Genomic DNA, 288,358 nt, shown 5'->3' with positions numbered 1-288,358 from the left:
AAACTGGAATTTGTGGTATACTCGTCCTTTATTTATAATATTTACAGGGGCCTCCAAATATCTTTTATAGGTATTACCAACCTCAGACTTGACTTCCCTTAGGAACCTTCTAGAATAACCCCTCTTTCTCAAGGATGAAAACAAAATTTGAATGGCCTCATACACATGCTCCTCCTCTGTATTAATATGGTAAAACCTAATAAGTTGTGACTTGATAATGCCTCTAAATGTATGTTTTGGATGATAGCTCTGTTTTTGTAAAAGAGCATGTGTATCCGTACTCTTAAAATACACCTTAGAATAAAGTCTTTTCTCCGATCCCGACACTGCCTTAAAATACAACTGAGTATCCAAAAATGTTAAAGTTTCTGAGCTCGCCTCCACCGTCAATTTAATGGTCTTATGAACATTGTTTAAGATGTGTAAAAAGTTTTCAAACTCCTGCTTTGTATGTGTCCAGATCCCAAAGATATTGTCTAAATATCGTAAATAAAGGTAAAGCAATCTATGACATCTAGAAAAGGCCTGCTCCTCCCAATCCGCCATGTAAATATTCTCATATGAAAGAGCATACCCTTTGCCCATAGCATTTCCATAAGTTTGCAAAAATAAGCTCCCATTAGATTCGAACTCGTTGGTAATTAAGTTTAATTTTAATAATTCCAGGAGATACCCATCTGGTCTTTCTACATCTGGATATCGTTTTAAAGTCCTCTCTACTGCCTCCATTCCTAACTCTGTATTGATGTTAGTATATAGAGATTCCACATCCATGGAAAACATGAATGCTCCTTTGGGGAAAGACCTATTCTTAATCAATTGTAAAAAATGGTATCTTGGACATAACTGTTATGTTTATGAGAAAGTGGGTTAAGATAATAGTCAGTAAATTCTGACACCCTGTAGGATTCCGAGCTACAATCCGAGATAATCGGCCTACCTGGGGGAATCTGGTACTGTCCATGTTTCCAGTTTTTTATGTACCTTCGGTAATAGGTAAAATTTACATGCCGATAAATCTGAAGGACCTGCCAAATACCGTTTTTGTTGAGTAGTAATAAAGTCATCCTCCTGGATACAATTCAAAATATTTACCAATTTGGTATGTGTTTTTTCCCGACTGGATTTTTTAAGAGGTCGATAATGTAATCTATTTGACAACTGCCGCTTAGCCTCAAAAATATTTTGCTCCCTGTCCAAAATAATGGTCATTGACCCCTTGTCTGCCGGTTTAATAATAACCTGTTTATTTTTTCTCCTCAGGAATTCCAAAGAGGATCTTTCAGCTGCTGTTAAATTATCCGGAGCTTTAGGAATAACCTCAATTTTAGCTAAATCCTGTTGATCATCTTTGATTAAATCTAGGATGACCTGACTGAGTTTCACCTCCTTGGGTTCCCAATGGGAATGCTCGAACAAAGACTTTCAGAGCCTGGCCAATTTCGTATTCGAAATAATCTAATAATTTCAGACGACGATGATATTTACACATGTCCCTCTTTATTTCATCCATATCTGTAAACAGGTTTCCATCCAAGGAGTTTTTGCGAAAAAATATTTAGCACTTCAAATTTTAGCTGATGGAAATGCTAATTATCGATAAAATGTACATGTCGACATAATATTTTTCCGTTTAACTTTAGCGCATAAATTCCATATCGATACTTCAGATGTCGCAAAAACTACATTCGAAACACTTTTTGTCAGAAAAAAAGGGCTTTAACGCAAATAAATGTGTCACATGATACATTTTCATCACGTGCAATCAAAACGAGAATAGCGGAGCGGTTTGCATGGTCTGATGAAGAGACTCGTTATTTCTCGTGATGAGCCAATGCAGTAGCGGATAGGCTGGGTCTCCTGCTACTAAAAGGGGTACCTGAACTCCCTCCACATCAACTGTAGCCTGGGGGTGTCTCTCAGGATGTCTAAATAATACAAAAACTGCAAAGGTAATTTACTGTGGCAGTCAAAATATTGAATAAACCATGTGTTTCATTATCTAAACATTTTTTTCTTGTAATTAAATGGCAGATATTTTAGCATATATGAGAAATTCTCTCATTAATATTAACTTTAGTTTTTTTTTGATTAAACATTATTTTGTATTAATTCAAATTTCAGTTTTAATTAAAAACCTTAAGGGAAGCAGGTTACAGTACTAATTCAGTTGGGATGTTGAAAAGTAGGCTCACCTGTACAGATCCGATGCTGCAAACACAGCTGCATCATGGTCACTTCCAGGAGTGCCAACGCAAATGTCTCGTATCATGCACCTGTCATCAACAAGGGCCTGGAGAACAATAGATGGCCATCCTTTGCGATTAATGTAATCACGGTAGCCATCTGTCGGGGGAAGAATAGGCACATGCGTGCCATCCAGCGCACCGTAAATCTGTGGCACAAGATGCACCAAGGAATTGCGGCATGCAATTTCATTGGCCTCCGCTACAGTCGGAAGTCTGATATAACGCCGCATTAATTTTTCTTTAATAGCGGTGCATACAGCATATACACATCGATGGACGGTAGTTTTACTAACCCCGAAACTTTCTCCAACTACTCTATACTCGGCGCAGGTTGCCAGCTTGTAAAGGGCGATGGCAATCCGCTTTTGGGTTGGAACCGGTGGTCGGTGGCAACCTGTGATGGGCGCAACATCAGGACTGATGAATCCACACAACATCTCAAACGTCGGCCGTGTCATTCTAAAATGTTGCAGCCAGAGATTTTCTGTAAAGTGTCTCTCCACCACCTCCTCCCAGAAGGTCTTATTCCGTCGTCTCTCCCATACCCGTGGGTTTCGTCGCACTGGGGTACTTTCTTCGAGCTCAAGGGCTATCGGACAAGCAACTGCTTCATTCTGCTGTCGTCTTCGGATATTATGTACAATTCCAATTATTTGTGAAACTGAAATAACAGTAAGCTGGCAAATTTCAAAAAACTGTCTGAATAATCTCTCCATTTCTTTGTTTCTTTGTTTAGTGGAGGGGGTGTAACGTGGAAAACAAAAGGTAGATAATTTGCGACATACACAAAATTATGTATGGAAACGGCTCAAGGGCAGATTTTTTTTCGCGATACAACAAAACTTATGTGACAATTCGTTTCGGGGGGGATGACGTCATCACGCACACCATTTTATCGATAAAAAGCCAGTAGGATGGAAACAGGCTGGAGACAGCAAATTTCGCACATTTTTTTTACGTATATTCTGTTTGTCGATAGCAAAACGTCGCAAAAAACTGGATGGAAACTTGGCTTGTGTGTAATGGTATCGGAATAAAGGTAAGTCCCCTTTGTAGAAGAAATATATCTGATTCTGTTAATCTAAAATTATTACTCAAGTTAAAGATGTTACGCTCTTTGGCATCTACAAACGTATATGACTCCTGCACCAGATCCAAACATTCCAGTCAATGGTCAACTATATGGTTGTCCTGCTCTCCTGTCCAGTGCAATTCATCCCCATGGACTAACTCTACATCACCCTGTCTTAGACTGTTTATAATCTCAACCCCTGGCAATAAAGGTAACATCTGGTTCAATTCCTGCACCCTAGTATAAACTTCTTCTGACTGATCCGTGACCGAAAAGGGAATTTTGGCCATATAAACTGTTCCCCGTGGAAATTTAACTTTCAAAATTGACACCAACGATAAATAATAAGACATAGCTTTTTTTCTCAGGAGACCGCTTATTACAATCATTAAGGCCTATACATACCAAAACCTTCAGCACATCTCGATTAGCCTTTTTAATCTTACCTATTACATTCACCAAGTCACTTATTCCTGCTCCAGGAAGGCTGAATATATCCAATTGATCCTGTCTGTAACAGGGAATCCTATTCATATTAGAATCTCCAAAAATCACAAATGGTTTACTAATATTTGGAACTATTTTTTTATCATTCCTCCATTCCTTGAATCTATTTGGACGATCAACTATTTCAATCTTCTTAATATCCCTAGAAATATTATTATTGATGGGATCAGTTTGGGATGTAGAGTCACCCACAATATCTGGTGTCAACTCCTCCCCTCTCATCTTTTCCCCATCCTGTATCGTAGATGTCACGTCCATAACTTCCTGTTCTAATAAAAGCTGTTCTGGATACATAGAAGAGGTCCCTACAAGAGAAGAACCACAATCCAAAATCATAATATGATCTTTTATTACCTGTCCCCCTAACACTGTAAATTCCACCACTTCTGAAATTTTTGAGGCCCCCATATCAGTCATTTCTACTACTTGTTCCTGTTTACCTTCCAACTCATAACTCCCTTCCCGAGTTATAATCCTACTTCCCTGTTTTTCCTGTTCCCTATTAAATCTCTGTTTAGATTAAGACAAATTTATCCCTACCTCCAAAGAAGACATCCCTTCGACTCCTCCCGCTCCTCCTATCTAATCTGGAACCCTTCTACTGGTAAGTAAAGAATCGTCAATATTTTCTTTAACATCATTAACCTCTATTCCTTTTTCTCTTACAGGTTCAACGTATCCAACATCCATTCCTTCCGGACCCAACAAGGTAAGTTGTACTTTATTAATTTTTCTCACCTATCCAATCTTTGATAACCACAAAGTGTATGCCACTGGCCTTTATACTGATGACCTGGTGGTGCTAGCTGATGCACATTTCCAGTTGACCTTACTGTATGTAACAACCATGTAGAAACTGTAAACAAATAATCCACAAAATGGTGGCACCAATTAAAAAACAACATTTTGCAGTGGATGATTGTTATTTTCAACATCATTAGAAACATATCAAACTCAAAAAATATGTGATTACAAGATTCATTGACCTCTAAAACTCTTAAAATAAAGCCTCAATAATTCTTCATAGCTAAGGAGAAATTTAAAAAAATCAAAAACAAAGGAATCAGGACAAGAAGGAGGTAATGACATCAACAAAACACTGACAAAATTTAAACAAATGAAAATACAAAAATCAATTGCACAAGGAAGCAGAAACAAACTTAATGAACAAATTAATGATGCATTCAATGAAGAATGCATGCTGCTGCTGCGTGAGCCTCATCTAAACAACCAGAGAACTAGGAAAGTACTTATGGTGGGCCCCTTAAAAGCACTTCTGACCAGGGGGTTGTTGAGCTTGGAATTGGAAGGTAGCAGTAGACAAGAACTCAATGGACAGGATGAAAGAATGTCAGTGTTGGAGAAAGAGAGTGGTTTTTTTCTGAAGGTGATTTGGGGAGTGTGTCTTGAAGTGGATAAATGAATCTGCCATCACACATAATGCTTAGCGCCCTCATTTTGGATAGGCAGGTCTGTAGGTGTAGGTTTTGTTGTTTCACACTCTTCTTTCTCACTCTCCTTCTTTTCTTAATAAACCCATCTTTTGCCCTACTTTGGGCACTTGTGTTTGTTTATGGGTTTAGTTTATGAGAACACCCTCTTCACCATGTCCACAACACATAAACAATTCTGTTGCTTGTAATAGTAAAAGTATATTACTTATTCAAACATAATATGGGGATCATTCGAATCTATGCATCCCATGTAAGTGTGAATATGACTATGAAGTGACTGAAGTCTACTGTATGTTTGAATTACACCCTATCCAACGTTGCCTTGTGCCCACCTGTGCCACGTGAACCAGAACTGGAGTAAGTGCATTTGAGAGTAAAATGCTACAATAAAAATCAGCTGCCATACTCTGCTGTTTGTTGGCTGGTGTGAAGGTCCACCGACGTCCTTACCCAGCCAGGACAAGTTCAGGATGGAACGATAGGGGAAGACAACTTATACAGAGTTTTATCATCCCCAAGACACTAGATGGTAGTGAGCACACGCTCAGGTTCCCACATGGGGGCCCACAGGGCATGCCGGGTATTCTAGTCCTGGAGGACAGCCCTGTTGGGGCCTGTGGGAGCCACCAGGGGGAGCTGCAGGATTGATGAGTCCCTATTTTATGAAGTTTTCACCTCACCCAGAAGAGCTTACAGACCACATGTGCAAAAGATTGGAAGCACTACTGGAGCAGCTTAAATAAAAGGAGATGCCTGCCTCACATTGGAGAGCCAGAGATGGAAGGAGAACAAAACTTGAGAGGAGTAGTGAAGGAGGCATTGACTCAGGAAAAAAGGAAGGAAAAGAGTTGTGCTTGTGCTGTACTTGTGCTTATTGAGTATACTTGTGGTTTTAGGGTGGGAAACACTTATCATGAAGAGTTTCTCATGAACAATAGACTCTTTGCACTTTTAACTTGTGTCCATGCCTGTTGTGTTGGGTGTTGGGGGAGTTGGAGAAGCCCTTACTGTCCACACTGGTTATTAAAATGATTAGCCTCTGAGTGCTGTCTTGTCAGGAATGCATTGGAGTTTGATTTTTTTTGTATGTGTTTTGCTTTGTTTGGATGTATTATTAATCTTAAATTCTTTTTTCCTTCTACTTGTTTTTCAAAGGACATTGTAATTCTGAGGCTCTGGTCTTGTTTTGTCAAGTATCTTGGTGCACATTTGTGAGTCATGTGACTTAGCACAATCAAACTTTAAAAGTAAGCAATTAACACAGCAAAACATCCAAACTTTGAAACCATAAAGAAAAGACAGCCCAGCAGGTCTAAATTATTATTTTTACTACATTTTTGTTCTGCTGCTACACTATTTTGTTTTTGCTGTGGGTGCTACTGTGTTGTGTTTTCGTTGCCATGATTTGTTGTGTGGTTGGCGGAGATGGAGTCCTGGATGTTATGCTGTGTGAAGTGACTTACGTGAAGGTTTATACGCCAGCCACATCTCCATACTTGCATCCAAGTTGGTAGTTATTTAAAAATAGAGTTGGTAAGTTATTTAATGTTTTTCTGCTTTAGAGCATTAGCAATTCCTTTTTGACTTCCATTCTGGTTTTGTTATTAGTTCATTTTGAATTCATGATAAGCGACTTTGTTTCCATATTTTTGATTATGACTTTTTCTTGCCAGTGCTTTTCCATAGGAGGGAAATGTACACTTAAATAAGCAGGTGGGCTGTCCCTGTGATGCAAGCCAAATGAACTTCTAGCATTTCAGTGTGTCATTATCGTACATTTTTTTTTTCTCCATTTCTTAATTCTGTGGCAACAAGACCCTACTTGAGACTATTGCCTGAGCAAACAATAAAACCATAGGCTATTTAGGAAAGGCTTCTGGTTTTGACTTAATTTTGTCTCCAACTTAAGTTTTGTTTTTGTCTTTGAAAACATTGACAAAAGAACAATGACTTTACTTTGACCATTACTTTTGACAGCACCTCTGTTGGATCTCATAACGAAAAATTCATTAATCTTACATTAATGTATCTATTGTAAGCGCTCATTACACAACACATAGAATTCATTGAGCTATCCAGCCTTCGAACCTTTTCCTCAACACCAAGCCACCTGGACACGGCTGAAGAGCTAACACCTCAGTCAATGAAACCTATGATCCTGTCGTTTGATGATATGCTGCTCTCCTGTGCCTTTAGAGATATCTGGTTTAAATCAAAACATAGGGGGCTTTGCCCCCTGCTCGCTTTGCTTGCCCAACCCCTGCCTGCGCTATGCGCCCACCACTTCCCGTCTCTGCCACTCGCGTTGTGAAGAAGGGGGCTAAACGCACCCCAAGGAGACGTGATCGCATCTCTGACACCCCCTCTTAAACGGTGATACAATGGGAAACACATTGTTTTGTTTTTTTTTTTACTTCCTCTTTGCTCAATCAGCTGCTGGTTTGCTGCTGCTGCCGTTCCACATGGTCACACGGCGCACTTCTGTCATATCACCTATGTCCATATATTTGATCTCTTTTCGCTTTTGCCTTTTTATCAATATCATATTGAATTTTGATTCCGTGTTTGGGATTACATCGTAAAAACGCAACATATAACTGCCCGTGAGTGAATATTGTTTCATTCTCTCTACAAGAAATGTGTCTGACATAACCACGCAGAACTTTTCCAAATCTCCAAGAGCATAAGCTCTTGTTGTCTCTCTGGACGTGAAATCACGTCTCATCTCCTTCCAAGATTTTGTTTTATAATAGATATAATATAATAACTTTTCTCTGTTGTTTGAGAAGGTTTGTCTTCCATTGCCTGTTTTAAAGGGTTTGTACTATAAAAACATTAGGCTATAAACCAAGGCTGCAAAACTAAATAACCTGTTTTTTAAGATACACACAGCATGACAGTATGAAAATGGAGCAGGCGGCAGAAGAAGTTACTGAAATTTGGGTCTTCCAATGGATTTCATGGTTTGTTAGGAGTACATGTCAACTTCACGCCTTTTAGAGGTTACACTCACGATTCAGGCAGAGTGTCAGGGTGGAGGTGCAGAAAGAAGAAAGTGTTTAGACATCTGAATGCAGGTAGCCCACTGGAAAACACGAAACAACTCATACAACATATATTTTATTTAAAAATATGATGTCCATAGAATAGTTTATTTAATAGTTTAACATTCAAAACTTGAATTCACTATAAGTACACAAAATTAGAGTTCATTTGCATTCAAAAAATATCAACTGTCCACTTCTTCTGTTTAAATCATTCACTCTGCTTAATTATACAGTAGTGCTACACAAGACTGAGATGGTGTATTTAAAGACACTGTCAATTTCACAGTTACAATGTTTTTCACAAACTTAAAAAGATAACTGTTAAAGTAAAATATGTATAATGAAGTGCAAAATGTAATACTGTAAGGGGAAAAAAATACATAGTAAAAACCTTAAGCTTTAGGATTGATCGATCCAATGGGGATAAAAAATCTTAACATTATCACCTACAAAGTATTTATGAGAATACTCTGATAAATATTAAAATAAAATGTTATCTAACATTACACTTAGAAGTGAAACATTTATTTAATTGTGGGAAATAACCCAGTGTAGAATTAAACCGTTTAAGAAACCGTTTATGCTGTCTAAGAAACCAATGGATGTATGTGATTGGACAGTTAAGTTCTATAAATGCCTGCTCAGGTTTAGTTTTGATTGGATGTCCTTTAAGTGATATGTCTGGATGTCTCCTACATCTAATTCAGGCATGCCGTGTGGCTTAGTTGCTTGGACTTTTCGGGATGACTTGCCCAGAGGCTTAAATTAATATACACTTTCTGAGACGTAGGAGGAAACCTGAGTACCTACAGAAAAAAAAACACAAGTACAGAGAAGACATGGCAAACGTATTCAAGCAGAGTGACAACCACTTTGCCACTGAGGCTGCCTACGTATTATCAAAAATTATGAATGGCATTCTGTATGAAAGATGCTATAATGAAATAATGATTGTTCAACTAAGTACACAAAAAGAAAATATTTTTGTTCTATTAGGAAAAAATTCCAGTCACAATAAATATAATTGACGATAACATTCTTCTCCAATAATTCCATCCAACTGCTACTATCCATGTACCAAGCATGTAATTTTCATGAAGATGTTTCACTGAAGTGTTACAGTCCGTCGTCCTCTTCTGGGCATGACTGAACCTCCTTTAATCTGTAGGCTAGAGAAACGTTCATTCAAAGTGATGGCAGTCTGAAATGAATGCAGAAGGCATAGAATGTGTTATTTGTGACAGGACAGTAAAGACAGTAAATCTCTTGAGCAAATCATGAAAATGGTACAAGACACTATGATGTCATAAAATAGAGCTGATCATTCAAATTGACGTTTTCTCAGTAGATGCTATCAATTTGTTATTTTATCATACAATACATACTAATTCAGAATCATCCTTGTTTAATCCATTTCAGGATTTTCCAGGTGCTGAAGCCTATCCCAGAAGCATGAAGAATAAGGTGGAAGCCAGCTATGAAACCGAGACAACTCAACCAGTAGCCTTACTTATATTGAAAGGTCACCAGTCCACTTAACCTTAAGCTGCATGTATTTGAGATATTTGAGAAGAACTGGAGTATCAAAAAAAAAAAAAAAAGCTGAGCTGAGCTGAGATTTTGAACACAGAGCTTTAATAAACCACCATGCCAGCCCCTCCATTACATATGTCCTTTGAATTATTTTCAGGTTTATGAATTAGTAGCAGGAGCACTCACTGTATGACAAGCTGAGTATGGCCAATGTGAAAACAAGGAGGGATAGTTGTCCCTCATACAGGGAAACAACTTGAATGGAGAGAGAAAGAAGTATTTCTGGACAATAAATGGAGGAGTATCTCTTGGTCAGAGGTGTGGGTATTCCCTACTGGACATACACTTTTGTAATTTGAACGTCAGGACTGATCCAATGCATTTAGATAGAAATAGGCTTGAAAGCCCATTTAGTGCAGCTAGACAGCATTACATTCACAAAATGCAATTTACATGCTAAAGTCTGACCCCAGGAAGAAACAGAAAAGGGCAGAAAAATAAGCTTTTACAAATATCTAAAAATGCTTAGTATGGCAGCGGCAAATGGTCATCCTCCTCTAGAGCAGGCAGCGTGACTGATGTGTGTTCTCTTTACACACCCACTGGTTAGGATTTGGTTTTTCAAGTTTTTCAAATTTTGTTCTTACCAATGGGTCTTAAAAATGTTAAACCCAAAATTTATATTATTTTTTACTTATAACTTAAAATATTGGTGTGTATTCCCACTTTCTGTGGGCAGCTCCAAAGAGTTTGCTATAGAGTTGTTATGAAAAGAAATCTAGGATGTGTGACACACGACACCATGACAGCGATGGTATAAAGGTCAGCTCTGTGCACTTACTGGTTATCTGTGGATAAAAATATTTCATAAGAGCTTTGTGAAGGCATTTCTTTGTTTTGTTAGATCTTCTGGTTTTGACTTTTAGTATTTCAAGTTTCTAACTACATCTTTATTTTGTGATTTGATGGGATTAATTCTACAATTTTGGACCCAGCTAGGTCTCATCTTCTGGTTCATTTCCATATCTCAGTTACATCAGGACACTTTGGTTATCCCTCACAATTTGGCCTACCAGGACATTTCTCAGTGGGATGTTCTCGGTGGGCAATGCTGTTGGCTCAGACTGTGAGACGAAGAGCGTGAACGACATTCTCAGTGCTCCTCTCTAATCACGTGATCCAGCTATTTCCTTGGTCATTCCCCACCTCCCTAACATAGCAGCCTGACCAAAACAAACAGCGGGGTTGTGTAAAACACAGATGAGAGAAGTTTCTTTAAAAATGAAAAGAAGAAACTGAAACTTGGGGGAAAAAGTGAAGAAATGTGTAAGAATATTAGCAATTGATGACTGATATATGACTAAAGCAAGGTGTGTAGCAGGGGTCACCTCATCAGCCCATTTACTATGACTACCTTTGGTGGTATGCAAGTCAAGACAGTTCATCAAAACATTCAAATTAATAGATGTTTTCAAAATTTATTAAGCAGCAACCATAATGGTGAAGGGTAAAATGAAAGCTTAGGAGAATGGTGTTAAAAGTCCAGTGATAAATAAGATGGCAAGATAGTTAAAATAGTTCTCTTTGAATGAATTTCATCTAGTTATTTTAGCTCTATACAGATATTTTAATAAGGAATTTCTCCTGATTTTGAATCTTTATCCTCTCCATTTAAAAGAACATCTCTGCTTCACTCATTCAATAACAACTATCAAATTTTAATCTTTCTCATGTGGGACAGAGAAAATCATGAAATTAATCACCTATAATAGGCTCACAGGAAACATGAGGTAAAAAAGAAGAAAGGCGTTTATGTTGTCTACAAAATATGAGAGTGAATAACTAATATAAAAATATCCAGTTTTAAAATTGCATCGATCTATTGTCTCTACACAATCTTTTTGATTAGTTACTGGTGTTAGAAATGTTTCTAGTGTTTGGTTAAGAATAATTTCTATATTTTTGAACTCATTGATTTTTAATATTTGATCATTTTTACTTTCTTGTATATGAAGTATAGGCAAAGTATTGTAATCGTCCAAAAATTCCACCTCAAGATTTTGAGGAATCTCGATGTTTTAGACCTCCCTAAGTTCGATTTACTTTCTTGTAGGGAAAGTATTGTAATCATCCAAAAATTTGATTTCAAGATTTTGATGAATCTCAACATTTCAGACCTCCCTGAGTTTGAAAATACCATTTTTGGAATTATGTCTGTGTGTCTGTCTGTGTGTGTCTGTGTGTGTACAAAAAGTTAAGTATTAGGTACAAAACGTAGATTTCTGTCAACTTTTGAGCTATTTCCGCTAACTGTAATAGCTACCACTAAGAAGTGGAGCTGCAGAGTCTGATTTATTCAACTTTACTTTATAATAATTGTTTAATATATTATTCATTTGATTTGATTTGTAGTTAATGGTTTTTTAATGTACATAATATAAAAATATAATCATTTTCTTACGGTTTTCTCCTCAAATATCCATCCCCAAATCTGAGTATATGAGAAAGCATAGGGGAGAACACTTCCGATTTTTGCAAATAATTTTGGTTATACCATTTATAAGTCAGCAATGTGAGGCAATTATGATCCTAGTACTGGATTTATCTTTGCATTGTTAACAAGAGTTAATGGTTGTTGTCTTATGGGCTACAAACTTGCTACTGTGTTTCTGATGGTGAGTTATGGTTTACATTCTATATATTGATGAAAGATTACAGAACATATTCACTAATGTTACTTCATCTTGTCCACATTATTTTCTGCCCTTATGGCCTGTCATTGCCTGCGTCTTAACAGAAAATTCTTTAGCCTTTGAGTATTCAGTACATTGGCTATTTATGAGAAACCCATCACTCTGTGTATTTTAATATTGTTTCTATAGGAGTTTTCAGGACAGGCTGGGTTTGGATTCAGTTTAAAGTTATAAATAATGTCAGCTGAGATAGATCAAATGTTAACATGCTAGATGGATGCAGACACAAAATTACTCATAAAGAGGAATCATATGATCTAGTTCTTGAATGTTTACTCATTGATCTCACTTTCATCAAATGTTTAGTAGATTTTGAACCAGATTTCATTTCGTTGTGTAAATGTGCTTATTGTTTGATCTCTTGGAAATCATAGCATAGTGCTTATAGCCAGTCTACGGACCCAGAATATTTAAAAAAAGTTGAAATACTGTTTGGTCAGTCACCTGTTTGCCATGGAGATTTACTGTATGTGGCTAACTCTTCAATGTGTAAAGGGAATTCCTTTTATAACAGAAGATGCAATAACTGGACATGTGGAGGGTAGCATGATGGAAAAAAAAACAGACAAATACGGTACATTAAGACCAAAGAATGATGGAGATTTTTCACCTTCACTTGGCAGAGAGGCTTGTAGCTCTGCAAAGCTACATCGGACAAATGCTGCAGTTGGGACAAATACATTAAAGATACAGTACAACAGTACAGAATATTAGCATATGTGCAGGTCAAGTACCTGATTGGCTACTGCTTTAAAGTTAAACCGCAAAGGAATTCCTTTGGGTTGAGGATGTGCTTCATCTGCAGCTTCAGTTTGTCTGTCTGATGGAACTGATGACTGTTTAAATCTTAATCTTGAAGCCCTAGAAACAAAGAAGAAGTTAATGAAATCTAAAAGTACATCACAGACTACTATCTCTGTGTTGTAATCTGAGTTTACTGACAAATTAGCTTTTAGGCATTGAATATTATAATTAACTGAAATACTACTGGTATCATTTTTTGGACAAAATTCTTTGTGGTTCTGGTAGATGTATCATGGTTTTCATGCTAGGATTATTCTGGTCAAATCACTTATACCAAATTTACTAAGGGAAGATATGTAAGACTCCTAGACTGGTACAAAGAAAAACCCTTCCACCAAAATCAGATTCAGATCAAAGGAGTGGTATTGTCATGGTGGTGTCTATACCTAAATTTACATTTATTTAGGAGATATTCTGTAGTTGCCATGAAAATACACAAAAACATTCTTGAATACCCTCCATGCTGTTTTCTCCAGCTCCATCATAAATGACACGTCTGTTTGTGGAGCAAGAAAAATGCCTTCCTTAATCTTGGAATCGGTTAATCTTGGAAATATTGAAAATATCAAAATCTTTCTTTTACCTTATTCCTCACTATCGTAAAATTTTTTATCAGGTAAAATTTCATATGCTGTAGGAAGAGGAGGCAAAAATATTTTTGTTGCGTCATCAAGTGTTTTATGTGCAACACTCTTCTGCCCTTCAACAAAATGCTTACAGAGTTGCCAGTTCTTTTTAATGTAATGAGTTTATTTAGCACATCTGTCACATTCGCAGATTAAACAACAGTACTTGGTATATCCGAGAAGCCCTCCTAGTAGCAGTGCAATTACTTTTACGTCAACACTGCTGTTCCTGTTGTACTGTATATGTAAATGTATAATATTAGGAATATCACAAAAACAGCCAACTGCAATAAAATGGCACATGATTGGGAAATTTAAAGGTGATGTTTGTGATCAGCAGGCCAAAATCTATAAGGTACACCCAAAAGTGTTTGATAAGCAAACTCTTCATTGCTCATTGTTATTAATTCTGCTTAATCCTTCTCACTGATGTAGAAAGTACAGGTACTGGGCACACTCATGCAAAAAAAGGACAATTTAGAGTGTGACAAGAAGATTATAAGACATAACAAAATACTATTTCTTGGAAAGCAATATGACTTAGAGTGTTTCTGCATTGATAGCATTTGTAAAGTGGGAGTAGAGAAATGACAAGCAAGTCTGTCTGTGTTATACAGTAGATAAAACATAAAAAAACATCTAAATGGAAGGATGTATGGAGCAATAAAAGACAATTGCCAGTGTTATGTAGAGTGTGAAATCTGATGGATCCTTTAAACTTTTAAGTGTTCTTATGTTTTACTTACATTGTGTCCTTAGTTGCCTTTGGGTTTGGGACAGACACTGTGAGGACAGAGCCAGAGGTGGGAGGCTGTCTCCATCTTTTTGGAAAAAGTATAGAAAATTAGAATAAGAACTGTTGAGGTGGTTTTAATAAGTAGCTTTAAGTTAAAGTGTGTTCATTCCTCATCTTACCTTCTCATTTTATTTCTTTTCTCAGTGAAGGTGCCATCCACTTGCTGGATATTGAACTAAAATGCAGAAACATTTTCAATAATGTTACAATAAAGTTGATATAAACACATTTTCATATAAAGCATATCAAAAATCTGAGGAAAACAAATAAAAATGAGATTATGTCTGCTTCAATTAAAAAAAATCCCAATAAATCAGATTTTAACTCAGATGTGATTTAAGTCAGCATTTCTAAACAGAATTCCTAAATAAGTTGTTTCTTCACATTCATTTTAAATTTTAACAGCACTCTTTTAGAAAATTATCATGTATTTCAGTGCTGTTGACTTTTATGGTATATTGTGATTTGTTTGCCACAGTGCCCTTTGTCCAGGCGTTCTTTGGACCAAAACCTGATGGGTAGTATCTACAAAGTATGAAGAGCACACAGATGAGTCCTTTATGCTCCTTTATAACTGTAGGCTTTTCAGTAGAAAAGAGAAACATGGGTCATGCCATCTTCCTAGGGTAACTCCCATTACACTTAATCCATGGCATATAGAAAAATGAATGGGAACTGGTCTCCACTTCATCTCAGTTTACTGAATCCATTTGTCTTGTCCTGGTGAGGATTACAATGGCATCATTCAAAGGCTACCCTATCCTTAGCAGCAATCTCTTGGTTCTTAAATTCTGAGATAAGGACATAATCGACATTAGGCCTAGTCTTGACTTTTGCTTTCTCAACCTGTGCATTATGAGGTGTTTTTTTTTTTAAATGTGCAGCCTATCCAATGGAGTCACTTGTAGTTTCCAATTAGCCTCAAACATGGCAACTAACAGGCCTGGAACAGCCATTTTAAAGATAATGTAATGAATGACAATTGCCATGGCCATTTGACCATATATTGGTCCCTAAGTGTACAGGTCATTGCAATTGAGGCTCTGTGGGTTTGGTGTAGGTCACAGGTATGCAAACTTTAACTGCTGGTATGAAGTGTCACAAACTGATATTCAACCATTTTTAGGGTGCCATGCAGCACCTTTGAACTGCTGCTCAGATGGTATCATGCCACCCACAACAATTTGGAAGTGCTGCACAGTATTGCTTCTAAAACTCCATACAGAAACCGGTTGTCATGCATGTGTTGATGCTTCATGGCAATCAATTGAAACCTGATGGGGGATTCCACCCCCCCAACATGCTCTGTGTTCATGAATTGATGCGTTGCAGTGTTTGTTACATTATGGGGAGAACTTGTCATTTTGGTGCTTTGCAGTTATCAATTGGTACTTTATGGGGGAACACTCAAATGGTGTGATGGGATTGAAGAAATCCATCATAAAAGGAAAGTACCAGCTGTTATTCATCAGTAAAAAAAAAAAAACTGAGGAAACATTGCCCATTACAGTATGAACAGCATCAGCTAGGTTGACTGTAAATCTGTGCATGTCTGTTTTTTTATTCCTTTTAGTACATACTTGCATGGCATGCTTTTATTCACAATGTCTTCTAAGCATTTCTTAACAGGAAGACACAAAACACGTGCATACTTACTCCCCGGTTAAGGTTCACATGGTTCTGTCGTTGGTTCTTCTGTCTCTGCTGTAATTGTTGCAGTCTCAGGGCTCTGTTTTGTTGGGGAAATCTGATAAACCACAAAAAAGCAAAGTATGCCTTTGGAAATATTATGCCAATAAAAGATCTTGAAGCAAAGAATCCTGAAAATTTAAAAATTGTTCTCTTGATTAGTCTGTTTGATGTGAAGTTATCAACTTTGTCACAAAGCAATGCCAGTACTTGAGGGGAATATATCAAAAACCCTTCTCACAAACGTTAAATATTTAGTTATGTATTAAAATAAGTTAAGATAAAACAAAAATTAATGCAGACATCAAAAACTACATTTTAAAAGCATACATACAAAGTAAGGAATTCAAAATGCAATATTTTAAAATAGAAATTTTACAATTATCAAACAAATGAAACAAACTGCATAAATCAAATGAAAACGCAAAGAGTTAACAAAAATCAAAATCTACTGTTCAAAAATTAAATCACAGAAACAGGAGAGCTAAAGGCAGCAGACTAACATGAACAAACGTTAATGCCACTGCACTGAAGCAATGACTGCAGGTCCCTTAAATAATCCCCAGGTGCTGCCATGAGGCTGATTAGATTGCTTGTCATCTGTCATTTGTTCTTCAATCAAAAACACTTACTGACATAAATAATTGAAAAGAGGGAAAACCTGCTCAAACCAAGAAAAGACATTAACAGAAAATTAACAACAAAAGTAAAAAGTAACAAAAATTAAACTAAAAATGGTTAAAACCAAATTAGTAACAATCCCAAAACATCTCTGTATATATAAAATCCAACGTCTGTCTGTATGTCTGTCCGCTTTTCATGAGATAACTACTTAATGGATTTAGATCAGGCTTTTTTCTAAACTTTCCTTGAACATTCTGGTTGATTTTGCGATTTTGCGCTATCATAGTTTGCTTGCAGGACCAATTTATTGATGCTAATCCGAGACAGAGGCTGCGGGCCGAGGGGAGGGGGAAACATGACGTCAGAAGTGGGGAGCCGGGCAGGACCCTCCTCACTCACGCGCCAGCCTTCACTTGAGTCGGTCTACCTGTCACTACAATTTGGAGCTTAGCTTGCCTAGCAATACCTGTTTGTTTATTGATTTTTAAAGTTTGTACAGTATTCCCTCCTCGATCGCGGGGTTTGCGTTCCAGAACCCCCCGCGATAGATGAATATCCACGAAGTATAAACCATATGTTTGTATGGTTATTTTTATATATTTTAAGCCCTTAGAAACTCTCCCACACTGTTAACATTATTAGAGCCCTCTAGACATGAAATAACACATTTTAGTCAAAAGTTTAAACTGTGCTCCATGACAAGACAGAGATGACAGTTCTTTCTCACAATTAAAAGAATGCAAATATATCTTCTTCTCTTCAGGAGCAGAGAATTTCAGAGAGAGAGAGAGAGATCACTCGCAAAGAAAAGCAAACAATCAAAAAATCAATACGTGTGCTTTTAAGTATTCCAAAGCACTGCAATAAAGCGGCATTTTTTAGAGGAGCGTCAGTATCTTATAAGCAAACAGCCTCTGTGCAAACAACCCCTCTGCTCACATCTCCTCCATCAGGCGCAGAGAACGTCAGAGAGAGAGAGCGAGATTAAAGCAAACAATCAAAAAATCAATAAGTGTGCTTTTGGAAGAACCGCGATAAAGCGGCATTTCTTAGAGGTGCATTCGTATCTGCTAGGCAAACAGCTTCTGTGCAAACAGCACCTCTGCTCAAACCCCCTCCGTCAGGCGCAGAGAATGTCAGAGAGGGTGAGAGAGAGGCAGAGACAAGCAAACAATCAAGCTCGCGCGGGATGCATATGTTATAGCATTGAGGAGTTTTAGTTAATATGTAATACATGCTCTGATTGGGTAGCTTCTAAGCCATCCGCCAATAGCGTCCCTTGTATAAAATCAACTGGGCAAACAAACTGAGGAAGCAAGTACCATAAATTAAAAGACCCACTGTCTGCAGAAATCCGCGAACCAGCAAAAAATCCGTGATATATATTTAGATGTGCTTACATTTAAAATCCGCGATAGAGTGAAGCCGCGAAAGTCGAAGCGCGATATAGCGAGGGATTACTGTACTATCCTAGGTCACTTCAATTAACAGAAATTGATTATTGAAGTCAAAAATAAATTCAAACTATTATTTAATCAAAATTTTCAGAAAACACATTGCTCATGAGTTAAATCTTTCTCTCTAGGTCTTCATTTTTCAACAATGATCAAAAACTATGTTAGGTTCATACATACTGTACTAATTTACTCTTATCAAATATTTTAATGTGTAATGTTTCACAATACCTGTTTTTGTATCTATTTTATCTATTTGAAATTTGTTTTTCCTTTCTTGTTATTTTTTGTCATCTTGTAAAACACTTTGAGCTACATCCTTTGTGAAAAATGTTGTTGTTGTTATAAACATTTGGCCATTTTATATAGCATGGCCAATATGACATGATAGGTCATGTGGCATCACATCAGTCTGACACACAAAATGAAAACCAGAGACACAAAATGGTCCTGACAATAATGTCACCGTTACTAAAATAAAAGCAATGAAACAAGAGTTTTATTAATTTTTGATTATGACAGTAACATTGTCTTTATGTTTCCCAGTCATTTCAAAGTTTCAGTGATTTTATTCATCTATTCGTGAAGCAAAATTAATAATGAGTGTGGGATGTGGGATTAGAAGTGAATTAAAAATTTGAAGAACTGACCTTGAGTCAAAGCAGTAGAAAATAAAGAACACAATTTTGTGTCTTGTGAAAAGTCAGGAGGAAACTTAGAACTCATTTGGCAATATTTATTTTTACTGCTGTATTTCCTATAGTGAACTGTATAATGTATTGTGTGCTTTTATATACAAGTAGACTTGGTCATGATTGGATTGTTATGACGTGGAGTTATAGACATGGCCAAAGAGATGTGTGAGGCCTCGAAAAAACCCAAAAACAGGTCAGGGCTTTTGCTGATCTGTTCAGAAGAGCCAGTCCAACTGCAACCTGCTAAATGTTGCCTAAATAGGCCAAAAATGGGATAAGTGACTTTAAAAGATTAAGGTGCAACAAAATTCTCAAGAAATATTAAAAATGCCTTACAAGAGAGATAAACCATGTGGAGACAATCCTCAGCAAAAATCTTTTTAAAAATAAAATGTTTATTAAAAAAAACACTAAAAACCAGCAAAAAAGAAATACACAAGAGGCAATGTCTAATAGACAACTCCCAATGCACAATCCAATGAAAGAAATCCAATAAGCTGAGCGCAATTCAAGTGAAAATTAATCCTTACAAACAATTTCACAACAAACTGAATGCACCAATGCTGAGATCCTCTTTCCTGGCCCCATAAATAGCCAGATGGAGGTCTCAGCAGCAGAGACGTCAGGGTGACCCTGCCTCTTGCGATACCACCCACAGAATACATGGAACACAGGAGAACATGATACATAGATACTAACTAAAAAATAAACAGAACGATAGTAATAAAACACTTAAAAACAATAGGCTAATGAAAAAGAATACTTTACATTAAACAAAGAAGACAAAGAAAAGGTAAATAAACATAAGCCAGGGAACACACTCTGACTGAAACTTGACATGGATAAATAGACTCTTACGTCAAACTAGTTTAACTGAATCATTTTTGAAAACAGGAACTTTAAGCTTGTTAAACCAACTCTCACCCATTTACATTTATGCATCAGAGTATCACAAATTTGCACCAAATAAGATTTAGGGCAACCCTCAAAACATGACTACTCTTGACATACACAAGCCAAGAGTCCACCATGAGTGCCACGAACAGTATTGGGCCTCCAGTTTGTACAAAGAAGAGAGTTGAGGAGAAGTGAGTCTGCCTGGAAAAAGCTTTGGATAACAATTTCAAAAGCATGATAGCTTACCCTGAGTTATTGCTAATTCTCTTTAAAAAAATGTGGCATGCATAAAGGGTAAAACCAATGTAGAGCCCTTATAGCATAGGTTTCACATTCTGTTTTTGTGATTCACCACACAGCTTGCAGATGCATGTGACCATTAAGTGGAGAAAATGGTGGAAATAGCAGTGGTAAGGAAGGTAAAGGTCTTAGAGAGAGTTCTGTTTTGTCTTTGCTTCTTGTGTGATGCACTTTGCCTGTTGCTTAACTATCCTCTTTCCATTTAAGTGAGTATTTGTTTGCCTTGCTTTAGTTGATGGCTTCTGTCCTGTCTCACAGCTCCCTGAAAATTAATTCAAATGGGATCTTGTTCACTGTCTGTACTAAGTTTGCACATTCCTCTCGTGTTTTACGTTTTTTCTCTGGCTATTCTGAATTTTCCTCCCATGTCCCAAAGATGTAAGTTTCATTGGCATCTCTGAATTACTCTGGTGTAGCTGAGTGAAGAAGTATGGCCTGAAATGTAACGGCGCCCCCACCAGTGTCTTGTCCTGTCTTGTGCTCATTGTTACCAAGAGCGGCTGTGTCTCTTGAAAGACTAAACCCAGATTAAGCGTGTGCAGAAAATGAATGGATGGATGTTCCAGATTTTACTGTTTGTGATGAGACTTTTAAGGAGTGGTCAATCATTACAAACTTGACAGCTTTTTTTTGTGTTGTATGATAGAAACTAATTTTGATCTGTCGATTATTTGGGATCTCCATGTTATATATCTCCACGTTCAGCTCAAAATATTGTGTATAAAATATTGTCTGCAAATTACATTTTCAAAGCTGGATGCTTGTATGTCATTTCAGCAAATTGTTAATCAGTAAGGTAATATGAGCTGCATGTTAAAGCCCTGGTTAGAATCGAGGCATCAAAATAAACTTCTTTTTCTTGTAAAACAAAGTCACAACAGGTGTTTTTTGTTTGTTTTTCCTCCTTTATACCTCCTTAGTGTTTGCTGAGGTCCAGCATTGGGTTGCCAGAATTTTCTTCTTAACCGTGGCTGTGCTTTCAGAAATTGTAACTGTTTCCCTTGGGTATTAACCCCTCCAGAAATCCCGGCAAGGTTGCTCTATACAAGAAAAAAAAGAAAGCAGTGCATAAACTCACATACAAATGATTCATATTTCTACCATGGTAGCATATTTATTCTGTGAAAAAATATACACTGATAAATATTCTTAAATGGAACATTGATAATACACAATAAAAAACATGAAGTTTAGCAAATGAAAGAACAGAAATCAGGTCACCCAGCTGTCTGATTAGCTAATGTCTAAGTCGCTCCAATATCTCGGCAGATACTTTAACGAATGACAAGACTTTTGCTATCATTTAAATAGACTGTTACGTAAATGCCACAATTCAAACAAAATGCATTTAAACATGATGAGTGTCAGTGAGGCAGCAGCTGTGGTCTTTGTGTCTGGTGAGACCTGACCTGGTGGTTGAACCCACCCTGACACTTCTTCAAATAGCTGGCATTTACTGAAGTCATGGTGAGCGTTTTGAGAAAGATAATGATGAACTAAAATAAGGCTGATTTAGCTAGTCCTAGAGTGGTACAGTCTTCAGCATACTGTCTCACAGAGCCATAGGCCTGGGTTTGCATTCCCATCTGGTGATTGTTTGCTTGCAAACTCTCTTTGTGGTTTTTCATTTGGGTAGTACTCTTTTCCTGTCACATCTCCAAAGACATACAGATTAAATGAATTGGTGACTCTTAATTGTCCCTGTGTGCCCAGGATGGGCTAGTGATCTTCTAAGTGTGGTTGCTTCCTTGCTGACACAATTGGGATGGGCTCTGGCCCCAACAACCCTGAATTGGGTTTGAGAAGGTTATATTATTTATCTTAATATTTTTCACAATCAATTAATTTAATGAGCTCTGCTTAAGTTCTACACATACATAACAGTGATTTAATGCAAAGATGGCATGGTATCCCTAATATTTGAATGAAAAAAAGAAAAATTACGATCAAGTGCTGGGACATTGTGGTGCAGTTCATAACCCTGCAGGACACTGGTCCCCACTGGGTTGGATTTTACATATTTATCAGTAAAGCCAGCTCCGTCAAAGGGCTAAACCCTGGACACACAGGAAGCAGTTGTGGAAAATAGAATGGTACCCAAAATGGATACCATCATGAAAAATCCCCTCTAGAAGCACTTTTATCCAGAAGCCCAATTCTCCAGGGTGTGCTAAGAAGCTCCACTGGGTATCTTTTCTGCCTGCTGCTATCAGGCAATTCAGACTAAACATACCAGACTAAATATTTATACTCTTGAATTTGCTTTTTCTGCACAATATACATGTATTTTTTATTTAATTATCTATCTATTGATTGATTGTATAATTTGTCCTCTGGTTCTGTATCTTTGATTTTTTTATGGTTTCTGTCACTGTATGTATCTAAATCTCCCCTTGGGATTAATAAAGGTTATTATATCTTATCTAATATTCATGTAAAATTCCATTTATACTTCAAAAGCATTCAGTTAAGTTGATTGGTCAGTTTAGATTTTCTTGGCATATGCATGAGTATTCTCTGCAGCTGGTTAGGATGAAGTATGGGTTTGGTTCTGGTCAGTACAGGCATATTAATTAAATATAGAAAATTAATAGATGTTGTAAAACTTTTGAAAAGACATGCAACATAATTATCTTTCATTCACTTTTTTTCTGGGTACAATTGGGGTATCTAGAAAACTTATTTGGACACAGGAAGAATATATAAAAACTGACACTGACAGTGACAGGGTCAGGATGTGACCCAAGATTTGTGAGGCCACTGCACCACAGTGCATCCTGGGCAACGAATCATAAAGCACAAAAAAGTATTTAGCTTTATCATAGCACAACAAAGAAAAAAATTGTCACCAATAAAAGATTAATAATACAAACATCAACAAAGGCAAACTGCATTTGTGTCTCACCTTTCCCCTTAATGGGATACGATTTATGGGACTCATGCTTGTAGAAGGTAATGGTGAGTTTATTCCAGGGCCACTTCTCCTGAGGTTGTAGGGTGGTCTTCTGTTGAATTTTTGCTGCATCTCATTCCTTGAGCGTAGCCTATAGGGTTCTACAATATAAAATAAAAGTGTCTCTCTTTAAAGGATCCAACTAGAGTCAAGTTTCAGGTTGTTTATGTATTGTAACAGTTGAAATTGGTGCTATGGTGCCAGACATTCCCAAATTTATATTATTAATAATTACACATCTGACTGCTTTTTACTGACCATGCAAGGCCTCAAAATATTAAAAACACAATTTAAACACAAGACTGCATTAGAGCAGTGGTTCCCAACCAATTCTCCAAGGGTACAGCCCATCCGTATTTTTGCTTTATTCTACAATCCAAATGCTTGATTTGGCTGGTTAGCTATAGATCCTCCAGATCCAAATATTGCACTAAATTAGTCCTTTACCCTGACACAACTGGGGCCCTTTCCAGAGTTGGTGCTTGCCACCCTAAATTAGATTATCGAGGTTAAAGAAATAAATGAATGGATGGATGGAATAACAGACAGATACATGGATGGGCCTATCACCACCCCAACAACCCAGTCCTACAAGGCAGCAGTGAGCTCTTTCTCAAGCACAAACAGATTTTAGGAGAATTAAAAAGAAGAACACTGTTGTACCTTGTGGAATTTGTGGCAACCCTTTTCTTGCATTAAACTGATTTTTCCCAAAAGTTTTTCTTTTTCGAAGTCTTCTGTTTCCATGCTGCTGCAGATTTTCATTGGGAGAGGATTGTAAGAATGTTTGTTCTGCATCGCCCAGTTTGATAATATCATCTGAAAACAAGTTAAGCAATGATGAGACTAGTCTTGTTTTGTTGAAGTTGTGTTTTTATTTAGTTAGCCGATACTTTGCAGATTTTTCTAAAATAGATACTGATTTTTTGAAAAACAAACAGTTTAACAGTAAAAACAAAGTGAATAGTTTCATTAAATCATAACACAAAATCTGACAGATGGACATACGCTTTGTAAGGGACTATTTGTTACTTAATATAGCACCTTTCAAAGTCTGCACAAAGAAGGGGACAAAGGGACAATGTTGCACTTATTTTCTGTTAATAAACTGGCACTACCCAAGTAATTTTCTCATAGAGAATACAAATTAGATAAGTTGGAAACCACTGAACTAGTTTTTGATTTATGAGGTAATTAGAACATTAGAACAATCTAGACGAGAACAGGCCATTCAGCCCAACAAAGCTCGCCAGTCCTATCCACTTGTTTCCTTTAAGAAAACATCAAGTCGAGTAATGATCTCAATGTCTTTAGGCCATGACTGTTATGCTGTAATTGATGTTATAAATGATATATTGTGGAATAACTAATGATATATGAATTGCTGAGCTCCTTGCAGAAATTAAAAATAATTCTAACAAAGTCAAAGGAGAATATGCTGCAGCCCCATGTGTACATTTCGGGGTCTTATGTTTGCCCATAAGTAAAGAGGCACACACAGATATAATATCTGTGTCTGTCTATCTATCTATCTATCTATCTATCTATCTATCTATCTATCTATCTATCTATCTATCTATCTATCTAGATAGATAGATAGATAGATAGATAGATAGATACTTTATTAATCCCAAGGGGAAATTCACATAATCCAGCAGCAGTATCTATCTATCTATCTATCTATCTATCTATCTATCTATCTATCTATCTATCTATCTATCTATCTATCTATCTATCTATCTGCCTTTTTCTTTCATAATAAATATCAGCTTTAGTAATTTTATTAAATTACAATACAGGAAAATTAAATTTTCATTGAGGGTATGTTTACAATAATAGAACAGTAAACTGAATTTAACAAATACAGAAAAGCCTTAAATGTTCAGACAGTTTCGCCTTTTAAATTAAATCATCTAATCTGTTATTTCATTAAATGTCTAAATATTTTTAAAAGTAGCATTACCAGTAACACAAAGTATGCCCAAGAATATAAGGAAGGCATGACAAGTGAGAGTTTGGAGTTTGCATAAAAAGATGCCAGAATATGAAGGTACCTGACACTGTGATTTTAACCAATTTCCATACTGATAATACCATAGCTCTGTGTGGTGTATGCTGCCACAGCACTAATAGATTCTGGCTGTTTTCCTTGCTCTTTTAGGTCGCTTGCTGCTCTCAAAGGACAGGTCAGTTTAGCTGCACTTCTGGGGAATTGTGTAACTTTGGCAGGCTTGTCGTTTTTATAGGATAACCTGCAGCTAGAGGTGAAATGGCAGTGACTCATTGTAAATTTCATATCCTGGCTGATTCAACTTGTCAGTGCCATTACATAGCCCTCTCTTCAAAATCACCTTCCCCAACTCCTTGAAATGGTACACAAAATCTTTGAAATGGCAGAGATATCTTCTTTTTCGCTGTGGTCATGCAGCATATCAGCAGGGGTGTTGTGTGCTTTGTTGTCAGATAGTGCAGCTGGGATGTTGAATGTTGCACTCTCATGTAGTGCTGTGGAGTTTGTGTGGAGATCTGTCCATTCTATGAGGGCAGGTGAACCTTCTTGCATCAATCTGCAGATGTACTGGTCTTTTTGCTGCCTTTGTTCCTGAACTGACTCTGCCACCAGTGCTCCAGGTCCAGGATCTCACCTTCCTTCCTTTTAAGCTGCTCTGTAAGGCCACTACAATCTTCCTTGTTCTTTGCCTATGCAGTTCCACCACTCCTCCTGCACTGTTCACCTGGGCGTCAGTGGCAACACAATCTGCCACACTTCTCGCAGTTCCATGTGCCAATCCATTTTTGAAACTCTGCCAGTAGCCATGCACCTACACCAGTGGGCCTTAGCAGACAATTTAGCATAGTTGTCTTCCTTCATGTACTGATGCTTCAACTGGCAGTCCAGTTCCCATATCTCTGCCTGAGACTCTCCAGATACTCCACAGAAAAGCCCAGTAGGTCCACTTTGCTTTCTGGTACACTTAGTTCTTTGCTGAATTAGACTGCAGATGTTTTTCGTCCTACTTATGGCACTAATGTAATGAGGTGCAGTGCTTGTTGGCCCCAAACCACAAGATGTTTGCCCTTTGCATTGCTGTTTCAGATAGCACCCTGCCCTTACAGGGATGGCTCAGTTTAGCTGCACTAGTTGGATATTATGCAGCTTTGGCAGGCCTGCCTTTTTTTAGGCTACCCTACTACTTGCGTTGACGCTGCTCTTTTAAATGATGGAATACCAGCTCATGCAGTTAGTAACACATTGCTGATGCCATCTCCAGGCTGATGCAACTTGTTTCTGTGAAGACTGGGTTTCTTGCAGCTGGCATACTCCTCCTTGAACTTGGGACATCGATAGTCATAGAATGAGATGAATTAGGGTGAATTAGGACACATAGCAGCAAGAGGCTTGTGCAAACAGTGCATTGTGTGTTTTATTCAAAGTGTCCAAAGTGCAGGGCAATTCAGTAAATACATAAATAATCCAATAAAAGCCAATGCATGAAGGTAAAATCCAATAGGTAAATCTCAATAAATATTTCCATTTAAAACCAGAAATAAGAGCACAGTCAGGATCATCTCTTCCCTTGCCTTTTCCCAAGTGCTTGCTCGATGTTAACTCCCACACTCACCCTCCAAGGGTCTTGCAGCTGGGCTAAAAAGCTAATGAATGTGGTCAACCTTCTGGTCCTCCCTCATCCCAGCCGCCTCAATCAGTACTTGCTAGGACTGTCCTGCCTCCATTCTTTAGCATCTGTAGGCTTACACAAATCACGATCGCTCCTGTTCCTTAACTCAGCAGAGGTGATGGACCCCTTAAACACTGTGCCCTAACTCTGCCAACTCTTTGACCGCTTTGCCTACAGTCCTGGTTCCAGCACAATCCTGCCCTCTTCCTTTAAAATCTGTTTTTATCTTAATTTTTCTGTTTTTTCTTCTCTATCCTACTCATGGTTCTTTCATCATCAATGTGTGCCGGTAAGCTCTGACTATCGACTCAAGGAACATGAATGAGGAAGCAGTCGCTCTGATCACGCCATCATGGGCAAACACGAACTGTCAATTTCCTTATTAATGATTCCAAGGCTGTGCAGCTTCACATCAACACGCACCTACAGTCTTAGCTACACAATTTTTAATTTTAAAATTCACACCCTGCCATGGTCCCCTTACTGGCTTCACCACATACCGCTGCTACAATAAATTTACATTCTTCAAACATCCATGTCTCTAATTTAATGTTACAACAGCCCATTTCCTTTATTATATGCAAATCATAAATTTTGTTACACTATACCTACCAGGTTTCCTTAATTATCTGTTAATGTTACTGATACTTGCTGTTTTATCATTCAATAATGAAGATTCACAATAAGCAGTATTTATGTACACTACCACACTTTTTCAAAAAGTAACTTCTTTGATGACTCTAGGCCAGTTGTCCATAAACTATAGGCTGCAATGCAAATTTCATGTTTCTGATGTGTCATCACGTGCCTTTGTAGTAATATTAGCCTCTTTCATTCAAGCATGAATTTTGCAATGGTCAGTATACCACTCTCTTTTTAGCATACAGTTTATTATCGTAGTATGTGATCTAAGACTTAGCCTATAAACAACTGCCGATATATCACAGAATGCTTTTGTTTCTACAGTACAAAAATATACTAAAAATTCATCAAAACACCATCATTATTCTCACAACCTGTGAAATTCTCAAACTAACATGGCTGATAGTAAAGACATGTATACCAAACAGGGAGAGAGGAGGAACTGACAAAGAGTTGTGTGGTGAAAGGACTGTGGCACTAGTTTGAAATGTCGAAATGACAAAACAGGTGCAGCTGAAGGATGTGACTATTTTTAGGGTGTTCTAGGGTTGAGTCAACAGGGTATATAATGTTGTGGCAAAGTCCTTTGGTAAATACACTTTCAGTAACCATGAAGAATTGGCCATGTCTTACTGCATGTTCATCCATACAACATACATTGAATGTCGATCTGTAACAGACATGCAAAGAGGATTTATTGACTTTAACGTGCCTTGGTGAAGAAGGATTTCTTCTGATAAAACTATTTTAAAGAGGCTCTGTGAATATCAGTCCATTGGTAGTGTGAAGGATATGTTTGTTGGACCACTGAAAACTGTGAGAACACCAGAAAATATGAAAAGATTAAGATGTGATGTGAAGCAGAGCCTTCAGCATTCAGAATGATGTCAGTCACTAGCATTACAAATTTCAGATTTGACTGTTAGCCAGATAATTCACAAAGATTTATCCTATCACTTGTATGAAGTACAAAAAACACATCGTTTTTCTAGGAATGCTTTAGCTATGTTACTTAACTCAGTTACTCAATTTAGTGTAATGTTAAATGACAGGATATGCGGAACAATTTGTACACACATTTAGAAGACATATTGTTATTGGTGGAGCTTATTTTAAACATGTTATTTTTAAAACAATAGTGTTATTTAATACAAGGGAAGCAAAACTGAATTCATTAATTATTGTGGCCATTTTATTCCTTAATTAACTCCGTACAACTAAGTTGTCTGTGATTAAAAGCAAGCAACATGTCAGTACTCTCGAGCATCATGAGTCAAGTGACTAGGTTAAGTGACCATTCATACTTACCTTTTTTAAAAAAACCACTACATCCTCACGCTAAACTGTTAGAAAGAAGAATTTAGCTGTCAGCTGTCAGCTTTACTAAACTGTACACTAAGCGTTTACATTGGCAGTGATATACGGTACCAAGGGAATCTGTTCCGTGTTTTGAATAATAATAATCTTTCCATTAACAATATCTTTGTTTTCAGCCTTTCTCTTTTAGTAATACTGATGTGAAAAAATATGTTTGAATAGAAACAAACATTTGCTGTTTTAAATTATATGGCCATTATTTGCCTAATTAATTATTTGCATTTATGTAGCACTTTTCTACCCTACACAACATTGTCTGTTTATAGTTTTCCTGTCCTTATGCTAAAAATCCTCTCCTTAGTTCTCAGTATAGTATGATTTTTTTTTTTTTTTTTTATTTGGGTCCACTAATTCAAAAAATGAAAGAATCCATGCTTTAAGCAATATTGAAGGAATACTTTAATCAGAATCTGAGATAAAGAATGGAAACCTGCCTTTGACTCCTCGTCAACAGCACTCCCCAGCACAAACTTGTCTCTACTCAGGTTATTTAAAATGTACGCTGGCCAAGACATTAACTTGGAGAGATGTCATCAGGTACCTGCTCCACTTTGCTTTGTGTTTTAGTAATGTCCCATACTGGGAAAAAAAAACTTGCTTTATGTGTGATGCCATTGGAACCACATAAGGAATTATCTTTGCTCTATTTACAACAGTATTCAGAGTGTTACTGGAAATCACCTTATTTGAAAGAGAAAAACCCTGTTCACTTAATAATACAAACTGGTAAGAAGATGTCCAACTCTATTTAAAAAAAATGTAATTACAAAAATTCTTTAGAACTTTGCAAAAATACGTTAATGTTGTTCTTAGCATGCTGGGCCTAACCCTCAAGATACTTGAATATTTTTGAGTGACAACTACATGATGGGTTATTTAATTTCATAGTTCTCCAAATGGGTTTGGGAAAGTTTTGAAGCTTAGTTTGAATTTGATTTTAAATATTATATTACTTACTGTGCAGCATGGTGGTGCAGTGGTAGTGCTGCTGCCTCACAGTAAGGAGACCCGGGTTCGCTTCCTGGGTTCTCCCTGCGTTGAGTTTGCATGTTCTCCCTGTGTCTGCGTGGGTTTCCTCCCACAGTCCAAAGACATGCAGGTTAGGTGCATTAGCGATTCTAAATTGTGTGTGTGTGTGTGCCCTGTGGTGGGCTGGCACCCTGCTTGGGGTTTGTTTTGCTGGGATTGGCTCCAGCAGACCCCCCGTGACCAGGTTGGATAATGGATGGATGGATTACTTATTGTGTGCTTAATTGCTGAGTAACATACGTACACAAACAAGTAAGGAAACTATTGGAAATATGAAATGGGACTAAGTGAGTAGGTTAGCTCTTGGTTCCTTTGTTGTTATTTGTAACTTATTGTAGAAGTTTGTTCTGGGGAGTTAAGAGAAAGTCAAAGCTAAATGCTGATGTGTAACGATAAATACAGCAATTTATGGTCCTAAGGAAGAAATTAGTAATCAGCTTAGAAAACAAATGGATGGATGTGTAAAAAAACCTTTTGTAATAGCAGCAATAATTGACTTCTAGGTGAAAAAAAAACTTGAAGTCATTGCTGGGATTGAGATTGAGATTGATGTCCCAAACTAGGACGTTATGTTTTTAATTGTTTAAGGCTTATAATTCTATAATTGTAATTAAACATAGCAGGTTTTACTTTGAGTGCAAATTGGTTAAATGATAAGTGCTGTTGCCTTGCTGCTTCAGATGCTTGTGTTTAAAGTCCTGTTTTCTCCCACATCAACAAGGGTATGCATGTTAGATTGACTGCTGACCATAAAGTGACACAATAAGAGTGTGTGTGTGAGCTTCAGTGTCCCCTGTGTTGGACTGACCCTTTGTTGAAGGCTCATCTCTACTCATCTCTTGGGAAAAGAAAGTTCAAAATATAGAAAAACTGGATGTGTATTTGGTTTTTTTTTCTTCTTCAAACTGCCAAAACACCACAAATCTGATTATGTTACACACCCAAAGACGGCAGAACTGCCTAATAAGTTTTTTTTTTTTTTTCCAGTTTAAAATTGCCTCAATTATAGCATGATGTCTAGTTCCTAATTGAAAAACAAAACTCTATTATAAATTCTCTTTTGTTTATTAAAATGATCAACAGCTCTTGTTGATGTTTTGCCCTATTGATTAAAGCAATGATTTATTAATTCTAAGCAATCCTGCTCTAACATTTCAGCCTTGTTGGCTTTTCCCAGTTTACATGTGGGTTATTAAAGTCTCTTTTACTACAGCATGCCAATTTAAACTCATTTTTATGGCTTTATTTTAAGTTATATATTCCACCTTTATTGTAACATCCTTGCTGACATGAATATAGGACCCATAACTATTAGAAACTGATTTAAAGAAAACAGTCTCACAACATTCAAATGACTTTATAAGAAATACAGCTTGTTTGCAGAAAAACCTTGTTTCTTGACTAGCAGATTAGAGGTTTTGTATGTTGAATCATTGATCTGTTTCCAGATTAGCTCCTCTACCTACTAAAAATACACAACTATTAAACAAGCCTACAGATAAATTGAACATTTCTAAATTGTATTATTTTACATTCAAACACAACCACCTTTAAAACTCTTAAAACAATTCAGTGGAGAAAACCTTATTCTCATAATCAGAAAATGGAAAACTACTTCCTAAAAAATACATGGACTAGTGCAATTTAAAATGATACAGAGTTAAAGATGCTAAGATTTGCCCTGGGTGTGACGAGGATGGACAGGATTAGAAATGAGGACATCAGAGGGTCAGCTCATGTTGGACGGTTGGGAGACAAAGTCAGAGAGGCGAGATTGTGTTGGTTTGGACATGTGTAGAGGAGAGATGCTGGGTATATTGGGAGAAGGATGTTAAAGATAGACCTGCCAGGCAAGAGAAAAAGAGGAAGGCCTAAGAGAAGGTTTATAGATGTGGTGAGAGAGGACATGTAGGTGATGGGTGTAACAGAACAGGATGCAGAGGACAGAAAGATATGGAAGAAGATGATCCACTGTGGCAACCCCTAAAGAGAGCAGCCGAAAGAAAGAAATATTGCTCATGTTTTTAAGCTTACTCCAACCCCACTAGGACTGGCTCCCATCTGTCTCAATTCTCCCTTCACTCACACTCTAACAGACATTTATTTTTTAGAAATTCTGATCCCTCAATCTGCTCATTGCCGTCTTCACAATTAAGCTATACGATTTCCCCTTCTCAATATTCATTCTGATGCACTTGCCTTTTATTACATTGTTATCTCACCCTTTATCAACACCACCTTGTGCTTCACAGTGTGTTAGGAGTGTACCAAAGCATGTGCAACTGGAAAAAATAAAGTTCACCCAAAGGTATCAGTGCAGCAGTTTTGTAAAATATGGCATTCTGTTCTAGAGATTGACTCCTACAATTGTCTTCCCCCTTTCTCTTTATTTCCTATCATGTAGTGAGAAGTCAAGGAAAACGACACATTTTATTGGCTAACTAAAAAGATTACAATATGCAAGCTTTCAAGGTAGCTCAGGCCCCTTCTTCAAGCAAGATGCTTCCTATTATGTTATTTGTGGGGAGACCCAATCAAAAAACTATTGAAAATATTATAAGGGGTAAAACAAGAAAAGCAATATCATAATGTATTATTTTATTGCTTTCAAAAAACCTGATTGAATCAATCAGAAAAAAAAAAAAATATTTCTAGTACTACCAGCCCCTGGTTTAAGCAGTTTATCTATCTATTGCCTTTTTGGCTCTGAAATGTTGTGGTGAAAGCCGTTCTGACACCGAAGCTTTTAAACTTGACGTCACTGTGTACCATATTGATCTGGTGACTTTCTACAATAACTGAATTAGAGCCATCTCTGGCCGCTACCATATGCTTTAAAGGGTCTGGTTTTTAACACGTTCCTATATGTTATATATCCTGAAGATTGACTTTAGGATGCTGCTCTTATGTTCATCACCAGCCTCCACCTCCTCAATTTTATCTGCCTTTTTAATGATAATATGGGTTCACCTCTTGGATTTGGCCATGTTTCTGTAACTACTACAATGATACTTTTTTACAGTTATATAAAACTCAGGTGCCATAGCATCACTAGAACCACTTGGCTACATCACTAGTCCAGCTTCCTGGGCTCAGACATCAGCCCTATCTGCCAATGTGGTCTTTAAATGTTTGTGTGGGTTTCTTTGTGGGGTATACAGACTTCTGTTCATATCAAAAGACTTGCAGGTTAAGTAGAATGGTTACTCTAAAACAGTCCCATTAAGAATGAGAGAGTGTGTGTGTGTGTGTGTCACAGAGTCCAGTTATGGACTGACATCCTGTATAGCTGGTTCTTAGATTTTATCCATCACTCCCAGGATAAGCAGCATTTAACAATTCTTAACACATTAAAAAGGTTAGAAAATGGGTGAATGTACAAATCTCCCGCTGTATTTTTAATACTACTCGATTTAAAACAAGACATTTACAGATTATTGCTATTTTCATGCTTGGTTTCCCCCTTCAGTTAGTATGTTTTTAATGGGTTAGTGTGTTTCTTTTTCTAATGTCTAGTACTTTACCTGCACTGTTCCTGTGGCTTTTGCACCCCATTCCCAAGTTTAAACCATAAGTTATGCTCCTGCTCAAATGTCTCCCCAGGTTATCAGTGCCCCTCCTGCTCAAATACATCCTGGTCCAGTGAAAAGTGCCATGTGTGTTCAAAAGCAGGTTCTTAGATAAAGCACCTTGGCACAAATATGTCTGCTCCAGGGTATTTCATAAACAGGCCTAAGAAAACCTGCTTTTTACCATCAGCAGATACCGTGAAGAGATGGGGAAGCACCTTAAAATTTAAGTTTCACATTTGAGCAGTATCATCTCTCACCTGTTAACTCCATCCATCTGTTTCCCCTCAGTCTATCCATTTTGTAATCTGCTTACCCAGTTCAGGAGACGTGCTGGCTCATTAGGGAGCACAGGCCACCAGGCAAGAAACCTACCCTGAGTGATCATCCATTTTTTTAAACCACTTGTTCTACACCAATTTTGATAAGAAATATTAACTGAAAAATAAAACTTTTTTGTCACACATTTTAACATGACAAACTTCCCAATTTATCAAAAAAGGCAAATTAATTTTGTGTAGTATGACTTTAGGGAGGAAAAAAAAAATTAAAAATTAGCATAATGGTGAGTTAAAGTGTTGTCCAGCAGTAATGGCCACAAAGCAAAAACCAGCCCTGGATGAGGTGGTACTTCATTATAAGCCACAATTAGGTACTGACTAATGTTAGGCTAATTTAAAATAGCCAGTTAGTCTATCGTGTACGTTTGTATATGTGGAAAGACAGGAAAACAGACACAGCACGGGGGCAACTTACAAAGTTCACAACAGGTATGTAAACACTGCTAGTCTCTGCGCCACCCTACTGCGCCGTAAAGTCTCCTGAAAGCTTAAAAATATGAATTATTCGTTACTTGCATTTTCAGTAGTCTATGACTCTTATTAAACGTAGTCTACGTAAGTCCAGGTGAATAATTTGGACACAAGCGGCATTGTCCTTTTTTGTGACCGACTTCAGGTGAGGAATACTGGACTGTGCAGTTCGTACAGCCATTTAGCTGTATGTCCTAAAGGCTCGATATCATTTTACTGTATATGAAAACATCTTAACATGCATGTAATTTAAGAGGTAAATGCGAATCCAATTCTAAAACGTGAGCCCGCGGCTAACGGTGCAGTCGTAAAAATGTGTGCACTGAAATTAAATATTTTGGGTTTTTTTGGCGAATATTTCGAAGTCGACTTTCCCTTTACACCACTTTGTAATCTTGTTGTTCACAAGACGCCTTCACGCTTTTATTTTTAAATGTATTTTATCTCGTTGACCCCATCTGCGCTGCCAGACTGATGTCTAAGGCTAAGTGACGCACCGGCGGCTACTTAACTTTCCCTTATTTAGCAATTGTGTGCAAGAGGTGGAGCCATCGCACCGAAAGTACAACACTGAAGACCCGATAGAAATGATGCGAAATGATTTGATGTCATTTGAGGGGGGTCTTTTATAGCCAACTGTTCTTCTTTAGGATGTTTTCTTTTAAATGTATCCATTCAAATGTGTTACAACGTTTTATACGTTTAGGATTTGTTTGTAAACTTCTCATTTTAAATGTATCCACTCAAATGTTTTACATTTTATACCCACCCAATGACATATCGATCTTCTGAGAATCTTCATCTACTTCCATTGTACCAGCATCCAACTCAGCGTCTCCCATTCTCGTGCTCTTTATCTCTGGACTGCAGTTTTTAGAAGTTTTCCTGCTGGAAAGCGAACTTGTCTTGTGGCTGTGATCGGCGTCTAATAAAGCGCAGGACTGCGCATGTGGATCCGCGACAGAATGAAGTCATTATAGACGGGCCAGTGCAAGCGGACAAAAATAGACTCTGTACACTTGACACAGCTTTGCTGCAGATTTCACTAAATCACACACCGCGAGCTACATCGGCACTTTCAAGTTCATCTGTATCTTTTGTGAGGATAGGCACAGAGCGGAAAGCAGGATCTATACAAGCGATCTGCTAGAAGCTCAATGTATACTGTAGTGTAAGTGAAGTGGTGTGGAGTGGAGAAGGGGAAGAATGAGTAAAGACTGGCGCGTATACGTGGCGCTTTGGACAAGTCAGATTAACGTTGGAGAGATCTCAAAATAACTTCATATGCATTTCAATAGATCTCAAATCACATTTAGAAATATACAGTATGAAAACTGGTATCATATGCATTAAGATAATCGGGAACTGTTTATTTTTTAAGAGGACTCCCTGTTTTATTTCAAGATAGCTCAAAATATATTTAGAAAATCTTAAATTATAAATCAGTGATTTTAAGATAATCTGAAAGTGCATTATACTGAGACACCTGGAGAAGCATTTGAGAGATTATAATTGCATTTTAGATATATCAAAATGATATTCAGAAAAGTTGAAATAACTACCTTTTTTAAAGATACCTTAAAATGTGTTTAAAGTTGTCACAAATGTAACTTTTAAACAAAGGAAGACTTTAATCTCATTTCTCAAAATCCACCTGTTAACAAAGTCACCAGCCACTTTAGACCATTTGCAAGCTACAGAGTTCTTGATTCTTGAAAATGGCCTGATGTTCAATGGAGGTTTAGTGTATATATAAAAAGGAAGCAGTGTTGCACTACCGTTGGCTGTCTGGCCTATGTGCTTAGATCTATGATGCCTGACATCTGGTCCTAAGTGTTTTGATCTTAATGGCTGCTAAGATGCTTAAATTTTGATGTTTATCTATTTACTGTACATCAGAGATATCAAACTCAATTTTATTTATGGCCAAAAATAAACAATTTATATAGTATACTCAACGAGGGTCAGAATATATCAATATTATAATCTCTCTATTATAAAAAAAAATCCTGGGAGAGAAAGACGGGAGATGAGACTTGATCTTCACGTTAAGATCACAGAAGACACTTAAAAGACCCGCAAGACGAAAGAGAATGGCCATGGAGCGTCACACGGAGACATTAAACATGAGATTTTGTGCCAAGAGATTGACCCAGGACCGGCTCGCGATGACGTAGAACATGAGATTCTTGCAAAACACGCCCTACTTACAATCAATATCAAATAAGACCACGGGCAGAAAAACACTCAGTCGTGTGAGTGTAAGGCTTTGAGCACACACAGATCCAAGGCTCTCAGCGCATATAAAGCATATAAGGACAATACGTTATAAATGAAACGTCAATGACTAAGTGAAGAAGAAAGAGCAGCATGAAGAAAAGAGACTCTAAAGCACTGGAGAGAAAAAAAATGCAAAAAAGAAAAAGAATAATCAAGGTGCAAATTCATCCATCCATCCATTATCCAACCCGCTATGTCCTAATTCAGAAAATAAGAAAAGTAATCAGCCCGGAACAAGTGGAATTGAAAAAAAAGTATGTCCAATCGGGCTCAGAATTAAAAGACAGAGTAAAAGACAAAATAGAACTTCATAAAGACGTTCACAACCTTTGGTTCTAAACACATGCAGAGCAGGTTAGAGATTATGAAAGCAGTGGAATTCGAAAGGGTCAAAAAAAAAAGTTGGTGCGATACACATGTATAGAAAATTAAAGAATACGAAAGTAGGAAAATTATAAAGTATAAAAAAAAGAAAGTAAAGATCGCAGTAGCGCAAACAAATGGAAATTATTACTTGAAAAAGGTAAAATAATCACCATGGACCAGGTGTCATTTAAAAAAAAGTAGCACAAAGCAAGGTCAGAAATAAAAGACAGAGTAGAAAACAAAGTAAAATGGCATAAAGAGGCTAAAAAATAAGGGGGCCAAACACATGCAGAGCAGGTTAGAGATAATAAAAACTGGAATTCAAAAGACTATGACAAGAAAATATGTAGGCGCGAAACACATGCAGAGCAAGATACAGAATATGAAAGCAGAAAAAAATGACAGTGTTAAAACAAAGAAAGTAAACATTGCACTAGCGCAAAAAAAGGCAAATAGAGATCGAATATATGGACATACTGCAGGTGATATGTCAGAAGTATATAAATATTGTAAGGCTTTGAAGTTTATGTCAGAGAATTTCAAAAACGGAGTTTACCTCACATGCATTTATTGAATACTTTGCAAAAAAATTATTAACTGCTGATGATGTAGATCTCTTTGTATGTGCTAAAATTCCAAACCTATCCCGAATTATGGTACAAAAGTAGTATAATGTCAGGCGGCTTCTGTCAAAATTTAATCAAATTTGATTGATGAGATTAAACCACGCCACTTTTTAATCGAAGACCGGAAGTCCCACCACCACCCACCATCTGTTGTTAGTTGACCTTGGATGACCTTTCCGAAGTCCCCAACCCCACCACTGGGTGTTTGTTGACCTTGGATGACCTTGATCCGGGCCCCTGGCACGGTTGTTTGTTGACCTTTAGCCCTGCCATCTGTTTTCCCCAGGAAGCTGTCAAGGGCAATTTGATGGATGCCCCCACCCTCCTTGAACCCCCCACCACCCCGCCCCCCTGCTTGGCCACCTGCCTAGCCCCATCTCACTAGGGCAAGTTCAGACATGCCCAAGGGCTGCCTAGGCCCCCCTTGAACCCATCACCAACCCCCACCACTTCCCAGCCACCACCCCTCTTCCAAAGACAAGTTCAGGCATGTTGCAGCCGGTCCCAGGACAAGTTCAGGCATGTTCCTATCCATACCCAGACTGAATGGCCTGCCTAAGCCTCACCGCAGCACATGATGTCTGGCCCCTCCACTTCCTGGGCCATTTTCCGAGGACATAACACACACACACACACACATGCTCCGTTCCTGCCAATATTGCTTTGGGTAAGAATCCTTATATCTATGTAACAATTATTTTTAAAATATCTATCTATCTAATCGATGCTATATCATTTGTATGCCACTTTTTATTTTTTACCTAAGCCCACTTACAGATCAAGCCTTTTCACAGAACAACAGCCATCTCACAGACAGGCTCTGAGTTTAAAAAAAGCCTTTCAACATCGCACACAGAAAGACAAGCAGTCTCTGCGCAGCCCCGCAGGCACACTAAAATACAAGCTGTCCGGCTCTCAGATCAGACAGCCCCCCGCGCGCTCGCGAAATGGTCAGGGCCGAAGCTCTACGCAGCCTCCGAAAAGATACGTAGCTGTAAACTGCAGCCTGTATGTCCCTGCAGCGCTGACGAGGATTGATTCAGACCCTACTGAAGCGTGCGCGATTGTCTTAACACAGATGCCAAAACCCCACCTCCCCACGCCCGCTCAGCGCTGATTCAGTCCAGGAGCGTACATGCTTTTCATCAGCTGAACGTAAGCCCCCATCCCCATGCGCTTAGCACTCAGATACACAATTCAATCCCCCGACGCATGTTTCTTAACAAGTTTTCATGATAACGTGTAAAAAACGTGATAACTAGTTCGCTATAAGTCCTTTAAACATCACACAGTTAAATAAGATGCAGCAGTTCCCTTTTAAAGCACATTGGAGACGTCTAAATGCTAAATGAATTAATATATTTATAATTTGTATTAAAATCGATCTAAAACCAACCCCTATTCTATCCCTGTTAATCCTCCCCTCATGAAGAAAGGCGTTTAGTTTTTCTAAAAGTTTGAATGCCTTAATCAGAGCGGATATCTCGGGCTGGAGAAAGGAACTTTAAAATACTCTTTGTCAAAACCGCTTTTGCAAAGCACGACCCCCACACTACCTGAGCTCCAGGCATCAGGATTTGGGAGGTGGGCTCTGGGGGAGCATTGTCGATTCAACTGTTAGGGCAGTTCAGGACGTTTATGACCCTTAACCTCGGAGCAAAACAGAATGCGTCTGTTTAATCAAATCTACGAGTTACAACGGAATCTATTAATCAAATTCCGGATAACCCTTAACTTTGTGACCGGATCAAAATTTTTGCAAAGGTGAAAAGGTCTTGCGGAGATACGTACAGATGTTTAAACAAATCTATTAAGCGAATTCCTGACTTTTTTTAGCATCCGCCGAAAGTGGTGCCTAGACACTGGACAAAGGCCATTATACGGATGTCCGATTAAAATGATTGGGGCACATTCCAAAACACCCAGCTTTTTGGGTCTATAAAAGTGTTCAGACTGGTCCATTACTCAGCAGGCCGTTAATACTGAAAGAGGACACCGAATCTTGTCGGAAACATCAAGGATCACGGTATGGCATATTTTTGATTATTATATGCGCCAAACAAGTATGTTTTTAGAAAACGGATGGATGAATCCTTATATTTTATTCTTACTATGAATAATTTCCAAGTTTATTCTCAAGTGCGTGCGTCGCGCTGTCGTGTAGGCGCATGAGCGCGTATAATATAAGATGTAGCATTTATATCCATCTATCTGCGTGTACGACGATTAATGTACAAATTCATAGGACTGAAGCAAACAATATTAGCTTTTTCATACCGAAAAGGGCTTTACAATCAAGTAGTTTTTGTCTCGGCGTCTGAAAATTCAAACAGAACCTCTTCTCTGAGAATACTCAGGCATGGTTTAAAAGCGCAGGCCGGTTGTGTATCAGCGCTGGCGTAGTAAGAGGTCAGTATTCTGAACTACGTACAGAAGGGTCCCGTTTGTGAAATGCGTACTCTTCCGAATCGGGCTTACTGTAGCAGGGGAATGTCTGCACCAGGGTCCGCATGTTTTTAAAAGTCTGGGATATCGAAACATTTTAACTTTATAAACTCTCATTTGTTACAACCGGTTGGAGACAGCCTCCAATGATGAATGGGATCCAGGAGCATATATCGAAGCGAATGCTTAATAGACATAAGGCAACTGTGTTTTCATTCATTTCGCTAAATGAAAAGTAATTATTTTAATACGGAATAGTAGCCCCACAAAGGCCGGGTGATTTTAGACGTGCGAGTAATATAATTCAAGTTATTTTTAAAAGTAATCCCACACTGCACAAGAGACAGATTCCACGTGTGTTTTAGGATTTGCTGCGGTCGGTGATGATTTTAATTTTTTCCTTAGATCATTTCTATAACATAGGAGCCTTTTGACAAAGGAAAACTCTGTAAATACACTTGTGCATTTAAACGGAGATTTAAGAAAGCAGGTTTCTACCTTAGACAGATTACTCACCTTAACCCAGTTTTGTACGTGCATGTAAAAGCACTCACTGTTGTTACACTAGCACAAAATTGATATTTTCTGTCTACTCAAAAAACTAAAATTATTTCTATTAACACATGTGATAACTGGAAAACATTTCACTATTTTTAATTAAAGTTAAACAGAAAAGCTCAATTATGATTTTTGTTTTGTCATGCTAGGGTCCTAGGGTGACACTTGTGAACTTTATATTCTCTTATTTAGACCTTAACACATATTCTTATCAAAATAGTTCATCACTTCCCAGTTCCTGTAACTTCAGGTAATTAGACAGAGCTCCATAACAGGCAAGAGAAAAGTATTATAGGTCAAATACACAGAGCCATAAAACAAAAGCACTGAACACCACACAACCTGGTATTGCTAGATGTATTTTGTTACCTGGAGAAAGAAAAAAAAAACATTTTTAGTAGTCACGTAAAATGACCAGTTGCTTTAACATGAAAATAAAGCATCTTTAGAAAATAATGCATCTAAAAGCATCTTTGTAAAGGACCGATTTTAAAACATAAGAAAAATCCTTGTTTCCAAAAGAGTTCTGCCCATTTTTTCCAGCAGTTTTCTTGACTGATCTCATTTTAAATGATAATAGCCAGTATAAAGTCCCTAAAGGAACTGGGTAGGAACTGGAGACATCTGATATCTTCTATCATATCTTTTTTTTTGCGAACAGAGTTTTCATAACAGTTTTAATCGAGCACCTTAACGTTTTTTTGAAAGTAGACCACTATTACCAATATGTCCTTTTTTAAAATTAATGATATACCATAGATGCATATTTTATTATAATTACTTAACTTTTATCAACTTTTATCTAACTCAATATTTATTTTTCTAGTATCAGAATGTAGTTCAAGTTATTTTGTTTTCGGTTCAATAGATGTATTTTTCATATTTGATTCTTTGTTTTTCACATCTTCGAGCACCCTTTTTGTTACTTCGCGCCCCCTAGGGGCCATCCCCACAGTTTGAGAACTACGGTTGTAGGGGATTATTTGTAAAACACTCTGTGGCACTTCAAGCTAAATTAGATTTCCTTGGTTATTCAGCCGTTCATCGGTGTTCCATTTTTGTTATAAATTGTATTTAGTCTCTCTTTATTTACTAAACATTTTATATTTTGAATAGAAAACAGTTATCTTGTTCAGGCTTTAATTTAAAACCGCATTTTCATCAACAGGCTATAATCACTTTGGTACTTAGGATGCTTTGTATAATACAAAGTTTTAGAAATTCTGTTAATGCTTGGTAATAGCCTTCCATTTTACATCAGTTATGAACCCCTGAAAATAAGAATGGTTATAGTCGGTTATAGGAGCCTGTACACTACAGGGCTGATGACTAGGCTTATACTGGACACGTTAGGCAAATCAGGATGGACATTTTTTAGTAAATAGTTACATAATATTATATGTGTTTGCACAAGGATTAAAATTTTACTAAAACTTTGTGGTTTATTCTTTCTTTTAGTTAGTCCAGGTTACATAGGACAGCTATCATTGAAAACTGCTTTTCCCCTCTGTTTGTGAAAAAGCACCCTTGTTTTTGGTAGCATTCAGGGTGAAGGGAATGTAAGTTTAAACTGTGATTCCAAGAGTCAACAAGTGTCTGCAAACGTCTTGAATACGAGTCAAAGGACCAGGGTTTGTGCAGGGATCATAGTCAGGGTCAGAGTTAAGCTAGACATTATTATTCCAAAATGTAACATTGACTCGCCCATATCACAAATATAAGATAGTAAAAACTAAAATTTACAAATACTAAGTCACAGAGGAGATTAAAAACATAATTAAGACCGGATCAACAAGGGATCACCCCAAAATCACAGCACACTACAACAGAACCTACGTTTTCTGAGGTATATTATCAGCTAAACTGTCATCTGTTTACCAGTTCCACGGGGTTGCAAAGAGTTAGGGAAAAACATTTTTTAACATCTGCTAGTATGAGGCTAATTAACATTAGCCGGTTATTGTTAGAATCTTATCTGGAACTAAAAGTCAGGTTTGTGTTCCTCCTGATTCAGGAAGAACATTAAATATTGGAGTTTAGAATATGAACTAGACTGGTAAGGACATTTATGCCTAAATAAATAAATAAAGTTAATTATGAAATAATTACATGAAAAGTGGATTTATAAAGGAGTTATTACAATTTGAAAAACTGCTGTGATGTATAAAAAACATTGATAGGTGTCAAAACCTGCGAAAAGAAACCTTTTGAAATAAATAAGCTTTTTTGACATGCGTAGTCTGGAATAGTCTGAATATGTCTTAAAGAGTTCATTTTTTAATAAAACTTAAAAAGGCAAATTAAAAATAATAAATAGTAAACCCGAATAAAACACAGAAGTATCATTTAATGATATCAATTAGTGTTAAGTATTATCAAGCACCGGGATCTATTTAGTGTCCACAGTGTTAACCAAACATAGGACATGATGTTCAAAATTCACCTAGGGTTTTTCAGAAGAGATAGGACAAGTGCGGTGTGTGTTCTGTATTCTCTTTTCTGTATTAACTATTCACAATGACCATACTCCCGAGACCTTAGGTTTTTTTATGCAGAAGTACATTTCACAGACCCGAATAAGAGACATCCATCAAAATGTTCTTGACACAAAGGAGGCCCAATCAGGCCGGTGGGGTGGGAGTCTCTTTTCAAAGAGTCTTTGCCCCCAAGCGGCCTGGATTTGTCGGGCTATAAAAATTTTTCAACGCGTGTTTTGAACGGTTAACAATCAACATCTCTCGGGCTATGCTCCTGATCAGGCATGATGGTCTAGGACCAGACGGCCACCTACGATGGCCTGTTTTGACCTGAGGCTATCGTGCCCGACTCCGAGTACTCTACGACTAACAGCTAACCTCCAGACCAATCTTCTTGGCCAGACCTTCTTATGCCTTGAACTGACCAGATCTAGGATCCTGAGCCTCAGGTACCTACCCATGGTGATATGTATTGGTCGGATCGTTTCCTGGAGAACCGCGCAGTACCTGACATTTTTGTATCTGCTAATGATGTTCCAGGGCTCCTAGCAGGGGTGAGGAGATAGCCATTCAGGCTGGATGACCTGGTACAGGCGCCAGCCGTTTGGAACATATCACCCAAGGATGGGATTATGCAGACCTGGCCCTGAACAAACTGACGGACCCTGATTGAGACATTTGAAAGGCTCAATAGCTGTTCAAGAGTTTGATTACAGTCTGCCGGATATAATAACGCATAGGCACCTAAAAGTACCGGGCAGGGATGTTTAATAGACCAACCCAGCCAGACACGCCCTCGTGTCTGTTTGACACTGACCGCTCAGCAGCAGCGCTGTCTGTTTTCCACAAACCGTGGCCAGGAGCCTAGTCATAAAGACTCTGTGCTGCTTCAACATCTTTCTACTTTTCACCAGATTCACGCCTTTGTACAAAGTGCTGTCGATGATTGGAAAAATGAACATTCTATTCAGGAGTTGATTGTACAAGCCTTTCATAACATGGATGCTGACTCTTACTCAAAAATACCTGAAATAGCTGAGACTTTCTCTAAACGCCATTTTATGGACCTAATAGGTCTGATGGACCTTTAAGGTTTTATGGGTATACGCCTGGAAAATCAGATGAAGTGTCTGAACTGAATGTACCGTGAGATCACCAGTTTTTGTCTGCTTTTAATCACGCTGTTAAGTTGTAATATGTTTTGAAGTGGTTGGTAAAACCTCTTTCAATTTTAATATTGTTTTTGAAAATGACCAATAAAGTACCATTTGATTTTTAAATTCTAACCCTAATTTCTTTCACCGTCAAGGATGGAGGGTCGTTGAAAAAGTTTTTTATAGCCCGACAAATCCAGGCCGCTTGGGGGCAAAGACTCTTTGAAAAGAGACTCCCACCCCCCGTCCTGATTGGGCCTCCTTTGTGTCAAGAACATTTTGATGGATGTCTCTTATTCGGGTCTGTGAAATGTACTTCTGCATAAAAAAACCTAAGGTCTCGGGAGTATGGTCATTGTGAATAGTTAATACAGAAAAGAGAATACAGAACACACACCGCACTTGTCCTATCTCTTCTGAAAAACCCTAGGTGAATTTTGAACATCATGTCCTATGACTGGTTAACACTGTGGACACAGGCGCTAGATCTCCGTCATATGGACCATTACAGAGTAAAGATTCTAGAATCTTTTGCACTCTCCATTACGAGATCCATAGCACCCACAGGAAGTTCGACAATTAAGTAAAGACCCTTTAGTTGGTCAGAATCATGGGTTAGTGCCCAGGTCCATATTCTAAAACATCTTCGATTATATCTATTTAGTTAGCATGTCGGCTGTTCATTTTCAATATAGGTGGTATACTTCCCTGTCAAAAGGTTAAAATAAAACAGAGATCCGAGATACTCCTATTGCATCCGCAATATTTGTTATTAAGTGTATAGGTTTGTCTTGCATTCTAATTCTTAAAGCGGTATCAAACTATTGTTAATTTCAAAGCAAAATGCAACCAATCATTTTGTTTATAACTAAATTAAATAATCCTTATAAATAGATCCCGGTGCTTGATAATACTTAACACTAATTGATATCATTAAATGATACTTCTGTGTTTTATTCGGTTTACTATTTATTATTTTTAATTTGCCTTTTTGTTTTATTAAAAAATGAACTCTTTAAGACATATTCAGACTATTCCAGACTACGCATGTCAAAAAAGCTTATTTATTTCAAAAGGTTTCTTTTCGTGCTGGTTTTGTCACCTATCAATGTTTTTATACATCACAGCAGTTTTCAAATTGTAATAACTCCTTTATAAATCCACTTTTTCATGTAATTATTTATTTCATAATTAACTTTATTTATTTATTTAGGCATAAATGTCCTTACCAGTCTAGTTCATATTCTAAACTCCAATATTTAATATTCTTCCTGAATCAGGAGGAACACAAACCTGACTTTTAGTTCCAGATAAGATTCTAACAATAACCGGCTCATGTTAATCAGCCTCATACTAGCAGATGTTAAATAACGTTTTTCCCTAACTCTTTGCAACCCCGTGGAACTGGTAAACAGATGACAGTTTAGCTGATAATATACCTCAGAAAACGTAGGTTCTGTTGTAGTGTGCTGTGATTTTGGGGTGATCCCTTGTTGATCCGGTCTTAATTATGTTTTTAATCTCCTCTGTGACTTAGTATTTGTAAATTTTAGTTTTACTATCTTATATTTGTGATATGGAGTCAATGTTACATTTTGGAATAATAATGTCTAGCGTAACTCTGCCCCTGACTATGATCCCTGCACAAACCCTGGTCCTTTGACTCGTATTCAAGACGTTTGCAGACACTTGTTGACTCTTGGAATCACAGTTTAAACTTACATTCCCTTCACCCTGAATGCTACCAAAACCAAGGGTGCTTTTTCACAAACAGAGGGAAAAGCAGTTTTCAATGATAGCTGTCCTATGTAACCTGGACTAACTAAAAGAGAGAATAAACCACAAAGTTTTAGTAAAATTTTAATCCTTGTAAAACACATATAATATTATGTAACTATTTACTAAAAAATGTCCATCCTGATTTGCCTAACGTGTCCAGTATAAGCCTAATCATCGCCCTGTAGTGTACAGGCTCCTATAACCTACTATAACCATTCTTATTTTCAGGGGTTCATAACTGATGTAAAATGGAAGGCTATTACCAAGCATTAACAGAATTTCTAAAACTTTGTATTATACAAAGCATCCTAAGTACCAAAGTGATTATAGCCTGTTGATGAAAATGCGGTTTTAAATTAAAGCCTGAACAAAATAACTGTTTTCTATTCAAAATATAAAATGTTTAGTAAATAAAGAGAGACTAAATACAATTTATAACAAAATGGAACACCGATGAACGGCTGAATAACCAAGGAAATCTAATTTAGCTTGAAGTGCCACAGAGCGTTTTACAAATAATCCCCTACAACCGTAGTTCTCAAACTGTGGGATGGCCCCTAGGGAAGTAACAAAAAGGGGCAAAGATGTGAAAAAACAAAGAATCAAATATGAAAAATACATCTATTGAACCGAAAACAAAATAACTTGAACTACATTCTGATACTAGAAAAATAAATATTGAGTTAGATAAAAGTTGATAAAAGTTAAGTAATTATAATAAAATATGCATCTATGGTATATCATTAATTTTAAAAAAGGACATATTGGTAATAGTGGTCTACTTTCAAAAAAAAGCGTTAAGGGCTCGATTAAAACTGTTATGAAAACTCTGTTCGCAAAAAAGATATGCTAGAAGATATCAGATGTCTCCAGTTCCTACCCAGTTCCTTTACGGACTTTATACTGGCTATTATCATTTAAAATGAGATCAGTCAAGAAAACTGCTGGAAAAGATGGGCAGAACTCTTTTGGAAACAAGGATTTTTCTTATGTTTTAAAATCGGTCCTTTACAAAGATGCTTTTAGATGCTTTATTTTCTAAAGATGTTTTATTTTCATGTTAAAGCAACTGGTCATTTTACGTGACTACTAAAAATGTTTTTTTCTTTTTTTTCTTCTTTCTCCAGGTAACAAAATACATCTAGCAATACCAGGTTGTGTGGCGTTCAGTGCTTTTGTTTTATGGCTCTGTGTATCTGACCTATAATACTTTTCTCTTGCCTGTTATGGAGCTCACTCTGTCTAATTACCTGAAGTTACAGGAATTGGGAAGTGATGAACTATTTTGGTAAGAATATGTGTTAAGGTCTACATAAGAGAGTATAAAGGGCACAAGTGTCACCCTAGGACCCTAGCATGACAAAACAAAAATCATAATTGAGCTTTTCTGTTTAACTTTTAATTAAAAATAGTGAAAATGCTTTCCAGTTATCACCTGTGTTAATAGAAATAATTTTAGTTTTTGAGTAGACAGAAAATATCAATTTTGTGCTAGTGTAACAACAGTGAGTGCTTTTACATGCACGTACAAAACTGGGTTAAGGTGAGTAATCTGTCTTAAGGTAGAAACCTGCTTTCTTAAATCTCCGTTTTAATGCACAAGTGTATGGATAGGAACATGCCTGAACTTGTCCAGGGACTTAATTATATTACGGCTGCAGCATGCCTGAACATTCTCTTTGGAAGAGGGTCTCCAACCGGTTGGGGGCTGGGAAGTGGTGGGGAGGTGATGGGTTCAGAATACTGGGGCTGATACACAACCGGCCTAGGCAGCCCTTGGGCATGTCTGAACTTGCCCTAGTGAGATGGGCACGCACTTGAGAATAAACTTGGAAATTATTCAATGCAGGTGGCCAAGCAGGGTTCCGGTCACAAAGTTAAGGGTTATCCGCCGTTGTAACTGGTAGATTTGATTAAACAGACGCATTCTGTTTTGCTCCGAGGTTAAAGGTCATCAGCGGCTCAGGCCGTTTATGATGCGGAAGTGCCACCGATTCCCCAAAGACCACAGCCCGAGATATCCGCTCTGATTAAGGCATTCAAACTTTTAGAAAAAACTAAACGCCTTTCTTCATGAGGGAGGATTAACAGGGGTAGAAAAAGGGTTGGTTTTAGATCGATTTTAATACAAATTATAAATATATTAATTCATTTAGCATTTAGACGTCTCCAATGTGCTTTAAAAGGGAACTGCTGCATCTTATTTAACTGTGTGATGTTTAAAGGACTTATAGCGAACTAGTTATCACGTTTTTACACGTTATCATGAAAGCCTTTAACTTTTTAAGAAACATGCGTCGGGGGATTGAATTGTGTATCTGAGTGCTAAGCGCATGGGGATGGGGGCTTACGTTCAGCTGATGAAAAGCATGTACGCTCCTGGACTGAATCAGCGCTGAGCGGGCGTGGGGAGGTGGGGTTTTGGCATCTGTGTTAAGACAATCGCGCACGCTTCAGGGGGACATACAGGCTGCAGTTTACAGCTTCTTTTCGGAGGCTGCGTAGAGCTTCGGCCCTGACCATTTCAGAGGGCCGGGGGACTGCATCCATCAAAAAAGGCTTGATCTGTAAGTGGGCTTAGGTAAAAATAAAAAGTGGCATACAAATGATATAGCATTGCTTACCTTGACCCAGTTTCCTGGGTGAAAACAGATGGCTGGGCTGAACTTGTCCAGGGACCGGTCAACAAACAACCTGGGAAGTGGTGGGGGTGGGGGGTTCAAGGGGGCCTACTTCCTGTCATTAATCAACAGGGGCCCGGATCAAGGTCATCCAAGGTCAACAAAACAACCGGTGGTCATCCAAGGGGGGTGGGGAGGGTACTTCCTGAAAGGTCAACAAAGGTCAACTAACAACAGATGGTGGGTGGGGGCGGGACTTCCGGTCTTCGATTAAAAGGGGGCGTGGTTTAATCTCATCAATCAAACTCGGATTAAATTTTGACAGAAGCCGCCTGACATTATACTACTTACAAAGTCATTAAACACATGTCTCACTGACCTCATTTAAAAGATTCAGCATATTGGAACTCCAAAGATTCCAAATATTGTTTTTACAGAAGTTCTGAAATAAAAGTGAAACTAATGAAATAGCAAACAATTCAAAGAAAAAAAGTCTTAAAAGTGTGTATCCGGAAAACCAAACATTGGGGGTTGGCGAGCGAAGTGAGCAGGGGCTAAGCCCCTAGTATATATATATATATATATATATATATATGAAATCGAACGTCTGTCTGACTGTATGTCTGTCCCCTTTTCAAGAGTGAACTACTTAACGGATTTAGATTGGATTTTTTTCTATAATTTCCTTGAACATTGAGGTTGATTTTGCGACTTCTCTCACTGTGTTAAGTACCATAGTTCGGTTGCGGTACCAATTTATTTGCGTGAGTCCAAGAGACACGCAGCGGGCCGAGGGAAGAGGGACGGGTCCCTCCTCACTCAAGCGCCCGCCTCGGGGCAAATACATTACTTCCACTTAGCTACCGAACAAGAGAACTACTTAACGTATTTAGATCCATTTTTTTCTATAGTATGCTTGAACATTCTGGTTGGTTTTGTGACTTCTCTCATTGCATTGCATCATAGTTCGCTTGCGTCACCGATTTATTTACACGATTCCGAGAGAGAGGCTGTGGGCCAAGGGGAAGAGGAAGCGTGACGTCAGGAGTGGGGAGCTGGCCGGGGCCCTCTTCATGGTCCAGTTTCACTACTACACCGGCGGAGCCGCAGGGGACAACTATATTATATATAATATATTACTGCCACTTTTACTTTACAAACAAGACACACAGGCACCTGTCTGTTCATCACAGTTATACCTTCTGCCTCGCATCCCTTTTGAAATTGTCTTCTCTCTTTAAAGTGAGGACGGGGTCTTCAGGGATTAAGCCCCTTATTTCTGGCACCCACCCTCTGATCTTTCCATCCCAGATACACACAATTAATAGTGGCAAGCCCTTGATCTCCTTGCACACCACATACAATATAGCCCCCAACTGGTGGTAAACGGTTTACTTAACATACGTGTATGACTCGCGTGAAACCTCAAGGGAAGCAAATCTTGCTGCTATTTTATTTCAGATACTCATATGACACACATAAAACCCCACTTTTTAGTTTTTTCTCTCTGTGTAACAGCAAGCGACAGTCAAAGAGGGGGCTAAGTCCCTGATCCCAGCAAATCCTATAAGTGGCCCTGTCCCTTTACTAGCTTTTATTTTCTTGGACATTGAAGTGGGTTAGGAAAGCTACTAGCATCCACTGGACCAAAAGCAGAATTGAGTGAACATCAGTACCAAGGGACCAAGTATCAAAGACATCAGTACCAGCGCTGGCTCTAGCATGGCTACCCTAGGTGAAGCTGTAAATGGTAACCCACCACCACATTTTGTCATGGAATGTAGGATTATTTCTGTTTAACCATTTGATATAGTATTACATAAATGTACTCTGAACAGATGTCTATATTTATATTCAAGTACTACATGCATTTTATGTGTACTACACTGTAGATATACGTTTTAAAGAAATTCACAATTTTTGGTAAATGGTGCCAAAGAAAAATAGCAGGTTACTACATATATTAGGTTAATGAATATAAATCTGATTTAATATTTTAGAACTGTATATCTTGTTTTAAAAATGTGTACTGTACATGCAAAAATATACTGAAAATATAAAAACATAATGTATAGGGTAATTACATGATGGCATTTCAGTTTTACAAAAAAAAAAAAAAATCAACTTTGAGATGTAAATAATAATATGTTAATTAAAATTCATTACAAATATATGAACAACTAAAATTAAAATCTGCTTTTTTTCTTGTCTTCATCTTTATGAACATAAAAACAATATCTTTTAAATCCATTATTTGCACTAGCTCACTCTTCTCTGATAAGGTTGCTGAGAGTCATACGAAACACAAAGGTATATTGTGTTTAAAAGGCACATGACTGCTGTGTTGTATGTGGTTTTTATATACTTTTCACAAATGTAAGTGTTAATATTAATATACTGTAGAATATAATAATTATTATTTTAATATAAAATGGTCCCAATATACATTGTGTTAAATATGCAATTCAGGAAATGCCAAGGTTACAGTGTGTTACTGGTTTAGCGATTAGGCAGAAATCCAACCTTGGAATATTTTAGTTCCTTATCTGACGCGCAGCTAAACAATGCAGATAAACAATACTTCCAAAACAGCTTGTAATGCCAGTGCACTATGCTTTCAGAATAAAGGAAGAACCGGAAAGAAAAATATATTTATATATCAATAATCCTAATCAATTTGGAAGTTAAGATGTAAAATAAGATAAAAAGCAGAACCTGATAAAAAATGAAAAAGCACAAATACAAAAGTAAAATTACAAACTGCACCCGAACAAAATAATGTCTTTGAGTGTAAAGAGCACCTCTGTGAAGCTAACAATGCATCCTGGGATTTAGAAGACCACCTATAAAGGGCTTGTGAAGGTGCCCTAATCTGGTGCATTAGTGAGCGCACAAAGCCTAGTGAGAGTGGCAGTCTGGACACAGGTGAGAAAGTGGAGCTAAAACAAGATACATCTGTTTACACCTGGATTAACATGCGTCATGATTTGATAGACCACGACAACATTCAAAAGTATTATGTAGAATGTACATTTGGAAATGGATAGCAATCACATTTAACATTAGTGGAAATGCAAATGTGTTTTCTGTCCACATGCAACAATTAAGTCAGTGGAATAGACAAAAGAATCATATAGGGCAGAGGCAGCAGTCGGATAAGCCACAGAAAGGTAGCCAGCACTGACAACCATGTATCTTCAGAAAGTTAGTGCAGTGGCAGCAGCATCATGTGTGAGTCAAATTATACACTATTGTCTTTTCTTTATAAGCAGTCAGTTTCTGTTCTAACTGCACATTAGTCACTGAGTTGAGCTGTGCTGCTCACTTGTAAATTTAAATTATATATACAAATAGAATTTATATAGGAATTGCACGTTAACAGAGGTCTTTGAAAAAGTTTTCACAGGCTGAGAGTAACATGATTTGTACATTAATGAAACGGGCCATGATAAAAAGGTCCAAGGGCTGGATCCGTATCGCAGGAGTTTGAAGCCCCTGTTTTACATTAATGTATTATCACAAGAAAAGTGAGGTTTGGAAAGGCCTCCAGCTATGTCTTACCTTGCATTCAGATGTTGTTCAGTACAGGTCTGCTGTTCCAGATGACATGGATCTTAAATCAGTTGTTGAGACTTTGGAGTGATGAAATCAAATTTTAAGATCCTCACATGATTAAACAGATTCTGCTTGAGCTCATATTCTGTTATGCTTCTGCTAGCTAAACTTGTCCCCCTTCATCTATTGTCTCTCACTTGGATGAAGAATCTTCCTCCTCACTGAAACTGTTCTTGACTGCGTCATTCTCCATTATTAATGTGTTGTATTGTATTTCATTAGTTAATTTCTACTTGAATTAGCCACCCTTATGGGAAAGACCTACCATGTCTATGGTGAGCTGAAGCATAATACAGCAGCAATGGCCATAAAGCAGGAAGTGGCCCTGAATGGGATGCCAATTTATTACTAATGCCAGGCTAATTTAAAACAGCCAGTTAGCCTAATGTGTGTATTTTTGTATTTGGAAACCCAATTGGCAAAACCCGTATTAGTACATGACAACCTGCAAAGTTCAGAAAGAACGGGGAAGCACTGTTAACGTCTGTGCCTCCCTGCTACCCTGTAAAACCTGCCAAATGCTGCTAAAAGTGGAAAAACAAAATCTCTTTATAATGCTCTTTTCATCATCAAGTGACAGTGAAAGTGTGGTCATCTAGGAGCTCACTATGTGAGTTGTTAACTCTTTGACTCTGCGCCAGTTCAAGTGCATGCACGGATACGCTGTCCCTTAATTCTCACATTGCTGCACACGCTCCATGACTATACTGGCCTTCTCCACATCCATTTCTCTCTTCAAAGAGCACATCCAAAACTCATTACTTCTGCTCATACCATAAAAACAGGTAAGTGGAAAATCCTCATTTTATCAGGCTATGCTTATGAGAAACGTGATCCCTTGGTAACTGGTACATACCAAAGCCCCTCTGTCTTCTTTATCAGAACAGGAACCAAATCTCAAGATAACATCTCTGCCTTCCTGGCATTGTTGAAGAGATGTACTAATCTAGATGCTCTTACAATATTCTGTGCTTTCAGAACGTCTGGTTGCATCTCATCCACCCCTTTAGCCTTGGAACTGAAGAGTTTCTCAATGACTATAAACAACAACAACAACAACAACAACCTTAGCAAACAGATGTATCAATCCAACTGGATGCTTCCTTAACTACTTTCTTCAAACCCAAAAAATTTAAATCTTTCAACAGTATCTGTAGTCCAGGTTAAGATATGTTTGCTCTTGCCCCTGGGAGTATAAATCATGTTGCACCCACTGTTCTTCAGTTTTTGTCACAACCAGTCTGAAGCCATTTAAAGGTACTGTAATTGACCATAACCTTACTAGAATTTCTCAAACCAAGCTTTTGTTATGGCTATCACCACATCTACAAGTTTATCTTTCAGTTTAATCAAGAGACCATTGTGCTAATATTGCCCAGAAGGCTTCTTCTTTAACTACACAGTTTTCACTAATAGTTACTTGGCTGGCAGCCATGACAAGCTTCAACCATCTTTCTGCTACATATCCTTATAGCCACCTTCACTGTATAGGACTTGAACAATGTTCATTCAGACTACATGTCCCTAGTCTCACTTGAAATACAGAATGACCTCTTCTGGTGTTGACAATTAAACTGATCCCAAGCAGAGGTGCCAGTTTGGCATTCTCTCTCACTACTCAGTTGAGTGTTTCAGGTTTGTACAATGTATAATGTAGCCATCTGTTAATCAAGTGGTCCTCAACTGACTCTGTCTCTTTAAAAGGATGTCCTTAAACATGTGGCATCAGATAAGATGACATTGTATTTTGCAGGGGACGTAACCACTGTGCACCTACACTGGCATTTACAAAATTCTTCCTGCTGTCAGTGTGGCTCTCTCTCTCTTCTTCTTTCTCTTTCTCCTTTTACTGCATTTTGAGGGGCTTAAAGCTGCTGTTTGGCCTCCTGGAAGTGCATGCTTGGCTGCCTGTCACATATTAAAGGGGATCTCTCATAATATGACAAAATCTTAGAGTTTGTAGACCTGTTTCTTGTTTGAACCACTGTGAGAGATAATCTTTGTGTTTTTACTCAGCTCATATTTCTTGTTCTTTGATCTTTGCTTTTGTTTTTGATTTAATTTTTTATTTCTGAAATGTAATCGCTATGCTTATTTTGACTTGTTTTGTTGTATGTTTCATTCTAACTGTTTTCCTTCAAATGCCCATCCATGATGTATTCATTTAAATCCAGTCATCAGCCTTGTTAGAAGGCTTATAGGGTCCTATTTTCTGTACCAGAACATGATCAGCCACAAAGAGGTTTTGGTTTTCCTTATACATACACTTTGTGTACTGATACTAATCTACGGACATACAGTATGTCAGAGTAAAATATAGAGATACATGCTAACGCCTCTAAAACATCTCTATATGACAGTGGGTGGTATGCTCTGAGGGCACCAAAATGAAAGAGTAGCTTCTGAGGGAAAGTGAGCAGCTTAATTTATCGTAAAAGTTAGGGTGTCCTTTTTAATATAGATGGTCTCTCTTCTGTCCTAAGCAGGAAGCAATTCATCTGGAAGCTTCTATACAGGCCAGGATCATTAAAGAGAGGTCTTTGCTGAGCAGTGTATTGGCCTTTAGGAGCCATCGCAACTAAAAAAATGGTTTCTGTGTTAGGCGCAAAACTGAGTGTTTTTTTTTTTAAGGTGAATCCCTGTCAGAATACCCTCCAATACATCCTTTCCTCCAAATGCTTGCCTTTTAGTGGTGATTGTGAGAATAATGGACATGCAGACTTAATAATTTGACTTTTTCTTTAAGCAAATTCAACCACTGCTTCAAGGTGTAATCATTTTTAGTTACAGATTGTAAAAAATGCTGCAGCACTGTGCTGGTCGGAGATGGACAGGAATGCAAGATGGGATGGAACTCATACCTCTACCTTAGATAGGGGTGCTTTCACTCTGGAAAGTAGAACAAAATAATAAGGGTGGAGAAGGTGGAGGGATTGGCATACATGTCCTGTTCCTACTAGGGTTAAGAAAATTTAGAGAAGGGGTAGAGGGAAAGATCCTTGGCAAAAAATAGGACAGTTGAGAAAGGCAGTCACACAAGGAAGAGGAGGGTGTGACCCCCCACTGTCAGAAAGATTATGCAGCACCTGTAGAAGTAGGCCCAGTATTTAAATAGAACTCCTTTGACTTGTATTTTTACAGAATGCCCTCTTTTGTTCTGGGTGCAGGACATATTGTGGGTCCCCTGCACTTCAGCACACTGGGACAATTTACCAAATGTCACAATGGTTCCCCCAGTAGGTGCACTTCTGGAACATACTTTGCAGTGGCAAGTGTTATTGTCCCCTCTGTCCACACTGGATTATACAGGACTGTTTGGTTTTCCAGTGTGACCTTTTCTCTTTACAGGCATACAGGTATACTTTGCAGGGTTCACATTCACTGAAAAATACTGTAGGTTACTTCATCTCACAGACTGCTCCTAGTCTAAAACAGCACACACAAACACACACACAGAGGCACCCCCAGAATAGGCATTGGAAATCAAACTTTTCAAGCATTAGAAGAATATAACAGTTAGCCTGACTTTTAAAGCTAATCTAACTCATAATTTAAAATTATTTGTTATTAAAGGAATCATTTCGTAAGAATTTCTGGTACGACTGGATAATGGACATGTGTCTTGGGCCTTGGCTCTTCAACTGTGCTCAAATGCTGGGTGACTTGGTGAATTCAGCAATACTGCACTCAAATGTTAAAACACTGTGAGAGACAAACAGCATGTGAGTGACATTGGTGCCATCATCTTATTCAAATATTATTTAAAAGAGCTAGTCCAATAATCAGTGCAGTTACTGTATATTACACATTCTCCTCTCCTCTACCTCTCTTCTCTTCTTATCTCCTCTGCTTTTGGGAGTATTCTGGAAAATTCTTGGGTAGTTTAAAGATTTTGTTCTTTACTTCAATAATATCTTGTTTCTCATTGTTTACATTTGTAAATACCTATCTTGAAGCTCAAATTGTATGTAGTAATCATAATATAAGTAGCTAAAAGTAGCTAAATGCAAGCTAAATATAGCTAAAATTGCACATATGTCTAAATAACCTTTTAAAGCAATCATTATAGTGATGTACTAATTATTTATTATATTTGCTACGGAACATCCCTTTGCCACACTGGTAGAGAACTTACCTTCAATACAGTATGCATATATAATGAGAATTACAAAATTAATCTGAGAAGAATCATCATTTAACCTCATTTCCATTTAACACATTGTGTTACTTGTATATTTAAGTCTTTCAGATGTACTAGAGTTATTTACCAAAACAAGACTTTAAATTTTAAATTAATACAAATATTACAGGTGGCACGGGGGCACAGTGGTAGCGCTGCTGCCTTGTGGTAAGGAGACTTGGGTTCGCTTCCCCAGTCCCACAGTCCAAAGACATGCAGGTTACGTGTATGCGTGTGCCCTGCCGTGGGTTGGCGCTCTGCCCGGGGTTTGTTCCTGCCTTGTGCCTTATGCTGGCTGGGATTGGCTCCAGCACACCCCTGTGACCCTGTGTTAAGATATAGTGGGTTGGAAGATGACTGACTGACTGACAAATATTACAAAGAAAAATGTACCAATGACAGATTTATTAGTCTAAGATCTCCCATGAAGGTTGTTCTTATCACCTATTTTATTAAGCTTCACATCATGTTTGGCATCACATTGAATGACAGTGTTCATTCACAGAAACTCTGCACAGGTATAGTGGAAATACTTCTGCAAAAGTACATAATGAACATGTAAAAAAGAAGCAACTGTTGGACAGCAACTGATATTAAATTCCATATTATTTTACAGTAATATCTCTAAATACAGTATTATGTTGATGTATATTAAACTGCAAAATTTTGGAAAAAATAAATAATTCAGGAGCCTGAGTCTTAAATAGCAAGTCAATCAAAATTAAGTCAAAAGAGTTAATTAGCAACAAAAACTGGTCACTAAGTAAAATAGGGATAACATGAAAACCTGCAACCTCAATAGCACTCCAAAACTGGAGTTGGAGACCCCTGACACAGAACAAACATACATACTCACAAATGCACTAGAGTTGCCTACAATCTTTAATGTGATAGGTGTCTAGGTTACATTTATAGGTATTCTAACCTAAACACAGTTAAAATATCTAACTATGCCACCCAGTTTTATTAAAAGTCTGGGAACTCTTGAAATGTAAAGATAATAGCACACAGGTTTCTTTAAATTGGACTGTGAGTAAACACACAATGGAAGACACGGCAGAAATTTCAAGAAAAACAGCAACTTGTATTACACCAGGCAATATAAAATTTACCAAGAAGATAAAAGTAAATAAGAATCTAAAAATATCAGTAGTGAAAACATTTTTAAAAGAGAGCACAGAGTCCACACTCTACAAGTCTATTGAAACATAACAGTAGAGGATACAACCTTTGGTGGTGTGAAGTCCAAGTTGCGCGTTGTCTTAATACAGCGAGTAATCTTCTAACTGTCCTGCTGAAACACTCTGTTTGCTGAATACTTGTTTCACAACAGATGTTTTGCTTCACTCTGTCCTCTCATGAGTCTTCTTTCTCTCACTGGAGTCAGTGTGTCTCTGGTGAAACTGCCTCTTTATCCCTGGAGGTAGGTGTCACTGTTTTTGTACCTTGCGAAATGCCAGCCACGTACCCTCATCTGTCTGAGAGTCCCAGCTCTCAGTGTGAGTGATCTTGACAGTGTTTTCAGGGGACCATCTCTCCCTATACCACCCACTGCCCAGAAGTATCGTATTGTGTGATTGCTTCAGCGTTTTCCGAGATCAACATGACAATCGATTAAACAATGCTTCATACCAATTACCTTACACATATAGTGTAAAAAAAAAGATCATTGTTGTTTGCTATTAAGAAGTACATATACTACTTTATGCTAATTAGAAACCAATGTTTCCAGAACAATGTTAATTCAAACCAGGTTAATACAAACATTTTCCAAAGAAGCAGGCAGTTCTGTTTATCACAATCTTGTATTTTGATGAGATTCAAAGCAGTTAAACCTTCAAAGCAGGTGATTCTTTTGCAAGACAGGTACATATCTATGTCTTGCAGACAGACATCAACAATAACCTGTAGCCAGAATTATTCAGGAAATTTGCCTTTTCACTTATCACCCTGGTCTTAACAAAGGGTGCCTATTGCCCCTTCATTTATTGGCTTTTTATATTTATTATGTACCTGTATTTTGCCTAAGAGAAAAAGACAACCACCCTTTGTACAAACATTTTCTCCCACTTAGAATTGTGAAGCTAAAACAGAGTACTTGGGGAAAATCCATGCAAACTTGTGGAGAATGACAAATGTTCACAGAAACAGTGACCAGACTGGGAACTCCACCTAAAGCAGTGGAGTGCAGAGACAGTGATGCTACTTTACCAGCCCACATCTAAAATGACTTTGAGGAATAGGCTTTTCAAAAATATTAAAAAAACGTATTTTGATTTATGAGATTGCATGCATCCTGTGGTCTTTAACTGGCCTTGGTGGTTGGAAAATAGATGAACGGCATAGTGGGTGGTTATGTCTATATGGCTACAAGGCCGTGATGTCTCCCCCATAGCCACTGCATATTCTCCCTGCATCTGTGTACGGTTTCTTCACATAAGTTAACCATGCTAATGATACTGAACCTGGTTCTGCAACAACTTTTTTCCAAGTAACTTATTCCACAACCTAAATCCATATATGTTACGTGAAATGATTTCTGTAAATTGGCTGAAGTTGAGTTATTATCCTGTGATTGGCAGGCATTTCCTTCATTAATTGGCTAATTCCTTCTGCTCAATCTTATCATTAACAGTCTGGCTACTAGGAGCAGATTGAATCAGAAGCTATGGACAATCAGTTACTTAGTGTCAAACAGTGAACAATTAAAACCGTTGTTGAGGTCCCAATACGTTGCAGTAAGTCACTAATAAATTCGCTATGGGAAGCCCCATTGTAAAGTACTGCTGTTTTTAAGTCTTTCTAAGTCGTACTAAGATAAAAACAAAGAGTAGTACATAGTATATAGTAAACGATTTGATACCCGCACTCACATAGGTAGCATTTATTCTAACGTGTTAGTGATATGTTAATATTCATTAGCGGGTTTAATTATGTTAGTGTCGTTTTGTTAGTGTGGATTTGAGAGCTGTGGTCCGATTTAGTTCAATAACCGCTAACCACTTAAGGAAATAACGGGCGCAAGACTAATAGATCAGGGAACACACATCTTTCTGCACCCATTCAAGCAATAACACGGTTCACCTTTTGTCACTTGAGAACCAATAAATGTACGAAATATTTACCATATCCATCTACTAAAAGCCTGGTTTGTTGTACAGCTACCGCGTGTCCACGCGCGCTTGTTATTTATACTATACACACCGCTTAGCTCTGCCTCTCTCGCTGTGCGCATGCGCATTGAAGCAGTACAGCCGCTGCTATTATTGTCCGTATAATTTCACATATGAAAATGGCGGCGGCTCACGGTGGTGGAGGAGCGGCAATGGCTCTACAGAGCCAACTCTATCCGAATGGACCTCACTGGACCCCGGGCACTTGGCATCAGCAGCATCACCTGCATACTGCTCGGAGCCTGGACAGAGCGCTGGAGGAGGCAGTTTGCTCGGGGATGCTAAGCTTAAGCGGCAGGAAACTGAGAGATTTCCCAGGGAGTAGCTACGACCTGACCGACACAACGCAGGCAGGTGGGTTTAGTCGCACAGACTTAATTTCTTAAAGAGATTCATTTGCCTTTTTTTGCCTGTGAACATATGTACCAATTTTGCTTTTACTTTTTCAATTTTGTATTGTGTCCATTAGAATATAGTTGCTAATCTCAATATTGTTTACTCTTAATTCATTCTTATTTGAAGGACTTGCCACTTTCCGTGCTACACTGTGTGACACGAATCCGTCTATAATGATAAACCGTTATTCTCGTTACTATGGTTTGCGTAGCCGATCAGCGATGTTCATTCATTTTATTTAGAACATGAAAATCTGCGGGGCGGGTGGATTGGCAGGGGGAGTAACCACCAATGGCCACTGTTCACCGCCGAAAAAAAAAGTGGTGTTGCAAGTTATTTTTTCCTTTTCCAATAATTTAATTTAATGTATGGCTAAATTTAAACAACCCGTTAGATAAGCTGACCGTAGCGTCCCGATTGGGTCATTCAGTGAAGAATCAACCCCACCAACCCAACCCCCTTGACAATACACGCTGCTGAGCACCGGCCTGTTTACTTGTCGACGGAGTATCGAGAGTCGTTGTTTGTGATTCTCATTTTCTGTTGGCATCCCTCAAATTATTATACATGTTGCCATATCTAGATTTTAGTTACGCTTTTCCACACATACACAGACCAGAATGCTTTAGCTTATGTTCATGTTCCGATCTTTACGCATCTGTTGTTCCACAGGGGCTTGTCACTTTGTTGTTTCAAAACATCCACCACAATAGAGGATTGAAATGTACGTTTCTTCTAACAGTCAGTGTCTGCGTCTGTGTGTACCTAAATTAAATTTCTGAGCGAAAACAAACGTGAGCATCAGCCTTAGTTGAGGTGTGCACGTAGTAGTGGCGTGGGTTGAAGGCTTTGTCTGAGAAGGCAATATACGAGTGGTCTCGGCAGGCGCCCCTTATTTATTCAGTTTAATATCAGCTGGAATTGCACATTTTCAGTCAAGATTCAGTAATGTATCCAATATAACTTTTCATGTAATTTTGATATTTTCTGTGCATACTAATGTACAATTTATATATGTGCAGAAATGTGTTGATTCATCATGCTTGTGAAGCCTACAGAATGAAATACAATGGGATTGATTCATTGATAGTCTTGGAAACTTAATTATACAAGGAGGGATAATGTAATGAATCTTACTTCTTGTAGTTCTGACAGTTGTGATTCTACAGGCACAGAAAGAAATAAAATAAAAATCAGTGCATTACAGAAACGCAGGCAAGTTCATCTCGGTGCGGACAAATTGTATCACAGACTTGTGAAATAACTTGAAGTGGTTTTTGTGTACTTGAAGAAATGAAAAGATGAGGTCTCACTCGAATGTGAAGCTCTTTCTTTATTTGCACACAGTGATGGTACAACTGCCTTTAAATGGACATCATTTGTTGAATTCAGTTCAAAATCATGCTGTTTGTAATGTTACTTAAAATATTTCATAAAGTGTATTACTAATGGATTTTAGGGAAGGCATTCTTGCAAATAATGCCATGAAAGTGGAAAGAATGAAAGAAAATAAACCATTTACTGGGTTGTGGTGAGTCAGAGCAAATCCTGAAAGCAAGGCAGGCACTGATTCCATTTGATTTGTGTTCTATTGTACAGTGTGGAGTAACTAAGTAACCTTTACCACACCTTTGCTATGTGGGAGAAAAATCAGAGAATGTGAAGAAAAACCTACTGTATATTGTCACAAGAGAAAATATTCAAAGTGAAAATGGACAGAAACTGGGGGTGAGATTTTGAATTTAATCTGCTGGAGCTGAGAGAGAGAAGTGCTAATCCTTCAACATTTGTGCCTCCCATTATGGCAACTCCTTTACTTTATATCACAGTTCACTCACTTTTCACACAAGTAATCGTTAATTGAAAGAATTAAGAGTCAATCATTCCCTTATATAGATCAATCAACAGTAATCATTGCATAATTCAAGTACATAAAGGATACTACAGTTTGACAGGAACCAAGTAATGCATTAGAAAACATTATTTACACTATTAAAAGAAGGAACTACTCAAGCTATTATATTAGAGTATGTCAAAAAGGACACAGGTCATATTTAGGTAAGGCTAACACGGAAACAGAAAATGAAGTGAGTAGAGATGGCAAGACATTTGTCCTACAGATGCATAGTACAACACACACTGTAGGCCTTAAGTTGGATCTGACAATTAAATCAAAGCAAGACACATGGACTGAAATCAAGATGCAGTAGTGGGTGCCAGAAAGCATTAAGGTATGAAATATTTGTTAACACTGGGAAAAGCACAAACAAATATGATGAATAGATATTTATCCACATTTGGAATTAGATTAACTAAATATGTTTCATTCCTCGCTGAGCTACCAATATATGAAGCTTTATATTTTTTATTTTATCATAACCACTGATCTGTCTGTCTGTCTGAAAACGAGGCAGTTTATGACTAGTATTATAAGAACATGAAAGCAAAAATAATTAGAAAAAAGTCACTAAAAGAAATTACACAATTAAATATACAATTTCTCCAAGAGTAATGTTAAGAAATGTATTTTTGAGTGTAAACTTAAAGAGAAACTAACTAACATACATGTATCAATTACAATGATCCTGATTCTGTATGTAATGACAGTCATTTTTGTTGCATTTAGCACAAAGTGCACATGCTTGCTGCATCATACTAGCTGAATGATTCTTTTAAGAGGAAATGAACTTTGCCTTTGGTTTGCTTATGTTTCTCTCAAGTCTTCTTGATCAGGATTGGTTTATGCAGAAGATGTTTCAAACAGAAATATTTAAATGAAACAAATGTTTTGTTTTTAAATGATCATTAATTCTTTCACTTGGCAAACCTGGAAGAAAGGCTTTTTAGAAGAATAGGAAGCAAAATGTGATTTTATTCAACTTTAATGCTTGTTCCGATAGAGTTTCTTAAGAATGGCTCTAAAAATACTGGTTGATTGTTAAAGGGACTGCTTTATAGATGAGGCAGAGTAATATCCCTACATACTCATTAAATAATAAACCAAACCAGCAATGAAGAGGACAATGAACTGACATACACAATGAGATTGTCTGGTAAGGGTTTATATATAAAGCCATTTTAGAAGTGATACTTGCAGAGTCTTTAAAACCAAGATGGTAATTTACAGTTAGCACAGTAGACCACATCAGTTATCAGTGTTGTTGACAGAATGAATACAGGAAATATCTAAAACTATTTATAAAGTGCATATAATATTTCCTTGAATGTATTTTGACAATGATTATACTCTTAGAGCATTGTGCTTCAGCACAGAAGACATATTATTTTTCACCAGCAAATGCAGTCAGAGACTAAAAAAGCTGGTTGTATACCTTGTGAAAACATGAAGGTATCATTTAATTTGTTCATTTTCCTGACCCAGTTATTCTAGTACAGGGCTGTGGGTGGCTGGAGAATGTCCTGGCAGTTTCACTACCAAGGAGGAACCAAACATAGACAGCACAGCAATGCATTTCAAGGTACATTCAGTGATGAGCCAGTACAGTCAATCTAACCTGAATTAAGGTGAACATAACCAGATTATAAGATATAGAATAAATTAATAATTTAAAATATACAGTATAGTATTATTTAGACAAACGCATGTTCCCTTCAATGTATGATTTGTATTGCACATTCTATCGTGGATATAAAAATTAAAGGAACACTTTGAAAACACATCAGATCTCAATGGGAAAAAAATCCTGCTGGATATTTCTACTGATATGGACTGGGTAATGTGTTAGAAATGAAAGAATGCCACATCATTTGAGGGAAATGAAAATGATCAAACTACAGAGGGCTGAATTCAAAGACACCCCGAAAATCAAAGTGAAAAAGTGATGCGTCAGGCTAGGCCATTTAGCTGAAATTTCATCGCAGCAACTCCAAATCATACTCAGTAGGTTGTATGGCCCCTACGTGCTTGTATGCATGCCTAACAATGTCGGGGGTAGGGGTTACATGCTCCTAATGAGAGGATGGATGGTGTCCTGGGGATCTCCTCCCAGATCTGGACCAGGGCATCACTGAGCTCCTGGACAGTCTGAGGTGCAACCTGGCAGCGTCGGATGGACCGAAATGTGATGTCCCAGAGGTGTTCTATTGGATTTAGGTCAGGCGAGCATGGGGGCCAGTCAATGGTATCAATTCCTTCATTCTCCAGGAACTGCCTGCATACTCTCACCACCTGAGGCCAGGCATTATCATGCACAAGGAGGAACCCAGGACCCACTGCAGCAGCACAGGGTCTGACAGTGGGTCCAAGGATTTCATCCCGATACATAATGGCAGTTAAGGTACCATTGTTTAGCCTGCAGAGGTCTGTGCGTCACTCCATGTGTATGCTTCCTCAGACCATCACTGACCCACCACCAAATTGATCATGCTGAACGATGTTACAAGCACAATAACATTCTCCACGGCTTCTCCAGACCCTTTCACGTTTGTGACATGTGCTCAGGGTGAACCTGCTCTCTTCTGTGAAAAGCACAGGGCTCCAGTGGTGGACCTGCCAATTCTGGTATGCTATGGCAAATGCCAGTCGAGCTCCACAGTGCTGTGCAGTGAACATAGGGCCCACTAGAAGTCAAGCCCCTCAAGAAGTCTGATTCTGATTGTTTGGTCAGAGACATCCACACTAGTGGCCAACTGGACGTCATTTTGTAGGGCTCTGGCAGTTCTCATCCTGTTCCTCTTTGCCTAAAGGAGCAAATACCGGTCCTGCTGATGGGTTAAGGACCTTCTACAGCCCTATCCAGCTCTCCTAGAGTAACTGCCTGTCTCCTAGAATCTCCTCCATGCCCTTGAGCCTTTGCTGGGAGACCCAGCAAGCCTTCTGGCAATGACACGTATTGATGTGCTATCCTGGAGAAGCTGGACTACCTGTGCAACCTCTGTAGGGTCCAGGTATCGCCTCATGCTACACTGTGACGTAGTGACACTAACCATAGCCAAATGCAAAACTAGTGAAAAAACAGTCAGGAAAGATGAGTAGGGAAAAATGTCAGTGGCCTCCACATGTTAAACCATTCCTGTTTTGGGGTCGTCTCATTGTTACCCCTCTAGTGCACCTGTTATTAATTTCATTAACACCAAAGCAGCTGAAACTGATTAACAACCCCCTCTGCTACTTAACTGACCAGATCAATAGCCCAGAAGTTTCACTGACTTGATGCTATACTCTGATTAAAAAGTGTTCCTTTAATTTTTTGAGCAGTATATAAAATATTCAAAAGAACAGTTTTTGCACAGTTACAGACTTGTGTTTTTAAAGAATACATTTTAAAGCATGACTGCTAAACAGTTTAACATTTATTAGAAATAAAGTTAAATCAAGTTTATAGTTTATTGTCATATGTACTCAGTACTCAGAGGAAAATGATTAGACATGCAGTAGTCAAAGGCAATAAAACAAATTAGGAAGGGGGGTAGGTGGGTGTAAGATGGGTGGATTAGTGTGATGGGGTTTGAAGAATGTGTTGGTCTTAAAAGTCTTTTTTATTATTGGAATGTTCTTCTTTCAAGCCTGCATATGCTGGGTCTATATCCATGTGTCTGTTAATGGCGTTTCATTTGATGGCCATGATTCAGCCCACTCTCTAACACTCTTAGTATTTGCCTTGAATCTTACTTGCACCATGTCCCAGTTAAACGTGAGTCTGGTTGAACTGATATGAGCATATTCCATCTCTCTGACAGCATTGCGATGTTCTCGTATACGTGTTGCGAGTGTTCTAGATGTTTGTCTTACATATGCAGCTGGGCATGCACTGCATAGTATACTATATACCACTGTGATAAGAAAAAATCACCAGTCTCTCAAAACCCTTCATCATGATTAGAATGAGTGCCATCTGTTTGTAGTCATTTAGACAGTTCAAGTTGTTTTCTTAGGCATAGCATAATGGTTGCCCTTATAAGCAGACAGGGACCACATTCTCTCATGAGTTGTCTACCAGAGGCCTTGTAGACTTGAACTCATTTAAAAGTCCTTCTTATGACAAATACAAAAAATAAAGAAGGATGAATCATGTGTTACTACAGACAATTTAATTGAGATTTTCTTGTTGTCATGATCAAAATGGGCACCGGAGTATTAAGCTGATCTGGAAGGTTGCATACGGATGCAACTGGATTAGGCTTAACTTTTTAGTCAGTAACTATCTCTAATCCCTGCCAGGTTTGTTAAAACTGCTAAATTCAGTTTCTAGTTTACTCTTATACTGATGTTTAGCCTCATTGATTAGTTTCTTGAGTTTGTATCTGTAGTGCATCCTGAGATCAGTGGTGATCCAAAGTTTCTTATGAGAAAATATGCGGATTGCTTTCATAGGCACACAATCATCCACTCATTTTTTTTGATGAATCACGTTACAATATCTACATATTCATCTAGATCTGTAAAAAAGTCAAATTCTGAAAACTTGCCCTTATGTTTAAAAGTGTTTTTCAGTCATTATTATTAATCATTACAATTTTGTACAAACAACAGAAATAACAAAATTATTTACAAAAAACACAAATGTCTGTGAGGAGAAACATACAGCATGTCACGGCTGTTTGGCACCATGAGTCAGATACGTAAATAAAGAATGATCTTGTAATTTTTAAGCCGTGAAATAATCTTTTGTTTTCATGCCTTAATACATCATAGATATTGAAAGGCGAATTCAGTGCTGATTTTTATAGATCCTTGACCGACTACTGCCTTTTTGTAGAAATTTAAAATACTTCAGATTGATTTGTAGTGTTATTAGTGGAATTTTAATCACAATAGTCATGCAGAAAGAATAAGTATAAATGAGCATATATGTCTGGTAGTGACATTTTAAACTAGGGCCTAGCCAATCACAGATTTTTGCCACTGGTTTTGATTCCAATAAAAAAGAGTCTGATTTCCGATAAGTGATATTAGTGACTGATACAAAGCCCCCAGGCTTGAAAAAAAAAAATCAGTCACAAAAATATTTAAATATATGTTTTGTATTTTATAACAAAGCATGCATGCATATAAATTAGATTGTTTTAAATATGTACAAAAAGTGTCTATTAACAATTATTCAGACAAATAAATAATCAAAAAATAACAACAGTATATGTAACAATAACAATATAATTTTGAATTAAACTATATTAGTATAATTAAATGAGACAATAATCAAAATTGTCAAGCAACATTAAATTCCTAAATTCTGTGCCGCTTACAAAACAATGAATAAAACAACAGAACTCAATTATTGTAAAGGACAGCTAATATGAGTAACATGGTCAAAACAATACTTCCATTCTGGTAAAGCGAGGTTATAATATATGGAGCACAGCTTTTCTGCATTCACACCTTCACACCGTGCAGAGAGCTCTTCTTGTCCTCATAAATGTAGCAAATAACACCTGCACACTGGGCAGTGATGATGGTGGACAAGACAAATATCATTTTATCTGAACATCGAGGATCAAACAGCCATATTGTGAAGCAGAGGGCTGGAGAAGGTGCAGGGACTAAAGTCATGAATGTGTTCATTGTGTTTAAGTAATCAGGAGCGATTTGTATCTATCTATCTATTCAAATGCATTTCCAGTACAAATGTACATGTCATAGAACTTAGGACTTTTAACCTGCATTTGAATGTTTGAATATTTAATTACTTTTTATATGAATATCTTACGTTTGTATAATTTGACAGCTCTAGACAATCATTTTATTAACAGGATATTTATTTATTGGTAGAGGAATACTGTCTTAATGCTTCAGAGTCTAAACACTAAAATATTTCAACATCTCCAACTCCCTCCCACCTCGAGTGAAGCTGTCTGCTGTGTATGTCCAGAATAGCAGGCTATAGTCAGCATAGCCACAGGGTAGTTTATACTTTGAATAACCCCCTTTTAGAAGTCGTTAATGATAATGTACATCTACTGTAACATATTGTAAATTACTCATGCAAACTGAATAGCAGGTAAAATGCTCTACTTATACATTTTTTCAATTTTGACAAAAAACAATGCAGGCAGATGCACATATTTTGGCAATTCATTCAGTACTTTTACAAAACCTATTTGGGAAATGCCAAAGCAGACTGTAGCCACTAAACTACGTTCAGATGCAATCTAATTTTAATATGAAGTACACATGCAAAGGTGTGTATGTAGTTTAAGCATTTATGTTCATTGTTTGTGGTGTAACTGCTTTTTTTACTATTGTCTAAAGAACGGTGAAAGCACTGAAAGTTTGCTGACTATGGTGAAATAGGTTCTAGTTAACCTTAGAAAACAACCTTTTAACACTGACATCGTGGACAATATGTTCCCTAAGAACAAATAAGGGTTACCTATTGTGTGAAATCAGGGGTTTTCTCAACTGCACTCAACTTCACGTTGGGGATCACACCATTTGTGTGTGCACTGAATCCTGCACATTTTAATGAAATCTGTCACAGAAAGTGCTGGCACCTGATCGGTTTTTGATTATGCAAGAATGTGAAAAACGTATGTATTAAAGTAAAATAATAGAAAAGTGGAACATGAAAAGATGGCATCAGTTATGTAAAGAGCTTTGTGTTGAATTAAACTGTTTTGGAAAGATGTCTGATAACACAATATTCTCTAACATACTTAATCACGCCCAGAAATCTATCCTGGTAGCCTTGAGTATGAGAGAGAAACTAAACCTGGTGAAGATGCTTATCCATTCTAGGGCTTACTGACACACACTGGGCCAATTTTAGATATATGTGTGCCATATGTCTTTGGCAGGAAAGAAAAAGCTTACACAAACAAGTGGATAATATGCCAACCCCACACAGAAAACAAAAAATGGAGCAGGATTTAAACACAAGGTGCTGATCTCTTAAGGCACCAGCAATGTAGCTAAATGTTTTTCAGTTAGATAGACTTTGACATTGTGTGTACTGCAATCAAAGGAGGCACCCTTGTGCCATCCCCGAACACCCTGGATAATGCCAAGGGAGCCAAAATGTGTATCATATCATAAATACATCTAGATTCATTATGGTGTTGATAGTTCATTGTAACTGGCAGAAAATGAAACATATTGTGCCTTGTAAAAGTATACAACCCCTTTGAAAGTTAATACTATTTGCTGGTCTTCAATAAAATACTAGAGGAATATGTATCTATATGTAATACTAATCTCTATAAACATAAATAATAAAAAATCTAATAATAATGTAAATTAAGAGAAGAGCACAATTATCTTTTAAGTAAAGCAAACTACTGGAACAGAGGTGTAAGATAAAATTTGATGAAATCTATACATTTCACTAAACAAGGTGGTTTAATTGTCATTCATCTGTTCTTAAAAAGCTGTCACCTTTCTTCATGTTACTTTGTTGTGTATAAAGTGTATATATATTTTGGCAAAGTTACTGTCAAATGCTGAGGAGGTTGTTTTCAATATAGATTTCTTTCAGTTTCATTTAGTCATCTCTTGGACTGCCATGTAATGTCTCTTTTGGCTGACCCTCATTGTTTGTGCAGGATTGTTAACATCTTGAACTTTTCTACTCTTCCCTGCTTGCGTCAGCAATTTCCTTTGCAACAAAACCTGATGTAACGTGGGGAGGATGTGTTTTAGACTGGCTAGCACTTAGCTGATATGAGAACTTTTGCTTTCTTGTTCCTATAGCCATGGAAAGCTTAGGTCAGTGATTTTCAGTCCTGGTATTTGGCTGCTTGTTTTAGTCCAGTTTCATTGTTAGGTTGAAGTCCAGTCTTCAGTAAAAATCCTTGGTTGTTTAAATCAGGCATTTTGTTATGTCAAGATTTTAATCTGCCTGTTTCAAAGGGTGCAAAATTATGTTTATTTATTTCACTTTTCTAATAATTTTTGAACAATATTTACTGCTACAACATCATTCTGTTTTCACAGCATTCCAAGAGTTTCATCTAATTTCACTTTATCGGTAATGTTGTATACCCTTATTTATTTCTGAATTGTTCATTTCATTTTCACATTAGTGTTCCCTCAGACATTGATTAAACAGAATCCATTCTACAGCAGAAATGATAATTCAGGAAAGTCTGTATCAGAATGTTTGTCCAACATCAAGTGATTGTTTTCTGAAATACTGTACTTGTTTAGGAATTACAACGTAATGCCTTCATAGTTTCATACATACAAGTGAGTTTATGCTTGGGTTTAAAACAGAATTGCTGGTTTCATCTTATGGCTTTAAAGTGCTTCTGTAATACTCTTCAAATGATTAAGGGTATAAAGACTATCTATCTATCTATCTATCTATCTATCTATCTATCTATCTATCTATCTATCTATCTATCTATCATCTCACCCAAGTCTCAGTTTATGGCCGTCATTATTTTGCTTTTAGTGATGTGCTGGGTTTTAGTGTCATGGCTGATGGTGATGCAAAATTCCTTCTCCACAAGGATATTTGTATTTACCACGTAGCAAGTTTTATGCTTTAAAATGGGCTATACTTTAATTTGTCTAGCAACCACTTCTACTTGAAAAAAAGCTGTTCATAGCATGTATGTCATTAAATCAATAAAACAACCTAGTGTACTATTCTGAAGCTTTATTTTGGCCTCAGCTGCTAATTAATTTGATGAAGTTTTATCTGACTTTATCATGAATTATTCTCAGCTCCTTGGGTTTGGGTTGATCTCTGGATAATGAAATAGTTACCTAAAGAGCAATGTTAATAGCAAAAACTATTTAGTTATTAAATAAATAATAGAAGTGATACCAGAAAGGACAGAATTGATTTTGTAGCAGTATTGCTAAATAGCTGTGTCAAACTGAATGATGCAGTATTTTCGTACTTTGTGACAATTCAAATGCAGTTAAAAAGTACCTAAGAAGAATATATACCAGCTTACCTTGAGCTGTCCTCAGCTGAAAAAACCTGAAAAGCATACTGTTTTACTGGAATAATTTCATGTCAATCACACAGAAACTTGTAGCTTGTTAAATAAAAAAGAGTATAACTGTATAGAGAAGAGTTAAAATTGTAAGTGTGATTCACATACTTTTATGTACACCCACTCTGCGGTTAATTTAAACAATGTTCTGATTTCACTAGAACTATCTAGATGCTATCCTGCAGGACCTATTTAGTTTAATAGCTTATACCTGCTGTTGGAGAAGGGTTTCTTTTTTGCATTTTCTACTTTTTTGAAATGGTTACAGTTCTATGGCAGCTGACTTGCATGATAGCTGAGTGCAAACCATTATGAGATGATTGGAGACTTTCCAAAAGAACAACTCAAAACAAAGAGAGACAAGCTTTTTATCTTCCAGATGTATTTCATCTGCAGACACTTGGACTGGCTATGCACACCCAAGGCTACATGTTCTCTGATGTCAGTAGTCAACATGTGATTTTCACTGAAGATGGTTCATGGTGCATGGACTGGATAAGAAGATGTAGATCAAAGCTGGAGAAAGCTGAATTATAGTCTGGGCTAAGAAGAATGTAGTACAAGAACAAGCAATTATATTCTCAGAAGTGTAGCAGGTCATAATGACATTTTCCATTTTTAAAATGATTATTATTTTTAATCTTGGCTTGCATGATGTAATTGTACTTTTTTTTGTGGGGGTCTCATCTGATGGAATTTTGGCAATTATTGCTTTGGAATGGCCATATTGTTTATAACGGTGGTTACCATTGCCACTCATGTGACATATGAAGTCAATGTTTCCTGCCTATTTAAGATGCTGCCACACTATCTGTGGTGTCCAAGAATTAGGATTCAATAATCAAGCTTTTCTGGAGTTTTAGCAAGAGCCAAAATCTTTGTAGGGAGTTAGGGCTTTGCATGCTTTTCTACAAGTTTGGTTTACATTTTGGTTTGTTTGAATTTTAGGCTCTTGACATATTTTTTTGTATTTTTGACCATGAGTTGTTCTCATTTCTACGTTGCTGTTTCCCCTCTAGCCTACTAGCTTAACACACAGAAGACATAATAGCATAAGAGGTACAGAAACAGCATTGAGCAATGGTGTGGACAATACAGTTTGCTAAAGTTTGTTAAAAGTCTGACAGATAGTGATACAAGATGTTATTTTTTACTAGATGTATGGCTCAGTGAAAAACCAACACATGGCATTGCATTTTTTTAAATTTTCTGGGTGTTAGTTAGTTTTACAAGTGCTTTCTTAACACACACGCCTACAGCTTCTCCTTCCAAATCTATGCCTTGCACACAGGTTTTCTACACTCTTTTACTGTTTTAATTTTGGAAAAGGGAAATAGCTTTGCAAACCGTGATAGTGTTCTTCACAGTCTTTCATCTAAAATACAATTGTGTGCATTACTAAGGATCACTATTCTAACTGCAAGATTGCTATTCTGCAAAAACAGGGACTCTTGGAAGAAATTAAAGAAATATACTCAACAGCTTTCAGCTGGAGAATGAAGAGGACTGGCAAAATATACAGAACTGCGGAAGAGAATTTTTATATCACATCAGCAAGTGCAACATTTTGTAATGATGACTAACAGCTGATATGGCCAAAAAAATCATCTTGCAGATCTGATACTGGAGACTGTTGTGCTTGTGCGTTGTTTTTGTTTTTTGTTTTTTTTTGCATTACTCATGGTTGCATGCTTCTATAACCCAGCCTTTATATTTCTCTACTTTATCTATAAATGCCATTACATTTGCATTTAGAAAAAAATTATGCATATTACTGGTTGCTGAGGAGTATACTAGCTAACTTGTCAGTTTATATTCTTTATTTATTTTTTGATATTAGTGCAGTATAATGAATTACTAATGCAGGCTTAAATCTAGCTCACTTCTCATTTACATTTTTTTGGTAAAACTTGTTTAGTGAACTTTCATTTACAAAATGTAATTTTGTGGCATGTTACATATTTTGTTATGTGACAACATGGCCAGTTACTCGTGTTGGTTTAATAAACAACTTAATGCTGCTCATTTCAGCACCTTAGCATCTAGGCAACACCACCTATGGTATGGTTTGTGTGGCTTCAACTGATGATGCATCATACACCAGTTGCTCTTTGAAATTACCGTAATCCCTTTTTAGATCAGTAACAGTCAAGAAACTTTACGTTTTTAGCAGATGTAAAGTGGTAAAGTCTCTACACACTAATGGGCTGAATGTTACATTGATGAATTGTATAGGGACTGGAATAGGTGGCACTCAAAGTCCTTCTGTACCCATTCTTAATCAGAGCAAGGTCTGTAAATACCTAACTTAACCTTTTTAAAGTTGCTAGTTCAGCATCTTGGGAACTATTTCTGCAAAATAGTCTTGCAAGGCAGAAACTATCCAAGGATGAGGTATCAGTTTGTTGTAGGACTCATTTATGTACACACTCACCCATACACAGGGGTGATTTAGAATCAGTAATTAAATGTAACACAGACATACTTGAGATATGGCAGAAGCAAACTGGAGGTTCTAGAGAAAAGCTTAAAACAGACATGTTTAGAACACAGTAATCATTTACATGAACAGGGTTGAAGGATCCAGAAGGTACCACCATACAGCCCAAATTTGAATATTTACCCAATACAAGATGAGGAGACAGCAATCTCATGCAACTGCTTGAAGGGGAAATGTGGGCACCTCTGCCTTGAGTTGGAGTCCTTTACCACTAATTAAGAACATTGGGATTACAGTATACAGGCTATGAAATTCTGTACACATGCTTCCTTTGTCATCTTACTAGTTATGCAAACAGTGTTTTCTTCTGTTTTGCTTTATTGAAAAATAAATTTACAGAAAAGTCTTTTAGTGGCTTAAGCCTACATTAACCTACATTATGCTCAAGGAGTGTGTGGCACACGCTATATATTTCAGCCATCTATTTGACTGCCTAGTTTTCAGATTAAAAATAATAATAATAATAATAATAATAATCCATGTATTAGGTGTATCTTGGGTTGTTTTTATATCAGTTGACTGGGAGTAAAGCATACATTTGGAGTAATGTTTTAACCATAAAGAAATGATTTAACATTAGTTTTTGTTTTATCACATGATTGATGCATGCATTGTATAAGAAACTAAACATCTACCATTTTATTTGTTATGTTCCTCATAACACTTTAGATTACACTTTATACCAAATCTTTTCGTTTTTCTTTTCTGACAAGTATAATCATTATGATGTGAAACTTTGGTCCTGTGTAATGAGAGATTAGGCTAGCCCTGTTATGTGTGGTTATTACAGGGATCCTCAATCATGGTCTTGGTGGGCCGCAGTGGCTACAGGTTTTCATTTCAGCCAGTTTCCTAATTAGAACTCAGTCCTTTCTGATAATGAAACTTAGTATTTAACTATATACCTTGTTAGTGCTTTCATTCATCAAAGATACAGTTTAGTTACATTGTAGATCAGAGGTCCTCATTTATAGTCCTGGGGATCCGCAGCAGTTGCAGGTTTTCACTTCAACCAATTTCTTAATTAGAACCCGTTTATTTACTACTAAAGCAATATGTTTTTTGGACTTAATTTTAGTTATTTTGCCTGTTACAATACAGAACCCCCAACTGCCTATTTAGTTTTTAGAGGCTGCATTTAGCTTTTAATTTTTGCCTGTTTTCTTAACCAGACGTTAATTAATAATGAAATGCAGTTAACCAATAACCAGCAGCTCTCCAGCTAATGTGCTTCCTTTTAAACCTGTGCATATACACCATAAAGAATCTGCGTTAAAAAGAAAAGTTTATAATTAAATGAGAGGGAAATTGGAAGGACCGTTAAGTTTAAATTTGTTCTGGTCCACAAAACACAAGAATAATGTTCTTAGAGAAGGAAACTGTACAGTGCAATTAAAATTTCTCTTGGATGAATGAAATCTCTAACAAGCCAAATAGTTAAATACCAAGTTTCATTATCAGCTAGGCCTGAGTTCTCATTTGGAAACTGGCTGGAATGAAAAGCTGGAGCCACTGCAGCCCCCAGGACCGTGATTGAGGACCCCAGAGTTAATATATACTAACATTATATGTATCCTATTTAGACCTGCCCATCATTAAAACAATATTGTCATCATGTCTGGTTTATTCTCCATTTTCTGTGTTTACCCAGATTGGCTGATTGCCCCCAAATCCTTTTCATCCATTCTCCATAGTCCTAGATATCCCTTGAGGTGATTTTTTTTCATGTGACACCACATGCAACCACATCTTCTTTGGACTCACTCTGGGTCTTATCCTCTCTTCACCCAGTCATCTTTTGCCTTTTGGTCACATATTCACACTACCTTATTCTGTTTCTCCTCAACAGAACACCTATCACTTCCAAACCAAGTGTTTCTCTTAATTCAGCATTTATCTCATCCTATGAAACTCCATACATCCATCTGATCATTCTCATTTCTGTTCTTTCAAGCTTTGCTTCTTGTTCTGCTTTTCACTGGCAATGTCTTACTCTCATAGAGCATACCACTCCTCACACATCTTTCATAAATTTCAAATGAATCAAAGCACAGAGAATATGTTGCATATGCAATATCTTTCTTACTCTATTGTGCATTATAACAGTGCAGCAGGAAAAAAACTTGAAATAACAGCATTTTAAAGTCATACTAGGTTACAATAAGCTGTCACCCAGTATTCAAAAGAACTCACAGCCATCACCACCTCTGTGTAAAACCTTTGATTTTACCATCCAATCTTTATGCACATTCCACATGTTTAAACATCTTGGAAACTGCGGGCCTGGCTCCATTCTTGTAAGAGCAGAATAAGAGTTCTCTTCTGTTTGTGAGCACTATGGGAGAGTTTAGAAATGCCATATATCTAAAATATATCTCCATGATTTCTTAGTGCAGATTTTTAAATATACTGTACATTGAATGTTCATCAAAGCCTACTTACTCTTTTTCACCATGATCAAACAACAAAGAACTTAAAGCAAAGCTTAGTAATTCAGACCATTATATTAAATCCTCTGAAGAATTATAAGCTGTTGTTAATGATTCCTTGGGTATACAACAGAAACTAGAACAATACTAAGGGGACAGAAGGAAAATAACGATTACACAGCTGCAGCTTCCATTGAAAGAAGTGTTGGAGCTCTTAGGGTTGTTAGTTAACTGGAGGCTTTACTCCACACTGAAGTTGCTAATAATAAGCAGTGATTTATAGAGTAAGATTAATTCTAGGAACACTATGAAATTCAAGTATCACATTTCATGTAAGATTGTCTCAGTCTAGGAATTCAGTTTATAGCAACTGCTGACCAAGTGCCTGTTCTGAGATGCAACTCTCTACTGAACATCCCAGTGGTTTCATCACAAAATCTGTAGACTGCACAATAAGTAAAAGCAGGACCTTGGATTTGTTATATGCCAATTTTAAAGTGGCATATAACTGTTTCTTTGACACTTTAAGACTGATTCGACCATAACTTTGTACAACTCATACCTATAAATAAACCTATTGTCCAGAGGTTGCCAGCCACCACCAGGACCGTACAGGTATGGACAACTGACGCTGAGGAGGCTCTGAAGGATGCCTTTGAAAACAGATATGCTTTGTGAATCACAATGCAAGGACATTAAGAAATTGAGCCACTGTATCACAGACTACAAAAAGTATTATGTGGATAACACAGTCCCCACGAAAACAGTGTCACCAACAAGCTGTAGATCATAACAGAACTGAAAAACCTACTGCACATGAAGAAGAGAGCCTTCTGGTCTGGAGATAAGGATTAAATCAAATGGGTGCAGTCATAACTGAAGAAGCAGCTTTGTGATGGGGAAGCCAACTACAGAGACACAGTTGAGCACAAGTTAATGCACATATACATGTGGAGGTGCTGTCATCTACATGCTCCAGAGAGCCTTTAACACCATTCTGCCTCATTGACTGGTGAAAAAGTTCAAGGCTTTGAATCTTGATGCTCTCACAATCTCCTAGATTATGGACTAACTGACTAACAGACAGCAGTTGTGAGGCTGAGGGACTGTGTGTCAGAAATGGTGGTGTGCAGTACAGGAGCACCTCAGGGAACCATCCTGTCTTCCTTCCTGTTCATACTCTACTCAACAGACTTCCAGCACAGTACCAGTGCTTGCCATCTGCGGAAATATTCATATGACTCATCCATCATAGGGTGCATTAATAATGAAGACGAGTTGGAGTACAGGAAAGTTGTGGGACAACAACCTTCAAATGAACATCAGCAAGACAAAAGAACTGGTGGCAGACTTACAATGTGCTAAAAGGTTTCTGAGACCAGTTACTATTCGGGGGGAGGATGTGGAAGTGGTACAGATCTATAACTTTATGTACTTTATGCGACCTGAGACTGAGGTCTTTTGATGTATGAAGCAAGCTGCTGGATATGTTCTACCAGTCCATAGTAGCTAGTGTGGTGTTCTATCGTGCAGTCTCCTGGGGAAGCAACCTGAGCACAAAAGATGCACAATGCCTCCAAAAACTTATCAAGGAAGGCTACTCCTGCCCAGGGCAAACCCTGGACACATTGGAAGCCCTTGTGGAAAAGAGGATGTTGACAAAATTGGATGCCATCATGAAAAATCCTCCTCCCCATCCCTTCCAAGAGGTGCTTCTTTGGAGCACTTTTAGACACAGGCTCCTTCTGCCATGGTGCGCTAAGACGCACCTCTGGGGGTCTTTCTGCCCACTGCTCTCAGGCAATTTCATGCTTCCACCCGATGTACTCATTAAGTTTATTTTTATTTAATTATCGATTGATTGATTGGATGTAGTATCTGTCCTGTGAGTCTGTATTCTTTTTTATGTTTCTACTGCTGTATGCATTTACATTTCTCCATGGGATTAATAAAGTTTATCTAATCTAATCTGATCATAAAGCGCAATAAGGAAATGAACCGTCCTTCTGTAGAAGTGGTATGCTTCTGTGTATGCGAAGTCAGGCTGAGCCTTCTCCCAGCTGCTCCCAAGCGCACCACCAGATGGTTATGGAAGCATTATTTCCCATATGAGTAGCTTTCTTTCTGAATGACCATTGAGAAAGGTTATTATAGTTTTGCCTTCTATATTAGTTTTTATTTCTATATTTTTCTGACCTTACTTAGAAATTCAGTTTAGTTTTAGTTTTTTTTCATTGTTTATTTTTAGTTTTAATTTAGTTTTTATTTCACAAAGACATTTCTATTTTATTTTTAAATCTATTAGTTTCAGTTTTAGTAATTATGGTGTGATTAAAGAGCTACTATGGAGTTTAGTTTTGTGTCACAATCAGCTAGGACTGAGCACATATCGGGTTAGTATATGAGTTTAAAAGCTTACTACACTACATCATTTACTATCTGGTTTTGTTTTTGTCTGGTAAAAACAAGCATAATCAAAACCAGATACTGAATATGAACAATTTTATACAATTTTATAATTTTTTAAAATATTTTCTATATTATTTGTGTTGAACAAATGTGTGCTAAATATTGGCACGTCTTATCTTTTTTTCTATTATTGCCCAGAATGGGACAATCTGTAATGAAATTTAAGTGAATTTTAAGGTTTGAGTTTTTTTTTTTAACACTAAATGTCTGCAGCACACAACATATCGTGCTCCAAGACAATGTGCTTATAATGAATGCCTTCAATATTGCATTCAAAAATCTCCCATTCTGGGCTTTTTATTTTCTACCATATTGATCTCTGATTCCATCTCAGGCACGTACAATTTGTAGACAGAATTTTTCCAACAGCAGGCAGGAAAATAGAGTCTACTGTGTTCTGACAGGTGTGATAATGAAAATCATGGGGCTTAAGAAGAACAGGACTCTTAGGCTTGAATCAGTATGTAGAACACACCTAGCTGTGTTGAGGGAAACAAAGAAAAACAAGCATGTAGTGTCAAGGTTAGGGGCAGTGAGACTTGAATAACCCATCATAAGAACAGAAAACCCATAATGAGCACAGCAAGAGCAGGTAATAGGAGTGAGGATGGGCACAAAATGACAGAGACAGCACTTGAGATTAGGAACAATATATACATTGTCTAAATCTATTTATCCAGAGCAGGATGGCAGGGATCCTGGAGCCTACCCCAGCAGGTTTGGATGAAAGGCAGAAACAATTCCTGGTATGCAATATCTATACTAATAAAAGACAAAGCCCTCACTCACTCACTCACTCACTCACTCACTCACTCACTCACTCACTCACTCACTCACTCACTCATCACTAATTCTCCAACTTCCCGTGTAGGTAGAAGGCTGAAATTTGGCAGGCTCATTCCTTACAGCTTACTTACAAAAGTTAAGCAGGTTTCATTTCGAAATTCTACGTGTAACAGTCATAACAGTCGACAACGTCCGCCATGTCCAACTTTCTTATTTATGGCCCCATCTGTACGAAATTTGGTAGGCGGCTTCCCTGCGCTAACCGAAACCAATTTACGTACTTATTTCGATGGTATGACGCCACTGTCGGCCGCCATATTGAACTTTCCAACGTCACTAATTCTCCAACTTTCCTTGTATCTAGAAGGCTGAAATTTGGTACTTATTTCGGTGGTATGATGCCACTGTCGCCTCCATATTGATCATTCCAACCGTACCCCTATTAACATGTCTATCGAGCTGATCACCATCGATCAAAGAACTGTCACTTACCGAGTGGTTTCTATGCCCGGAGATGGCACCTACCTTTTCCATTCTCTTTGTTACATATTGCACGGCCATATCAGGCTCACTCTTGATATCCGGAGAAACATTGTGTCTTATGTATTGAATGGCTGATGACGGTACAGGAGATAATTATACTACACAGGAGCACTATAAGAGTGAAATGCTTAAGCTCTTCACCTATGGATCTGCATGTGAGTTGATGGCTGCCGCTGAATTGTTCAGTTGTCACTTTCAAGTATACCGAAATGGCCAAATATTTTACACCTTTCGACAACCGCCCATGCCTCTTAAACATCTTAGATTCACAGGTGACGATTTCAGTAGTGGACATTTTGATGTTTATGAATGTTTAAACTTTCAAAAGCTGGATGTGTAGTTATCAATGAAACCGGTTGTATACTTACAACGCTAGACAGATGCCGAATGTCTCTTCAACACAAGTTCTACAAATACTGTCGTAATTGAAACAAACCATGAAACTCAAACCGATTATGACAGCGGCAATCCAAGCTGTGAGATTTGAAACAAGATTACTGTTCACATGGCCAAATGTACGTTGCATGCTCAAGAGTAAGCTCAGTGCACAGATTGGTCATAACGGATGGCTTCTTAATAAAAATTTTAAGGCAGTACTTTGCCGCTGGGAAGCGCGGGTATTTTGCTAGTGTAGGATATGGCTGATGTTAGCAACAAAAAGAATATAATATTTCAACTATCTATTCTGAGAGACAGAAATAAATTGAGAACAAGGGTACAAATATTTTAAAACATAATCCTGCTACTGAATTATTTTCACAATATCAGGGATTTTGATCTGTGAATATAAACTAAAAAAAGATAAATTAACAAACATACAATAAATACAAAAACACATTAGTATTTTTTGTTTTTCACCCTTTGGCAGACTCTCTTTGCCTACCTACCTGTAGTTCAGTAGAGATAATGCCAACTCAGGAATTTTACAAGGTTTGTATCACTTTGTTGTTAAACGATGTTTTTAAAGCAAAAGTGATTAATAAGCAACAATATGCAGATCTTGTATTAAGACCTAGTCAGTCTCTCGATCAGTGCTGTTTTTTTTTAAGAAAGGATTTTTCCTGTGCAAAGTGGCAGGTTAATTATTGTCAACAAAACGCAGGCACCTGAGAAATAAACTGAAACGTTACACACTTGTGATTTTTCTGTCCAAACGGTAAAGGTTTTGTTGAAAAGCACATTCTGATTTCCGGAGTTTGAGTTACTGACATACATACAACAATATCTTGACATACAACAAGCACAAAGAAAGATGGTACAGTAAATCACTATTTTACATGCTTTATGCTTTTCCCATAGTCAGCTTGTTCTGTCACCGCAAATGCTGTGTGAACATCTGCCCTCTGTCAACAGTCGCCATTCACTAGATGAGTGTATGAGGTGGATCGTGAGGGATTACTTTCTGTTTTAAAGTTAAAAGTTATGTGAGTTAAAGACTAACGGCAAGAATATTTATTCAAAAACGAAAACTAAAAATACTTTTAGTATGTTATTATTTTATTTCAGTTAGTCTTTCCAGCTACTTTAATAGTTTAGTTTCATTTTAGTTTTTCATTTCAGTTTTGTTAATTATTTTATTTCAGTTCACGAAAATATTTTTTTAATAATAGTTTCAGTTTTGATTTTAGTTTTCGTTAACTATAATAACCTGGCTATTGAGACACCCAAGCATAAACGTTCCTCAAAATAATTCAGCATTTAATAGCATTTAGTCACATATGTTTTGCTTTATGATGTTCATTTAATTTTTTCACAACAGCAAAGTCAGGATTTGTGAATTTAAGGTCAATGAAATATAATTTCTAACACTGGAATGTTTTCTGTGAACCAGGACTTGAAACTGGTGGTAGTTCACTAGTCCTAAATTTAGTGATTTTAGTATTAATTGTCCAAAGGGCTGCTAAAATTTTGTAGTGTAACATTTTATAAAACTTCTGCAAAAATCATGATGTTAGCATTGTCCCCTAATGTAATTCTCCTTGAGGAAAATCATTTAGATAAGTGGATTATGTCTCAGTGAATTTAGAGACTGTAGTTAATTTGGCACACATGATTTTTGATTAAAACTAAGGTGGAGCTACATCACATTTGCAAGAGAAAATCAGAAGCATTATCCTTTAATGTACATTCTTTTAGCCTCGCCTTCTGTCTTGTCCGTATTCTTATTATTGATTATCTTGTACTTACAAAGCCATCCTTTTTTTCTCTTGTCCTGAAGTAGCTATGTCAGGTGCATATAATTACAAAAATAACTAGGTTCCTGATGAACCTTATTTTGACAGTCCCAGCCCTCTTTGTTGGTGATGAAATGAAGCTGAAGAAAAGGAACTGGAGATCACGTTTACGGCACAAGATTCTCTTTTAAGTGCTTTTCATCATGTTTTATACTGAAGGTATTCTCATATATGACTCATCACCATCTGTGAAATGTTTCAGGCAGATGGGCAAGATTGGCCAGAGCACTACCCCTTATACTGTTCTGAGAGAAGATGTGGGGCAACATGAGGTTAATACAGGATACTGATCCGGTTTAAGACATTGATCTAGATTTTATTAAACTTATAGATTAATTTTAAGCAGTGCATGTGAACAGTTCAATTCAGGGACATAGCTTACTTGCAAACTGAATGCCAAACACTGGCACATTTTTTTAAATCGTTGAGGCTGGATGTTGAGTACTATGGCTTCATTGGTGATTTTGTCATACTACCTGGCCTATTGGTGACTTCACAAGCATTGGCCAGATACTGGCTTTCCATGAAATGTGTGCTTTGTGATCTAATGGTCTTCCATATGGCAGATGTGTCTATACCAGGAGAGACAGTGACATTGGATGATCGCTGATAGAGGTGGTTACTACGTTCGTCTATGAATACCCTCACTAGTTATCATGTTCTGCTTCCTAATGTTTAGTAACTAACAAAGAGCTATAGAGCTAAAATGTCAGTTCACTCTTCATCAGCCTTCCTCAACACCCATTTTGATTCCATCATATAGCAAGTTGTGTGTGTAGCTAATCAAATATTTGAAGGTTTCTATTTGTTTAATCTCTTAAACAAATTGCTCAATATGAAGATTGCTGTGCTTTGGTGTACAAAGCTACTTGATGCTAACTGGGAGAGACTTGGTTTAATCTAAACCGTTGACCTGGAAACTTAAGCTTCTTAATAACGGAACAGACTGGTTATCAGTTGTAGCGATTCACAAGGGATGATATCATTGGCATATTTGAAGACTTCAAGCAAGATGATGCTCAGCTCAGTTACAATAATGGCTACAGTTCATTAGCCAGTTAGGTGATGATATTGCACCTTGAAGATAATAAGACACAGGTTTGCTTGACTCCTGTGGAAGATGGAAAGCATATCATGCTCTTCCATCGATTTAAACACACTGTAGCCCATTAAAAAGCTCTTAAATAAGTAATACTGTTTTCATTGGGACACATATCTGTGTCAACAGGTCTCACAAATTTGTTGACATACTAAGTCAAATGCTTGGTGAAAATCAATGAGTGGTGTGGAACAAAGATGACTGAATTCAACTGTCTTCTCAGTTTTCCTCATTGTGAATGTCTGAAGCCATAATTGTGTCCCGCCATTTTTCCTGAATTGTGTTGCTGACTCTAGCAAGCAGTATGGAGGTAGACATTTTTCCTGGGACTGGTACTAGGGTAATTCCTCTGACGTTGTTACAGACATTCTTCCAAACAGCCAGAGTAGTTTTGGTGTATCAACTAGTCTCAAAGATTGTGTATAGCCAAGGCACAGTTATATTCTCAGTTCCTTTTAGCAGCTCAGGAGTGATGTTGCAAATCCTAGGAGCATTTCCAGGTCCCAGCTTTTGGACTGCTGCTTAGAAGTTGCTCTTGCTGAACTGGAGCATTTCCTCTGGAACTTCAAGCATTATCATAAGCTCAAAAGGAGATGTGGATGGTGTACAATTGATCAGCATTTTGAAATGGTTTTACTGTTGCTTCCGATGGTTTTGCAGGCTCATGGTTCTTGATTAGGTTGACTTGAACTGAAGTAGTTTGTAGGTGACACTGTGCAAAAAAGCTACAGAGGTCATGTATTGTGATTGCCATTTCATGATTGGCAACCTGCAGTGACCGTGAAGCTTCTTTGTCTTTCTTGCACAGAGCCTTGACAATGTCCAAATGTCAAATTCATTCATCTTTGTTTTCAATGATTGGGTCTTTGATGACTCAAAGCGTTATCTATTGCTGCATACAAATAAGCAAAGTTGGTCATATGAGACATTTGAAAATAGCACAACAAAGGCTGTTTTACGTGATTTTTGAAATAATGGATTTTTGTAAAACTGGTAAGGTTACTTTCAAACAGAAAGTCTTAAAGTTTGGACAAATGCAAAAAGGAGGGAAATTTGGACAATAAAAGTACCAGGAGTCTGTGAAATTTCAATTATTTGGACTCCTATGTTAAATATTACTCTTTAGGAAGTTTTTACTCAGCTAATGATGCAAATATAAATGTTGCAGTCACAAATATTACAAACCTAACATAGTTATTTCCAGACAAACTACATTTTAAAAGTATGTTGTTACAAAAACAGTTTTAAGAATTAGTTTAAATTAAAATAACCTGAATTATCTTGGAAACAGTAATTTTCAATTGCTAGGGAGAAAATGACAGAGAATAAATTAATAATGTGCACATGGTAAGATAAATCAGGTAGCCCATAATGATTTCATCCTTTATAAACCCTGTGGTAAAATCCCTGTGGTAAAAGATTACAAAATTGCCTCATTTGTTGTTAGACTATATAGCAGTATTTTAAATTTAAATTTTACATTTTTTATTCCTTTGCAGAGCATTATGCAATATTGTTCACTTAAATAATGAAGGTATATTTAAAAAAAGCCATTGAATGGAAGTTCTGTTTTTGCCGTGGTGTTGATTGGGTATCAAACAGGTATTGACTCAGGTATCATTAAATTTTACTGGTATTGGTAGAGTTTGTGTAAATGAAAATTCCCCATATTACCTTGGTATTCAGTAATTCATATCAAAATTATATAATAATGTTTGAATTTTTTTAGTAATGATTTTAAGCAATTTTTTATCACTTACTAGTGAGAAAATGTCTGTGAATATTTTTTTAAATGTTTAGATAAATCAGGTATTCCATGGTGATCATATCATTCTTTATAAACCCTATGCTGAAATATCCCCACACCAATAAAATCTCCCTATTGTTGTTCCACCAGGGGAAATTTCCCCTCCTATTCACAAATGAAATTCAAGCCCAGACATCATTGGGATATGGCAGGATAACCCATGAAGGTACTTGGAGAGAATGCATATTAATAAATGGTACTGTGTATCATTCTTTCTCACTTGTGATTATGTGTATTAAGTGTTGTTCATTACCATTTCATTGCTTTGAAAAAGATTGTTAATCTTTCTTTTTTAGGTTAGTTTTATTGCTGATAGCTAGTATAAATTAATTTACTTTGCCAATCAACATGGAAACAGATCTCATACTGCAAATACAAGCCTGTATTTTTCAACATTAATCATATGGATCTCTAAAACCATTTTACTAAATCTGCACAAAAATATTTCATTTCTTTAGAATAATAATAGAGTGATAGCCTGACAAATCCTAGCAAGAGTAGATTTAAGCCAGGTCCCCTTATGAATAATGAGAGCAGGTTATCCTTGTGATGCTGTCTCAGCCTAGGATTAGCATAATAAATTCAAACCAATATGTTTAAATGGCATATGAAAGCTTAGTATTGTAAACAGACCTGAGCAATCCTAACAGATCCTCAACACACAGTGTATGAAAGTGGATTATGATAAATTATTCTGTCATTAAAATTCTCTGCCTTTTCAAGTACCTTTAATGTTTTCTTGTTTTAGAGGATTTTGAAATTTATTCTGTTTTTCTGTTTTCCAACTGCTATACATACTGTATTATCAAGAGTGTGTCCTGGGAATATAGCAGTCTCTTTTGTATTTAAAATGGACTGGGGGTTTCTGGGATCTTGATGGAATTCTACTGATGAAGTACCCAGCCATTCTTCTTACTGATCTTTATTATGAAGCTCCTTTCTCTAGGAGAGTATAAGAAAATACTAGACAGACCAAGAACATTGCAATGTAGAATTATCAAATACCTGTGCGTTTTTAGAGGAAGATATATGGTACATATAGAATGTTTCAGCAGTCCAATTAAGGAAAGAAAGTTCTTCTCATATAATATTGTACTAATCACTAAATGCTGGTAACAGGAAGGAATAGTAATAGTGTATATTGTACAGGGTGGTCCAGATCTAATTATGCAGATCCAGATCGTCTGGATGACTTTAATTTATGTGGGAACAATTCCAGTTCGGTGCGAAGACGAATCTTCATGTCGTCAGTTCACACACTTCTCGATGGTCCGGGATTTTTCGGGTGATTTTCTATTTAATAAATTTAATACGTTATGGCATAATGAAAATTACACAATTAGATCTGGACCCTATATGTATAAAGTAGAAGGTTCCAACCATTTTCATGTTTAATCGAGCATTGGTTGATTAGCTGTATATTCTGCTTTTATTCTATTCAGGAACGTAGGAAGGTACGGCAGAAAAATCTAAAAATATTTTTATTTTTTGTGATAGTGTTTTATTCTTAACAGTATATTTTGTTGTTTTCTTTTTAATTCTTTTTCTCTCTGATGTTTTTTCCCTTAATTCTGCCAAAATACTGACAATGAAAATAATATCAGAGATGGCAGAGGCACAAACAACATTGAATGCATGCTAAATGGGAGCAGTTACTTCAAATATCATATCCAAGAATATTTACAAAAAAGATACATTTTTGAAAAGTTAGGTACAGTTCTTTTCACTGTAGCACAAAATGCTTGCTACAGTTTCTATAAAAAAAAACTTAACAAATCTATGTTGTCATTTTGGATCGACACAAAAAAAGCTAGAAATTAGGAAATAACAGCATCCTTAATAAAGGTAGGAGTACATTTAAAGGCAGAACATTTGTTCAAAGGAAACACTACAACCACAGAAGTCCCCAGGACTTACCACATAATTTGCAGTAATTCCATATACACCTTGAATGATAATGTTTGAACAGTAAGGAATGTCTAAATTCAACAACCCTCATAAGCAATGCATAAAATATGAGGTGCCAGAGCTTGTAGTGACTGCCTTGGGGTGGAATGGGAGTGGGCTGACAAATGCAATTTGGGTATGGCAGAGCAGCACTGTTAATGCTGAATTATGTGATCAGCCTAGTAAATGCTTGAAACTATGTATACTCGCATGTATAAATGAGTATTTCACTTAGGTATCTTTCATATTTAAAATGTTCTGCTGCTCAAACTGGTCAATGGTATCATAGCTTTAACTCTCCTCAAACTCGTCTGATGTATCTGTGTCCCCACTGTTTGACCTGGCAGTTTATTTCAGTTTGTGCAATTGGTAGTGTTTTTGGCACACTTTATTCTTTTTTTATATTAGCCAATCATAAAACAGATAGCTGTAACATTAACTAGCTACTAAAGTAAAATGTAAAATGCCACTAGGGACCCTACTCTGTTGGGCCCTTGAGCAAGGCCCTTAATATGCAATTGCTGAGTGCTTTGTGTAGTGAGAAAAGCGCTATATAAATGCAAAGAACTATTATTATTATTAAAGTTTTAATTAAGTCTGTGCAATACACTTTGCCTATTTAACCATTACAGAAAATTGAAAATAAATATTTAATGTAGATTTTGTGGTCCTGGAGTGCATTTGAAGGTCCCCAGGCTCATTTGGTGGTCCTGAATCAGAGTTACAGGAGCTGAGCTCTAGCCTGCTTTGGCACAAATTAGGCACTACTCAGTACAGGTTGGTCATAGAGATAGTTAATGTCAAGGGATGAATTTGAGAGAATTTAATTATATTTTCAACCTCCTCATCCAGAATAATAAATATAATTATTAAACATCTGCCTATCCATTCTTTTTACAGAACCTGCTTGATTACTTGAAGCCAGTTCTTCATAGGATGCACTTGGGAGCAAATCAACTACCTCTCATACTGACTCACTGTAGAGTCACCAATTAACCTAACACACACACACACACTGAAAGAATGAACAAATTCACTCAGTTACTGAGTTGCCCAACCTCATGGAACATAAAAAAAAAAAACCTCAAATCAATGTACATGTAATAGGGACTGGTTTGAAATCCCAGTCTTCAACTTCATCACGACCCTGAACTGGACTATTAGGAATGATGGTTTGTCTTTCATTAAAATGCTAAGGTGACAGAGAGGAAGATTGCTTTGTTTTCACAAAGTTTTATTGCAGGTTTCTATCATAAAATAATACTTGTTGTCATTTACCTACAAATTTAATTGAACTTAATGTACTGCATTTATTAACATAGGCTAATGTTTTATGTGATCTTGAACTATGTGGCCCTGGTAATCTAGTATAAATGTCTAATGTTGTAGATTTTGTGCTCTGCCATATTTATTTATTATATCTACAATATTTAGCTTTTTAGCAACAAGAACAACTGTTGTTGCAGGTGCTATTTATGTGTCTGCTGCAGTATTTGAAGATGAGAACGAGCTAGGTTTCTCATTATACAGCTATATAAAAGCCCATATCAAAGAAAATAAAAGGAAAACAAGAATATCAGAGAAGAAATAATTGTTGTAATTATCCTTAGTATTATGCATTATTTCTTTTTTGTACTGAAAATGGGTTCATTCGCACGTAGTTCTGTATGAAGACTTTATTTGATTAACTTGGGTCGTCTTTAACTTGTGCTTTAACAAGGATTGGATCCAATCATGTAACTGTGCTTCAGACATCCAAAAATAGACTAACTCAGTTTAAAAGTAGAAAGATACTTCAGTTTTGATGAAAATGCTAAGATAGTAGAGAAGAGGAATGCCTTGATAAATTCTTGCTGGTGTTTTGTGGAATTTTAATTTTACAGTTAAATGCAGAAAGAATGAGGAACTTTTGTAAGCCCTTTGACCATATCAAATCTCAAGTTTCAAAATGACGCCCTTTTATTCCAGGACACTTGAAATAAAATTAGCAGTATATCTATTTTATAATCTATCTATTTTATAATCTAAAAGATTATCTAAAGGTGTCACATTGTCATTTATCTCTGTAAAGGTATATTATAATAATCCTCATTCCTCTAGTTTCTTTCATTGTTCTCAAGGTCTTAAAGGAATGTTTTTCTGCAGTGTTTAGGTGAAACATATATTTCCTTTTATCTATGTAAAGGGAAATAAAAAATAGCACTTGACTCTGAGGTGTAGCAGGAAGATATCCAGGTTAAAGTTAAAAAAAAACACAATGATGTCTGACATTGGACATCGTTTTAAATGTTACTATTAAGCAAACAACCTTGCAAGGTTATTGATTGTTCCTTCTGAATTAACACTTACTGTGTTAAAGTATATCCCTGATTTTGGCAGCAACAGTAAAAACAGCATGCTTTTTTAACATTTTAAATTTTTTATATTTTTTTAAAAGACCTAATCAATCAAGGTTAATTGAAAACTTAAAGCAGCCTTTATGAAAAGTATTTAAAATGAATACAGTTAAAATCTTTCATAAACAGAGGTTCACACTATTGCTTTACAATATACAGTACTGTATTTCTGTACATTTTAAACATAATATTGAGTAGAGCTTTTAAGTGTCACCAGACCAACCATAATGCCGGTCAATAATGCTGAGAGAAACAAAAAAACAACATAGAAGAGTTAACAGTAAAACTTTCAGAATGAAATGCCATAGGTATTTAGTCTTACATTCCAAAGGTTTGCCCTGCTTAGAAATATAAAGCTGCTTTTACCCTGTTTTGTATTAGCACGGTTTAAGTATTAATTTGTGGTTTCAGATTTAAAAAACCAAAGAGTAAAATTCATCTGCAACCTTTGTGTCCACACAGAACAGTATCCCTTCAACCATAAACTTGTAAAGGTCAACATTCTGGAAATGATAACACTACTATCGATCGATGACAAACTGCTATTACAGTTATTTTTACAATTTCATGACAAGAAAAAAATGAAATAAAAGGTGACAGGTTTGTATGTTTTAAAGGTAAGGGAAACATATTTGCAAAGTGGTTAGTGTTGTTTCTTTATAGTCACATTAGCCAGGGTTCAATTTCAGGCTTAGTCAATATGTTTGGGGAATTTGGACATTTTTCACATTTTGCGTGTGTTTTTTCTGGGTATTGTTTGTTTCCCCCCAAATCCAAAAGTAGTAAGGTTTTGGTTCATTACAAATCTCAAAGTGCTTTGAGGAAAGGTGCAATGTAAATAAAATGTATTATTATTATTATTATTGTTATTATTGTGCCAATAGTATCCTCCGATGGGTACCCTCAATGTTGGTTCTTAAGTTGCATTAAGTGTTCATTGGATGAGTTGTGTTTCCCCACAATCCTACAACAGAAATAGTGGTTTCAAAAAATGTATGGATGAATGGACTTAAGAGACAACTGTTGTTTGTTTTGTTCCTTAATTATTTGTTTTATGTTTTGTTTTTCTGTTCTTGATGGAATAAGTTGTGTTATGAAATCTGTCATACCATAAGGAGAAACATCCATTAATTCATCTTTTAGTCTGCATATTTATTTCTGCACCATTGTGAGCCAATTTCTAGTCTGGCAGCTTTGGGTGAAAGATGGAAACCAGCCTTCGATGGGGTGGCAATTTACTGCAGGGCTCACTCACACACACCCACACTATGGGTCTGGTAAAAGTTGCCAGTAAAACTAATGTGTACATCTTTGGAATATAGGAGGAAAACCAGAGCACCTGAAGAAAGAAAACATGAAGGCAAAAGGAGAATAGATGTAGTGGAACCATGCATAACATTAATCAGCCTTTGGACCATACTTTGTTTCTTTGCCAGAGTACCTTTTGTGTGAAGTTCTCCTTACTTTAAACTGCATTTTGACTGGGGATATAAAAGGCAGAGATATAAAAAGGCATGCTTTTGGAATGATGCTACATTAGCTGAGAGTGAATGGGTGGGAGTTGTCTAGGGTTGGTCTGGCAGCCCACTAGCTCTGGTTCTAACTCCTTGTGACCTAATGCTAAAAAAAGTATATTCAGATAAAAATGTTGTGTAGATTACGATCTATGCTTGGTACCAAGCAGGGATGCACATGTTTGGTCATGTAAATGACATTCAATGTTTATTTAATAAACAAGTATTTGAAATTAATTAATTTTATTTTGAGAATTATTAAAGGGGATTGTGGAGGAGAGGTGGAGAAGAGAGTGCAGACAGAGTGGAATGGGTGGAGAAGAGTGTCAGGAGTAATTTGTGACAGACGGGTATCAGCAAGAGTGAAATGGAAGGTCTACAGGACGGTAGTGAGACCAGCTATGTTATGTGGGTTGGAGACGGTAGCATGACCAGAAAGCAGGAGACAGCTGGAGGTAGCAGAGTTAAAGATGCTAAGATATGCACTGGGTGTGATGAGGATGGATAGGATTAGAAATTAGTATATTAGAGGGTCAGCTCAGGTCGGACGGTTGGGAGACAAAGTCAGAGAGGCGAGATTATATTGGTTTGGACATGTGCAGAGGAGACATGCTGGGTATATTGGAAAAATTATGTCAAAGATAGAGCTGCCAGGTAAGAAGAAAAGAGGAAGGCCTAAGAGAAGGTTTATGGATGTAGTGAAAGAGGACATGCAGGTGATGGGTGTAACAGAACAAGATGCAGAGGGTAGGAAGATATGGAAGAAGATGATATAAACTTTTTTGAGCAGTTTATACATATACAGGTAAAATTACGTTACAACGAATATCTTTACAACAAAATTTTCATTACAATGAAGTATTCTTATGGTCCTGACAGTTTCCCCATATGACGCAAGTCTATAGAAATCTCGTTACTACGAAGTACATTCAGCAGATACTTTCATTACAACAAAGTGCCCAAAAGACCTTGAAATGAATGAATGAATGAATCATCCACAGAGCAGCTAGTTCTGTGGCCATGGCTCAGTTGTGCACAACGATCCCCCATTTTTTTTTCTTTGTCTTCGAACTTTCCTTGTACTATTTTTTTTTTCCTTTTTTGTTTCCTGCAGTTTTCAGTGATACCTTTTGCTTATTGCTCGTCAACATTTGAAAAACATCCATTGGAATTTTACTCATTGTCACCCTCCTATAGAAATGGCAGACACGAAAAAACAATAACAGTTCATATTAGAAAAAAAAAACCACATTTTTGCAGCTCTTGATTGCAGCAAAAAGAAAAAAGACGTTGCCAGTGAATTCGGAATTTCACAATCAATGCTGTCAACTTTCTTGAAAGACCGGACAAAAAAAGAAGAAAAATCTTGGGTTGTAAACATATGTGAACTGCTGCATTTGAAGACGTCGAAATAGCAGTTTTTATGTGGTTCAGTGATGTGAAAATATGCTCTTTTACTGGTAATTTGCCATAGTACATTGATTTCAATAAATACACTTTGTGTTTCTCAGTGACATTGTACTAAACAGAAAAGAAATTTTCAGAGCAGGTGGATATAATGGAACTTATTTTTTAATAAATTGGTATTGTAAAAATTATTAGTGTCATTCATAACATAACTGTTTATACAGGTAATGTAAAGCAGCAGTATTCTTGGGTCTCAGTTTGCTTTGACAATAAGTTGTGTCAGATAGAGCAAATGTCTAAAATAAATTGTATTTTGGTTCAATTTTTAAAAATAATTACATGTATATCTTTCTCAATTGTCAGTTGTTATTTTTTTTTACCTTAGTTTCAGTTTCATTGTAATTGTATGAGGTTTTGATCCTTTCTATGTTAGGTGTTATTATTTGTGAATTATCTCAGTTTTTATTTTGAGAGAATCACTTCAGTTAGTTTTCTTTTTAGGTTAAACAATTGCCATTCAGTGAATTTTAAGAAGTGCATGGCGTGCCTCCATAGTGTTAAGATTGTAAAAAAACGCAGATATGACTGTAAAAGATGTAATTAGACCCTTTTTGCTTCTGCCAGTTTATACAGAGTTATCTTCAAAGCATTTTGCAAACTGTGCCACACTTGTGTTGTAGCAATGTCCATTAATTCAGTGAGGAAGATATTTACTTTAAATTTTGGATTAAGTACTTCATCTTACCAAATGAAGTTAGTTGATTCATACAACTCCTAGATAGTCTGTATTTAATAAATTACTGTACTTGTGCTGTCTCCTGAGTTTGATCAAGTAAAGTGAACAGAGAGAAGCTTTTCTGCAGACATGAAATAAATGTTTTTTTCAACACATTACAGTCGTCAACCCTTTTTATAAGTATCTTTGCAAATGCAGATAAAGTAAATTTTTAAAATGATCCCTTTAATCCAGCTCCCCAAACCTGATTGCCTATATCAGTTATGCACCTGCTTTTGTTTCTGTTTGTGCTATACTTGAAGTACCTCTGTTTATGGTGTAAATAATGAACAAAATGAACAAAAACGCATTCTTTATATACTCAATAGTCATATTACTGTGTACCTAGTTAGTGAAAAAGGAAGGGCAGTCAATAGTAGCAAACAACATTTTTCAGTGATATTACTTTGTGAGCACTACTTATGCTATTATGTAATATAAATATCTTTTCATTTTTCATAATTAATATTTTCTTTATTAAAAATGTACAATTAATTAATTAATTAATTAATCAGACTCCTGTCTGATCCAAAGGCCTGATCTATGATTAAATGTTAGGCTTTTCCTCTTTAAATAAGATTGATTAATATTGTATATACAGTAGATAACACTACATCACTAAACATATTCACACACCTTCTCACACAGCAGGATAATTTAGAGTTACTAGGATCTTTAGACTTTGTGAAATTTAGAAATCCCCAGATGCATGTGAAGAAGTAGTTAACACCACCTAATAGACATACCAGCTGTGAGGTGAACCTGAGTTTATACACTAGGAGTTGGCAGTGCTACTTCCTTGGCCAACATCTGTCTTTCACTCGTCAGACCCCACTATTTCAGTTCAGCAGACCAGAGCTTGACTAAGCTGTATCAGACATAAGATCAAACTCTGGATGTGGTACTAGTCAGCATGGACTCACTAAATGAGCAGGTTTACATTGTTTATAGAGTACTAGTATAATTGTAGGTTGGATTCAAAGGGAAGATGCTTGGCAATGCTTTGCTGACTGATTTTCTCTTAAGGCTTTGAAACACTGTCATATAATTTACACATAGTTACTTTTAGAAACTCTTAGTTACTTAAAGACAACTTTTTTTCTGCTTAGAGGCAATAATGACCCCAAATGTAAATTCTGTGGAGTGTCTCAGTTGAAGTGCATTGAGAAAAGTGTGAAGCAGCTTGAGTAAGGTCAATCACAGACTGAGATGTCAGTGTGAATGTCAATGTCAGGTCTAATGGATTGGACTTTTCACACAGCTGATAGACTTGTAGATGTCTCGTCATTTTGTATATAAATAACTATCCAAGTTGTCACATTTTTAAGATTATATAATTGTATTTTTGAGGAAGTAAAAACAATTATATTTTTGATATTGTGAATTTTACTAACTTCAACAGAACCTAATTTGGCTGACATGGAAGTTTGCAAAAACAGTTCATTTGTCATTTATCACAATTACTAAAGCAACGGTGGCTCTTAACACAAATATATTGCTCTTTGACGTCTTAAATGAAGCAGAGGCACAGAAGTCCAATTGCTGTTTAGCTCTTGTAGTTGTGTATCAGATTCTTGAAGATTGAAGCTTACCACCGGATATAAATATTAATTATATAAGAAACCAAAGGCTTGTTGTTGTTTGTACAGCTCAAAACATTTCAGATGGAGCAACTTGTCAACTGCTTTTGCACTGAGGATTTGTATCGGGAAGACATAAAGAAGTAATTCAGACTTTGTGTTTGTGTAACTCTAGTGATTACCCTAGCACATTTTACAGTGTTTTACAATTCAATAATTTATAGCAGCCCACATTATTATTTTGGGTTTATTTATATTACTGAAAACTGTTGCCCTGGGCTTAAATTCCAGCCTGGGTATTAGCAGTGCAGCATTTGCATATTATTCCCATGTATGTGAGGGATTTTCTCCAGAAATTCTTGTTACCTACCAAAGACATGCTTGTAAGGTTAATTGGCATCTCTAAATTGACTCAGTATAAGTGAGGCCACCTTGTGATGTACAAGAACTGCCCTTCCGGGAATGGATTTCTACTTGTACCCAATACTTGCTAGAAATGAGCACCGACTCCCCCTTGTGTCCATGAATTGGGTAAAGTGGGTTAGAAGGATGATGAATGAAAAATACTGGTAAACATTTCAAAGAATTAGCTTCAAAGAGTAAAACACTTCAGATTGCTTAAGTGTAAATAAATATCAATCAAGTATAAATTTTGTGCTTTTATAGTCAGTATATGTACTGTATACTAGTAAGTTCTTATCAAGAATGACAGACAAAAACATCATTTTTTTGAGTTTTTAAACTGACTAAATCTAGATGTCTGACTGGTGTAACGTGACTGGACAGCCTGAACTTGGGAATCAGCTTCTTGCGACTGTGCTGCCACAACATATTCAGGCCCCTGCTTGACCCATTATGATTGGTAAAGCTCCCGTACTCTGTCAGCATTTTCAAAATACCACTTTTACACTCCAGAAGTGTTTTAGAAGTGTTTAATTTCTTCATATTGTTAGGTGAGGTGCTGTTATTTTCTGAGTTTTAGACATTCGAGTTGACGGGCCAGGGCCCTTTCTGTCCTGATTTTGTTAGACCCTGTATTCATTTATTTAAAAAATAATAGGTTTTCCATTTTTACACTTATAAGGACAGACAGATGTATGCTTTGTTATGTCCTACTCTTATTAACCTTTTTCGCCTCCTTTTTTGTTAATTGTAAGCCTTTTAAACCTTTCAGGTAATATGTAACACTAAAGTTTACAAAAGGTATAGAAAGTTGTTTCTGTGAATAGGAGCTGCATCTTTTATTTTCTTCTTTCACTAATCTCCAGGAACAATAACATATTCTTTTGACGTCGTTATACTGCTTTGAGGCTTTCCTGTTATAATCCTTATGACAATCCCTTCATTTTCACCCCTTAATGAGAGATTCATTTTGAAATAACAAATGTTAATAAAGGATAGTTACACACAGGCAGATACAATGAAGCAAAATATGAATGTTTATTTTTATATAGCACCTGTTATAGTATTTTGCAAAATGAAAGTAATAACAAAGAGAAGATATAAAGTTTGCTTCGTGCACATTAAAAAAAGAAAATAGTATATTTTAGATGTGTTGCAGTGACTTAACAACTTTTTTTTTAACATTTCAAGAAATCATAACAATATACAGTATTGTAGAAGTGTTAGAATGTTGACTTGGGAGGAAAAAAAATAAAGATGCTACCTGCCCTACTAGAAGAAGAATTTTTCTTATCGCGCCAGTGTTAATTGCTGCAGTTCATATTGATAATAAAGAATAACGGGATTCACGTTTAAAACAAATAAGAAGAAAGTGCACATTCTTAAATGCACTATGCTTGTTTTGAATGCCCTTTTCACTCCTTCATGTTTTACAGCTAGATAGGTGACAGGTGTTTTATAAATGAGGGTGTATTGTATGCTTTCTGTTATTTGTGACTCTGATTAAACATTCACTTGACATTCACAGCTGTAATTCTGTCTCTGAAACAGTAAACCATGACGCTACAGAACAGATCAGTTCTCTTTGCACCTTCCTTTCTATATTACCATAAACGTAGTGTCAAATATTGGAAGACTGCTCTAAATGAGTGATACTGGAGACCTAACAATGAATGAAAACAGTTGGAACACCTTAAATTTATCATGCTGAAAGTAAAACCGTCAAAAGAGGAGGGCTCAAAAAGTGGTGAAAATCTTTATTTTACTTACTTACTGTATTTCAATGAACTTTTACATAGGGGAGAAAGAATTTTCACTTCAGCCAGTCCGGGAATGCCTCTGATCTGCAGGTGATACTAATGACCCATGCCACTGGAAAATCATTAGTCCTCAGTGCCTGCCAAAACAATGCAGGCTCAGATGTGAGCACCCGTAATAGCAATTGAGAGAGAATTAGCCCTTCCAGCATCTAAACTTGAATTTCAGACTTTCAGAACTTTAGCCTATGAAGATTGTTCCTATTCTCCTTTATGTAATGTGGATGCTGGCCCGGACACACACAGACGGACATCGTTATTCACCCAACACACGTTTATTTATATACAATTTTAACAAAGGTTTACTTTAGTGCACTTCCCAGTGCCTCCTGCACCGTTCCCCCAGATGTCCAGGCCTTACAGTCCTTGTGCCTTTCTTCTGGCCGCCTCCAATCCTCTCTCCAGCTCTGTCCAATTCCACCCGACATCCACCAATGACTGGAGGGAGGCGGCCCCTTAAATAGCAACCCGGATGGGCTCCAGCTGCTTCCCGGCACTCCTCAGAAGACACGCCCCAGTGTGGCGGAAATGCCGGATGCGCACCCGGAAGCCCTCCGAGTGTCCCCTATCTTCTTCCCCCCAGCACTTCCTGGTGTGGCGAAAGTGCTGGGCTCCAGACTTCTACAGGCACCGGGGCGCCGCCTGGCGGTGGCCACAGGTCCCTACAGGGCTGGGCTTCCAAGCCCTTTACCTGAGGCCCCCAACTTAACCAGGGCGGATGCTCCCTCACGGTCTGGAGGAGGCACAAGCCCTCCTCCGGTCCTCCTGGGCGTCCCATCCAGGCTCCAGCCCCGGCCGAATGCCACAGTGCCCCACCGCTAGCGAAGACACATGGGTCCGAGCGGCACTTCCCGAAAGGGCAGCACGGTCCCAGAGAGGGTCCTACTATGTCCCCAGGGTCCAACACGGCACCCTGGGACATCTGATTTCACCCCCTCCGACGCCAACGTGCCCCCTTGGTCTGCGCTGCTCTCGCCCCCGCCAGCCGGAGCACCATCGGCCTCCTGGCGGGGAGCCCTCCCGCAAAGTGGCCCTTTCCAGGAGGGCAGGTCCCAAACAACGTCGGCTCCAGCGCTCGTCGGGGCTTTGAGCCTGTAAAAAGAGTAAAGGGAGGGCCAGAAGCACTGCCAGGACACTCACCCCGAGCGTCCTGTCGGTCTCTATACCGGCAGTGCTCACCCCCCCATCGACAGCCCGCAACTTACCTGGTTGACTCCTCCGCCGCTGGTTCCATGCCCGTCCTCTTGGTGTTAGTGGAACCGCTCTCGCAGGCGGCTCGTCCAGCCGCCCAGGGGTTTCCCTCTGCCTCCGCAGAGGACGGCCCTTCACCAGACGCGCGCACCCAGCGACACGTCCTTTCCTGTTGGAGGAACTAGCATTCACCCCTCGGTTCCTCCTTCTCCTCTTGGACGCCTTGACGGTCTGGGTCTGAGCATGGCGACAGCTCAAATCCAGCCCCGTCTGCATCCCTGCAGAGCGACAGGAGACTGCCGCGGGCTTGGAGCGCAGGGCGCTAGGACCCAGGGCACTCATCATCCCCTGTCCTGCCAGCCCCTGCGTGCTCTCTCTCCTCGCTCCGCCGGCCGTCTGCACCGTCGCATCCACTGTTGGGGAATCGCTTACTTGTTGCCGGTCCTCCTTAACAAAGTCACGGCCGTGTTCGGCGAATCCCCCTTCATGCTTTATGAGGACGGCAAGACCTACCTTCCTCGCAGTGCTCTGCCAGCCGAAGGCTCCAGCGTCGCGCCGATCCTCCATGTCCCACGGCGTCTCTCCCGACGCGACCGCCTTCCCCTCCAGCTTCTCCAACTGGACGGCGAGAGCACTCAGCATCTGTAATAAAGGCGACTCGGCGGGCCGAAAGGACTCTCTCTGGCTCACGCTGAGCCGCGAGCAAAAACAGAGAGACAGATGTCGGTGGGCTTACCTGTTGATCAGCCCCACTCGTTGTCTGCCTCCTGTGGGCCAATCCCTCTGGCCCAATCGGGTCTCTCCTCGGCCCGAGACTGGCGTTCCTTGGTCCCGCCTCTGTACCATCATTGGCGGGCACACAAGACACACCGGCCAATCCCGTGCCTGTCAGTGGGCGGGACATCCGGCCCGTGGCCATCTTGTCTCCCTTGCTCTGGGTGCGGTGACGTGCCTCCTGGAAGCTTCGCAGCTGCGGCGATTCCCCGCACTGCAGCGGCTCCGACTCCACAGCCTCCTCCGCTGCCGCCCTCGCGCTGTCGACAGCCCGTGGCCCGGCGTGCTCCTGCCACGGACGCAGATCCGGATCGTCCCTCCCTGCGGAAAATGAGGTAAGTACGACACCGAAGGGCCGATTACTGCAGGGCAGGGCACTCACCTCCCGGATCCCGTCACTCCGAGGCTCCCGCAGCGAGTGTGTGGGGTCCGCTGCTGTGCCGGGTCATCCACAGAAATTTGTTTTACTGCAGGTCCCCACCTTGACCCAGGTGGAGCATCCTGCCGGCTACGCCACTGTGGACGCTGGCCCTGACACACACAGACGGACATCGTTATTCACCTAACACACATTTATTTATATACAATTTTAACAAAGTTTTACTTTAGTGCACTTCCCGGTGCCTCCTGCACCATTCCCCCAAATGTCCAGGCCTCACAGTCCTTGTGCCTTTCTCCTGGCCGCCTCCAATCCTCTCTCCAGCTCTGTCCACTTCCACCCGACATCCACCAATGACTGGAGGGAGGCGGCCCCTTAAATAGGAACCCGTATGGGCTCCAGCTGCTTCCCGGCACTGCTCAGAAGACACGCCCCAGTGTGGCGGAAATGCCGGATGCGCACCCGGAAGCCCTCCGGGTGTCCCCTGTCTTCTTCCCCCCAGCACTTCCTGGTGTGGCGGAAGTGCTGGGCTCCAGACTTCTACAAGCACCGGGGCGCCACCTGGCGGTGGCCACGGGTCCCTAAAGTGCTGGGCTTCCAAGCCCTTTACCCGAGGTCCCCAACTTAACCAGGGCGGACGCCCCCTCGCGGTCTGGAGGAGGCACAAGCCCTCCTCCGGTCCTCCTGGACGTCCTGGCCGGATGCCACAGTAATTAATTATATAATTCTTTGATGATAATACATAGTATTTTGCACTTTAGTTTTAAAAGAAATGAAGAAAATAATGTACATTTATAGAATATACTGTATATTTATAAAAGCAGCTTGATGAACCTGAATATGCATTTCAAATTCTCTAAAAATGCTACTAGTTACATACTAGTTATTTACTAGTCACTTTGATTAGTTTATGCTGAAGATCAACATGGTGTAACAAAACAATTTAAGATATTATTTGTTTTTTGCACCAAACTTACTTACCATCTAATTTTGTATATTCAACTTGAAATATTTCTAATATGCTCTTTTGCAGTGCATTTGTGAGTAGCATACCTGAGGCAGAGATCTTCCTCACTTTTAAAATATCCAGATACAGTACTTCAGCGTAGCTTTAAGTTAAATAAATGATACAGATGAACCAAATGGTTGTACATTGTGTTGTTTGTACAGTTATGTATGATCTGAAGTCCTTTTTATTCCCTGTTTATTCAAATGTTTGAAATGTGGTGATCACAAGAGACAGTGGAGTCCAGACCTGGGGATACAATGGGAAACCTTTATATGGTCACACCTCTTTTTTGTAATGTTTTGATGGCCTAAACCCCATTTTTATATATCTTTGCTTTTAATAAATGCTGAAAGGTCACAAGAAGATAGTGTAAAATACTGTAGTATGAATCTGCAAAATAAATAAATAAATGGTAAATGTTGTTCCAATGTAGAATTTCAGGTGTATTTCAAACATAACAATTACAGTCAAAACAATTTTTTTGGATTTCTTTGAACAGACACCTGAAGTAATAGACTGGAACAAAGCATGTGACCTAGTCTTCATAGACTTTAAAAACATTTGATGTGGTTCCACACCAAAGACTAACCTTGGAACAAATGCTACATTTGCAAGGTACTTATTGGGAATGAAGAAAGTAGTGTAGATAAAAGGAGAATACTCAGTGTGGCAGGGCATCATCAGCGGAGTCCTTAGGGGATATGTGCTAGGATCATTGCTTTATCTAATTTATATTAATGATGTGGATTTCAGAGAAAAACTGTGATGCAATAGGAAATGCCGCTGCTTTACTGATTCAGGATGTTTTTGAATCTTGTCCACTCGAGTTATCATAGGGGAACTTTTTCACCTCCCCATTTTGTATTGGTTTTCCTACCAAAGCTGAAGGAAATACAAATTAGGTTAATTGGCAATTGTGTTTGTGTGCATGTGAATGTACCCCATAGTGAACTGGGATAAGTTCCTGTCTTGTGGGTGATGGTGCATACATTGACTTAGACAGCTGATGACAATAAATTGGATTAAGTTGTTTTGAGAAGTTTGTGTGATGTAGTTTTTAGATATAGTACTTCAGCTCTTAAATTTTGAAAATGACATTCACATTTGAAGATTAGAAAATGCTGAGAAAGTGGCAAAAACATTTCAGAAAACCTAGGGAACTCTTTGAAACTAAACAAGTACTTGTAGATGGGTACAAAGTGTTTTGGTAAAGAAAAAATAATTATAAGTACAGGACTAGAGATGCTCATATAAATCAAGCAAGTTGGCTAGCAGTGAATAAATAATCATTTTAGATTGTAAAGTCTATTGATCTATGTAATGGTCTCTGAAGTATTGTGTATGGTTTTGCCTACGGTGTTACAAAAAGTACATAATGTAGCTGCACTTGAATCTGTGCAACAAAGTATATCCCTGGGCTAATGAGCATATGTTATGCTCAAACAATACCTTGAACAGAATGGCTATCTGGGAATTAAGTACGTAAAGACCTCAATAAAGCTAGTTCAGTGATTTTTTTCCAATTTAACACTTAAAACGGGCTCAAAGAAGACATTGGTAGAAATTAAGGGAAAGTTTATTAAGAATAGAATCTGAAACCACACTCTCACATAAAGGTCTTGGCAATCTGGTAGAAACTTTTGAGTAATTTAGTTGAAGTGTAGACCCAGAGAACCTTTAATAATGTCATGAGATGCTGTCTAATTAAACGAGTTTGCAGTTAAACGGTCTTCTTTTGTATAAATTATTACATTGTTATTTTAAAAGGAAAATGAACGGAGATTGGACTTGACAGCAACCTTTAAATTAATACCCTATTAGAACAACATCAGACTCTCTTATTTGCTTGTGGGATTGTAGTAGACCTCCAGTGTCATTAAAAATAGAGCTGACCTTTTATATACATGATAATGTATCTTTTTAAACTTTGTTGTGTTGTGGTTTTTAGATTAGTGATGTTTGTTTAGATGTGTTATTTGGCAGTGAAAAATATTTTGTAAATGAAAGGTTGCTTGGAAGTTGGATTTATGATCAGATCAGCATTTATGTTATATTCAGTATTTGAAAAAGAATGCCTACTGGTAATAAATTTGTCCGTTCCTTCTTTAGACTCACATTTAAATCCATTTGACTAGCCTACTTTGGCAAGCTGCAATTTCACCTAAAGCAAAGAGTGTTGCTACTCTATTATTTGCCTTTCTCTAATTTTGAATAAAAGTGGAACAGCAATTATCCACTGGATTTGCATATTTGAATGCTAGTGCTTGCAGGATGCTAGGTATTTGTGCCAAAATGCCTAGTATGAGCACACATTTCTCCATAGCCTTTAGGAAATAAATGTCACATATATTGTTTAGTTTTTTCCATATATACCATAAAATACATTTATTTTACCTTCCCTGTTAGCCGTCTTGTCTTTATTCCTCCTGGCTTTCAGCTTTGACTGATTTCTGGATTTCTGCCTATTTATATATGCTTTCTTTTCTCCAAGCACCCAAGTCTCTTCCGATATCTCAAAGATATACATACTAATTGGCTGAATATTCAATTCAAATACTTATATACAATATCAAATGCTTATATTTAATTCAAATCAATTTGTTGTCACTATATCAATGTAAAAGTGTTTTTGCTGGTCTCACATATGTAGAGGTAGCATCGATATTGTACATGGTAAAAAGACAACAGCAAATACCAAAAAATAGCAAAACAATGGCAATTAAAAGTAATTATTACTAATAATTAACTAAACAAAAATAAGAATACATAAATAAATATCAGATATAAAACATGTTTTAGTCAATACAAGTAACAATATGAATAGTGCAAAAAGGTGCGTAAATAATGGAATCAAGGATCAAGCAGATGATTGAACGGCAGTTAACTGTTCAATGGCCAACAACTAGGAACCTGTTCGTAAGTCTGCTGGTATGGCATTAAATGGTACAATACCACTTGCTGGATAATAGGTGCTTGGATGGATAGAATTTTAGACCATGGGAAGTACTTTCATGAAGCACACTAGATGTTCTGTATTTATTGGAGTATTGCTACATTCGTGAACTGGGTAATGTTAAGCACATATTGAAGGGACTTGTGTCCTGCTACAGTTTAGATGCCATACCAGAATGATGCAGCAAGTCGGTATAACCCTCACTGTTCATCTGTAAAAGCTACTGAGGGTCTGGGTTAAGAGAATGCCATTCTGTAGAATTCTCAAAAGACAAATTGTCACGATTGACTCCAGTATTGGGACAGTGTTGACAATATAGAGACTGTGGCCCACTTGCCACCTTGGTATGGGAAAAATAAGTTCAGGAAAAGTGGTTGGATGGAGGATCACTAATTTTTCAAAATCAGTTTTGTTATTCAATAGATTAGGGCATGCTCACTTTAGGTTACATTTAGCTAGTTTGTCTTGGTATTTAATGTATTGTTGTTTGTGATTTTTTTCTTTTTGTCTTCCTTCACTAGTGGGTCTGTTGTTTTTGCTTGAAGAGAAGCTGTTGAATTACTCCTGTAATGTTGCAGCATACTATACTGTATACTATATGTTTTCTCTTTTGAATGTGCCAGGCATTTTGAGGTTTATGCTCCCTGTTTAATTGTCTCTCCTTGATTCTGTGCATATTTGCATTTTATTACTAACTTCATGGCTCTAAATTGGAATAAGCAGATTTGGAAAATAGCTGGATGGATACATTTTTTCTTACATAGGTCTACATTATTTTAAATATAGAATAGTAACAAAAATATAAAACCATACACTACTAACATATACAGTAACGGGCTTAGCGAGGTCTTTTAGTTTGATATTCTCAAACTGGAGTTAGCACCGTGAGGATTTTTTTTGTGATGCTTTTTCTTTTTTTGTTCTTGCTTCAAAACCTTCCATGATATTCACTGTGAACACTCACTGGGCATCAATACTTAGTGACGGGCAGTAGGTATCAATTGATGATGTCACCCGATTGCTAACTCCGTGGGTGGCGGCTGGAATTGGAATTGAAGACAATCACATAGGCTGGCTCATTCACTATTGGTAAGTGAACCTACTGTACTAAAATCAGCTGATGGAAAACAATGAGAATAAAAAATAACTTTCAGTTGTTTATTGTTAAAATACACTATAAATCTATAACAAAAAATTCAAATATTAACTTTTAAAAGTATTTTCTTGTGTACTGTGTAGTACAATTATGTTTTCGATAGGAGCTGAGAAAAGTTACGTTAGGTCTGCAAATGTAGGCTACCTGATAGCGTAAACAGAGATATTAGCTGATGGAAAACAATGGAAACAAAAATTAACTTGCTGTTGCTTATTGTTAAAATAGATAAGAAATGTGTAACAAAATACAAATATTAACTTTAAAAAGCATTTTCTTATGTATAAATAGCTAGCTGTATGCGTATAGTACATGTTTTCTGTAGGAGTTAAGGGTTGGAGGTTGCATAATGTTTGTTGGGTGCCTAGGGCTAACTTTGCTGGACTTAAGAATAAAGTGGACTTGAGAGCGCATTCTTGGAACAGAATTTGTTCGTATGTAGGGACTTGTGGTAAGTCTAGTCTCTCTTGATCTGTTTTTGATAACAGCATTTAGCGCTATACAGCCCAGCATCCTATTAGAATACTTTACCGTTTCTGTATACTCTTGGGATATGGGCAGTAATCTGTCCACCATAGCTCCTAAGTCCATTTTGGTAAGACATGTTTTTACTCCCCCCATTGTTTAACATAACTACATTGTACTGTAGGTGTAAAATCTTACATTTTCTTACATTAAACTTAATATTCTAGTTTGTTGCCTCAGTGAGAATTCACTCCATGTCTATCAAAATGATTTTCCTGATTCTATGTTTGTTATCAGTTTGTTCTTTGTAAATTCCACCAGCTTTTTTGGAGGTTCTCATGACTCTCCGGAATATTCTATTTAATATGTCTCATGACCGGTCTCTCCAAAGATTTCATCATGATTGGAGTGGGTGCCACTGGTCTGTAGTTATGCAGATAGGTCACTTTTGTTTTCTTTGGCACAGGGATAATTGCATCATTTTGAAGTAGACAGGAACAACATTTTATTTCTGTGAAACATTAAAGATGTTAATGAAGATGTTAGCTAATTGATTGTCACAGGTTTAAATTTTAGGTTCCATCGAGAGGCCTTGTGCATATAAACTTTTTTTAAAGGCCTCCTTCTGTCAAGTATATAAACAAAGAAGTTTCCCATTGATACTGGGAGTCTTGGAGTCAAAGGATTGAATGATTTTGCTGTTATATTAGATAGCCCAGCACACGCTTATTCTGTCGAACTCCAAGGAGGTGGGTGGCCAGTTGCCTGAGGCCTTCAGTACTTTGTGTTTGACTTTTGTCTTTTGAATTCTATTATATCTGACCTTGGACCCCCCAGAGGTGTATTTTTTGCTAACAGAAGTTTTGGGTATCCAGTGTTTGTTGTCATTTGGCCATAATGTAATGATTTTGTTAATGGAAAGATATCATCATGGTCCATTAATATTAACCATTTTGCAACAGCATTGTTTTACTGCGTGTTTCAACAAATCTGTGTCTTTAATGTGTATGCTTTATGAAGTTAGTAATTTGTAAGGTTTGTAGTTGCATTTCACCTGTGAACCTGTTACAGTGCTCTGATCACAGTGAAGATGCAAAACTAAACTGAATTTAAATGAATTTTACAGTCATTACCATGGGATTCCTCCTACATCCTAAAGATATGCTTATTTGGTTAATGACTGATGCTTAATATGGCCAGTACGTATAAGTGGAAGTGTACATAAATGTTCCCTCCAATGAACCGTCATGCTGTCTAGTTGCTGCCTTGCACCTGATGGTGATGTATAGGCTGTGGCCTCCTGATTCTGAACTGTATTAGGTGAGCATTTAAAAATTGATAGATAGTTGTTGTTGTCCAGTATGACAGTGCACAGTTTATCAGTTTCCCCGAGCATCATTGTTTTATTATTGATGCTCCAGAAAAATGATTCGCTACATACAAATACTTTAAAACCTTTTTAACATTTACTTGCAGTGCTCAGCTGTAAAAATAAATTAAGTAAAATTTAATCAAAATAGATTTGAGGAGTCTGTTTTATTGATTTTATTAAGATGCAGAGTATTGGGGTGCGCTTTGCTGCTAACAAATGATTTCCTATTTGTACAGGGCTAACACAGAGTGGCTTGAGTCTCCATACTAGACTTGTTTTATTTCCCAGCTGATCAATGGTCCCTCTGCAAGTACTCCCTCATGACCAATTAACTTGAATGAAGAATAAACACATTTTTCAGCAAAAAACAGAGGCAAATAATCATTATTTAGCCAAATAGCAAACCTTCTGAATATACATCTAAACAGTATATCTTTTAATTTAAATTTTTGACAGACTTTCCTTGTTTGCATATTTTTATATGTGGGGATGTGATTGGAATACACTTTCATGATTTAAGCTAACTAAACGTTATTAGTATAGCAAGCTGTGCCACTTAACAGCCTCTGAATATAAAGTGGTCCTGTGCTGCAGCAGCGGGTGGAACTGCACAGCTGGGTTTCATCAGTTTAAATTGCAGAAGCGCTGAAGCTTAAAATTCTTTTCCTGTTTTTTGGATGTTAGCATCTCAAAGCCTCTTCCTGTCTGTGAAAAGTTCCAAACACTTGTGCTTTTTGCATATATGCCTTTTGAAAATAATAAAATGTAAAGCATCCAATTATCTATCCATCTTTAGTCCAACAGAATCCTTGTATCCATCTTCCTCAGAAACTACAGTGATCAGTAATCTGTCCATTTAGCCCATGCATTTTTTTCCATGGCACTATTTTAAGGGGCGCTCTGCCCAGGATTTGTTCCTGCCTTGCGCCCTGTGTGTGCTGGGATTGGCTCCAGCAGACCCCCGTGACCCTGTTTTAGAATATAGCGGGTTGGAGAATGACTGACTGACTGACTATTTTAAGGTCATGGGGTTGATTGCAATATATTAAACCACATTTTAAAACCAGCAAATAAAAAATTTTATTCTGCTTCTTTAGTATTCCTAAAGTCAGCATACAGTATTGATTCTTGGTAACCCTTGATATGCACACATGTAAAGGCTTAAGGCTGCGATACTCTTCTTTTTAGCTACAGCCTTCGTTGCACCCATAATGTCCCATTTAAACAGGCAAAAGTTGCCTCTTGATTTGTGGATGCATTGATCTGTTTGCTAGTTAGAATAGCCTTCTTCACCCTCCATCAGCAGTTAGGATGAAAATATCTACAAACATCTCGGGCAAAGGATTTGATGATTTTCCTTTCCAGTGGGTAGCTAAAGGGAAGTGGTTAGTAGGTGGTTTGATTTTAGTGATGATGTTAGAAGGTCTTATTTCTCCCATTGAACTATGTGGTGGGCACTGAATAGTAATATTTTGCTGTAGAACAACATGTCCCCGGGTTCACTTCCCGGGTCCTCCCTGTGTGGAGTTTGCATGTTCTCCCCGTGTCTGCATGGGTTTTCTCCGGGTGCTCTGGTTTCTTTCCACAGTCCAAAGACATGCAGGTTAGGTGCATTGGCGATCCTAAATTGTCCCTAGTATGTACTTGGGGTGCGTGTGTGTGTGCCCTGCAGTGTCTGACTGGGGTTTGTTCCTGCCTTGTGCCCTGTGTGGGCTGGGATTGGCTCCGGCAGACCACCGTGACCCATGTGTTAGGATATAGCGGGTTTGACAATGACTGACTGATTGACAACCTGTCTCTATATCTAATGTCAAATGCTTGGAGGAAAACCTTGCTGTTACTTTTCATTTGGTGCTAGGTTTGCTTACCTTCTATCCAGTGTGTGCATATTCAGCTTTCTTATACAGTCATTTTCTAAATCTAAACAGGCTTATTTCTTATTCACAAAATTTTATGATGCACAAACTTAGCATCTTGACCTTAAGAGTCCTCTACATTATTTTAATTATTAAGGTAGAAACGTACTATTACTGTTGCCTTGAATGAACATAAAGCTGTTTTACTTATACAAGTGTCACCAAAACAAATTCTAACTAATGTTATGGTATTAAAGTTTGTACGTATTTAATTACTTTAATTACTACCAGTAGGAAAAGTATGTCTCTGTTTTAAGTGTGTCCTGTACTGAATGCATTGACTCCCTATGGAAGGCAATTACATGCTTGTTGCCATTTGCTATCCACATAACCAGTGGACCTCCCAGTCCCTGACTTGGTAAAAGAGTAAGACAATCGTAGCCGAATATCACCCATTTTATGCTTGCTGTACTACAAGATTGAACCCATTTAGCAAGCCTACACATGTAACTGGGTGGTTATACTTAGTCTGTTTCCAAATGGTCGGTCAGCATTTTTTGTGCAATGCTGTGTCAATAAAAGCAGGAGGTTTATGAACTAACTGCTGGACATAGAAAAAATGTGCCTCTGTTGCTTCAGTACAGCTGTTCAGATTGTTTGCCTGGGAAAATAATGCGTGCTTTGTTGGAGGTGCCGGCCGCAGACTCAGAAACAGTTGTGTAAATGTTACCACTGTTCTATAAATAGATGGGGGAAACTGCATAATCCTTTAAAGAATTCTTTTCTCAGCTAAAAATCACATTTTTGTTTTATCTTATGTCCTGCAATTATAGTTCCCTAATTACCCAGTATTGCCTGGGATTACTTTCAAGATTATGCACGGTGCTAAGCACAGCCTTGTTCAGTCGTTTTGTTGTTACATTTTTCATAAAGTATACTTTTTGTGGTGCACTTTCATTGCTTGCTGTCTTTCTTCCCTAATTCTTCCATTCAACGTTAAGGCCGTCTGTCTTAAGTCCCTGGCAGGGGCAAGTATTTTTCGAATATCAAAGGGGCATTACCTGTTTATTATTTGAGTGGATTAAGCTTAGTTTTAAATACTAGGCTAGATATTGAATTTTGTTATATCGGTTATTTTTTTATCCTGATGGTGCACCTCTGAAGAAGTGCACACATCATAGTATTGGTTGGTGATCTTTAGGTGAGTGCCATGAATCAAAGTAAACAGAAATATATGCTGAGACTGAAGATCTGCATGCTACATGAATGGGAGTGTGAGAAAATGTGCCAAAATGTATGTAGCAAGAGTAAATGAGGTTTCTGAAGAATCTGGTATGAATATGGAAACAGTGTGGTTAGTGGTTAAGACAATGGACTTGAAACTCCATGGTTACCTGCTCATTTCCCACCTGTACCTCGCTATGTATCTTGTGTAAGTCACTTAATCAGCCTTTGCTCTAACTGTGAAAAATGTACATATACATTTTTATCCTAAACTTGAAAGTTTCCTTAGTTAATGGTTTTAGCCAAGAATGCAATAACACTAATAAAATTGAACAGATGATTAAAACAGCTAAAGACATTTATGCTTAATCAGTAGGAAAATGGAGATAGACAGGTACATGGTAGTGGGAGGATGATAAAATTAAGGTAGTTAGAAGGAGCGCCCTGTGGTGGGCTGGCGGCCTGTCCGGGGTTTGTTTCCTGCCTTGCGCCCTGTGTTGGCTGGGATTGGCTCCAGCAGACCCCCGTGACCCTGTGGTTAGGATATAGTGGGTTGGATAATGGATGGATGGATAGTTAGAAGGAAGTTGAGGCTCCAAAGAAATGAAAGCAGAATGTGCCAAAGTGAACTAAACAAAACGATATACTAAAAGAGTGGAAACTTTTGAAAGACTGCAAGAGATAGGTGTCAGGATAGCTAGAGAATTAGATAGGAATAGGAGTATATTTAGTGTTTGAAAGAGGGATAACAAAAGAATAGCAAAATATAGAGAATATAAATTTTTTGGGGAATATTGGGTTGGACGTTGGTATTTATAATTATGGAACACGGAGTTGCTATATATTACAGTTGACAGGATGAACAGTGGAAAAGTAAAGCAATGTGAAAAGTTAGTGTCCGCAATAATGTTCATGTACTGTATAAACAAACACAAATGGTGGGAGCAATAGCGGAAAAGGTAAAGTAAGTAAAAGATATGAGTTAAAGATATGCTATTGGTCCATCCACAACTGCTTGTCAAGTTCATCTGGATAAATGCATATTTGGATTCTCTGGCCCTTGTCTAGTTTGTCCATGTTTTTTTGCTTCTTTGCTCAAATTGTTAATCTTTTATCTGTTTCCTTGAGTTTTGTGGCCACCAAATTTTTTTTATAAAAAGATGTTTTATATGTGGTCAGGTTTAATATCCTGTGTTCCTGAGAGGTTATGGACTGAAGATATTGGTTCTAGACCTTCCTTCTATCATTGTTTGCCAAACGTTTATTAAAGTTTTTCTGAGATAATTATTAGGCTTATTTAGAGTCCAAAGTGCTACACTTGGGCAAAAGGAATGTCAATTATAAATACAAGATGGTAGACGCTGTCCTAAAGGAAGCAACCTCTGAAAAGAATTTAGGGGTATATGTTGACACATTTTCATGATCTAAGCAATGCCCAGAAGCAAATTAAATGTCAGGTTATATTGTAAGAACTGTTGAATGTAAATCAAAGGACATTATGATCAAGCTATAAAATGTACTAGTTACACCACATCTGGAGTATTGTGTGCCGTATTGTGTGCACCATGCTGCAAGAAGGACATAGCAGCACTTGAAACTGTGCAGAGAAGAGCAACCAGGTACATTTCAGAACAATAGAAGATGTCATAGACTGACAGACTCAGAAAGGTAAACCTGTTTAGTCATGAGCAGATGACACTGCAAGGGAAATTAAGAGTAAGTACATGTAGGAATGAAGCCAAGAAGCACTTCGTCACTCTTAGAGTTGTGGGAATCTGGAACAAACTACTGAGACATGTAGTTGAAATGGAAACTTTGACAACCTTTAAAAAGTATCTGGATGGGATACTGGAACAGCTTAGCTATTAGCTAAACTAACAAGCCTGTTTGACTGAATGGGCTCCTCTCATTTGTCAGATGTCTTATGTTCTTATGAGATTACCACAGCTATTGTGTGCATGACTGTGAAATAGTTACTATCATAGTACTCTTTTTCAGCTACTTTGTTTGCTAAGGGAAATTCCTCTGCCATGTAACTTCTGCTATCAGTCTTCACTTGCTGTAAAAAGAAGTTCTTGAGCAGGGAACTTCCCTTGATGTTATGCTTTTTTATGGCAACTACCATGTTTGACTTCAAAACTTGGCAGAAGTTTAATTTGTTTTTTCATTGTGGAATTTTATGGTTACAGAAAAAATATCTGTTTTTCTATAATTAAAAACTATTTTTGTAAAAAAACTCTAAATCAATTTTTGCCTTGTAAAGCAGCTCCAGAACTGTATTGGCTTGTAAGGGATAAGTAGGCCTGCGCCATGTAAATTCAGAGAGGGACCATGCAGTGATAGCACATTACCGCACGACAAGCCACCTGGATTGGCACCGAGTGCTGCGGCTGATACCTCAGCACCACACCATTGTAGGTTGTAGGTGCAGATCCCTAGCCTCAGAGCCATCACGCTATATTTTAAAATTTAAATTCAAGAAAAGGGAAAAATAATCAGCTTCTGGAACTCAACTTTTGGTGAGGAATATACACGCACAAGAATATAAATTAACAAATTTTAGGGTCTTCTACAGTGCTAGCAAGTACAACTTAACAGAAATGGAATGACCAGCATAGGATGTTAGCAACCTTGGTTTAAGTGCAGGTTTGGAATAGTGCAGTAAGTGACAGTAAGACAACACATGGTGATACAGTAGTGTGGAAAGCCCTATATGCTCCTTGAGCAAAAAATAATCTACAGAGAAGGCAAGGATGTAGTCACAAAAAGGCAAAAGGTCTAGGGATGAAATGATAGTCTGGGTACACTTTCAAAATTAATTGCTCTAATTCTATTTTAGAAGCTTGAAATAAATGTAGGCTTACAGTAAAAAAAAACACCAAATTGATTTAAAATCCTTCCACCTATTTTTACATAATGCGGTAAAAATAGGAGAAACAGACAAACGTAATAATTGTATTTATCTAAATGTGACCTTTTTTGTCCTTTCTCATAAAACATTTTTTTTTTCTTCATGGACCTTCTTATTTAAGATTTTTTCACCTCTCACTACTCCAGTCCTGTTCTGCTAGGAGAACCTTTAAAAGAAGTGTGGAGAGATTTTTGTTAAGTGTCATATTTAAAGATTTTCTAAATTAGCAGGAGGAGAATGTCTAACTAGTGAGATTAGTGTAAGTAATTCTGAGCTGTCTTCTTGGTAATTTTAAAAAGTCCTTGAATAGCTGCCTTTATTAATATTGAGGAGGCTCATCAAGATCCTGTGGTATGTACAGATGGAGAGGTATTCCTTAGGAATTACTTTTTGCTTGTCTTTTTATATTTATTTTGTCAATTCACTAGGTAGTGGTACCATTTAGAAAAGAACCTGCTTATTTCATTCTTGAAGGTAGTAAATCAGATAGGTAATGTGTGAGTGGTCCTTAGTACTGAAGGTTACCCAGAATTTCACCATTGTAGACCTGTTAAATGAATTAATTTCACATAAAAACTAATCTTTGATAAACAAGTAGAAATAAACACAGTTATCTTTCACAGATATGTTAACAGTTAGGATGAGTTTTGAACATGGAGATATATAAATCTATTAAGGAAGCAACAAAAGCGTTGGGTAGAACTAGAGCAATACAATTTTATTATTATAATATAATTATTATAAGTATTATTTTCTAGTACTTTTAAAATTTGCTAAAAATGGTGCCCCTTAAATGACTAATCATCAGGCTACAAGTGGTAAGGTTTCAAAAAATAATAAGTATATCCAAGCAAAATTTGCCAAAGCATAGAAAGTAATGGGATATGACTTGAGGATATAAATGTTAGATTAGGTAAACAGTAGGATCTTACCTTGTTCTTTGTATGTGGCAGTTGCTGTTTTTAATCGGTATAATTGGTGTATATAAAACTATAACAAATAAATTAGTTAAATCTTCAGGTAACCCTAAATTTGTTGGATCTACAGAGACACAAATTATGTAAAGTTAATACAGAGATGTATTATTGGACAATGACAAGTTTTACACAAAGAAAGCAAACCTACTACAGAGCTGTTAAATTGGTTAACTTTTTGTGCTTCATTGATTCAGTGTCATGGGCTGCCAATTGTTTATATTGAGTTTGCATATTCCCTCTGTTTCCTATGCCTGTACTATGGAGAGAAGGCAGAATGGTCAGTGGCCTGGTGTGGCAGAGAGAGCAGTGGCATTTCAAGGGTAGATCGCTCATGCTGACCACACAGGATATTATGATTTGGGTTCTTTTTTAATTTGTCTTGAGCTTCCCTGAAGTCAGAAAAATCATCTTGATGTCATTTTGAAGGATTTAACATTTAAGAAATCAATTTTTATAAACAGAATTTTGATTGTTTATTATTTAGTTTTGACTATGGGTGCTGCCATTTTGTTGCTTTTGTGAAGCCTGGTCCCATGGTTATTTTCGTATGTTGAATCAGGGCTGCATTCTTTGTGATTTCATCGGTTAGCTAGTATAAAGGTCTCCCCAAAACAGTCTCTGGTATCTGAGATTAGACTGAAATTAGCAACTTATTACCTTGTGCTTTTGATTAGTATTTTATGTGAAATAAAGCTCTGTTTTTTGACACTGATTTTTGGTTTACGATTTGGCTCTAATGTTTAACCTTTGCCCTAAAGTTTTGAGTTTTGCTTTGCCCATGACTCCATTCTTTCTCCAATTCCTCACTCTATACTTTTTAACCAACTGCCATCTCCACAGTTAATAGTATCAAGTTCTCTGATAGGTCCCGCAGACAGTGACAGAGGCAGCAAGAATGAGGAGGTCAGGCTCCTAACGCCCCAGTAGTACTGCCTGAGGAGGCTAGGACTAGAGCCGAAGAGAGGGACCGTGGAGACGGGAAGAAAAAGCAAAAGAAACTTTATATTTCTGGATTTAATGGAAATTATTCATTTCTATTTTTATCCCAATGAACACCCTGGATTAATGGAATATTTACTGGCTTTATTTATTTGAAGAGCACTGCACTTTTTGCACTTTTAGGTTTTGAACCCTTAGCTATTGTTAATAAGATAATTTTGCAGCCTACTGTTGCTTATTTGCGTCCTCATTGTCTGACTCATGTTTGGGCATGTGTATCGGTGGCCCTGAGTTCATAGGGGGCAATGACAGCTGCAACCAGCCTGGGCCATCACAAGTTGAATGACCTGTTTTTGTCAAAATTTGTCTTAATCTGTTATGCGCCTCAACCGTGTAGGTTTATTTAAAAGGGTTGCATATGTTCTGAAAACTAGAGGAGGACAGAGGGGTGAAGCTTTACATCCATTCATCCATTATCCAACCCGCTATATCCTAACACAGGGTCACGGGGGTCTGCTGCAGCCAATCCCAGCCAACACAGTGCGCAAGGCAGGAACAAACCCCGGGCAGAGTGCCAGCCCACCGCAGTGAAGCTTTACAATTTTGGATTAAATACCTAAAACATAATATAGAATACTTTAAGCATCACATTTTAAATTAAAATAAGTCAGGATACTGACAGAGGTCAAGAGATTAAAAGTAACTTTTTTCCATTGTCCTTTCAATTAGATATCAACATAAACATAAATATCACTTTGTAAGAATCTAAATCTAAGGCAGGAACATTTGCCTTTTAAAGAATAAGAAGATAAGTTAAACCATGATGATTTTAGTTACAATATTCATTCTCTCTTTCACTACTCCTGTTAGACTGAGAAGGCCTTCTGCTTTATTCAGTTCTACTTCTGCTTCCTTTTGTTGCTGCCTAACCAGTTCTTTCTGCTGTCAAGTAGAATATGTGAAACTGGGTTACTGAGCTATTTAAATGACAGATTGCCACAAATGAGTCAGAACATCATTTTACTGTCTCTGTCTGTCGAGAATTTCACCAACTTCATTTATTTTGGAAATGCATTGTATATACCCTCTGTCAATAGCAGAAACGTTTTACTATTTAAATGTCCTTGAAACTCTGAAATTTTGCAAAGGAAAAAAGGTCATGCATCAATCAGTTTTATTTAACTAGTGCAGTTGGCAGTAATGCTACAAAATTTAAACAGGACTGAGCTTTAGTTAAATTCAAAGCCATTCTGGTTCTGGTTCTGGTCTGATATACTGTAGTAATATGAATGACTCTATGCATTGGTAACTAGAGGTGCAGCAAATGGGTTTCTCCCGGCCAGTCATAATTGCCTTTTATTTGTTTATTTTTAATTTAAAACAGCTGGTCTGAATCTGATTGCCAGCTCTGTGCACAACTATTCCTTGTAAGATGTGATCTTATTGAGCAGTGATTTAAACATGTTTTGATACTGTAGCTATGTGCAATCCTTATAGGGTTAACAGTCATAATTATCTATATTTTACTAGCAAAAGTAGGAGCATTCATGTAGGGGTATTGAAAAAATCTTTTTTTTTTGTATAACTTGTTGTTGGTGACTTCACTGGTCCAGTAACATGCTAAGTGTGTCATTGGGGGGAATGGGCTGTCTTTGTAGAGCTTAGTCCATGAAGCTAAGTGTAGTGTCTTCTGCTTGTCACAGTGTCAGGCAGAAAGCAGTTTCCAACACACAAGTGCACTGCAAGACAATACTGCATAAAGTTAATTCATATCAATACAGTTTACATGTCAGTCAGTCGTTATCTAACCCGCCATATCCCAACTACAGGGTCACGGGGGTCTGCTGGAGCCTATCCCAGCCAGCACAGGGTACAAGGCAGGAACAAATCCCAGGCAGGGCGCCAGCCCACCACAGGGCACACACACACACCAAGCACAATTTAGAATTGCCAATGCATCTAACCTGCATGTCTTTGGACTGTGGGAGGAAACCCATGCAGACATGGGGAGAACATGCAAACTCCATGCAGGGAGGACCTGGGTAGCGAACCCAGGTCCGCTTACTACAAGGCAGCAGCGCTACCACTGTGCCACCTTGCCACCCCAGTTTACATGTTCCAACATTAAATTAGAAATCAATAGAAACAATTATTTTCTATGCATTAACATAATACAGGCATTGTTCGCTTTTACAGGGGCTGAGTGAGTTCCAAGACCTTACAGGAAAAACTGAAATCCAAGAACAATGAGCAGCTCCCCAGCTACATACTCAAAAGCCGATCAATAAAATCAAACCAACATATTATATTTAATATTAGCAGTGGAGCAGTGTATAGCATTGATCTTTACCTCTATAGGCATATTTTATAATCAATGTTTACTTAATAAAACATTAATTAACAAAAGTCTTAATAAAATAAAAGCAAAAAACAATTCCGTACAAATAAAAATTCTTACCTGTCTTGCCATTTACTGTTATAGGCATCAGTGTTCAAATCTCCTGCCTGGTCAGTGTGTAGGATGCACACTTTCTCATTGTGTCTACATGATCTTTGATTGTTACTTATTGCTTTGATTGTGAATTTTGATCTTTTATTTTGCTCAAATGCTACCCAATCATGCACTCAAAACATTGTTTTTACAGCTTTATGTACACTAGCAGAAAAACAGTTTTAATTTTATTTCTTATCACAGCGGGTACCTGGAGCTGCCCAGAGTGGGTGTACTAACTAAAGTTTGGAATAAAAAATACCTGTGGTGTCTCCCTGTACAAATGAGGAATAAAATGGAGTGAAGATAGGTTCCAACATTGTGGATTTGCATACTGGACAAACACACGCATGGGTACCCAGTATTGCTATGGTGGGAGCACCCGCTAATTTTTTAAATGAAACATTGCTCCTACCTGTACAGATGGGGAATCTGTGCCAAATTTCACAGAGAGAGGTGGAGATACTGGACAAACACACACTAACACACATTCTCCTTCATATACAGAATCAGATTAATGTAGTGAACTGTGAACTCTTTCATGCTATAATTGCATCCTGTAGATGCTAAGGAATGTCCTGATTTATGTCATTTCGAAGTGACACTTTATGTTTATGCCTGTAGGCTCACTCACACTGAAACTTTTAACATATTTAAAGTACTCCATGCTGCAGACATTATTTTGTTTGCTTTAATGCCAAAAGTGAAGACCTAGAAGTACAATGCACATGTGTGTCTTACTTATCTTTGTTCCCTCCAAATCATAATACCCACCAGTGATCAGTAAGGTATGATTGGTACAAATTTATCAGTCATATATTCTGAAGAAAAACTGGCTCGTTCCAATCTGTTGCTCATAAATTGGCATCACTCTTGGTAATTGAAAAATGACCTCTTCCCATTACTGTTTCTTTTGGATGCTGTAATCATTAGAGTGCAAGTTAATCACCAAAGTGTAGGAGACTGCCAGGAATTAGTGTAAATATGTTTGGTGAGTGAAGACATAAAAGATGAAAACCTTGTCTGTTTTCTCCTGTAAACATAAACATTCTTGATATATTGGTGGTGTTTGCAGTAGTGTAATTGGAATCTCGAGGCTGTGTGTCTCTTTCACATTATTTTATGTTCAGCTTCTTAGCTGAGGGTTGTAATCTGTTCAGGTTAATGACAATCATGCGTTCAATCTGTATTTTTAATGGAAATAATTGCTTTTGTATAACAATACTAGTGTTTTTCCTACCTCATCATATGCCTTCCTGATCAGTAAGCTTGTTAAATAAAGTAACAATAATGGTGATGTCAAGAGAAGGTAGCACATAGCAAGCACAGTGAGTAGCAGAGAGAAGATCTTTAGTCTGTCTTTATCGGTCTCATACATGCCAGTCACATATTTGGGCTACCCATCCCACTTGTACCTAGCCCAGTTATCTTCATTGCTAGGTTTACTTAACTTTAATATGAATGATTTAAATCCTATTTTGGACCAGTACTCCTCTGGCCTCCATCCTTCGACAAGTTTTCCCTGTGTGACCCTACCAGGAGCTGAATGTTTGTAACAGTCTTGTGCTGTAATGAAACTAAGTACAAAATAAAAAGCACTCTGAAACTGCATCAACCTGGCTTATTAGTGTCAAATTTTCCAATTAAATAGTGTCTGGAAATAAAAGATCTTTCCCTTTCGTATTTGTTTTCATCCACTTTGCCGTCTCTACTTGTTATGTTTCTGCAGACCATCAAACTGAGGTAATAGTTTCTCTCTGTGCCATATGTTAGGCTTTTGAAAGACAAAGCCTTTGAGGTGTCAAGAACAGCCTTTTTTTGAATGTATAAAACATTATCTGTTCTGCAAAGAAAATATGCTTCGATTAGGTTGACCCTAGTATATTTAATGTCCTATCCAATTTTGGCACCTCAGTAGCATTGCATATTGTTATATTCTGAAGTTGATGAAAGGTAGGCTTGCAAAAGCACTCAGATTATCAGATTATAGAAATGAATGTCAATGTGTATGTCTTGCTTCCTTATTTTATGCACGTTTTCCTTGCAGGAAACATCAATGTCAGACATGCAGAGCAGTCCTCAGTCAAATGTAACCTCAAGCCATGGTTTAAAGTTAACTGTCATAAAATAAAGATGCATGCAATTGTTTTTTTATGGATCAGCTTTCAAATTTTGGGCCAGTTTCAAGACAAATACTAAAACAAAGTAATTTTGGTCATTATCAAACTTCAGTAATTTTGTAGCAGATCAAAATGGTGTGTGTTGTCCTACAGATCTTCCTCTCTCTTTTTTGATTACTTTTTAAAAAATAACCCTGGTCTGTTAAATCATTTTGAAGCATGTATATGGAGGTTTTTATTTTACAAATTTTTTTATACTTGTTAAAGCTTCTGAATGACATAAAAATGAAAAGCAGAAATGTCACTTTCTACCTCTTACTTTAGTTCAAATAGGGAGTAATCAATTGATAATTTACACTTTCTCAAGGATTAGCTAACTGAATGATTTAAACTGCTGTGGAACAATCCTGTAATTCACTGGAGTGGGATCAAACTGTTTAAGTGGTATAGTAGAGATGAGGCCCTTAGATCCCTCATGTCTAGAATAATGTGAAAATATGCAGATGTAGATAATTTCTAACATAACTAAACTTAAGGCAAGAATCAACAAAGGGAAAAGTAATGCAGCACATAAACAGAAGAAAAATAAGAAAATCTGGAGTTTCTCAGGCTCTAGTTTATAATTCTGTGAAACAGATTGGTTGCCCAGTTGCCTACATCAAAGTGCTACAAATCAAACAGCTGACTTCATGCTTGGTAAATCTGTGGATTTAAGCAGCTTTAAACACTTTCCCCAGGTCACTTCTGTCCAGGGTTGGTCTAGTACTACTTCTACTTTTGCAATAGAGACAATTGGCTAGAGATTCTTTGTGACTATAAACCAAGCAACCACAACATTAAAACCACCTGCCTAATATTGTGTAGGTCCCCTTTGGGGTGCCAAAATAGCTCTAACACATGAGTGCCACAAGACTTCTGAAGGTGTCCTGTGGCATCTGGTACCAAGACGTTAGCAGCAAATCCTTTAAGTCCTGTAAGTTGTGAGGTGGGGCCTCCATGGATCGGATTTGTTTTTCAAGTACATCCCACAGATGCTCAGTCAGATTGAAATCTGGGGAATATAGAAGTCAAATCAACATGTTGAACTCTGTCATATTTTCTTCGAAGCATTCCTGAAGAATTTTTGCAGTGTGGCTCGGCACATTATCCTCATGAAGAGGCAACTTCCATCAAGGAATACCATTGCCATGAATGGGTATACATGGTCTGCAACAATCTGTAGATATGTGGTACATGTCAAAGTAATATCCGCATGAGTGCCCAGACCCAAGTAGCATCACACTGCTTCCACTGGCTTGCCTTCTTCCCAAACTGCATCCTGCTGCCATTTCTTCCCCAGGTAAATGACACACGCTCACCTGGCCATCCACATAATCTAAAAGAAAATGTGATTCATCAGACCAGGCTACCTTCTTTCATTACATCATGGTCCAGTTCTAATGATCATATGCCTATTATAGGCACTTTTGGCCAAGCACAGGGGTCAGCATGGGCACTGTGACCGATCTGTGGCTACTCAGCTCCATATAGAGCAAGCTGCAATGCATTGTCTATAATGGCAACTTTCTGTCATGGCCAGCATTAAGTTTTTCAGCAGTTTTCCCAACAGTGGCTCTTCTGAGGTATTGGTACACACAACTACCCTTTGCTCCCTACGCCCATCAATAAGCCTTGGGTGCCCATAACCCTTCACCAGTTGTTCTTCCTTGGACCACTTTTGACAGGTACTAACTACTGCAAAAAAGGGAACACCGCGCAAGACCTGCCGTTTTGGAGATGTTCTGACCACCTTGTCAAAGTTGCTCAGATCGTTATGCTTGCCCATTTTTCCTGTTTCCAACACATCACCTTCATGAACTGACAGTTCACTTGCTGCTAAATATATCCAACCCTTTCACAGGTACCATTTTAATAAGATAATCAGTGTTATTCACTTCACCTGTCAGTGGTTTTATTGTTGTGGCTGACTGGTGTATATAATGCATATTTTCAAGTATTTGTTTTTATATATATACATCACACTATGTTATTTGTTCTTATAATTTGCTGTTTAGTAATCTTACCGCCTGTAGATAGAAATTTAGGTCAGGAAAATGATTATAAACACATTTTGTTAGACTTAAACTGTTTTTTTTACACTTCACCCAGGGGGTGCAGACCTACAGTTTGCATCTTTGGAGATACAAAAAGTCAAAGAGTCCTGTAAAGAGTACACCACCAGCTGAAACCAGCTTGATTACACATGCACATTCACTCATAGCAATCAATCTGCAAAATACTGTGGCAAAGTTAGAAATTAATAAATCATTCTCAGTACTAAAATACAGGTTTGAGCACCAAGCACCAGCATGATGCCACCTAAATTGCCTGTATTTTTTTTTTTTGCAGATTGGGTGTGAACAACATATGTGCAGATTCCAAATGAACATATTCATTTTGAGCAGGTATCTGTGGGTATTTCTGGTATGCCATGAAGCGCTGAGTGCCACAAAGCTATTATACATAATTGACAACTGGGGTTGGGGTCCAGTGAAGCAGGAAGTGTCGCAAATGACCATTACTTGATTGACTATCTAGAGAGGAGGTCCAAAATCAAGTGCATCAATGCAGCACCCATAAAATAAAAACACAGGACACTGCAAGTGCATAATTCCACACCAGGGTTCTCATTTATAAAACTTTGGTTTGTCTTGAGCGTGAAAATATTCACGTACCAAAAAAGAAAAATGTGTATGCCAAAAAAATCATTTTTATAAAACCTGATGTACACACATACCTACGCAATTTACCTTTATAAATCACAATCATCTTGTAAATGTGTATGCTTGAACGTGACACAAAACTGAAATTGACATTGCAGATGACTTGTGCATTGATGGAATGTCACTGCTTATAGTTAACAAAAGCAGCTTCATTCTTAGTAGGTGCCATTATTGCAATAAGAGTGTTCAGTAAATTGCTTCCATTATGTTTGGAAAACTGGACCCTGCTGTCAATTGCCTTTTTATGATGGCAAAAACAGATTATGTTCTATGTATATAAACCCTCACCATACAAAAACTTAATGTAGCACCCCATCGGTCATTTACCTGTTAGCCAGTTCTCTGAGACCTGCTAACAACCAGCCCATATAAATTGGTGAGTAACCAAAAAAGTTCTTCAGTGCAAACACACAGCATTCACCATCTTAATAGGGAACATCATTAGAGTCTATATATCATATTCATCATGTTTGAGGTTTAATATTGTAGTGGCTTTCTCACGGGTAAACGAAACAAAGACATGACAGCCACAGAATGCAGTTAAGCAAAAAATAAATAAATACATAATGACAATTTATTAGGAGGAGGTTCAATATAAGGGAGGCAAAGATGCTGCAGGACAGTAATGGTTCAGAAGAAATACAGTACTGTACTGAACTATGCACAGTCTGTTCCTCTGTTCTGGCTGTTGGCAATGCCTTCTTCAAGCTGCATTGACTGCCTTCCTCTTGCTGGTAAAGCCATTATACGCAGTGGATGAAACCAAAACTCTTTCTCCATCTGCTCTCACTAATGACGTTCACTCCACATGATGCCACACTCCTCTCTTTTCCTTCACCACACCCCTAATTCTCTGTTATCCCTCTCTGGGTGAGTCTGGTATCTCTGCACTTTTTGGTGTAAGCTGGTTGCTTACACCTTACACATTGCTTTTGCTTGCAGTCCTCATTTCTATAGTTACCTCACGCTGTCACCTTACTCTTGGCATTATAATGCTTAATACATGGTAGTTATAGCCAAGTTGCTATACCATAAGATTGGCTTGGTAATATATACTGTTAAAGGCATAAGTCATCATTTGCTGGTAGTGCCGCATTTCCCTGCTTGACCACTTGTCCCCCAGATATCTCATTATGTATATATGCCAATATTTCAAAAATCCCAAAATATCTGAAATTCAGAAATACTTCTGGTCCTGGGCATTATGGATCAGGAATACTCAATCTGTATTACTTATGAATCTAAGCTATTAACTTTACATATGGATTTCTGTCTCAATAGTGGCCATAGCATCTTTACTAGATTTCTTATTGGAGTTTCCCAGTGTGGTGCTGCAGTGTCACCCATGGCACGGCTGCACTTGGGTCCCAATCCGGGTGGTTTGTCATGTGGTGGGTGAGGCAATGTGCTGTAATCAGCTCATGTTCCCAATAACAGGGAACAATTTGCCATGTGGTAGTTGTTTGGAGCTGTAAAAAGGCATCTAAAGAATAAGGCTGTACTGAATTAGAGATCCATTAGGTGAGACGTGGCATGGGGCAATAAATTGAGGCAGAGTTGGGTAACATTCTCATAGGTTCCTGTACCTCTCTTTCTCGGGAAGTTGTTGGTCATCCCACTCTCCATGTGCCATCCATTTCGCCCTAAAATCCCCCTTTGGTGGGATCACCCATCTCACTGGCTATTAAGAAGTTACAATTTTTCCATTGTATTAACAGTCCCAATGATCAAGAATTGGCCAAATATTACAAAATAGTGCCTTGCATTAACTTTTTAGCTGTCAGTTTTGTTATAGGCCCTACATTGATTCTTTATTTGCCCATCAAGTAAATACCATTATGATTAAAAATATATCAGTAGCTCATCTGATGTTAATCTTCCATGCATACTAGCAGTAACAATAACATTTATTCATATAGCACATTTACAAATTATGTAGCTCAAAAAGTTTTACAAGATGAAGAAAGAAAAAAGAAAAATATAAAAACAACATTAGGCAATACTAAATAGCAAAGAATAAAGTAAGGTCCAATGGCCAGGAGGATAGGAAAAAAAAAAAAATCTCCATAGGGCTAGAGAAAAAAAAAAAACAAAATCTGTAGGGGTTCCGATGCCACGAGATCACCCAGTCCTCACTGGGCATTCTAAATAACATCAATGATCTCAATTAGTCCTCATGGTTTACAGGCTTCACATGGAAGAATTAGATGATGATGGTCATGTGGACATCTGGCCTTTGATCCATCGATGTAAGGATTGCATGGTGCCTTGATCAGGTGGTGGTGGCACAGATCGCCACCACAGAAAACTGGAAAAAGAACAGCAGAAAAAGTAAAACAAGCAAACATCCTAATGCTAGTTCCAGCCTAATATGTGATTGATCAATTTTCCAAGGTGCTTTATAAATAAACTATATTTTTTAAAGGGTATGTTAGGCATTTTTCACTTTGAAGCTATTTTTTTAAATGAGTAATTTCATTGTCTCTGATGCCAATCAATTCGGAAATGCACAGGGAGAACAAACAGACTCCATGTATAACCTGAGGCAGGCTTGACAGCCTACTTTGCCTTTGTTAAAACATTCATTTGTTCATTCATCCTCTTCTGCTTATTTGGGGTCAGGTCGCGGGGGCAGCAGCTTAAGCAGAGAAGTGGCCACTTCTTCCAGCTCTTCCGGGAGAATCCCAAGGTGTTCCTAGGCCAGCCGGGAGACATAGTCCCTCCAGCCTGTTTTGGGTCTTCCCCGGGGCCTCCTCCCGGTTGGACGTGCCCGGAACACCTCACCAGGAAGGCGTCCAGTGAGGCATCCTGATCAGATGTTCGAACCACCTCATCTGACTCCTCTCGATGCGGAGGAGTAGCGGCTCCACTCTGAGCCCCTCCCGGATGACTGAGCTTCTCACCCTATCTTTAAGGGAATGCCCAGACACCCTGTGGAGGAAACTAATTTTAGCCGCTTGTATTTGCGATCTTGTTTTTTCGGTCACTACCCATAGCTCATGACCATAGGTGAGGGTAGGAACGTAGATCGACTGGTAAATTGAGAGCTTTGCCTTATGGCTCAGCTCTTTTTTCACAACGACAGACCGATGCAGAGCCTGCATCACTGCGGACGCCGCACCGATCCGCCTGTCAACCTCACGGTCCATTCTTCCCTCACTCGTGAACAAGACCCCGAGATACTTGAACTCCTCCACTTGGGGCAAGATCTCTCCCCCAACCCTGAGAGGGCATTCCACCCTTTTTCGGCTGAGGACCATGGTCCCAGATTTGGAGGTGCTAATTCTCATCCCAGCCGCTTCACACTCAGCTGCGAACCATTCCAGAGAGAGCTGAAGATCACGGCCTGATGAAGCAAACAGGACAACATCATCTGCAAAAAGCAGTGACGCAATCCTGAGTCCACCAAACCGGACCCCTTCAACACCCTGGCTGCGCCTACAAATTCTGTCCATAAACGTTATGAAATATAACAAAGTTTATTTTTATTTATAACAAAGTGGACTTTTATGGACTTTGTTAAAACATCTTTGCTGAATTTACTAAACTTCAACCTGATTAAACATCAGTGAATTGGCATTGCTACGTTGGCCCTGTAGTATATGCGTGTTGGTGCCCTGACCAAGTGTTCTTCCTGCCTTGTGTCTGTCTGATGATATCTGTGATAGGCTTCAGCTGTATCGAGACCGTGCCCTTGATAAGCGGGATGGATGCCAATAACATCTACTAGGTTCTTGTCACTTGATTACATGCTATGTGTAGTACTTGCAGTGAAAACAAATAATTTCCAGCATTCTCTTTTTTTTGTATGCTGCTTGGTCCTCCTCATGATGCATTTCAAATTTTACATAGTTTCTTAAAGTGTTGCCCTTGGAATTTTGAGCATGCTGTTGGAAGTACATTATTTTGAAGAGTGGAAGAGATAAGGGAGCTGTTTAGCTGTCAGAGTGAGAGGTGCTGCAAGCATTTACATCAGGTACTCTGCCGCTGAAACAGAAAAATGCAAGTATGATGTACTGCCCCATTTCAAGTCCTGGCTATGTACCTGCTCATTATTCTCTCTCAGTCAAGCACATGCATGCTTTAACAATCCAATGGCAGCAGGCAGCATCTTTGGAAAGTAAAGAATATGTTTCCGTACAGTGAAAGAATATAACCGATAGTGTGACTTTTTCAGTTATTACAGCAATCCACATCTGGGTATCAACATTCAATGTTAGTAACAGCGCTTGGTGATGGCTTTCCAAGGTGAGTCTACTCCCCTGGCCCTGAAAGGTGCCGTACTGCCTTGGAGGAAAACAGACTCAGTAAAGTGATTTGCACAATTGGTCTGCTTTTAAAATGGCGGAATCTGACAGCAATGGTTTGCTTTTTGCTTTTTTTTTCTTCTTAAAATGACATGAATATGCTGTTTTGCAATATGTGCGTAATCTCAAGACACAGATCAATACTCAATAACATTTTTGGCTTGAAAAATTAACAAAATTAATTACTTTTTAAATGTTCAGGCTTTTCTTTCAGCTTTGGAACCTTGCACACTTAATTCCCATTATAAACTGAAAGAACAGACAAGATACTCTTAAAATTCATAAAAAAAACACTTTAGAACTCAGTTTCATGTGTCAATCTAATAAATGCGAATAATTGTGAAGAAATAACTTTGACTTGAAATATACCAATCTGTTAAGTGTTTATACTCCAAACATAGGTATATAAGTGAATTACTTACGGTTCCCTGAGAGTGAGTATTGAAAAGCATACTCAGTTTGAATACCTGAAACTTTAGCAGCAAGATTATACTACTTCATGACAATGGTGGCCCTCTTTATATTGTTTCTATTATCTGTCTTTTCTGTATTATTTACATTTGGCATGATAAAGTCTACTATGTAGAGGGTACCACAGGCACAGTAAAGTGCAACATTTTAGTTATGTGGTTTCTTATTTCTAAGTGAAGTACTTTAGATAGTGTTGCTGCCATTCCCAGCATTGTTTCATTGTTTTTGTTTTTGTTTGTGTGCATTGATAGGTGTTTTTTTTTTTATTTTGGAACTTACGTCAAAATACTTAATTGGGGCACTGTCTCACCCAGGTGTAGGTGCCTTAGTGTTTCTGTCATGGGTCTTGTAGAATTAGATTTTTTTTAAAGAGACAACATCATGTTTTACGATCATGTTAGTCCTCTGTCATTGTTGCCAATGGGAATAAAAATGTTTAAACGTTTAGTTGGCCTGAAGATGAAAGCTCTTTGGCATCAATTCAGCTTTAAATTTAGATCTTTCAGTTATAACTTCAGAAAAAAATGGCATTAAGACATTAATAAAACACATGGAAATTCATTATGTGCCAAGTATGCCATAAATCAATTACCATATATACTTGCGTTTAAGTTCTCCCATGGAGAAGTCGAGACTTGATTTTACCGTATAATTTCCGGTATTTTATAATGTCGGTCGTATAAGTTGAATGTGGAAAACTCACGCTATTGGTCCAAGAGATTATGATATGCTAATGCCCACCAGAGAGAGTAACCACGGAGCACACTGCCTTTTTTTTCTATGTATCGTGCCTATGTTACCACACGGTAATACCCGAACTATTCCAAAGTGACGTTTGCACTATTTTGTGTTGTTTGTATCTCACACCCTCTTACACCTTTATTGTAAGGGCATCCCTTATCTACGATGGAGCGTTTGATCAGTACAAAATATGAAGCTGGTTTTAAAATAAAAGTCGTTGACGTGGTGAAAAAAATTGGTAACTGTTTTCTGCAACAAAATTCAATGTGTCTGAGAAGCTAGTGCGAGATTGGAGAAAGCAAGAAGATTTAAAAAAGAAATGTGTCACATTTTTGAATGGGCGTATAAGTCGGGTCTGATTTTATGATTGATTTTTTGGGTTACAAGATCTGACTTATACGTGAGTATATACAGTAAAGGTTTTAATGGATCACATATATATCATTTAGCAATGTCTAAAATATGCCCAGATGTGAGCAGTATAATCAAGCACCTGCATTGCTGGGTCACGTTTTGGGAATGCCCCGCACTTAAACAGTTTTGGGCAAAAGGTTTTGTATATGTTCTCAAACTTCCTTGGATTTAAAATTACCTATGCTGCCTTAATAGCAGTATTTGGAGTAAAGCAGATGGGTTAAGAGTATTCTGTGAAATATCATTTGTGACATCCTATGCAACATTACTTGACTTATTTTGCTCAGCTAGAAGAATCCTAATCCACTGTCTATAACTCAGTGGGAAAGCAATGCTTTATATTATCTCACAATGAAAAAGTAATCAGATTGTGCTGAACCCTTTTACTGTTCTAGCTAATTCATCACATATAAAGGACCACTTTAGATGGAACTCTCTGTTTACATTACACTCTGTACGGTAGGGGTTGAAGGCAGAGATATTTTTGGATTGTGTATGAAACATACAGTATCTTACTTTCATTTGTCTAAATGCTTTTTATATAGTGATGTGCTTGAGAGACCCTCACTTTCAGAGTTTATCGAATCTTTAAACAGAGGAGTATATCAGAAACCTTTGCTGACAGAGTACTTTTCCAAATTATGTGTGGGGTCTGTGTTAGTGTCCTCTTGGAATAGCATTTTACAATATAGATATTGAAGAATTTAAAAAAAGAAGGCTTAGCTGTGGCTGTTGTATGGTGTTTGGGCTAGCAAATTAAGAAAAGCATATTTTCATTTTGTTTCACAAGCTTTGATTTAGCATTTCATCTTTTAATAAATGGTTCACCTTACTTATTGTTTGTGTTGTGTTTAGGGTGTTTTGCAAATTAAGTATGTAAGCCTAGCAAGCTTTGTTAGTGAAATATAAATGTATGCCATATTACTGTACATGTGAGATTGTGTGTTTTCATTCCCATATTAAATAAGCACAAATTGAATTTTGGGACTGTGGGGTCTTTCTCCCTGTAGATTAACTTTGGAATGATACTTTTTCATAAGCATAAAATATGGAACAACCAACGGAGCATCCCTGTCATTCCAGGAGATACAGATGCACATTGCTGTTTAAGTGTCTTTCCAGTGCTTATTAGAATATTCAAAAATATGCTGAAAGTTTCAACCTGCCAACTTTGAACTGCAATAATTTTATGTTATGTTCAGAATTCTGTATAAACGTCAACACCTTTATGATTATTTATACAACATGTTAACCAAATGTTGTGGATTTTAACATCCCTAGTCAAGATAACCTTGAAACAGATGACATTTTAGAAATGGTAGGACTGTTTTTGTCATTGTTATTGTGATTTTATTTATAATTTTTGTTTTCATTTTATTAAGTTTTACTTTTAGAAAACTGCATATGCACATTTAAAAAGCAGCATGAAAAGTCCAAGTTTAGCGTGGCTATGTCCAGCTAGGCTGTGTGACAATCCATTACCCTAGAGATGAACTGTTGTCGGGCAGTCCAGCTGTTTAAGTGAATGCAGCAGTAACCTCAGTATGTCATATCAAATTAGGGTCAGTGTTTTAAACCTGTTTTGAAATATTCCCTCTGAATCTTTGCAGATTGGAGTACAGTATCATAAAGGAAAAAGTCAGCTGGTTTTCAAGTGAATTGGCTGCAGGCTTAAGGGCCTTATGGCTTTCACTTACGGGTCTCATGAAGCAGAATGATTAAGTCGTAGAGAACTGTTGTATGAGAAAGCGATTTAAACTAGACCAAGCCAGGCAGGGTGTTTTGCAGGTTAAGTATACAAGGCTATGAAGCTTTGTTAGTCTTGTCTAATGCAGTTATTGTCTTTAATTGCCATTTAATGAGAAGTTAAATATAAATGCATGCTGCATGACCAAACCAAAGAGCATTTTATTGGATAACACACCTTTTTGGAGACTTGTGGTCTATGTTCATATTAACATATTTGACCTACTGTTTGCTTCTAATGATTATAAACTAGAAAATTCATTTTTTTGTGTCAAATTTTAATTGGGTCATTTAGTCCTTTCAACAGTGCTGTATTACGTGATTGAGGAGGAACAGTTTGATCAAGAAAAAAAAATAAGTACAATTTAGTCTTGATCTGGTTTTATAATGTAAATAAATCTAGTGAAGAGTAATATTTAGACACATTATAATTAATGACTGCTGTTTCATGAGCTGGTGATATTATAATTTGGTACCTGCCTGATGACAGAGCAGGCTGGTGCCCACTATAGGACTCGATATGACTTCTAGTCATAAGACTTGTCAGGCTTATCGACTGCAGTTACAGAATCTCATTTCCACTAAGAGTATCAAATTACAACACTTAGGATCTGCAGGGAGTGACTGATTACATGAGTCCGTCACATGCTTTCATCGCAGTTCCAAATGTCATATTGAGCCAGATTTTGGCAGAAAATCAGCATGGACTAGACCAGTCTGTAAAATTCACCTTTATTCAATCCTTGCAGCCACCTTTGTTCTTCATTACTTACCGGCATTGTATGCGTCGTGTGTCCATTTGAGCATTCATCAACTCTTAACACTTGCAGACACAAGAACCCACCCCTATAATTTGCAGCTTGCTACAAATCAGTTTGAATTTTGCCTTAGTGAGATGAAGAGAGGTGTAGAAGCTATTAATATCACTATGACTGTGTCATGCTAAATTTCTAATGGTAATAAGCATACGCTGTGATTTAGAACTCACTGTGATTTTTTTTACGATTTTGTAAATGAAGGAAGGCTGTGCCTGAAAACTGTAGGAAAAGTCATGTAATGTGATGGAGGCCATAATTGGTTGTTTCCGTGAAAGGACCATTTAGCTTTTCAAAGGACTGATTCATAAATCTAAAATAGACTTTGGGAGACAAAAAAAAATAAAATTAATCACAGAAGTTATTGTCAGAGTTCTCCTGAAGGTTATTTTCGACAAGCTTGAATGGTCCTTAAACTGAGCAAGGTGATGCTTGAATGTTGCATATGGTGTGAATCTTTAGAGAGTCAAGGTCTGTGAACATATAACGACAAGACTAAAAATTTATATTACTACTTAAAATGGTATGAAAGACAGAACAGGAAGAAACTCAAAATAAAGTGCTGCCTGATGTATATAAATGGTAGTTTATTTCATTAATTGGTCTTGAAAGTTGGAACAGGTCACAGCAGTGGATCCACGTTGGCTTGGTATAAAGCACATGTGATTTTTTTTATCTAGTTTTCAGGTTGTGGTGTCTTGCATATGGTTTGAAGCAGGACAGTGGCTTGCAAAAGTTTGGGCACCCTTGCTTGAAATGTCTGTTACAGTTAAGTGAGTAGAAGATGAACTGATCACCAAAAGGCATAAAGTTAAAGACGAGACCTTTCTTTGATATTTTAAGCAAGACTACATTTTATTTCCACCATTCATAGATACAAAATACCAAAAAAAGGGCCTGAAACAAAAGTTTGGGCACCCTGCATGATCAGTGCTTAGTAACACCCCCTTTGGCAGCAATCACAGCTTGTAAACACTTTTTGTAGCCAGCGGCCTTTCTGTTCTTACTTGGGGTATTTTTGACCATTCGTCCTTGCGAAAGGCTTTTAATTCTGCAAGATTCTTTTGAGATCTATCCACAGATTTTCAATGATGTTTAGGTTGGGGAGACTGTGTGGGCCAGGACAAACTGGCCAACTTGCGCCTCTTGACGTATTCCACTGTAGATTTTAAATTGTGTTTCGGATCATTATCTTGTTGTAGGACACATCCTCTTTTTAACTTCAACTTTTTTGCAGGTACGATGTTTGCTTCTAGAATTTGCCGGTATTTATTTGAATCCATTCTTCCCTCTACCAATGACATGTTCCCTCTGCCACTGGCTGCAACACAAGCCCAAAGTATGATCGACCCACCCCGATGGTTAATAGTTGGAGTCTTTTCCTGGAATTTGGCACCTAATTTTTCTAGACATACCATTGCATGTTGTGGCCAAAAAGTTCTATTTTGACTCCGTCTGTCCACAGGACCTGTTTCCAAAATACATCAGGCTTGTTTAGATGTTCATTTGCAAACTTCAGATGCTGAAGTTTGTACCTCGGATATAGGAAGGATTTTCTTCTGTTGACTCTACCATGAAGGTGATATTTGTTCAGGTGTCACTGCACATTAGAACAGTGCACCACCACTCCAGAGACTGCTAAATCTTCTTGAAGGTCTGTAGTAAAACAGGGGTTTTTGTTTGCCTTTCCAGCAATCCAATGGGCAGTCCTTTCAGAAAGTCTTTTTGGTCATCCAGACCTCAACCTGACCTCCACTGTTCTGTTACTTGTCATTTGTTAATAACATTATGAACTGAGGAAACAGCAACTTGAAAACACTTTGCTATCTATCTTCTTGTAGCCTTCTCATGCTTTGTGAGCATCAATTATTTTATTTTTAAGTGTGCTAGGCAGCAGTTTTGAGGAGCCCAAGGCTGCTGAATGTTGGGATAAGGTTTAGGGAGTCAGAGAATTTATATAGCTTTGCAGTTTGCATCACCTGTGGTTTTCTAATGATGACTGTTAACAACCCATAGCCCTAAAAAGCTAATAGGGGTCTGAGACCTTGGGAAAAGCTACCTGAGACCTCAGATATCTTGGGGTGCCCAAATTTTTGCTTGGTGCTCCTTCTCTTTATTCACTGTACAAATATTTGTATAAAATATACTAATCTTGCTTAAAATGCTGAAAAGAAATGTGTCATCTTTAAGTTTATGCCTTTTAGTGACCAGTTCATCTTCTCCTCACTTAACTATTCACAGTAACAGAACTTTTTAGTAAGGGTGCCAAAACCTTTGCATGCCAGTGTACCTACAAAAATCGCAGATTGTCTGTAAATCAAAATGAGCCCCTTTGCCTCTTTGTTTCTTAAAATTGTGACAGTATACTAGTACATAGACCAGGCTTATGATGGAGCTTTTTCTTAAGTTCTGCTGCTGTATCAGTGATTTTGGTAAATACAGACTTGTTGAGGAACACTGGGAATGTCCATAATAGAAGGCAAAGAAGTAAGATAATAAAGAAACTGCTTATGTGTTTACATCTGAAATTATGTTATTTGTTCAGGATTTACTTATAGTATTCATATTTTGTATTTTATTCTGGTCTCTTATTCTATTTCAATGATTTGTATATCCTGTATATATATCCTTATTTAGTGTTTTATGCAAATATTATTTGTATCTAGTGTTGTTTTTTTTTCTGTTTAACACTTGGACTCTGGGAAAGTTGCTATATAAATAAAATGTATTTTATTTTCTTTACTAACTGACAGTTTTGCTTAATATTTGTGGGTTTATGTATTTCTTTGGAACATCAGGGTGGTGCAATAGTTAGTGATTCTGCATAACAGCTCCAGCAGTCCTGATGCCTGGTCACACATTCTCCATGTCTGTTTAGGTTTCTCCAAGCTCCTACAGTTTTCACACAAATCTCAGAGGCACATGTTATGCATTAATTGGACACTTTAGATAGTGCTTTTTTTGTCCAGGGGGAATTTAACTTTACACAGAAATATTATAGCAAACAACATTAACAATCCTCCTAAAACACACACAGGAATTACACTTTTGACTTCTGGCTTGACTAATGATAGGAGAGCATTCACAGTGAGCCATTATAAAGACTTCTGCTATACACTGTTTTTTAGAATAATAAGCTTAGAAAATGGATCAATGAAATTAGGGGTTATTAATGATATTCCAGGTAATTAATTTTACCTCAGTACAATTATACAATAGTATAGCTAGGCAAAAAATGATGTAAACAGAGCTATACTGTTGTCACTTTCCAAATTGTGAATGTTTAGTGAACAGGTATTTGCATTCCTAATGTACTTCAGTGTTTCCAAAAATAAATCCAGTAAAAAAAATGTACAGTCAAGAAAAGGAGCTGTTATATTCTTACAAAACACATAAAAAGTATGTTTTTAAAACAAATTAAAATCTTTAATGCAGTATTTTCATTTTTGATGCAAAGAAGGCAAATGTAATCACTTTGAAATAGATGTCAATGTACAGTATCGGTTCATTTTGAACAAAGACATTTTAAAGTTCATGATTGCATATTACATTCTCATGAAATCAGAGTGTTGAGAGCTTTCAGGAAGTGACCCTTGAACCAGTGCTATTTAAGACTCTGGATACACGTATGCTGCTTCTTGATTAAGAGTTGCTGGCATTAGGAAAGAAGATACAAACAAGGCTACACTGTAAGAAACTTAGTTAAGATTCAGTTGAATATGTTGCTTTCATTCATTGCCTGCATACAAAGACCCTTATTCAGTCATATGAAAGAGTCACAATAAACAATATAATCAAGTTTTTAAAAATATGCTACCCTGACTTTCAGCTATTAACTGGTATAGAATGAGTGAAGGCCAGGTATGTTGCAAATTTTAATGAGTCCTACTGCTGCCAATATGGTAAAAAAATAACTTTATGTCCAGGAAGATACTTAGGAAAATGGATCAGTGTCAGAGGAAAATTGTCAGTAAATGACTTGGCATTAGGTGAGTATTATCTGCAGGAAACTGGGAGCTGGCTTTTGACCTTCCTTTTATTTTGAACATTTTGGTATATGATTTTACAATAACAGCTCAGCTAAGCCACAGTGTGTCTCTGTGCTGGGGCCACAAAGAAACGTAAGTATTTGCAAGGTTTAAATATTTTATATCTCTTGAGAGTGAAATTTAATTCAGTGCTATTTTTACATAAAGATATTTTAACATTAAAGATGAATTATCTGAATTACCATCTTTGTATCCCTCCCTGTATTTTGTGGACCCATTTACTCCATTAAGTGGTCAAGGAGAGTCAGCACGTATTCTGTCTTCATCAAGTAAAAAGGCAGTGCCCAAGTCTTAATGGGCCACACTCACACACTGACACACTATTCAACTTAAATCAGTTGACAGTGTATGCTTTGAATGTGGAATAGAAAAAACAAACACTGCATTTTCCACAGGAAAAAAAAAACCTAACTTAAGATTTATCAATTTACTGCTTGTGAAACAAATTTTTACATAAATAGGAGTGTTTAACCCATCTCTACTACAAATCCATATTTAGTCAAACAAGTGCAAATTCCTATGATATCACTAATCCCCTTTAAAGTTTATACTGTACAGTCATCACATCTGCATGCTAATTGATTTACATTACAATATCGATAGGATCAAGAGAGTCCTTATCTTTTATTTCTTACTGAATATTTTATTAAAATAGATCAATAGAAACAGGTCCAGATGAGAGAGGATATCTCTGTTGGTTCACTTTTTACTGAACTGTACTGTACATCACTTTATAAACACATTGTGTTGGACTGCTGTGTAAAGAGAGATATATAAAATTAAGACTAAAGAGACTGATTTAAAATCTTAAAAATTAGCTAAAATTAAATAGAAAATCTATATGTCATTAGCATCAATAGAACAACATGTTAGACGGTCATGCAAGTAAGAATTTATATTTTACGCTGTACGCATGACAATACTACTACTACTACTACTACTACTACTAAATGACTGGGATGAAAATGTATTAACACTCAATCCTTCCAGGAATTGGTTTACATGGTGGGCTGTACTTAGAACTGTATTTTACAAATATATAAGTGAATGGTGTAATAATTCATGTTAATACAATGTGACTTGCAATGATAATTCAAAAGTAATAATAGCTATTTTTGTATTCTGTTATTTCTATAAACAAACATTTGAAATTCTTCTGCTATGCTCCTCTTTCTGTTACTTTTTATATATAACAGTGTTTAAAAGATTTGTGTTCAGATGTTTTCGGACAAAATTCATTAAGGCATTTTGGTTCTCTTGAAAGTTATGTCTGCCTTTAATTAAATATTGATCAGTCTCTAGACTTCACTTTTTGGCGCCTTAAATCAGGAATAGTTTCACAGTAGTCTGTAGAATCGCTAAATAACCTTGACAAAAACTATACAGTTTTGTTACATTCTATTTAGGGTGAAAATAATCTGAACTTTACATGGATTAATGGTGCTGAGAGACAGTCTGTACATGTATCTATAGTCTTTTATACTGTATATTACAAACTAATAAATTACAGCCCAAGAAATAAAACAGAAAGGTAAATAAATATCCCAAAAAAGTAAGTCTACTAAAAGTAGATGTGTAAACATGTAGAAACATATTAACTGTTATATCAAAGATTGCAAAGAAGCAGATAAGTAAAACTTGCACATTTGTCATTCCTTTGTTATTATAAATGCATAACAGAAATTTGTTTAGTGTGGTTTTTGTTTAATTAATTAGTTTGTTGTACTCTCATCATGGCAACCAGAGTAATTATATATGTTTTCTGGTTTTTTGTATACACTTATTTGTAAAGGGTCCATTTACAATTACTTTTGATGTACTTTCCTCTTATTTGTCACATTTTGATTTGTAACTTCCAGTTCTTTTTGACATTTTTGTTCAAAGCTTTCAAAGTTTATGTTCAAAGTTTCTTTGCAGCCTTTTGTAAAGCGTTCGACTCAGTTGATCTAGCTATCCCTGTGGGATATCCTGAGGGTTTGCGGGATCCCCTCGAGGTTGCTGGATATCTTGGCCAGCCTGTACACTGGTACTGTGAGTGCTGTGCAGAGTGGAAGCAAAACCTCTGCGTTTTCCCCAGTTGATTCTGGGGTTTGTCAGGTGTGTGTTCTGCTCCTACTCTGTTCAATGCTTGTTTGGACTAAGAGTTGGGCAAGTTCATGTGGTCCAGCAGCTGTTGGACATCTGTTGGTGAAGAAAGATTCATGGATCTTGACTTTGCTGACGATGCTGTGATCTTCACGGAGTCAATGGAGGCTCTGATCTGGGGGCTTGAGAGACTGAGCGAGGAGTCTGAGTGTCTGGGCTTGTGAGTGTCCTGGATAAAAACCAATATCCAGGCCTTTAATGACCTATTGGGCACAGCCATCAGCAGTGTGTCTGTTTGCAGAGAGAGTGTCGACCTTGTCGAGAGGTTTACTTACCTCAGCAGTGACATTCATTGTTCTGGTGACTCTTCCTATGAAGTCAGTAGTGGGGGGTCATGAGGTTGCTGGAAAGGAGTGTGTGGCTCTCACGATATCCATGCAAAAGGGAAGGTCTAAGTCTTTAGAGTCCTGGTGCTTCCTGTCTTGCTATATGGACTCCTTTGGTACTGTGTCTCTCCAGAAAATCCTTGGGTACTGTTGGTTTGACTTTGTGTCAAATGAGCAGTTGCTCATGGAGTCCCGAATGAGACACATTACCTGCATTGTGAGGGAGCGTCAGTTACAGCTCTACGGCCATGTGGCGCGTTTCCCCGAGGGTGATCCAGCTCGTAAGATCCTCATTGTTGAGGACCCGAGTGGCTGGACCAAGCCAATGGGTCGCCCACGTAACACCTGGCTGCAGCAGATAGAGGGTCATTTCCGGATTTTGGGACTGGACCATGTGTTTGCCTGGGGGGTTGCCAACCTTGTTTTTGCCATTGTTGACATGTAAATGAATGTTGTATATTTTTAGTGATTATCTTGACTTGGGAAATTGCTAAATTCAAATCCTGGCCCCTTTTCTGGTTCTCAGCAAAGACCCCTGTTTGTCAGCTAAGTAACCATGATTAAACAGAATTCATTTAGGTGTGAATGATCTTTTATGTATGTATATATATTGTCAAATCATTAAATTCACAAAGTATTTTTGTGGTAAGCATACAAAATGAAAGATGCTAATATATATCAGAACTCCTTTTACTAGCAGTATTTAGTGCTTCAGTCTTTATAGTTGTAAATATGGTTGGTTAGTATTATAATGCTGTGCATGATATTAGAGATTAACCATTTGAATGACTGGTTTTGCTCTTTTTATATATCTCCACAACTGGTTTACAACAAGACCATTTGTTTTTGCAGAAAACAAGCTTTGATTGTGCAATGTACAGAGTAATGTGATGACCCATAAACAAAACAGAAACATTTTAACTTGATCTGACCTGTTTTGGTCCTTTTATCTTTCTGTCTTTTTCATTCTCTCTTGGTTGATTCAGCACATCATAATGCTTGCACATGCATAGAAAACAACAGAACTGTTACTACTCTCGTTACATGGAATATCTGAAAAAGTACTATTCATTCAATAGCAAGAGTCAGAAAAATGCATTTTAAACCACATGCAGTGGTTATCATTTAACCTTTAGGCCTTTTAAATAAACTCAGATGACATTGGTTCATATGTGATGTACCTGGATGTGTCACAAATCCCCCATGTGAACTATATGTGGCCTCTTGTAATGATTGAATTTAAATTCAAATAAAAATTAACTAATTAAAATTTTAATGTTTATCTCTCTTTTTCTTTTGCAGATCTGTCAAAAAACAGATTTACTGAAATTCCACCAGATGTCTGTCTCTTTGCACCACTCGAGTCATTAAATTTATACCACAACTGCATCAAGTGTATTCCAGAGGCTATAATAAACCTACAGATGTTAACATACTTAAATATCAGGTTTGTAATCTGACTATCTTCAGTCCCCATTACTTTGGGTGATGCATTCTCTACTGCATTTATTTTTTAATTCTGTTAATTATTAATTGATAAGTGAAAATAAAGTCCTTGAAACTGCTGAAAATGGGATTTGAATTGGGTAAAGTAATGGTAGTTTCTAAACACATGGCACAGCTGTTTGAATTATTGTATTTTCAAGTTGTCTTTGTGCTATTTTCCTTATTATTTCATTAATGTGCTGACTGGTGATATATATATCTGTGCTAAGGTAGAATGCCACTCATTCTGTCCATTTGCCATTTGGACCTTTCAGCCAGGTAAGGAAAGGGAGTCCATATATACTGTACAGTATATACTGTATATGAAGGTAGTGATGGACTTTCTACCCAACTTCGATAGATGGCTCCTTGCTTGGCTGAAAGACTGATGCAATGCATGATGGGTGTCCTGACCGGGATAGATGATGTTGCCTATCCTAGATAGAACTAAGAAATGCAAGGATAGGGGAAGACTTTGTATCAGGGCTGTATATTCCCCGAGTCTGCTAGGTGGTGCCATCTCTTGCCATCCTGCATCATCTATGCGCACACCCACCAGGCCGCCTGGGAGTTTTAATCCCATTTCGTCAGCACTACTAGGCCATGTGGGTGCTGCCAGGTTGGAGTTGAGAATGAGGATCCACGTTCTGAGGAAATTTCACCTGACCTGAAAAATTGAGTTTTTCTTAATGTAATATTATGACACTGGAAGTACTTACAGGTCTGGCATAAAAGGAGCCAGCTCACTTCACTTAGGGAATTATAGTCAAGAGGGAAGAAGGCCAAAGCTTACCTGAGGTGGTTTGGAGGAGGGGAGGAAGTGATTGATGCAACGTGTGTGTGTGTGTCAAGGGTTTTGGATTCTGTGGTATCCCTTACTGGCAACTAGAGCATAACACACTTATTATGACAGTTTTCATGAGCACCAGTCATGCAGAGAAAAATAATATATACAATGTAATGTTTTAAAGAGAATATCATAGAATTAATTAAGTATATGCACTTACCTGTCAACAAGCACAAAGGTGGCTTTTACTGCAAGGTTCTCTGTGGGAGGGTTAGTAAAGATCTTGGTGTGGATCATCTTGTGGTATTGGCATGTAAGGGGAACAGTGCCTTTGACTCTGAATTGACACAGATATTGAGGAATGGAGTTTCATAGGAAGAGCAACATGGGATGGATCTACTGTACATGGCTGTAAGATCAGGCATGCACTGTGGTTCTGTAGGAGAAATGATAATTTTATGGGTCACCAGCTGCCAGTATTGTCTAAGTGCTGGTCTGTTCATCTGTTTCCCAGCTATGGTCTTTACACTATTTATTTATTTTGGGCTAATCTGCAAATATGCAGAACTGTGAAGAGTGAGGGATGGTTTTATTTTTGTATACAAAACAAAAGATAACAAAAGAGATGTAGACAATATTTGAATCAAAATGCCACTGATTTCCAGTCATATGTACCACCATCTGTGCTATTCTGAGTCTGCTTTAGATAGGAACTAATATGTCAAATTCTGACTATTAAATGCAAAACACCACTTTTTGCACAATTAAATTGACTTTTTGCTGAGGTTTTTTTGGATTTCAGGGTCATAAGACTGATTCATTAGTGATAACCATTTTCCCTTAGCTTATATGCAAATAAAGAAGAATTTCTTGTCAGTCACATAGTACGTCAATCAAAGACATGTAGCTTTATATGTAGATTACAAATTTACAGTGTCACATATTTAGATGAGTTGTTAAAGCTTAGACTTTCATATGTTCTTCATTCTCTATTTTGGTTTAAAAACTTCTTATATAGAATGTAATTTTGTTATAGGTAGTAATCAAAAATTAGTCTTTCGTGTTCTAAGAGGTAATGAACAGACATTAATTTTTGGTAATTCCTGTTAGCAGACTGTAGATAATGCAAAGCAGTGTGCCATTTATACTACTGAATGAGGTTTTTGTATTCTAAAAACTATGATTGATAGAAATGGAAAATTACAGAATTGGGTCATTGTCTTAAATTCACTAAAAACTGTGGAAAGCATTCTTCATCTTAAAAAATTAATGTTACAGGGTGCATCAGCTACTTCCTAGTGTAGTATTTTGAAATTTATGTAAATGTAGCTGAAAATAGAAACAGTTTTAAGTACACCAGTTTATCTTTTATCAGGCAAATCACTAAATAATGCTTTGTATATTATCTTGTGAACAAAGAAAGCAAACATTCTGTGTATCAAGATAGTCGCTGTCTTCTTGTGGCTCACTAATGGAAAAGAAGATGAATGGGTCTGGGGTAAGGAATATTATCATGAAACCAGAATTGCCCAGAATAAAACAATTACATATTTTGTTGAAGTGTATAAATATTTACAGTATATTATTTCGAACTTACCAGCAAGCTGTGCATTTTTAATTTATAAATTTAACAGATGAGTACTCTAAAATCCCATATTTAATTTCTGCTATAAAAGGAAACACTTTTCTAATTCCCAGTCTGTTATTTCTTGGTATTATCAAGACGTTAGGTATGCTGTATAGAACACCAGATTGATACGCCCCTGGTTTATTTTGTTTATCTTTCTCAATCTTTTGTCAAAATGTGACCTTGTCCTGTAAGAATATAGCATTATTCAAATGTATTTCAATTGGTTTGTTCAGTGGTTTGTGTCCGCTGCACTGTGTCATTGTACCATATAATACTCTACTATTGTGTACTGTAGAGCAGTATTTCCCAATAGGCCTTGGTGGCACTGGCGAAACAACCCCTTCCCCTCTCTCTCCACCACTTGAGCAATCACACTTCATTCAGAGCAGCAGCGCCACAGGTGAATTGCAGCAGATGAAGCCCCATCCCTCGGTCCATTGATTGCATTTCATTCAAAGAAGCAGAATTGCAGGTGGATCACGGCCAATGCTGGATGACCTCCCCAACCCCCACTCAGATGATTGTACTTGATTCACCAAGGAGGAAAAGCATGGAATATCCTAACCCCCAATTTGATGATTGTTCACCATGGGGGACCACCCCGCTACCCATCCTTAGACGATCACGCTAAATTCGTGGAGGTGATCCCTCTCCCCACGGTGTGTCACAGACACACTTATATTTGAAAAATTGGGTCGTGTCACCATAGAGATTGGGAAACACTGGTATAAAGTATACTGACAATGATTTTAATTGAATAAAAAATCTAAAATATGTATCTGTTCAGTTAAACATTGGAAATTTATAGTCACCAGTTATAAGACAATGGAGGAAAACCGGAATACCTGGAGAAAAACTGCAAACACATATGGAAAGGATCTACAATTCTACATAGCCAAGCTTGTTGAATTTAAATCAACTCTTCTGGAACTGTGAAGCAGTACCACTAACCACACCTCATGGCCCTGCCTAAAAATATAAATATAGTGTATGGGCCTTCCTTACAAAAGATCCGATTAGCATCACTATGTGGGAGACCCTAGTCATGTAACACTCAGTATGGTGCTGCATGATTGATAAGGCAGCACAAACACCTCTCAGACTGAGCTAACAAAAGGAGAGGAGGAAAATGAACCCAAATTTAAGGAAGGGTCTCACAAAAACAACTTTCAGGCTTCACTGTCCCAAGATTTGTGGCACAAGGATTGAACTCCCTAGCCATGGAAGGATGTATAGACAGCCTTAATGAGTGTCATTCAGGTAACTGCTGAAACTGAAATGTCCATATATTTTCATATAACATTAAAGTAAAATGGTAGTTATAGCCATGTTATGCAGTTTCAATCACCGGTGCTAAGTGTTTTCTGGGTTAGATTTTTTTCTGTTTTACAATTCTTAAGAATGGTCCTCTATAACATTATTATATGTTTAATTATTTTCTAATATATAGTTTACAAATTTAAACCTAAATTATATAAAAAATCTATTTTTGTGGTTCTTTTAGTAATATGTATCATACCATTCTGCAAATGTATTTTACCACATATATTTTGTCAATATTACAGGCAAATGATTAAACATAAACTCATATACAGTATATTGTGCTTCATAATGATAAACACAGGAGAAGAACCACAGCCACTTGGCTTTTCCTAGTTTCTGTGCAGTTGACTCTCTGTGCTTATGTTTGTGTGCTTGTTGGATTGTTCACAAAAGCAACGCACAATATTTACATCCTCACAAAATTTAGAGCAGTGACGACAGAAAGCAGATAGATATTCAGACATTAGTGAGCCTTTGGGCTTTTAAATGAAATACTAGCCTGAAATACTCAGATGAGTGTTTTTATTCCCAGACCCATCTAAAAATAGACTGTGCTTTCAGTTTATGAGCATTCAAGAGGAAAATTCTCATTCATGTGATCATGCTCAGACAGGATAAAAAATGTTCCAAAACAGAAACTGAGTATTCACTAGAATGTGCTGTATTTCTGAGTAGGAGGACGAATTCAAATCTAGTAGTAGAGAACAAATAAACAAGATAGTTCACTATACATAAAGTATATATATAAGCAAAATTCCCATGTCAAGCCCTAGTATGATTCTTGACAATTTACTGTTTTTGAAAAATGAATGGGTATACAATGTAAAACATCATGCCAGCCTTTTAAAAAACATGTTAATGTTAATGTCAGTGAAATGATCAAATAGTGTGGCAGATTTTGTCTTGTTTTTATGTAAGCATGTGACTAAATGAAAAAATTGCACATTAAAGCATCCAGTTAGCTTGTTTTGACTTAAATGTTTGCAACCTTTCTGACAGTTAGAAAAAATGCAAAATATATGAAATTGACTTTATCAGCCAAGTAGGAAAGCTAGAGTTTTTATTGGGAGTTCTTTCTGCAGCACATTATTTCAAAGTTTCACAAAGATAAAGTGTATTGCTTGTGTATCGGTAACCAGGCCTTGTACATCATTCTTGAACAGTTATATTTGTAGCAGCATGTACCCTTGGTTCCGTGCTTCTTTATATTTGAGTTTGATGCTTTGCAGTTTATTGTGCATAGTTTTCTTTCACTTGAGTTTGCATTTGTAAAAACTCGATTTGCCTGGGAAACTGTGTGATGCACAGATTGCCTGCAGCTGACATACTTGTCATCTTGCACCCAGATATCGATAGCCATGTACTGAGATGGACTAGGGTGAATGAGGACACATTAGAAAAAGAAAAAGGTACAAATGGGCAAAGTGCTTTTTATTTTCAGAATTCATCAGTGTCCAAAGCAAAGTACAGTGTAAAGATCTTTAAATGAATGAATAAATAATCCATGATAAAAAGAAGCATTTAAGTGAAGGTTAAAATGTAATAAATAAACAATCCAACAAATGCATTAAGATCAAAGGCTGAAACACAGTCAGGCTCCATCTATAAACAGAATCGCAAGTTTTGGTGCATCTATCTAAAACATTGTTTCCTCTGCTTATCCTCAACCATCTCCTCAGCTAGGGGAGACGTCCTCCAGCAAGCACAGTCAACCTTGGCATCCACAGGGACCCCACAAGACCTGGTTTCTTATCCCAACACCCCCTTCGGTGTGTCTGTGAGATCTAATGGAGCAATCAACCCTACCCTATGAGTGCCATCTGCTCACCCCACCTGGGGCTACATACTTGACCGCTTGTCTCCTCTCCACAGCACTGACTCAGCCATGATCCTGCCACATTTCTTTTCCTCTCCATTTAACCCTTGGACTCTTTTTCTTTCTTTCCTTTTTCGATCTTCCTGTCTATCCTGCCCAGGCTCCTTTTATACTCCATTGGGTGTAGATACTTTATTATGATCCTCAGAGCACCAGCAATTTCCTCATCATAACCCTGGGGCTGCTCAGCTATGCTACCATGCACACTGTTTTTAAACTAAAAAGCAGCACACAGCCACAGATCTCTAACTAGGGTTGTTAAAATTCAAGAAATTTGGTAAACATTGTATATGAAGAATCTTTTTCAAGTAGACAGATTTAATGTTTATCTTATTTTTGGAGATTTCCAGTAAGTACTGTAAGATTACATGGACGTTCTTCTGATTGGTCGTGCAGTCTCTTTTTCTGGTCTTGGCCAGTCTCTGTGCGTGCTCACTTGCTGTCTCACTTGTTCTGTGGAAGGGCAGACATAAGCTGGTTGATAGAATTTCTTTTTTTACATTTCACTTTAACAAATAGCTCTGGTTTCCTTACACAATCCAATGGCATGCAGGTTAGGGGTGGGCAATACTAAATTGGCTGTTGGATGTGTGTGTTTGTGTGTGTGCTGTTTGCCCTGCTATGGACTGTTGTCCTGTTCAGGGTATATTCCTGCCTTGTGCCCTGTGCTAGCTGGGGTAGGCTTTGTCAACCCCTGTGACCCTTTTCAGGAGTAAGTGGTTTAGAATGTAATTAACTGACTTTAACATGTCAAGAAGGGAATAAAATAAAGAATTTAAACACCAGATAGGCTGAACGTTTACACAATGCAGAGTGATAGTGGTTGGTTCACAAACGAGGTGCTTACCTACAGAACCTCCAAGACAGCAAATGCCAAGAAGTAACTGGCCATGTTACATATTCATTACCCCTTTGCTGAAGGATTCTACATACTCTAAAACTAAAACACTAAAACAAGCACCGTTTGTGGTATGCTGTTTTGCCCCTTTTGATTGACCTTGTTATGTATATGTTAGAATCCTTGAATCAATAAAAAAATAAAAAAAAGCTGTGTCACAGTGTCGCTTAGCAACTAAGAGAAGAAATCTATTAGAGTACATGACCCTTTGGTTTAAACATGTTTTCAAAAAACTTGCAAAATTTTTTTTTTTGTGAAATCTATATTACTAAGCCAGAAGCACCGAAAGCGCACGTACACAGCGCCCCAGAGTCAAACCCTGCGGCTTCCCAGAGTCAGTAGGCAGCGCCCAAACAACACAACACAACCTGTAAACTAAACTTCAGGTCACAGTACAACCGCCGCCCGAACGAGCACGCCACCGCATATACAACCTTCGTTTAGTAATATATACTGCTCAAAAGAATTAAAGGAACACTTTTTAATCAGAGTATAGCATAAAGTCAATGAAACTTATGGGATATTAATCTGGTCAGTTAAGTAGCAGAGGGGTTGTTAATCAGTTTCAGCTGCTGTGGTGTTAATGAAATTAACAACAGATGCACTAGAGGGGCAACAATGAGATGACCCCAAAACAGGAATGGTTTAACAGGTGGAGGCCACTGACATTTTTCCCTCCTCATCTTTTCTGACTGATTCTTCACTAGTTTTGCATTTGGCTACAGTCAGTGTCACTACTGGTAGCATGAGGCTTATACCTGGACCCTACAGAGGTTGCACAGGTAATCCAACTTCTCCAGGATGGCACATCAATACGTGTCATTGCCAGAAGGTTTGCTGTGTCTCCCTGTACAGTCTCAAGGGCATGGAGGAGATTCTAGGAGACAAGCAGTTACTCTAGGAGAGCTGGAGAGGGCCATAGAAGGTCAATAACCCATCAGCAGGACCAGTATCTGCTCCTTTGGGCAAGGAGGAACAGGATGAGCACTGCCAGAGCCCTACAAAATGACCCCCAGCAGGCTACTGGTGTGAATGTCTCTGACCAAACAACCAGAAAGACTTCATGAGGGTGACCCAAGGGCCCTATGTCCTCTAATGGGCCCTGAGCTCACTGCCCAGCAGCATGCAGCTCGATTGGCATTCGCCATAGTATACCAGAATTGGCAGATGCACCACTGGTGCCCTGTGCGTTTTACAGATGAGAGCAGGTTCACCCTGAGCACGTGACAGAAGTGAAAGGGTCTGGAGAAGCCATGGAGAACATTATGCTGCCTGTAACATCATTCAGCATGAGCAGTTTGGTGGTGGGTTAATGATTGTCTGGGGAGGCATATCCATGGAGGGTCACACAGACCGCTACAAGCTTGACAAAGGCACCTTGGCTGCCATTAGGTATCAGGATGAAATCCTTGGACCCATTGTCAGACCCTATGCTGGTACAGTGGCTCCTGGTGCACGACAATTCCTGGCCTCATGTGGTGAGAGTATGCAGGCAGTTCCTGGAGGATGAAGGAATTGATACCATTGACTGGCCACCACACTTTCCTGACATAAATCCGATAGAACACCTCTGGGACATTATGTTTTGGTCCATCCAATGCAACCAGGTTGCACCTCAGACTGTCCAGGAGCTCAGTGATGCCCTGGTCCAGATCTGGGAGGAGATCCCCCACAACACCATCTGTCATCTCATTAGAAGCATGCACTGATGTTGTCAGGCATGCATACAAGAACACAGGGGCCATACAAAGTGCTGTGTACAATTTTGAGTTGCTGCAATTAAATTTTGGCAAAATGGACTAGCCTGCCACATAATTTTTTCACTCTGATTTTTGGGGCATCTTTGAATTCAGGGCTCTGTAGGTTGATCATTTTCATTTCCATCAAACGATGTGGCATCCTTTCGTTCCTAACACATTACCCAGTCTATATCAGTATAGATATCCAGGAGGATTTCTTTTTCCCATTGAGATCTGATGTGTTTTCAAAGTATTCCTTTAATTTTTTTGAGCAGTTTAGATCTCCAAGCCGGGATCAGAGGCCAGAAGCAAGCCGTGCACAATACAACCGCCGCCCAAACGCGCACACCACTGCATATACAACCCTTTAGAGGTTGACCAGATAAATAACCAAGTGATTGGATTGCTTCCTGGAGAAAGCCACATCTTTCTAAGTACTGACAGTGTTGATTCTGAACATGAAACTGAGCATCTTAATTTCCCATATATTTAGAACTAGCAAAATACCCGCGCTTCGCAGCGGAGAAGTAGTGTGTTAAAGAAGCAATGAAAAAGAAAAGGAAACATTTTGAAAATAACGTAACATGATTGTCAATGTAATTGTTTTGTCACTGTTGTGAGTGATGAGTGTTGTTGTCATATATATATATATATATATATATATATATATATATATATATATATATATATATATTACACACACACACAAACATATATATATACATATCTATACATATACACATACATATACACATACATATACATACACACATACATACACACACATATATACACACAAATACATATATATACATATACATACATATCTACATATATACACACACAGCTATTTCGTATCAGTGCAATACGCTGCTTGTTAAAACGGATGACTCCGCTCTTACGCAAGTCTGCGTGGATATTATGAACTATCAGATTTGTTCAAGTTCTATTTAAATTTTAAATAGAAGGAATTTTTATTTAGTCGACAGAAATATCTTTGGTAGGAATGGTAAAACAGACAGGAATATTATTCCTGAATAAATCAACTCAAACCTTAAACAACTTATAATATTTTGCTCTCCATAAAAATATATCCTGTCTAAATTATACAAGTTAGAAATAAAGTAAACATTAAAAGAACAAACATTCAAATTTCTTTACTCTTATGTAATTTTATATTTTATAAAAAATAAACTTAGATTTTAAATATCCCAAAAGATTTTGCTCTCCATAAAAATATATCCTGTCAAAATTATACAAATTCAAATATGAACATGCTGCATAACAAAACCTAGAAATATAAATAAAATGTGTTCCTTTCAGCAATAACAAATCAAATCATTCAGTTGTCTTTGCTCATATGTCATTTTAGAGCTGGACGCCTGGCATCTTTTTGGCCACAGGTTCGTTTCTGTTTGGTGTGAGGTTCTGTGTTGTGGAGATTCTCAGGATGGATTGCAGGTGCTCATCAGTGAGGCGACTCCTGTGTGCTGTTTTGTTAGTCTTTATCACTGAGAAGAGCTTCTCACACAGATATGTGCTACCAAACATGCACAAGGTTCGAGCCGCATGTAGACGGACTTTTTGTTCTTCAAAGTCACCAAAGCGCCGTGCAAACTCAGTGCGCGCCAGTTTATCAGCAAAGTGCGATTTGGGAACACCGTAGTGACGACTTGGTTTAACATTACTTGGCAACAGGGAAAGTGGGGCAAGTGGTTGTGTCTCCCATAAAAGCAGCTTCACTTGAAATCACTTTGTGATTGTGCACGGGTGAAAACGTCCGCTGAAGTGTCAGATTCTTATTTAATTATGCTGCTTTCTGTATCTTCTGCATTGCATTCAGGTTACCCTGATGTTTTGTCTCATAGTGCCGTCTTAGATTAAATTCTGTAATTACAGCCACATTAGCTCCACAAATGAGACACACGGGTTCAGTAAACATATACTCAGCCTCCCATCGGTTTTTAAAGGCTCTATTTTCAGAATCAACTTTTCTCTTCAGCATCGTGTGAGCTAGCTTCGCAATAACTTGCAGCATCTTAAGGTAGACTTGATTAACGCGTAACTGTTCGGCAAGGCAGCTGAAGCGCTGCATTATGGGATCTGTAGTTTATTGTGTTACCAGCGCTTCATATACCCGGCTTTAATAACAATAATACAGTATATAAAATGATCTCGGGCGGATATAATTACACTGGGCGGATGTGGCCCGCGCCCTTGAGTTTGACACATATGGACTAAATAGAACTTGAAAAGATATATTTTTCAAATGTGATCGCGCAATTCAGATAGAGTTGACGCAAGACTACAGCCTGCATGCCTCAATAAGTCATCCTCCCTTGCCCTTACTTTTTACCGTTCATCTAATGAATACACTGAGTATGGCTTTACCAAAACAATCATTGATGGCGAATAAAGTATCCATTATTCGAGTATGTAGATCGGGTTATATATATATACATATATATATACCCGCGTATCGCAGCGAGAAGTAGTGTGTTAAAAAGCTAGAAAAGAAAAGGGAACATTTTAAAAATAACGTAACATGACTGTCAATATACAGTATTTGTTTTGTGAGTGTTACTGAGTGTTGCTGTCATCAAGGATTTGATTATCATTATTTCTTTCAATCAGGTTCGTATTTGTAGGATGTGTTGTGTTCAAGTTACATTCCGTGTTTGTCAATCGTTGTAAAGATGACAGGTTTCATTCATCGATTCGTTTCTTACTGCATCAATAAACAGCTCGTCTTCTTCTTTATCTGAGACCTGACACACTGCATGCACGGGTTTTTTACACTGTCTTCCTTTAGCGGACATTGACTTTTTCCAACGTGTGCTTTGTTTCCGCAGTAGTTGGATTTATGAATATGCTTGTATGTATGAGACGCTTCATATTTTTGCTGCCTTTTCAATTGTGTAATTCGGTTTTGTTCAGCTCTTTGGAACTGTTGCCTTTTATCTGTGCACTCGCCAGTTCACGTGAGCCACTCGGTGTACATGCATCGAAGGTTCCCAGCTGTGCTGGTGCCATCTCGTGCTATGTCCATGGCTGTATTTAATGTTACCTTAGTCCTGGCACTTAAAACTTTCTCTCGCAGTTTCGCTGAGTTTGTGTCAAACACCACCCTGACCATCTCATCTTCCTCTCCATAAGCACAGTCCTTCACCCGTGAATATTTACCCGTGGCAGTTTGCTATTGGATTGCCGCTGACGGCCTTATATGGGCAGGCACTAAATTACAAACGCCAGCGCAGCCTGTCTATGAACTTAATTTAAAGTGTAGGTTTACATCGTGCTTTGTTTCCGAAGTAGCAGAACTCATCAATATGGTTTTATATGTCACTCGCTCACTTCTTATTGTTTCGCTGCCTTCTCAATTATATAATGCATGTTTTCTTCAGCGCTTTTGAGGTCTTCCTGGTTTTCTATGTACTGCGTGATTACGTGGGAGGCGTGATGATGTCACACGAAACTCCGCCCCGGCGTTGAAGCTCATCTCCATTACAGTAAATGGAGAAAAACTGCTTCCAGTTATGACCATTACGCGTAGAATTTCGATATAAAACCTGCCCAACTTTTGTAAGGAAGCTGTAAGGAATGAACCTGCCAAATTTCAGCCTTCCACCCACAGGGGAAGTTGGAGAATTAGTGATGAGTCAGTGAGTGAGTGAGTGAGTGAGTGAGTGAGTGAGTGAGGGCTTTGCCTTTTATTAGTATAGATACTAGCAGAATACCCGCGTTTCGCAGCAGAAAAGTAGTGTGTTAAAGAAGTTATGAAAAAGAAAAGGAAAAATTTTAAAAATAACGTAACATGATTGTTAATGTAATTGTTTTGTCATTGATATGAGTGTTGCTGTCATATATATATATAAACATTTATACATAGACATATATACATATAAACATATCTAGATATACACATATCCACACATACACATATCTATAGATATATACATATACACATCTACATATATATATACATATATATACACACACATATACATATATACATACATACAGATAAATATACTGTACATATATATATACACACACACACACACATATATATATATATATACACATACATACATACACACACACACATACATTATATTATCTATAATAATAAAAGGTAAAGCCCTCACTGACTCACTCACTCACTCACTCATCACTAATTCTCCAACTTCCCATGTAGGTAGAAAGCTGAAATTTGGCAGGCTTATTTCTTACAGCATACTTACAAAAGTTAAGCAGGTTTCATTTCGAAATTCTACACGTAACGGTCATAACGGTCGACAACGTCCGCCATGTTGAACTTTCTTATTTACGGCCCCATCTTCACGAAATTTGGTAGGTGGCTTCCCTAAGCTAACCAAAACCAATGTACATACTTATTTCGGTGGTATGACGCCATTGTCGGCCTCCATATTGAACTTTTCAACAGTCTTTGTTACTTATGAGCCCATCTTCAAGAAATTTGGTACACGAGTTCCCAACGCTAACTGAATCCTACTTACGTACATATATACGTCCATAGCCTGCAGCTTGGTCGCCGTGTGAGGCGGCATTGGGTTCCCCCTCCCAACGCCTCTCACGTTGTTGGCTGCCTGCCTATATAAGACCGTCCGTCTCTCCGGTCTCTACATTCCCTTCCTTGCTTCGCCACGGGATTCATGTCTCCCTACTGGTAACTACAGCCTTTTTGTTTAATCCACGGCTTCTCCGCTGTTTTATTGTTTGTTTATTACAATTATAGTTATTGTGTAGGTATTTTACATTGCTCAGGTACCCATTTCCTTTATCATTCCAACCCCCATTACCATGTCTATCGAGATGATCATATTGCACGGCCATATCAGGCTCACTCTTGATATCCGGAGGAACATTGTGTCTTATGTATTGAATGACTGGGACAGGTTCAAGGTGTGGACTGATGACGGTACAGGAGATAATTATACTACACAGGAGCACTATAAGAGTGAAATGCTTGAGCCCTTCACCTATGGTTCTGCATGTGAGTTGATGGCTGCCACTGAATTGTTCGGTTGTTGCTTTCAAGTGTACCGAAATGGCCAAATATTTTACACCTTTCAACAACCGCCAATGCCTCTTAAACATCTTAGATTCACAGATGACGATTTCAGTAGTGGACACTTTGATGTTTATGAATGTTTAAACTCTCAAAAGCGGGATGTGATTTTATCGATGAAACCGGTTGTATGCTTACAACGCTTGACAGATGCCAAATGTCACTTCAACACAACAAATCCTGCAAATACTGTCGTAATTGAAACAAACCATGAAACCCAAACTGATTATGACAGCAGCAATTCAAGCTGTGAGATGTGAAACAAGATTAGTGTTCACATGGCCAACTGTACATTGCATCCTTAAGAGTAAGCTCAGCGCACAGCTTGGTCATGTTAAAACCGGAGGGCCGAACTGACAACATGGTATACAAAGAGATCCTTAACAAATAATTATTGGCATATTTTCCCTCAGTTTAAAAAGGTTTAATTTTCTTCTTAATAAAAATTTTAATGCAGTACTTCTCTGCTGCGAAGTGTGGGTATTTTGCTAGTATATATATATATATATATATATATATATATATATATATGTGTATATATATATATATATATATATATATATATATATATATATATATATATATATATATATATATATATCCAGAAAAAGGTTATAAGTGCCCTGGAGGGTGCAGGGAATTTTTTTTTTCGAAGGTTGGCATACCTGCGTGTAGGGGGGTCCTAACGGTCAAAATAAGCCCAGGACCGCGTCAGTCAGTTGTGAAATGTCATCACAGCAAGCGAGTTCGTAAAGCTCTGCTGAGGCCGTTTGCTCCACCTACCGCCGATGCGAGATTCGTTTGGTCATCAAGTTCCTCACTTTGCGTCGCGAATCTGCGGCTGAGATCCATCGTCAGCTTGTGGAAACTTATGGACCTGAGGTAATGTCATGTCAGCATGTTTACAAGTGGGTTAGGTCGTTCAAAGAAGGTCGCACTGACACTCATGACGAAGAAAGGAGTGGGAGGCCGTCTCTCGTTTCAGACGAGCTTCTGCAGCAAGTTGATGAAAAAATTTGCAGTGATCGTCGTGTGACGATTGACACCCTTCATGAAATGTTCCCACACATCTCACAAAGTCTCACGGGTGAAATTGTCTCAGAACAACTTGATTACAGGAAGCTGAGTGCAAGATGGGTGCCAAAAATGTTGACTCCAGAATATCGCCAAAATCACGTTTTGACTGCACGTGAATTTCTTCAGCGTTATGAAATCGAGGGTGAGGCGTTCCTTGACTCTATTGTGACTGGAGACGAAACTTGGGTATGTCACTATACTCCTGAGTCCAAAAGGCAGTCCCAACAATGGCGCCATACCCATTCCCCATCAGCCAAAAAATTCAAAGTTCAGCTTTCAGAGCGGAAGATTATGGCATCTGTCTTTTGGGACAAAAAAGGGGTTTTGTTGGTGGATTTCATGGCCAGAGGGACCACCATCAATGCTGAAACATATTGTGAGACCCTAAAAAAATTGAAAAAAAAGATTAAAGACAAAAGGAGGGGAATGCTGACTCGTGGTTTGTCCCTCCTTCACAACAACGCCAGACCCCATACCGCTCGTGTGACTCAGGACCTGCTTGTGTCCTTTGGATGGGATATTGTTACCCACCCACCCTATTCCCCGGACCTTGCGCCCTCAGATTTTCACCTTTTCACCAAACTGAAAGAATTCTTGGGTGGGTAACGTTTTCCAACGATGAGGAGGTGAAGGAGACAGTGGAGAAGTGGCTTTCGGAGGTGGAGCGGAGCGTATTCGACGAGGGTATAAAAAAGCTGGTGCCCAGGCTAAAGAAGTGCATCGAAGTTGATGCCGATTATGTTTAAAAATAAACACATATTTTGGAACATATTTCTGTTGACTAAATAGAGCCTACTTATATGCAAATACTGAAATAGTTTTACTGTCAAATAATGCAAACAATATGTGACACGCGTTTCGCCCTAATTCTGGGCTCATCAGGCATACACACTCACTGCACCCCGTCTCGGGAATCGAACCTCGGACGTCAGCACTAGTGGCGAAGCCTCTCATGTTGCACCTCGGCGTGTGTTTCGTTTATTTGACAGTATGTAGATCAGGGTGTATATATATATATATATATATATATATATATATATATATATATATATATATATATATATATATATATATATATATATATATATATATATATATATATATATATATATATATACTCCTGTAGCCACAATAAATGCCTTTATTTTATAGACAAACCAGGGGTGAACAACTTCCTTTCTACTGCAGCCACAGCCGTCAAATTGGGAGACACACACATAAAAAACAACAATAATAACTCATAAACGTGCAATATTATTTAGGAAATCGCAACATTTCACTCACCAATAATTTGGATTATTTGTAAACAAAATCCATTGTCCTCTCTTTCCTCAAAACCAGTTCAATTACTCTGTCGTACGGATTATCCGAGCGCTTCAGTTCCATCAAAACCTCACTTTCTATCGCCATCGAAGCTAATGGTGAAAGGCGAACCCGCCCTATGGTATTCCTGGCATAAGTTTGAATTCGCTTTAGAGCTGAAAATGTCCACTCGACAGAAGCAGTGTACCTGGGAATGCTCACCGCCAAATATACCAATGTGAACAGCCGCCCCATGCTCTCATTCAGATTTTTCTGATGAAGGAAGTCAAGGAGATCAGTGGGAGATTTTCCTGCAAAATCATCCATGGCATACATTACAGTCAGTTCTGTTTTTAGCCGAGACCGATCAAAAACCGCTCTGTGGCTCTTGTGTTAAAGTGTAGAAGGCTGCATGCGTGAAATTTTTCTTGTATTCCCGAAACTTTTGGGGCTCGAGGAGCGTGACAAACATCAGGTTTTCATGGTCTTGAAATCTGGTCTGTGTCAGGCAAATAATATTGTCCAGAATCCTGCCATGGAGTTGGCCGTAGTGCACACGACCATCTTTCACTTGTGGTGCGTTCAATGGCGTCATAGACTTCTTGTATCGGCTTCTATCCAATCAATGGGTCTGAATACGGTGACGTTGCCGTACGCCTGCTAAAGGGCCATACTGACACCAACTCAAAATCTGATTGGTTGAAGCAATAGGTTTATCAACATTTATTCTGTGTTAGAGTGCCTCCACAACAGATTCTGAAAGCCTATCTGCCTGGCAACAAATGATGGCTGAAATGTGATTGGTTAAATAGTTTAATACGAAACTACGCCTCCCACGGCTATCGAGTTGCATTCTATTACAGTATATATGGACGAAATATGTTCCAGTTATGACCATTACGCGTGGAATTTCAAAATGAAACCTACCCAACTTTTGTAAGTAAGCTGTAACGAATACGCCTGCCAAATTTCAGCCTTCTACCTACACGGGAAGTTGGAGAATTAGTGATGAGTGAGTCAGTGAGTGAGTGAGTGAGTCAGTGAGGGCTTTGCCTTTTATTAGTATAGATTTAAACACTATTAACCCGGCAGTATTACTACAACACAATCTTAACCTTAAAGTAGGGACAATAGTCATGCTATTAAGAATCCTTAATACTAAACAAGATTCATGCAACGGTACACAGTTGGTCGTGAACAGCATGAGAGAAAATGTTATTGAGGCACAAGTGCTTACGGGATCCCATACTGACAATACTGTTTTGATTCCCAGAATTGACCTCACAAGTTCTGACCTGCAATTACCTTTTAAACTTAAATGACGCCAATTTCCCATTAAGGTTGCATTTGCCATGACGATCAACAAATCCCAAGGACAAACCATGGACAATGTAGGGATTTACCTATCTGAGCCTGCATTTGGACATGGACAACTTCATGTTGCCTTTTCAAGAGTCCGGCGTTCGTGTGACGTTAAAGTGAAGGTTTTAACTACTCCATACCAGGGAGAACTGATTCAATGACAGGAAACCATCTTTACCAAAAATGTTGTTTATAAGGAAATTTTTGATTAACTATTTTGAATTTACCATTTTATTAATTTTTTGTTTCTAATTTACTTCATTTAAACCTTTGCACTCCGATATTCTTTTTACTTATGAGTTCAACAACTCAAAGACATTTTGGACTTAAATGATATAACAATTCAATTTCAATTTTAGTTTTAATAAATTGGTTAATTTTAGTACAAATATATTTATTTAATTAAATGAAAACTTTCCCAGGACGCTCCCACCCTTCATGATTTTTCATCCCTCCAAAGATCGGAGGGAACAGAAAGTGATTGCCATTGTTGGATTTGTGATTCTTTAGAGATTGGAGGTTTACTGGTATAAAATGTTGAACAATACCACTCTAAGCACCACCAGCTTAGCGACATATAGGCGCACTGCTGCCCATAGCCGATACAGACAGGTGTGGGTTACAAGTTCAAGGTACACAAGTTTTTATTTTTATTTTTCTTTGTGGGAAACGCTTTCCCCTATTTCCCACAATCCAGCACAGTCACAGCACAAAGCACAATACCAATCTCTTCGTCTGTATCTCTTTTTCCTCCTCCATTCCTCTAGAGAAGCTTTGTCTTCTCCACCTGACTCTGGCTGTGAGTAGTGGCTGCTGGCTCCATTTATAAGGCACCCAGAAGTGCTCCAGGTGATAGTTGTTCCACTTCTGGCAGCACTTCCGTTTGTGGTGGAAGAACTGTCCATAAGGGCTCAGCAGCAGCTGCAGCACTCCCTGGCTGTGCCCACTGATCCCAACATGGCTGTTTCAAACTCTAACTCCCATGGAGCCCTGTGGGAATCCAACACACTGCTGCAACCCAGGTGGGCTGCCACCTAGCGCTCTGGGGGAGGTAATGCTCTGGATATACTTCCTTCCCTGGTGTGGTGCCGTCCCGGCTGGGCAAGGGCCCCATCCATACTCCACAACATGTAACCAGTATAAGCAGTCCAACTGCAAATAACACCATCAATGCTTAAAATAGTTCAAGTAACATGTTTCCACTGACATCGACAACTGTTATAAATAACGATAAGCATTGTACTCACCATCTTGTGGCCTGCACCTGAGAAAGGTGTGACTTTTTTTAGCCTAAACACCCATATGAAGGTACCAATATTAATTTCCTAACAATTTTTGAACCTGAAATTGGTTAAATATTTAAAGGTTGTTTTTTTTTTTTACCTACAGTCCTACCCCAACATGCATCCCCACAAATTGTAGTAAAAAAAAAGCAGTTTCTCACCAGTACCTTTAGACAAGATAAAATGTGATATTGCTGTTTTTGGACCTTTAACATAACCCTCCATAACACTCCCACTTTTGTCATGGTATCTTTTGTATGGATAGTGTAAGTTCAGGACACCTCAGTGTAAGTGCGGGAATTTCACTGAATTCCTGAGATAACTAACATGAAGATTTTTCAGGTTCTATGTGTGAAAGATGCTAATGATAAGGTAATATTTCATATACTGTAAATGTTATATATATATACTACCAGATGCACATGCTGCTTATGCACAATAAGTTATACTCACATTGAAAACATACTACAAATAAGTTTTAATTTATTTGAAGACAAAAAAAACAATTCTGATCCATGGAGGCTACACCTCTCAACTGACAGTCTTGGTGCAAGTTACCAAAGGACATCTTCAGAGGTCTTGTGGATATTATACATGATGGGGGTCAGAGCTGCTTTGGTGGCATGAGGGGGGCCTACACAGTATTAGGCAGGAGGCTTTAATATTGTGGCTGATTGGTATAGTTCTTTCAGTTATTTCCAAGCAAAATTGCAGTTGCTGTAATAATAATAATAATGTAATGGAGAGACAGTATTCATTAAATCGCATCCAACAAAAACAGAAATATAAAATAAAATTCATGCCATGTTTAAAATAAAGTGTTAGAGAGGCTTCTCATGAACATTGTTACTAAAAAGCAAGACATCATTTTGATAGGAATTGTATTTTCTGTAACACTTCTACCACATTTGTAATTGTTTTGTTCTTTTCTAGTCGAAATCAGCTATCAACACTTCCAAAATACTTGTTTGACCTTCCACTGAAGGTTTTAGTTGTCAGTAATAACAAATTAGTATCTGTTCCTGAAGAAATTGGAAAATCAAAAGATCTGATGGAACTGGTAAGTAAATAATTTGCAGTTTTCATATTTATTCAATAGCTGATTATCTGTTGTCTTGTGACAAAGAGCAGAAAAATGAAAACCATTACATCATATTTTGATGATGACATTTTTTTGCCTCCTCTTGTATTGGAATTTTTAAGACTCTCATTTCTCATTCTGTCTTGCGAAATTCTCTGCTGTTATTGATACATGGCTTAGTGGTATTGTTAACAGGTAGGAAACATTTCCAGATGATAAACTAAAATGCAATGAGTTTGAAGTTCACTGTAAGTAATTGAAATGTTTTATAGGTATTAAGGTTATTTACATGCAAAATGAGAGATAGAGAGTTAGAAACTGTATTGTAACAGGGTGGCCTTGTGGTATTTCTCTAACCTTGGCAGTCCAAAAAGTTTAAAAAACAGCAAATTCAGTAAACAAAAGATAACACCACATACAATAGAAGAGAAGAAAGCAAAAGTGGATCCCTGATGTCTGCCTAGCCTTACGTGAACAGATTTTGACCTCTGTTTATTAGATTGAGTGACGTTTCCTCTTGTTGATGTTGAAGATCTCTCTTTACATCTCCCACCATTTAACTGTTGTTCATGACCATGGTCTGTTCCTGTCTTCAATGAAGCTTAGTGCCACCACTGCTCCAAACTCATGGTTCCTTCTGGCCACTTTCAGAATCAGGAGCATACCCACTTTGCTCCCACTTTGCTAAAGGCAACAGGCTGAAACTACCCTTATTACATCTTTGAATGCTAGGTAGTCCATTTCCATGAAGAGATAACATTAAGTATGCACTGATAAATGTGAATAAAAGTATAAAACAAAGACAAGTACAACAAAATTGCTTACTATGGAGTCTATGGAAAATTCTGCAAATCAGACAGTATCTCATTAAACCTGTTCTAAGTGCAGTGATTAGAATTTTGCATATTCTCTGTAATATAATAATATTTTTGTGGCCAGTCTGGTTTTTCTCCACCATTTGTAAGAGATAAATTTTAGGTTGACTTGTGACCCTGGTTTGGCTTAGTGTCTTTGTGAGTTTAAGTTTGTGCATGAGTCAGGCATACAGTTGAATGCAGTGCTTTTCAGAGATGGCTCCTGTCTTGGTTGTGATGCTACTGGTATAGGCCTTGTCTGCATTTGATCCTAAAATTGATGATGGTCTGGAATGAATTCATAAAGTTCAATAAAGGTCAGTTTGATAAATGAACATTTTTTAAAAAATGTTTAAGATACATTTGTTGTTTATGTCTCAGTGAAAAATATTTTCATAAAATTAACATTGTATGTGAAAAATAAAATACTCTCATGCTTTCATTTTAATTATGTTATATGATATTAAGTGTGATACAGGAGAACTACTGCTAGAGTTTTTGCTGCCTCCTGGTGGCCCTCCTAAATCTCTATTCCCATCAGGTTAAGCATATACATGTTTTAATGAAAAAGAGGTAGGGCTCCTACAGTGCAGTACTGCAGGGCTACAGTGTATACCTTTGTTTATATACAGAACAGGACAAGCTAACTGAAGAAGAGCCATGATATGGCTAAAAAAGACAACAAGCCCTTGACCCAAATAGTAATTTAAGCAGCTGACAGGGTCATGTACAGTGTAGCTAGAATTTTGAAGTTTTTTAATGGAGTTGTAGTCTTCTAGAGTTAAGTTTGTATTTTGTGGAGGCCATGTGGTGGTATAATCAGTATCTCTACCTATAAAATATTCTATCATACAGTTTCTGTTATTCTTTATAATTGCAATTCCCTTACACATCTGTTTGGGTTACAAGGTTTTCTGGCATTTTACCACTTTGTGTTTCTGCATGTCCCCTAACAGGTCTTTTGAACTCCATCGTAAAAGTTGTCACGTATTTATATTTCATTAGTATTTTAGCATGTGGCATTTGTTTCAGTTCATTACATTAGTAAAAAAAGGACAGACTAATAGGCAGAGTGGCCTGAGTCAAGACAGGAATGAGCAAAAAGTATCTTAGTAGACATAGGACTAAAGCAAATCTTAAAACCAGACACAAAAATAAATGAATTGCAAAAAAAGGAAACAAAAATAACAGGAGATTGGCAGATAGATGCTTTTACAGAGACAGAATGCACAATTGTGAAGTCAATATTATCTGTCAAGCTTTTTCTGTTATTCTTCTTGCCACTGACATCACAAGATAAGATTTGCACAGAAATAGACACTGATAGAAGAACCCAAGGGCATAAAGGCAGGACTATGATCAGAGCTTCAATTAATTCTTGATACACAGGATGCATTTTTGTTGTAGTGTTGTTTAAAAAGTAACACTCCTTATAATAAAAACTGATTAGTAAAGGAAAGTAAGGTTTAGTCTGTTGACTGGTACAATAGTTAACTCATTTTCTTGCTTTGTATCTGTTTAATCTTTACGTTATGTAGTTATTATATTAGAATAAAAATATGGTGCACTCTCCCCTCTGTGTAAAAATGTTCATCTTAAATGATGAGCTAAAGTACTTACAGGAAATCTATTTTTTGGTTGAATTGTAGTATTCTGAATTAACATAGAAAACACAATAAAGCAATTCATAATGAATTCCGTATTTTTTTTCTTCACTTTCTTTATTTAGGATATCAGTTGTAATGAGATTCAGGTTCTACCACATCAAATGGGAAAACTGCTTTCTTTGAGAGAGCTGAATTTAAGAAGAAATAACCTTCAGGTACTACCAGATGGTAAGCAAAACAATCACTCATTTTTATATTGCACTCTTTCTAAACTAGTAACACTAGAAATAGGTAGAGACCACTGCCACATAAAGATTTTTTTATCTTTTGCAGAGTTAGCTGACCTCCCTCTTGTCAGGTTAGATTTCTCATGCAACAAAATTACAGAAATACCAATGAGTTATAGAAAATTAAGGCATCTTCAGGTGATTGTCCTCGATAACAACCCAATGCAGTCTCCGCCAGCTCAGGTCAGTTACAAACTATTTCATCTTCTCTTGTTTTTTTCCTTCCATCATTTTCCTTTGTGAGGTAATTGTGGAATTGAAACAATTAGGGATGTGTGGGTGTGGAACAGACACATGTAAGTAACAGTGTCCACATTTCAGAGGAATTAATTTTGTTGGGGCATTCATATTTTCTGTGAGTTTTAAAAATGAAATATGTAGAAAGACGTTTTTCCTTATTGATGCTTCCTAACTTAACTTTAGTAATATAATGCATTCTTTATTATTTTTTTATTCATTACTATTTATTTTTAGTGTGAATTTGATATCAAAAGTAAAAAATTACTTTTCTTTATAATACATCCTTTATTATTATTATTATTATTTATACTTAGTGCTTTCATAAAATATTGAGCTAATTAAGTAGCGAGTTTTATTAACTTTTAAATTATATCTTTCTTAGAGCTATGCAGCACTCTTAGGAAGGTACTCCTAGTTAACTGCTGTTATTGTTTAGTCCATTTTCTGTGTTCTGGAAGGGTACATGGTGGATTGTTGTCTTGTTTAATTTTCCCTTTATAAAGAAAAATGGGTAATGGTCTCTTTTTCTTACTGGCCATTGCTTTTTACATTCTTATGTCTGGAACAAAAAAATATAGAAAATATATAAGGGGTGTGGTACTCTGAAAAGTGATAATATCAAGAGTCTTTGTTTTTGCTTTAGTTGTACATAATTACATTTTTAATAGAGCTATGGTCAGGGTTGATTCATGCCTTATATCTGATGCTGTTAGGATAGTCTCCAGCTCCTGCAAACTTGTATTTGAGTGGAATATGAAAATACATGCATTGGGCATTGCCTTTCTCCATTTCCTGTTTTGAGATTCATTCTGTCTTAATATATAATTTAAACAGAACTAAAGAGTATGAAAATTAATTTAAAATGTTTATGAAGAGTGTGCACATTTCTTCTCATACAGATTTGCCTAAAGGGTAGAATACACATATTTAAATACCTGAATATTCAAGCGTGCAGGATGGATAAAAAACCTGACTCTTTAGACCTCCCTTCATTACTAAAGAGGAATTTTTCTCAACCTCTTACAGACAGGTGAGTTTCTTAAATACGTTCTAATGATAAGGTTAATCATTTATAATTATTTCAAGTCACAGCATTACTAATTTCCTTAGACTTCAGTATATAATAATTCTCTCTTTTTACTGTATGTACTATAACATTAGCAGTAAAACATCAACGTTTGAAGTTCTCCAATGTTGAAATACATTCTTACAAAGTTTGATCCAATCCAATTCAGCTGTACATCACAGACATTATTTCATGACACACATTGCAATGTACCTAGGTAACAGTAGTAGTAGTCTATGCAATCCCCTTTAAACTTACTTGTATAAAATCTTTGTTTATTTATTGAATAGTGACAGCTTATACAACACTGCAAGCTTGTCATTTTATCTTGCTCATCTGTAATAATTATAACCAATGTACCATAACAAAATAAGGAATAATGTCTTGTTTTAAAAATAACATAAATTGACTTAAGAAGGAGAAGGCCAAATACTCTTTAGAATCTGAAAGGTATTTGGTAATGGTGCCTTAAGTTAATTAAGTTTCCTAAACCACTGCTATCCTACTGGATATTTTATTATTTTTGATTGGTTGCTTATACTGTATTTAAATCCAATACATGTTAAATAATTTTCTTTCTCTCCATTCCTGAAACAAAGACATTGTGACACAATATGTTTACAGTTCTTTAGTGTAGTGGGCATTGTGGATTCATATATTTACAGTGGGTTCAGAAAGTATTCAGAACCCTTCACTTTCTGCACATTTTATTTATTGTGTTGATGATTTAAATATAAAAGGATACATTTGACATTTTTGCCCATCAATATACACTCAGTAACCCATAATAGCAACATTTGCACAAAGATTTGAAACTGAAATCTCTCATTCCATAAGCTGTAGCCTGGCACAGAGTCAGTAAGTCATCATCCAACCCGCTATATCCTAACACAGGGGTCTGCTGGAGCCAATCCCAGGGCACAAGGCAGGAACAAATCCCCAGGCAGGGCACATACACACACCCACAATAGGGACAATTTAGGATCACCAGTGCACCGAACCTGCACCTAGAGGAAACCCACGCAGACACGGGGAGAACACACAAACTCCACACAGGGAGGACCCAGGAAGCGAACCCGGGTCTCCTTACTGTGAGGCAGCAGCGCTACCACTGCGCCACCGTGCCACCCTGGCGCAGAGTTTGATGATTAAACATTAGTTTTTAACAGTGGCATATTTTGCTCTTAATAGTTATGCCAAAGACATTTCATTTCCATGATATTTATATCTACCATCACTAAATTCACAGATATAAACATTTTTGTCCTTTGAACCATCTGGGAGAGTTTTAAATTGAACGCAGGCATCAATAAATTTCGGTTTTCTCATCCATTGTTGGCACACTATTCTAGATAGCAAAGGGGGGAAGTGGAACATTACATGCAGTAATTGTAATTAAGGAACAAATAACACGTTATACTTCTGAAATTAATCACACACCATAATGAGTGCAGGGCTACAACTTTGACAGCCCAATAAAAAATGTGTTGTATTTATATAGCAACTTTTTCCATGCTCAAAACACTTGTAAATTTAGATGCCACCACTATAGCTGAAATTCTTAATTATATTACTGGATAATAATTTTTTGTGTTATGCTTTTAAAAATGAGTTTGGTTTGGACATTTTTGTATAACAATAGTAGATCCAATATTTTAAAGATTTTTGCATCAGAACTTGGCGTGAAAGACGCTAGGTGTTTTTTTGTATGATGCATTTACTGTGATTGTCATGTCCGTCTGGCTGCCCATCCTCATGTAACAAATATAATCCTAGTAGATTGATTTTGTTGAAGATTGAAGTTTGGCCCACTTATTCTTTAAGGGAGTTTGTCTAAAAAGTTCAGCTTTTGTTGAGAGATCTCAAAATTACTGTCAGTCAGTCATTATCCAACCCGCTATATCCTAACACAGGGTCACAGGATCTGCTGTAGCCAATCCCAGCCAACACAGGGCGCAAGGCAGGAACAAACCCCAGACAGGGTGCCATCCCACCGCAGGACACACACACACCCACACTCTAGGGACAATTTAGGATTGCCAGTGCACCTAACCTGCATGTCTTTGGACTGTGGGAGGAAACTGGAGCACTCAGAGAAAACCCCCACAGACACGAGGGGAACATACAAACTCCACGCAGGGAGGACCCGGGAAGCGAACCCCGGTCGCCTTACTGTGAGACAGCAGTGCTACTACTGTGCCTCTGTGCCACCCCAAAATGACTGGGCTATACTATTTTGAGAAATTTAAAAATCACCCATTGAAAGGCATTAGTGAAATTGTGAATTTGTCTATCTTAAAACAGAAAGTGATTTCACTTAAGGGTTATTATCCTGTTTCATGTTTATCTTAAGAGAGGTTACTTCAAATTGTATATTTTGGATATTTTCATTTTTCACTTGTCCGAACACCATTTCATAAAAAATGCAAAAAGTCACTTATCTAGAAATTAATGTAAGAGAAAAGGAATTATGTAATCATCTATCTGTAAGCATAGAGTTAACACATATTTGCTCAATACTTACATTACACTGTAAACAATGCCATGACTTACATTATCTACACATTTTAATGATGTAGTATTTCTCTTATACTTCAATTCATTGGCAAAGCTCCAGAACAGCTCTCCATCAAGATCCAAAACAGCCTACAAATTTACCTTGAGCTGTACAAAAATTTAATGTTTAATAAATTTGAATTTGAATTATTCAAAGATACAATCCACAACATAAAACACCATTTCAGTCGATGCCATTTTTTAATCACTTGAATTTGAATCTGCCTATTTGGGCTATTTTTTAACTGCATGATATTGTAAAGTACTGTTAAAAGCTTATATTTAATGAAGTATACTAATATAGAAATCACACTCTTGTATTGCTGTCCTTTTTTAATATGACTTACTGTCACAAAAATGTTTCATAAATAAAAATGTTGTAAGTGAATGTTTGATAAAGTATCTAAAAAACATAAATGCTCCAATTTTCACATCAGTTAACAAAAGCAGTGAATGCAGCTATATGTTAAGTTATGCATACATTTTCTACCTTGAATGTTATGTGCAGAGCTCAAATATACTGTATCTGTTATGAATAGTTTTAATTGTAAAATATTTTACTGCCATGTTTATCAAAGCAGATGATTTTATTGATTGTCTTTTGTTGAATGCTTTTTGAAAATTGATTTTACCCATTTTGTAGTTTTCCCATAATGTAAGGCAAAGTACATTTAAGCTACTATTTTTAAGATTGGAGATGTGAACCATTGTGAACCATTGAGAAGTTGCATTGCATAGTCAAGTGCAATGCAGAGACATCTGTGAAAGAAATCTGAAATACATTTATGGAAGTTTCCCTAAATATTTTGTTAACTGATTTAGGTTTTTTAAGAGTTTCTTCTCCATTGAAACAAACTTGCCTTTTTTACAAGAAAGTTCTTTAGCTGTTCTTTTCCCTTCAGATATATACAGCAGCTGAAGTACAGAATCCAATTCAATCCAGTCCCATGCCTAGACAGATGAATTTAACACAGAACAGGAATCAATTTTGAACAATGAGAAGAATGATTTATGCGATTTTAATAGCCAGCCTCTAGTAGGTAATAATTAGCAAGGTGACTAGTCACACCACCTTAACAGAATTAACTTTTAAAAAGTGGAAATGAAAAAAAAGAACTATAAAAACAACAGGTACATTCAGTTTGACCACATTAACTTGTTCATAGTTTAAAAACATGGAAAATGGAGTAGAAGAGTAAAAGGTAGATTATTTTATGTTACATATCACAGAATATCATTACAGATGTATGTGCTGACGCTATCATGTATATTGATTGTCTGCTTTTCTGAAACTTTTCTCACAGTGACATTGCAAAATAAAGCTGCTTTATAACCACACCTGCTGTCTTGTCTGACGTCTTCGTCCACATGTATACAATTTTTTAATTTTTTTTATTTTTAATTTTTATTAATTTTATTACATTCCATACAAATCAATCTAGTTTTACATAAAGAAAATTTGAGTTAAGAACAAATCGATCCCCACCCCTAAGAGAGAGCAAGCCAAACAGCATGAAATTTAAGACCTATAAACATACCTAAATTAATAGATTCTCTGTGCTTTATGAGATTATTTTAAAATATTACTGATTAGATCCTGCCATGTTTTGAAAAAAGTCTGTACGGATCCTCTAACTGAGTATTTGATTTTTTCCAATTTCAAATAGTATAACACATCAGTTTCCCACTGACTTAAAAGAGGATAGTTTGGGTTCTTACAGTTTATCAGGATAATATGTATACAATTTAAAGAGCTTCACACGTAGCACAAATGTTTATGACACTCTCAAATGAAGACTGTCGTATAAAGTTTAGTATTGTCAGAAGATTTGACAGCATGTCACATTTGTCATCAATCAGCATATATAGCAGTTATATTCCCAATGCATGGATTTAATAATTACTGCCACTACTACTACTACTACAACTACTTACTTCATCAAAGGTATATTCCTATTAAGTGAAATTTATTTTCCCCATAACTATTTACACTACATTAAAGAATTATTTGTGAGAGTCAATGTTTGTAAAGTTGTCATTTTGTATAATCTATTGAGATTTAGAATAACTAAAGAATTCAATAGTATATCACTTATAGAAGAGTCAATATTATTCACAACTGACAGTTCCTGATAAAATGAAAAATTTGTGAATACTGAATGCTTAGTCTTCATTATACTTTTGTATTCTTTATCTTTTAGTCCATTGAGCTACAGGGTAAAATATTAATAAATATGAATGTTTTCTTAAGCTTCCTTTAATTTGCATTGTTGTTACCACAAGGGGTCACTTGGCAAACCTAGAAAAAAGATCATACATCACTGATTGAAATTGGTTTGCTAATACAATACAGTCCAAACACATATATGGGTTATGTGAATTGGTGTTGTTAAATTGGTCCTAGCACGTGTGTAAATCCTGTGATGGACTGGTTCCGTGTCCAGGGATTGGTCCTGCCTTATGCCCCATGCTTCCTAGGATAGGCTCCAGCTTCCCTGTGACCATACCCTGGATAAGCAGATTTGGAAAAATGGATGAATGGATGTGTTTCTTTTTACTTAATCAGCGGTTCTTTGCTTTTTCTCAGAGTGATTTTTCAGTATAGTAAAACATGCCTGACAAGCATGTTTAACATTCACCGTCTATCCCCAGGTTAGCAGAAGGTGGGATGACGAGTGACAGATGACTTTTATAAATATAGTGCCTGAAGTACTTTTTTGAAAAACAATTTTAATTTACAGAGTAGTGTTTTATTCAGTTTTCATTATTATTTTGCCTTTAGCATAGAAGACTTTTATCCAAACAAAAATCATGGCCCTGACTCAGGCATTGGTAGCGATAATGGAGACAAGAGACTCTCTACAACAGAAGTGAGTATACTGTATACTTTAGGTTTTATGTCTTTATTTCTATATTTTTATTATGAAAAATATCATTCATGGCTAAAAGTACTTCCACCATTTCTACAAATGAAAGTAGAATGCAATACCTTTTTAAAGTAAAATTTTAGATCAATAAAAACTTCTGTTTCAGTAGTTAATCGTCATATTCAGAAATACCTTACACTCTCATCTCTTCATTTTCATTCTTGTGTATCGCAAGTCAAGGTTGTGGCAATCAGTTGAACAAATATATCCATCTTTTATCTGTTCCTGCTTTGCAAAGTGCAGGGTCACAATGGCCATATGTGGTGATATTCAATTGTGGGGTGACATTTACACACTCACCTCACTCACTCAGACTGGAGCAGTTTAGAGGAAAAGGTCAGCCTAACATGCATATGTTTGGGATGTTGAAGTCATGCCCTACAAGACAGAAACCTGCTGTAAATGAAGCTCTATGTCAACCAGAGCACACCCACAAGATAAAGAGTGATTCCAGCTGATAAGTTCCTATGTCATTAGACTCTGAGAGGAATCCACAATAAAAATTGCACCTTGTCTTGCCAACTGCATATCCTATATTCTGTTTTCACAGTATAGTACAACCATCATCGGGCAAGCAACTACTTAAAAAATAATACTAAATTGTTAAATGGTAGATTAGTTGAAAAGTTAAAAATGTAAGTGTTTAATAATGTTTCTTTGTAATTTGTAATGATAATAATAAAGCAAAATTCATGTCATTGTTTTTAATATAGTAAATTACTGATATACAAGAGTTTATAAAATAAAATTTAAGTACAACACAAACATTCCTCCTTTTTTCCAAAATTAATGTTCTTCTGAAAAAACAGCAATCACTTGTCATTCAAAAATGTAAAATGTTTGAAAATGTTAAATTGGGGTTCTACTTTATTAATAAAATAAATGTTGCATGTGTGTATATAAAAATTAAAGTACATGATAAATCTTAAATGATAGTAATGTATGATTAAGAAGTTAATGTAAGCACAACCTGATAGTTCTGGTGTACAAAATCATTAAATGAACCAATATTATTATATACCAAGCTTGAGAAATATTTAGATAATAACAGTGCTGTCCCCTATCCTAAAGAAGGTGTTGTAATGAAAGGTGCACACTTTTAAAGAAGCAGTATTACAAGCATCTGCTTCTTATCATATATTCCTCATCAATATAACAAATGTTATTTTCAGGCATGCTTCCATAGTTCTGCTTAACCACAAACTGGTTGTGGTTGCAAAATGCACTGCTTGTTTCATACCAAGTGTGATTTTTGTGTGATATTTAGAATAAATTGAATGCAGCATGACCTAAGAAGAATAATTGCAGGAGGGGATGACTTTTGTTACCCTGACTGTTGATCATTTTTTAATTTAACTTTTGATAGTGTGCCCTGTATGGGAGTGCATTAGTGTAAACAGGTAATGGTTTTCTGTGTTGTGGACTTAAGTTACTGGAACTCAGTGCTGCTTGCTTAACTTTCATGTACTGTTCATTCCGGTCTGTATAGTTGAGTTTTAAGTGGATGTAAAATTGTTTGCCTGCAGTGGTTTAGCAGTTTACACTGTACACTTTTGAAAGCAAAATATTTCCAAATTACGGACTATTCTCTTAATTGTGGTACTTAAACATTTACAAAGTATCAGATCATCTAGGGTTAACAATACTTATTCTCAATTTTTATGAAAACTGCTTAAACAGAAAAGAAATATATTAAAAGATGTTGTCTTGGATCAGACTCCTAAAAATACCTTTACCATTTAGCACATAGTTTTGTGAGTTAGCCTGTATATGAAAAGAAGCTTGAAATTGATATAAATAAGTGGCAGTATTTTACCGTATGTGCTACATTGATGTAATAACATGAAGAGTGAGGAGCACAGAGCAGGGGATTAGATCTGCATCAAGGAACAGAAATGCCAGTTTTAAATTCCAGTATTGAATTTCATCATGATTGCCTAGCATATTTGATCAATTTTCACTCCCCTGACCTCTTAAATCTGACAGTAATAGTCTATTCTCTTTTTTGCATCACTCATCTCAAAATGATTAATTCTATCCTGAGAGCACTTAATGTGTACTGCAAGTATGAAACTTTTTCTATACCTTGAAAACCCGAAGATCACGTCATTCTTTTATTTGCCACCAGATGGCAGATAGATCATGTATTAATACCATAATAATGCCATAATAAAAATATTTACATATGTATTGTGGAGTATTGTGTGATCAAAGAATTAAGGCAGAAGTTAAAGACAAGGTTTTTAAGACAGTGATAAGACAACCAATGAACTATAGAGCTGAGCCATGAGCAGTAAAGGTAATGCTGAAGAAAATTGTTCTTGTTTACTGCAAGTATGAAACTTTTTCTACGTATACCTTGAAAACCTGAAGATCAAGTCATTCTTTTATTTGCCACCAGATGGCAGATATATCATGTATTAATACCATAATAAAAATATTTACATATGTATTGTGGAGTACTGTATTGTATGATCAAAGAATTAAGGCAGAAGCTAAAAGCAGGGTTTTTAAGAAAGTGATAAGACAACCAATGAATTATAGAGCTGAGTCATAAGCAGTAAAGGTAGTGCTGGAGAAAAAGTTAGATGTGGTAGAAGTGAGAATGTTGTAGTATTTTATTCTCCCTTGTCTTTTTGAGGTTACAAATGTTTTATGTAGAAGTCTATACCGGTTTTGAAGGCCAGCCATACTAATTTTCTGACTTCAATCGGTGGAGCAGAAGAATGTGTAATAATACCTGTTGATGTTTCTATTTCAGTGAGAATTTCTATCTTGTACAATGTTTCCTATTTAGTTTTTTTTTCACATCTAAGGAAGAAATTGAGGTTTGCTGATTCACTTCTAGGTAAACAAGCCAATAACAAGAATTATTTGTGATGGCAAATGTGTTATCTTTCAACACTGATTTAGAGATTTTAATTTCTGCTGTTGTTTAACAGTAAAATACTATATAGTATGTGTTCACATTTTGTCATTTCAACAGAGTATATTTAAATATATGACTTTAAAATAATGTTAACATTCTTAAACTAGGACTTTGGAACTTTTGTTTATATAGGTTATCCTAACAAATAAGGTCAATTTTAGGAATGTAATGCAGTGATTTTATAGCAAAAATGTTCAAATTAATTCAAGTTGCACATGGCATCAGTGAATCCTAGAAGACAGCTGTTCCCCAGTGTTACTGCAATAATGTTTTTTCCTTGCATAGTATGTGCTGTTGTGCTTTATATTTAACAATTAGTAGCATATTTTAGTTGTATTAACAAATGTTAAGCTTCATTATAACTATGTCTGTTTCTTTAAATGCATGTACAATGTTCATTGATTTGTCTTCTGTGATAACTCTCTGTGATGACCCACATCTTTTGATTTTGAGTTTTCTTTTAGTGTTAATGAAAATGAATATCAGAGGGCAAATGTTATAATGATGAATAATAACTAATTTTTTTTTAGTATTTCTTAAAGTGTTTTTTTTTAAATATGATGTTATATTTTGCATGTGAATATTATGTGAAGCTTTTTACACCAGTTTTTTTTTTCAGCCGTCAGATGATGACACAATCAGTCTACATTCTCAGGTATCAGAAACCACACGTGACCAGGTGAAAACTGACAATCATTCCATTGGAACAAAGTCTGACAAAGGTAGATTATTTCAAAAACAACTGTGTTGTCACCACTTGTATTAAGTTATTGTACAGTAACACTTTTTAAAAGGTCTGCAGATACTAGATAGAAACATTTATTAATAAACTGCAGGTGTGCATGTTGTGGAATAAAGAGGCAAGCTATCATTGGACACCTGTTAAATTCACTTTTGAAATCTTTTTAGGTGTGTTCGCATATACGTAAAGTGCAAAGATATTAAATGACATTAAAACATTGTGTTAGAGTTTGTTTGCCTGCATATTTAAATTTTGACAAAATAAACATTTTCTTATTTTAAGATAGAAAATGTTAGCATAGCATTATAAAAGTGTGCAACTTAGTTAACAGATTTCAGAGTTGAAGCTTTTTCAATTATTTACTTGCTTTATCAAAGAAACACATCACATTTTCTTTCTATATTTTGCAATAGGGGAATGTGTGTCTTATGATTTGTTCAGACTGACACTCTGCTGTTTGTACAGGCAGGCAGATCTTTTTTGTTGACAGCGGCCTTTGGGCGTGTAAAAGAGGAAAATGCTGTATACAACATACTCCTCTACAAGTAACCTCTCAAGCTAAATCTGAAGCAGTGAACTAACTTGTAATTGTATTTCTCTATCTGTTAAAGATTTGCGACATTCCAGTGAAAGTTGCTTTGGGCATGACAGATTATAGTATCCATTCATCCATCCATCCTCAAAACCTGCTTATCCAGGGCAAGGGGCAGCTAGAGCCTACAGGCACAGGAAGGAATAATCCCTGGACAGGGTGCCAACCAAATTGCAGGGCGAACAAACACACATACATGAGGGGATGATTTTGCATCGCCTGTCTACCTAACCCATCTTTGTACTGTTGGAGGACACTAGAGCAAACCCTAGTGGACCAACATGCAAACTCCACACAGCGAACACTTGGGACGTGACTTCCAGAATCCTCCTTACAAGGCAGCAGTGCAACCACTTCACTTGACCACTGCATCACTGTGTTGTTGTTTATTAACATGTTTACATTAACGGTGGCCTTAAATATTTAGGAAAGGTATTTATTGAGATTTATTTTAGTAACATAGTGTCACAAATACTTCAAGTTCACATTCACAGTGTTTTCTGTGTTCTTCCATGATTTGAAGTAACTGCTTCTGAATGTAACATATTGCAGGTAAACAACAACAACATTTATTTATATAGCACATTTTCATACAAACAATGTAGCTCAAAGTGCTTTAAATGATGAAGAAAGAGAAAAAAGGCAAAATAAATAAGAATTAAAATTAGGGAACACTAATTAAAACACAGACCCACTCGGGGTTTCTTGAATGAAATTTTAGAGATGCTAGTTCACCTAACAGCAAGTTTTTTAGATCTATAATATCTTTAAGCAATGCCACTTTACTGTAGCAAACTTATATTGCACTTAGCATATTTCCTCTATTAGCCTTTCACAGTCCATATGGCAATAGCATTACACAAGTAAATAATTATCTTACAATTTGCCAAATCTACTTTGTATAACTCTGTTTTCTGATTAAAAACAGTTGACGATCTTAGCAACACAGGAAAAAATAAATAAATAAAATAATCAGATGCTATCCTGCATTACAGTCATTTTACAGGTGGTTATTCTAGACTATGTTTTTTTTTTCCTGTTAAGAGTATTTGTATGTTGAAGAAGGAAATAAAATTAAATGAATTATTGGTTTTTAAAACAGTAGCTTTAAATAAGAAGTATTTTTACAGAAAGGAAGAGCATTAAAATGTAAAATGTGCTTTTATATACTCATTTGACAATAACACAAATGGAAATATTGTTCCTTTCTTTTTTTAAGATCATGAGCCATATGACTATATTGATCCTAATGCAGAGGAAGACACTCCGATATCAGAACCTGGAGATGTTCAACTTAGTGGACCATTTTTGTCTTGTATGAAGGTATTGAAACTGTTTAGTAAATGTTTATAATTATACTTGTGGATTAAAGATACTATTGTTAGCAAACACAGTGATATCCAGTTGTTACATATAAGCTTCCTTATACGGGAAAAACTGCAGTTGTTAATCTGATATTCTCAATTTGCAGTGTGATTATTTTTTTAATTATTGTACATTCTTCATTAAAATATGAGTTCTGTGCCATTAAGATGAATTCTGTCTAACAAACACAAAAATATTTAATTTTTACAAATAAGCAAATAAGTCTAAGTTTATTAAAATGGTAAAATGCTTAATTTAGAACATATAATCCTGTGTCTGTTCCATAGGAAAATATAGATAGCAAGTTTATTTTATGGTTGTAATTGATGATTATGAACACTAATCATATAAAACAATTAAAACAGTTGTTAAAAGACTGAATAAAATAATGAGCAATTCAACAGATTATAAACTTAACTAATAATGAAAATTACAGGAACTCTTATATAATTTGTGATAATCAAATGGTAAGGAGCTCAACAATCACAGAATCTTGCTTATTACTTTTTTTAGGAGCTAGGAAGAGTGTTGAGTAAATCACATCAAATTGATGAGACTGAAGATTGGAGAGAGGGCTCAAGGTAGGATTTGAAAAATGCAAAGAAGAGGAAAACGTATTATTTTCTGTACATGTTAGGCAAATCATATGTAGAAGATATCATAAATGTATTTCAGTACATTACTGTATGCCTGAAATTTATTTTTATCAATTGGTTCTGGTAAATGGACTGGAAGACCTAAGGAAAGAGAAAAATCCCTGCAACAGCTGTCTGTTATGCAATAATCTGTAAATATCAAATTCATTTTACCCCTCTGCTGACCTGAAAATATAAAATGTGCAATTTGTCTTTAATTTTTCTAAGAAACAGCAGTTATCCATTACCTAAGTTACCCATGACTGTTAAAGTTAAACTGTAGTACATATATTTTGTTTTGATCAATGTTCTGAAATTTGGGATGATTTTTACAGACAATTTGGTACAAGGGGGCTTGTCATATATGACATCTTTTCAGCCTTTTGTTAGAATGAAAATAGTAGGCTCTATAGGAACCATATTTCTATAATACACTATCAAATTTTGTTATTTGCTTATTTAGTTGACACCTTTATCCAAGGTGGCTCATAACATTTGAGATACAATTGGTTACATTTCTTTTTGTTTTTCCAGTTGGAACAAAGGCAGGTGAAGTAACTTGCTATTGGTCACACACTATGTCAATAGCAGGATTTGAACCCAGGTCTCCAGAGTTAAAGTGCAATCCCTTAATCACTATGCCACACTCCCACACATAGTGGTGTATGGGCAGGTACAGCAGCCTCATGTCCAACAGACTCAGATATGAAAATTAGCTTTTTTAACACTCTGTAGGAAAATAAAGTATGTGTTTGCATACTGTACATGGGAAGATGGTTAGCCAAATACCTTCAATGTAGAATAACTTTGTATGTATGTTTAGGTTCAGGTGTTCAGGTGACTGATAAAATTTGCATTTCTGAAATTACACAGCAACACGGGTATAGACAGGTAAGTTGTACACTAATTAAAAGAACAAGAAGCGCTGAAAAGCTGCCAGTTATTTAGCAGCTTTTCATTACTTAGCAGTGTATTTGCATAATTGTGAAACTTATTTTTCCATGTAATGCATACTTCTCCTAAACCGGATGAAAGAAAAGCCAAGACAATGTTACATGATACATAAGACAAAGACTGAAGATTTGTTGGTGACACTAATTAAGAGCTATACTTTTATAGTATACACCTAAGGGCTCGACACTTTTGTATTATTTTTCCTCAGGTTTTCTGGGGCCTCATGTATAAACGGTGCGTACGCACAGAAATGTTGCGTAAGAACTTTTCCATGTTCAAATGTATAAAGCGATGTATAAAACCTACACTTGGCGTAAAGCCACGCACTTTTCCACGGTACCTCATGCCTTGTCGTACGCAAGTTCTCCGCTCGGTTTTGCAAACTGGCGGCACCCAGCGTCAAAGCAGTGCTACTGTTCCTGTGTGGTTACTCATTATTTTCATGGCGCTTTATAAATACACAGAAACTAACCGCATATTGTTTATTAGTGTAATGCATCTGATTGTAATTAACTCGTAACAATATAATGGTCCAGGAACCAGCCATAGTATTCCAAATACCATAACTGCTTTAGCGTTGTTACTCTCACTTCTTCTTCTTCTTTCAGCTCCTCCCGTTAGGAGTTGCCACAGCGGATCATCTTTTTCCATATTACTCTCACTGCACGACTCGGAGTATTTATATCACTGTATCTGAGTGTGAATCACAGCAGCAGCTGATCGGAAAGAGAATTATCGGTATACAGCTTTAAGGACACGCTACTTCAGCCACTGCAAAATGTTTTAAAGCCTTTCCTGTACAGACCTCGCGGTTCAGAAACAGTTTAATCCCAAGAACTTTAAATGCACTCAATCAATTGCTCCTTGTAGAACGGTTTGTACTTATAAGTACAATCACCCCACTGTAAACTTGCACTACAGTTATATCTCACAACCTGGGCCACTTTATAAAGCGCGTATTTACATATGATGACGATATCATTTTAAGGTGAAATGCAGCAAAATATGTTTGTTAAATTATACACATAAAACTTTAACTTCATTTAAATAATCTATATTCTTCACTGGGAGTGTCGTGAAGGATAGAATAATTAAACATGTACTACGAAGATATTTCAATGTTCTTTAAGCGTTTTGAAGAATCGGCTAAGCTTACAGATGGCTTAACGTCTATTACAGAGCTGATTGTGTGGCGATCGGTTACTTGGGGAAAGAAAAGCAAGGACTCTTGGGCGGCCACGTCAATATATATTGAATATAAAACAGAAAGAGAAAATAACAACACAGCTAAAAACGCATGCGACAAATTTCGACAAAAGATAAATGCTTGTCATGAGCACGAGGCTCATGAAACACATGTTTAATAATGTGCTTTAGCTCCTATCATCATGAAAATGACATCACGTATACATCTCAGTATTTTAGTTATTCAGAGAGCTGTAATATCACAAATGTAATGGACTCTGTGTCCAGTTGGAGGAAGAGAGACAGTTTAAGAAGCAAGTAGTGATTCACACACATAGATCACATACGAGTAGAAGATCAAATACAAAACAAAGCATTTAACGTGCTACTTTAATTACGATTTTTGATAATGTAATTTTGAGAAACTGGTTAATTAAACGATTTTAAGATGAAGTTTATAATGTTCTACTAAATGACAAAATAAACTACGTGATTAAAGTGGAAATGTCGAGATTGAAGTTGACATTTCGTGCCTTTTCTCTGTACCCTAATAAGCTTTCATATGACACTCAGACAGTGGGCTTACAACTCTTCTTTTCACGGCAACTTTGATATGTGACTTCTTTTTATTTCCGGCACTGTGCGATTTTGTGAATGTGAGCTTTCAAGTTTCTCCAACACGCTATGTCACTCGATCAACTTCATTTTGTTGATTATACCACGGTTTATTTGAACAAATAGTATGTTTTTCCTTTGCCTCCACTTGGTATTCGCTGAAATTCTTATATTTTCCCCGTGCTTTTCCCATTGTCTTTTCACAGAAGGCTGCGCTTAAGGGCGATTTATATTGATTTGCATATTCAAATAGGCGTAATTCTGGGAGGATTTAGGGCGTTACAAAATGCGCGTGCACGAGCGTTAGTTTTCACGCTGACCGGGATTTATGTAGCGGAAGAACGTGGAAGTTGGCGTACGCACAGATTCCTGCATCTGGATTTTTCTGTGCGTAAGCACATTTCGGCTTTTGTGCTTACGCCATGTTATAGTGCGAGTTCTACGCACTGCGTTATACATGAGGCCCCTGGTCTTTAACATTCCAGATCACCTTAATTTTCCTTGCAACTTTTTATCACTGCGCTAATTGCCAGCCGATAAGAGCTTTTATTTTTCAAATGTGTCAATTAGCAGCATGCAGCCTACACTCACCCATTCTCCATTCATCCAGCTGAAGCCATCACACAACAAAATTCTCACATTCTAAGTCTGTGTTGATGACACAAAGTGTGAGGCAACAAAAGTTGTTCACAAAGCTAAAACAGAAAGTTTTTCATGTTATCGTAATGACGACATAATGTTAATGTGAAGTGTACAATGTGTAAAGACTGAAGTCCAAATATCAAATAAACACGTTCACACAAGTTATAGAAAAATAAGTGTGCTTTTATTCAAGAATAAAACCAAATACAATGAAATCGTTCAAATGAGTTGTGGCTAAAAACTGAAGTCCAAATATCAGTCTGGAAATAAATAAAGACGTTTCCATGCATGTGTGCATTTGCATGTTTCATTTTCAACTGGTTATATCTGATAGACAAGCATGTATCACAGTGGAAATGCAGCCCTCTTGCCGCAATGCACATGTGGTGCACAGCGTAGAGCAGCTACCTCACAGCCAAGGAGGTCATAGGTTTGAGTCTCAGGTCCTCCCTTAGCGTAGCACTTTGAGTAGTGAGCTATGATTCTGTTCTCTGTATTAAAAAAGAAAATCTTGAGACTAGACTATTACCAAGAGATTTTTTCAAGTTGATAAAGCGGGTCTCGCCCTCCTGTTAAACATTTCCGGTTAATGCCCCATGCCCATGGTCCTCTCACCCCTCATTCGTGTGAATGGTTTTGTCAGACACAGTTCCTGCACTCTCAGCTCTTATAAATTTTTGTGTTTTTCACTTTCACTTCCCAATAAAAGAAGACTTATTATGTCCAAATCTTATTGAAGAATTTCATCCCAAAGGGTTATCAACAGAAGAACTTAGTACATGGGCAATCCTAGCACCGAGAAATGATTAAGTCAAACAGATTAATGCGAAAATTGTCAATCGGTTACACAGAAAATTGGTTGAATGCATATCAATAGACTATGTCGAAACAGTTGATGGTGAGGGTGTGTGACGATGCAGGTTCAGCTCCATGCTCCCATCTGCTGTTCGGGAGCCCTTGAACCCAACACTGTTGGTAATGTTACCGATGAGCTAGACAGTGAGGTAACATAGCAAGGGGATGATGTACAAATGTGCAAAGGTGCTTTTATTTAAAATCCAACAACAACAAAAAAACAAAGTGTCCACAAAGTGCAGTGCTTTATCAAAAAGAGTCATTAAATAAATAATCCCTTAAAACAAATGTGGAGGTTTAAAACTAATTCCAAAAAAAAACAATCCTTTAAAAACCGAGGTTAAAACGTTGCTAGAAGCAGTCCTTTAACACAATGAAATGACATGCCCGGTGCTTTTTCTACACTAGTGTCTCACCTGCTTCTCCCGTTTGGGCCCTGCAGCAGACGAGACGCTCTCTCTGCAGCTGACCTTCTTTCAGTCACACAGGTCTGGAGGCCTTCGGATCCTAACTTCAGTCACACACTCATCCCAGACCAGGACTTAGCTTCTCTCCAATGGCCAGGACTCCCATGTTGGAGATTATCTGCTCAAGTCTCCTGACTCCCGCTTGCTTCCACGGCGAGTCACCTCCCTCACTAGTCACTCCTGCTCTTCTCCAAATGCTCAGCGGGAGCGACTACAATCAACTGCCCTAGGTGTTAGATAAACACCTCACTAGGGCCCAAAGTCCAACTGCATTCGAGCCTGCTCTCGCTCATTCGCACAATCTCCTTCTCACGCGCTCTCTCTCTCTTTCTTTCTCACACCAGCTTTCTCCTTACTTCCTTCCAGCTACCTCCGTCTCTTTCTCTTTCCGTTCAATCACCTTCCAGCCGCCTCGAGCTTCTATTTAATTAAGAATGTGGCAGTTGCGGCCAATCAGCAGTTCCCAGGATAATCACAGACGTGGATGATTTCTCACCTGTGCACTAGGTGAGATACACCCTTGACACGAATCATCCCGAGACCCACACAGCCAAACACCACCACACCCCGTCTCTAAGCCGCGAGCACGGTGATTATTTATTTAAAATTGGCCTTTGACGAGAAAGCTGTGGACCCGCTATACTACAGGGTGCGGAAGATGAAAACATCAACTTACAATATCCCGTAGAATATCGATAACCATTAACAACGCCCGGTCTTCCACTGGCCGAATTACTGTTGAAAGAAGGGTGTGTTGTAATGTTATTGCATAATTTATGTATGAGTGATGGACTATACAATAGGACAAGATTAGTGGTATTCAAAATTGGCCGAACAATTCTAGCATGTAAAATTTTAACAGGTGACAAGAAAGGTAAGGTAGTACATCTTCCGCTTATAATTTTAGACACCAAAGTAGATCTTGTTATGCCATTTGTATTAAAACGTTTGTAGTTTCCTGTTAGAATAGCTTTTACTATGACAATTAACAAATCACAGGGACAAACATTCAAAAAAGTTGGTTTATTTATTAGAGAGAAAAAATCGATATTAACTCACGGGCAGTTATACTGTACACTTCGTTGTCACAATGTAAGTCCAAACACGGAGTCAAAATTCAATGTGATATTGACTAAAAGTTAATTCCAAATAAGTTTTTGCAGTAAAAGTGTAAGTTTAAGAAGTATTTGTGTGTTCATTTCAAAGCCAATTGGAATGAAAACATATAATATAATTAATACCGCTAACGGAACATGAAAAATAATTTTCTTTCAATTTATTGTGTTTTACTCTTTTATACTATGGTTAATTACTCGCTGTAATGTAAAATAGTTAGTTCTATCATGCATATGTAACAATTCCCATGAAAATATCAATCTGTTTAAATTGTACATCTGCTTCCCCTTACGCGATTGGCAGAGCCGCAAAGTGGCTAGTGCATAGCGCCCACCTGGAGATTGGCAAGCAAAGCGAGCAGGGGGCAGAGCCCCTAATTATTATATAATAAAAACATACATTTGATTTGAGTCTGTAAGAGTTTGTATGATTTTATAGTACTTGTAATTAAAGTTTATTATCTCCATAGACATTGCAGTGTCTGTTTGTTCAACAAGATACCATGAAGAAATTATTCACCCACGATTGTGTGTCTGCTTTATCCTGTCAGTGCTAACTTTTGTGTTTGCTGTCTGTATAAGGTTGTTTGTTATGCAGGCAATCACTTCTGGTCATTTAGGACTAAACAAGTTAAATTAACTTTTGCAGGCTCAACTATGAGACTTCAGTCTAGGTCAGTTTTTTGGGTATGTGTTAAGGGCTTATTAGGATAGCATTAGGATATGCCGCATGTTTTCCTTAGGGTCACTGTATTTACCCACCTCACTAAAATATACAACTAGGCATAAGCAAAGACACCTAAATGCTGTTACTTGCATATATTTACTAAATACACTGCTGGAGCAAAGGCAGTTTGTACCATTAATTTCATTTAGCAGGTTTGTCACTACATTTGTCAACTACACTTTTGCTTTCTATGTTGTATATGTATGTATACGTATATGTGCATAGCACGGCAGGGTTGCAAGCATGCATTCTTATGGTTATGTTTTTAATATTTAGGGTGACATGAGAGGATATTTGTTATTTAAAAAATATTGCACTGAGCATTCCCTGTCCAAGTTTGGTTTCCTAACTTAATGTATTATGAGTTAAAAGTAGCACAATGTTGGCCAGAACTGGCTGCCATTAAGAGTACAAAATAAAACTTGGGAAAAAAAAGATGTCATAATGGATGAAGGTGAAATATCAGTAGTACAGTAAACTGTGACACTCATTAAGATGCATTTTTTATAATATAGATAAAATTTCATTACAATAACAGATATCTTTTTTTCTTTAATTGTAAGGCAATGTAAGTTTATTATGCATGAAAATTAATCACTTTATATTTAACTTGTAGTTCCCCTAAAGAACAACAATGTACTGAAGAGGAGGAGGAAGAAGTAGATGAGCTGAAAGAAGTTATTGATTTGCGAAAAATTGCTGTTCAGCTGTTACAGCATGAGAAGCAGAACAGGTATGACCTACGTGATCATTGCTTTTGGGTATTGGTAAATAAAATTAAATTCTTTGTGATGAAAATAAAAACAATGGGCCCAGTATTTATATTTAACAAGGTACTAGGAAATGTCTACTATTCAGTCAATGAATTATATTAAAGTGTTTATTCTTAACTACATTTTAGGTAAATCTCTCAAGATCTAGTAGTTAGGGAATTCAATAGGACAAATGTTAGGGAATTCTGTCAAATCTGATACATTTTGGTAACATGTAAGAGATGTGCAGTGGGGAAAGCTGCACATCATCAACACAGTTGTTTCAGTTGGGGCAAGAGAAAGAAAGTCATTATTATAGTTGCATACACCACATGACATTTTAGGGCTGGAGCCTATTCATTTCACTTTACCAAGCAAGGTACAGTTCTAGTCCATTACAGTGATCATTCATTCTGTCTGCTTTAGCATCCTTATATAGCCCAGGCTACAGATCTGGTGAGCTGCACTGCATACAGTTTTCATTACCACCATTAATCAGATAGTTATTCTTGCCCAGTTTGAGCATTCTTACAGGATAACTAAATGCATTTGGTACAATGCTCATTTTACTGTATAATCTCCTTCAAACGTCATCAACTTTGGGCCAGAATAAAATGACAATTATAACTTTTTGTACCAGTGTGGAAGAAATTATTACCTTAAACATATATGTATATATATTAATAATCCTCGAAGAACCAGAAAGGAGGAAGCTTGCCCATCTTTAAATTTCACATCGTGAAAAAGGATATACTCCATCACAGCAGCCTGAGGAGAAATGGTCACAAAGTAAAGATAGAGAGCTATATTTACAGATAACTGAATTTACATAACAGTGCTGGATTATAGCTTACTCAGATTGGTTCAATAGCTTGCATTCACTCTGATTGGCTACAAGAAATTAAGTGTTTTAACAGAGAGCATTAACCAGCTTACATAACCCAAAATAAATGCCTCACTTCTACTACATTCTTGATTCCTAAAATATTTTTCAATACTTCTTGAGTTCCTGTTTGCTTGACATCTGTCAAGTCTTGCTTGATTTATGACAGTCAGCCAACTTCTTGTTCCTTGTTGTTCACTTTTACCTATCTGGTTTTCCTGATATGATTAAACAAGTTTCTGATTTTTATTAAACTTTTGTGCAACCACTAAGATAGATGCTATATTGTAATGTGGAAAGCATACCAAAACATTTTATGCACAATAACTATATTACCCATAAATGACTACATGACCACTTAGTCCAATTTTTCTTCCTTAACCAGTCTGGATCTTGAATTTATAGCAGTTCCTTCATCACAGTAACCACACATCGTTAGTAACCACATCATCACTCACAAAGTTTAACCCATAGAAGGCTTCAAAGAGGTGTACATAGTTGGATTGCTTCCTATATTTTCAAACTTGCATTTGATTCTGCATTTGTAGGGTAAAGCAGAATTTCATCAACATTTTAAAAGGTTTAACTCTCCTTAAACTGTTCTTCAGATTTGGTTTAAATGTGTAGATCTGAGGTAACAGTTTAGACACATGGCATAATAGCTATCTTATTGTACCTTCTTCATCCAAAAATACAGTGTCCAAGACATTTCCTGCTGAAGGCATAAGCCTAAAATCCAACTTCAAGGAGAAGTAAGATGATGCTATTTCATTGACTGCTGTTTAATCTCAATTTCAGTGATGGATCCATATTTCATCCAAGGTGTTGATCTGTAACATAAAGCTTACACCTTCAGTGTTATGTACATTAATGATATAGGATCTATTTTATGTTGCTAAGTATTTACACATTGAATGTATATATGTCATGTATGTCATATATGTGTCATGTATTGGTGCATTCATATTATTTATTTTTGTTTCTGAATCAAATAAGAAAAGAATACAAATTGGCGTTCTATCTCCCTGTCTTTTATCTGCTGTTGTAATACACAACACTCAGTTTCATCACAGGAGAGAAATTCAGAACAAATGTCTTTCTGCTCAGTTTTGTGATTGACAGTTAGGCTATATGAAAGTCAACAAGCACAAAATTGGAAATCCTAAGGCATCAATAATGATGTTAGTACCTCTTTTGTACTGTATACTGAGAGTTCAGTTGCACACTTTCTGGTTGTAATCAGCTTCTGACTCCAGAAATTTTAAAAGTTACACTCCAACGTAAGTACACAATATGCTGTTTGTAACTGTAGCATTTATAGGAGATAATACTATTTTGTAATGAATGCATGTAATTAATCTACTATATAATAAAGCACTAAGGAGGGGTGTGTGTGTATCTTGTCCCTTAAAGCAATATGATTGGTCAGTTTGGCTTTGGTGATGTGTTTGAAAGTGGAAGTGCAAGTGTTAGACACATGACGAATAGAAACTGCATAGGAGGCATGCTGAGAGTGCCCCCTTCAAAGACAGAAAGTATAAAAGTGGATAGGAGATGATAAAGGTGCCTTGAAAACAAAGACAAGAGTTTGAGAAACAGGCTTTATGGGAATGCATTCAAGAGAGGAAGCACCAATGAAAAGAAGTTTAAACACACATGAAATGCGTTGAAGATATAAAAAGCTGAAGGGTAAAATATAGCAAATATTATTAAATTATCCTTTGACCGGTAGTCCGGCTAGTACTTTCTAATACTGAAAAATCTCAAACTCACCCTTAAATACTATATGGTAAATGAGGTACCAATTGAAGATCTCTGTTAGAGATGTGCAGTTGAACTGAAATCCTGCAGGAATCAATGGAAATATGTGGTTATAGGACCTTTTCAGCCTCATGGGGAAAGAATTAGTGGTAAGCTTTGAGAAATGTTACGTGACATATAAAATTCATGTAAAAATGTTATTGCTGTGAATTATTACTTAAATAGCATGGCAGCCACTTCCACCCATCTTGGTCATGTTAACATTATTGTAATCGAAGTGCATTTGTAGCTGTCTTATTGACAAGAATCAGACTAAAACTTTGTGACTCTGACTGTCACTGTATCCAAAATAACTCATTGTAAACAGATTGAAAATAATTTAATAGATGAATATTTGTGTTTTATCAAATCTATTTATTCAGTTATTTACTTATTATTGACTAATATAGTATTACAGGGAAATTTAATTATGTGTCTGCATGGGTTTCCTCCGGGCGCTCCGGTTTCCTCCCACAATCCAAAGACATGCAGGTTAGGTGGATTGGCGTTTCTAAATTGGCCCTAGTGTGTGCTTGGTGTGTGGGTGTGTTTGTGTGTGTCCTGCGGTGGGTTGGCACCCTGCCCAGGATTAGTTCCTGCCTTGTGCCCTGTGTTGGCTGGGATTGGCTCCAGCAGACCCCCGTGACCCTGTATTTGGATTCAGCGGGTTAGAAAATGGATGGATACATGTACTTTCACTCACTCGAACCAGATCAATTTGCAATCAGCAATGAACATGACAGCATGTCTTTGAACAGTGGATGAAAACCACTATTTCTGGAGAACATCCATATTTCACAGAAAAACTCCTCAAGCTGGCACTAAACTAGGTGCAAACAAGGTGAGACGGCAGAACTGTATATCCTGTACCACCCTCCTCTATCTTTCAAATCATAGTAAAATTGAAACAAAACAGCCCTGACATGCCTGGTTTTCGTTGTAATGCTCAAAATAGAAACCCGCTCTTCTACAGAGAGAAAGCAGTTATCAAGTTACATACTGATAAAGATATCCATTGTAATAACATGCTTGTGTCATTAGAGTGGAAGAGGAATCCCTTAAATATTTGCTTTTCTAATACAAAAAAGTATTAGGTTTTTTCAGCATATCATAGTTACCATATAAGTAATAAATACAAGTTGTAATTATGAGCAGTTGACAGGCTGATTATTAATAAAGACACAAAATTAAATTAGAAAAAACGAACACCAGACCGCTTTCAGGTATAAGCGTGATATGCTCTGTACAACAGAAAAGCATACTTTCCTAAATTATATATTTACAGCAGTCATATTTGTAATCACCATCCGTTTATTAAATTACTAGCAGAATACCCGCGCTTCGCAGCGGAGAAGTAGTGTGTTAAAGAAGTTATGAAAAAGAAAAGCAAACATTTTAAAAATAACGTAAGATGATTGTTAATGTAATTGTTTTGTCATTGATATGAGTGTTGTTGTCATATCTATTTATATATATATATACACATATACACACATACATATATATACATATACATATATATACACATACTGTATATATACACACACATATATATACATACTGTATATACAACATATACATATCTACATATATACTGTATATACACATATATATACAAATCTACATATATATATATTAGGGGTGGGACTCGATTAAAAAAAATAATCCAATTAATTAGAGGCTGTGTAAGAATTAATTTTGATTAATCGTATGTAATCGCACACGTAAATTTGCCCCAAATCGCAAATGTTTTTTTTTTTATTTAAAACGGTTTTAGTGGGCTTACAGAATCAAATAATAGACATGGACATGAATATTGTAAACTGAAGCTGTTTTAATTTCTGAAAAAAAAAGCTTTTAAACTGCATTTGAATTCAAAACAGAAACAAAAATATCATCCCTGGTTAAAATTGGGCAGACTTAAAAATAAAGTGGTAGTTTAAGTACTTTAAGTACATTTTCAGAATAGTATTGTCTTTAAATAATAATAACCAAAATTTCACCATAAAGTGCAGTTTTTCTTCTTAAAAAATAAGTCAGAAACATAAAAGGTAATTTGACCAGCTTACTCTTTAAACTCTGAGTAACATTAGCCAAAATTATTTTGTACATTAGGCTAAAACAGTGTGATCATTGAACATTTTGTAATTAGATGTATTTAGAATTACTAACGGTCACGGAAGTCCAATGATCCCCAGTAAGAGCCACAAAGTCCGCTTTCTGTAATGCATCTAATTTTGCTTGCTTTTCAGTGTGCACAAAACCATGCTTTTATCAAGGCTTCGGGTAGTCGAAATGATCAGTCGTAGGAACGTGCTTTATTCTGACTCTAACATTTTTGTAGCTGTGATGTGTGCATCAGTGTAATGGATGTACCAGGAAATCATGCATTGACAAAAGTTCCCGTTTGCTTGGAATTGAAAGTGTGATTAAATGCGTTATTTTTAACGCGTATGGAGTACATGCATCAAGCTTCTCAACTGTGCTTGTGCTAAGAAAGGGAAAATTTTAAAAATAACGTAACATGATTCTGCGTTAACCTAATATTTTTCATACGTCCCAAACCAAGGAGATGGGAAGGTAAAATGAATCGGTAGCGCGACATAGTCAGTACATCCCTCTCGGAATCGAACCTCAAATGTCGGCGTTAGAGGCTAAGACTCTACAATTGCGCCACCGCTTGTCTATGCTAAAGTATGTATTGTAGATCGGGCTATAGATATACATTTATATATATACCCGTATCGCAGTGGAGAAGTAGAAGTTATGAAAAAGAAAAGGGAACATTTTAAAAATAACGTAACATGATTGTCAATATACAGTAATTGTTTTGTGAGTGTTATTGAATGTTGCTGTCATCAAGGATTTGATTATCATTATTTCTTTCAATCAGGCTCGTATTTGTACGATGTGTTCAAGTTACATTCCGTGTTTGTCAATCGTTGTAAAGATAAGAGGTTTCATTCATCGATTAGTTCCTTACTGCATCAATAAACAGCTCGTCTTCCTTTTTATCTGTGATGTGACAAACTGCATGCACGGGTTTTTTTTTTTTTACGCTGTCTTCCTTTAGCGGACATTCACTTTTTCCACCGTGTGCTTTGTTTCCACAGTAGCTGCATTTATGAATATGCTTATCAGACACTTCATATTTTTTGCTGCCTTTTCAATTGTGTAATTCGGTTTTGTTCAGCTCTTTGGAACTGTTGCTTTTTATCTGTGCACTGCATCAGTTCACGTGAGCCACTCGGTGTACTTGCATCGAAGGTTCCCAGCTGTGCTGGTGCCATCTCGTGCTATGTCCATAGCTTTATTTAATGTTACCTTAGTCCTGGCACTTAAAACTTTCTCTGGCAGTTTCGCTGAGTTTGTGTCAAACACCACCCTGACCATCTCATCTTCCTCTCCATAAGCACAGTCCTTCACCCGTGAATATTTACCCGTGGCAGTTTGCTATTGGATTGCCGCTGACGGATGGCCTTATATGGGCAGGCACTAAATTACAAACGCCAGCGGCAGCCTGTCTATGAACTTAATTTAAAGTGTAGGTTTACATCGTGCTTTGTTTCCGAAGTAGCAGAACTTGCTTCTTATTGTTTGCTGCCTTCTCAATTATATAATGCATGTTTTCTTCAGCGCTTTTTTGAGGTCTTCCTGGTTTTCTATGTACTGCGTGATTACGTGAGAGGCATGATGATGTCACACGAAACTCCGCCCCCACGGCGTTGAAGCTCATCTCCATTACAGTAAATGGAGAAAAACTGCTTCCAGTTATGACCATTACGCGTAGAATTTCGATATAAAACCTGTCCAACTTTTGTAAGGAAGCTGTAAGGAATCAACCTGCCAAATTTCAGCCTTCCACCCACACGGGAAGTTGGGGAATTAGTGATGAGTCAGTGAGTGAGTGAGTGAGTGAGTGAGTGAGTCAGTGAGTGAGTGAGTGAGTGAGTGAGTGAGGGCTTTGCCTTTTATTAGTATAGATAAGACGTAGTACCAGTTATTTAGACATTGTGACAGAGTACGAGATGATTTATGTCACCATTCATTACCCCCTTCATTTTCTATTACAAGTGCAGAAAACACATAATTCTGGATCTCAAATATGTTAACATTCTTGAAACTGCTTAATTCAGTTTTGGGTTCTTCAGTGGTAAGCATATACAGTATTCTAACAACACTAGGTAGAAGTCAGAAAAAAGCTGTAGACAGTGTGTCAATCCACGGAAGAGGTCACTCACACACATATTCTCATTCACACTTAAAACAGTGAATTTAGATGTGCACAGATTTGGCATGTGAGAAAAACTGGTGTTCTGGGAGAAAAACAGGATTCTGGATTGTCGAGGGACCAGAGCTAATCACTGTGATACAATAACATTTCCATTCATGAGATACCCACTAAAAGAGATTCAGGAGGCCATAAATGTAAGAGTAACCTGGGCTCAACCATACTGTGATGAGTCTCAACACTGCCTTCTAGCAACTTGGTGGACAGCTAATATCTTACTGGGAGGTCCCCGCATTCCTGTACTGTGATGTTTAGGGTTTTGCAAAACCGTGTGTTCAACTTGTAGTGCCTTGATGTGGCCATAAATAAGTTCATTAAATGTAAGAAAACACAAAAATCACATGAAAGAGTTGGGGATCCACCCCTTATACTTGCAGTGAATATATGAAGTACATTTTTACAAACAGGAGTCCAAAACACAACTGAAGAAATAGACACAATGGTTGTCATATACCGTATAGTCAGAAAAAGGAAGTGATGTAATGGCAGAGTGGCATCTTGAGACCAGAAATGACATCAGGCGTAGGTGGGTTCTTGGAACCGAAACAGGAAATGGTGTTAGGTTGACTTCTGGGGATCGGAAGTGGTTTTAAGTTGATGGTTCATCAGTTGTTCTGCAGGGAAAGAGGAGAAAGAGTTAGAGGACAGTGACAACCCCTGTTCTGGTGGGAATATGCACTTATTTGAGCCCAGAAACTGTATCCTAATGTTCTCCTGTGCTTAAAAGTCACCTGCCTGTGTGCAGTTTTCATGCTTAGTGATGTAATTAATTACACCACAATGTGTAATGTTTAGCAGCTTGGAAAATAATCGTCCCGGGAAAGTGATCTCAACATTTATATATTTTTCTGAATCTAAAACAATTTGAGAGTTATGCAGATGTGTCTCAAAGTAGACTTCCAGCCATTGTATGCCTATTAGTTGTCTCTTTCAGTATTGTTTTACAGGTTACTCCTCTACCAAAATTTGAACTCAAGATATCCATTCTACTTCCACCTTCTCATACAGGAGCATACTGATCCTGTCAAGGCTTCTAGAACTTTTTGGTTTCAGATTCAAGTTTGTGGACAGAGTGGAGTGATATTCTTACTTACAAGTCTGATCACCATGCAGCACGTTGTTACTTTCCCATGCCATGTTCAGCAACAGTCAAAACTTTTGTTTGACAGACTGATAATGTTACTGGTTTTATTGTTCTGTGGAGGATATTTTAAGGCCACAAAGTAAAGCTACTGGGATACAAAGTAAACATTTTATACATGTCTAATGAAGCTAGCTTTCTTTTTCTTTTTTTCCATGTGGAAACTATTTGTTTATTACCACTCTTGTGATGACTTTTGTCAAATCATTATTTTCACAATCCCTTTACAACATATTCTTATGTAGACTCCTGTTAGGTTAAAGGGCTCATAGCATTGCTTTTTTATGCAAATGCAATAAGTGACAGGGTTTTCTGTTATGAAAATACAATTTATGTAATTTGCTACACATATGTACAATCAGTTTTATGTAGCCACTTTCAAAGCAGACACCTTCTTAGTATACTTCTGTAATAAGTATAATGTTATGTTCACATATATTTTGTACTAACCAACTTCTGTTTTTTCCAATTAAAAGAATTTATATAACTTTTATAATAGTTTATTTTTGGCTGTGGTGTGTCACCATCCTGTATTGGAACAATTGGGCTGGGAAAATAAAGTCATGTTGAGCACTTATTAGTAGACATTAGTTATAGCATTCGAAGGCCTAATATGATATAATTTTTATATATTTTTATATCAAATATCTTTTTAAATATTATGAAAAGAACTATTAAAATATGCTTTACTGAGTCTTAATTTTTGCAACATTTCTCCTGTGTTTTGAATTGGATTATCATTATCATAGTGGAAATTCTGTTTGCTTATCATTTGTTCAACCAGTTTCTGCACTCAGAAAAAGTGATGGACATTGCAGAAATGCACTACTGTATACAATATACACTGTAGAGTGCATCTCATATGCTCATTAAACTAAATCATTAGATCAACATCAGCATTTCTTACTCTGTTTGACTATGTAATTACCTGTATAAGTACAGTGTAACTACGAGTTATTACTCCGCACTTAATTTGTAATACGAAGTAACGCTATAGTTAATTATTCAGTTGTCATTAAAGACCATGGAACATCTGTTACATAGTTGTAGTTACATACCCTGATGTTTTAATTACATTTTGAAAGTACAGATACAATGTAACTATATAACTACACTTGTTTTTGGATCAGTGATAAATTGATACATTGTAATTATATAAACTGTGGAATAACAATGACAACTGAGTAATTAATAGTAGCGATACATTGTATTACACATTAAGTATGAAGTAATAACTCATAGTTACACTGTACTTATACAGGTATTTACATAGTAGTTACCTTGTAATTATGGACACTTAATGTAAAGTGTTACCAGACCTCTTCAAACATGCCTATCAAGCAAAGTCAGACAGTGAATTCTGAAATACAGAAAATTCACAGTTTATATCAGAAGTAGACAGTAAAATAACTGTTTTCCTTCAAACCCATGCTGTTTGGCTTTACTCATTCCTAATTGCTTTTTGCCTTTGCGTTACTAGTATCTTGTTATTATTTAAGTAATTTTTCTTTAATGAAGCAGCATGCCTGTCCTTTCATTTTTTTTCTGTACTAACCAACTTCTGTCCTTTCCCATCAACATTTTCTTATTTCTCTCTTTCCCATTCTTGGATTTGATTATTATACATAATATGAAAACAGACGGCGACCATTAATTTGTAGAACAACCTTCAGCAACAACATAATCCAGCGGAGAAAAGCTGCAGGACGTGGAGCACAGAGGTATAGGATTACAGCACTCAAAATTAAATTGATACAAATGAAATACATGATTTGTTGTAACATAATTTATATTACCCTCTGAATTAATACTCTCCGAACTTAAATATTTACATTTCATTTGAGCTGTTTTCCAGCATAAATGCATGTATGCTTTATTTAATTAAAATAACTGAAATGTCTTTTTAAAAACTGTTTCCTATATACAGTATGACCAGGTTGTTTGTCAAATTTTGAACTTAAATTTTACAGATAAAAACTAAGGCTGTCGTTGAAGCAATCAACTGCTGTTTAATTGCTTAAAATCATTTCTTTATAGATATCTTACATGAAGTATAATAAAAGATTTTAAGCATATTCCTTTACAGGTGTTTAATATTTTTGATTTGCCCCCAGTCTTTATATTTAGTCAAATGTTGTTATCTTGGGTTATGTAGCACCTTTTCAAGTGAGTAATCTTACAATATGCTTTACATGACAAAGGCTTTGCTATCTGGAGTTCACCATAGCAATGTGTGTAACTACTAGCAGCAGGCCTACAGATGACTGTCTTATTTTGACAGTTTTCAAGCTGACAATAATTTAGTTACAAAATATATTGTAAGTATTCTGAAAGTTGAAAGTTTCTTTAAGGGCTGAAAAATATTCCCCTGTCAAGCAAATTAAAACAATCAAGACGATCTTTATGAAAATAGTAAATATCTTCTAATAATAACCTCTGACAAATGTCATCATTTATATAAACATTTTATTCATGTCTTTAAATCGATGTCTCCGGTGATGAGAAGATTATTAACCTTTAATTAAAAAATTAAAGCACCCTGCTTTCTTTTTTGGGCAGCCTGGTAGTAGTACAGTAGTTTGTGCTGCTACTTCACAGATGCAGGATCCTGGGCTAAAATCCTACTTCCTGTTGTTGTTCATGTAGTATTTGCATATTTAGCCTGTGTGAGTTTTCCTCCCACATCTATGAAGAAATGCAGGTTAGTGGGTGTGTACAGAAATGTGCGATGAACTGGTGTTCATCTATATTGATTCCTGCCTTAAATTTGATACCATTAGGATACACTCTGGCCTCTTGTGAGTCTGAATTGGATTAAATGGTTCTAGTAATTTAATTTTATGCTTTTACAATAACATGCTATTATTATAGCATTGCCCTTCCCTAGTAACAAATGACTAATCAGTGATAACATTGTACATGCAGTGAATGTTGTTTGAAACAGGCAGGCAGGTGAATTTTTGTACAGTTCAGCTGGAGAATGGAAAACCCTCATGATTTATGTACATTTAAATATGGCATGGTACTAGAAGTGGAATGAGATGGAACAGCATGAGATTACACCATTCTTGCTGGGCTTCTCATTTATGAAAATGTCATGGAAGTACCATACATTGACTGGTAGTAGTTCGGTGTTCAGAAACAGACTTTCAAGGAAATTCCTAACAAAAGTTAATGTGACTTGTGCTACAACAGTAATGGGCATGAAAGAGACATACAGTATCAGAAAACAAAACTGATTGTACCTTACCAAGAAAGGGGTATGAAGTGATTCAACCAATTTCAATCCATTTGCATTGAATATTGATTAACTGATTAATTAATCATTGAATAATGATTAATTGATATGATTAATCCCAGGGAGTATAGTAACAACTCCATGACTAAGGGATTTAGTGTGCTTTTCAACAAAGAACTATGGTAGTGACCCACTAATGGTATAAAGTGTGTTTTTGGAACTCAGTTTAGGTCTTGATGTAAGTAAATTGTTACAAATGCATAATACAACTAACTGTTTTACATTACAAGGAGTAATTAACCATAGTAAAAAATAGTATAACGTAATAAATTGAAAGAATATTATGTGTCATGTTGCGTTAGAGATATTTGTTGCATTATACATTTTCATTCTGTTTGGCTTTGAAATTAAAACACAAATACTTTTTAAACTTACATTTTTGATGTAAAACTTCAGTAAAAACAATATTTGGAATTAGCTTTTCTTCAATATCGCAATGAATTTTGATTCCGTGTTTGGACTTACATCATGACAATGCAACGTATAACTGCCCGCGAGTGAATATCGTTTCTTTCTCTCTAATGAATAAACCGACTTTTTCATTTGTTTGTCTCTGTGATTTATTAATTGTCATAGCAAAAGCTATTCTGATGGGAAACTGGAAACATTTTAATATGAATGGCATATTAAGATTTTGTTTGGTGTCTAATGTTATCCGCAGAATATATACTACATTACCTTTCTTGTCGCCTGTTAAAATTTTACATGTTAGAATTGTTTGACCAATTTTCAATACAACTAAACTTGTCCAATTACATAGCCCATCATACATAAATTACGCAGTAACATTACGATACATCCTTCTTTCAACAGTAATTAGGCCGGTGGAAGACCGGACGATGTTAACGGTTGTAGATGTTCTACAGGATATTGTAACTTGCTGCTTTCATCTTCCACACCATCACCACCAAATTTTTCAGCATATTCTATTGATACGCATTTAACCATTTTACTGTGTGACCGATCAACAATTTTCGCGTTAATTCATTTGACTTCATAGTTTCTCGGTGCTAGGATTGCCCGTGTACTAATTTCTAATTTTGGACATAATAAGTCTTGTTTTATTAGGAACTTAAAGTGAGGAAAACTCTTGTCTCAAAATTTTCTTTTATAATAGAGAGATGTGAATGTGTTTTGTCAGCATTATAATCCCCTACTGTATAAGGCTAAGGAAGACATGAAATGGTACCTAAAACATAACTGTAAATTCATCATTATGCAGTGCCCTACCCAGAGACCAGAGGCCTCATGTATAAATATTGCGTAAACCTGTTTCTGTGTTCAAATCGTGATGTGTAAACCTAAAGTTGGCGTAAAGCCACACACATTTCCACGGTAGCTCATTCCCTGAAAGAGACAGCATTGCTGCAATAAATGATTTCATCGAAGGTCGCGCACAATCACTGCGCCACCGTGTTCCCATGTTTAATAAAATGCTCTAACTCCTATTATCATGAAAATGATATCATGTATACATGTCAGTATTTTAAGTATTCAGAGAGCTGTAATATTACAAATGTAATGGATTCTGTGTCCTGTCGGAGGAAGAGAAAGCCCGGAAGCACATAATTATTCACACACATAGAAGATCAAATGCAAAGCAAAGCATTTAATGTGCTACTTTAGTTACGATGGGATTTGAGAAACTAGTAAATTAAACAATTTTATGATGAAGTTTATGATGTTCTACTATAATGACAAAATAAACTACGTGATTAAATTGGGAATTTCGAGATTTCCTGCTTTTGTCCCACTGTGTGCCTATTTTTTTTCTCTGTACCCTAATAAGCTTTCATATGACACTCAGACAGTGGGCTACAACTCGCCTTTTCACGGCGACTTTGACATCTGACAACTTAATTTTTTATTTCGGGCACTGTTCACTTTGTGAACTTGAGCTTTCAAGTTTCTCCGACACTCTTATGTCACTTGATCAACTTCCTTTTATTGTTTATACTACTGTTTAAACCAACAAATAGCACGTTTTTCTTTGCTTTCACATATGATGTGTACATTTATGTGAGAAAATGTAACCATTTTAGTACAGATTTGAGGTATATTTTATGAAAGCAAGCTCTTTAACTTGCAGATGAATTTTAGAGATACAATTTTAGAATCACCTTTAAAGCCAATCTTCAGTTTGTTAAAGTTTTTTTTTTAATAAGTAAATTTTATTTTTTGTCTGACTGTTATGGAGAAATTGCATTTTGGTATTTTGTTATTATTCAGTTAGAACATACAAATAATGTACTATTTCTTTATTTCTTCAGATTTCTTAACCAGACTGGCAGCAATCTAAGCAATAGACAGAGACAGTTCTCAGACTGTAAAAGGTAAGCTATAAACACGAAAATAAATAGCCATTCCTACTGATTCACTTCATCTTTCTCCAGGCACCAACCATTGTGTTGTACTCTTTTAGCAGAAAAGTTGTTTGATAAATAAAGACATTTTTAACAAGTTGCATGTAGTGTCTTACACCGCTGCCACATAGTCTTACACTACTTTTGTTTTATCACTGAGTTTACCTGAATGCACACAGTATACTACTGCTGGCAAATAAATAATTTAAACAAATACTGAATAGTAATTTGCTTCATTGTATTTTACAAAATAAAAAAATATTAGTAAAATGGATTAGGGTATCTAGTGCAACCCGCAGAATTTGTATTTAATTTTTTTTTATCGGTCATTCATCATGGATAAGTGTATACCAGTGTTATTAGGTTTTCCCACATTGGCATTTTAAGGAGACAGATAAGTCAGTGTTCTTGTCCATAGCTTTTTAGTTCAGTAGCTCTTTCTTTTAATTGTTTTTTTTCTGTATGGAAAGCAGTGCTGCTTATATAGTCAAGAAATTGTGCCAGACCAATGTATACGCATACTGAGAAGGAGTTAGAGGAAGTGCACAGAATATTACCGGCACCCAGCTGCTTTCTGTTAAGGATATATACAAAACTTGTTTCCCCAAATCAGGTTTTAGTGTTTAAGTTACCTTAACCAGTTCTTTGATCTTGGGGAATTTGCTTTCCAGAAGTTTCTGTTTTTTTTTCTCAAATCCTGCTCAGTAAGGGACTACTACTACTTGTTTCCATCCATCTATTATCCAACCCGCTATATCCTAACTACAGGGTCACGGGGGTCTGCTGGAGCCAATCCCACCCAAAACAGGGCGCAAGGCAGGAAACAAACCCTGGACTGGGCGCCAGCCCACCGCAGACTACTTTTTTCATATTCCTTAAATTGTGAATGATCTGTAAATCTTTAACTGTAATACCAGTTTTTTTATTGATGGCAGTAGTTACAAAGTTTAGGAACAAGAAAATATTTCAATGTAAAACACATTCTATTACAGTATTGTTATAAGCATATTTAACAATACTGTAGAGTAGAATAAAACTTGTTTGCCTACTGGTGAATATTTTTCTTCAGCAACTTGCTTAGCATGTGCATAGGTAAATAGCATAAATAAAATATTTGACTGGGTATATTTGGTAGAGATGTAGATATGCTGAAGTGTATGTCTTGTTATATTATGCTGAATTTCTTGTCAGTTGCACCAACTTTTTCCTCTATTATATTATATTTGTTTCTTCCTCTAATTAATAATGATGAATATAGGAAAGGAGAAACCAATGAAAATGTTATTTATGTGTTTTTCTGTCTAATTTGATTGAGAGAACTCAGTAACCCTAACCATAATTTGTACTGCTGAGGCATTGTAATAGTAGACAGGTTTTTGAAATTTACAGGCATGCAGTTATGGTAAAATGGCATCACATCAATCAAAAATTGTTGCAAAGGGGCAGGCAGTATGGTGTAGTGGTTAAGGCTTTGGACTCCATACCTTGAGGTGGTGGGTTCAAATCCTGCTGTTGGCACTCAGTGACCATGAGCAAGTCACCTTACCTGATGGTACTCCTAATGGAAAAAAAATTTAACCTGTTGCATCATAAATGTTGGAAGTCACCTTGGATAAAAGTGTCAGCCAAGTAAGTAAATGTGAAACTTGTACAAGCTCCATTCTGTAGATCTGTGCTGCCCTCTTGTGGTATTAAGTCTGTATGCACAATACATGTTATCATTTCTCTGCTATTGAGTTTTAGAATTTAATTAAATGCATGGAAACAATGATATTTTGGATATATGTAGATATTCTTTTTTTACATTTTATTGGCCATTGTAAGGAAATTTTTATTACCATATTTCAGATAGGTGTTCACAGTATTTTTAATAAACAAATGATCCATAGTTTTGTCAAAAGTTAAAAATTTTATATATATGTTAATGTAACCAGCACTGGGTATTTTCATTTACATTAGTGTATCCAATGAAGATGAAGGAGGAACAGCAGACTCCTCATATAGCTGTCAGGTATGTTCCAACAAGTGTAAAATTACATCAATTTTTCTTTACACAGTGTTCTTTGTTGTATGATGTTTAAAGGGATATGTATTTGCAAAAAGTAAAAAATATTTCAAGATATAAATTTAATACATTTTCTCTTTTTAAATAACTAATTTAGATATGATTTATGAGAATATGAATTCTAAATTGTATTGACACAGTGGTAGTGTATATCCCAGCTTCTTTACAGCTTCACATCCCAATGTTTATGTGCCAGTTGCACATTCTCCCTTAGGAGTTAATTGGCTACTTATAAGTGTGCCCTATGATAAACTGGTGCCCCTTCCAGGGTTAATTTCCCTCTGCACCCAATGCTGCCACATAACTCATGCAGGGTGAAAGCTTTATCTAAAATTCTTTTGCTCCTTTTATGAAGCTGAAACACAACAGTTTTTTTATTTGCACTGACAACATAATACACTTTACGAGTAAATCTTATAAAACTAAAGGGAAATATTTTTTACAGTTTGAATTTAACTCTAACAAATCAAGATGAAACTGGAATAAATCAGTTGTATACACGTTAAAATACTAGAAATATTAACAAGGTGCTGTTCAAACATTCCTATAACACTGCTCATATTGCAATTTATTCTACCACAAAAAGGAACTATAAGGCCATGGCTAAGAAAATCAAGGAATAAAATCAAAAGTATTTTACTTGCAACATTCCCTAGTAAATTAGCCAAGGTATGGTCTGGCAGGGTCATTATTTTAATTTAAAATTTGTGAACAAATGAAGATAATATATGGAGATCGGGTAGTTGAGATATCATACTAATTAAATTGTTGTTACTATATAAACAATAGAGAAATAAGGTAACGAAAGTTACTATATTATTACATACTACAAAAAGACTAAGTATTTTCTACATTTAAGAAAATGAATAGGTTATCTAACGTCCTGATTCTTGATTTAGTTTAGTTTTAGGTTGCATATAGTGAAGATTTTCCATAAAATAAAAAAATAAAGTCATTTTTAAGAGCTAACGTAAATGCTTAAAGAATGAGGCTTGCAAAAACATATTTTATTAGTTAACATGTAGAGTTTTTAAAACTTTGGAAGTAGACATGTTAGGTTTGAATACACAGTGGGAGATCTGAAACTTGAAAGTGCACCCTATGAGACGGATCTAGCAGTCATAGTGGGTTTGTCAGTGTCTGCATCTACACAGTTCACAGACGCAATGAAAAAGGCTAATAAGATGTTAGATGTACAGCACCATGTGTAGAGTACAAGTCAAGGAAGGTTATGCTTAAACTTCACAATGTACTGGTGAAACCTCACCTGGAGCACTCTTTACAGTTTTCATCTCCATATTACTAAAAAGTTGTAGCAATGCTAGAGGAAGACGAGAGGGGAGCAACCAGAGTGATTCCTTAACTGAGAGATGTGAGATATGAGGAGTGGTTGAAGGAGTTGAACCTTTTCAGAGATTAAGAGATGACATAACTGAATAGTTAACAGTTATAAAGGGGATTAGTACAGTGCATCCCAGCTGTTACTTTAAAATAATTTCTTCAACATGAAAACAAAGACATGATAGGAAACTTGTGAAGGACAGATTTTACAGAAATGTTAGAATGTTTTTCTTTACAGAAAGAAGCTTAGTGCTAGAGAGTGGGATTTTACAGACTTTCAAATGTGAACTGGATATTATGTTGGAGAATTCAAGTTAACGGGACTGGAGAGTTGTTGGCCTGGAGTGCCTGTTCTTATCAGAATTGTTCTAAAGTCCTTATCACTGTAAACTTTACTTTTAATTGTATTAATAAGAATTACTTATGAATGCTTTGAAATCACTTCAGGTTTTTTTTGCTATTATTTTTATTTTTTAGTCTGGCACCTCCTTGACTCACTGGTACGAGAAAACCCTGCATATGATATACCCATTTAACTTGTCTTGATGTCTAGTTATGCAAAATGTTGACTTTTTTGAGGTTCCACCCTATTTTTGGCTGTCTAGACCAAAAAAAAACCTAATTTTTTCTGCCATTTTTGGACCATATTTTTTTCAAGAAATGACACCTTTATGATAGAACCAATAGTTGTCTTCAGCAAAAATGCATCAGAAGGACTTAAAGTTGTGTATGCCACATCAACTGACCCTAGTTGGTCAACCCCTAATGTAATATAAGGGGTCAAAGTTATCCCTTATCACAAAAATTTCAAAAAAATTCTAATTGGTAATATAGGCATTGTGGAGTGTCATTTTATACTATTTCAAAGTTGCTGATCACAAATACCATATGATAATATTTTGCATATTTAATTCTTTACCAATAGCCCTAGACCTCTATGAGAGACTTTCTGAAAGTTAAAAATGACAAATTTCAAACATAAGCATGTGAGGTATCGTTTTAAAGTATTTCAAGGTCAGTGATTACAAATGTGATGTTATTTTTTGATCCTTGACTAGGAATCTAGCCCTCTGTAAACCTCTGTAAGAGGGTACAAAATGACAAGTTTATATTACAATCCATAATATTTAGCCTTTAAACATTTAAATGGAAGCACACATTTTAATATTTCAACTATTTGACGCTACTATTCTTGTTTATCATGTACTTCTCTTCATGAAGTAAATCATTACATTTCTAATGAACATCATGAATTAGGGCAGTTTATTCTGTTTCAGACATTTTCATTTAAGATCTAACTCTGATGACCAACTCGGTGAAAATCTGATCATTTCAGAATGCATGCTGCTTTAGAAAAGAAAGTTGCCACTGGGTCTAGTATGCTGCCAGTAAATATACATATACATAGTATCTGCCCATGTTCTGTTCTCCACTCTCCACATCTTTTCTAGTCTCTTGTGTCTGATTAACTTCTACCTTATATTTCATGTCAATGTTCTGGGTTTGAATTTCATGCCCTCCGTTTGTCTGGGTGGATTTTATCCATTCTTCCAATGTCTACATTAACCCTCATTCCAAAGACGTACTTATTGGGTTATTTGACAATAACAGGGATATAGCAATTAACTAAAGTTAGTTATTAAAAAAAAGTATTAATAGCAATAATCACTCGAATTGCAAAGATTGAATTAAGCTAGTCAGATAATAGATGTATGGATATAGGTGTATCAAGCTGTTATTCATGAATTGTATGCAGTAACAGTAAGCTGAACTGAATTCACTGAAGCCTCACACATCCAGAGTTCTAATTTTGAATCCTGGCTCAGTTACTGTTTTCTTAGAAATTGCATTTTATTCCCAAGGCTATGTGGATTTCTCTGTACACTCTCATTTTCCTCCCACATCCCAAATATTTTTTATGGTAATTAGAAACTGCAAATTGCCTGAGAAGTGTTAAACATGCATTTATACATGAATGTGGTCTTTGATGGGATGGTGCCATCCAGAAATTGTTGGTGCTTTGCTCTCCATGCTGTACTCCAGCTCCCACAAAACTAAACGGTATTAAGCAGATTCATAAATGAGTGGGTGGATAGATGAATACATGCACAGATTAAATATTGTTATATTAATTATTTAAACTTTGCAGCAGAAAGTAGTATCTGAAAGTAACTGTTGACTGTTTGTAGCCCTTAAGTTCATTGGAGGACAACCTAAAACAAGATCAAGCAAATTCGCAGCAAAACTGTCCAGATGTTCAGCTTGCAGTAAATCAGAATGAAGAACGAAGGAGAAATAAATATTTAAGGAAAGAATATATGAAGGTAACAGCATGAAACTTTTTTACAATAATAAAAGCAACAGTGTTTTGCAAAGCATTTTTTGAATTTGTAATAAACTGCAAACTAATGACATAAAAAGTGCATATAGTTAATTTGACACAATCTGAAGAAAATAGAAAAAAAATTCTCATGTAATGCATGTTGTATAATCCACACGTCCGATATCCGTTTGCATGGTCAATATGTGAAAATGTGTGCATTTGTTGCTAAAATATTATTATCTGTTACTTCCTGATTAAATATACTGTAAACAATGAAGATGTCATACCCATAATGCTATGGGTTTGAATTAAAGACAGGTTTCTTCACCAGTGGGAGAAGTTAAATTCAAAAGCATGGATATTCCAATATAACCTCAGGTTTAGAAAGTGTTCAGTATAGTGCCACAAAAAGAGACTAAGGAAAGCTGTATTCGGGAAGAGCACGCAACTGCAAAGATTACTGTGGAAGTACCCCCATATTCAATGTGTGAGAAAGCACAAACTGGTCAGGATGGCAGATTTTGGGGGTAAAGGTGGGACTGGACTAGGGTCAGTTACAAGTTCCTTCCTTTTCAAGATGGTGATGGATCCAGTAACCAGAGAGGTGGATAAAGGATTATCATGAGAGCTCTTATTTTACCTGATGATCTGCTAGTGATGGTACTGAAATGTACATCTAATTTGAAAGTGAAAGGTCTCAAGTTAAATGCAGGAAAGAAGAAGATGAAGGTTGTAGGTGGATGGGCAAGAGTTGAGGAAAGAAGTGGATTCATGGCTGTGTGGCATGTGTGGTAAAGTAGTTAGGAGAAATTCAATCCAATACCTAAATTGTTGGAAGTAGGTAGATAATAAATGTAGTGGTGTGAAGGGTAATATGCAGGTGGCAAGTGCGACATTTGTTTGTAAAAAGTGTGTTACAGGGTTTCAAAACGCTAATGTAGTAAATGTAAATTTAGATATCAGCAAGGGCGGCACGGTGGCACAGTGGGTAGCGCTGCTACCTCGCAGTTAGGAGACCTGGGTTTGCTTCCCAGGTCCTCCCTCCATGGAGTTTACATGTTGTCCCTGTGTCTGTGTGGGTTTCCTCCGGGTACTTCGGTTTCCTCCCACAGTCTAAAGACATGCAGGTTAGGTGCATTGACGATTTTAAATTGTGCTTGGTGTGTGTGCGCACCTTGTGGTGGGCTGGCGCCCAGTCCAGGGTTTGTTTCCTGCCTTGTGCCCTGTGTTGGCTGGAATTGGCTCCAGCAGACCCCTGTGACTCTGTAGTTAGGATATAGCGGGTTGGATAATGGATGGATATCAGCAATGCACATATTTTGTGGAAAGTACAAAGTTCTGCTATTTAGGTTTGTTTGAGTGGAAATGGAGATGCAGACTCATTATTGCTAGCAAGGATTAGCGATGCATAGACGAAATTCTCTGAGCTGTCCCTTATTTTTACTTCTAATGGGGTCTCTGGCATTTAAAAGAAAAGTTGAAAGGAACAAAGATGAGACTAATCAAGTGAATGCATTGAGTGTCACAAGCAAGAAGAAGATGAATGCATGGATGCTAAATTAAAAGAGAAACATGGTGTTGAGATGATAGGTGTTGTGCTTACTAAAATGATGATTTGGGCATGTGTATTGAAAGGCAAAGGATGATTAAGTAAAGTAGTGTACCAAGATGGCGGTGGAGAAGATGAGGCCCAGAGGGAGGCTGGGGAGAAGATGTGGTTGGAGGTGATGTCAGATGATATGAAAAGAGTGGATCTTACCCCAAATGATGGAGGAATAAGATTTCAGGGGACAACCAGTTTAAAGGGATACTCCACCCAAAAATAATATTTTTTATATGTTACTTACCGCTTCTACTTGGTATTCATGGCCAAGATAAAATATAATCACATTTTAATACAGAATGGAGAGAAATTAGTTTATGACATTAATAGAAGCTAATAGTGACCAATGTTGTACAACAACACACTATGTGAAAAACCATGAAAAAAACTCCACGTGTCAGTAATTCAGTTGTATGCTCAAAATATTCAAAACACAAGCTTTTCTGCTAAAATATTGTTAAATAAATACTTTTGGAAATATCAGTGGACATCATTAATAGGAAACCTAAAGCTTCATGGCAATGACTTTTTGAACTCTCTTCCCCCATTTACTGGTCAGGAGTCCTGTCTTCAGTTCAAAAAGCCATTGTACAGCATTAATCATTATTGGCTTCTATTATGTCATAAATCCTCTGATAAATGTTTTTATTAACCACCACTACAAAGTAGATGGAGTAACTTTTTAAAAATACCATTGATTGTGAAGTATTCCTTTATCCTCGATAAAACCCAGAAAATGGTTGTTAAACCAGTAATGAGGATAATAATGATAATGAATGATGAGGATGTCATTATCAGAGATAATACAGTACATTTAATCCTTGACAAATTTAAGTTCTCCTAGTTCACTGGAAATCCAGGTAGTATTTCAATGGAATTTATTGAACTCTGACTCAGTGTTGTTCTAATTTTCATGAAAAATCTTCTTCAGGACTAAATGAGGTTATGTTCTTGAAACTTGTTTAAGGTTTTCTGTAAAATTCAAAACTGCATTTCAATCATTTGTGCAGTTTTTCGCATGCAGAATTGTTATGTGTCTGTGGTTATGTGAATGACTCATCAGTTGGATGTTTTAAATGTAATTTTTCGGTAGAAGGCTTGTTGCAAATGCAAATTATCCTGAGTTCTAGGTGTAAATTCTAGGTGTAGTTCATGCAGTCTCTGTGGTTTTTCTCTAGCTTCTTTGGTTTTCTTCTGGACATCAATGATGTGTATATTAGGTTAATTGGCATTTCTAAATTTAACTGATACAGCTAAGTATAGCCAGTTATGAACTTGGGCTCTGTTCAGGATTGGTTTCTGCCTTATGCTTGAAATCCTGAGATAAGTTACAGCCTCGCAAAACCCTGAACTTAATTGAATAGGTTAGTAAACTGATGAATGGGTGGACTACTACATCTTCCTAAATGGCATAGTGACTTAACATTATTTCCATTCAAGTTAAAAAGAAATATAAAATCACGCCTCATCAGGTTAATTCCTGGAAATGTATTTGAACGCATGTTTGGTCTGCTCATTTCTAAAAGCACATTAAGTAGAAGATTAAGTAATGTTCTTGTGATTCCAAGAATCGTAATTTTAGACTTCCTAGAAAACTAATTTTTATTTTGAAATGTTCTAGTATAAAGGTCAAAGCACTTCAAGAAAAAGTGGAAATGAAAATGACAGTGAGGTAAGTATAATGTATCTTATCAGAAATCCTTTATCTCTCTTTTTTTTCCCTTTTGCATTTTACCAATATTAGTGGGCATGGATATGTGTGTTAGTGTGCCCTAGCTGGTTACTTTTTTGTATCTTAATGCTGGCAATAGATAATCCAGCCCCTGAAACTCTGAACTGAATTAAGCAGGTTTGTAAATTGGTGGAAAAAGACTTTTATAAAGCTCATAATGAGAATCAAGGTAAGACAATAACTGCCTTTAAAAGCAAACACATTCTAACAATTAGAACCCCCTCTATCTATCTATCTATCTATCTATCTATCTATCTATCTATCTATCTATCTATCTATCTATCTATCTATCTATCTATCTATATGTATTTATAATATATATATATATTGTGAACGCTGGCCCGGACACAGGCAGACGGACAACATAGTTTCACCACACACCCTTTATTATATACAATATTTACAGTTTTCGTGCACTACCAATCCCAGTGCCTCCTGCACCGATCCCCCAAAGTCCAGGCCTCACAGTCCTTTTGTCTTTCTCTCCCGGCCGCCTCCAGTCCTCACTCCAGCTCCGTCTTGCTTCCTCCCGACTCTCGCCAATGACTGGAGGGAGGCAGCCCCTTTTATAGGAACCCGGATGGGCTCCAGCTGCTTCCCGGCAATCAGTCCTAGCCACACCCCAGTGTCGCGGAAGTGCCGGCTGCGCACCCGGAAGCTGTCCGGGTGTCCCCTGTCGTCTTCCCCCCAGCACTTCCTGGTGTGGCGGAACTGCTGGGCTCCAGGGTTCCTCAGGCATCTGGGCGCCGCCTGGCGGTGGCCACGGGCCCCTACAGGGTTGGGCTTCCAAGCCCGTGGCCCCCAACATAACCAGGACGGACGCCCCCTCGCAGTCTGGAGGAGACACAAGCCCTCCTCTGGTCCTCCTGGGAGTCACAGCCGGGGACCACAATATCTATATATATATATATTTTTGGGGTGCTTGTTAATTCTCATTTAATATACAACAGAATTTGGCCATACTCTAAACAGAACAAAAATAAGGGAGTTGTAGCCCATTCTAGCTATTATCTTTTTGGCTTGCTTCTTGCAGGTAGCATTATCTTTGTGAGCCAGGTCAGTAGTGACAACGGGCCACCAGTCGCATCTTCTCCTAAATTCTTCACAGGATGGAAGGGGTGGGACAAAGATCACAGGGCCAAAAGTGTAACTGTACTGGACCTCTGGACTGAGTTACAGACAGTGCCACCCCATCTTCCTTTCTCGTACTGCAGCTGCTACTGCAGCTTGTGTGTTACTATATACTGTATATGTGTGTGTGAGTGTACTTGCATATTGCTTTGTAGGGCAGCATTGTTTGTGCAGTGGTAGACTTTCTTCCCATGCCTGCCTGCTTTTTCTTGAAATAATTCAGTATTCCTCTCACACCCCCAGAATTTCTTTTTTAGAGTTAATTAATGACTCTAAATTGGATTGATGGCTGAATGGATGGCTATTTCTGTGATCAAACTGCATTTCAGTTGTTTTCCTTATATACATTTTTGCGATTAATTTTGGCCATAATCTTTTCATGGGAAAAGTATTAATTTAAATAATCAAGTTTGCTGATCTGCAATTATTTCACATGAATAAATTCAGTGCAATATATACTTGCTGATTCTGTTTTTTGAATGGATGTACATTTGACAGGATTGAATTGAACTGATCTATTAAAGTATCCAAGGTCTTTGTGCTTAAAAGGGGGGTAGGGGTGTAACTGTATTGGGGTTCTGGGGAGAAGAGTGAGTCTGACCCAGCATGATATATCCCAAAGACTATTGCACTGTGAGAATTTGACCTCAGTATTATGTTATTGTGCTCTCAATAAACTAATGTAAAAGTTTCATTTAGATCACTTCAATAAGCACTCATCTTGTTGAAGTAAAACATAAAGGTCATCTCTGCCTATTAATAATTTTGTGACAGCACAATCAGGTGGAGACTGTAGGTGTTCTTCAAATGTCAGCCAAGTATTTGATTAATTACTTTAATAACTTTTCTGTAATGAAAAAGGTACAGTAATACTATAAATTTTAAATTGTTGATTTGTTCAATTTGCTGTAATCAATTCTTTACTTAAATAAACTGAATTATCATACAGCAAAAAATAAGCAAGTTTCATATTCAAAACCAATTATACTATAACTTTTTTAAAAAATGGTAAGATCTGCTGTGGTATCTACAAGATTCTTTCCCACAATATAATCTCCTGAATCTTCATTTTTTTAAACAAGTGGCCTTGCCATGTAATTGACTGCTTGAGCATTGCATTTATAGATTTTGAAAAGTTATGGATAATGGGTAATGTGTGTATGCAGAGAGAAAATAGGCAAGGCTAAACATGTTAATGGATTGAAGTAAAGGAAGGTAGTGAAAGCCAGTGTCAAGAGCAGTAAGCCTGCTGGGGTTTTCAAATTGAACATTGTCATAGATGGATCAAAAATGGGCCACCACTAAAAACACATCCAACCAATGGCTCTCCCTTGGTCATAAAACATTTAAAAATACAACTTTTTCCTTAATGCATTTTCTCACCCACTTGTGACCAGTGATTTCTGATACTTTAGATTTTTATGGTTTTTGCAGACATGAGTAGAACATGCCAGATACCAACACCAGGATTCTGGGGCAGTGAAGCAGTAGTAGCACAAGTGTTAACTGCACTGCTACCATGTTGCACAATCTAATAACAAATAAATACAGTACATATGGAAAGGTAGCTCAATTGTACACCTGTGTGCTCATTATGAAGTACCTCACTTATTTCAATAGAAGACAATAGGGTTCTCATAAGGTAAATGTTTTACTATGGTTTTTAGTAAGAAGGGAGAAAGTGAATCAAATCTGAACTTTGTTAATACACTTTAAAATACACAATTACAGGAATATTTGACTTTGCAGAATGTGAGCTGGAACAAAACACCCTCTAAAGTGACTTGCATCATTAACAGCTAGAAGTACATTTTGATTAAGGAAACAGATTAGAAATAAAACTCGCAGTAATTGGAAAGAATGGGTAGAGACCTGTTAATTGGATTTATGTAAATATGTTTAAAACATATGATGTTACGCATGTTCTAGTTTGTTGAATAGATTGAATAATTCCATCTAAAGAACGATACATTAAAATATTGAATGTTGTCATTTTTTTAGGATTCCTTCAGATCTGATGATTATAGTACTGCATTGACAGTGTTTGGCCTCAAGCCAAGATCAGGTACTGTAAACCATATTTTTAGCAGTCATTCATACCTTTTGTAAAAACTGCTTATCTATGTTATATCAAAGTACACAACATAGGAACCAGCCCATATCATAGTAAAATAAAATGCTGATCGAAAATGTTATAAGTATTTGTGTTAACGAGCTTGTGAAAATACTCTTCTGGTTATGATATAAAGATTTTTTTTTAGTTTGGCTTTATGTTTTAGAAATCATTTCATTTAATAACAACTTGAAATTATTGTAATTATACTACAGTAGTATTGCTCAATAGTTCATATTTTCTGTTGTGCTCCAGACTGTCTTCAGTGACTATCCACCCTGACATAATTTGTTTCTATGGTTTCTAGTTAATTGCACAGAAATACAGCTAACATTCATAGAACGTTTTTGACCCTGCATACCAGCCCACGCATAAACAATGTGAAACTTATCATATCACTGTTCAGCTAGGCTGTGTGTTTCAGGCTTGCCCAGACTTGGCACAGTTACACCCTTTTCATAGTAATCCTAAGAGTTATGAACTTAACTTTTACATTTAAATCTTGCATTTCAAAATAATTTACATTAACAGTGCTGCATGAATAGTTAGTTCAGTCTTATTAATATTAGAGTCTTAGATCCTTTTGAGTTAGAACTGTTTTAATACAAAGTAAGTACATCATAGTAAATAGTTTATGAAGCAACAGGCATGATCTGTTTTGTTGAATTAGCAGTTTTCCATTTGTCACTGATTATGTACTCAAATTCATTGCAGGGTTCCTTATTTATTTATTTATTTGGAGTCTCATAACATCAAACTAGATGTACAGTGCAATTTTATGTAAAGCGCATTATTTGTTTTCTTGTTTGTTCTAAACCTTTCTTATAGCATTCTCACGCCCCACTCGCCAGGATTATAACTCAGGAGACCCTGGATTTACAATGCGAAGAAAAATGGAGCATTTACGAGAGGAAATGGAACAAATTAGACAGCTCCGTCATGTATGTCTTCAAGGATAAGAAATTAATTTAATTATTAGTTTGATGATTACTATTTTTATTTCTGTTTTTAAATAACCATGCTACAAGATCTACTTGTTTTTTCATGATTTTACTACTTGCTGCTTACTCTATATATACAGTGGTGCCTCGTACTTTGAACGATTCAGACTTCCAGAGTTTGAAAGCTAAATTCAATAGAAATATGATTTAGAGTTCTAACGATGCTTCTATGTTCGAACAAAGCACACAGTGGAAAAAATGCAGCAACAGATGATGCTTACGCAGCGAGCATAACTCATATGTTGTATACATTCTTAGTGTAAGTATGACAGCTGTTGTTGACATACAAGCCTAATCTCCCTGTTTTCTCTTACTGGAGTCTCTCTTTTTGTCCTGTTGTTGTAATGTACGGCCTGCTAACTCGATAGCTGTATCCAGAAAAAGTGAATGAAGCAAAGTGTCTGTGATTAGCAGAATGCAACTGTCCTTAAAGATTCCTTAAAGATCTTATTTGCTGCAACCTGTAGCTTCAACTCATCCATCTTATTTGCGAGGGGTTTTCATTGGTGAGAAAAATGCTAGGAAGAGGCAGCTTGTGTGACTGCCTCCATAGCCTCACCAGCCCAGCAGCCCTGCGCGCTTACATGCATTTCATTTTATTACACAGTATTTACATATTTTATTTATTGCCTTTATGTTGTCCTCGTGTTTTAGCTTATTATTTAGGGCATTTAATTTTATTATTTTTACCTTGAATTATATATATTTGTTGTTGAAGTTTATGTATATATTTAGATATTATTCTTTAATCTTGTTATAATAAAAACTGGCAGTTGTCCAGCTCAGTATATTTTATATTTAAATATCTTTTTTATATATTTGACCATATGTATACCAGAGATATGTAGTATGAGAGATGCAATAACTACTGTGCTTACTGTAGTACATCTTAAAAATTCATTCTGGCCTTTAGTAAACCTACTGGTCTAATTAAACATCTTGTTGCTTTGCTGCATTTGGTTCATTATAATTACAGTATGTAATGTAACTACGGTATGTATATTTTTTGTAGAATTCTGATTGGTGAACCCCATCTGCTGTATTTGTTAATTACTCTTAGTCTCTCACCACCTTGGGCTAATATTATCATCATTTATACTTTTTGGCTCTTTTTGGCTCTCACATAGTAGACAAGATATTTAGAAGCATAAGTCAGACTTTCCTTGTGGGAAGTACTCTTGCATCACCTGAAAATACTTTAGCCTATGAAAATCTACTCAGATTACAATTTTGTTGGTACTAGACATTGTGACTCAACCGAATATTCATACTCAACATGAAAGTTTTAGCTAATTGTCCACAACTATGCGGTTTAGGTAGGCAAATGCCTCAATAACTCAAAATTAAATAAAGCACGTGTCACATTAGATTACTTTTTTAGTGCTCCTTTAAAGCCAATCATCTAATGTAACATACCTAATGACTGAGAACAACTATTCTGCTACTGGCTACAATAAAATCAAACAGGTTTAGTGAGGTGCAACACCAGAGTGGTTTATCACACTGTGCAGAGACAAAACAAAAGTAAAATTTTCCCAAATACTTCATGTCACTAATGAATTCTGACAAGCCAAGAAAAATATTACACTTCACGTTCTGGAATCAATGTGGTTACAACTGACTTAACAGATTTCAAAGTAACATATTTCCTTAGGCCAGTATGTGGACAAAGTTAATGAACCCTCAAATATAAGGTCCTGGAGAAATGTGTAATTCTGAGTTCTCCTGATTAGAATAGCAGTGTCGTGATAATGGATTCTAAAAATAACGTTGTCTTTTGCCTTACCGCTACAAGCAAGGGAATAGTATATAAATCGCTAGCTGATATGAGTACTGTCACAAGAACAAGCATAGACAATGAAGAAATGCTAATAAAATGTTAATTCAGTAGGACTGATTGTAAGTTGATTGTAAATTGGGAAAGTCCCATTTCATCTCCCCACAGCATATTGCCCACAGAGTAAATGTTATATCAGCACCAGCATATGCAGTAGTCTGCTATTGGCAAGTGCAGTCCCATACCTTTTGCTTTCATAACTTTGCTTATGAAAAATGTAACATTACATATTATATCATCTGCAGTAATATACTAATTAAAAGAAAAAAATTTCACAAGATGAAGTATGAGATGCCAGTTGGCATGCCAATTACAGCAAGAGAACATATTCCGTATTAAAAAGTCTGCCTTGGAAATTACAACTGACATTCTTTTAAGGCTGGATGAACACAACATACCTGGTCTCTGTTCAAAACACTCGAAAACCAGTGATGAAATCATTGCTTGTAAGTGGGAATAAACCAGACTTTCTAGCCTTTACTCCCTATGCACATCAGAACCTTGGGCATTCATGAAACTGTTGCCAGTTCACTGGTTGGTGTTCTTTGGAGCACTTTTTATGGATACTAAACACTGCATACCGGGAAAACCCCATAAGACCTGCCGTTTTGGAGACGCAACTGAGTCATCTAGTCACAGTTTGGCTTTTGTCAAATTTGCTTAGATCCTTGTACTTGCCAATTTTGCCACCTTCCAACACATCTCTTTCAAGAACTGACTGTTCACTTGCTTTCTTATATATCTCACCTCTTGACAAGTGCCACTCTAGTAAGATAATGAAAGTCATTCACTTGACCTGTCTGTGGTTTTAATGTTGTGGCTGATCAATGTATATTGTAACACAAGAGAAGGTCAAGTAACAAGCTGCTTGACTAATTCCAAGTCTAAAAAATATAAGCTATAGAGATTAAAGAAGTTGAATCTTGAGAGTTTAAAATTATGATGAAGGCTAATAAGGCAGATACCAGCTGTTATTTTATCTAGAGCACTGAAGCACAGATGGCAGTTGGTTAAGGCAGTTGGTTAAGGGTGAAATTTCTATTTGCATTAGAATAGTTTTCTTTACAAATAGTGAATCACTACATTTTTATTAATATGTATTTTTAATATATGAATGCATATTTTTGAAATCATAAAGTGCTTTCGACAATGTTATGTGGGATATTTTTATCTGATCCACCAATCAGAATTGTCCCCTTATTAGGAAGTATTAACAAGTACAACAAAGACTCTCTACACAGCCTAAGAGAGAGGGTTGGGCCTATAAATATTTCAGTAAATAGATTGTATCTCCTTTCATTTTATACCTTTTGGACAGTAGATGGGGAAAAAGAATTACATTTAAATGGAAAATTGTTTGTTTTATCTACACTACCTGTCAAAATTTTGGGGACACCAAGAAATGTTCATGTTTTTGATACAGATTGGTAACCTTTTTTATCAAGACACCATTAAATTAATTTAAAAATATAGCCAAGGCATTACTAGTGTGTATAATGGCTATTACAGCTTGAAATTACTGATTTTTAATTTATTATTCACATACAGTGGCAAAGCCCCATTTTCGGCAGCAATTTCTTCAGTGTCCTAATGGTAAACTTCTTTAGCTTATCCATAGTAAGTCATGTTTAATTGGTTATTAGAAGAGAATAACTAAGTGCATCCCAGGAATTAAGGACCTGTCCTACTCTGACAGATTCAGAGAAGAATCCATCCATCCATCCATTATCCAACCCGTTATATCCTAACTACAGGGTCACGGGGGTCTGCTGGAGCCAATACCAGCCAACACAGGGCGCAAGGCAGGAAACAAACTCCAGGCAGGGTGCACACACACACATTCACCCACACACCAAGCACACACTTGGGACAATTTAGGATCGCCAATGCACCTAACCAATGCCAATTTAATTTAATTTAGGGTGCCAATGCACCCGCAGTGATGCGGGCTCTGCATCGGTGTGTCGTGGTGAAAAAGGAGCTGAGCCGTAAGGCAAAGCTTTCAATTTACCAGTCGATCTACACTCCTACCCTCACCAATGTTCATGAGCTATGGGTAGTGACCGAAAGAACGAGATCGCGAATACAAGCGGCTGAAATGAGTTTCCTCCGCAGGGTGTCTGGGCTTTCCCTTAAAGGTAGGGTGAGAAGCTCAGTCATCCGGGAGGGGCTCAGAGTAGAGCCGCTGCTCCTCCGCATCGAGAGGAGTCAGATGAGGTGGCTCGGGCATCTGATCAGGATGCCTCCTGGACGCCTCCCTGGTGAGGTGTTCCGGGCACGTCCAACCGGGAGGAGGCCCGGGGAAGACCCAGGACACGCTGGAGGGACTATGTCTCCGGCTGGCCTGGGAACGCCTTGGGATTCTCCCGGAAGAGCTGGAAGAAGTGGCTGGGGAGAGGGAAGTCTGGGCCTCTCTGCTTAAGCTGCTGCCCCCGCGACCCGACCTCGGATAAGCGGAAGAGGATGGATGGATGGATGAATGCACCTAACCTACATGTCTTTGGGCTGTGGGACGAAACCGGAGTACCTGGAGGAAACCCACGCAGACAGAGGGAGAACATGCAAACTCCACACAGGGAGGACCTGGGAAACAAACCCAGGTCTCCTAACAGAGAACGAATTGATAAAGCAGCATAAGCGTGAATCACATATTTGAGGACATCACTGGAAAATAAGGGGAAGTGCATTTAAAAGTGAATCCAGGAAGCACTTCTTTACGCAAAGAGTTGTGGGACTCTGGAACAAACTACTGAGACATGAAGCAGAAACCTTGACAACCTTTAAGAAGATTCTGGATGAGATATTGGGACAGCTAAGCAGAACAAATGCTATTAAATGCTAACAAATGCTATTGTTTAGCTATTAGCTAAACAAATGGGCTTGATGGACTGAATGGTCTCCAGAAACATTAGCCGCACTGACTGTTATTCTGCATGTTTGTGTTGCAAGGTACTGGCATTCCAGAAGTTCAGCTCTGAGTTCAGAGATGGACAAAATGAAACAGTTTTCTCAAGAAACATGGGGGGTTTTTTTTGTTTTTTTTTTTTTTGCAAATGAAGGTTATTACATGTGACAGATATCTAGGAAGCTGAAGATTTCATACAAAGGTGTCTATTACTCTCTTGAGAGAGGAGGGTGACCAAAACGTCTTACTGGTCCCCAGCTGGTCTCTCCTTTAAAAAACACAGCACATACCAGTGTCACCTGCAACAGAGAAAAAAATGATTCTGAGATGCTGGCCTTAGAGTCAAACTTTCAAAGAAAAAAGCCATATCTGTAATTGGCAAATAAAAGGAAAAAAATAAAATAGATAAAAGAGACAGACATTGGACAGACGATGACTGGAAAGTGTATTATCCTCAGCATACTGGAGTCATCTTTTCTCAGTTGCAGATAACACTTGTATTTGGCATGTACTTAAAGATGAAATCGACTGAGGGCCAGTAAGGCATTTGTTTCTCATACTACAGAGCCTGATGTCCTTATCATGTTATGTAGTTGCCCATCTGGACCTTCCCCTTCTTTTTCTGTCCTGATTACATCCAGTTTGCTTTCTTCTTTCAAGACAGTAATAGATACTATCACTATAAATAACAAATAATGCTTCACTACAGTAAAAATGGTATTTAAAGTTTTGAAACCTTCTGTGTGACTGCATGCACAGAGATAAAAGTTACAGTATGTTGAAGCCTCAAGCTGCAACAAACCATGGTAGCAGAAGATTGTGGTTCTCTGCTGATAAATTGTAGTGTCAAAGAAATATTGAATCCTAATCTGTAGATATTGCATACACAAAGTTTGTTTTAAGTATAATGCAGAAAGTGAGCACTTTTTTCACTCTGTGCTTACAGAGAGTGCTCCTTTCATCTTACATTCTTTTCTAGATAAGTGACTTTTTGCTTTCCTTGATTGCATTTTTACTTTAATGGGCATAGTTGACACTGGTTGCTTAAACAGGTAGAACATTCAGGCACAAGTTGCTGTTTGTGCGTGACTCTGCCAGTGCTTTCTTATATTGAAGATCTGTTTAGCTGAAAGGATTGACTTTCAGATATTTACAAGAGAAAAATATACAAAGAATACAAGCTAAAGTATCCTCTTCCAAGCTAAATGTAAAATAGTAAATCAATAGTGCCGAAATTCACCATTACTTTTAAATGGGAGTTTTTGAAATTTCAAATATATGTATAGCACATTCTCTTCCAAATATCGCATTGAAAATATCTCACTGAAAATGTAATTTTCCCAGTAAATTTCCTTAAAGAATAAATGTGCAAAATTTAACATTTTTTGGATAATATAGAAAAGCACCTAAAATGGGTAATGTTTCCAGGTTGCAAAAATACATTTTCCAAGAACAAGACCTAAAAGATTAACACATTATTATACCTGAATAAAAATATAGAATATAGAGTATGTTCCCATACTGTAGGTGTTCCAAACAAAAAGTTACATAGCAAAAAATGTGTGCTTCACCACAGTGTACATTCAGAGTTCCAGATACTGTGTTATTTGAAAACAATGCAGAAGTATTTCAAAATTTGAACTGCATTAATATTGTTAATTTAATTAATATAAAAAATACTCCAAATACTCTTTTGACATCCGTGTTTCATCTAGTGAACTAGTAGATGTGAAAATTACAATACATTTTAACAATGTACTGTACATTTAACTAAGCAAGGTTGGCACCACAACAAATTTAATACGGGTCCCTGGAGTTTCACAGGACAGCCAATGCATGATTTTACTGCAAGTAAACCCTCCGTTATTCTCAATTCACCACAATTATGCCCGACAATGCATGAGCAACACATTAGAGCAAACAGAACTTCATTCCACAATGCCACAAGATTGCACCACAGAAAGTCAAATGCAATTTGTATAAATCAAACAAGCTGAAGGTTGCTCTTTTCATTTGCATTTTCAATATTTTTTACACATTCATTTGTAGTTTTTCCCTCTGTGAAATGAGTTCCTAACTGTCACAACCAGTACCAAATACTTTCCGGTGTTTGATTTTTGAACTGCAGTTAAGACCATGCTGATTAGAGACATTTGAAATTTTCAATTCAGTTTTGTGTGATAAGACAGTAGTACAAATTCTAATATATTTGAAATTGAAATATGAATGATGCAGTGCTAGTGTGAAAAACTATTTGTAATGCTCAAGAGTTGGCAGCCTCAGTACATGGGCAACTCTTGACAAGCTTGAAGGTAGTGTAAAGCTAGACTAGAATGAGAAAAAAATAATGGAACTGCATGTAACGAAAGGGAGCAACATTGATCCAGGATGGATACAGAATATGAAATAACATGAATTAATAATAGTAATTCAGAGACGGTAATGAAAGGTGATAGACAACAAGTAGGAAAAAAGATGAGGTGCATCAGACTAAGATGTAATGAGACAGCAGGTTGTACAATTGGACTGAAAGAACTGAACGTTAATTACTATGAAAACATTGAAGACATATTCAGTAGCTCTGCTAACGCTCGTTCATATCGTTGTTTCAGTGCAGTGCTTTCAAATTATAGGAGGAATCATAGTCGTCAAATTCTGTAAGTGCACTTTTTGCCAAAACAGTTAATTTGATGCTTGTATTTTCATTTCACCATAAAAACACTCACTCATTCATTCACATTGTGGCTTTGTAAAACTAATTGTGATTTGAAATACTGTATAACTGAAATTATTATATTTATTGAAATCAGTAAAAAAAATTAAATCTGTTTGCCAAAAACAATAGTATTTTTGATTTAAAAAATTCTTAGCTATGTGTATAAAAGGAGATTCTTCATTTTACAACAGTATATCCATAAAGGATGCTAAAGTAATAACATACGTGTTACACATCATGATTTTAATACATGTCAGGATAACCAACAAAAAGTGCTCGTTTTTCATAAACACTGTGTTTAAATGTGAGTTAATGTCAAAGTCCAGTCAAAGTAAGTCAAATATCAAAGAGCAGCCAAAAAAGAGGTTTAGTTCAAGGTCTGTGGTATGCAAAACAGACACTCATTGATTCTCAACAAAACTGTGTTTACTTAGAAAAACACTTGAGTGCGTTTGTAGAGAGGAGCCCCTATTGGTTATGTGAAATCACTTCATGATTAGAGAGATGAGCCTGCTTATAGCCTAGAAAGGAAACCGGTGGTGACGAAAAATAGGAATGCAGGTACAGACAAACTTATGCATGTTTAGCAGTTAATTTTTTTTTAACTGAATTTTTTTTCTTATTAATACAAGGGGTCTCTGCCCCCTGCTCGCTTTGCTCGCCAACCCACATTTGGTCTCTACGTGCTTGTCATTTCCTGGATCTGCCGGTTGCGACGAATCATACTGTGCTTTTGGATAAACAAGAATATCAGCTCTGTCTTTGATACCTCCGTCTTTTGAAACTATTATCGCTGACAATTTGTCACATGTTGCTTTATTATATATGCTAGTGTGATCTTTCGGATTCACATAGAAATCCAATAAAACTTCTTTGTCTGTGTTTTTCGAATAAATTTTGTGTAAAGTGCGATACTTTTGGATGTATGGATTTTTATCCATTATTGGCTGTAGAATTTTTAATACATCCGATTATTTAATTCTTTCGATTCTATGTTGCATCGCTTCTTTGTGATCATAAATATAAACCTGACCAAATTGTGGTTTCTTTGAAATTTAACTTTTACCTAAGAACAAATCTTTTATTTCTCGCGGATACGCCTCTTCATTGGGAAGAAACACTACTTTTTCCAGATGGCAACACGAATTAAACGATCTACAAGTCTCCGACTTAACGTTAAAGCCAAACAATATTTACATGCTTCTGTCATATCACCTATATCCATATATTGATCTCTTTTCACCTTTCCGTTATTTCACAGAGTAATAATTTCCGTTTGTTAGTGCTAATGCAATCTTTCCTATCAGTTTTTTGAGACTTTTAAATTTTAGTACTTTCATAATCTCTAACCTGCTCTGCATGTGTATCGCACCAACATTTTTGGACTTCTTTACAACATTCTACTTTGTCGTCTACTCTTTCTCTTTTATTTCTGCTCCAGCTTGGACCTGCTAGGTTTTCAATTCCACTTGGTCCGGGTTGATTATAACTTACCTTATTTTCTGAATTTGCACTTAGATTATTATTGTTCTTATTTAAATTCTTTTCTCTTCAACGCTTTTTGGCCTGTTTTCAACATGCTACCCTTTCTTCTTCACTTAGTCATTGATGTTTCATCTAGAACATATAAAATTATTGTCCAGAAAAGAACTACATCGAAGGAAATGAATAGATTGTATGTGTTGTATTAAAATGAGGAAAATGCAAAAATTTGTAAAAGCTGAAAGCACAGGAACTGTGTCTGACAATAGCATTCGCACAAATGAGAGGTGAGTGGATTGTGAACATGGTTAAATCTCCTGGCACAAAGTCTCATCTCATAGGATTTGAAATGATCTCTCTGAAAAAGTCTTGTCATGTCCCAGGATTTTTTTATATAATAGAGAGATTTGGTATTGTCTCCAATAGTATTGGCACACTATTTGTCAATGTAGAATGTGTCGCAGTTGGGGGCAGTAGTGCTCCCTTGAACCCTCAGGTACCACGCCAAACACCTGGTAAAAGTGCTACAATTATTCTTTTTATTATAACAATGTGCACTAAGCACCCTCCACTCCACACTATTCATAAACCACAATAATAAATCAATAATCAACAATCAACAATCCTCCACTCCCAGACGCGTTGCCCTCCTACCACCCAGCTCAGCTCGCCGTCTGGGAGTTCCCTCAGTCCTTTTATATTCCCTGACCCGGAAGTGTTCCCAGTCCCCAGTCCATGTGATCTTGTATCACTTCCGGGTCAGGTAAAAAGTACTTTTCTTCATCCCGGAAGTCCGTCGCTCTTCCTATGACGAACTTCCGGGTCATAGTGTACAAATAAGTCTTTGGTCCTCCCTGCAGCTCCCTCTTGCGGCCCCTGTGGTATCCAGCAGGGCTGAGGATAAAAACTACATAGTTCATGACTCCCTGCTGGTCTTAGGGGCACCTCCATACTGCAGGGAGGGCTCCATCTGGCGGCTTGGGGGACTTGGCCGGGATAAACTGCCGGGCACAGTCCACAAATGCTTAAATAAGATTTATAGATTCAACTAACTTGACTAATGTAAATTAAATAATATACTCCAATTTACTATATCATATTAATAACAATTACATCAGTTGTTGTTTTTTATTCTTTATAGAATCTGGAGACAAGGTTAAAAGTTATGTTGCCAGATGATGTTGGAGCAGCTCTAATGGATGGGGTTGTCCTTTGTCATTTAGCAAATCATATTCGACCTCGTTCAGTGGCTAGTATTCATGTTCCTTCACCAGCAGTGGTAAGTCAATTTTGATGTTACTGCATGATTTAAAGTAAAACTTGTTTATAAAAGTCTACATTGTTTCTGTTTAACTGGGTATGCCACGAACATCATGGTAGTGCACTGAGTGGATCTGTTACCTCACAACTCCAGAGTCTTTGTTTGAATCCCAGCTTGGACATAACCTGTTTAGAGTTTATGTCTTCTCCCTACATCTGTGTTTATTTTCATCCTATATCACTAAGCTGTATTAGTCTAATTAGCCCTGTATATGGGAGTTTTGGTGTGTGTGTGTTTATGGATGAATGTGCCCTGTGGGGGACTGCCACCCTTCCTAAGGCTGAATCTTACTCGTGTGTAATTCTGAAGAATAGACTCTAGCTAGTGGGTTATGTGGATTTGGTAAAGCTTGGGTGAGTGACTATAACTTAGCTTTTTAGTAAAAGCAAACTGATACTATTTTTTTATGGTTTAAATGTGACAAACTAATTGACAACTATTTTATAATTTTTCAGCCTAAATTAAGTATGGCCAAGTGCAGGCGAAATGTTGAAAACTTTTTGGATGCGTGCAAGAAACTAGGTGTTCCACAGGTAATAATGCTTTTATGCAATTTGATTTTATAGATTAATACCAAAGATCAGCCCTGAAGGACACATGAGTCAGCATGAAGGTGTATTCCCAATTCACAATTTTTAATTTCACCACTGAGTGACAAGTAGAGTAAATCCAGTCTTCAGGCTTTCAATTATTAACATCCTGTAATTAAAAATGTAAAATCCTCGATGTAAAATTCATATACTGTAAAGAACATCAGTTTCAACTCAAAATACAACAACCGACTGCAAATGCAATATTGTGATCCGAAAGCATTCCATTAAACATAAAACTGAACTCCCACTCATCTCAGAGAGGTGTTTAATAAGAAAGCCTAAAATCTAAAATGATTCTTCATACAGAAAAAATTAGCAAATTAAAATGAAATGTTTTAGCATACGCCCGATGTGCTTTCTTTATAATTACATTAGTGAATTTTTGCCAAATTCTGAAAATTCTTGCTTTCTATTCCAATGTCACGTTCCTAATGTTAAGCCTTATGGTCAGTCTCTTTTTATATCTTAACTTTGTTTTTCCAGCTCTTTTCATTAGGTATTTTTTTGTTACCTGTCTTTGATTCTTTTATCTCAATCAGCCTGAAGTTTGTTTTGATCTTTTTCATCAATTGTATTACTTTTTTTCAGTTGCGAATGTGAAGCACTTATTCTTTTCACTTCCTACAAGGGGCATATGGGATGACATTGCTTATTTCACTGGTGAATGGAATGGCCACAGCTTCCCTATGGCTCCCACTCACGTTGTTTATGATATTTCTTTTACTTGCATTTTGTATGGCTTTTGTTACTTTGATGCTGGCTGAATGGTACTTTCTTTCTTTTGAAAAGGTAGTTATTCTATTTGCTGTACCTTTTGTGAGGAGGCAATACGCTTCCAGAGCTAGACTACCACCAGAATGGCACAGGGTAGGAGAGAGCCTTTAAACAAAACAGAGACAAACTAGTAGCAGTAAGGTCCTTGCATATACCACTGTAAAAGCATAGAGGAAGATAGTATTTTTAAAACATTTGTATGTTTGTAAGAGAGAGAGAGAGAGTGAGAGATGACCTTAAAGTGTGTAACATTATTCTAGTACAGGGCAGGCACTCTGCCACAGAAGGTAGGGTGTGAGAGAATATTGTGCTTCTAATAGAACAAGCAGCTAGAATTACCAAAGCCTACGAAAAAACTCGTAATCCCAGCCGACCTTAAATTTATTCACACCTCTCCGTCAGCGTCTTTTGTGTTGTAAATGTGTCGATCAACACAAGCAGCCTGCTATCCCATCCCCACCAACCACAAAAAAAATTGTGTGCGACTTCAACTTGTATATAGCATAGAGTGAACAAACTTTACAATGAAGTAAAACTTATAGTTGCACCGTCTGCCTATTATAATGATTCAGTATTTTTCTAATACTGTCATTTAGTGTCTAAAACAAAGAACTAACAACCAGGCATCAAACAATGCAATTTTTACATCACTTGGGTTGTTTTTCTATCTGTGGAAGCTATTGAGCCATCACAAACCTATTTGAGCTATGCTTGTATCTACATGATATTGTAAAATGCTATTAAAAAGAATGTATTTCATGTAGTGTACTAGCACATTTAGTTGCATTCATTTATCACTGTTATTTTTGTATATGACTGGCTTTTACAAACGTATTTAATAAACAATAATGTGACCTCTGACTCCTTGATGAAGTAACTAAATAACTGAAAACTTCAATACATCAATTAACTAAGTCATCTTATCATACATGCTATAGAGTGTTCATAGTATGGTCTTCTAAAATTTCAAACCATGGAATCACTAAGAGAGACTTTTCTTTTCATCACCAACCATCCTGCAACCGATTGATGAAACACCCATAGGAAGTTAGTGACCTGAGTATTAAGACTCCAATGTATGGTGCTTAGACCATTATTTGATTGTAACTAAATACTCACTGCCAAGATGGAGAGAATCTCCATCTTGCTGAAACACTACTATGAATTTGTGTTCTGCTGATATCTGCAGGCATTTCACTGATTTTACAAGGGAAGTGAGGCTGGAGATAGTCCTGGCAACATTTCCTTCTTAGGAATGGCAAGCTGGACAGCCATTGGCTTGAAAAAGGATTGCTGTTCTGCAGTTGAATTAACCTTGTGTCCATTCATATAAGGTTTTCTAAAATCATAAAGCCAGAGACGTGACCTAGAAGGAAATAAGTATAGCCAGTATTCAAGACAATTGTATGTCGTACTTTATTATTATTGGAAAATATGATGTTTATTGTTTAAACAGATGCTCATCCTGGTCATATATATATATATATGTATATATATATATATATATATATATATATATATATATATATATATATATATATATATATATATATATATATATATATAGTATATATACACAAACACAAGTATGTTCATTCATTTTTTAATCCATTTATTTTTCTATTATTTTTCAGGACAAATTATGCTTGCCTCACCATATACTGGAAGAAAGAGGACTGGTGAAAGTTGGCATCACGGTACAAGCTCTGCTAGATTTGCCATCATCAAAGCCAACCCAGCTGTCAGCAGTTTAGTACAGTTGTAAAAGAATAGTATTTCCTTTTCGAAGGTTAATTTGCTTCATGTGCACAAAACACTTGTCATTCCCATTATATGGAGCGATCTTGTACAGTATATAGCAATCATAGACTTTCTGCCTGGAATATTTTTAACAGAGTAGTCAGACTATTTAAAGCTGTATGTTCAGGCGGTACAAATGTTCACATTGCTCATAAACATGCTGTTTCCTGCAATGATTTAATATTTTTGGATAGCTAGTCAGATACTCTAAATAAACACTGCAGCTATACCTTAATGCCTGCATCCAACTAATGAGCAAAGCCATACAGTATTGTCTGCCTTAACGTATAACCCACTTAACTCTGTAGCAGGACACATTAAAGAGCCTTCTGGAAGTGGCTCAAAGTTCTTCAGTTGCGAGTGCCAATTGAAATATTGCATCAACTTTATTGTGTTTACAAGTGCCTGTGAATCTGGCATGTTATTATCATTATTTGCTTTTGCTATTATTTTGCACTTTTAATTTTTGTTTCATTTTTATTTTTGTAAAAACATTCAACAACACTGACACTATATACACATGTTGGACATAAACTTTAATATGTTTTGTATTTTGTGAGAATTTTTTCTTTAAATGTTTCTTAAAAAGTATTGTACATGTTCTATTTATATTATTTAAGTATCAAGGTATTTTTAATTGGAAATCTTGGAAAAGTAAACATAGTCAAGTACCATTATTAAATGAACAGTGGAAAAGAAGTTGTAGTTGATGATTTTTATCAAGGTCTTTTACAGCAATAAACCAGGGATTCCGATATCTGCATACTTTATATGCATTTAGTCTACAGCAAGATTACTTATTTCAAATAAGAAAGAGTTGCATTAGATAAAACACCAAAACAGGCTCATCAGCTCTTCAGACTTGAACCTGCTTGCACTTTACAGTTTTTCTTTAAGTTGTTGTTTTACTGATAAATCCAACAGCTAGTGTGCACTGTAGGTTGCTGTCGTAGCAATGCTGTAACTCAGAAGATTTCAGCAGCACATCATGTAAATGAAGGTATATAGTAATGTTTTTTTTTTAGTGAAATTCACTCTGTTCAGAATATGTATTGCTAAGAAAAAGGAAGATTCTTGTCATTTGATAACATATATACTCTTATTAGAGTGAATTTTAACAGTGAGACTACTGCTATATACTGTAGCTTAATAGTAACACACACAGACAGATATGTGTATAAGCTGTATATATATATATATATATATATATATATATATATATATATATATATATATATATATATATATATATATATATATATATGTGTGTGTGTGTGTGTGTGTGTGCGTTTAAAAAAGAAACATGAGGAAAGTTGGGGTCCCAAATGGGACAATCCCTGTTTCATTGCTGTTGGTAGCATAGCCAGTTGTCTGTTGGCACACAGCTATATCCTTCTAAGTGATCGTCCTTTGAAGGAAGGCAACTTTCAGTCAAGATCCTGTTTAATGGAGTTGTTGTTGAATGGGGCAGAACCAGCGTGAGTACTAAAACAAAAGTTACTAGTTCTCTTCCAGGAATGTTCTCCTTCATTATATGGAAAAAGGAAATGCAACATTTTCTGGAATGTGGAAACTTTCGCTGCTGGTGCTGTACCTTCACAAAAAGTTGACAGTCAGTTTCAGCCCTTATTACCAAGAATATAGCTTATGCAGTGAGGCATTGCAACTTGCCAAACACACAAAAACTCAGTAAGTGCACTTTTACCCAATGTGATCCAGATAGAACAATTTCTGATTTGGCCATCTTTAAAAAGTCTCAATTCAAAGGTTATTCCACAGCAAGACAAAAGCCATGCTTATCTAGTTTTATTTGTATTTTATAATAACTTGAATGTCACCAGAAGCAAGGTAAAAGGAAAAGGACATTGGCATTCTGCAGGCTGGCATATCATTTGCCAGCACTGGCTGATACCGTGAGTTATGCTGCTTTACAGTGTCTTGAATACAAGCAAGTTTTATGCAGACCATTCAAGATCTGTTTACCCTTAAGTGACAACGCCAGAGCAGGACTGACACATCTGACTGTCCCATCTGAGATATTGTTTCTGATCTGTTACAAGCACTGTCCCTGAAACTGTCGGCTGACAAAATGAGTGTATCAGTGACAGGACAGTAAGGGGCAGGCTTTATGCTGTTGTCCTTAGTGTAAAGTGACCTCTCAGTATGCCCATTGCTCACATGTCCTACATGGCCTTACCCTATAACAGGACATAATTTCAGATGACACACTCCTGCTGTTGTCATGGCTGTCCTGAAGAATGAACGGTAGTGTGCAAGTGCTACTCTGGAATGCTTTTTTATATTTCCTTAACCACAGAGAGCACTCTTGGGATGCCATGGATTGAAGCATCTAGAGACATGCCAATCTACCCGCCAATGACCAACAACTTCAACATATAAAACATATGTTTCTATTTTTTTTTAAACAATAAAGATAACAAAATGTAAAAATACACCTTTAGAAGAGATACGTATGCATTATTATCCGGTCAACAAATTACCTGTAGTTACATTACTGAAGTACAGGTAGCACAAAAAATGACAGTAACCAGTTATTCTAAAATAAACAATTGCTGCACTACAACTAGAATTATTTACTTTTTTTTTTTTTAAATGAATGAAAGTTATTCTGCCAGATATTCTTATATGTATTCTTCTTTATAAACTGGTGCACAGTATGTTTTTGTTCTTCTGTCCATCTTAAAGTAGTTGAGAGAACTACATGTGCTGCAATTATATTGTTCTTCTCTGTGTTGCGTGATTTTTTTTATAATTTGCAGGTCATCTTTGATATCAAAAAAATAAGTTCCGACTTGTTTTTGTAAATGTGTCAGATAACATATCTCGTTTTTGGCTTTATTATGGTTATTAATAGGTAGTAACCTGTAATAATCTCATATTATAATACATTCAGAATGACATTTCTTTTTATAAGAATAATATTAATAATTTAATTTAAAAAAATCTGTTAACAAAATGAAGAAAAGCAACTTTAGGTAGTAAACGTAAGAAGATTTAAACAGATTCCAGCCATGTTACCATCTTTTCAATTTTTGTCAAATTACTGGTTACTTGAATAATGTTTCTTTTTATAGCATAATTCTAATGTTAAATTAGATAAATTATTTTGTTTTCAGCATTTTTTATGTTTATCACTACTGGTCTATGAAGTTGCTTTAATTGTAACACTTAAGGTGAAGGCAACATAAAGCTTAAAATGAAAAATGTAAATATATAAGTAGAAATCACGAATCTCACCTTTTTAGAAATTTGTTCCAAGTAACCTGATCTGTTACCTACCGAAGCCGGTTTGTACAACTTAAAATTAGAACAGCAATGTTTTGATTAATTTATGATTATGTAAAATATATTTAATTAACAGCTTCATACTATTTGGCCCACAATTACACCTTTCTTGCAGAGTGTATTTACAGAATTTTACACTACATTTACATTAATGAATGCTTCATAAGCATTTAATGGACAAACAAGCATATTATCATTTTTTTACAAAAATATTATACAAAATGCATGACCAGAAATTGCATATTGCCTCACAATAGGGAACAAAATAAAGAGGTTTACAAAGATTTACAATCTGATTATGATATTTTATTATTTTTATTTTTAATTCATCATTTTAATATAATGTAAAGCTGGTTATATCTGTATGTACTGTATGTGATCAGCTATCTCGGCTGTCATTTAACTTGTTATTCACAATGTTAATATGGTTTGTTCATTTTTTCATTAATTCACACACATATTTTTAGAACTCAAAATATCATCAACAAAAGAGTGAGGAATGTCCAGAAAATGAAATATCCATAAATCATAATTTAAGAAATTATTGGATTTTTTTTCTGTCATGAAGTATGTGCTTTAACAAATATGCTATTTAAAATACATTGTAAAAAATGTAAATGACATAGTGTGGGACACAGTTTTCAAATCTGAGTGCATACATCTGAATCTTGAGAAGGGCTCACACTTCAGTTTTCTGTCTAGCTCTCAGAAACTTTTGCACACTTCTAAATATTTTCTTACCTATCTTTTTTTTTCTTTTTTTTTGATAGTTCCTTTAATTATTATTTTTTATACTGACTTTCGTGTTCAGGAGTGAGAGGTCAATGTTGTCATTTTTTTCCATAGGCGATTTTTACCATAATATCATAGACCATTTTTTTAAAATATCAATATTTTTTACCAAAAAACTTTTGTTGATGTAGTTTTCATTTTTAATATATGGTGGTAATGTACTATTTTTTAAAAAATAACTTTTATAATACACAAATGTTTGCCTAATTGGCTTGTTTTGATTTTTTCCTTCTTTTTGATGTTAATTAATGAATTAATGTTAAATGTGCATTTTTTTTAATAATTTCAAGATTGAAATAAATGCATTCATTACTATTTAATGAAGCTGTCACAGTTGACAAACGTTATTCTAAATAAAAGATATATGATGTTAATCAATGAATTAAAAAATGAACAAACTGCTGAAGGTGTCATCTGCAAAAGCAGCTGCTAATAAAGTTCAAAAAAGGGGCAAAGGTAATCCTGTTCTATTGTTAAAATTTGTTTCATACTTAGTTACATTTTTTCTTCTTGTCAGTACTTTTTTTTATTATTTAGTGTTCTATACATAAAATAGGCCACATTTTCTACCAGTTTTGTAAAGTATTGTAGTATTTTGTTTTGTTTCTTTTATTATTTGAGCTTCCAGATGTAAATGTCTCTTTAACAAATCTTCCTCATGGCTTTGTACATAGTTTTGTTTTGTAATACTATTGCATGCTAAAATACATTTGACCAAACCTGTGTACATAATCAGTGTATAAAGTTCAAGATGTTTCTTAAAATGTTTCACGGACAGAAAAATAAAAATGACGTTTTTCCTATCTGTGTGTGAGCGCTTCTGTCTTTGTAAAACCCTAAAGCATTATTTTGATATTATTCTACACATTTGTTTTAAAAATATGACAGAATGATCCTCCAATACTTACCATGTAATTTGGAAAATGTTTTGTTTGTGCTAAATTTATTTAAAATAATTTTCTTGGAGAATGTCTTACATTTCATCCTACTTAACTGGACATTAAAATTGCACTTTTCCTTCCATCCATTTTATAAACCTAGTTTTTCATTCATAGGTGAATTAGATTAGTCCTGACAGCATCAGAAACAAGACAAGATCTAGTCCTGGGTGGTATACTGGTTCATCACAGGCCTCACTGACAAATTTTTACACACTGAGCCAAACTGATGTTGTTAAATAGTGTAACTTTTATGCCTTTAGCTTAACGGAAGAAACTCAGGTATCCAGAAAAAAATGTGTGAATATAGGTAGATTAAAAGTTCTATATTATATACAGAACTAAATCCAAGAGCACCACCAGCCTGCATCACCAGGCTACCCACAACATATTTGTGCTCTGTTAATATCAAAATAACTAATTACTGACTGTCAGCATGTAATATAATAAGGACTGCAAACTTTGCCATCTTTTAGTAGTTCAGTTATATGGAGACAATAACTTGGAAATGCTGTCTAACAGGTCCTACTTGCTTGTCTGTTAGGGAGTATATCTGTTCTCTCTGTACCTGTATAGGCAACTCATTTTCCTTATTAAAAAAAGAGTATGTTAATCATGAAAAAAAAATTCAGAATATTCTATTCATTTTATGTAACTTGACATGGAAAATGTTGCCAAATACTTAAATAAGAATTGCAAACAGAATGTTCACAATGGGGTGACACAGCCTGGGTCCTCCCCATCTGGAGTTTGCTTGTTCTCCATGTGTCTCTGTGATTTCCTGGCCCTCGTGTATGTGTGTCTGTGTGTTCACACTGTGATGGACTGGCGCCCTGTCCAGGTTTTGTTCTTGCCTGCTGGAACAGACTTCATTTGGTCTGCCACCCAGCCCTGAATGAGCAGATTAAGAAAATGGATGTTCACAATGTAAGTGTATTTTTACAGAACTTCACAAGAACTTGGGTAACTTTTAATATATCCATCTATCCATTATCCAACCCGCTATATCCTATCTACAGGGTCACGGGAGTCTGCTGGAGCCAATCCCAGCCAACACCAGGCGCAAGGCAGGAAACAAACCCCGGGCAGGGCGCCAACCCACCGCAGTGCGCACACACACAATCACCCACACACCAAGTACACACTAGGGACAATTTTAGGATTGCCAATGCACCTAACCTGCATGTCTTTGGACTATGGGAGGAAACCCATGCAGACACGGGGAGAACATGCAAACTCCACGCAGGGAGGACCTGGGAAGCAAACCCGGGTCTCTTAACTGCGAGGCAGCAGCACTACCACTGTGACTTTTAATGTAGCAGCAGATATTTACAGACAGCCACAGAAAAGCAGATATGTTACTGCCAAAACGGCATTATTGCCCTGGTTATGCCATTTAAACAAAAGTCAAAGTAAGATGCCCTCCAGCTGGCTACGTATACAGTGATTTTTTCAGTGCATACACAATTTCAGCTGAAATGTGAAACTGCCCAAATTGGAAAGACTTTTCCCTAAAGCTCTCACCTTTACAATGAGAATTTTGTTTTATTCATCTCAGCCTTTATATGAAACAAGCATATTACGCATTTTCTTTTCCTCAGTCAGTGGGCAGTTTTTCTGGATATCATTTTACATGACTGCAGTATTTGCATTTCCGAGGGAACTGAGGTGTGACTGCTTTAATGCTAATGGGCTGATTCAGAATCAAACATCACCACCAGCAGCTGCGAGGTAAACACTTGGCATCTGCCACGGTGAGTTCATGCCTTACTTCTTTAAATCATAATAATAATGACAGTCATTCAAATACTCTATAGCTAAAGTAAAATTGTTCATTTTCAATTGTAAATTTAATAGAGTGTGGTTTAAGTAGTGGGTGTTTTAAATAGTTCATCTGTTCTGTATATGTAGATTACATTTATACTTGCAATTTAACATTCTCAAACCAATCAATTAATTCAGATGTTGTGGGGTGCTGGAGCCTATCTTGACAGCATTGAGTACCAATCCATGTGATTTGCAGTAGGTATGTAGTAAATTATACTTAATTCATATTTCATAATTCAAATTAATAGTTGATTTTATTGGGTATAATTATTTATAATAGATTTATGTATGGTAAATTGTACTATATATAGCATACTCCTATTAAAGTGATTACAATGAGAGCATTATATAGCATGTCATGTGTCCTATGAATAAAATTTGTAAATATTCATGAATAACTGGCACATGTACAATTAGTCTTAGTTACAGTAGTACAGCCAGCCAGCTCAAATGTGCATTTACAGAGTATCATCATAAATGTAAATATTTCTAAAGCACATGTTTATCTGAATAAAAAGGTAGTAAAAATATTCACATGTATGATTATGTTATGTACCTTAAGCAAGTATGTGGTCTCTTTATTATATTGCAAAATTATATGACACGGTACTGCCATGATAGGTTCTGACACCCCCACCCCGTATAACCATGAATTGAGTTAAACAGGTTTGAGAATATTATTTCGTATAAAATGGGTAGAATGGTGGCACTGTGGTTAGCACTGCTGTCTCATGAATCTAGCCTTCTGTGTTCAAAACTCACATCCAGTCAATGTCCTTATGGAGTTTTCATGTTCTAACTTTGTCTGTGGCTTTCCTTCAGGTTTTCTGTTTTTTCTCTCAAATCTTCAAATTTGTGCAGTTTAGGTTAATTGGCAATTCCAAATTGCCCTAATAATGGACTGGCACCCTATCAAGGGATGGTTTCTGCCCTAATACTTCCAGCATAGAATTTAATTCCCTGTGACCTAGAATTTGATTCAGTGGATTTCGGAATGCTATGTGCAAAATACATCACTTGGAAAGTAATTTATTAAAAATGGTATTTGTTTTTACATTCATAAATTAATATTGGTCTAATAAAGTGATATATTGGTCTAATAAAGTGGCTATCTGAATTAGTATTGTATACTAAAATAATACTGTTTATAATAGCTTTAGTTAATAAGTAATTAACAAACATTTTGTAATGTGTAACATATTAGTCCATGTACATTCAAATAGTTATAAATAGCTCTATACGATCATTTATATATTAGGTTATGCATTTTTAAATGTTTACAAATAATTTAACAAATGGGCAATTAAAATATTTTATCTATTCAGTAACACATTAATGAATGATATCACAACATGAACAATGTGTAGCTGATTAGGAACAAATGTCTTTAAAGATTAATTACGCCTACTTTAGTTTATCATATACCAGTTGTAAGAAGTAAAGTTAATTCTGCCCTCCAAAAAAAATGTATTTTGTATGTTTTGAGTGTATTTGAAGCAGTCATATGGCTGAGCCTAATAAGTATTTTCATCAATTCTTTTACTAATAAAGTATATAACTATATTCCATGCTAATGTATAGTAAGACATGAATCTAAGGGAAATAATAACAGTGATTAATGTACAGACTCCTCCTTAGCAGTGCTGATAAACAACAATTTGAGAAAAGCACATTTAGAAAGGAATGTTATGAATTGTTGACATTAGCTACCCCAAAGTATATTTTGAAAATACAAATACATAGTGTATCACTGGGGAATAAATTCATAGAAATGCTTAATTATTTTTTATTCAAAGTGCCAAGAAAAGGGAAAGCCTGTCTTAACTTGAAATTGTGGAATAATCAAGTGAGAATTCAGGCTATTGAGGTCAATGATCTGGTAGAATCAGTGGATCAGAGTATGTTTGATAGTGTGCTGATACAGACAATCTGCTAAAACAAAAAGTACTAAACTTTAACTTAACCAAATATTTGAACAAGACACTCTTATATTTGGAGACAGCTGTGTGGAGCAGTAGAGCAGATGTAAAATCATAGTCATTGTAAAATAAGCAGAGGAGGACATAAGACATGTTGGGATTCCAGATGGGATACCCCGTCTAATTACCAATCATTTTTAATGCAAAGAAAGGAAGATTAAACAAAGTGGCAAAACGTTCACTCTTGCTTCAGCTCTGCTGTTGTTCTTTTATGTTGTCTGGGGATGAGGCCTTGTTCGATCCGTAAGCGTCATCAGTTGTCTTTCTCCTCTTTACCCCTTCTGTGTTTTCCTTGAAATCAATCTTTACAAGAAACTCACGATGCTTGCATAATTCACATCACACATTGTTAGTCAAGTTTACATGGAGTTTTCATGTTCTAACTTTGTCTGTGGCTTTCCTTCAGGTTTTCTGTTTTTTCTCTCAAATCTTCAAATTTGTGCAGTTTAGGTTAATTGGAAATTCCAAAATTGCCCTTATAATGGACTGGCACCCTATCAAGGGATGGTTTCTGCCCTAATACTTCCAGCATAGAATTTAGTTCCCTGTGACCTAGAATTTGATTCAGTGGATTTGAGAATGCTATGTGCAAAATACATCACTTGGAAAGTAATTTATTAAAAACGGTATTTGTTGTATTTGCGTCGCGTTAATTTCTGAGGACCTGCTCAGGGGATGCGTCAAATGAACACTGGGAACGCATGGCAGCCATGATGCGGGCGCGTACGCGTTCTGAGCGTGAAGTATAAATCGGCCCTAACATAGATGCAGGGGAGTGGGACGAAATAGGGGAGGCAGTTATGAAAGTCCTGGTGAAATGCTAGAGAAAAATTGCGAAGATAAAAACTCTTTTTTTTTCATTTCACATTTCTGTAAGTAGATTGAATCAATGTCATACCATCTAAGTGCAAAATAAGTTATCCTTGAGTGGAACTAAAACCAAAATAAGTCTCTTTTACCTCTGTATTTAACTCGCCAGTCTGTGAGGTTGCTTGCAGTGCTGACTTCCCAATATAATGACAAAATTCTATGAAACAGAAGTGTAATGATTATCCCTACCCATTATTCCAGTGTGCAGCGTCTTCGCTAATTTATGCAAAGAACACAACATAACCGTCAAAGTAACACACAGTGTCAGTGAGACAGCAGCTATGGAGATCTTTTTTAGCGTGCCGGAAGCAACGGTCTATGTACAGCGTGTTTTACAGCCATTTTATCTGAGATGGCACACATTTTGTAACCCACAAATCCCAAGGCAAACCATGATTCTACCAACTACAAAAGCAATAAATGTCATACACGTGCTAAACTGTCCAAAGGGTCTTGACTACTACTTGACTACGGCTACTACTAAAAAAAAAATCAGTTTGGAGATTGCTGCTTGCAGATGCAGCACTTAGTGAGCACTCATATGCCCTCTGTCCTTTAGCTCTGTGAGAGTCCTTGTTAAACACACACCCTGGCAGCTGGACCCCTGACACATCTCCTGGCTGCTACACTGCACTCTGAGTGCTGTGTCTGCAAAACAGCAATCATGGAGCAGCTTTTATGTTGGCTTCTCCAGGTAGTCCAGTTCTTCTCAGACAGGTCTCAACCACCTGAGGAGTGTTTTTCTGTCAGGTCAGGACCCTGGGGCACAACACTGTTATTTCCACAGTGCACCAGTTTTGCAGAGTATAATTATCAAGTCATTAATGATGATGAACAAATAAGGATGGTATTGGTACAGTTTTAACACAATTTTATTGTATTCTCATTTAGGAGATGCTTATGCTTTGAATTAAATCAGTCTTGAGCTGTTAATTCAAAATTTAACTTCTCAACAGTACGTCATTGTTACTCAAAAATTGATTATATCTTTGTAGATAATAATTTGTTGCCCAAAATGAAATCTTCCAAGTACAACGCTCCGACCGTGCCCCTCAGATCAAAGCTCAAATCATTATGCCCCACATACTCACCTCGCAGCTGGTACCTTAACCCCTGTTATTAGCTGACGAAAACTGTACAGAATTTATATCCAAGCAAACTGATGTTTTTAGAGACAAACACATCCTCAGTGGTCTCTGCAGAAATACTCTGGGAAACACATTTTTATGAGGACAGATTATTTCATATCTCACCCACAAAAACAAATCGGAAACCAAGAAGGCATCAGAATTAATCAGAGAAATTACCAGAATAGATTAAGAACACTCCAGGTTTATTGTAAAAGACAGGCTCTGTAATCAGAACACAACCTTGACAACAAAAGAAATGGAACAACTAATTTTTAAATCGTGACATCTTTACTGTGAACACGGAGAGAAGGCTAATACAATCTTAGCGTAACAAATCCAGAAGCAGGTAGTTTGCAATGTAATATCAGAAATTACCAACACAGATGGAGACAAAATCATTGACCTTAACAATATAATGCAAACCTTTAGAGACTATCTTAAGTCCTTATATTCTATTCAGTTTAAAGAAGATCAGACACAATCTAATGCGTTATTCAATGCATTACAGATACCACAGCTAGAGGGATTGGATAAACCTCTGACACTCTCAGAATTACTAGATGCTATAAACTAGATGCTATATAACTTCAGAGTGGAAAAGCAGCAGGCCCTGATGGCTACCCTTCTGAATTTTATAAAAAAAAATTAAATTAATTTAGATCATCTTTTATTAGCAACATTTATAGAAGCCAGAGACAATAAAATTCTCCCCCAAACTCTCTGAAGATTTTCACCAAGCATTCAATTCTATCTGTCCTAAGAAAAATAGCAACTTACTACAAAGTGCAACATACAGACAAATCTCACTTCTGAATAATGATAAGATACTCTCCAAAGTTCTAACTAGAAAGATTGAGAAAGTGCTTCTTTCCATAATATCACAAGACTAAACTAGATTTATCAAAGGCAGACACTTAGCTTCTAATTTTCAATGCCTGCTTAATGTAATATATAGTCACCCATAAAGTCTAACACCCTGAAGATCTTCGGATGCAGAAAAAGCATTCGATATGGTTGAATAGGACTACTGTCAAATAATGCAAAGGATACCACAAAAAGTTTTGAGGTAGCCACCCCATATACTTGAAGATTTGGTAGAGCAAAAAGGAAAAAAAAACAACAATATCTCTTTACAGAGCTGAGTCCACAACTGAAGTGATTTGAAAACATACAAAATGGCTTTTTTAAAGCCGGTAATTGAAAGTGATGTCAACGGGGCCGGAACCGGAAGTAACATCATTGTGGCCAGAACCAGAAGTGGTATCATCGAGTTTATGGCGAAACCAGGTGGTGTCGTCATTGAGCCCAGGCCAAATATCCTGTAGTTGGTTTGCAAAAGAAAGAGAAATGATCGGTGCACTCTACCACCCCCTGGTCCAGCATGGTATTGCCCTCTTTTAAGCCCTTTACCTACCTCCAATGTGCATATGTGACACACTACCTATTCACTACATTGCACAAATTTGGGTTTGGCCCGAACAAATGTGCATGGTTTAAACTACTGTATATCAGTCCAGAAGCTTCAGTTTGTAGTAACAACATTATTTCAGACTACTTCATACTAGAAGTGCTGCTAGACAAGGATGCCACTTATCATCACTGCTATTTACAATCACCATTGAGCCATTGGCTGTTTATTTTCGAAATGCGTCTGAGGTAAATGGTTATTTTCAAACGAGGACTGGTCATAAAAAAATGTTAAAAAAAAATAAACCAATAAACCAGAGATGCATTGGAGACCAGGGGTAAATGGACAACTTGTTCTACTGCAGGTAGTATGGACTCAAAAACAGTTGCCCACTTGTGATCCTGGAAGTGATTGTGGAAAGACAGGGAGCAAACACTCATTTTCTGACAGCAATAAACTATCTCAAATATATAAGACCAAAAAAATAAAGTTTTTACTTTTAAATTATTTTAGTTTATTAACCTCCTTAGTATTACATTTTTTTCTCAAAAAAAAAGTAAACAGCATTGCATTTTTGGCTTGAAAAATATATTTTTTCTTAAATCTTATCTTTCTAATGTAAAACAAGCAAAATACTAAAGGTACAAAGTTAGAAGTGTAGAAAGTATTATAATCTTCTTCTTTCTGCTGCTCCCATTATGAGTTGCCACAGCGGATCACTTTCCATATCTTTCTCTCTTCTGCATCTTGCTCTGTTACACCCATCACCTGCATGTCTTCTCTCACCACATCCATAAACCTTTGCTTAGGCCTTCCTCTTTTCCTTTTCCCTGGCAGCTCTATCCTTAGCATCCTTCTCCCAATATACCCAGCATCTCTCCTCAGCACATGTCCAAACCAATACAATCTCGCCTCTCTGACTTTGTCTCCCAACCGTTCAACTTGAGCTAACCCTCTAATTTACTCATTTGTAATTCTATCCATCCTCGTCACACCTAGTGCACATCTTAGCATCTTTAACTCTGCTTCCTCCAGCTCTGTCTCCTGCTTTCTGGTCAGTGCCACCGTCTCCAACCCATATAACATAGCTGGTCTCACTACCGTCTTCTAGACATTCCCTTTCACTCTTGTTGATACCCGTCTGTCACAAATTACTCCTGACACTCTTCTCCACCCATTCCACCCTGCCTGCACTTTCTTTTTCATCTCTCTTCCACAATCCCCATTGCTCTGTGCTGTTGATCCCAAGTATTTAAACTCATCCACCTTCGCCAGCTCTACTCCCTGCATCCTCACCATTCCACTGACCTCCCTCTCATTTACACACATGTATTTTGTCTTGTTCCTACTGACCTTCATTCCTTTGCTTTCTAGGGTGTATCTCCACCTCTCCTGGGTCTCCTCAACCTGCACCCTACTATCGCTACAGATCACAATGTCATCAGCAAACATCGTAGTCCACAACTCGACTGTCAACCTGTCCATCACCATTGGAAATAAGAAACGGCTCAGAGCCGATCCCTGATGTAATCCCACCTCCAACTTGTATGCATTCGTCACTCCTACCACAGACCTCACCACTGTCACACTTCCCTTGTACATATCCTGTACAACTCTTACGTACTTCTCTGCCACTCCCGACTTCCTCATACAATACCACAGTTCCTCTCGAGGCACCCTGTCATATGCTTTATCCAGGTACACAAAGACACAATGCAACTCCTTCTGACCTTCTCTAAACTTCTCCATCAACATCCTCAGAGCAAACATTGCATCTGTGGTGCTCTTTCTTGGCATGAAACCATACTGCTGCTCACTAATCATCACCTCACTTCTTAACCTAGCTTCCACTACTCTTTCCCATAACTTCATTCTGTGGCTCATCAATTTTATTCCCCTGTAGTTACTGCAGTCCTGCACATCCCCCTTATTCTTAAATATCGGCACCAGTACACTTCTTCTCCACTCCTCAGGCATCCTCTCACTTTCCAAGATTCAATTAAACAATCTGGTTAAAAACTCCACTGCCATCTCTCCTAAACACCTCCATGCTTTCATAGGTATGTCATCTGGACCAACGGCCTTTCCATTTTTCATCCTCTTCATAGCTGTCCTTACTTCTTCCTTGCTAATCCGTTGCACTTCCTGATTCACTATCTTCATATCATCCAACCTCTTCTGTCTCTCTTCTCTTCTCTTCATTCATCAGCCTCTCAAAGTACTCTTTCCATCTGCTCAACACATTCTCCTCGCTTGTGAGTACGTTTCCATCTTTATCCTTTATCACTCTAACCTCCAGCACATCTTTCCCAGCCTGGTCCCTCTGTCTAGCCAATCGGTACAGGTCCTTTTCTCCCTCCTTAGTGTCCAACCTCTCATACAACTCATCATACACCTTTTCTTTAGCATTCATCACCTCTCTCTTCAACTTGTGCCTTATCTCCTTGTACTCTTGTCTACTTTCTGCATCTCTCTGACTATCCCACTTCTTCTTTGCCATCCTCTTCCTCTGTATACTCTCCTGTATTTCCTCATTTCACCACCAGGTTTCCTTTTCCTGGCATTAGCAGGAAAACAAAAATGCAAACCTAATACTCACAGGAAGAGAATCCAGGATTTGGGAGTTATGGAAGTGGGCTTTGCTTTGGTGCTGTGGAGGGTAAGTGAGTGACCCAAACCAAGTAACAGACAAGGCTTCGAAACTAATTGCAGGCCTCGAGGTGTAGTAGTCTTATTGTTTTGCATTTATTCATTTTGTATTTTGTGTTCTCCTTGCATTCTGCCCCCTCCTTTATTATTTTAAGTTAATCAGAGCACATTTTTTCCTTCTTTTTTAACATGTCGTTCCTACAATATAGTTTATTTATATTTTAGTTTTTGCATTTTGTTCCCTACACTATGAGACATGCAGTTTCTTTGATTCCCTCAGTGAGGTAAAAATGAGAAGTGAACTGCCACACGATGGTTAATCCTAGTAAAGAAATACTTCAGAAATTGTTAAATAAAATTGAAGTCATTTACTGTGAAAGCAGAATGAACTAAACCAGGAAGTATCTTGGTAGTTAAATGTCGAGATTAAGTACTTGACAGCATTTCAAGTTTAAACAAACCAAAAAGGAACAATATACTAATAATACCATCGCACAATTTTGGCATTTAAACTACAAGGTCTTTTTAAAGTTGTCAGTCAATAATTATCCCACTAACAAATGACTGCATTTCCTAGGAAATTTTCTTTTATTGCCAGATGGCTTATAAAAACAAATTTTATCAATTGTTCAACAAGAGATCACCTGAAAGTCACAAGCTTATGTTTTATTTTTTAATCACAATGATGATCTTTCATCTCTTGAGTATTCAAGGAATGTTAAAAGATTGATGAGATTTAACTAGGATGTAACGGCTGTCACGTCAGTGAAATGTTTACACAAAAGAACTACTAAGTACCTTTTGTTAAAAAAATAAGGAAGTTTTTTTTTTTAATTTTTTGTCAGGCAAAGTGTATTTTATAGTTAAGACTTTAATCTGGTTGCGTGCTCCAAACTTTGAAGACTGCTCCTCACATTTGACATTTGAGTTTCTTAATCCATGTCAGGGTCACTAGGGGCTGCAGTGTATCCTGGCAGCATTGGGGACATGGCAGAGACCATCCCTGGACAGGCCATCATGAGACTCCCTCACACACACTCTTTCGCACAGGGCCTGACTAATCCTGCACAATGCACCAGTTCATTGTAGGACCCATTCTCACACACTCACAGACACTGTAATAAAGAGACAAAATACTCATAAAGGTTTGGGGTTTTCTGGCCCCGTATACTGCAAACAAATGAGCCAAAGTAGATTGATACAAGAACAGTTCATCTAACAGAGACTGCTGGAATGGTGGAATGGGGGAAGATTTATGGTGAGGGACCGGAAATGAAGAGTGATGAATGCTGGGAAGGAACCGAGATGGATTCTGGGATTGATGACATCATCAGGACTCGACAGAGGGAGGGCGGAAGTGGTGATGCGTGATCAGGAAAACATAGCAGGATCATGGCAGTGGCGCGTCTTTCTTTCTGCAGAATAAAGGAGAGAGAGGTTAGTATCCCGCCAATCTCTTCTGGCATGTGCTTTCACGTTACAGTTTAGGTCCTTACGCGGCCCCCTAATCGCATGTGCATGACAACACATACAAAGCCAGTTTGGAATGTCCAGTTAAACAAACTGGCATTTCTTTGGGATCTGGAAGAAAAACCAGAGGACACGAGAGAAAAGCCCAAGGGAGATCACACAGACTACACACAGATAACATCAAGGTGTGAGTTTTAAAACTAGGATGCTAGGTCTGTGCACTACAGTGCTACCCTGGTCTCGTTACATTAATTGCTTAAGTTTGTCCAGTTACAAATATTGACAACATAGTAGAAGGACATTTAACTTTTATCCTGCTTTTTATTTAATGTGTTAGAAATGCACTGTGTGTTGTTTTTCTTGTGTAACATTTTGAGCATCAAACTACCAAATCTCCTGGTGTTTTAACATGAACACATTTAATGAATGCAGAGGTGGAGCCAAGGAGAGTCTGAATGGCCAAACTTAACAAAATTCATAATACAGAAAAGCAGCCAATGATTAGATTCAATATCATAGAAAGCCACAACCTACCCTGTTTGGCATGCATGGCAAATGTGCAGTGGAAAGAATTTTCCATTTTAATTTCCCAACTCGGTCTGTGCATAAGCCATGACTCTACCCTTATGCCCTGCACAGAAGCCCACTGAGTTTCTCAGTTTCTCCATTTCGTCCCACATTTTATATGTTAATCTATTCACCCATTTTCTAACACAGTTATTCTGTTTAAGACCAAGGGAAGCCAGTGCTAATCTAGGCAGCAATGAGGGCACACAGGAATCAAGCATGGACAGAAGTAACACTCCATCGCAAGGCACATTCAAAGTGACCCATCTGGAACCGCCAATCAAGTTGATATTTAACTGTTTGGATATGGGAGGAAAACTAACACAGAGCCATGGGCAATGTACAAGCTCCATACAGTGTCTAGGCCTGGAATTTGAGCCCAGAATGCTGGGTCTCGAGGCAGTGTCACTAACCTATGTAACACATATAAACACTGCAGCTGACGGCCACGGTCCGACTGAGAAGTAAAGAGAAAATAAAGTACGGAAAGTGATTCGGCTGTTGGGGACACTGTATATAAATAAATTCACGTGAGCTTTTTGGACTTGTGCTTCTAGCGCAGGGGTGGGCAAACCTTTTGGCTCAGGGGCCACATTGACTTTTAAAATTTGACAGACGGGCCGGGCCAGCACTAGATGCATACATATCAAATATAAACATAAAAAAGGCATTACAGTGTTAATATTTACATTCACTTTTAGTGGGAACAGTGTTGTCGATCACCCTTTTTTGCCAGTGCATCGAAGTCTGGTGTTAGTTTTGTTGTGGCAATTCTCAGACATAAGACACCCAGGTAAAGCTGGATCCTCCCCCTCCCGGACATCCCCCTCCCCCATGGTGGAACTGCTGCATGTTCCGGCCCTCTTCCCGGCAGCGTACATGCCAGGACCCAATCCCCAAGGCCCCACCCATATCACCATCCGGGGACGGCTGCCCCCATACCCTAAGCCACCTGAAGTGACTTCCAAAAGCAGAGAACCGACAGTAGAATTCTCCATGCAAGGCATCCAGTGATTTCCTGTATTTTTTCACAAGTCGAGGGGCCTCCTTCAGCGTAGCCAGTGTGGGGAAATGAACAAATAAGCTGTTTGACATTTGCTTTGAGAATAAAGCTAGCTTGGTTTTGAAGGCTCTGACGTTTGTGTACATTTCATGCACAAACTGGTCTTTCCCTTGTAGCTTCACGTTCAGCTCATTCATGTGTGTCAGTATGTCCACAGCAAAAGCTAAATCACAAAGCCAATCTGTATCACTTAGCTCAGGAAAATTGTCAAATGAGATAATCTCCTGTTTGAGCTCCCACACTCATCGACATACTTTCCCCAAACGTAACCAGCGGACATTGGAGAGGTAAAGCAAGACCTGGGGCCTCATGTATAACGCCGTGCGTAGAACTCGCACTACAACATGGCGTAAGCACAAAAGCCGAAATGTGTTTACGCACAGAAAAATCCAGATGCAGGAATCTGTGCGTACTCCAACTTCCACGTTCTTCCATTACATAAATCCCGATCAGCGTGAAAACTAGCGCTTGTGCACGCGCATTATGTAACGCCCCAAATCCTCCCAGAATTACGCCTATTTGAATATGCAAATCAATATAAATCGCCCTTAAGCGCAGCCTTCTGTGAAAAGACAATGGGAAAAGCACGGGGAAAATATAAGAATTTCAGCGAATACCAAGTGGAGGCAAAGGAAAAACATACTATTTGTTCAAATAAACCGTGGTATAATCAACAAAAGGAAGTTGATCGAGTGACATAGCGTGTTGGAGAAACTTGAAAGCTCACATTCACAAAATCGCACAGTGCCGGAAATAAAAAAGAACTCACATATCAAAGTTGCCGTGAAAAGAAGAGTTGTAAGCCCACTGTCTGAGTGTCATATGAAAGTTTATTAGGGTACAGAGAAAAAAGGCACACGGTGGGGAAAAAGCATGAAATGTCAACTTCAATCTCGACATTTCCACTTTAATCTGTAGTTTATTTTGTCATTTAGTAGAACATTATAAACTTCATCTTAAAATCGTTTAATTAACCAGTTTCTCAAATCACAATAATTAAAGTAGCACGTTAAATGCTTTGTTTTGTATTTGATCTTCTACTATGTGCTCTATGTGTGTGAATCACTACTTGCTTCTTAAACCGGCTCTCTTCCTCCAACTGGACACAGAGTCCATTACATTCGTGATATTACAGCTCTCTGAATAACTAAAATACTGAGATGTATACGTGATGTCATTTTCATGATGATAGGAGTTAAAGCACGTTATTAAACATGTGTTTCACTTCGATGAAATAATTTATTGCTGCAGTACTCAGGGGCGGCTCTAGGCTTGTGGTGGCACTGGGCAGTGGAAGAATCGGTGGCTCCTTGTCGGCCAATGTCAGTAAGGTAGCTTATGCACAGTGGATGGCCACGTCCGTTGTGGATACTGCACAGCAGCCTCGTGCTCATGACAAGCATTTATCTTTGTTGAAATTTGTCGCTGCGTTTTTAGCTGTGTTGTTATTTTCTCTTTCTGTTTTATATTCAATATATATTGGCATGGCGCCCAGTGCTTTTCTTTCCCCAAGTAACCGATCGCCATACAATCAGCTCTGTGATAGAAGTTAAGCCATCTGTAAGCTTAGCGCCGATTCTTCAAAACGTTTAAAGAACATTGAAATATCTTCGTAGTACATGTTTAATTATTCTATCCTTCACGACACTCCCAGTGAAGAATATAGATTATTTAAATGAAGTTAAAGTTTTATGTGTATAATTTAACAAACATATTTTGCTGCATTTCACCTTAAAAATGATATCGTCATCATATGTAAATACGCGCTTAATAAAGTGGCTCAGGTTGTGAGATATTATAACTGTAGTGCAAGTTTACAGTGGGGTGATTGTACTTATAAGTACAAACAGTTCTACAAGGAGCAATTGATTGAGTGCATTTAAAGTTCTTGGGATTAAACTGTTTCTGAACCGCGAGGTCTGTACAGGAAAGGCTTTAAAACGTTTTGCCGTGGCTGAGACAGCGTGTCCTTGAAGCTGTATACCGATAATTCTCTTTCTGATCAGCTGCTGCTGTGATTCACACTCAGATACAGTGATATAAATACTCCGAGTCGTGCAGTGAGAGTAATATGGAAAAAGATGATCCGCTGTGGCAACTCCTAACGGGAGGAGCTGAAAGAAGAAGAAGAAGAAGAAGTGAGCAACGCTAAAGCAGTTCTGGTATTTGGAATACTATGGCTGTTCCCTGGACCATTATATTGTTACGAGTTAATTACAATCAGATGCATTACACTAATAAACAATATGCAGTTAGTTTCTGTGTATTTATAAAGCCGCGTCATGAAAATAAAGAGTAACCACACAGGAACAGTAGCATTGCTTTGACGCTGGGTGCCGCCAGTTCGCAAAACCGAGCAGAGAACTTGCGTACGACAAGGCATGAGGTACCGTGGAAAAGTGCGTGGCTTTACGCCAAGTGTAGGTTTTATACATCGCGATTTGAACGTGGAAAAGTTCTTACGCAACATTTCTGTGCGTACGCACCGTTTATACATGAGGCCCCTGGTGATCAGCGTCAATTTCTTCAAGAAACTTAATAAACTGACGATGTTGAAGTCCCCTCACTCGAATAAAGTTAACGAGTTTTACAACTGGCTTCACTATGTAGTCAAGCTGCAATACGGATTTACACAGTGCTCCCTGGTGGATTAGGCAGTGTAAGAAAATTACCTTCTGCTCAGGGTTGTCCTCCTTCACCCTCTTTGGGATTCTTCTAAGCAACCCAATGTTTTTTCCAGTCAGATTTGGCGATCCATCTGTGGTAACGTTGGCGAGTGTACTCCAAGGTAGCTTGTACCTATTGATGACCCCCGACACACTGTCATACAAGTCCTCTCCCCGCGTTTACCCCTTTAGTGATTCCATGGCCAAAAACTCCTCCGTTATCTCAAAATCGTCATTAATCCCTCTGATAAAATTTGAAAGCTGAGCAGTGTCCTTTATGTCATTACTTTCGTCCAGTGCCTGGAATATAATGTAAATGACTCTGCTTTTTTGTTTAACTTGCTAGCTAAGTCTTCGTCAATTAGCTCAACACGGCGAGTCACTGTCCTGAGTGATGAGCTAATTGTTTTCAAATTTGTTCTTGCTCTCAGGCCACAAGATACCTGCTGTCTCTACCATGCATTCTTTGAGAAACTCCCCTTCGGAGAAAGGCTTGCTGGTCTTTGCTAATTTGAATGCCAGCACATAACTTGCCTTCGTGCTTGATTCTTAGATGGCAGTTTGTCAGATAAAGATGTTTTGCTGAGCCAGCAAACTAGCTGCCAACCTCTGAGTGGTAGCCGTCCCTTCTTGCGCTGACTGGTTGTTAGCATAATGGTGAAAAAGTGACGGCTGATGTTGTATTCCTTTAAAACCACAACAGTTTCTTGGCAAATAAGACATACAGCCTTTGACCGGACTTCAGTGAAAAGGTATTTGGTTGTCCATTCCTTATTAAACACTCAGCACTCACTGTCGACTTTTCTTTTCTTTGGCCCACTCATTGTTGCAGATGGGTTCAGAGCAGCAGCAGAGTAATAACAGAGAGTAGCCCGGGCTCCTCAAAATCAAGTCAATGTATCACTGCGCCTAATGTGCCACCTGGTGAAACACCAGGCATTACAGGACAAGGTCAAATGAATGCAGTCATAATTATGATATGATTTGATTTGGGCAATTCTGTACCAATCTTCGGCAGGCCGGATTAAAAAGACCAATGGGCCGGATGTGGCCCGCGGGCAGTAGTTTGTCCACCCCTGTTCTAGCATCTGTCTGTGTCAGGTTAGCACATTATAGCACCACCTATCTTCCATAGCACATACAATCAGTTTTTTTCTCAGTGATGCACCAGCAAATTTCTAATAAGTAAAAGTTTGGATAGCCTCTTCTACTTGACGTTCAGCAGAGATTAAGGAAAGATTTCACCTTTGGAGGCGTCAACTGAAATTCGCTTCCAATTCCTGCAGAAAAATACTACCAATAGATTGTCAAGGGAAAAATTGTGAATGATCAGGAAATGAAAATGCCAAAAATCAAAGTCAACATGGTCAGAGGTCAAAATCAAAGTAATGCTAAATTTGAAAAATTGTCAAAATACAGTAGAACCTCGGTTTGCGAGCATAATTCGTTCCGGAAACGTGCTCGCAGTCCAAAGCACTCATATATCAAAGTGAATTTCTCCATAAGAAATAATGGAAACTCAAATAATTCGTTCCACAACCCAAAACTATTCATATAAAAATGATTAATACAAAATATAAAGTAAAAATACATAAAAAACAAATTAACCTGCACTTTACCATTAAAAAGAATCATGGCGGGTGTGAGTGAGTTTCTAAACTCTTGTGGGATTCCACCCAACGGGACAACTTGCAGAAGAGCGTCCCAAAGCAATCGCAGTCTCCCAGCGCTGTAGCAGTTCTCCGTATAAGCGCATCCAAAAAGATCGCAGACATGCTGTAAGCGCCTGCCGTCGATGGGTGATATAAGGAACATTATAAAGATCCCGCTACAATAAATAACAGCGCTGTTGCTGTTTCAACTTGAATAAAGCTGGTGGTGTTAAAGTACTGAGACTGAGCTTCGTGTTTTGGGGCGCAAGATGGGGACTCGCACTTCACAGCACACACATGCGCATGACAGCGCGCACTCACACACACACACACACACACAGTCACAATGCTGTAGTAAACAATATACGCTCGTACGGATGTTGACTATATGAGTGAGGCACGCAGACTCAGACGGAGAATAGGAGACGATTGCCCTCAAGAGAAGAGAGAGAGAGAGACAGAGACAGAGACGTGCACGAGCGAGAAAAGAACCATCAGCTCAGTTGTGATCACATGATGCTCAGCAGACAAAGTGTTAAAGGAGCGCCATCAGAGCAGAAAATGTCAGAGAGAGCACTCGCTAAGAAAAGCAAACAATCAAAAATCAATACATGCTTTTAAGTATACAGAAGCACCGATAAGCGGCATTTTGTAGAGGAGCGTCCGTGTCCTCTGTGCAAACAGCCCTCTGCTCACACCCTCCGTCAGGCAGAGAGCGAGAAAGATAGAGAGAAGCAAACAAGCCACGCTGAAGCATATCTTATAGCATTGAGGAGTTTTAGTTAATATGTAATACATGCTCTGATTGGGTAGCTTCTAAGCCATCCGCCAATAGCGGCCCTTGTATGAAATCAACCGGCAATCAAACTGAGGAAGCATGTAACCTAAATTAAAAGACCCATTGTCCGCAGAAAGCGCAAACCAGCGACAAATCCATGATATATATTTAGATATGCTTACATTTAAAATCCAGATAGAGTGAAACCGCGAAGTCAAAGCGATATAGCGAGGGATTAGTATCCATACTACTCGTATTGCAAGACATCGCTCGTTTATCAAGTCAAAATTTATTAAAAAAAATAATAACAACATGTATGTAGAACATTTTCATACTTAAAAGTAACTCACAGTGCTTTACAATAATACTGTATCTAATCAGTAATCAAAAAGAAAGTAAAAAAAGCTAAAGAACAACTATTTATAAATATACAGTAAAACAGTAGCAATGAGAAACTAAATGTCCAGTTTAGGTCAGAAGACAAAAGAGGGAAAATAAAAACCCTACCTGGAAGAATATAAACTTCTAAGGGTATAAAGTCAAAAGAGCTCCCAGCCCCTTCTATTCTGCAAAACACAAATGTGTCACCATGAGCAGGACTGAAGTGAACTTGTTCTTGATTGTATCCTGTGCAGTTGTGAAGGGTCTATGGCAGGGCTATACAATTATAAATTCCAAACCAAGAAAGTGAGCTGGGCCCAACATTTTCAGCAGCTGGTAAGCAGCAGATAATGACAAACTTTAAACCAACATAGCTAAATGTATTGAAAAACAACTAAGGTTTATTCATTGTTTCCCTTTTAAATTTGGTCACATCTGACACAGGCACATCACAAAATGTAGAAATAACACTACAAAAGCTATAACTGAACAGAATCTGAGATAGTAGCAATACTTTTTTCTACTTTTGAAACATTTAAGAATATTTTAATACATTTAGGTCACACCATGTAGAAATGACAACACTTTTTATACATAGTCCTTTTCAGGGTACCATATTGTTTGGGACACAGCAATGGCAGGTATATTAAAGCAGTCATGTTTACTTTGTTGCATATCCCTGACATGCAATGACTGCTTGAAGTCTGCCATTCATGGACATCACCAGGTGCTGAGGATCTTCTCTTAAGGTTTCTTTTCAGCATATGAAAGGCATGTTCAAGATTTAAATCAGGTGACTGGCTTGGCCACTCAAGAATTTTCCGTATTTTAGAAAAACTACTCTGTTGTCTCAGCAGTATGCTTGGGGTCCTTATCTTGTTGTTGGATGAAGCACAATCCATGAGTTTGGAGGCATTTACTGGAATGTGAGGAAATAAGATGTTTCTATACGCCTCACACTTCATTGTGCATCTGCTGTCAGCAGTAATATCATGAATGAAGATAAGTGTGTCATTACCTGTGGCAGCCATACATGCCCAAACCATAACATCCCCACCACCATGTTTAACAGATGGGCAGTTCCTTTTTGTCTGCATACTTTGCTCTTGCCATCACTCTGTTTCCTGGTTCATTTTTGTCTCATCTGCCCACAAGACCCTTTTTCCAGAATTCTGCAGGCTTTTTTAAGTACTTTTTTGCAAACTGTAATCTGGCCATCTAGTTTTTGTGGCTAACTAGTGGTTTACATCTTGCAGTGTGGGCTCCATTCATGAAGTCTTCTGCAGGTAGTCATCTCTGACACATACACATCTGCCTCCTGAAGACGGTTTCTGATCTGTCAGACAGGTGTTTGGGGCTTTTTCTATACCATAGAAAGGATTTTTCTTTTGTCAGCAATGAAGGTCTTCTTTGGGCTACCAGTCCCTTTGTGATTACTGTAATCCTAAGGTGTTACCAATGTCTCTAATGGTTTTATTCTTGTTTTTCAGCCTAATAATGGCTTCTTTGACTTTCATTAGCACAACTCTTGTTCTCATGTTGAACAATGGCAATTGCAGACTCCAGAACTCGAGGTATTTTATGCATACACTAATGAAATAATGAAAAACACTTGAGTAATCACAAACAACTGTTACTATAATTGTCCCAAACATTATGGTGTCCTAAAATGGGAGGACCATGTTGAAAAAGTGTGGTTATTTCTATGTGTTCTGGCTGAAATATTTGTAAATACCCTTAAATGTAAGTCAGCAATGTGCACTTTAATCATGTCTGAATTATTTGATTTGTGAGAACTTTAGGACAGGAGGTCATACTTTACAGTTCTCATAATGACACTTTCAGCAGCATTTTGAATGAACTGAAGGCTGCCTATACTGTGGAATGAGTTGAGCAGCCTATGAATTAAGCATTGCAGTAGTCAGTTCTGCTAGAAACACAAATGCATGAATTAGTTTCTCAGTTTCAGTTATATTTAAAAATTATCATAGTTTTCCAATATTTTAAGCTGGAAAATTGGTTTTAGATGGTGTTGTAATGTGATTAAAATACAGACTGGGGTCAAAGATAACAACTTCCATGCTGATTCAGTAAAACTAATGTTTAGGCCTACTGGGCTAGAAATGACAGAACATTACGGTCTGTATCATTCCCCACAAATTCATATACTCTCTATATATATAGATACTCAGCAAAAAAAGAAACGTCCTCTGACTTTCAACTGTTTTTACTTTTAGTAAACTTAATGTGTAAATATTTGTATGAACACTAAAAGAGTCAACACCATAAGACATAAACTAAAAATGTTTCACAATGTGTCCCTGAATGAAGGGAGGCTCAAAATCAAAAGTACCAGTCAGTATCTGGTGTGGCCACCAGCTGCTTGAAGTACTGCAGTGCATCTCCTCCTCATGGACTGGACCAGATTTGTCAGTTCTTGCTGTGAGATGTTACCCCACTCTTCCACCAAGGCACCTGCAAGTTCCTGGACATTTCTGGGGGGAATGGCCCTAGCCATCGATCCAAATTGATCCCACTCCAGGGTACAGGCCTCGGTGTAACGCTCATTCCTTCGACGATAAACAAGAATCCGTCCATCACCCCTGGTGAGACAAAACCGTGACTCATCAGTGAAGAGCACTTTTTGCCAATCCTGTCTGGTCCAGCGAAGGTGGGTTTGTGCCCATAGGCGGCGTTGTTGCTGGTGATGTCTGGTAAGGACCTGCCTTACAACAGGCCTACAAGCCCTCAGTCCAGCCTCTCTCAGTCTATTGCGGACAGTCTGAGCACCGATGGAGGAATTGTGTGTTCCTGGTGTGACTCGGGCAGTTGTTGTGGCCATCCTGTACCTGTCACGCAGGTGTGATATTCGGATGTACCGATCCTGTGCAGGTGTTGTTACACGTGGTCTTCCACTGCGAGGATGATCAGCTGTCCTTCCTGTCTTCCTGTAGCGCTGTCTTAGGTGTCTCACAGTGCGGACATGGCAATTTATTGCCCTAGCCTCATCAGCAGTCCTCATGCCTCCCTGCAGCATGCCTAATGCACGTTCACGCAGATGAGCAGGGATCCTGGGCATCTTTCTTTGGGTGTTTTTCACAGTCGGTAGACAAGTCTCTTTAGTGTCCTGCGTTTTTAGAACTGTGACCTTAAATGCCTACTTTCTGTAAGCTGTTAAGGTCTTAACGACCATTCCACAGGTGCATGGTAATTAATTGATTATGGTTAATTGAACATGCATGGAAAACATTGTTTAAACCCTTTACAATGAAGATCTGTAAAGTTATTTGGGTTTTTAAAACATTATTGTTGAAATACACAGTCCTGAAAAAGGGACGTTTCTTTTTTTGCTGAGTGTATATATATATATATTTGTAAGCGAAAATTTGTGATACGGTTTGCATATTTGTAGTTGGAAATCCACAAAGGGAGAAAATGAATCACATATCTTAAATTAGTTTTTTAATTCATCTAACTGTAACTCAGTACACACCGAAACTGTGGATACACTACATTGACAACACATTTAAGTGACTAGCTAAATGATTTTTATAACAACATCAATGCAGTATTCCCTGTGATCCAGTTTACTATAGAAAAACAAATAAACTGACGCATCAATTTCTTGGACATATCCATTGAGAGGTAATGACGCCACACTGATTACAGGTGTTTATCATAAGGAATGTTATGCAGACAAAATGTTACACTTTGCTAGCAATCACCCCTCATCACGTAAACGGAGCTGTGTTAAAACACTATTCAGAAGAGTTCACACCCATTGCAATACCAAGGAGACTAAAAAAAATTAAAGTTGTTGTCATTTCCAACTGTTCACATCAAACAGCTGCCCAAAGACATTCATCAGACAATGCTTACATATGAGACGCCAGAGACCCCAGCAAACAATTGACTCCAACATGACTCCCCATCCCACCTGGTATCTGAAGGTACAGCACGTATCCTGCTCAGATTATGCATCAGAGTAGCACACAAGCCTACAAACGTGCTGTGCACCGTTCTTTTTCATTCTAAAAGCAAGAAATCAGCAGCAGACACACAGAACACGGTTTATAGCATGTGGCAGACATCAAAAACATTTGCCACACATATACAAGAACATCGCAATGCAGTCAGAAGAAAGGACCCATGGTCTTTGATATATACACACATACAAGTTCAGCCGGATACACATTTAAATGAGACTCAGTGCAAGTACCAGAGAACTGGCTGAAATGTGGCTATCCGATGAAAATGCCATTAATATACATTTGGACATGAACTCAACATATGCAGGCTTGAAAAGAAGAACATGCACATATAAAAAAGACTTTATATGCTATATATTACTTTGGATTCTTGGAAGTCTAATCATGTTCCTCTGATGATGATTCTGTTTAGAAGTCGAAAGCTTAGGAATAAAAAAACAATTTTAAGAAGTCATTCAATTTCTCCCTTTGTGGATTTCCAGGTACAAATATATATATTTATATATATTATGTGTGTGTGTATGTGTATATATATATATATATTTCTAATTTTGGTTGTGTACATTACCACAATGAATTTTAAATGAAACAACTCAGATGCAGTTGAAGTGCAGACTTTCAGCTTTAATTCAATGGGTTGAACAAAAAGATTGCATAAAAATGTGAGGCAACTAAAGCATTTTTTTTACACAATCCCTTCATTTCAGGAGCTCAAAAGTAATTGGACAATTGACTCAAAGGCTATTTCATGGACAGGTGTGGGCAAGTCCGTCGTTATGTCATTATCAATTAAGCAGATAAAAGGCATGGAGTTGGTTTGAGGTGTGGTGCTTGCATGTGGAAGATTTTCATGTGAACAGACAACATGCGGTCAAAGGAGCTCTCCATGCAGGTGAAAGAAGCCATTCTTAAGCTGTGAAAACAGAAAAAACCCATCCGAGAAATTGCTACAATATTATGAGTGGCAAAATCTAAAGTTTGGTAAATCCTGAGAAAGCAAGCAAGCACTGGTGAACTCAGCAACGCGAAAAGACCTGGACGTCCACGGAAGACAACAGTGGTGGATGATTGCAGAATCATTTCCATGGTGAAGAGAAACCCCTTCACAACAGCCAGCCAAGTGAACAACACTCTCCAGGGGGTCGGCGTATCGATGTCCAAGTCTACCATAAAGAGAAGACTGCATGAAAGTAAATACAGAGGGTGCAAGCCACTCATAAGCCTCAAGAATAGAAAGGCTAGACTGGACTTTGCTAAAGAACATCTAAAAAAGCCAGCACAGTTCTGGAAAAACATTCTTTGGATAGATGAAACCAAGATCAACCTCTACCAGAATGATGGCAAGAAAAAAGTATGGAGAAGGCATGGAACAGCTCATTATCCAAAGCATACCACATCATCTATAAAACATGGTGGAGACAGTGTGATGGTTTGGGCGTGCATGGCTGCCTGTGGCACTGGGACACTAGTGTTTATTGATGATGTGACACAGGACAGAAGCAGCCGAATGAATTCTGAGGTGTTCAGAGACATACTGTCTGCTCAAATCCAGCTAAATGCAGTCAAATTGATTGGGCAGCGTTTCATGATACAGATGGACAATGACCCAAAATATACAGCCAAAGCAACCCAGGAGTTTATTAAAGCAAAGAAGTGGGAAAATTCTTGAATGGCCAAGTCAGTCACCTGATTTTAACCAAATTGAGCATGCATTTCACTTGTTGAAGACTAAACTTCGGACAGAAAGGCCCACAAACAAACAGCAACTGAAAGCCGCTGCAGTAAAGGCCTGGCAGAGCATTAAAAAGGAGGAAACCCAGCATCTGGTGATGTCCAGGAGTTCAAGACTTCAGGCTGTCATTACCAGCAAAGGGTTTTCAACCAAGTATTAGAAATGAACATTTTATTTCCAGTTATTTAATTTGTCCAATTACTTTTGAGCCCCTGAAATGAAGGGATTGTGTAAAAAAAATGCTTTAGTTACCTCACATTTTTATGCAATTGTTTTGTTCATCCCACTGAATTAAAGCTGAAAGTCTGCACTTCAACTGCATCTGAGTTGTTTCTTTTAAAATTCATTGTGGTAATGTAAAGAACCAAAATTAGAAAAAAGTTGTCTCTGTCCAAATATTTATGGACCTAACTGTATTCAGTGGGTACAGAAAGTATTCAGGCCCCCTTCAGTTTTTCATTCTTTGTTATATTGCAGCCATTTGCTAAAATCATTTAAATAAATTTTTTTCCTCATTAATGTACACACAGCACCCCATATTGACAGACAAAAAAAGAATTTTTGAAATTGTTGCAGATTTATTAAAAAAGAAAAACTGAAATATCACATGGTCCTAAGTATTCAGACCCATTGCTCAGTATTTAGTAGAAGCACCCTTTTGAGCTAATACAGCCATGAGTCTTCTTGGGAAAGATGCAACAAGTTTTTCACACCTGGATTTGGGGATCCTCTGCCATTCCTCCTTGGAGATCCTCTCCAGTTCTGTCAGGTTGGATGGTAAACGTTGGTGGACAGCCATTTTTAGGTCTCTCCAGAGAAGCTCAATTGGGTTCTCCACACACTGAGGAGAGGCAAGACACATGACAGCCTGCATGGACTTTGCTAAAAGACACCTGAAGGATTCTGAGATGGTGAGAAATAAGATTCTCTGGTCTGATGAGACCAAGATAGAACTTTTTGGCCTTAATTCTAAGCGGTATGTGTGGAGATAACCAGGCACTGCTCATCACTTCTCCAATACAGTCCCCACAGTGAAGCATGGCGGTGGCAGCATCATGCTGTGGGGGTGTTTTCAGCTGCAGGGACAGGACAACTGGTTGCAATCGAGGGAAAGATGAATACGGCCAAGTACAGAGATATCCTGGACAAAAACCTTCTCCAGAGTGCTAAGGACCTCAGACTGGGCCGAAGGTTTACCTTCCAACAAGACAATGACCCTAGGCACACAGCTAAAATAACGAAGGAGTGGCTTCACAACAACACTGTGACTGTTCTTGAATGGCCCACCCACAGCCCTGACTTAAACCCAATTGAGCTTCTCTGGAGAGACCTAAAATGGCTGTCCACCAACGTTTACCATCCAACCTGACAGAACTGGAGAGGATCTGCAAGGAGGAATGGCAGAGGATCCCCAAATCCAGGTGTGAAAAACTTGTTGCATCTTTCCCAAGAAGACTCATGGCTGTGTTAGCTCAAAAGGGTGCTTCAACTAAATACTGAGCAAAGGGTCTGAATACTTAGGACCATGTGATATTTCAGTTTTTCTTTTTTAATAAATCTGCAACAATTTCAAAAATTCTTTTTTTGTCTGTCAATATGGGGTGCTGTGTGTACATTAATGAGGAAAAAAAATAATTTAAATGATTTTAGCAAATGGCTGCAATATAACAAAGAGTGACAAATTGAAGGGGATCTGAATACTTTCCGTACCCACTGTATGTAGTGATGTTCGAGTCCCTGTCTTGCACCCCAAAACACGAGGCTAAGTCTCAGTACTTTAGCAAAAACAACTTTATTCAGCTTAAAGCAGGAACAACACAGTTATTTATTGTAGTGGAATCTACCACTCACCTATACACAGACACAGCTATCAGGAAGGGACGTAGCCAGGTAATACTGTTCCCTGAATGTATAATGTTCCTTACATCACCCATCGACAGCAAGCGCTTATATCGCAACCGTAATTGACACAGATCTGTTTTAGCTGCAAGCCGCTGCAGCGCTGGGAGACCGCGGTTGCCCCGGCAACTGATAAACTGTCTTCCACAGATGCAGCTTTGGGATGCTGTTCGGCGTGTTATCCTGTTAGGGGGAGTCCCAAAAGAGTTCAGAAACCTTACAATATATATAGTATTCTAACACAAGTATTTATCATCTGTCCTCTAAAACCATTCACTCAGAAAGAAGCTTATAGCTGAATATCATCTGCATAAGAATGAAAGTGAATCTTATGTTTTGTAATATCTCCTAGTAGAAACGTTTAAAGCAGAAAAGTAAAGGTCTAAATATTGACCCTGCGGTGTACCATATCTAAACTCTGAACATACTGATGGAGTGCTGACAAAACATTGCTATGCCTAATGAAACTGATTTGAAAAACATAAACTAAGCCACACTAGGAAAGGCGCCTGAGAGCCCAGTGTAATTTTCCAGAACAGAATAGAATCGTGTGCTTGAATCTAACGACATAATAATTGTATCTATATATTCATACTAAAATGTCATTCATAAAATGATTTAGTGCTATTTCCGTAATATCACCAGTGTGAAATCCAGACTGGAACTTCTTAAGCAAATGATGTATAATGTGAGACTGAAGCTGCGTGGCAGCTACTTTTTTCAGTACTTTAAAAAGCAAATGTAAATTTGAAAGAGGTCTGTAATTATTAAGCATATTTGGGCCTAGCTTTTCAATAGTTTTGCTGAGACAGGGTCTAAGGAACAGGTAGTATGTTGCAGTTTAAAAATGTATATTTGGGTTCCTTTCCTGCAATCAAGTAAAAATTATTTAGGTGGTTTGGGCAAGGAGAAGATGCGTAGTGTGAGATGACTTTGAAATCAGATCTTGTGTTATTAATTCCATCTTTGAAGAAGCTTTTGAAACTTGGGATATTTGTAAGACTTTTGCAGTTTTGAATTCCTGTTTTTAAAATTATCAGATTGAAACGGCGCCAGATGTTTATTTCTGTCCTTATATTTTTCAGAGAGGGGTAGAAACAAGTTTTTTTGTTTTAATTATTATTTTTTAACATTGTCAGTTGGAAAACCCATAACATTGATGCTCTGTTACATATGCTCTATTTTTGGCAGTGCAATTTAAAAGCATGAGTACTCTCATTAAACCAGGGTGAGTTTCTGTGTGCTTTAATCGCTTTTCTTTTGAGAAGCTACTGTATCTAAGTCCTCTTTCATAGCCACATTATATTTTCAGCTGATCTACATCTTTCTCCGTAGTTAAGTCTGAGTTTCTCACAGAATCCATAAATTGAGTTGTACCGAAGAAATATAGATGTTGTACTGTTTTTTATTTAATCTATGATTGTACTGTCAAGGTTAGGAACAGGTTTAATTAATAACTATCAGAGCTAATTTAATTTAGCATATTAATGCATACAATTTGAATCTCAACCCTGTAATAGATAGATCCAATAAATGATTATGACAATGAATTGGGCCTTTCACAATCTGCTACGGCAATTCTACTGCCATTTCTTAGAAAGAAAACATAAGTGTTCTGATTCTGCCAGCTTACAAAATTGAGGATGAGGCTTAGCCTCCAATTTCTAATCCCAGGCTTAAAATGAGGAATATAAATCAAACATGAGCCCCAAACTCTAGAAGCAGCTTTTGCAGGTCCAACAAAGTAGTTTTCTCAAATTTTCAAATGTCATAAAAGCATCAAGAGGGAAACCGGAAATGGTTAAAATCTCTGGCTCACAATAACAAGAGCAATATTCTTTGATATTTAAAGATTTTGTTTCCAAATGGAAGTTTGAAAGTAATAAGAAGAACAAAAAACAGAAAGCAGCAAAAGAAGCAAAAAACAAGTACCTAAAATGGCAGTCCTCAATAATAAACAAACCCAGCCAAAAATCCAATAATTAAAGTCAAATCAACACCAAAAAGCAGTTGAAAAACAAGAAAAAGTTCAAGAAGTCCTTATATATGAAACCACAGTTGCCCAGAGATTTTGCCACAAAGACACAACACCAAACTAAAGCACTTCAGTATGTGCAGGTTCAGGTTCATAAAGGCTTGCTACAACGTCAGGGGGCCTCACCCCTTAGGCCCAGCATAATGAAAACAAGGCAGATAACCTAAAGAACCTTTAGATATATTATTAACATAATACATACATATAAAATAATTAATAAAGAAAACAATATTAAACAATATATCAAAGTGACATGAAACCTATCCAATAATATTTAGACAATATGCAAAAGATAAAAATAAAAGGTCAAATAAAAAGAAAAGATACTTGAGCCAACAATAAGACATTAAAAGATTCTCCAGATAGATTGAAGATCATCTCTGCTAAAAAAAAAAAAATCAAGACTATTTCCAAAAATTATTGCAAATGTTATGAAAGGCTTTTATTTGCATAACATTATCTGCTATAGACTACATTCCCTCTATATAGTCTTGTTAAGGGTCCAGACAAAATTAAGGTCCAACATTTTCTTTTAACATTGGTGCACTCAGATATGAACTTCATCTTTTAATACCTGAGACAGCCATATTGTTTGTGCCAACATGCAGCAGTAAGGTGAATACTTTATTGTCAGCCAGGGAGTCCAAGTAAAGCTATCTGTATCTGTACAGTAGTCACTAAACATGTAAGCTGTACATACCACAGGATTTGAAACGTATAAATGTGCCCTCAGCAGGTAGAGAACAAATTGAAGTTATGCTTACTATTTATTTCCCCTTCAAGTGCTTGCCCGTGTTTATGGTAGAGTTAAGAAATGCCATCCTTGTTGTGGTGTGCCGCTGGATAGCTGCGAGACTCTAAAGTTAAAATCTGCCTGAACTCCATTGTCTTCTTGCCTTTTTGGGTGTCAGCTTAAGTCATTTTTTGTTTTCACTTGGCCATGCTTGGTTTTCTACTCCTGCAAAGTTACCTGCTAATCTCCTCTGCTATTGCTAAACACTCAGTCAGTAGTAGCTTGCTTAATCATTCATGTATGAGACGCTCTTATTTCTACTGCGTCTGTTCCTGACAGCATTGCTTGCAAGGCAGGTTACTTCATAAGGACTTATTGACATAACACAGCAGTGACAAATGCACGCACACAGACAAATGATATGGAATGTGAACCTCCTTCACCCATTATTCCAGGGAATGTTCCATTTTCCCCTTATTATTTCATCTTTCTCAATGTGTGGGAAGAGCTGAGCAGAGCCAACATGATACTTTGGCTAGTGGGAAGAGTTAGAGATGGTAGGTGTGGAGTAGCTGATGAGAAGTTGAGACTCAGATGTGATGCACAGTAAAGTACCCTTACTCATTTGCTACGAGGTCACTTTTGGGTTGTGTCAAACTATGTCTTTTGTTTAAATCAATGTGATACCTCACCTCTTTCTGTCTTTGGGTAATGCTGCAGATCTAGTTGTAACTGTAAGAGGATACGGGTGAGTCCAAATAGCATGGAGGCTATGGGACCGAACTTCAAGAAACTTAATTGAGCACCACTTCAGTAAAGTGGGAAACCGATGCAGATGAGTCTCAGAAAGTATGCCACTGTACACCTGATAGAATGAAACAGTTATCAGTCACGACAGTGGCATTCAGATTATACAGCTTTTACTAATGTGAGTGGGTTATGTGATTATCACAAGAATAGACGCAAACTGGAGAGCCTTATCTCCTGATCAAACCCCCATCTTCTTAGGGATATAATGGTTTTCCACAGCATTTGAACATGTCAAGCTACATGTTTGTTGTTGTGTTCACTGCATTGGAATAGCAGCATTGATTCAAGGGTCAGAAAATAAGCTTTCTGACGATTAGCTGATTGTCAGCACCTTGATTATGACAAGAAAGGCCATCCACTAAATTGAGCAGAAAGATGGAAAAGACATGACAGAGTTTCAGTGGAACTAAGAATTAATCCATCGAGGATTTTAGAGAAGACTCCAAGTCAGCAGTATTTGGACTTAAGAGTAGACTTAGAGTTTGATGAGCTGGGTTTGTAATGTGATAATGTGGCAAAGTGCAGAATGAAGAAATTCCAAACATAGTTATGGTCTCACACATATTTTAACATATTATTATATCATTTTTTGTCATAACCAATATTCAAATGTGCTTAAAACTGATTTCAAACAGGGTTGTAAATTTCAATGTTTCTAACTTGTTCTCATTTTTCTTTTAATGTGACACATCTTCAGTATACTGTAGCAAGAACTGTAACTTTAAGAACTGTAAAGATAAAGATTGTTCTAGTTTAATGACAAATAAATGTTGAAGATACCCCTATGTACTCACTTAATGTCACTATCATGTTGTTTTTACTATGAAGTTAAACCATCAAAGTGCCCGTCTTTAGTGGAATGGACCTGAAAACTGACCTGAGGCTTTGTTTGCTGCTCCCATTGTTCTTTGTCCATTGGACAGCCTGCAGTGCAGATGCTTCTTTAGAAACCAATCACATTACAAATTTCCTCTTGGAAGGTATGTAAAGTTTAATTAGTGTGGCTTTAATTGGTCTGCCAATAACTCTTTACTTTAGAATCTGCACTTAATGATTTGCTCTGCATGTGTTATAAGAGGAGGAAAGTATGCCATTTTAGGTATTTAGTTAATGCTGAGCACCAAGTGAGCAGTAGCTAAACAGAACATGAAGAAACACATGAACTCTTCTGATCTTCTAATTCCTACTCACTATTCCACCTGTATTTTATTCAGAAATATAATATTTGAAAGATGTTTTCATAGTCCCCATAATTCAGACATTGTTCTGATGTATGCCACAATGTGAATTACAAACTAATGGCCAGTATAGCTGCCATTAAAGGGAACGAAAACATTTCAGTGTTTATTTACAGGGATTAATTATAAATACTCTTTAAAGTAACTTACATGATGCTGTTTGTGGCTGTAATATTTTACTTACTCCATGTATTCCTTTACTCATTTAAACCACCCCCTAGCCTTTCTCTGTAGGTTATTATAAGTGTGTACCCTTTGGTATTCAGGTTTTCTTCTTTCTTTTTTAGTTGGCCCACCACGGAATTTACAGATAATTGATCATGGTCATCTTGGAGAACTTCACATACAATGGCAGCCACCAATTTTCTTCAAGACTGAAGATGAGTGTCTGCTCTGGTATGAGCTACAGTACTATAGTCCGGATCAAAAACGATGGAAGGTAATTGGAAAACAATGGAGAGCATTCTCTGAGTCTTATTCTGTAAACAGATGGCTTCAAGGCTTATTTTATTACTTACTGGGTTTACTGAATTTATTATTAAATAATTGTACTCTACATCCCTATAAATTGTTCATTCTCATATTTAGTTGTGTTTGTAACTCCTAACCCCTTGTTTAATCCAGTGTGCAGGGCCCTGAGTACTTTAATATGGTGTTGCCACCTCCAATATTCACATTTACAATACCTGTAACTTACTCCCCCCTCCTTACCTCCTTTGAAATATTTAACCTATTAAAGCATAACACAATCACAATTTACTTCAAACATACAAAAAAAAACTATCTTTACGTAAATGCTCAAAATGTTCTAAATGTAGTCTTAATGTCTACTGGTGTCCTTGGGTACTGCTGCTGGGCTAATTTTATTGTTGCTTTTGAGAGGTTTGAAGACCTTGATTGGATTGCCGACCTTCTCTGCCAAAAGCTAAAGGGCTTTCGTTCCCAGAGCTTAGCACAGTGAGACATGTCCGTTAATCTTATGACATACTTAGTTGCATTTCTCTGCACAGATTCATTCTGTTGTGCATTTTTTCTAGAATGGTGATCAGAAAGAACTGCACACAGGACTCCAGATGTGGTCTAAGAAAGGCCATAAAGATTGTGAGAGTAACATCCTTTGATTTATATTGTACAGCTTATGCTACCGCAACATTTTGTTTCCCTTTATAGTTGCTTTTGCATTTTGCCCAGATAATGACAGTGGATCAAAGTAAACATCTATAGTTTGATTCCTGTAAGTTATAGATGTTATGTCCATGTTTGCTTCTTACTCAAAACAACATCAGTTTCTTTACATTAATATTTTCTTTCTTTGCACTGCCATCTGCAGGAGTCGCAATCAAGTTGCCTCACTGTAAGGCATCTCAAATGGGAAACAAGTCACACCCCGAGCTCTTATATAAAAAAAATGATAAATTCAGTTCAGTGTAATCTATATCTCTTTATTATAAAAAAAATCTTGTAAGGAGACGAGACCTGATTTTCTCAGAGAGACACTTTCATGTCCCGCAAGATGAGTCTTTGTGCCAAGAGATTTAACCACGCCCGGGGCTGTCTTGAGATGAGACGTGACTTTTTGAGAGACTTTTTTTGAATGAAGTCCCACGAGACGGAGACTTTTAACATGAGATTCTTTCAAGTCACGCAGAACTTACAACCTTTGAAAGCAAGTCCCGCGAGACAGTGACCTTTGCCATTAGATTCTTTCAAGTCAAGACCACGGTCATCTAACCTCTCAGTTCTGTGAATGCTTTTGTCAGACACACTTCCTGCGCTCTCAGCTCTTATGAACTTTATCAGGACAACGACTAAGCGAAGACGAAAGAGCAGAAACAAACATTTGAAAAAGTCGGGTAATTTATTAGAGATAAAGAAACTAAATTCACTCACCGACAGTTATACGTTGCATTGAAACAGAGTCAAAATTCAATACAATCTTGAAGAAGAGTTAATTCCAAATATTGCTTTTACTGAAGTTTTAAAGTAAAAGTGAAAATAATACAATTCCTATGAAAATAAAAATCTCTTTAAATTTTATATCCGGTTAACCAAACCCAATGGTGGGGGAGCGAAGCGAGCAGAGGGCAGAGCCCCCTAGTATTAGTCATAAAATATTTTAACAAACTTTGACCTTTCCCTGTACTTGTGTAGCTATAGTGAGCCAACACATGATTTCCTGTGCTCTGCTTTTGCATTTAACCACACCAAGGCAAGATTCATGAATGAGTTCTAGCATGTAAAGAAAGGCCTTTGTATAGAAGTCAGTCTATACATATTATTTCATCCCTTTATGTACAGTCCTCTCTGATCTCTGCTGGTAAGGTTTGTTTGGCAAGTCATCAAGCACTAAACCCTGTAGTTCTTATGGTAAAGTGTCTTGAGCTGTCTCTCTTTAGACTTGTGAATATCTGTCTGGTGAAACAGGTCAGTGTGCTTTTAGGTGGAGTGTGTTTACATCTGCTTCTGACATTAGTGTTTCTGCCATCTCAGGTAGGTTACACCTGCTCAGATGATTTGAAATCCACATCAGTGTTCCAGATTTGTAATTTCACATCCGAATCATATTTCTGTAGTTCCAGCAGTAGATGCTGCATTGAATGGTGCTGTAGGCAATGGCTTATTGAAGACAGACTGAAGCGCCTTATAATCATTTTCTACATCCACCTTGCAACCATACACATACTGATGAAATTTAGTGCACCCAAATACCACAGCTAATTTCTCCTTTTCTGTCTGTGTATAGTTCTGCCGTGATAATATTAATACACTTGATGCATAGGCAACAGGTTTTTTCCTGCAGGACTGCCCCCAGGCCTTTAAAACTTACATTGACCAATAATGTTAGCAGCAAATTAGGGTCATTAACTCTTATCACCGGAGCTTCTGTAGAGATTTTCTTTAGGCTCTAAACATTGTCTTCTTCATTGCTCCAAGGCTATTCCTATATAAATAAAATGTATTATTATTAATAATAATAATATCTTTCTGCGTGAGCTTTCTTAAGGGAGCACTGACATTAGACATATTTGGAAGGAACTTTGCCAGGTGCTGAATGAATCTCAGTTGTTTATTTGTTGGTTGGTATATGGCTTCAACAGCTCTAATTTTCTGTGGGTCAGGTTTTAGACCTTGGAGATTTGCCACCAACAGGCTTAGTGGAGCAGTTTCGCTTGCTTAAAATGCCTGTGGCGACCCATTCTGACACTCTTCGCAAACCATACACGACTCTCTCGCATTGAATACAATGGTGATCAACACCATTGCACAATACAAAAGCAGGCAACCCATGAGACCCATAGTGTAAGAACCTAAGGCTTGCATGTAGCATTTTGCAATTCTCTACATTAAACTGCATTTTACAAGTGTTCACCCAGTTTCGAAGATTGTTTTTATACCTACTTCAGTATTCCAGTTTAATATCATCTGATCACAAGTTAAACAGCTATGCTAGTATTAGTATCGCTAATATAAATTACAAAGAGATTGCTAAATCCAAGGTGGAATTTTCTTGATATTGTCATTTGTAATTTATCTGTCTCTGGGTTAACTGATTCTTTCACAACATCTAGCTTGTTTTCAGGAGCTGCCAATAGAGAGCAGACTTAAAGAGTCAGCTCCATACTTGAACACCCTTTTATGTTCCTCTCATGAAGATGGAGCCTGAAGCAGTGTGGGTGGCTCACTCAGTGCTGAGGCTCCATGTGCCAGCACAGCGGCATTCACACCTGTAACTGTGTTACAATCTGTTTTCTAGAGAGTGACAACGAAACTCTTAATGTTTATTGTACACTTTAATCTGGAGAAAGAAGTGAAGGTGAAAGTTCAAAGCATTTTGACTGGCAAATGCATAAATGGCACAGAATTGAGAAGTGTTTGGGTTGAAACAGTTCTTCATCCTTCCTTACAAGGTAGGTGAAAAGAATGTAATGTAATAGGATATTCTACCATTTTAATATTAATGAACACATTTGTTAACAGTATTATTTGAAAAGTAAAATGTATCTTTATCTCAAATCCAACTTCTGGAACCCTTGAAAATCCTGTTCAGGTTACTGCTGCCATGTAGCACTTTGGGATGCCCTTTGTTTGATGTTGGCACACACATTTGCTGTGCTTTCTGTATAGCAGAGAGCGTCATTGGTATGCTGTTACCAGGATGTTCACATTCCAAATAATTAGACAAACCAAATCTCAGAATGTGTAGGAAGCTTCCCAGTACCCATCAACGTGGCATATAATTTAGTTACTGGAAATGTACTGTTACATAAAAACATATTAAAATCAATTGTAGTATTGCATATCACAATGCAGTTTTCAACATGATTTTAGTCTACTAATTAAGCAAGATATTGGAGATTTTTTGAATGTTTGAATGCTATGATGTAATGAGTCCTCTAGAGGCCTCCCAAACCTGATTTTCCTGCATACCGAGAATTTCAGGCCTGTTATGTTCCCATATGTAGGGTTACAAAAAGACCTTGGAATTTATTATTTAATGGCTTGCGAGGAGCCTGGACAAGACTGGGTTAGTAGAAACAGAAATGTGGCGCAAGGCAGGGATAGGACCAGTCAGGTACTAGATTTACAGGCACCATTATGTGTCATCCTGTCAGCGTACATGCTCTGGATTCTCTGGAATGGCAAGAGCCAGGGGCAGTAAACAGACTTCTTCCATCTTTGAGTGCCTGCATGATCAGAGAAGATTAGATACAGGCTTGCTGTCCCTCAAACAGAATGCTTAAATGTTCAAAGCACCAGGATCTGCCAAAAACAGTTCTATCCTGCTGTTCTTGACACCAGTCAAGGACCAGGGGCCTCATGTATAAACGGTGCATACGCACAGAAATGTTGCGTAAGAACTTTTCCACGTTCAAATCGCGATGTATAAAACCTGCACTTTTCCACGGTACCTCATGCCTTGTCGTGACGCAAGTTCTCCGCGGTTTTGCAAACTGGCGGCACCCAGCGTCAAAGCAGTGCTACTGTTATTGTGTGATTACTCATTATTTTCATGACGCGGCTTTATAAATACACAGAAACTAACCGCATATTGTTTATTAGTGTAATGCATCTGATTGTAATTAACTCGTAACAATATAATGGTCCAGGGAACAGCCATAGTATTCCAAATGCCATAACTGCTTTAGCGTTGTTACTCTCACTTCTCCTTCTTCTTCTTCTTCTTCTTCTTCTTCTTTCAGCTCCTCCCGTTAGGAGTTGCCACAGTGGATCATCTTTTTCCATATTACTCTCACTGCACCACTCGGAGTATTTATATCACTGTATCTGAGTGTGAATCACAGCAGCAGCTGATCGGAAAGAGAATTATCGGTATACAGCTTCAAGGACACGCTGTCTCAGCCACTGCAAAACGTTTTAAAGCCTTTCCTGTACAGGACCTCGAGGTTCAAAACAGTTTAATCCCAAGAACTTTAAATGCAGCCAATCAATTGCTCCTTGTAGAACTGTTTGTACTTATAAGTACAATCACCCCACTGTAAACTTGCACTACAGTTATAATATCTCACAACCTGAGACACTTTATAAAGCGCGTATTTACATATGATGACGATATCATTTTTAAGGTGAAATGCAGCAAAATATGTTTGTTAAATTATACAGATAAAACTTTAACTTCATTTAAATAATCTATATTCTTCACTGGGAGTGTCTTTAAGGATAGAATAATTAAACATGTACTACGAAGATATTTCAATGTTCTTTAAACGTTTTGAAGAAGCTTCGCTAAGCTTACAGATGGCTTAACGTCTATTACAGAGCTGATTGTATGGCGATCGGTTACTTGGGGAAAGAAAAGCACTGACTGCAGTGACGGCTACGCCAATATATATTGAATATAAAACAGAAAGAGAAAATAACAACACAGCTAAAAACACAGCACAAATTTCGACAAAAGTTAAATGCTTGTGTCATGAGCACGCGGCGGCTAGTGTCTGCAACATACGTGGTCATCCACCGTGCATGACATTGGCGGCGAAGGAGCCACCGATTCTTCCTCTGCCCAGTGCCACCACAAGCTTAGAGCCGCCCTGAGTACTGCTGCAATAAATTATTTCATCGAAGTGAAACATGTTTAATAACGTGCTTTAACTCCTATCATCATGAAAATGACATCACGTATACATCTCAGTATTTTAGTTATTCAGAGAGCTGTAATATCACAAATGTAATGGATTCTGTGTCCAGTTGGAGGAAGAGAGCCGGTTTAAGAAGCAAGTAGTGATTCACACACATAGAGCACATAGTAGAAGATCAAATACAAAACAAAGCATTTAACGTGCTACTTTAATTACGATGTGATTTGAGAAACTGGTTAATTAAACAATTTTAAGATGAATTTTATGATGTTCTACTTTAATGACAAAATAAACTACGTGATTAAAGTGGAAATGTCGAGATTGAAGTGGACATTTGTGCTTTTTCCCCACCGTGTGCTTTTTTCTCTGTACCCTAATAAGCTTTCATATGACACTCAGACAGTGGGCTTACAACTCGGCTTTTCACGGCGACTTTGATATGTGACTTCTTTTTATTTCCGGCACTGTGCGATTTTGTGAATGTGAGCTTTCAAGTTTCTCCAACACGCTATGTCACTCGATCAACTTCCTTTTGTTGATTATACCACGGTTTATTTGAACAAATAGTATGTTTTTTTCCTTTGCCTCCACTTGGTATTCGCTGAAATTCTTATATTTTCCCCGTGCTTTTCCTATTGTCTTTTCACAGAAGGCTGCGCTTAGGGGCGATTTATATTGATTTGCATATTCAAATAGGCGTAATTCTGGGAGGATTTGGGGCGTTACATAATGCGCTGCACGCCAGCGTTAGTTTTCACGCTGATCGGGATTTATGTAGCGGAAGAACGTGGAAGTTGGAGTACGCACAGATTCCTGCATCTGGTTTTTTCTGTGCGTAAGCACATTTCGGCTTTTGTGCTTACGCCATGTTATAGTGCGAGTTCTACGCACAGCGTTATACATGAGGCCCCTGGAGTGTGGCTGCAAGAGTTCCCAAGACGAAGGTTAAAGACACCTCATAGATAAAGGCATATTAACCTTGCAGTTTGGATGACAGTGGTTGGGAAAACCTTGTTAGTTTGATGGTGGAGTCCCTCGGTTAATAGACAAGAAGTAATGAATGTGCTCAGCCCAGGGCCGTGGGAAAATGGAGAAGCCACTCTACATGTAGCCAAGGGCCTATCCTGTATAGTCAAGCCCAGAATGGCTTCAGGTATTTGTGATTGCCTCTGTTCTTTGCTTTGCTCCTTGTACAACCCTTGCCATGGCTGTTTATTCTCTTTTTTGAGCACTTTGGCTTCCTTGGCAATATTTTTGATTGATCTGATCCTATGCCCTCCTTGATAAGGTGTTTTTTTTTTTAGTTTAACCAATAGCAAAACTAATCACAGGTTAAGTTGCTAGAATATAGCAATCTATGCTGCCACACAATGTGAAAATGATAGCATTTACCTTGTTATCAATAAAAATTCAAAACACTACTTGTTGTTATGTCAGAAAATATTTAACCAATGGTTTTGTACAAAATGCTGATGAAACAAGTTTAGTTTTAGATTTTGTAAAAATTTTTCTTGCTTGAAAACAATACTTGCAAAAACATAGCAACTGGTGAACCCCTTAAGGCCATGTCTCAATACATACGTTTTTCCAGTGGTTTTCAGTCGTACCCTTCGTTTCCATAAACTTAAGGTCCAGAGGCAGTCAGCGCTGCTGTTCCATGAAGTCCAGTGGCATAATGTGACATGCCCAGCAACTCACTAGTGTGCCACTCAAACAGTTTTGATTTTGTCTTTAGTCAATGGGGTGACTCTGTGTGCATGAAAGCAGACAAGCAGTGAGTAATCATACAGAAGTACAATGAATAAAATGCAATCAATAAGGAGCATGAGGGTTTTGGACCTCACAAACTGAAGAGAAGCTCATCTCTCTGATGTCTCTTGTTTTACATACCACAAGAGAAAGGAAAAAAGGGGGGATGAGTTTGTACCTGTTAAGCCTTCAGACAGCGTGGACTCCGTCAGGCACCACATTATTGGCTGTCACAAAAAAGGGCAAGCATCATGACTGTGCTAGAAGGTCAGCATGTTGTTGCTAAATGTGACGTGGCCAGCGATTTTCAATCATTTAAAGTGACATGATTCGGCGATGAGAATAGTAACTGCGGAAAGCAAATTTGACATATGCCACAACTAGAAGTCATGTAATGTGACATCAGATTTAAGATGGAGTTGACATAAATCCTTTAGTTACATCGTAGAATCTCTAAACATAATAAATCATTTTACTGTGAAAGATACAGATTCACAAATAACTGACTGATCAAGATGATGGTCACTTGTTGGCATTTTCTTGTACTTATTGGAAGATGACTAAGCTTGAAATGGTCAGAAACAACAGCTCTAACTGCTGTGCCATCCTTTGTTTTCTTGTCACTTTTTTGCACTGCGGTTGAGAGAGAGCTAAAGCTTACCTTGTTGTAATCACGCTTTTGTTTAAAATGTTTCATGCTCCAAAAATTCCTTACATTTAAATGACTTTATTTCTTAACAATCCTTATAAATTGTTAATGCCAATAAACCATTCAGACAGTCATTTTTTGAATAAACTGTTCACATGTATACAGTCTGTTTTATAATGCATTCTCGATGGTGACTGTCAAATCTCTTTTGCAGGGAATGCCGGTTCCAAAATTAAAAATATGTCTTGCATGTACTATAATCGGGAACGTCTTGAATGCAGGTGGCAGAAAGGGAATGAAGTCCCCAGTCATGGTTATAATTATTACTTGTACTACTGGTAAGTCTTTGTCTCATCATGTAAGTTCTGGGTCAAAAATGAAGCTACATCTACTGCTGTCTACTGAAAATGCTTGCTGGTGCCCCCACCCCTATGACACCCCTGATTCACGGACATGCCATGCACCACTGAAATCTGAGTTGGTGGGCTGTTCTCATTGTGATGCTAAATTGATCATCTCACCTGCAGTTATGTCTTCTGTCTCATGGCTCATGATGTTTCACAACAGTTCAATGCGCACTCATCTCTAAGCCAGTGTTTCTCAGTCTCATTCCCATGTCCGCAGGCTTTCAAACCCCTCTTTTAACTGCATTCCTATATTAATTAAGCAATCTGCTACTGCAAGGTTTGTGTTTTGTATCAATCTAGAATTTTCAAACTGGTTATACTGAATGTTTACTGAATGAGGCAGAAATGTATAAGAATTCTATTTTGTTTTGCAGTATTTTTCTATTTTTGCTATTAGTTACTAATAAGCACACAAGCGGGTAACACTAAAATGGCTGCCCTTTAGCAGCCAGTGTTCCATGTTTTGGTCTCTGGTATGCTTGTAATTAATTGTCAGTTTGTGGATACTCTCGTAAATGTAAATCTAGCTATAATTCACTTTCCTGAGTGCAAAATGAGAAGCAATAAAAAAGAATAACTAAACAATGAGATCACTAAAAGGTAAAAATATTTTAAAACTGGTGGGAAGAAAAACCTGCAGCCAAATAGGCCCCTGGACTGAACTTGAGAGCCACTGCTCTAATAGCACCATGTTGCAAAAGTGCCAACTGTTTAGATAACAATGCATGTTTTTCTCCTTCTTATAAACAGCAGTGTCCTCAAATCTGGTTCCCCACACTCGTGCTAAAGCTCTACTGTCCTCTGTATTTACGATAGAGCTTTATCGTTTGAGGGATCATCATTCCCTGATGGTAGGAATGCAACATCTGCTTTACCAAATGAGCATAACCCATCAAATTTTATAGTACCCCTGTCGTGGTATAATAAATCTTCTCACTTACCTTAGACATTTCCTTACCACAGTCACACTTATTTTTGTGGAATTATGGGAAAATGAAGCCCTGAAGGGAACATACAGTGGATATAAAATATGTGAATCCCCTCGGGTTTTTCAAATTTTACTCTGTTACAACAGAGAATCTTAACTTATTTTGCTTGGGATTTTTCTACTGATTAAAAAACAAACTCTGTAAGTTCAGAACAAAAACAAAATTTTGCAGCAATTTAGTAAACAGTTACAAATTAAAATTGGTAAATTAGAGATTCTATAACTTTTCAGTCTCTTTGCTGTCACCAACTTGATGCGTCATTTATTTTTAGAAGGCATAAAATTGCTTGAGTTGACTGAATTACATGTTGTTTAGAAACACCCTTTGAATCCAGATTAAATGTCATAGGTTGTTAATGCAGCTCAAGACAATAATTATTTCATTAAGACAAAGGAACATACAGTTAAAATCTTAGCAAGGTTATTGAAAAGCACCAACCAGATAAACTGTGAAATCAAATCTCAGAGGCTTTACAAAACTTCCAATCCACAGCAAAATTAAAAAGGAACTAAGAAAAGAAAATATAAGAGTGAATTTGTGTAAAACAGAATGTCCTTATAAAATGGAGTCCATGGTTGGAAAGAACACTTGTTAGCTACAGAACCATCATACTGTTAAAGGAATGGCAGTCCTTCAAGGCTGACAAACTCTTCTGCAAGAGGTCAACTAAGAAAGACTCATCTTCAAGGAGACCAGTGACCTCAAATATTTTGCCCGAGTGCAGTGAATAAAAAGAGTCAAAGTTTTGGAATGGAATTGACTATAGTCCAAAGTAGCAATTGCTTTATGACAATATCCAACTTGAGGAAGCATGAATAGTAAAACCTTAACCTATGATTTCTATTCATAACATTTCCAAAGGTGCTTTTACTAAATATTGACTAAAATGGTGAAAAGTAATGGAGTGCTGTGGAATTAAACCATGTTTTACAGCAGCTCTATTAGCTACATCACCTGAGAGAACAGTTGGAGGTCGCATCCTGCTTGGCTTTGGACTAAATGGAAAACAATTAACATTACAACAGCAACATTTATTAATATTACAGATTTTCATATAAGCAATGTAGCTCAAAGTGCTTCACAAAATGACAAAAAGATAGTTATATGAAATGAAAAACAAAAAAGATTATGCAATAATATTAAAGAATAAGTAAAAAAAGGAAAAAGCTACGTTCAGATGGTCAGGACGACCGAAAAAAACAAACAAAAAAAAACTCCACTTAGGCTGGAGAAAAACATAAAATCTGCAGGGGTTCCAAAGCCAAAATGACTGTCCTTCCCCCATCTGGGCATTCTACGTAACATAAGTGGTCGTAAATCAGTCTGCTTTATTTTCAGGCTTCACATGATAGTAACTGAAGATGTTGGTCTTGTGAACAGCTGGGACACAGCTTAGTACAGATTAGTGCAGTAAAGTATTTAATTTAATATTGTTTCTTTGTATCAGTATACTGCTGCTGGATTATGTGAATTTCCCCATGGGATTAATAAAGTATCTATCTATCTATCTATCTATCTATCTATCTATCTATCTATCTATCTATCTATCTATCTATCTATCTATCTATCTATCTATCTATCTATCTAATTGAAAAGGGAGCAGTACAAGTAAGGATGGTCTCAGGAATGAGGCTTCAAACAGGCCAAGATGGTAAAAAATATCATGCATTATATTATATATAGACCATTAATAAAAAAAGCCACTGCTAACTGTGGAGATGCAGTGGTTACCCCTGCTGACACAAAACACCATAAGACCGGGTTGTAATCATGGACTGGTCGATGTTCATATAGATCTCCCATGTTCTCTGTGTGGCTATTCAATGTCATCAGTAGCTTTATTGATACACTTTTTAAAGAACATCAGAAGAAACTGAGATGTAGTAACACTTAAAATGTTGTCACTATTGTGGATTTTTCTCTTAATGTACAGTATGTATATGTGCTTGCCATAACGCTTCCAGCCAACAAAACAGATTTTGCTCTCGGCCACAGAATTATGGGTCAGTCACAGAAGCTCCATCCAGCAGATTGCTCTGGTTGTAACAGATGCCTCCTTCCAGGCAACCAGGTGTCTTATAGTGAATAAACCTGCAGGGACGGGGTTAAGTGCCCTTACTGGGCAGTTTCTCATTGCTATGTGGAGAGAAGGAGAAGAGAATGTTAGCGACAGCACCCTCTCTTTCCCCAGCAAGGTATCACATACCTTGATTGAGATTGTGGGGAGAGTGTCTGATGTGCATGTATGACTATATATATATATATTTTTATACAGTGTATATATATATAAAATCCAACATCTGTATGTCATGAGAGAACTATCGGATTTAAATCGGGGTTTTTTTTTCTATAATTTGCTTGAACATTCCAGTTGATTTTGCGACTTCTCTCATTGTGCTAAGTATTATTGTGGCACCAATTTATTTGTGCGAATCCGAGAGACAAGCTGAAGGCTGAGGGGAGGAGGAGGAAGTGGGACCTCAGAAGTAGGGAGCTGAGCAGGGCCATCCTCACTTACGCGCCAACCTCTGTTCGAGTCACTGTACCTGTCACCACATGTTGGAGCGTACCTGTTTGTTCAGCAGACATTATCATCTAGAGATTGTTAAAGAATAGTGTTTGACATTTTTAAGAGGGTACATGCTCATTGGCAGAGATATCACGGCCACATGCTCTTCTCCACACGTGGGGGACGCTCTGTCATCTTAGCTGAATGTGATCATATACAGTGGTAACGTTTCACGTTGGAGCGTACCTACCTTCTGCTTGGCCAGAGATACCTTGCCAACTTTTTACATTTTTTACTTTCTCACCCCGATAGCAAAACCAAAATTATTGTATATCAAGAGGCCCTCGGATATAAAAGCTGTCAGTATAAATTCTCCTTAATACAAATTATTATTTTTTTATTAATTTTTAAAGTTTCTCCTGTTTGACTACTATGCGGGCAGAGCCGCTGAAGACAGCTAGTATATACTTTATATATTATAACACACAGAGTAAATTATCATAACTTATGTTGTATGCATTATAAACTCATTCTGTAAAGAACCTTATGAAGCAGTCATGTCAGTCATTATCCAACCTGCTATATCCTAACACTGGGTCACAGGGGACTGCTGGAGCCAATCCCAGCCAACACAGGGCGCAAGGCAGGAACAAATCCTGGGCAGGGCGCCAATCCACCGCAGATTATGAAGCCTGATTATATAAATTTGTAATAGTTTGTTAATTTTTAATTAATTAATTTAATTAAATAATTTGTTCTTAATTCTTTTGACTCTCAGAGTTAGGCAGTTTTTGAATGGCAAATTCCCTGACAGATACAATGATTCACCAGATATGAGCCCATTGGAGTTCTTTTATAGTAGGGACATGTAAAGACTCAGGTTTATTCAACTAAACCATGTACTTTAGATGAATAACTACTGTGATTTAGGCTATTAATGAAAATCAACTGCAAATCATATTTGTAGAGTTTCACAATTGCACTACAGTAGGTTTAAGTAATCATAAGATTTTGAAAATTAAAGATCTTAATACACCTGTGTAAAAATGCAAATGTAATGCATTTTTTCACTTACGCTTTTTTCAGATTCATTTTATTATGTATAGCGCTGAAGTTATGTTTATTTAAAACTGCACAAGACTATATATATATATATCTTGTGACAGATAGGGGGCGCTATCACTCCCTTGAACCCTCGGACTAGACGCCAGACACCAGATAAAAGTTCAAATGTTGACTTTATTAAAGAAATATAGTGCACAAAGCACCCTCCCCTCCACAATACTCATAAATTAACCAATACACACTACAATAATCAATCCTCCACTCCCAGACACGTTGCCACCCTTCCACCCAGCTCAGCTCACTCGTCTGGGATCTCCCACAGTCTTTTATAGTCTGTGACCCGGAAGTGCTTCCGAACCCTGAGTCTATGTGACTTCCTAGCACTTCCGGGTCAGATCCAAAGTCTTCTTTTTATCCCGGAAGTACGTCATTCCTCCTGTTGCTGTGACTAAGACGTACTTCCGGGTTATAGGGCACGTACGAGTCTCTGGGCCTCCCTGCAGTGTCCTCTGGTGGCCCCCAAGGTTTACAGCAAGGCTGTAAAGAAAAACTCCACCTTCCATGATTCCCTGCTGGCATTCAGGACACCTCCCTGCTGCAGTGAGAGCTCCACCTGGGGGTATTGGCCAGGCTGACTGGCCAGCCATAGTCCACAATATATACTGTATGTTTGTATGTATGATATATATATATATATATATATATATATATATATATATATATATATATATATATATATGTGAGCTGGAGGGCTGATCGCACCCCAAATAGAGACAGACGCCCCTGGGAAAACCACAAACCCTGAAACACCGACTACACATTGCTCCTTATCCTTGCACTATAACGCGTAATACAAGCCTCGCGCGGTACTCCGCCGAGTTATAAGCCTTGCGCAGCGCCTGTCAGTTTTGGAATTGATTGTTTGCTTTTATCTCTCTGACAGCGGAACTGTCATCTCTGACTTGTCATGGAGCACGTTTAAGCTCATGTATTTGCGGTGTCTGAATAAAAATCCTTCTTTTTTTCTACGACCTTCTGTGTCTCTGTGCAAATCTGTGACCCAAGCGTGACAATATATAGTTGTGGCCAAAATTATTAGGCCCCCTTATGAAATTAGGCAACACTCCTGATTCCAATATGAAAATGACCATTAACAACAAATGTTTGTTTTTTTAAAGCGTGTCTGTGTCCAAAATAACAAGGTCCACTAATTGTAGTTTGGATATTTTATTGACACACTGAGTGGAAACAAGAAAGGGCAAAAATGAGACATTCAAAATTATTAGCCCCATGCCCATTAATAGTCAATACTGTACTTTTTTTGAGCCACAACTGACAACAATCTATTAAAGTAGGTCTTTACTAGATTAGCACAGGTCTCCTGAGGGATTTTGGTCCATTCCTCCATTGCAAATTGTTCTAGCTGGTCCAAATTGTGTGGTTTCCGAGCATGGACATTCACTTTGAGCACTCGCCACAGATTCTCAATGGGATTGAGGTCTGGGCTCTGTGCGGGCCACTCCAAGATCTTGGTTTTGGTATCCTTGAAAAACTGTTGAACTAATTTTGATGTATGCTTTGGGTCATTGTCTTGTTGGAAGACCCAGCGACGACCTAAGCCTAGACTAGGAGCAGATTTCTGCATATTCTCCCTCAGAATGTCAACATAATTTTCTTTTTTCATGATGCCATGCACCAACAAGGCTCCCTGTGCCTGAGGCTGCAAAACAGCCCCACAGCATGATGCTCCCACCACCATGTTTAACTGTGGCAACTGTGTTCCTAGGGTTGAAGGCCTGTCCCTTTCTTCGCCAAACATAAGCAACATCCATGTGCCCAAACAGTTCCAGTTTAGTCTCATCAGACCAAAGCACAGACTTCCAAAAATCATCTTTACATTTCAAATGTTCACGGGCAAACCTCGGTCGGGCTGTGATGTGCCGCTCTTTGAGTAAAGGGGTTCTTCTGGGACGATGGCCGTGAAGCACACCACGGTGAAGAGCCCCTCACAACTGTGTTCCTTGAAACATCAACTCCAGAAGAGGCCAGGTCAGCAACAATCATCTTGGCAGATGTCCGGGGTTCCTTGCTGACATCTCTGACTATTTTTCTCTCCAGAGTTCTTGAAATCTTGCTTACGTCACGGCCAGGTTTGTTTCTAACAGAATTTGTCTCCTTGTACTTGGCAATGATGCAACGTACAGCAGTTCTAGACACTGTGAATCGCTTGGAAATGGCAGTGTAGCCTTGCCCCTTATCATGAGCCTCTACTATCTTCTTTCTGAGCTCCAGACTGATTTCCTTTGTCTTTGGCATGGTCAGTAACAGTAGTCCCTCTCATGTGTTCAAGAGCCCTGTTCCTTGGGAGTCTCTTTATGCTGATTGAGTGTTGTTAGGAAGCCAATTGACTGCACAGGTGTGGTTTCAAAGCTGATTGGTTAATTAGTGTAGGTGTGTTTTGAAAGCAAACATTAACATGGGGCTAATATTTTTGACCACCCCATTTTTTACTATATTTGATATAAAGCAAGACTAAAAATATATTTTATATTACAAAATGTATCAAAAGCTAGTAAATAGCACTGGTGGATGTTTGATTATATCAAGTTTCATCACTGCTGCAAACTTTGGGAAGAACTTTAAGAAAATGTTCCATGATTCCAGGGGCTAATAATTTTGGCCTCAACTGTGTATATATATATATATATATATATATATATATATATATATATATATATATATATATATATATATATACTGTATAATGTTTGCATGGCCGAAAAAGAAAAGTTGGTGTTTAAATTTAAATAAGCAAATACTTAAGAGGCAATGATTGGATATTTATTATAGTGAATAATATGTTTCAGATAGATAGATAGATAGATAGATACTTTATTAATCCCAAGGGGAAATTCACATAATCCAGCAGCAGTATACTGATACAAAGACTTTAAGCTGACTACTTGAATAGGCGATTCTCGGAGTGTAAGAATCCATGTCAAATAGTAAAATAGTAAAAAGTGTCCAGGGAGCAATTCCACATAAAAGAAAGTAGAAGTGATCAGTGAAATAGAGAAAAATAGAGATAAAAAGGTAAAAAGATAAAGTCGTATACGGAGCTGCTGGAAAGGCTGCCACTCGGATGCGGCGCCGGAAAAGAAAAAGAAGGGGCAACATAGATTGGTTTGTGTTTGATGAAAGTAATAGAATTAGAATAAAAAATGTCCAACATATTATTAAAACTTGGAAGGATAGTGGTAAACTGTCAGCTCTACAGTAGAAATGCATTTCGAAAAAAAACTTTAATGGTCATGACTGGAGATCACTTAAACATTTGGTGAAGTCAAATCATACAAAATTAACATCAGAACTCACAGCTATGTTTAATAATGAAAGTAGGAGCATTTCTACTGTATATCCATAATGTAACAACAACCTAAAGTATTGGAACTAAACAACCATATGGGAACAAGAAAACCGCTTGTTGATGTGGCTAATCAGCTAAAGGGAAAAATTCTTGCAGTTGACTAGGAAGAATAAAGATGGGGCTGTGGAGCAATCTAAAAAAGGTCATGTAGTCTGATGAGTCCAGATTTATCATTTTCCAAACTGATGAGTGCAGGAAAAAGTACACAAAGCAATGCCCCATTATGCAGAGTGCCCACTGTACAAGCCTGTGGGGGAGGTTTTATGACCAAATCAATTTGTTCTACATAGACTGAGCAACGTAACGCAGAAATAAAATTAAGTCAGCTGAGTACCTGAATCCACTGACTGACCAGACTATTTCATCAATGTATTTTTTTCTTTCCTAAAGGCACAGGAACATTTCAGAATAACAATGCCAAGGTTATGAAGGATCAAATTGTGAAAGACTAGTTCAGGGAGCATGAAGATTTATTTTTACACACAAATTGGCCACCATAAAATGCTAACCTTAACCTAATTGGAAGTCTTTGAAATGTGGTGTAGTAGCCTTTACGGAGTGAAGTAAGGATCTCGGTAAAAAATGAGTGCAAAATGGACAAAACCAAATGTTGAGACACTGCATAAGTTTGCCAAAGCGATGCTATGATGAATGCGCACTGTATTTCTAATGAAATATTGAAGTGTACAACTTATTTCTTGGCCAGCCACTTTATCATCTTATGAATCACAAGCAAGCTGACTTTTGCCAGTATGGGACAGTTACCTGGAGAACTTTTCAAAACACAAACTACTGAAACTAACAAGTAATTGTCTTGGCCGGATGTTGGTGACGCACTTCTGCCGCCTCAGTCATCCTCACTGCTTAGTACAGTTAAACTTGTCACATATGTTGCTCTTATGCTATCCTGAGTATCATGCCTTGAAAAAAGATCATAAAAGAATGAGAAATGCCCAACAAAGACCAAAAGGTCACTCATTTAATGACGATGATGTGATTGCTTTAAAGAAGTTGACCTAATGAAGTGGTTTTTGGGGGTGTGAATATTGTATTGCTATTTTGCCCTGTGACACTCTCCAGAGTAAGTGTTACACAACTTAAATAGATAGGTAAATGGATAGATTTTCATTTTTGTTGTTTTGAAGTGTATGTTAAATTGTCCAACGTTTATTTGTACTTTTTGTAGGCACGAGAAAATGGATCATGCATTGGAATGTAGCAACTATATAAAATCTGATGGGTACAACATAGGCTGCAACTTTACTGGTGCTTACCTCATTGAGTTCACTGACTTGAATATATGTGTTAATGGTTCGTCCTCACATGGAAACATGAGAGCTGCATATTTCACATATGAACTTCAGAATATAGGTAAAGAGGACTTAATTCCCTTTTTTTGTCTTTTTCTGCTTTTAACCTTTTTTAGAGGGCCTTTCTTGGGTCTTAGCTCCAACAGACAAGAAAGCTTTAACTTGACATCAGTAATGGTGTGATCCAGGACATGGTGGTGCAGTAATTACTCCTTTTGACTCCTTGATCACTATCTGAGTAGAGTTAGCACTACATTCCTGTGTCCATGTTATTAATGGTTACTCCATTTTCCTTCTATTTGTAAAATCATGCAGTTGTTGTTAAATGGCAATGCTAACTTCATCCAGTTTAAAAAAGTTGGGGTGCGTGTGTAAGAGTCATGATCCCTGGAGATTTTCTGTGTATTTAAGACAAGTAAGAAAGCCCATTGTTATCAGGTTAAAATACCAAGAAGCTTCTTTAGTTTTATTTATCCTGTCAAATGATGAATATGAAATTATGTATTTATAACAAGATAATCTGAAAATTTAAAAAGAGACTTAAGGATTAAAAAAGAACTTCCAAGTGTCAGTTGGAGATCATCAAGTCCAGGAAAATAAATAATGGTAATATTTTTTTTTTATTCTAGTTAAAGTGGACATGATAGATAAATTGAATTTAACTTTAGAAAATAAAAGAATACACCTGGAATGGAGTGTGGCTTCCTCCAAAATCCCACATCATTGTTTGGAATATGAAGTTCAATACATGAAAAACACAAAAGAATGGAAGGTATGTGGCCTGTGCTAAAATCTGTTTAAAAAAAACATTTGGCTGATGTATAGTAGAATTATTTTCTCATAATTGTAAGATAACCTTCGATTGGATTTTTGGATTGCCTCTCTTGTTCCTCAATGAGAGTCCCACATAAACACTGGAAGGCAGTTAGCAGACAAGCAATTGGATACAGAGCTGTAAAGCAATGAAACACCGTCCACTGTGAACTGCAGATGATGTAGTGGTGTTCAGAGGAGGTAGTCAATGACTGCTTTGAGGGTGGGCATCATAAACACATTGTTCATTACTTCTACCACTCATTTAACATGCAGGCAGGTAAGCATGTCCATTTATTACACTTTCATCAAAAGCGCTCCAGATTTATTATTATTTTTTTATTTTTGTTTGAAACTTGTCCCCCAATTTTAATTGGTGTCTTAGCATTGTGAAGATTGGCCACCACCACGAACAGACACCAAGACGGCTAAGTCCGAAATACACTCTTTTATTGTGTTTCCTCCTTACAGTACAGCACAATGCACCACTCCTCTCTCGTCAAGCTCTGTCACGCCACCTGCCAACTCCGGCTCTTGGAAAGGAGTGAGGCGGCCCTTTTTATACAGTAGCCGGATGTGCTCCAGGCGCTTCCTGACAAGCTTCATGCAGCTCTTCCTGTTGTGGCAAAAGTGCTGCAGTCCATGTTTCCTGGAATATTTGGGTGCCGCCTGGCGGTGGTCATGTGCCCCAACAGGGTGGAGCCTCCCAGCTCCGATCTTGTAGCTCCGCTGCACCCCAGGGCAGTAGCCCTCTCGTGTCCCGGGGGAGGTATTGGCGCTCTCCCGGTCCTTCCACGTCCCAGGCATCCCGACTCTGCAGCCTTCTAAAAAACAGAGACAACATCATATTAAAAGGAGAAACGAAACAAAAGAAATTCTCCCCATCTTCACAACGTTTTGAGTCTTATCTTAAGAAAACAAGAAATACACCCTGAAAATAGACTGTCAGTTTGCAAGAGTATGAGATAAGATTGATATATAAAGGAGAGGACTTAGCATGAAGCCAACGTAGTAATACTTATTAGTGTTTAGGGGACATCCTGAGCACCAGTAATGTTACTACTGGAAGGTCTGCTAATTTTCATGGCAGAGAGATTGAAAATCAATCATTTATTACATTTCCACCAGTTTAGGGATCGTCCCTGGCCAGAACTGAACAGTCTGAAGTGGAGCCATGGAGGCATAACATCAATACAGTGAAGTTGTATGACATTACCAGAACATGTGCGGACATGTGTCAGTAACATTGAAGGGGCAAAAGTGACAGAGAGGAAACGGAGTGAGAAAAGACTAAGAGCATCGAGGTGGTTAGGAGATGAAAACCATAACTCCACATGGTTTGAGAATTGACCTCTGCTGGAGAGTAAGAATATGGGACAGGAGATAGAGAAACCAAGTTTTAGGGAGCTGAATGTCTGAAGCCCAGCATCACTGAAAATCTCTCCAAGGCAAATGCTGCCTTGATAAGCCCCAATGAGAAAGAAAGAGAGTGCCTCTCCAATTTCGAGGGTCTCATTTACAAAAAATTACAATTTCATTATGCTGAGGATGTTGGGTTAGGGCTATGAGTTCAGCCACATATCTCCAGGTTTTCAAAGCATGATGAATAAGAGGGAAACGAGAATAAGATTAAAAGGAGAGGAATTTGAGGAATACAAGTTATAATACTTCTAAGAATAAAATAAGGGGAATAAGAATAAGAGGAATAAAAAAAAGATGTAAGTTTCCGAGTGATAAAAGGAAGGGTAGATGGATGGTGTGGATCAATCAGACGCAGTTTAATGCAAGACCAAGAAAGATCAATGGCAGAGGAAGTAATTCAGCCCGACAGTGGGTAAAGTTTGTATGCATGATGGTATGTCTTGTTCTGCCTCATTGTTTCTATACATGGTTATGATGTGAGAGCAGGATTCATCGGATGTATTAACAATGCCTCGTTTACTTTTACAGCATAAGGCTTATGTAGGTATATTACATGAATGAGGTTTTATTGGCATGTATATATTTTTATTGCCATTATTTAATGTAAGGGTGTTGAAAGCTTGGCAGAATGTGTGACTCTAAGCATATTTAAGAGCAAGCCAAAAAAACTTGTAAGCTTCAAATGCAGCTTTAATTATTATTCCAGCATACATCTACTTCAAAAACTGAAAGGCATCTGATGTTATTTTATATCAAAGTCAAAATCAATATTCAGACACAGTAAGAAAATCACAAAACGTGCACAGAGGAAGAGATAAAGCCATAAACATTGGGGCTCAGTTATCATGCAAAAAATATTCAGTCCCACAATATTAATAAAACAAATATTAGAAAAATCCCCAAAACCCCACACTCCTTTATCTGACAACATTTCAAAGGTATTTGGTCTGAAAAGAAAAATCGGAAATCAGGGTTGCCATGCTAAGTGACCTTTCTCCCTTCATAGTCACCAAAACACCTCCCATCCATCACACTTGGCATGACTGAGGTTTAGGAAAATTCAGACATCTCTTATTCCTCCTAAGGTGTTTTGTAAGGCAACTGAGGTTTTCATTTGTCTTGTCTACCACGTGCATCAAAAGAGACTAAAAATTAAGAATAATCTTATCCCTAATCTTAAAATCAAACCTAAGTACCAATAGTAAAGCTCCACAAGCTTTAAAAATATTAGTCCCCCAGATGTGAAACGAAAGCTATACTTTTACTGAGCAGTGTGCTTCCTCGCGAAAAAGAGAGAAAACATACGAAGAGATGATTGAAAAACTGACTTCAAACAATCTCTGTTGTGATCACGAGAACACTGTCAATCCCTGTGACCCTGATCTAAGCATGGCATCTCCTCCTACTGGCTGAATATATGCCATGGCCTTTAAACCTAACACTGGGGGGAGAAAGCCAAAAACATCAATTAATCTGATCAATGCAAATTTACGTGAGGCTACGCTATACTGTAAGTAAAGTGCAGTTGGGAAGAATAAAACATAGTAAAAATAAACCATAATCTACCATATTATTGACTTAATGTAATTTGCTACAAAAAATGCAAAACACACAATATGAATAAAAATGAAGAACAAAGTGGTTAAAAATAAACTCAGTGACTAAAATAACCAAATTCAGTATACAACAAAAGCTGCACCTTTGAAGTATTATAAGAATTAAAACTAATATCTATATTTAAATGCCTTTGCATAACCAAATAACCTGTCACTGAGAAATGGTAAGAAGTACACAATTAAGTGACCCCTAGTAGTCCGCCATAAGGAGACAGACCCATTAAAAATCAAATAGCACTCTTAAACAACAAGCACTAGCAGCCAGCAATCCAATGTGGACCACTCCTGAAACACCAAGGAGAAGCACAGGGAAGTGTGTTGCGAGGTCTTTGTTCCTTTACAGTGGGTAGTGACATCCTTCAAATCTTCTACAACTATGTGATAGCCAGAGTGGTTTTCTGTGCTGTAGTGTGCTGGGCCTGTATCATCAGGAGAGGCCCACCAAATCAACAGGCTAATTAAAAAGGCAGGCTCAGTTATAGGATGCACTATGGACCCCCTAGAGGTAACAGAGGGTGAGAGAATAAAACAAAACGGAGTGCCATTATGAACAAAGCTGCACATCCTCTCTTTGACACACTAACACTGAGGACTTTCAGCTAACAAATCATTAAGCAGAATTGCGTCAGGAGATGCTACCTGGGCTTCACACTACATCTGTATAATGCCCCACTGCTACTGCTCTTTTATCTAGATAGATAGATAGATAGATAGATAGATAGATAGATAGATAGATAGATAGATAGATAGATAGATAGATAGATAGATAGATAGATACTTTATTAATCCCAAGGGGAAATTCACATAATTCAGCAGCAGTATATTGATACAAAGAAACAATATTAAATTAAATAGTAATAAAAATGAAAAAAATAAAAATAAAATTAGTGTTTGTAATTCTTGAGTGTTTCTGGGAGGGGTGTCATTGTTTATTACATTTTTGTATTATTTGTTATATTTTGAACTTATGTTAAAATGTAAATTTCCTTCTTAAGACAAATAAAGAATGACAGTATCTATCCATCTACACGTCACTCTTTTCCTGCAGTTCTGCTGAGGCAATGTTTTTGCTACTTGTCCCTGATACGTATATTTAAATGTTTTTGTCTGTAAAAACAGACAATATCTTTGGCACAGGAGTGACAATATCGTAATCTCCCAGTTCTAGGACACCCAAAACACAAAGACCTCTACAATAATCTCCATTTACCCGGTGACAATATAATACAAGGTGACGATCACAAATCAAGGAAGCCCCTCGCCCAAAGCCCAACACCTCCAAAACAGCCAACTGCAGAGAAACCTGCAGCCACCCGCTCACCACTCAGCATTCTCAATGAAAGCTGAGCTGCAATGTGTGCCTCATTTCATAATCACCAGTATCAGGTGTGTTTCATTCCACAGCTTCATTATCTAATTAAACATTTCTGAAAAGAACCTCCTCATTTTCTTCTTCCAGGGGCAACATTTATGAAAACCCAAACCAGCTGTGTCAACAATCAACACTCACATCATTAATAAAACGTTTACCTGTTACATTTTCTGCTCCACAAGTAGTTCAGACTTGTTTCCCTGAATTATTTTTTTTAATAATGAGTCCAGATATTAATGCCTTTTAGCAATTGGTAATCTTAACTAGCTAGAGTAAAGTTCATCAAAAGACGCCTGGGAGCTGTTTTTGTCTTCACTGCTTTGCTTTTATGTGTTGTGTATACATCCAAATTCAAAATGTCAGAAGTTCTGTTCGTGATACTGCATCTTGAAGTCTTTAAGTTTGTGGTGAGTGATTTGCCAGTTTCAGCATTCACTGCCTTCTGTATCCACAGATGAGACAGTTTGCCAGTACCACAGTGTTGCATTGTGGGATTTTTGCTGTGCACAAGGCAGAAATCAGTCCTTTTGGCATAGTCAGGGATAACATTTCAGGAAACTCTTATACTTTCTTCATGCTATTTGGAAATGTATTTTTAAATCCTTACTTAACTGATGACCAGGTGTATAAATCAACAATTTCTAATATAATTTAGTAGAATTTACTTGCATTCTGCAAAGCTTCTATAGTTTAATCTTCATTTACATTTCATGTTATTTCTGATAATGATAAAGTCTGATTACACATCTGTGCACCTATTGTGACTGTCCTTGAGTTGAATGTGATTTTAGAATTAAATTAATATACTGTATGTTCATAAAATTGGATTATGTTTGGGCAGTAAAACAACAACCAGTCAGGGGTTTGTTTCCCAAAAACAACAAATCTTGGTGATTATGATTTATGTCAGTAAAGTACAAGCTACTTTTTTATGTGTTTCCTAAAACCTCTCATAAGCAGCCACTCTACTGGCAGCATAAAGTACTAAGTAGATAAGCCCTAAAGTCACCTGAAAAATACATCATAAGAGATTGAAAAACGGCCACTTGACAATATTTAATTTAAGGTGTGATGCTTTATTCATCTCGTGGTATGAAAGCAAGTTGTGAGAAGTAATATGAAGTCAACAAAACATCATCATTTTAACAATATAATAAGCACAGGAATAAACAGGAAATCAAACACATATTGTTTCTGCATAAGTAAATAGTATTGCTTTCTATCATGCTTTGAGTTTCCTGAGTGTTATTTTCAAATGCTAACTGGCAAATACAAAGGGAGACCCGCTAAAACCTAGCAGCCGTCTAACAAAATACTCTCCATTTCTTCCTTTTCTTGGATACTCCAAGGCTGCTTTGCCATGTTATCTGTAAAAAAAAAAAAACATTAATGACTGTAAAATCACCTGAGCATGTAATGCAGAAAACCTTTACGGCAGGCAGAATGAGACTCCAAGAGTCTGGACAGATGAATGGATATCAGTTGCTGCCCACTGGTTTATCTTTATATATAGCTGTCCGTTTGTCTGTCCAGGATTTTTAATCACCTGTACCTTCCAAACTGTGTGACCTATTGACCTGAAATTTGGTACACATATACTACATGACCTCTACTGTCCACTTTCAGGCTGATGATTGACCTCCAAGGTTATTCCTCTTTTTATTTTTATTTATTGTAGAATCAACTCTTGGCAGTGGCCAGCAAGGCGGCTGTGCGGCGCATGTGTACGGGCGCCATTCTCATTCCCGAATACCTTCGCCGTCACTTCTCCTACCTCTTCATATCTTAAATCATTCTTGAGGCAGATTGAAGACTTAAGTGCCAGATTAAGTGAAAAATTAAGGAAAATGTGCTCAGTAATTACAACACAAACACTGACTTAATCAGTTTTAACGCAAAAAAATGCCGATGAAAGAAGAGAAGAAGCGGGCCGCTAGGGTGGAGAAAAGAAGAGCTGCTCAGGAAGCAGCAAGCGCATCAACATCTGAGCAAACGAATGCTAAATGTACAGAGAGAGAAAGAGGAGGAAAACTAGGAATGCTCAGGTCAAGTCGTGCAGTGCGCTGTTACTGGTTTATAATAAATTGTGAATGCCAGAATCGTAAGGTGATGGAAGACATGGTTGAAGACACAAAAATAGGATTTCAATAGATTTTATTCTGGGTGGGCTTTCTTTACTGAAGCCATACTCTCTTCACCCAAATGTATCAATCTCAGTTCCTGTTCTTCCTTTCTCTTTCTTCCCGCTTCTCCAAATAACTATTTGGCAACTCATAAAAAAATCTCTGTGAAAGTAAAGTGAGCTACAAACTTGGAACACTGATTTTTCAAAACTTTTTAACAAACACAGAAATATCATCAACTTGTAAATGTGTACAAAGTAATTATCATGAAAAATCCCCTTCATCCCCTCCAGGAGGCGATCTCTTAGAGCACTTTAGCCACCGGCACATTCTACATTTCTGTCCACTGCTATCAGCCAATTTAATGCTTCCGCCCGATGTACTTGTCTTAAGTTTATTTATTTAGTTAATTACTTATCAATTGATTGATTGGATGTAATATTGGTCCCGTGAGTCTGTTTTCTTGTTTTTTTATGTTTCTGCTGTTGTATGCATTTGAATTTATGGGATTAATACAGTTTTTTTCTAATCTAATTATTAACAGTATAATTTATTTAAACAAAATTAACAGTATAACACAATAAAAGCCTTAATATATTTCATCATGAAAATGATACAATATAAAAATAAATCTTAGTATTGTAAATATTCAGGGAGCATGCAGATTACCAAGGATTTAACACTTTAGCTACTTTAGTTACTATGGGGTTTGAGACACACTCTTAAATTAACAAACAATCTTATGGTGGAGTTTGCAATGCTTCAGCATTACGATGTGTTTTATCGTATAGGGCCTTGTGGTGACCCTATTGTGTCCTGTTATACTCTTTATTGTATAGACCTTAATAAAATGTCTAAAGTCCCATACACTTACTACTCAGGTAATGTAGCACTTCCTCCCCGTTCCCTCTTACATCTGAGACCTCGAGCAATTAGACAGAGTAAATCAAAAGGCAGGAGGTAAATTACATGTTTAATTATGTATTACTGATAAAAATGCCCAAAAATATGAGCAAAGCAGAATACTTTGTAAAAACTGGTAAACCAAACAGCCCAAGGAGCAGTGCACCTTGGGTCCATAGACAAAGCCCTGCTTATCTTCAGTCCAGCTTGCTTTCCTACCACGTGGCCTTTGAATGGAGTACTGAAACAGACCACACGCTTGTCTCAATATGGTTGCCAAAATAGAGTTATCTTCATCAGGGTTTTCTCTTCAAGACCCGATGGTGAGAGAGGAGAGAAAGATAAAGGCAAGGTGACCAACATTATTCAATTCTTACACAAGACATGAACCAATGGCGTCTGATTCGAAACCAAATCGTAAACAGTCATACTTTAGACCAAAAGAATTAATGTTCCAGTCCCTTCCTGACCAGTTACCAATGAAAGCATTCAGGTACAACTCATCGCCCAGTTGCTTGGCTTAGTCAGTTTATGGCCTTCCTGCGGGCGATGCCTTATAGGCTCTGAGTCCAAACACAGTCGCCCTTGCCAAACTGGTTTGATACGTGTCCCATCACCCTGACATAAATTTCACACCCTGAGTCAGTCCTAAAGACTTTTGGAGTTTGGTTAGGTAAACAGCAAAGTACTGTTGTTCTCATTAATTAGGTAAAACATGGCTCCTGAAACACTGTCTAATATTACATTGGCTTTGTCTAGTTTACAGATAAAGACGGGTGGCACAGTGGGTAGCGCTGCTGCCTCGCAGTTAGGAGACCTGGGTTTGCTTCCCAGGTCCTCCCTGAGTGGAGTTTGCATGTTCCCCCGGTGTCTGCGTGGGTTTCCTCTGGGTACTCCGGTTTCCTCCCACAGTCCAAAGACGTGCAGGTTAGGTGCATTGGCGATTCTAAATTGTCCCTAGTGTGTGCTTGGTGTGTGTGTGTTGTGTGCCCTGCGGTGGGCTGGTGCCCTGCCTGGGGTTTGTTCCCTGCCTTGTGCCCTGTGTTGGCTGGGATAGGCTCCACTAGGCCCCCGTGACTCTGTAGTTAGGATATAGCGGGTTGAATAATGGATAGACAAATAAAGACATACAAAATATTTACCAACTTATATGCTAGAAATCACTCCATCACACAGTAATTTCACGAAGCACACCCAAAACACTTTTAAAAGGAGAGAGGCTGTTGTCTGCCGTCACCAAGGTTAGCTCAGACTGATAACTCACCAACCCACTGTGTAAGAATTTAATAAAAATCTAACAAATAAATCCAACAAGTTTAGGGTTGTGTTATTATATACAGGTAAGTGTTATATGTGTGTGTCACAATAATGAAGTGATACTTTTTGATTTGCTGAAATAATCTGACTGACTTTTCTAACTATTATTATTTGTAGTCTGATCTATAGCATGTAGTCTATAGCATGTATTAAGTTAAATTCTTGAAATCATTGATTCTGTATACCACTGTCAATATCCAGAGCCTAAATGTCAATGTCTAAATTGATATATATATATATATCTATATATATATATATATATATATATATATATATATATATATATATATATATATATATATATATATATATATATATATATATATATATATATATATAAATGTACTGTATTTACTAGTATAGACTTTATAAACTATGGGGCTGAAGTTCAATTTTGCACAAGCATTTGGAAGTTTTTCTTCTCACAGAATCCTAGACACGTGGAATTTGTAGTGATAAGAACAACAGCCCAGATGCTCTGCACCAGTACTTTAAAGACAGTTAAATGATGAAGAGTGAGGAGAATGTGTGGAGAGAAAACTCCAATTATCAGTTTCCGGCACAGAACAGAAACAACATCAGACTGCAAGATAGCCAAGTAATGGGAAGTGAAGCAAAATGACACATTTTATTGGCTAACGGAACGGATTACAATATGCAGGCTTTCAAGGCAGCCCAGGCCCCTCCAGTCCACGTGACACTTCAACTTGCCTGATGATGTGTCCTGAGCTGCCTCGAAAGCTGCCACATTGTATTCAGTTCCGCTAGCCAATAAAAGGTGTTATTTTGCTCATTGCATCCATAATGGCTAACACGGCACATCACCGTACTACTAAAGATATCCAAGTGAAACAGTGATTTATGCATGCACTTATATGTGTGAATGGCACTGATTTCTTGTATTTATTATCCCTGTGACGATATTCAATATGAACAGTGCAGGTGCTCCAGTGCCCAAATTGCCGTTGTTGGCTCACCCCGGGCACCTCATGATTTGCAAATCATTCACTGGTAATGACCATCAACAAACACTGTGACTGTGCTCCTTTAAAGGAAAACTATTTAGACTTTTTACACATCTAATATTAAATTCATCGTTACATTCACATGCTCAGATACAAGCACTGGAATCTTTTAAAAACCACTAGTTTAGAGGTTTTGGACAAAAACTAAACTCTTTTTTATGTAGCACAAAATTCAAACACGAGGATGTTTGTAATGTTTATTATGTCTAATATTCTTTGGGTGATTATTGGGATCTTCCCTAATCAGAAGCACTCAGCACAACACTCTAAAGACAGCTTGTTGTGGCAATGGGAAGAGTGTCTGCAGCACATTAACAATCAGGCAGTGCACAAGAAGCAGCATCATTCTTCTTCTTCTTCTTCTTCTTCTTCTTCTTCTTTCAGCTGCTCCCATTAGGGGTCGCCACAGCAGATCATCTTGTTCCATATCTTCCATAAGAAGCATACTATAGCGGCTAAACTATATAGTGCACAAGCACGTCCCAAGTGGTAACCTCCTCCTGCCTCTTGACTGCCACATATTAGGTGTTAGCAAGGACCTGGATGAACCACACAGAGGCAAATGGCGTGTGAAAGAAAAGGCCTGGAAGGAAGTTCATGACCATAAGTGACAAATTAAAAGAATCCATAATTTGACCTTGATTTAACGTTACTCTTTTTGTTTAAAAGTTGAATTTCCTGGTTATTGAAAATTTATAGTGGCCCTTCATTTTCATACTGTATACATAGAATACATTTATAAGATAGATAGATAGATATGCTGTGTGTCCCATGACTCTTTATTATATTAAACTGTTACTTGAGATGTTATTTTATGCTAACTTCGACTGCATTCAATAACTATGGAATTAACTGATTTCTCTCGTGTTTCTTTTTCAGGCAATATTCACAGATGAAACTAAAATCTCTTTATTCAATCTGCATCGCTGGAACTCATTGTGTTTCAGAATAAGGAGCAAAATAAATATGTATTGTGCTGACAATAACATCTGGAGCGACTGGAGCCTAGTAAAGTGCTTGTTGGTTTAACTTCACTCCTATGCTGTTGGATTCCTTGAACATGTTAATTCTTTTGTGTTAATCCCTTTATATTGTGAGGACTGAATGCACCATGATTACTGATGAGAAGTGTAAAAAGATTGCGTGCTCGAAAATATGTTATAGTCCACGAGCTAAGGTCGGCAGTGCACCATGGCTCTTATTCTTTAATCTATGGCCATTGTTTTGTTCTGTGCACTGACAAATAGATACAATATCATGTCTGACAAGTGTGCGAGGATTTTAGAAACCACATCCCAATTTCTCTAACAGCAACTGGAATTACAAAAGCAGTTCCACTGGATTGACCATTCATAGCCTGTCATTGACCTTGCTTTTTATATTATATACCTCATGTAATGTATATACTGTAGAATAGTATTTAAATTAAACAATTAACTGTAGTCTTCTTCCCTGATATCATAGACATGCACTTTCATTCAAAGTGGAATTACATGCTCAAAGAAGGACCAGATAAGTTTTGTAAAAGTTTTCATTTTCATTCGATTCACATTCAGCCTTACAGTCATTTGTAAAATTCACAGTTGGGAGTGTGTGAGTAAAATATAGCATAACGTTTATAACGTTTATATATGTTCTGTCAACACTGTAACCTCAAATGAAGAAAGGTGGGCACTAGGTGAACTGTATGGATAGAAGAACTCTGTAGCTTTTATAAAAATAACCTCTGGCCATTACAGTTATCACAGAGGTGCACTGATTACAATAATCGCTTAATATACAATTATCTACTGATTTATAGAAAAAACGTATATAGTGTATATGGTACACTGTTTATATATATTATAAACAGTTTTCATCTCCTTGGAAGTGTTCACTTTTTATTATGATATAACATTGAATCACAGTGGATTTAATTTGGCTTCTTTGACATTCAACAACAGAAGAAAGACTCTTTAATGTCAAATTAATTACAAATATAAAACACAAAATAATTGATCACCGAAGTATTCACTCCTTCAAGTCAGTATTTACTGTATATACTCACGTATAATTCAGGTCTTGAAACCTTAAAAATTGATAATAAAATCAGACCACGTTCAAAAATACGATAATTATCCATCCATCCATCCATTATCCAACCCACTATATCCCAACTATTGGCTCATGGGGACAATAATTATTATTTTTTATTTTTTTTATATCTTCTTGCTTCTTCCAATCTTGAACCAGTTTCTCAGACACATCGATTTTTTTTGCAGCAGCACAATTAACAATTTCTTTCGCCACATCAACGACGTTTAATTTAAAACCAGCTTCGTATTTTCTTCTGATCGATCGCTCCATCGTAGATAACGGATGCTCTTACAATAAACGTGTATGAGGGTGTGAGATACAAAAAACACAAAACAGTGCAAATGTTGCTTCAGAATAGTTCGGGTATTATAGTGTGGTCACGTTGGCACAATACATAGAAAAAAAAGAGTGTGCTCTGTGGTTATTCTCTCAGTGGGCGTTAGCATATCATAATCTCGGACCAATAGTGTGAGTTTCGATTTATACGACCAACATTATAAAATACCAGAAATTATACGATCAAATCAAGTCCCGACGCAAGTATATACGGTAGTTGATGCACCTTTGGCAGCCATGACACCCTTGAG

The 288,358-nt window shown here is 37.3% G+C and overlaps 3 protein-coding genes across 7 annotated transcripts; 2 read left to right on the top strand and 1 right to left on the bottom strand.

The window, feature by feature from the left end:
- Nucleotides 1-8,384: 8,384 nt before the first annotated feature.
- Nucleotides 8,385-35,674, bottom strand: si:dkey-17o15.2 (UAP56-interacting factor). Of its 2 annotated transcripts, XM_039766493.1 has the most exons (9): nt 35,332-35,666; nt 24,117-24,272; nt 23,406-23,554; nt 21,413-21,540; nt 16,498-16,588; nt 14,961-15,016; nt 14,792-14,866; nt 13,350-13,476; nt 8,385-9,530 (listed from the first exon to the last, which is right to left on the bottom strand). In XM_039766493.1, the coding sequence occupies exons 1-9, from the start codon at nt 35,402-35,404 to the stop codon at nt 9,435-9,437; spliced, it is 951 nt and encodes a 316-aa protein (XP_039622427.1). In that variant the 5' UTR covers nt 35,405-35,666; the 3' UTR covers nt 8,385-9,434. The 2 variants fall into 2 exon arrangements, with proteins under 2 accessions (XP_039622427.1, XP_039622429.1); XM_039766495.1 differs by lacking the exon at nt 24,117-24,272 and having other exon boundaries at nt 35,332-35,674.
- A 24,269-nt stretch (nt 35,675-59,943) lies between these two features.
- Nucleotides 59,944-221,700, top strand: lrch2 (leucine-rich repeats and calponin homology (CH) domain containing 2). 2 transcript variants are annotated; one of them, XM_039766491.1, is made up of 21 exons: nt 59,944-60,190; nt 137,732-137,876; nt 157,217-157,343; nt 159,948-160,053; nt 160,159-160,295; nt 161,252-161,382; nt 166,757-166,844; nt 170,450-170,552; nt 172,384-172,487; nt 173,043-173,110; nt 180,341-180,457; nt 190,232-190,312; nt 194,160-194,222; nt 196,212-196,263; nt 199,848-199,982; nt 203,206-203,256; nt 206,449-206,512; nt 207,389-207,501; nt 217,643-217,780; nt 218,278-218,355; nt 220,824-221,700. In XM_039766491.1, the coding sequence occupies exons 1-21, from the start codon at nt 59,950-59,952 to the stop codon at nt 220,941-220,943; spliced, it is 2,262 nt and encodes a 753-aa protein (XP_039622425.1). In that variant the 5' UTR covers nt 59,944-59,949; the 3' UTR covers nt 220,944-221,700. The 2 variants fall into 2 exon arrangements, with proteins under 2 accessions (XP_039622425.1, XP_039622426.1); XM_039766492.1 differs by lacking the exon at nt 190,232-190,312.
- Nucleotides 221,701-227,724: 6,024 nt separating this feature from the next.
- LOC120536258 (interleukin-13 receptor subunit alpha-2-like) lies at nt 227,725-287,708 on the top strand. Of its 3 annotated transcripts, XM_039764579.1 has the most exons (9): nt 227,743-227,779; nt 227,988-228,051; nt 256,492-256,643; nt 257,189-257,340; nt 260,656-260,809; nt 265,612-265,735; nt 274,981-275,165; nt 275,734-275,876; nt 286,575-287,708. In XM_039764579.1, exons 3-9 carry the CDS (start codon nt 256,523-256,525, stop codon nt 286,722-286,724), a joined length of 1,029 nt encoding a protein of 342 aa, XP_039620513.1. In that variant the 5' UTR covers nt 227,743-227,779; nt 227,988-228,051; nt 256,492-256,522; the 3' UTR covers nt 286,725-287,708. The 3 variants fall into 3 exon arrangements, with proteins under 3 accessions (XP_039620512.1, XP_039620513.1, XP_039620515.1); XM_039764578.1 differs by lacking the exon at nt 227,988-228,051 and having other exon boundaries at nt 227,725-227,779; XM_039764581.1 differs by lacking the exons at nt 227,743-227,779; nt 227,988-228,051 and adding an exon at nt 237,263-237,325.
- Nucleotides 287,709-288,358: the final 650 nt, after the last annotated feature.

The sequence above is a fragment of the Polypterus senegalus genome, chromosome 10 (genome assembly GCF_016835505.1).
Source record: "Polypterus senegalus isolate Bchr_013 chromosome 10, ASM1683550v1, whole genome shotgun sequence".
Lineage (NCBI taxonomy): Eukaryota > Metazoa > Chordata > Cladistia > Polypteriformes > Polypteridae > Polypterus > Polypterus senegalus.
The sequence above is the reverse complement of the archived record's forward strand: the minus strand, read 5'-3'. Positions and strand labels throughout refer to the sequence as shown.

What these genes read in the sequence shown, in the direction of transcription:
- lrch2 (XM_039766491.1), top strand. Translation starts at nt 59,950, where the DNA reads ATGAAAATGGCGGCGGCTCACGGTGGTGGAGGAGCGGCAATGGCTCTA. An exon ending in CAGCATGAGAAGCAGAACAG is followed by an intron (nt 180,458 to 190,231) that starts GTATGACCTACG and finishes ATATGAAAACAG; the next exon opens with ACGGCGACCATTAATTTGTA. An exon ending in GCAGGACGTGGAGCACAGAG is followed by an intron (nt 190,313 to 194,159) that starts GTATAGGATTAC and finishes TTATTTCTTCAG; the next exon opens with ATTTCTTAACCAGACTGGCA.
- si:dkey-17o15.2 (XM_039766493.1), bottom strand. Translation starts at nt 35,404, where the DNA reads ATGGGAGACGCTGAGTTGGATGCTGGTACAATGGAAGTAGATGAAGAT. An exon ending in GTATCCCATTAAGGGGAAAG is followed by an intron (nt 21,541 to 23,405) that starts GTGAGACACAAA and finishes TTTCTTGTATAG; the next exon opens with AGCAACCTTGCCGGGATTTC. An exon ending in AAAAGAAATAAAATGAGAAG is followed by an intron (nt 14,867 to 14,960) that starts GTAAGATGAGGA and finishes TTTTCCAAAAAG; the next exon opens with ATGGAGACAGCCTCCCACCT.
- LOC120536258 (XM_039764578.1), top strand. Translation starts at nt 256,523, where the DNA reads ATGGACCTGAAAACTGACCTGAGGCTTTGTTTGCTGCTCCCATTGTTC. An exon ending in AATTATTACTTGTACTACTG is followed by an intron (nt 265,736 to 274,980) that starts GTAAGTCTTTGT and finishes TACTTTTTGTAG; the next exon opens with GCACGAGAAAATGGATCATG. An exon ending in ATATGAACTTCAGAATATAG is followed by an intron (nt 275,166 to 275,733) that starts GTAAAGAGGACT and finishes TTTTTATTCTAG; the next exon opens with TTAAAGTGGACATGATAGAT.